Here is a 288,358-nt window from a genome sequence, read left to right on the forward strand (position 1 = left end):
CAGAGAAAGCCGTCGCACAGAAACTAAGACCCAACACAGCCAAAAATAAATAAATAAAGCGTAAAAATTAAAAAAATTAAATTTATTTATTTATTTTTCGCCGCTTTGGGTATTCGTTGCTGCGCGCGGGCTTTCTCTAGTTGCGGCGAGCGGGGGCTACTCTTCACTGCGGTGCGCAGGCTTCTCACTGCGGCGCGCAGGCTTCTCATTGCGGCGTGCAGTCTTCTCATTGCGGCGGCTTCTCTTGTTGCGGAGCACGGGCTCTAGGCACGCGGGCTTCAGTAGTTGTGGCACGTGGGCTTCAGTAGTTGTAGCTCGTGGGCTCTAGAGCACAGGCTCAGTAGTAGTCGTGGCTCACGGGCCTAGCTGCTCCGCGGCATGTGGGATTCTCCCAGACCAGGGCTCGAACCCGTGTTGTCCCCTGCATTGTCAGGCAGACTCTCAACCACTGCACCACCAGGGAAGCCCCTATATGACCTCTTGATCTTTTCCTCAAACAGGGTTTAGCCCCTCTCTGTCCCTGCCATGACTGTTATCTTAAGGTGTCCACAAGAGACAAAGCCTGGCTATTTACCCTGTTTCTGTTGTCACTCCCATTTCGGAGAGCAAACAGGAGGCTGATTGTAAATGCCTAACCTGGAGCCCTCATATCTCTTGTTTCAGGAAATGCAAACAGGAGGCTAGTTGTAAGTGTCCGGCCTGAAGCCCACTGTTTTCCTGCCTCATTACCACTATAGGGGAGGAAAACTTTTCCTTTCTTCCCTTCCCTTTTCCCTCCTTTCCCTTTGGTTCCCTTCCCTTTGGGAACCAAAAAGCTGTCTGTTCATACCTGATTCTATTCCAGTCAAAGCCTTGGTAATATAACCAATGTTTCCAGCTGTGTCTTGTTACAAGGAGAACAGATTCTTTTGAACATATGTAAATAATTATATTACCATAAAAATAAGAACACTCATTAAGAGTTTTTGGATTCTAAAGGAATCAGGTAGGGAGAAAAAGATAAGTGTTTTTCATCTTTGTTCACAAAGATGTATTTTACCAAACTGCTGATTACTTAAGAGAAAAAGGTATCCTTAAATCTGGAAAAACAAAACATAAAAGAACCAACATTTCAAACAAAAAAATCATAAAAATTATAATCATCCTCATCAGTTCATTCAGTCCCATGTAATTAATTCTTCTTGATCTTGATCCTTTTTTAGCAGTTTTACAAAGCCATTAGTTTCTCCATTAGAGTTCTATAAATTCTTACTCAGTTCACTCAGTATGAAAGTTATTAGAAATCTGTATTCTAGAGTACTTGTCAGAGTCGTTTGCATGAATCCCTCTGAAGATGAAACACTTCTGCAAAAACATCAGAGTAAAACAATAACCTCTGTAAATGACAAAAGACTTTAAAGTGCCCATGGTTAAAGATCTGATGAGAGCTCATTAAAATGTTATTGACAAGGAAATTTGGTTATTTCTGTGACTTACATCTCAAGATAATAACTAGAATTACAAATGATGACATTATACTAGGACATATCAGATTTCTAGGAATTTCATACAATTTCTGGAACACTTATACACCTATACAAGTAAAACATAAGGAAATTTGATAATGCTTCCCATGTAATTTAACATATCAAATAAAGCTAATTAGTTTAACCCCTCCCTCTCTCTCTCTTTTTTAATAAGGAGAGAGAGCAAATTTTGTTTTTGAGATGTTCCAGGGGCTCCCAGAACTAAATCCCATTAGTTAGAGGTCAGAAAGACTTCACTTAGAATTTAATTTTTTTTTTTTTGGAAGGGGTAGAAGTTTGCCAAAAATTTTTTGATAAAAAGGTTTTAAAACAATTAAATAGGCTCATTGGTCACTGTGAAACAATACTTAGTTATCCATTTAACCAAAGTGACAAAGACTTAGCAGACAAATATAGAAAGTTACATAGTTGTCAAAAAAAACCCTTAGCTCTTTTAATAGAGAAGACTTGGTTTTATGTAATCAAAGACCTGATGAAGACAGTGTGAAGCATAGTAAATTTTTTCAGTAAGACATAAAATCTTTGCTTTTGGGCTTCCCTGGTGGTGCAGTGGTTGAGAATCTGCCTGCCAATGCAGGGAACACGGGTTCGAGCCCTGGCCTGGGAAGATCCCACATGCCGCAGAGCAGCTAGGCCCGTGAGCCACAACTACTGAGCCTGCGCTCCGCAACAAGAGAGGCCGCGATAATGAGAGGCCCGCGCACCGCGATGAAGAGTGGCCCCCACTTGCCGCAACTAGAGAAAGCCCTCGCACAGAAACGAAGACCCAACACAGCCAAAAATAAATAAATTAATTAATTAAAAAAAAAAAATCTTTGCTTTCCAAGCAGATTACTTAAAAGGTAAAGAAAACCTTTCATAATCTTATCGAGAACTGACCAATGGTCCAAGAAAATTTTGAGCTTTTAGTAGATGAAAGAAAATTAAATTTTAGTTTTACACAAGCATAAGTATACTATTGATATTAAAGCTTATTTAAAAACTATTATAATAAATTCATTACATTTTTAGCCAGCTTAAGTACACAAAGTAAAATTCCCTTTTTCTCTCTCCCTTTCTCTTCCCAACTTTTTATATTTAGTTTGTCCTTTACTTTCCTCTTTCTCATTCAGAATTAACCAGTTTTACTTTAGGGCAAATTTAATTTCTTTTCTCTTAACAAAAATGCATCTCCAGGGACTTGCTTGGTGGCACAGTGGTTAAGAATCTGCCTGACAATGCAGGGGACATGGGTTGGAGCCCTGGTCCAGGAAGATCCCACATGCCGCAGAGCAACTAAGCCCGTGTGCCGCAACTACTGAGCCTGTGCTCTAGAGCCCGTGAGCCACAACTACTGAGCCCGCGTGCTGCAACTACTGAAGCCTGCGCGCCTAGAGCCCGTGCTCTGCAACAAGAGAAGCCATTGCAATGAGAAGCCCTCACACCGCAACGAAGAGTAGCCCCCGCTCGCTGCAACTAGAGACAAGCCCGCGCGCAGCAACAAAGACCCAACACAGCCATAAATAAATAAATAAATAAATAAATAAAACGCTCCCAATCTTTAAAAAAAAAAAAATGCATCTCCATAACTCGTACATTTCTTACCCAAAAACACATCCTACTTTCTTTGCATACAGTTATTTCCCTTATTATTTCTAGTAGTTTTAATTACAGGTATTAATTAAAAGTCTTATTCCTTAAAACCTTAATTTCTAGTGAAAACTAAGAAGTAAGCAACTGTGAAGTATGTTATATAAACATTCTTTACATTGAAAAATTTATGAATACATTTCGTAATTTCTAGATGCATACTCTTCCTCATAGTATAATTTTTCAATGTAGCATGAGGCACGTTTAACTAACAAAACAAGTATCTTTAGTTTCTCTGTTAATAGGCAGCCCAAAGTGGACAAGCCTATGTTCAATAATTAACATTCCTGTGTTTTATCTTATTTGGAAATGATCTAGGTATTCAATGAATTTCCAGCTTTGAAGTTAACTTAGCAAAACTCTAAGGGTATAAGTTACCAAAGAGATTTGGGAAACTATTTAAGCAGACATATCATAGGACATACTTACTGTTGAAAAGTTCACTTAAAAATTTTCATCCCACTTACATTTATTAAATTCAGTCTTTCCCACCAATCATATCTAGATTACTCATGAAAACTTCATGAGACATCAAAGCAGCCGGTCATCACCTTAAGTTATTTTTCTTGCTGACTAATTTGGCAACAAAGTATACATGAACTTACTTGACTTTCAGTAAACCTAGGCAGAATAAAAGTATTATACTAAATATAAGCTCTAAAGACATGCCTATTTAATAAACCAACAAACTTAAATTAGCTTTTACTTTACAAAATTATTCTAGATCACATGAACTTGAAAACATTGGGTTATTTTTTATATTTCTGAGATCATAATTTATATAGCCCTTGTTTGTCTTTAAGCCAATTAAATAGAACTCTTTACAAATTAATTTTGGCAATACCACTCGAAGGTAGAAAAATATCATATATATAAAACATGTATCCATAGACATACATAAACACACAGACAGACACAGAGATCCTATAGCTTTTGTTCCAAAAATTTAGCTATGAATCAGGTACAACAATACAAAACTCATTAGTTTATAAATAACAATTGGAATATGTTAAGATTACCCTCTCAGATGACTAAAGCTTTTTACTCTTTGTGGAGAAGACTTTTAAGATTTGTATTTTCCCTTGACAAATCTTATGGAGGCTACGGACTAGAGTTTGGGCAAAGGAGCTTTTATAGCAGTCTGCATATTTCAAGGCCTTTTTTGCCCCCCTTCAGTCTCAGGTGTTTGTGGGCAGTGTTTTAGTTATCTCCTGGGATGTTTACATTTCAAAGACATGGTGAGATGTATATCTTCAGTGGTCAGAGAAAGAAGGTAAGTTTTTTCCTGGGAAGTTTGGAGTATATTTGTCTATCATCAAAAGTCTAGGAATAAAGAGGTAGACATAGAAAATGGACTTGAGGACATGGGGTGGGAGGGCGAAGCTGGGGCGAAGTGAGAGTAGCATCGACATATATACACTACCAAATGTAAAGTAGTTAGCTGGTGGGAAGCAGCAGCATAGCACAGGGAGATCCGCTCGGTGCTTTGTGATGACCTAGAGGGGTGGGATAGGGAGAGTGGGAGGGAGGCTCAAGAGGGAGGGGATATGGGGGCATGTGTATGAATATGACTTATTCGCTTTGTTGTGCAACAGAAACTAACACAATATTGTGAAGCAATTATACTCCAATAAAGATCTGTTAAAAAAAATGTCTAGGGTAATTACTATTTTAAAATGTCCATCTTTTTCTTATGTGCAGGACAACTGTACTTCCAATGTCCTGATTTTTTTTACAATATCTGCAGATGTCTGAAGGCAAAAAAGGGGGTGAGTGGACCTTGACTTGTTCTCAGAGTTGGGCTTTTGTTTCTCTAAAGGTTCAAATTGCAAATCAAGGATTTTTGATTTTAACTTCTTTTTTCTCTTGCATTCCTGCAAGCTATCTTCAAAGAACTGGGTAGCTGCTTCTGTGATAATGATAGCAGTTTGACTAGCCCACCCAACCACAGTAGTTTGAATTTGCCTTTTTATATCAGGGAGAAAATTTCCTACTAAAGCAGAAATTAAAAGATTTCTATGCTCTGGAGCTTCACGGTTTAGTGCAGTATGCCTTTGAAAAGTCTGTACAAAGCATTCATCAAAGGCCTTTGGATATTCTTCTTTCTGAGTGCACAATTCAAACTTCGACCAACTCACCCTAGGGGAGAAATCTTCTATTATGGCTTCTATTAGACCCTGAACCTCGGCCTGCAGCTGATCCATTTCCCGATAATTTGTAGGAAGGAAGACCTTGGGAGAAATTCTGGTCATCTGTTTCCTCTGTGAAAGGGCTTTTGAATGGCCACTAATCTTTCTACTTCCTCTCTCTAAATTTGGTAGGATCTTCTGAAAGTGGAGGTAAAAGGGCTTTATAATTTAAAAGGTCTGTCACTGTCCAGGGTACATAAATTCTTGGTCAAAGATACATCTGTAAAGGATATTGCATAGGAAAGCCTGATGTTTGCAGAGCCTGATTTAGAGCCTAGGAAAATAGGAGGAGTTGTAAAAGACAGTCAAGTGAGCCTTACTGACCTTCCCAGGTGCTTTTGCTAAATTCACTTTCTGGCTTTGAGCATTGACATGAGTAACCTGTGTACCCTGGGCGTAGAGACCAGGCTAGAGGGCTGTCTGTAACTGGGTGTTTAAGGGATTTTCTGCGAAAGGTGGGGGAGTTTTGAGAATTTGCTAAGGAGACGGTACTGGATTTTAAGGAGGGGAATTTATTTTGGATGACAACTTTAATTTTTGTTCTAAGTCTATTTTCTGTTCTTTCAGCTTGTTAAGGGATTCCCTCAAGCTAGCCTTTATAGTCTTTTTTTCTGAAATCTTTTTCATTTGGTCTTTCCACAGATATCAATAAGATAATTGTTTAGGATGAGAGCTCGCTAAAAAATTTTTTTTCTTTCAGATGTGGCCAATTCACAGGATCCATCACCTGGCCATTGATGAATAGGATCTTACAGTAATCTCAACAGTGACTCAAACCAATAAGGCTTTTTGTGGCTTAACCATGAACACAAGAGGTATCTCAAAGGACAGTGCAAAAGATGCAGCCCTCACAAGGTCCAGAAAGTTCATTCCCAGAGTTAGCCTAAGAAAGCAAAGGCCTTCGTTGTCACAGGCAGTAAGACACCTGTAGTGCAAACAGTGTCTTGGGTCTCCCATGAGAATGTGAGATGCCTCCAGTCACAAAACTGCTAATCTGTGACACTGGGCTGGTGCTACTGGAATGGGACATTTCCAGCAATAACAAGACAATGAAGGTTGAAATGACAAAGGTCCTTTATGGACTGGGACACCTTATGACAAATTCCCCTGAGAGCTGGCACAGTCAGACAAAGAGAATGCTGAGACTTTGTGTCTCAGAATCCCTATTTGACTGGCCATCATATGCAAGCCAGTACTTGCATCTTCCAGCTGGCAGAGACCAGAGAGAATATTCTCACTGGTCACAAAGCCAAGCTCTCAGGACAAAGAACAAGATGAAAGGAAACTCTCCTCTGGTTTTTATATACATAGGAGAACCAGAGCAAAGTTTGCCCAAATAGATGCTGGTCTGGTGAGAACTGTGAACTCATCGCCTTGAACAACAGACTTATAGGACCTACACCTGTGTTCTGGCCTATGGTTTTCTTCCTTATGACAAATGACACAAAAGACAGAGACAAAAGAAAACAATGACCATCTCTGGGAGGAAAGGGATCAATCGAAAACAAGCGTACTCATACCAAATCTCTACCAGAGTTGCTACACCCAAGTAACCAGTTCACACAAATATTTTCTCCTGCTAATCTAAATTTAAGAAAAAGAAAAGGACTCTCACACGCTCACTTCCAACAGACCCTGCAGGCAGACATGAGGGAGACTGACATGGTAAGAATTCTTACCTTCTGCCAGCGCTTGTCAGAGGTCGTGGGATCTCTCAGCTGCTGCAGCCCCAGAGCAAACAACGACCAGCCTGTGGAGAGTCCCACACCGGGCGCCGAAGCTGTAGGGGTGGAAAACTTTTCCCTTCTTCCCTTCCAGGTTCTTTGGCTGGTCTGATAATTAAAGTGACACAAGATAGATTAACAGGAGAAAAACAAATTTAATTTCATACATTTGGGAGTCCATAAAAATATGAGACTACGAGAAGTGACCAAAACAGGCAGCTTTTGTACCTTTTTAGACAAGGAAACAATTTGTGATGAATTGACAGAACAAAGGGATCTGGACTTGGGGTAGCACATTACTGAAGAAGTATCAAGATTTGTTTACATAGCCCTCTGAGCCTTGAATTCCCTACTCTGTTGATAAGGATGCCTTCTACACTCCTGCTACAGGGAGGGTATCTTCACGTGGGAGATTTATTTCCTGCTTTCAGGGGACAAAGGAGGATCAGAATGTCCTTCTTGCGCTGGCTGTTTCTTAAGTAACTTTAATTCAGAATGATCCATATGCCAAAGTGGTACATTTTGAGGTGACATATTCAGCTCTCCTTCATCATCACTATCAATGACCCACTGGGGGAGTTCGCCTCCCTGTTCCCACAGCTCTGGTCTCCAAATGGGGCACGTTCTTGCCAAGGAACATAGCCAGGATCCATTGAATTACAATGTAACTAACAAGTTACAGCTGCTGTCCTGGCACTGTGGATTCCTTATGCCAAGGAACCAGCAGGTTAGAAGAGGAGTCACCACGTGGGCAGGGATCATTGACGCTGACCAGGAGAAGGAGATAGTGCTGCTTTAAACAAGGGGCCATGGCGGGAAGAATGTGTATGGAACCCACACGACCCACTCAGGCCCCCCCGTTTCTGCTCACGAACCTGGGCAGCAACCACAGCCTGAGACAGGTATGCTGCTGCGTTTGATCTCAGGGCCACAGCTGGAACTCATCCCCTTCCTCTGCCATCATCCATTCTAAATTACTGCTCGCCCCAGCCCTCGCCTTGGCAGGAATCAGTGGCTTACCTGGTAGTAAGACTCAAACCTTCATTCCCACGGGGTCTGATCTCTTGGTAGTCATGCCTTTCCGGGGTGACTGCTCTGATGAGCTGGTGTGATTATTTCCGTTTCCTTGGCAGGTTTGTATCACGGAGCCCATCATAACATGATGCTATTCATTAACATTACTCATTTCCTTCCTATCTGATTTTATACTTGTCAAGGAACATAGTTACTAGGTTTTATAAGTAGATTTTCCTACTAGAAAGAGAATTGCCAACTGGTCGACACAGGTATTCTAATCTAGCTAGCATTTAAGTCCTTCCTTTAAAAAAATCATTTTTAAAATTATAAAAATAATATATGATTATCATGAAATAATTTAAAAAGTATAGAAGCAAAAATTGAAGTCCACTTCTTTTTTTTTTTTGATCTATTTATTTATTTATTTTTGGTTGCATTGGGTCTTCGTTGCTGCGCGCAGGCTTTCTCTAGTTGCGGCGAGCGGGGGCTACTCTTTGTTGTGGTGCGCGGGCTTCTCATTGCGGTGGTTTCTCTTGTTGCGGAGCACCGGCTCTAGGCACATGTGTTTCAGTAGTTGTGGTACGTGGGCTCAGTAGTTGTGGCTCACAGGCCCAGTTGCTCCACGGCATGTGGGATCTTCCCAGACCAGGGCTCGAACCCGTGTCCCCTGCATTGGCAGGTGGATCCTTAACCACTGCGCCACCAGGGGAGCCCCTGAAGTCCAGCGGCTTATGCAGTTTTCTTTTAATCCTGCTCCATAGGACAACACTACTTTTTGTTGTAAATTAATTGTTTTCTCCATTGGATATCTGACACTCAAGGTGTTATTTTAATGACCTTGTTTAAAAGGAATCTCTTGTGTATTTACCCAGAATGAACTAACAAAACTGAGTTTTTAAACACACAAAACTGAGGGTCAACTCTTTCATTCAGAGCACTTTTTAATCTTCACAAGCCAATCTTTTAGTAAGTCTTTTAGGATGGCAAACATTATGCTTTGCAAAAAGGGTAAGCTTCAGTTACCACTCAGAATGAGAGATCATTTGGGGAGAATGTGTATAGTGCTGTGCTTACTGTATTTCAAAGTTTATTCAGTCTTATGAACTATGACTCATTTGTTTTGGTGTTAAATTACTTTTTGCTTATTTTCTAGAAGTCTTTTCATTTCCCCAAGGATAAAGTGGGGGGTAAGAAAAGTGATTTTCTTTTTCAGTGTGAACTCAGCATGCACCTACTTCAATAGTTTTAAAAAGAATGGGTGAAGACAAGTCTGAAATAATTTAGGTTATAGATTGGCTTTTTAAAAAAAAGAAGGTCAAGGGAATTCCCTGGTGGTCCAGTGGTTAGGACTCGCACTCTCACTGCCGAGGGCCGGAGTTCGATCCCTGGTTGGGGAACTAAAAATCCCACAAACCTCGTGGTGTGGCCAAAAAGAAATAAAAAGAAAAGAAAAAAGAAGGTTAATATTACTATCACTGGCCATTTTCAAACTCAAAGCAATTCCTGATGAGAAAAACTAGTTCCCTAAGATGAGTAAGGTTAGGCTGTTAGCGTACATGAAATTTAGCTCAAAAGATGTTCTTCAACGGAAAACATCTGGATCTTTATTAAAGTGTTTTCGTTCAAGAATTTACAAATGACACGAGCTTAAGATCTCCGAGGGAAATTATTGTTTAACAGAAAAAGCAACTTACCAAAATAAGGTTGATAAAACTGTAAAGGCAAATATAATTTTGTACCTTTAAAAAAACCTCAATGATGGTTTCACTCAATGAGGGAGGGACTACATTATTCTCACAAACAGCCAAACTTACAAAGTGTAGTCATTGTATTACTTTTCAGTTATAAAGGGCAAATGAGTTTTTGAAAATAATTTCATACTAAAAAGGCTGATAAAAAATTTGTGAGAACAATTTTTTAGGTGGGACAAACTGTGATGAACTGTGATTTATAACTATGGTTGACCATGGGGATAAAAATTAGAGATCTTTCCATGTAGATTAAAAAGTAGACTTTCTTCCAAAAGAAATTTATTTATTCTCTTATCCTTTCATAAAATTAGAATTAATTTTCTTTTGATTACCAGGCAAAATATTACCACAGAAATAAAGATACCCTAAGACTTTCTTTGACCTTTCTCTCTCTTTTTTATTGAAGAAAACCTGGAATTATTTTATAGCACATTTACTAATTGCCAGTTTTCATGAGCTGGAATCCTGTAAAGGTAGTTACAAAAATATACAGTAGAAATGTCTTTGGGGGGACTTGCCTGGTGGTCCAGTGGTAAAGAATCCTCCTTCCAATGCAGGGGACACAGGTTGATCCCTGGTGGGGGAACTAAGATCCCACATACGTGTGGCAACTAAGCCCACACACCACAACTACTGAGCTCGCACGTCTCAACAAGAGAGCCCTCAGTGTTGCAAACTACAGAGCCCATGCGCCCTGGAGCCTGCGCGTCGCAACTAAAGAGAGAAAACCCACACGACACAACTAGAGAGAAGCCCGCGTGTCACAACGAAAAATCCCGCATGCCTCAACGAAGATCCTGCGTGCTGCAGCTAAGACCCGACGCAGCGAAAAGAATTGAAAGTAAATAAATAAAATAAATATTTAAAAATAAAGAATCCGCCTTCCAATGCAGTGGACGCAGGTTTGATCCCTGGTTGGGGAACTAAGATCCCACATGCTGCGGGGCAACTAAGCCTGCACGCTCTAGAGCTCGCGCGACACAACGAAAGATCCCGCATGCCTCAACTAAGACCCAAGGCAGCCAAATAAATAAATACTAAAAAAAAAAAAAAGAAGAAAGAAATGTCTTTGGGGAGAGGTTGTGATTTAGTAAATACTGCATTTGTTCAAGATAGTCATGGAGATGCAAACCCAGTGTTCATATGGGCTCTGTTCTCTAAACTTAATTTTCTGATATTAGAAGTTAGACATGATTTAATAACTATTTGAGGCAAAATTACTGTAGCTTACATTTTTTATGTAATAAAGAACCACAGTAGTATTGGAATGTCATTTCACTCATGGACCCACTCGATTAGGTGAGTAGGTTTGATCATTTTCTATTTGAGACCCATGATTGTTGCTTGAGGAGCTTTACAGATTTATCTTGATCTTTTCTTTTAAAATTTAAGATTACCCATGGGTTAGGAAAAATACCAAGGTCAGCATGCAAATTCACACACTGCCTTAATATTGAGTTTATCTCTGGTTTAGGAGAAATAGTCCTCTGTCCTCATGAAGGTACAGGAGCAACTTCATTTGTCCTAATGCTGTGATTCTTAGTACAAATGCTAAAATTAAAAATCAGTGAACCCCCTGCATGGGCTTATTTATTATGCCATTCTGGCATGTGATATCAGCTTGTCCTGGAAAGTTCCAATTTGATTTTTTTGTCCTTATTTTCATACACCTGGAGAGGAACTTTTAATATAAGCATTTAGGAATGGCTTTTTCAATGTCTTTGTGTTTCAGTAAAGGTTTTGAAGGCCTACTTGCTTCCATGTAAACGTTATTTCATGGACCAGATGATATCAACCTGATGATAAAACTTTATTAATAAAGTATTAAAATAGACACTCAGGATGTTTGTGCTCTTCTCAACTTACTTATTTCCAGGTTTGATAGGTCTAGTTTTTATAGATCTGATCTGAACTTGATTTTAGAAGCCAGGCCAACTGGATTTAAATTCCTAAAGATACCATAAATTTTGGGCACAAATAACAAAATAAACACTACAAAAGGTCTACTTTTGGTTGATATGAGGGCCCAGCAGAACTAATCTGCTTTCTGAAAAATAATCGAGAATACAAACTAATCACACATATAAACCAGTTTATTAGATTGTCAGTGATACTTTGAGACAAATTCAAGTTATTTCATTGTACTTTATATAAACAGAGGAAGGGAGGAAAGTTTTAAACGTGAAGCTTTGTTCAGCATGTGTGCAGTTAGCGTCCGCAAAAGCACCATTGGATATGGAAGAATTAGCACCACAGAATTTTAGGACCTAACTGTTAACATGCATCACTGAAAAATTTGGGACATGAAAACTGAAGTAGTACATGGTATGGTCTATTATAAACAATACAAGGCAATTGATGACTTGTTTTCATACAGTACAATACAATCACCAATCAATGAGAACCTTTTAAGTACAATACAGGACAAAAAACACTTTGTACCCTGTTAACACTAAAGCAGTTACAGATTTAAAAACATGTTTCGTGTAAGAGGCGGTGGGTTGAAATGATCCCTCCTCCTCAGTTTTTAAATTCAGAGTTATATAGTTACATGATCTCTTAAGAAAGTATTTTCAAATCTATGTCCTTCTACCTCAATGCTGACAAATGGTTTTTTGAAAACGGAAAGGCTTGATGAATTAAAACAGAACAAAACAAAACAAAACAAAAAAAAAACCTGATCGAGTCAAGAAGTACTCCAGTGTGGTGGAAGATATTCCACATAAGATCGGTTTGAAAATGATGCCAGTGGTGTTGACACTTGTCTTCCCTTCCGCGGAGGAATGTCAAGAACAGAAGCCTTGCATGCACGATGAACTTCGGTTCATTTCTTTCACCGAATGCCTTTATTCTGAAGTGTGACATAAGAGACTTATTCCTTATTCCTCAACTGTTTTTGTAGTGTCATAGGGCTGTTCCTTATGCTGGATTTGACAACAGTGAAAAGGGTGGATATTCCCTCTGGATTTAGGGTAATTTGTGAGCTAAAGAAAAAATATTAATTTAAATTTAGCATATATGAAATTTTAAAGGGAGTTTCACTATTTTCACAGTACAAACCTATAATGAATACCTTTCTGTTTCATTGAAAACCTTTCTGTTAGAAAACATGTAACAAACCCTCAATTTTAAGTCACGTCTAGGCCAATTTTGGCGTATTTGAAGATACTGTATAAGAAATGTGCAATAAGAATAGATATAGGTATATTCAGATCTCAGTGCATTGATGCCAAGGAAAATATATTTTTACTCCCCAAGAGAAGAATATACCTTGAAGCATCTATGCAGACACATGAATTAATCATATATCTGCCCAACTTCTAATTCTGGAATAGTGATAACAGGGTCATTTAGGAAAAAGTACTCAATTACAGTATGGCAGCAATTTTATGTTGTATATATTTAACAGCAAAAACATTTTTGAAAATAGAATCAGTACTATATGGTAAGTTTACAATTCACTATTTCTATACTTGTAACACATGCATTTATTGGTTTTCCCAGTTTTTAAAAATCCCACTAGGACCAACATCTTTCAGAACAACAATCTAACATTAAACAAAAACCTTCTAAGGAAAATAGCTAGCATCACAGAGATTTGAGAAAAGTCTGTTACTCAGCATCACAAAATACTCAATAGATCTACATTTAAGATTGTTCATGCCATGACATTAACACACCTTTGGGTTAATATATCTTACTTAAAAAAGAAAACAAAGAAACAAACCAAAGAAGTGACATGGAATTTATCTTTAGTTTCTCCTTGGTAAGAGTAGACTTCTAATAAACTTGACTCCTTTCTGTACCATGTAGTGATGACTACATCTATGAAGCAGCATTTACATTTAGCAAAACATTTACGAGTAACGATAGGAAAATGGCCACTAGAGAGAAAGAATTAAAAATAAGTAAAATTATAGAAAAGTGGTTTTTTTTCTTAAGTAAACTGCCCCCAAACAAACAAACAAACAAAGCACAAAGTTTGTTTTGCTTTGAAATATTCTTCTGTTGAAAAACATTTTTGGACACAAGTTAGCCTATCCTTATAAATGTCAGAGAGATGTAAGGTGTAATTTGAGAAAAAAATTTAACTTTTGAAAAAAAATCCTATTTTTTTTTCTGTTGAACCAAATCTATTGTTTAAATCAAGTACTAATTTTCTGAAGAGGAAACAGGTATACACAGCAGCGCATCCACATTACTGATTTAAATTTGATAATTCTCCAGGCATGGCTGACTTGAGCATAGAAGAAGCAACACTTATTTCTTAATGTTTTAGGGTTACATTAAAAAAAAACCTCAACTAAAACAAAATTGAGTAATGACAGGCTGGCTTAATAGTTTTGATTGACCTTATCTTTGATCAACATTTCAAAACAAGGTAGTACCAATTAAAAATAAGATTTAAAAAATAAAAGCTGTCTAAAAATTGTTCAATGAAAAACCCTTCAAATTTTACAACATTTTAACCTCAAATGATTGTAGACTAACTTAGACTAACAGTTTTGCCATTATCACAAACACTTTTGTTACGCTTGAGTTTTTTTCTGTATTGTTCATTGGTTGTATTATGTAATACAATTTTCTGTTAAGTTAAAATAGTTTGAATTATTACATTTAATTATAAGAACGTTTAGAAAAACACATAAGTTGGATAAATTTATAAAAGGATAAAGAATATTTTATGGGATTTTAGACAAGTTCTATACAGACAAATAGCTTAGTTCAAGGTAATAAAGTGCCTTCATTTCCAAGTAATTAATTTTTCACTAAAATATTTTAAGGCTTTATAAGAAACTTAAAGTTATCAGAAGTTTGATATGGGGTTATGCTATTAATTAGCATTCTTTCATAGTCCTTATTTCATTTACTCTTTTGATTCATATTAGGTATTTTTAATAATTAGCAGCTTAAAACGATAAAATTTGAATTACAAATTCTGAATTCATTTTGTGAGGAAAAGGAAGATGTATAATTTCTAAATGCTGTGATTTGTACATAAGACACACATATTGCTTGTGAACAATCTAAGTTTATGTCATAATATACAACAGCCAATGCCCCCCAAAATTCAACAGAATATTTAATCCCATGGCAAACAGGGTCATCATTTCATTCATACATATATTCTGTTGTGTTTACATTTAAAATGATTGTGCAGCCTTGAATGAAAAAGGCCACAGAAAATCTAACATAAATTCTTCAAATACAGGCACAATTAATATTTTTATTGCAATACCTTATGCATAATCTATATTGATGCCAATATCTAATATTAAAGCATTTATATTTACTTTCATTTTGCTTCTAATACCCATGGATGTATCACAGTAAAATACTGGTAACCTAATCGAAGTATATAGAATAGCCATATCATACAGAATTCTATTTCTTCTTGTGATTTCTCTTTGGAGGATATGGGGGTATTTTAAGCACAGCTGTGTCCTTAGTTCTCTTGGCAGCTGCAGATTTTAAGATAAATTATGACTGTATGGACATCAACTACTCAATTGGTTACAACCAATGAAAACAAATTAAAATGTTTGAATATTCTTTTTCAGGAATTTAGTTAATTTTATCAGAAAATTACTAAAGTCAGGCACCAGATTAAATGGCCATGACATCTAAAATGCTTTTCTAATTACCACTGGATTAATTTAAAATGTTCCTTAAATTTAAAGTTTCTTGAGATTAGAATGGAGGAGGAAAGGTAAAACTCATTGCAAAAATTAGTTTATGTTCCATATCATTGGAAAAACACGAACTACCAGTAGGAAAAAAGTGCTGATCTTAAAATTGGGTTTGGTTTTGAATCTAAAGCCTAGTAAGAGTAATTCCTGGGAATTAAAAAAAATTAAAATGGCATAAACTTTTATAATTGCACATTCCTTTACCAAAGTGCCACAAGTTACCAAAAATTTTAAAAAATGTACATGAGTCTACTTTTCAAAGTCTAAGTATATATAAATTTACCTTTCTTTTTAATAGTATAGTACAAACTTAGCACAAATATAAGCAGGAAGATGAATTATAACTTTCTAAAAACAGTATAGTGTGTTTTAAAAAAATAACTATTAAGAACCTTTGTCATTATGAAGATTCAAATCCAAGTATAGCCAAAGCATTCCCATAAAATCTGAAAATATCATGAGAGATTATCTAGGCAAATTTTAGTAACACCCTGCCATGCAATGCACAGACATCATATGCTTTTTTTTAAACATAGTTATCCTGTTTTTATCTGATTACATATTATACTCAGTTTCTTCCATTGCTGAAGTGACAATATATGCAATAGCTGAGTTTTGAAGACAGTATTAAACATTAAGGTTTCTAGTCTTAAGTGTTCGTTCCTGTTAAGCACAGCAAAAATGTTTGATGCATGGGTAATTAATTTTCATGCTTCTATCTCTTTATTCTAAATCGAAATGTGAAATGGAAATGTATAGACATAATATAATAAGGACAAAAGGACATTAGAGACAAAAGCATCAACATATGGAACAAATAATAAGCAGCTGTGGTGGAAGCTCTCCATATTATTAAATTTGGTAAATCAGGGAAAGACACAAACAAACAAACAAACAAAAAAACAAACAGAAGATCCCTTTACCACGTAATAATTATATTAATATATATTTTAAGATAGATGGTACCCACGTTAGGTTAGAATTTTAATAGTTTTGTTGCTTGAATGTGATGAAGTTAAACTAGGGAGGTGTCGCATTCTAAACTGAGACCAAAAAAAATTTTATTATTCAGAGGAGAGAGAGAACGTAGGATCATGATTCTCAATGACAGCTCACCTGTCTTTTTTGTTATGCCACAGGCTAAACAGTGTGGTGTAGTGTCTCATTTAATTAGGGTGAAAAATGCTGGTAAAAACACACAATAACTTATGTTAACATTAGGATTAGTTCATAGTCATGGAATATTAAATGACTAGCAAAAAAGGACCGCTTCTTTTTTCTACAGTTTGAGACTCTCCCTTGGGTGTAAAAATGACCACATAAAAGCATATGAAAGAAATGCCCAATTCTATAAATTCTTTACCTTCTGAGGATATAGAACGGGATATAAAAATTGGTATCCTAGTCCTCTGAGAGAAGTAACAAACTTTAAAAACAAGTAAAATCAGAAAGGATCAGGCATGATAAATCGCTGATGACAACTCCCCCAAACCCAACATATAATAGGTTAGTCACAGAAAGGACAGATATCCTTCCTATATAATTTAAAGAGCCTTCTTGTAGTTTTCGAATATGAGAATATAATCTCTTATTGGTAAGTAATAGTCTTGGATAGTGGTAGCATTTAACAATAACTAGAGAAATACTTCAAATAACACTGAAATGTATAATATTCTTAATAGAAACTACAGACGTGTAGAAACTCCACATTATATATGATATTCCAACTATATATTAGCTCATGTAATACCCAAAATAATATGATTCCACAATCTTTCTTGCTACAACACACAGATTTTTTTTCTTGATTTTGCAAAAGCTAGGCAGTTGTATTTACCTAATTGAGCTTTTCCCTGGTAGCACTGCTATAGTGATGATGTAAGTATTGAATATACTGATGAGGACCGTTCCTATCATATAATTAATCTTGCTTTCTATTATTCAGCTCTTTTATAGCACTTTTCATTTCCAAATGCCTCACAATCGGTTATAACAGTGACTTCTCATTGTATCCCTATGAGGAAGGCAAAGTTAATAAATTGCTTGAGCAGTGGTAGAACTACACAGATATATCTTCTCCAATCCAAAGGCAGTTGTCCTATTCTATTTATCTATACCATACACTCTCTGAGGCCGAAGACTGGATCTTGTCTGCTGTACATCTAGACCTAGCCGACTATCTAGCTCATGCTGAATGCAAAATAAATATTTGTTGACTTAATGAAAGAGAAATGAGATTGAGAAAACAGAACAAAGAACTTCAACTCCACCGCCCAACTGAAAAGCTGTGCTTGTCCACTCTTGCGTCTTCTCTATTACAGGAAGGTAGGTAGCATTATGCACGATGGCAAAGCCCATATTGTACATGCCCTCCAGAGTATCGATGACGCGGCTGTTACTACAACTACTCCTAACACTTTGAATGATTCACCTTGCCTTTTGTCAAATATTTAAATGAGAAATTGTACTTTTATGTACAATAGACTATCCTTAAGCTAATTCAGGCACAAAGAACCAAGGAAATAATCCTCCCAGCTGCAATCATTATCATGACTATGGAGAATATCAGAAGGGAGTGGAAAGACAGTTACACAGATAGGGCGAAAGGAACTGGGGACTAGTGTTCTTCAATGTTTTGGAAATAAGCGCAGGAAAGTTAAGATCCTTGAGAAGGTAGAGATTTTAGTGAACTAGGTGAATGGTGAGATTAAACTAGATATCAAAGTCTTTTCCAGCTCTAAAATTCTATGTTGTGCTAACTGGTTCCTCCTCTGATATGATGGGAATCTGTAAGGTAATCAAAATATATTTTATTTTTAAGAAAAAAGAATAACCTTGTAAAGTTTAATATTCTGGAACACTTGAACAACTGTGAGTATTAAAAGTTTTCTTTAAACCATCATTAGGCCTCCTTTTGCAGCAACACCATGTAAAGCCTTTTAAATCCTAAATAAATCTACTTAACTTATGTCAATATAGGGTGGATATTACAATATGTTATGTCGTCAGCACGATTAGCAGCTAAGAGCTTGCTCCTACTCCCACTACTTTACCTGAACTTGTCCTCTAAAGAATAGGTCTTGGGCTTCCCTGGTGGCGCAGTGGTTGAGAGTCTGCCTGCCAATGCTGGGGACACGGGTTCGAGCCCTGGTCCAGGAAGATCCCACATGCCGCGGAGCAACTGGGCCCGTGAGCCACAACTACTGAGCCTGCGCGTCTGGAGCCTGTGCTCTGCAACAAGAGAGGCCGCAATAGCGAGAGGCCCGCGCACCGCGATGAAGAGTGGTCCCCTGCTTGCCGCAACTAGAGGAAGTCCTCGCACAGAAACGAAGACCCAACACAGCCATAAATAAATAAATAAACCCAAAAATTAAAAAAAAAAAGAATAGGTCTTACCAGTTAAGTACAACTCATGCCCTCATTCCCACTTTCAAAGAGAGAAAGGTGAAAGAAATGATTTCTTGTAAAAATTAGAGTTATGGTTTTAAATCACATCAGTAAAAAACACTAAATGGTAATGATATCAAGTTTGAATCTCTAAACTGCTGTACATGTTAATAAAAACAGCACTATTAATTAGAACATTTTGACTGAGAAGCAAAAACATTATTCATTCCAAAATTAGGAAGCAAAAATCTAATTTTTATTAGCCAGAAGCATAAATACACAGGTGGAGGAAAGATGATTTACTATCAGCTTTAATTTCTGCTAAGTTGGACTTTTCAAAACTCTTCAAGCTGCATGTACTCACTGGGAACTCAGGCTTATAATTCTTTATTTCACAACCTAAGACTTCTTTACCCTTTGAACATTAAACTCACGTCATTACACATACTCAAATGATAACCAGGGCCATATCCTCACGTTTCCACATGGCAACAAACATTATCGGCAGTTAATTAAAATTAATTACTACAACCAAAAGGATGATGAACTGCTTAGAGAATTCATGCATACTGCTTGAAAGTAGTTAATCGTCTTCATAGTTTAGAACATATATCCTTGAAGCTGAGTATGATAGCACTTCAAATCCTCCTTATGGGTTAAATTACACTGACGAGATTCTCTTGGTAATTTAATAAATGTAACTGTCTTTTCATGAGAAGTAAGACTTAGGCCAAATTCTACATTAAAGTAGGTCATGTTAAAGGGGAGTTTCATTTCAGTATTTTTGGAATAATCAGAATGAAATATGAATGTGGTACAATAATTTAGGAACTATAAGGAGAAAAATAGTTATCAGAGAGGAGAAGGAAAGTATGTGTATTTAGTGGCAGGCAGAAAGGTAAAAGAAATGAGAAAATAAGTAGATGAGAGGGATTCAGAGAATGGGAATACTCTGAAATGTTATTAATATTCTCTCAATAATCTGGCAAAATATTTCCTTTGAGTGTCTGTTTCCATAGAATTGATACAGCATTGTAGTACCATATGGTTACCCTTTCTCTTGCTGAATAGTTGTATAAACATTGAAAATGACTTACTACCTTCCCATAAAGTTAAGAGAAGCCCTGTTGGGTATGCTCTTGGTATGTGACTTAGTGTTCTGGGATCTCTTTGTGGTTCTGCAGCTCCTCCTTTTAGAATCTTAAAGGTGGACATGGTATGGATTGGGATGGACTAGCCAAAGGCCAGCTCAAGCCTCTCCTTTATTTAGTTACGTCAAAACTCAGACCCCTCTTTGGTAAGAATAGGATTCTCTTGAAAAAGACAACAGCAGATAGTAAAACTTCCTCCTTTCGATCTATTGGTACACAATTTACTAAGGCTCACTAGAATAACAATATTATCTTCCCTTAAATATATTGCCACTCCTCAGAATCTCAACTACTCTTTGCTTCAAATGGCAAAATTTAGGTAAATTCAGTTAGAACTTTCAGAAAAACAAAAATGCAATCTGGATGTTGCTTTCATTGTATCCACTCTCTTTCCACGTATAAAACTACGGACCAATGTGAGTTTCCAATAATAACTGATTCATAAGGACTACGTTATATAATTTTAAGAGTGCATAAAAGCTACTGAGGCATCACCATATCGACAAACAATGAAAGCATTCCTTCCTGCATGCTTTGATAATAGAGATATCATAAGAAGTATCTCCTCACTTGGAATTATTTTTCACATTACTTTCTGAGGTTGAAGCAGAACTGTGAAGTAAAATAAATAATAACCATTCTTTGGCCATTGCAATTGCTGAAGTGCACTAGCCCATTATCTCTGTTTTTAATAGAATAATTTAGAGTCTCTCAAAAGAGTATGCACATAACTAAGGTGAGAGAGTTGTTTGAATGTTAGGAGCAGTTATTTAATATTAATATTTAAAAAAAAATTAATATTTAAGGGTATTTTGTCCCCTCCATTCTTACTACAGGTTTGCTGCCATGATTCAACTAAGATACTCAGTGAAGATCTGCTTATTTTTTGCCTGTTTAAAAAAAGCTTCATTAGCAATAAAAAGTCACTATCTACTGATAAACTCGACAGATGATCTCAAAACTACTAGGCTGAGTGAAGGAAGTCAAATACAAAAAATACATGTTAATTTATATGAAATTCCAGAATAGACAAAAGTAGCCTATGCTAATAGAAATCAGATCAGTGACTGCTTCTGGAAGTCAGGAGGAGGGGGAGAGTGTGGGTGGTGACTGGGAAGGGGTACATGGGAATTTTCTGGGGTGAGAAAAATGTTCTATGTCTTGATATTTGCCAAAAATGACTGAATGGTATAATAAGAGCTGTATGTAAATTATACTTTAATACAAAATATTCAACAACATTACAACTAAGCAAAATACTCCTGCTGAAGAAGCATCATGAAGGCTGGTGTCATTCTTCTTTTTTCATTTCAAAACCTCTACCCTCACCATGTCCCATAGAGAGCAACATATCCTAGAATGGGGTCCATGACTAATACTCTGCAGAGGACATGGATTTTATATCAGGGCACCAAACCAAAACAGGCTCTTTATAACTGGAGAAAAATTAAGACACATTCTTTTATGGACCATAGTAAATGTGTCAGCTCTAAGAAAAGATATAAAACATTTTATGTTCAAAAAATACCCTAGAGGGCTTCCCTGGTGGTGCAGTGGTTAAGAATCCACCTGCCAATGCAGGGGACACGGGTTCGAGCCCTGGTCCGGGAAGATCCCACGTGCTGCAGAGCAACTAAGCCCGTGCGCCACAACTACTGAGCCTGAGCTCTAGAGCCCACAAGCCACAACTACTGAGCCCACGTGCCACAACTACTGAAGCCTGCATGCCTAGAGCCCGTGCTCCGCAACAAGAGAAGCCACTGCAATGAGAAGCTGCGCACCGCAACAAAGAGTAGCCTCCGCTCGCCGCAACTAGAGAAAGCCCGCGCTCAGCAACGAAGACCCAACACAGCCAAAAATAAAAAAATAAAAAAGTAAATTTATTTAAAAAAATACCCTAGAATGTAAAAGATTTTCCAAGTCAGATTTATTGCTGTGAAAATACTAATTTATAAATGCAGAAAAAAAATTGATAAAATTTTGGCTCAAATGCTACTTAAAAGTAATCATGGCAGTTTGGCCTTCACTCTTGTTTTGGTTCCCCAAGGTGTGTGAATACTGGTGTGGCAACAGTGTACCACTACTACCTAAAGCAGACAGATGAACTTAAAACATTCAGGCGGGAAGGAAACAAGATTTTACTTTATGCTACCTGGTGCATAATCGAGTGTATATATAGTAAATCACATTTTAAAACCATTTTGAATGCCAGTGGTTGGGGCCTAATTTTTAATGATTACCTCACCACTTCAAATCTAAGGGGCCAAGTTCATCGACTTTAAAGAGGTTACAATCAGCGTTAAAATATTCAATGAATTCCCAACTTCCTACAGAAATAACCTTATTACACTATTGGATGATTCCAAAAATGAAGTGAAAAAGGACTATTGGTTCTGAGAAGAAAATAGTAATATCCTGAAGAGAATTCAGGGGCAAGTGATGCCAAGTATTTAAGGGCAAAATTAAAACTGTAATCAAAAGCCAGCTAATTATTTCACCAAATTATTTCTTTTTGTAATTCCAATTCTAACCCACCAAAGGCTTATGCTGTCCTAAACCCATGTATCATACAAAGATATCTAAAATATATAATTTAACTACTATTCATCATTTCCACTAGAGAGTAGAAGAAAGAAATGGAAAAAGTAAGAAATTTCTTTAGCACAATGCCTGGCCTGTGGGAGGAACTCAATAACTATTTGTTGAATCAGTGAATGAATGTTTTCTTTTCCCTGGAATTGTCATTTCTTACCTCACATAGTTGCTTCTTACTATACGTTAAAAATTCAGTATGACTGAAAAGGAAAAGTACAGGCACATACTTAGCAAAAAAAAAAAGTAATGCTCGGAAACCCCTAAGGCCCATGTCATTATTGCTGCTACTGCTATTGTTGACAAAAAAATCTCATAAATATAAATTGACACAGTTGGAAAACAACAACAATAAATTGATACATGATAATCTAATTTTTAACTATAAAAAATGTTCTTTTAAAAGCTCAGTTGACACTAAAGGACACTGTTTGCTTCTCTAGAGGCAACAATAAAAACTTACATAATTAATAGAATGGGTAGTTGTGTGATGTTTCATGTAAATAGTTTCTGAAATAGTGAGAGGTTTAAAGGTTCATAAGTACCAAAGAAAAACAGAATGCTAAGTGCTAGAAGATAGAAAAAAATATAGTTTAAGATTATATGAGGGACTTCCCTGGTGGCGCAGTGGTTAAGAATCCGCCTGCCAATGCAGGGGACACGGGTTCGAGCCCTAGTCCGGGAAGATCCCACATGCCGCGGAGCAACTAAGCCCGTACGCCACAACTACTGAGCCTGTGCTCTAGAGCCCGTGAGCCACAACTTCTGAGCCCACGTGCCACAACTACTTAAGCCCGTGCACCTAGAGCCCATGCTCCACAAGAGAAGCCACTGCAATGAGAAGCCCGCGCACCGCAACAAAGAGTAGCCCCCGCTAGCCGCAACTAGAGAAGTGCGCGCAGCAACGAAGACTCAACCCAGCCAAAAAAATAAAAAAATAAAAAAAGCTCAGTATTGAGACGATGTTCTGTAGGGGCCTCAATTATAACGGCTCCTTTACCATCTTGAAACTAAGGGTTAAAATGTGTATCAACTATCAAAAAAGCTATTTTTCAGAATCAAAAATGACTCATGAACATAATCTTGTAATAGTTTTCACCTTTAAAATAGATAGGTGAGAAAATTCTTCCAGCTGAGAGAAGAAAACAAACACATATTCTAAATGAATCACGCATACCATCTCCGACTGATTCTGAAGCAAAATAATAGAGAAGTAGATATTAGGTAGTGGAAAGACCATTTAATAAGGTCTAGCTCAAGTTCTGAAATGACTAGTTAAATGATTTTGAACAAGTCACATGATATCTTTAATATTTTTCCTATTTGTTATAAAATGAGGGTGTTACATTACTCCAAAGATTCCTTCAGGCAAAAAAAAAAAGTTGATGGCAGATTAAGACAAGAAAATCATAGGTTGTTAAGTTACTACGGATACTCACACCAATACTAGAAAACGGGTGATTAGAATCCTTTTAGCAGTGGGGCAATTGGTCCCCAAATTATGCAAACTGCCTAATGATCATCTTTTTGAAAAACGAAACAAAGCAGTTCTGTTTCCCTCTAGCAATAAAACCATACTTTGCTATTTCCTTGTCTGTGGATAGCTTATTCATTTTCTTAATGGTGTCTTTTGATGAGCAGAAAATTTTAATTGCGGAGAAGTCTAGTTTTTTTCTTTTATAAAAGTTAGGGCTTTTTGTTTCCTGTCCAAGAAATTTCTGCCTACACAGTTGTTTGCTTTTATATTTTACTGAAAATAGCTTCAAGGGATTATAACTAGCCCAACTAACTCTCTTGCCACTGCTCTACCAGAGAGCTCCTCCGGTAAAAGGAGGTGTCCTTCCAATTTTGCATACGTTTGTTATAGTTTCTGGGGAACCATCCATTTTATGGGTTGGGAAGAATTAATAATGATGCTATTAATATTTATTAAGTGCTTATCATGTGACAGAAACTTTGCTAACAGCTTCAGGACATTTAATTTTCTTTAAGAAAATTTTGGCTGACTCTAGGTTCTGTGAAGCAAGAAACTTTATCTGTGTTATTGTTGATACATCCCCTGGTCCCCAAAATAGAGTCATTAGTAAGTATAAACTGAAAGCTGAGTGAATAAATTCTCGCAATAACTCTATAAAGTTATAAAATTTGCCCCAAATTACACAATATGTGACAGAATTTCAACCTGAACCCAGGACTGGCTGACATGAAAAGTCTGTTCTGTACTCTTTACCATTCTGTACTAGGCCACTGACACTGCCTGATAACTCTGTGGGGAACCAGTGCCTAGAAATACAGCTGAAATTATTGCTATTATTTAAGGGGGAGGAGGAAATTAAGTAAAATTAAATTGTTTTAAATTAAAATTGTTGTTTTATTCCTCACAATGCAAAAAGCAAATGTGGAATTTCTATTAAGCGCCTGCATGATAAGCCTAGACATATTGACCTTCTTATATTTATAGTTATGTGATTATTTATGCAGATTGAGCCAACATGAAACTTTTATGGCCACAGGAATATATAGAGAGAGAAATTCAATCTCCATGTAAGAACTGAGAATTCAGCCTGTTAATTCCTCAGTGAGGCTACAAAGCCATGGTTAACTGGGAATGCCAGGAGCAAGATCATTTATTCAATGGAATTTCCTAGTCAGGAGAGCTTTAACCACAATGCTTTTGATCCTATTGCAATTCAAATATTCCTAGTATGTATTATTTTGATTTTCTGCTTCAATAAATACAACATAGTGAACATGATTAAATTTCGTGTGTGTGTGAAGGAGATTACTGCACTGTTAACTGCTGTAACGTTATAAATGAAGATGTGGGTTCTTGAGTTAATTTGATAAAAACTTGGAACATCCCTTTCAAACGGGTTTTTGAAAAAGCTTGCTTCTAACTTATTATGTGGTCATTTATCTCTTGTTCATAAGAGTGTAGGGGGAAAAAATCACTAGTTGATTTTTCATTATTAACTGAACTTATTGTACAATGAAGTAGTTTTATCTCTTAAATTCTCTAAATAACATTTTTTGAAGGCTACACTGCAATGCAGTGCCATGACAAGACATGTGTTAACAGGACAGGAAGGGATCTGTATTCTAGCTATTAGGATCCAGTTCTGGAAGGTTCACTAAGGTGGGAAGTTCAGGAAAGAGAGGGTCAAAGTCTCAATAACTAGAGGCAAAGAGGCTGAATCCAGGCAAGTGGTTTCTATATAGACATGAACACTAATATAATGACTTCATATGCCTACTGCCAGGGCCAAAATGGATTGTAGATTCAGTGCAGAATTGAGGCTAAAGATACAACAAAAACAGGAAAATACCTAGAATGTGTTAAAAAAAAAAACTAATTTCGCTATAAAAACATGTGTTTAATTCTAACAGATTTTGATTTCAAGTTTACCATTTAAATTTTCTATAGTGTTAATTATGAGGCTTCAACGAGCAGTGGGTTCCTTATAAACCCTGGTATTTTATTAGATCACTAGATGATCTACAGCAAATCATTTAACCTGCCTTGGCCTGTTTTCTTCATTTGTTAAGTGAGGTTAGTGATATTGACCTAAACTAATCTAACTCAATATTTTCATCAGGATGAAATGAGATCTAATATATGAAAGAACTCTGAAAAATATGTCAAATTATATGAAAAGTATTATAATTTAAAATTCTATAATTCTTCTAACACTGAATTTAATTAGAAAATATTTCAGAACTAATGATCAGTTATAGAAAAACTTTCAGGATAAATGAATCTTTCGTACCAATAACTAATTGAATTTACCCATTAATGGATTTTCACTGCAATGCATCTACAGTGAAAATTATTACAACTTGTGATTTACAAAGACACAGTAGAATCAGGCTTATTCCATTCAGCTAAGACATTGGTGAGTAATTCATAGTTGAGAACACTGATGGATTTTGTAAATCCAGACATATGGAGAGAAAAGTTTATGAAGATATCGTATATGCGATGAGAATGCAATAAAATTAAAGCGAGGATGAATACAAAGGCCTGGAGCAGGGAGGGCAAATACGTGACATGAATGTTACTATTCCTTGCCTTCCTCATCCTTCTCCCCAACTCAGTCCCCATGGACATACAGAAATCACAGCAGTCTTATGACGAACCTTAATGGGGTTTCACAATTTCCAACCTAGAGCTCAGGAAGTCATTACCATTTGAACACAGGCACATGAGATGAAAGAGAATTATTATTTTCATCCTAGGACATCAAAAGAGACTTGGAATGGAGAAGACAGAAATATTGTTTAAAATAGTATCATTGTAGTTCTCTAAATTTGCATCAATGAAATATACTTTGAACACTATAACAGAATGTAGATCATTCATCATATTTAAAGAATAAACTGTTTTCAAGGGAAAATAACATACAGCATTTTATAATAGCTCCAAACACACTTCTCATATATACCAACACACTGCCTGGCCTGTGGCAGATAATCAGATGAGTATCTGTTGAATGGAAAAAATGACAGCTTGATTAGGCTCCAACAGCTGCTTTGAATCAAATAACTTTGGACATGGCACACTTAAAGCTAATGGCAGTGGAATATTTTTCTTTTGTAGCTCATTGTATCTCTAGTCCCTAGCAAAAGGGCTGGCACAGAGGAGCCACTTAATAGTCACTGCATGAATACAAGAACAGGATCATTTATCTATTAAGCAAGGGAAAAGATATTTCTAAAGTAAAATTTAGGATGGGTAGGAAACTAAAGATCTCATATTCTACTGAACCTTAATTTGTGAGTCAATCTTTGAAATAAAATGACATAGTATTTCTTATCAGGTTTTTAAATTATCACTTTCATTCCCACTTGTCGCCATTTTGATTTGTCTGTTAAGTACCGTGATCTTGAAGCAACAAGATTTCAAAGGCAAAACAGGAACAGGAACCCTTGTGATTAAGTGAAGAGGGATGATTTAAGTCATCAGTCCGGGGCTAGGTGTAGAGGGGAATAGAAAAGAGGAAGAAAAACAGTCTCTGGTTTTAAACTTAAATTCAAGTTAAAAAGATGGGATTTTTCTATGGGAAAGTAAATTTAAATTTTTAAAATATATTTAATCAAGTTTTAGGCTGTGTCTAAAAAAAATCTTTTGGAACTGGAAGAATGGCCTATTTAAAGCTTTTGGCGTATAGGGCCGAAAGATAAGTCCACACTTTACCAAAGCAACTGTAACTAAATATGAACGATGCCAAGAAGGAAAGGATGGTCAATTAATGTCAGATAAAATAGAGAAGATATAGAGAAAATGAGAAAAGCCCAGAGAAGGAAGTTGAAGGTAACTTTAGGAGAAGTTTCACTGACTCCATGGATATAGAAATTGAAAGGTTCTTCTGATCCAAGGCCCACACTGATAAGCAAGCTGGAGTCTCCAGCAGTGAAATGACCTGCCCCAGTCCTATCTAGAATGCACAGAGCCAGGGCTTCTGAATGATAACATACAACACAGTACCCCTAGCCTCTACACCACACCTCTGCACACCAGGAGGGCAAAGGAGAGACCTTAGGATTCTTTAAATTCCATGAATGCTTGAAATAATAGTCCAAATAAAAAACACCTAAAATATTCTGGCTTTATAAATTATAGCACAATTATACAGTAGTGAGTAATTTGGAATCCACATTCATTTTATAGTTATTTTTGTAACAAAATTATTAAAACAAACTTGTCATTTAGAATTGAATTATTAAAAATCTAAGAATCAAGTTTCATGTTTACCTAGATTAATTTTTTCCCACATAAAACATAAAAAAATTTCCATCACAGTGTAGATTTTCTGTAATATGTCTCACATCAGAAGCAAATCACCTAATGGAAGGTACTGCTTGAATCCCAGCTTGGCAAGTCATTAAATGGAATATTGGGGTCTTTTTCAAACAATGAGTCAAACAGTAAGTGGTGATTAACAAACCAAATTGCACATAGTTACCTAATGACCCAAAGGATCCTTAAATAGGAATATAGTTTAGCAATGTTTGAAGAACAATAATACAAACTAGTTTTAGTTATTATAAGTCACACAGGCATCCCTAATTCTAAGTAAATTTAACATTATAATTGATAAAGTAGGTAAGCAGTTGTCAGAAAAAGGCTCAGAACTTGGGGAATTTTCACACGGGAGTTTACTACATTAAAGATTCCTATTGGGACTCCCCTGGCGGTCCAGTGGTTAAGACTCCGCACTTGCATTTGTAGGGGGCACAGGTTCGAAACCTGGTCAGGGAACTAAGATCCTGCATGGTGTGTGCAGTGCAGCCAAAAAAAAAAACCGCAAAGATTCCTACTGGCAAAATATTAATGCCTAGCTTATGTCAGAGACTACAAAGAGAGGAGAAGTTAAGTTCTGGGTTTTTGGCAACATGTGCCCTGAGGACTGCATGATGCTAAATGAAGTTCTGTGATTTAGGGGTGACAACAGTGGGCAGTGGAGAAAGATCTTAAAATGATGGGAGCACTGCAAAGAAAAAAATAATTGCTTAGTATGTTACTGAACCAGATGCACCTCAACTCTTTCACTAAATCTTTTCAACTCAAAAAAAATTTTTTCCCCTTGCGGAGAAAACATTTTTGATTTTATAATGGAAATCAAAGGAATAATGAAATTCAATTTTAAAGAATTTTCTTTGAAGTAAATATTATCAATCTGTTGCAACAGATCATTGAAGAAAAATATCTGGGTGCTACAAAAATTATGGAGTTATTTTAAATGTTCTAAGTAAACTGCATTTTTTCTGAAAAGATCATAAGAATACATTGATACTATGAATTGTTAAATGCATAAAATGAAGAAAAGTTCAGTTATCATTATCCAAGAATCATGGTCAACTAGTTTTTCTGTTAGTTCCAAAATAATTTAAGCCAAGAAATGGTAGGCTTTTTCCTTACGTCAAGATCATAAGCATAAAACCCTAATTATAGCATTTCTGGCTATTTAGATGGATATTGCTTACAGGATTGCAAACTTTATTGAGTTCTTAAAAAATTTTAATAACAGAGTAAGAGAAACTTTTTGAGGAAAAAACTGAAAAAGAAGAGTTTTAAAAATGTTTCTTGTGTTGGGTTTTTTCTCAACTGCCAATGATTTTGAAAACGGCATTTGAAACACTTCATTTGCAGAAAATGCATTTTTATTTATGGCTAGTCCTCCCAAATTATGTTTCTAATGAAGCTACTTAAAGCTAAACAGTTTCATACTGTACTAAGGGAAGATTCTGAAATCATTTAGTGAACATCAACACTGTCAAACACCAGAAAAGCTTCCAATCTACTATACTACTATATACGTAATGAGAAAACAATCCTAGAATGTACGTAGGAAAAGTCTAGGAAATTCCAGGATTTAAGCCTAATTGTCCTGGTAACTCTAACCTCAAACCTTCCGCAAACAAGCACAAAGATTCCATTTGGAGTCCCCTAGGTCTCAGGAGGAATAAAGTGCTACCTTTCCCTGTAAATCAGTGGAAAGCTTCCAGGATAAAATGCCCTTCATTCAGTCACCCAAAGATTATAAAGGGCTCTTAATACAAGCACCATTGCCCTGTAACTGTAAATCTTTTTGCATGAGAATTATAACAATACAAGCTATCAGGATTCTACTTGGAGAGCTAAGTGGCAATAATTATAAACCCATTATTGGTGGAAGAAGGGTTCAGAAAATATCTTGCTTATTGAAAAGAAAGGTTGAGAAGAAAGTAGAATGGTGTTGCCAGGGGATGGGGATGGGGGAATGCGGAGTGTTTAATGGGTATAGAGTTTCAGTTTTGCAAGATGAAAAAGTTCTGGAGATTGGTTGTATAACAAGGTGAATATACTGAACACCAATGAACCGTATACTTAGAAGTGGTTAAGACAGCAAATTTCTTGTTATGTGCTCTTTTAAACACACACAAAAAAGTTGAACAAGATCAGAAGTGAGGCATTCAGATTGATTAAGGATATATTTTCTACTCCTAATAAACTTTAACTTTTCTCTGAAAAAAAAGGTTGAGAAAAGTCATTCAAGACTCTGAGGGCCAACTTGTGAGAAAGCAAAAGACAAATTACCTATGGACTTGATTCGGGCTGGAAAGACTCAGAATGTTTTGGTTGTGAAATGTGGGGAGTATGCAACCAGTGGTTATATGCCAAGTAGTTTGAATTTGAATTTAGGAGGTGGTGGAAAACTGGCATTCCCAGTGATCACTGCCCAGAAAGCTAGCCAATATGATAGCACACAATCTTAAATAATGGATTTGTGTATTCAGCCTCTCTGAGTTTAGTGAGCTGTAGCTATTACTTGTTAATAGCATAATCAAAAAATCATCTTCCCATGGTGTTATGGCTGGCAGTATTATAATTTAAGTAATTCCAGCTAGAAAAATGATATGGGAGAAAGGATGCAAGTCTAAGACCATGACAACAAATGGCCTCCAGACCATCTGTATCAGAATGAGAAAGAGCCAATTTCAAACCCCACTCTGGACCAACAAAATCAGAATCTCTGGGGATGAGGACCAAGCCTGCATTTTTAATTGCTATGTACACTAATGTTTGAGAATGACTGGGCTGAATTTGAAAGGGAGAAACTGTTGTCATTTTAATGGAAGTTAGAACTCATTAAAGGTAAATACAGAGTTTAATGCTGAAGGGTATTCTTGATGACATCATCATGGCCATGGTTCTTTGAGTTCTTCAGAGGCACAGAAGAGATTCTCTGCTGTTTTAAAGGAGGGACCATTGGATTAAAAAAATCTCTTTGGGGATTTCCCTGGCAGTCCAGTGGTTAAAACTCAGCGCTTCCACTGCAGGGGGCGTGGGTTCGATCCCTGGTCAGGGAACTAAGATCCCACATGCCGCGCAACACGGCCAAGAAGGAAAAAAACCCCATCTCTTTGAAGTATTAGAAGAGACATATTCCTAGGTGAGTCACAAGACAGTTTGTGCTCCAAGAGCCAGCTGTCTGGCTAAGCTTGAAATTTTCAGAACTACAATGAGAACATTATAGCTCTAAAGCAGAGATGACAAATAGCAAATATTTGGCATGAATGCTGTTCTTCTCTCTTTCCCTCTAGATGCAGATTTCAAATTCTCAACGCCGCACTTTAGGGCAGCCAATCAACTGTAGTAACAAACAAGATGAAACAAATTTGTTGTTACTTCTCCAGGGTATGGAAGGGGATGCAGAAAGAACTGGTCTCTCTTCATAATTTTATACACACACACACACACACACACACACACACACACACACAATATTTCTGTAGAGGAGTAAAATTTACTTAGCTAAATATTTAGAAATGTATAATACAGATATAGTTTATAGACTTTGGTGTAATATATTTCAACGTACTTAGGTCTCTTTCTTGAAGGTATTATTAGTTGTCCTTTTGAAATTTGGAAATGTTACAGAATCATAGAAAGCAGAAACAACTGAAGAAATGACAAGAAAAAAGTGGACTCTCCAAGTGAGAACTGAGTTTCATACTGATTCACGCTAGATCCCTGAATTTAGATATTATTGCCGCAGCTACCCTTCTGCCTTTTACAAAGCCTTGAAACTCTCCAGGAGAGAATCACATATTATTTGCAACAGTAATCAATTTACTTGGAAACCTGACCTCTAATACAGATTATCTGAGATGAAATTAGTAAACTTTATGGTTTCTTTCCATCTTAAATTAGTAGTGCAAGAAGAAAAAGAAGAGTGAAAATATTATTTTTTCGCTTCAACCTTTAAACAGAATTTATTCCGGATTTTTATGAAGAAAACCTTCATTGGATAATATCCAATAATTTGGTTTTCCAATTTACCATACTATCACTTACATCTTTCCAAATAAACCTGTAGAAGGTACTTTTGAAACAGCAATATAAATATTAAACTTATTCCTTCATATAATCCTTTCTGAAAAGAATGATTAAAAGTGAAACATTTCTTTTAAAAATTATATGTTATACTTCATTTTGTAGGGCAAATTTCATGGAACTTGTCTTAACTAATTCATTTAAGTAGTAAAGCTCATGAAAATTTGAAAACTGGTTCTTATGTTGTTTTGCAATAACAAGGGGTGCGAGGAAGTGATAAACTTTTTCTCTTTTCAGAATAATACCAGAAAAATTGAAATCACACTTCTTTATCAAACCTGGTAAATTAACAGAAGACCTGAATGCAAAAGTTCTAAGTATTATTCCTAAGAAATTCTCTCTGAGTTGAAAAGAATTTTCAAAGTAATAACAATCCAATTTTTTTCTGATTTATTAATTCCCTTTATGCATCCCACACATTAAGTGTATGTCGAGTCTCTGCCTTAAATAATTCCAATAACAGGGGTGGGGGTAACACTACTTCTTGAAGTTTGTCCTCATATTGAGGTGAAATCTTCTATAAATCTCTATTCTGTCTGAAGCCTACTCAGATTATAATTCTAAGACAAATATTTTAAACCTAAAATTTTAATTGTTGCTGTAATACAAACAGGATAGAGAATATTAAAAAAAAGTTACACCACCTGTAATGATCCTTTTGAGTTGTTGAGTATCTCTGTTACATCAGCAGTGAATCTTTTTCACAATTAGGAATTCATTCATTGTTTTTGGAGCACTAATCACTGAAGTTGGAAATAGAAGTTAATGAACTTGCAGAACTGCCAAGTGTCTATATGTGAATTAATTTAGTGTTTCTGATAGGATGTGATCCACTAAAATGATAGCTGTTAAGTGGCTATGTATAGTCATATATATTAATTATACAGATTTATATATAAAATATGGTTTTGTTAATTATGATCAACACATTAATTATAGAATCTCTTCAGGTTGGCAAACATAAATTATTCTTAAATATGTTAGTTATGTTTTCAAATAATATTCTCAATGAGTGGGTGAAGTATCTCTAAATTTAAATCAATGGGTCCAATTGTTAATTTGAAAAAAGTACCACAAATATACGATAGTATATATATAATTCCTCTATCCTATGCATATAGATAGGACACAGGAAGACAGTGAAAATATTACATGCTTTTAAAAGAAATTTATGTATTTCTATCCACATATATCTTAAGAGCCAAGCAGCATTTTAAGCTTTAACCTTTATTTTCTGTTTACTTAGCCTATTTTAGTAATTATGAACCATTTGAGCTACATTGAGTATGTCACAAAACGTAAATTTAAGGGGCTAAACTAATTCCAAGGTCCCTTCAAGTCCTAATACTTAATATTCACTAAAACTTGTATTAACAATTCTTGAGTATAGAAATTATTCACTTTCCTTTAGTAAGACTTGTACACCACAGTTATTTAATAAATTAAAAATATGCTTCAGTCTCCATAAATTTGAAAGCTAAACTTTTCATATAAGGATTCATAATTGTTAATTCCTATCAGAATTATCTCAAGATAGCTGTAAAAAAATCAGAGGGAACTAATAAGAGTTATTAAATGTAATGAAAGGGTAAAAAAGAGAGGAAAATAATTCTTTACCTAACCTCTAGTCAATTTATTAAAAAAAGGTTGCTTGTTTTAAGATTTGTAAATTTCTCAAAGCAGAATGAGTAGCACTGAATCTTTTTCCTACCAAGATGCTACAGTTGTTTTGACCCAAGTTTCTGCTTTATTATCTTTTGTAGCTAAGGTAAAATCACATCAGCCTAGATTATTGGTTCTTAAAGTGTGGTCCCCAGATCAGTAGGATGGGGTCACCTGGGAATGTATCAGAAACAAAAATTCTTGGTCCTCTCTTCACTCCCCATAACTAAGGAACAGAAACTCTAGGGGTAGGGGCCAGCAATCTGGTTTAACAAACCCTCTAGCTGATTCTTAATTCCCCTAAAGTTTGAAAACCACAGCCCTAGAGTAATGGAGAAAAATGTGGATCTGTAAACAGGGCAGTCATCACAATTTATCCCTCTGGAGGTAAGGAAAAAAAAAAAGAGGAAACGTGGTAATTAAAATATGAAAATGAATGGAATAACGCAGAAGGAGTAGGATGGCAGAAAAAGTTGCAAAAAAAAAAAAAAATCACCCAGTAAAACTCTCACCAATATTGATAAGATTTTTTTTAACATAACCAGTTGACTTCGCTTCATGAAAAATTAACTTGTAGACCCACTGTGAACAGTAATTTGTCTCTTCTATGCCCTTAGGGTAGAATTGGGATAATCATCTATATTCTCATCATCTGATCCCTTTAAAAAATTATTCACACTTACTTGAAATAGTTGGTTGGGATTAGAGGTTCAATCTGTAAGCTATACTAAAAATCAAATAAATTGGATTTATTAGCACCATACAGCCCAGTAATCAGAGGCAGATTTATTTACAGTGGTGGCTGGGGTAGATTGTGCTTTATTAGTTGGGAGTTAAATTTCAGAGTAAGTCTTAGAGGCAGTCTGGTCTAACTGAGCACAGTCTTTGGCTTGGTGTCAGTAAGGATTCAAATATATTATATTCTGAAACACAGAACCAATTTCTGAACCTCTGGAAAATTATATTAAAATGGGGATAATACGAAGATTAGAAATAGTAGATATAAGGGGCCCAACAAAGCCTAGAACATGGTAGGTATTCAATAAGTAATAGTTATTAGTACTGATAAATCTTGATTGACTCTTCCTTTTACCACCTTCTATTTAAAAATGGTCATGGTGCAATTTTCCTCGAGGCTAAATTCATTTCTGAAATGACCTGTCAATCATGCTAGTCAAAATATTTTCTGAAGACCTACTATGTACTGAAAAGTAGGAGTAACTGCCCCTTTAGGCCATATCATCCCAAGTGAAATGTTTTCTATTCATCTTAAACTGTTATACAGAAAGTACAGTTAAGAGTGTTGAAATTAGTTAAGTAAAGTGAACCAGGAGCCCTTCTTTCTTAGAGTCCAAAGTGTAGTTCATAGGGCAATTTATAAACTTTCAAAGATCAGTTTTAGTCTTTCTTTATAGTGTTTCAATAGTCATCTGAACAAATAAATAGGATGGAGTGGGGCTAAGGTAGTAGTGGGAGAAATTAGTGTTCTCAACCACTTTCAACAGGGTACAGTGTACAGAAGGGAGGAAAAAACAGGGACGGAGGTTATTTATGAGTGATGGAGTTTTAGAATTCTATTTTTACCCCTGATGATAGCATGGTTTACCCTTTTGGAGGAATTTACTCAACAGTGATAGATAAAATCCCGTAATAACTCAACTGAACCTTCAGACTATTTTACCCTATTGAAATTTCTAGACTGACAATCATTGGTATAAATCACAAAGCTAGTCTGAAGGACCTAGAAATAAAATACAGTTTCTGAAGTAAATTAGCAAATGATAAGTAAAGTTATCACACTAGGTGTGATACACACTAGGTGTGTACACAGTAGGTGTCTTGTATTCCTAAGTCATTATCTCATGATTCTGTTGTTTTATTTGCTGGGTAATTTTGTCACTTAGGTGTGTTCTTTTGGTAAGGTTGCTTGGAGTGTTTGAAATGGGAAACTGAGGAAAATTTCTACAAAATGGCCAGGGTAAAGGACTGCCAAACTAAATTATTCCCTCCCATCCCACTTAGATTTAAAACTACACTGAAGAAGAAGCAATCAAGAACCTAAAATGGATCTGCTATTTGAGGAGAAAGAGAAGAGAGGAAAAAAACTTCTACAACAGCCAATTCACTCTATAGAATTTGTTGATCAGATGGCTAGTGTGAACCACCACCAGGCTAAAGACTGTTTTATTAAACGTTTCTGCAATCAAATTTTATGTGCACAGATATTATTATTATTACTTTTTTTTTTGAAATTGACAAAACACACATGCATACATGCACTTCAAAATATGCTTTCCTTGCCTGTAAACACTGTCTTTGATAAAGAAATAGGCATCCAAAAGACAGGTTTAGGGAGAAAGGTGTCACTCTTTTAAAATCCCCTCTGTTGACAGTGGTGGTGGCAGCAATGACTGGAGGACTGGGATGCCTAAATGCCTCTGAGACAAAAATCTGTGTGATGCTTCTCCTCCCCTCTCATCATCAACCTCTGTAGTTTCTCAAGGCTAAAAACAAACAAATAAACAAACAAACTCATTATGTTTTATCTTTGCACACCCTAGTAGGGTCCTCTATAGCAAAACTATATTGTTCGAAGTTCAGCGTTCTTGATTTTCTTTGTTAAATGTCGTGATTTGTAACATAGGATGTTCAATAGGACCAAGGAAATTGGGGTCAAAGGAAGGACCTGATTCTCGGGGACCAATGCAATGATAGTTGCAGTGTATTGTTTAGCAATGTAATTTATGGTTATTTCAGGAACAATGGCATTTCAGAAAGTGATGTTAACTTTAAAAATTCTTCTGTCACATGCAATATAGAAAATGATTATAAAATAAGTGATGCTACTTCCAAAAAAATGAGACTTCATATAGATAAGAAAAATATTTCTTAAAAAAATTAAAGCATAGGATAGTTATATAGTAAGTATATAACAATTTGGTTGTAGGACTAGGAACAAAATTTTATTGTGTGGCTAGAGAGGTACATATGTTATAAAACTGACACTTCTGCATGTTCTTTTGGGCATCATCACAGGCTGGTGCATTATTATAGTTGTTTTTAATAAAAAGAGAGAATCTCTTACTCATACTTTCTAATCTGGGTATTATTCTTCTATTTTTTCTTTCACATTCTGTTAATACAGAATTTAAGAAGTTTAGAGTAGGAGGGAACCCTAGCTTCTAGTACAATCTTGTTCATGTTTCATATAAGGAAACCACCCAACAAAAGTGAAATGATTTGCTCAGGGTCAGGCCATACACTGGCAGAATTAGGTCTTATTATTCTTTCTCAAAGGCTCTTTTAAAGGTTAAGTAAACAGGGATTTAGTTTTGAGAATGACTTGTTTATCTCATTTCTATTAGATTGATTTCTTTTGTTATAAGCAAGCAAAATAATCAGCCACCACCTTTCTCTTCTCTATTTCTTCCTTTATATTTGCCGCCTCTAGGCAACAACTTCAACAAATCCACAACAAATCATAAATAAAATCCTGAAGAAGAGTATTATCCTACAGGATCATTTGTTCTAAGAAAAATAAAATACTGAATATTTCCAAATATAGGCGTCTCAGATAAAGACATTTGGCCTCTAATCAGATCAAATAAAGTAATCAGATTTATACCGTTATTCTGATAAAGACTAAAACCAACAAAATCACTTTCCCTCCAATTTTACACTTTGAGCGAATCTAGCTTTTAAATACTATGAACACTTTTCTTAGGGATTACTTTCTCTTTTCTTTACTCCTAATATTTCCTGGGAACAATGAATACTTGGAATAGAATAACACAGAAACTAAGTATAAAGGGGTAAAATGAAAGTACAGACAATGCCTATTCAATCTTAGAAAAAAGTCCACACTAAAGAAGAAACCGTATATTCCACTTAAATGAGTATTTTCTTCATATTCACATTACAAACTAACCTCACCGTAGCAGCACTAATTCATTACCAATAAGCTTTTATTTATTGGTAGATGCCACTGGCCTCAGTAAGACGATGCAATTTCTCACACAGGATATTCCAAAGAAGGTAAAGTTTGGAAAACAATTTACCAGAAAGCACCAACATGGGAAACTCCTTGATTAAGGATGGAAAATTAATTTTTTTAGCCTAAATTTAAGCAAAACTCTTCCTGAAGGTGAACTACTTTCCTTTTGATCCCTCTCTTTAAATAAGGAACAATATCTATAAACCATTTTAAGCTTCAACAAGTAAATACCTGGTGATCTTTACCAATGTTACGGATTCTGCAAAGGATAATGATTTATTCATCACTAAAATAAAAGAAGCAAACTCTTTTATGCTTTAAAAATATATGTTTAAGAGAATCTTGTTTTCTAACAACACTTTTTCCATGTTACAAACAGAAAATCATGCCATCAATTAGGGAGATATTATTCTAAAGTTGAAACCAATGCTTTAATTTTTAAACCTTTTAACATTTTCATAGAGTTTACACACACCAACCCACATACTCTTTAATTTGAGAAATTCTTTCTCAACCCACATACTCTTAATTGGTTGCTTTAATTCATAACTATATAGGACCCTTCAGGGTTCAAGTATGGGACCTTTAATTTTTCAGATAATAATTTTTTCTTGGTGGTTATTAGAAAAATAACCTTAAAGTGTCTCCTTGATGTGAATAAAAAGAGAACTATGACTTTTGAGGGGGAGGGGTTGGGGAACTATTAAAGCAACTTTGTTTATATTTTCAGGAATAGTAATTACGCTAATTTCATTTTCAAACAATTATATTTGCTATTTTATATTCTTACAGCAGAAAATAGAGATGGTTTAGTTGTACTTGTAACCTCATAGCCCTTACGTTTTTAATCTTTTCCCAAATCATCTTAGTACCTTTTGGTCCCAAGGAAATCTGACGGACTCTGGGTCCCTCAATGGGGAATCAATGTTTTAAATAATCAGAAGTAGTGTTATCCCTTTGCTTAGTCTTGGATTTGACAAAATGCTAAATGAATTATTCATTAATAACTATACTTTTTCTCATTATAAACACTCATGTTAATAAATCAAAAGATTTCAGCAGGATCATAACCTTTTGCTATGGTTCTAGTACTCATTTACTCTTACAATGGCAAGGTCTTTGGATAAAAATAATAGTAACAGAAATAGTAAAAACTGACTAACAGTGATGATTTATTAAAGCTTTTAAACATGAGTGTTTTTCATTAGAGGACACAGTTAATCTAAAATAAACTTTGGGTAAATAACTTAACATCCTGAACTGTATTACCTCAGGAAAAAGACCAATACTTTTTTGAGGGAAGGAAGAGGGGGAGCTAGGAGGGCAAAGTGGTTTTGAATAGGGACAGGAAACTGAATATTTATACATTTAAAAATTGATATATACATATATTTGCATTTTGAGTAAATTCCAATGGGAGTCATTTGAAATTTCCTTGAGGTTCCCTTGGTGTCATAAATAGTTCAAATTAAATGTAACTATCTATGCATTTAATTGATCTATGGTAACTAGATCAAGTATGGTATCTAGGTAAAAGAGGAAAAAATTCACTTATAATAACAGATCTAAAATTGATACTACTGGGTACAGGAAAGTGTATACGGTATGTTTTCAACTGTATGTTTAAGAAGAATATCTGTATATATAATACATATGCTTGTATATGCAGAGTAACTCTAGAAGGAGACACAAGAAATTGGTAACACTGGTTGCTACATTTCAGTGTCTACCCATCTGGCCCATTTAAATTTTGTACTATATGCATGTTTTCCTTATTTAAAAATATTGACTAAATAAATTTAAATTACTTAAAAAATCATGTCAAATTAAGGAAAAAAAGATTATTTTTTTTAACATTATACAAGAAAATATACTAACACATAAACTGTTTTTCTACATAAATTTGGGTATGACAGAGTAACTGTGATCTAAAAACTCAATTTTCACAAGACGTGAAATTGGGAAAAACACATTTTCCCTGTACCTCACTGCTACAGTATTGTGGACTATGGATTGTCTCAACAGCATACTAACATCCCTACTCTCTTCCTCTAATGGGCTAGCCATGAGCCAATATTTCTCTATGAAATTCAAGAAATCTTTAAGGAAACTCCAGAAAGATTTTAAGAATCTTATTTGGCAGTGATAAATATTATACCTGTATTATTCTGTTGGCATAGAATCAAATTTAAATTCTCTTTGTGGTTTACTTTAGATTTTATCCTGCCAAAGATGTTTGGTGTTTTGGTAAAAGAGAAACTTCAAACTATGTGATGACTAAGCAAAGCTCTTACATAAAGCTTGGAATAAGATTTTACAAATAGTTCCAGTGAAAGACATTTGGAAATAAGCAGGAAAAAAGAAAATCTCACACTTATGAAAAAATTATTTCCAGAACACTACTTCAAATTTGCAATTAAGTCCTATTTACTTAAGTATTAAAATAAACCATAAAACAAATTCTAAAGGAATGATAGTACATACAGCAACTTCCAATGGTAGCTGCTTATTAAAACTGAGTGTCTGAGTGTGTATTCCAATTTCATCCTCTTCAAATTGTGCAGCTCAGATAAATGTTTATTTTACTGAAAATATTTGCAAAATTACAATATAAATACATGATTATATTAAGATAGGATCACTATATATAATGTATTCTTATCCACAAATATAAAATGAATGCAGTAAATATAGTATACTCTTGATGAATTGTTAGTACACAGTGTTGTTAGTAAAGTACATACAACCTATTATTAAGCAACAATTATCTAGTTTTCAAATGTATATCTTAGGAAGTTTGCAGGATGGAAGGATACACTAAGTCCCCTAATACCCTTTTTGGTTGGTGAAAGTTAGTTCTTCTGCAAGTTTTGAAATAATATCATATTTATTTTAGCAATTGTTCTTAGGCTCTTTGCATTTCCTTAATTTGAACTTTCTTTAGTCTGGGTGTTTTCTTAACGATGCCATATCAGCCAATCATACTTTTAATTCTAATACAGTATCATGCACTGTCTTTTCATTACTAATTTAAACACACATCAACAATGAAACAGAATTGTTAAAAATTTTTTTGTCTGCACAAATTCCCAAAATTAATTTTCAGGGTATTATGGGGAATCTCAATTAGATATAATCTCAACTGTAATACTAACCTGGGCTAGAAATAGTTTTTTATTGATTCTAGTCCTGAAGAATACAAATATGAACTCTACTTTAAAATTCTTTGTTAAATGTATTGGGATTTGCTTCAGAAACATCTTCTACCCTTCTCCATTACACTGATTTAATGGAAACTTGTTACTACGGCAGTTCCAACACAAACATATGCATGCAAGAGCTCACCCTACAGATTCTAACTACATAGTTATTGAAACACATCCCACCGGTCAAGTGGCATAAATGTACATCTTTTATATACAAAAGGTAAAGTGCATTATTAAATTAGTGAACTGACAGATTGTCTGCCTGGACCATATAGCTTTCAAATAGACAAATGTGAAATTCTCCCATTAGAACCAATTATTTCAAGAGGTTCCAGTTAGCTTTTCCACCCTGTCATTTATTTTTTGGCCATGCTCTTTAGTGCAAATAAGCTTGTGTTTGACTCAAGTTTAAGGGACATGGCAGTTTGGGGCTTTAACAAGGAAAATTATAAAATGTGGCAGAAGTTTAATACTTTTATAATACATTGCACCTTTTGCATATAAGCAACAGATTAGTGCTGCTTTCAATTGGTAGGAGCACACTGCCAACGATTATGAGGGACCCGTTTCCAAATTTCATACTATCAGCTTATATTATTACAGTTTTGAGTCTGTACCACATTATGCTTGGATTATTATGTGCAAACATCATCAGTGTTTTAGAATTATATAGTGAACTAGTAATTTTGGTTACTAACTTTAATGCTCACTTTTTGACTTCTAACATCCAGTTGCCTTAAGAGTTTTATGTCTTCAAGGCAGGGATCCTATTATTTTGAAGAGTACCATGTACACTTGCAGCTCCATTTATGTTACAAATGACAATAAATAAAATGTATATTGCACAGATAAGAATAGTAGCTTATTTTATAAGATACATCTCAATACATGTCCTAATACCAGAGTTTTGGATTGGATCTTATTTGATTATGGCTAATGAATGACTGGAAATTTTAAGTATCAAAAAAAATCATAGCATCATTTCATTTTTCGGTGAACATTAACTTTGAAAAAAATGAAACAAAAGGACTGGCAGAAGGCTTAATGATTCTAAAGTATATTCAACTGCCGGTACATATGCATCTATCCAGTTTGTAGCTTTGAGATGGTAAAAACTCTGAAGTATACATACAATGTAGAAAATTTGGCTGCCTAACCAATTTTTCACTTAAATTATTAATGCAAAATTAAACTAATAATATTTATATACAATGAGTTAAAGATATTTAAGTCTGACATTGTATCGTGTGTATGTATATATATATAACACACATATATACACACACATAGATGTGTGTGTGTGTGTGTGTGTTATATATATATATATACATATATACACTCAAACCTTACCAGACTAAAAACCAAGAAGGAAATTATTTAGACTTAACAGATATAAATATTTTGGAAGGGAAGGTTTTAAGAGAGAGTATACAGTCACAGCAATAGTGATAGGAACACTCAAATACTGGAATATTCACAGCTCCAGTTTGCCAAAATCTGACAGGTTGATTATTATTAATAGGCACTATGATGGGCAGCAAAGCAATCAGTAGTACAGTAATTCAAGTGTACACCACTCCTTCATATACCCCAAAACTACTTTTTATCAAGCCTAGAATAGTTATTTTACAGTGAGGACTGTTTAAAGATCCTTGCTACTTTTAGAGTCTCAACACCCTCCATGAGCTATTAACTCTAGTCCTAACACCATCTTCTAACCTTCAGCTGGTCCATAGTGATCCAGATGGCCCACAATTATAATGAACTGGGGAGATTCCTTCATACTACTTGAGGAAACTGGAAATACAATCAGTAAGCCAACACCTGTATGTATGTCTAGGTTACTGCTTGCTTGTTCTTAAGTAACGTAATCAGTGAAATTAATTTTCTTAATTCATATCATAAAGTTTTCTTAGTGACCTTACTTAAGTGTATTTGGGGACAAACCTCTGGAGGGAAAACAACTGTTAAAATAATTGTGAATTACTTATAGCATATAAAAGAAGAGCTACATTCTGAACTCAATCCATGCAGCCAGCTCTCATCAATGAGAGCTATATTTGGGGGTTGAAATCAGTGTCTGGCTTTTAAACATGATTATATGGACTCATTGTGTGGGAGGTGAATAAAGCCAAGATAAAAGACAGTAATTTCTTTCAGATAAAATGCAGCTCAACAGATAAAATTTCAGTCAGTTAATACAGGGTGGGTTGGTACACATATACATTATATCCACTCGTTTAAAAAATTGCTTAGGTGTTGAAAAATTGCTGTGGCACTTCCTGGAAAGTAATTTTTAATACCAGTAAGTGGGTGAGTCTTGTGTAAAGTAAACCTTGTGTAAAGTATCATAAAGAGCACCTTGGAAAAATGCCTGAATTATTCTTTCAAATATGTTTATAACCAATCTTCAAATTATATTTTTCCAGGCTGAAATTGTACATTTATTCTAAATGCTTTTTAGAAAAAAACTTTTTTTTTTCCTGGAATTAAAACACCTTTAAAAGTCAGGTTTATACTGGAAGTGTTGAAATGGACTTCAGGGTAACAACTGCAAAAGTGCTACTAAAATATATTATTACAGATTATTTTTATATCAGGTAACTGGTGCACCAACCCTTCTGAAACAGTGTTAAAGCAGCAGCATAAAATATAACACCTTGAGTCCATGATGTATTTTGGGAAAGAACCTCTCACAACCTTCAAATTAGCATGAAAAGCTAAAATATCAAGATTTCCATAGCAAAGCCTCCCACGCAACAGTGACATAAAAGTAATTCCTGAAACTTTGTAAAGTCAATAATAATATATGGTACAATAATCAGAGGTGAAGATGGGATTGTAACTAGCTTAGAATAACCAATTGAAACTCTCTCATGGCATTGATATGGCAAGTATAAACTGTAGGGTCACCACAAAATTTGAAATTATAGAATACTATAGTAACTCTAAGATTCGATTCTTTAATGGTACTGTTTAATATTCAGTTACCCAATGGACATTTAATATATTTCTACTCGTACTTTTGTAAATAAATATATTTATAATAGAAGTCAGTTTCTGTTTCTGTGGTAACTGTCCTACAGGTAATCCTAGCAGCTTTTAATGAAGTAGGAATGGAATACTTTTTTGGGGGAACTTGTTAAATAGAAATTCACACTTACATATTAGGTATATGTATCTTTTTTTAGGCTTATGTCATACTGCAATGTTAATCTTAGTTATGGTATCTAGAAGGTCAGAATGTCACACTTTGTGCTGATTTGCATACTTCAATAGTCTGGAGCAGCTGAAGCAGCTAACTATTTAGCTCTGGGAAGGTTGAAATTCCCATAAGAATTATAGTGTTTTATGGATAACATAACATGAGAATCAGACTCCTTGAAGTATAACTACTAGAGGTATTACTCATAACAAAGGGCCAAAAAAAGAGGAAAAATTTCTTCAAATGATTATGGATCAGTACTTTTAGCCAATTTATGATTTTAACTTTTGCCTGATGGAGTTCAATTTCATTCTAGTCGAGGCATTCTTGCTCTTCACCACTGGCCCTTCTGCCATCCATCCTCTTTTCTTTATGGCTGTTGAAAATTTTCCTCATCTCTTCTTCGTACTTGATAAAATTCTCCCCAAACCTTGTCCAAGCTTTGAATGGAACAGTAATAGTATTACGGTAAGGTGGCCTCACCTCACTTACCTTCAGGAAAATTCCATATTTATTAGAGCCCACATCAAAGTAGAACCTTTTATTGTCCACTCTGAAAGAAGTCCCCTCTGGGAGTTCGACTGGGTCATCGTCTCCACCTCTGCGTTCTTCTATGTCCCCTTCGCCATAGTCTTCAATGAGCTGAACCAAGGCATCCCGAAACTCAATCATCCCTTGTGCTGGGAGGACGATAGTCTGCTCTTGGCCCAAAGTGTGGCCAAAATAACCTATCATGCCAGTCCCCCGGATCATGGTTTGTCTTATCCTTAGGAAGCGACCCCGCTGATTTTCCTTTAGGTCTAGATAGTATTTCCTATTGTCCCTCTCTATGTAATCTGTTTTGAGGACACTGTGAGGGTGCTCTTCGGACCCCACAGAGACTGGTGGGGAGGGTGCTGCGTGCTTCTGTCTCCTCCTGGAGCTTTGCTCTTTGCCGTGACCATGCTCTTGTCGGTGGCCTTTCAGGCCCAGGTGGGCATAGTGGTCAATGAAGTCCCCTAGGCAGTCCTTCAGCTCCGCGGCCACAGACAGGGAGAGGGTCAGTTTACTCTTTCTGATATTGTCTTGCCGGCCTCTCCCTATCCAGACTTCGGCTATCTTCAGGAACCGGCCCCGGGAGCTTTGCTTCACGTCTAGGTAAAACCTCTTTTTCTGGATGTCCACCCTTTTGGAGGCCAGCTCCTGGATTTCAGCTGCGCCCCCGGCCTGGTTAGGGGTGGCTGAAGCCGCGTAGTGGGGGTAGTGGGAGTGCTGGGCCTGGGGATAGAGTCTACTCTTGCTGAGGCCAGAGCCCCCTACATTCTTGCCGCCGCGGCCACGGCCGCCGCCGCCGCCGCCTCCCCTTCGCCTGGCTCTTTCCATCTTCAGCTGCAAGTGACAAACAGACACACGGGTGGGGTGGGGGAGGAGTGTTGAGAACAATCGCAGACGCCCCTCGGCCTGCGCTGCCCCAGCCTCTGCCCGGGAACCCCACACCTGGCCGCTCTTTGCGCGGCGCCGGCCGCCGCAGCGCCAGGACGGTCGGCGGCGGCGGCGGCGGCGGCGGCGGGCGGCGGGCGGCGGGCGGCGGTCGGCGTCTCCCGGCTCCGCACCGGGCACACATCATCCCTCCGCCGCCCCTGGCCTCCCGCTCCCGCTCGCCGCCGGGCCGCCCGCCTCGGGCTGGACAGCCCCCGGGGCCCCAGCCAGCACGCACTCACATCACCACTGTTGCCATCACCGCCTCCGCCGATGCCCTTCGAGGCCGCCGCCGCCGCCGCCTCCAGCTCTCGACCCCTCTGTTGCAGCCGCCGCAGCCGCCGCCCCCTGCCTGCTCCCCCGCCGCCGCTCGCACTGCCCCACGCCGGAGCAGCCGGGCAGGGGCATCTCCTGCGGCGCCCACCGCCGCCGCCCCTCCTGCGGCTGCTGCGGGGGCCGCCGCCTCTCTTCGGGCACCGGCCCGCGGCCCGCCGGAGAGAGGGGGGCGGGGAGGGGGCGGGGCGGGGGGCGGTGGGAGGTGGGCAGTGGGCCCCGCCTCCTCCAGCACAGCCCGCTGAAGGGAAGACCCGGTCTCAGCTCTCCCCTGGGGCCCGCCCTGACGGAAGCCCAGCGCGTGGGGTCGGAGCGTGAGCGCGAGGTGACCGGACAGGTGTGAAGGTGGGGATAAGGACCCGGGTGGCGAGAGTGTTCTGACTTCTCCAGGTTCCGCCGGGACGTAGGACTCTGGAGGCCCACCGGCACCCACAAGGAGACTACACTTCCCGGAGTGCTCAGCGGCGGCGGGAGTCCTCCGCGCATGCGTTTCGCGTAGCCCGCCGGGCTGGGGTGGGAGGGGCTGCAGCGCGGCGCTCTGGGAGTGGTGGACTGGGGGCGGGCGGACCCCGGAGGGAGGGGTGGGAAGGTCCGTGTCCCAGAAGTGACGTGTGCTGTGTGCGCCGTGACGCTCCGGCGTGGACTCTTCCCCGCGGGAATAAGGTCGATTGAATTGTTGGTGTCCAGCCTGAGTGACTGAGTTCCAGGCAATGCTGTTGGGACGCTGCACAAGTCGTCCAGCTGAAGGAGAAGTCCCGTTGAACTGACTCTCCTCACGGTAACGTGTCCTCCCCAACCCTGCTTCCACCTCCAGACCCCTGAGGTATCATTCTAGCCTTCTCCGACACTGGCGGTGCTCAGTCCGGCAGAGCAGGCCTCTGGGCTGTGTGTGGGATATTCCTTAGAGACGGACATCTTCCTTCTCCCTTTCCACCTCCCAGGCACCCAACCCATTTTGTGTAGTGTAACAAGTTATCCATTTTGTGTAGTGTAACAAGTTATGTTGGATTTTTTGAGTTCAAAGCATCGAATCCTTAATGGTTTGTTGTGTTTTTGTTTTCCCTGGTTGAATTTGAGTTGTTTTCTGGATATGTTTGAAGATGTAAAAATTCTCCCTATGGAAGAGGATATTAAAATCCTTAGGATGCTAATTTAGTGGTCTTTAAGTCAGAGTACTAAGGATTTTGTATAGTTCGGTGTGTTAACTTTTAGGGAGCTGAAGGTCTGTATGGGTGGGGCATTTAGATTTTCATGCCATTGAACAGTGGTCTCCCTTTGTTAATTCAACAGATATTTATTGAGCGCTGCTCTAGGTACTGGGGATACCATCAATGAACAAAACAAACACAAATCGCTCGTTTTTGGAGTTTGCATTTTGGAGAGAGATAGGCAGTGAGTCAAAAGCCTGGTATATCAGAAGGTGAAGAGTGTCGGTGGGGGTAGGGAGCTGCAGTTTCACAGTAGGTGGTCAGGGAAGGCCTGGCTGAGAAGGTAATTTTTGAGTAAAGACCTGAAGGAAGTGAGAGAGCTAGTCCTGTGGCTATCTGAGGGAAAGGAAAGTGCAAAGGCTCTGAGGGAGCCTGCATGGTGTGTCCGAAGAGCAGCCTAGGAGGCCAGTAAGTTAGAGCAGAGTGAGATAGAGAATTGTAGAAGATAAAGTCAGACAGATTGTGTAGGACCTTGTAGGCAATTTTGAAAATTTGGGTTTTCATTGTGAGGGAGGTGGGAAGCTACTGGAGAGGTTTGTCAGGGAAACACCATGATCTGAATGATCTTCAAAAAAAAAAATGGTGGTAAAATGTATATAACAAAGTTTGCTAATTTAACTATTTTTTAAGTGTACGATTCAGTGACATTAATTACACTCACTGTTACAACCGTCACCATTATTTCTAAAACTTCTGCATCACCCCAAGCAAACTCTGTAACTGGTTAATTAAGCAATAACTCCCCGTTGCCCCCTCTGCCCAGCCCCTGGTATACTCTCTATGAATTTGCTTATTCTAGGTAATATATACAAGTGGAATCATATAATATTGGTCCTTTTGCATCGGACTTATTTCACTCAGCATAATGCTCTCAAGGTTCATCCGTGTCGTACCATGTATTAGCACTTAATTTCTTTTTATAGCTGAATACTGTTTCGTTGTGTGTATATACTATATTTTGTTTATCCATTCATCTGCTGACAGACAGTTGGGTTTTTTCCCCCTTTTGGTTATTGTGAATAATGGTGCACTGAACATTGGCTTACAAGGATCTGCTTGAGTCCCTTTTTCCAATTCTTTTTGGGTCTGTACCTAGGAGTGGACTTGCTGGATCATATGATAATTCTATGTTTAGCTTTTTGAGGAACTGCAGAACTGTTTTTCACAGTGGTGGAACCATTTTACGTTCAACCAGCAATGTTATAAGTGTTCCAGTTTCTCCAAATCCTCTCAAAAACTTGTTGTTTTCTGTTCCTTTTTCTTTTGTCTTTTCTTTTTTTTCTTTTTTCTGTTCCTTTTCTTTTCTTTGTTTTCCTTTCTTCTCTTATCTTTCCGCTTTCCTTTTTCTTTCTATTATAGCCATCTTAGGTGGTGATGTGATGTGGTATCTTATTGTGGTTTTGATTTGCATTTCCTTAATGACTAAAGATGTTGAACATCTTTTCACATGCTTATTGGCCATCGGTATATCTTCTTTGCAGAAATGTCTATTTAAGTCCTTTGTTGTTAAATTGAGTTGTTTGTCTTTTTGTTGTTGAGTTTTAGGAGATTTTTGTGTATTCTTACTAAACCCTTATCAGATATACGATTTGCAAATATTTTCTCCCATTCTGTGGGTTGTCGTTTTACATTTGGATAATATTCTTTGATTCACAAAAGTTTTAAATTTTGATAAAGTCCAATTTATGGATTTTTTTTCTTTTGTTGCTTGTTCTTTTGGTGTTCTATTTAAGAATTTGTTCCCAAATCCAAAGTCATGAAGATTTACCCTTATGTCTTCTTCTAAGAGGTTTACAGTTTTAGCTGTTATATTTGAATCAATATATTTTGAATTAATTTTTGCATATGGTCCAACTTTACTCTTTTCCATGTGGTAATCCAGTTGGCCCAACATCGTCTGTTGAAAAACTCCTTCTTTCCCCACAGAATAGACTTGGCACTCTGTCAAAAATCAGTAGTTTGTCCAGAAATATAAGGATTAATTTCTGGAAGCTCAGTTCTGTTGCATCGATCTGTATGTTTATCCTTATGCCATACCACTGTTTTGATTACTGTAGCTTTGTAGTACGTTTTGAAACTGGGAAGTCTGAGTCTCCAACTTTGTTCTTTTTGAAGACTGTTTTGGCTATCCAGGGCCCCTTACAATTCCATGTGTTTTTTTTTTTTTTTTTGCAGCACCAGGTGGCTTGCGGGATCTTAGATCCCTGACCAGGGATTGAACCCAGGCCACGGTAGTGAAAGTGCCAAGTCCTAACCACTGGACCACCAGGGAACTCCCAATTCCATATGAATCTGAGGATTGGCTTTTCCATTTCTGAAAAAAAGGCTTTTGGAATTTTGGTAGAGATTGTGTTGAATCTGTAGGTAGCTTTGGGTAGTATGACATCTTAACAATATTAAGTATTTCTATCCATGAACATAGGTGTTGTTCCATTTGTTGCAATGAAACTTGTCTTCTTTTTTAAAAATTAATTAATTTATTTTTGACTGCGTTGGGTCCTCATTGCTGCGCACAGGCTTTCTCTAATTGCAGCGAGTCGGGGCTACTCTTTGTTGCGGTGCGTGGGCTTCTCATTGTGGTGGCTTCTCTTGTTGTGGAGTACAGGCTCTTGTTACGGAGACAAGTCACGAACTTGTCTTTTTTATGAATGAAATGTCTTCTTTAATTGGCAGCAATGTTTTGTAGGTTTTGGTGTACAAGTTTTTCACCTCCTAGATATTTTATTTTATTCTTTTAGATGCTATTGTAAATGGGATTGCTTTCTTAATTTCCTTTCAGATTGTTCATTGCTGTTGTCTAGAAACACAGCTTATTTTTGTGTGTTGATCATGTACCCTGCAACTTTGCTGGATTTGCTTATTAAACCTAGTAGGTTTCTTGGAATTGGTGGGACTTCCCTGGTGGCGCAGTGGTTAAGAATCCGCCTGCCAAGGCAGGGGACATGGGTTCAAGCCCTGGTCTGGGAAGATCCCACATGCCACTTAGCAACTAAGCCCGTGTGCCACAACTACTGAGCCTGTGCTCTGGAGCTTGCGCGCCACAACTACTGAGCCCGTGTGCCACAACTACTGAAGCCCACGCGCCTAGAGCCTGTGATCCGCAGTAAGAGAAGCCACTGCAATGAGAAGCCCGCGCACCACGACGAAGGGTAGCCCCCACTCGCTACAACTAGAGAAAGCCCGCACACAGCAACGAATACCCAACACAGCCAAAAAAAAAAAAAATCTAGTAAGTTTCTTGTGGATTCTTTGGGGTTTTTTTTTATATACAGGATCATGTCATCTGTGAGTAGAGGTAGTCTTACTTCTTCCTTTCCAATTTGAATGACTTTTATTTCTTGTTTATATCTAATTTCTCTGGCTAGAACTTTCAGTACTGTGTTGAATAGCATTGGTGGAAATGAGTATCTTTGTCTTGCTCTTGATCTTAGGGGGAAAGCTTTCAGTCTTTCACCACTGAGTATGATGTTAACTGTGGGTTTCTCATAAACCCCTTTATTGTGTTGAGGAAATTCTCTTCTATCCCTAGTTTTCTGAGTTTTTATATCATGAGAGAGTATTTGATTTTGTCAGATGCCTGTGTCAGTTGAAATGATCATGTGGTGTTTTTCCTTCATTCTATTAAAGTGACATATTACATTGATTTTCTTATATCGAGCCACCTTTGCATTCCTGGGATAAATCTCACTTGGTTATGGTATATAATCCTTTAAATTGAAATTTCTTTTAACAGAATCATTCTGACTACTGTTTTGAGACTAGACTATGGAGGCAAGCAGATAAGAGGTAATGTGGCTTGAACCAAGGTTTTAGCTGTGGAGGTGGTGATAGGAGGTAGGATTTCAGCTTTATTTTGAAGGTAAAACTAACAATATTTGCTGATAGATTGGATGTGAGGTGTGAAAGGAAGAGAGGAGTCAAGGATGATTCTAAGGTTTCTGGCATGAGCAATCAGAAGGATGGAGGTGTACCTACTGAGAATTGTATTTTATGGAAGGAGCAGTTCGGGGAAATTTTATACCTATTGAGTACAATATGTGCATTAGATATTCAAGTATCTAGTAAATAATTGCGTATACAAGTTTGAAGTTCAGAGGAGTGCTGTAGGCTGTTTATATAAATTTGGAAGTCACCAGTGTGCTGTAGGTAATTTTAAAGTCATCAGGCTGGATGTGATCTCCAAGGGAGTGAATGTAGATGGAGAAGAGAACAACCAGGTCTGTGACCTGAATCTTCTGTGATGTTTGGAGATTGGGGAGGTAAGGAGGGATGGGCAAAGGGTACTGAGAAGGAATGCTGACTGATGTACATGGAGAATCAAAAGTTGTCACAGAAGCCTAATAAGGTGTTTCAAGAAGGTGAGTGTGACTAATTGGGTCGTATGCTGCTGGTGTGTTGAGCCAGATGAAGACTGACTGTAAGATTTGGCAGCATGAAGGTCATTGGTAACCTTGATATGAGTGAGCCCTTTTGGTGGGATGGAGTGTCTTTTAAACACTGGGAAGAGACAATGGAAGGAGTGGAAATGGAGACAATGGAAGGAGTGGAAATGGAGATGCTAGTATGGATGACTCTTTTGAGTAGTTTTTCTATACAGGGGAGAAGAAGAATGGAGCAGTTAGCGAAGTCAAATTTGTTTGATTTTTTTAATGATGGGAGAAATTGCATATGCTTATATACTGATGGGACTTTGGGACTTTTCTGGTAGACTAGTAGAGAGGGAGAAATTGATGATGCAGAAGAGAGGTGAAAAATGCCCTTGACTAGATGAGAGGATATGGAATCTAGTGCACACAAGGAGGGGCTGGATTTAGGAACACAGATAAGTCATGGGGGATATCTATCTATCTACCTACCTACCTACCTCCATAATAGCATGGGCCAATTCCCAATTTTTTTTTTTAAATAAAGTTATTTATTTATTTATTTATTTATGGCTGTGTTGGGTCTTCGTTGCTGTGCGAGGGCTTTCTCTAGTTGCGGCAAGTGGGGGCCACTCTTCATCGCGGTGCACGGGCCTCTCACTATCGTGGCCTCTCTTGTTGCGGAGCACAGGCTCCAGACGTGCAGGCTCAGTAATTGTGGCTCATGTGCCTAGTTGCTCCGCGGCATGTGGGATCTTCCCAGACCAGGGCTCGAACCTGTGTCCCCTGCATTGGCAGGCAGATTCTCAACCACTGTGCCACCAGGGAAGCCCTTTGCTGTTCTTGAGTTTAGATATAAGTTACATTTTTTAACTGATTCTTGCTCACATATAGAAAAGTATCTTAATTTGTATATGCTTATCTTGAATCTGGTCATCTCAGGAGTATTTGAACCTTTTAGTCCAACTGATAAAATTTGATAAAATCAAATCACCTCAAAGTGATAACTGGGGGAAAAGTATTTTGGAGGCTTTAGCTCTTTGATAAGAGTTAAGCTTACCTCATGTGAAAGCTGGTTATTCATAGCAGTCAGCCTCTTTTAGTTTTTTATTTTTTTTATTTATCATTATCACCATTTTTATTGTTATCATCAACACCATCATTATTCTGCAGTACTTCCCTTGGGGATCATAGTGGTTTATCAACCTGTGTCCTCCCTCACAGCAGAGCAGTCAGCCTCTTTTAAAGGTGATTTTCTTTTTTGATAAATGCCTTATATATGGGAGGATTAAGAAAGAGGATGGTTTTTGAATAATTTCTTCATTGGAAAATAAGCAATTAGAATAGTTTCACATTCTCCCCAAAATAATTGGAACCAGTGACCTTCCCTCCCTTCCCTTCTTTAAGGCTTTGCTTCTTTCTGAGTCCAGTGTTCTTGTCCCTGCATTTTATGATCTTCCACCTTTAGTCTGATAGGCTAGCTCTTCAGGGCAGGGCAGAGATTCACCCTCTCTCTAGGTCTCTTTGAGGCCGAGAAGGTAGAGATATGGGATCTTCCTAGTGTATGGTAGGAATAACAGGAGCCGTTGGAAAAAATATCAGAGGTTTGTTGCTTCTCCTGGAAATTTTGATGTGTAGCATGAGACATCACCTATTGGCACCTGATCCTTTTTTTTTTTTTTTTTAAATGATAATGCACAGGCCCATGGTATTTCTTTACAGAACAATTAGAACTATATGGCAAAGTCAAAAGGAATACCCATCAATCATTATTTGGCTAGAACACCAGGTTAGTAAAAGTGACTGGGACAGATGAGCAATGTTTGAACATATGTCACCGTATTTCACAATGGACCCTATCTGTGTGATAGATCATCAGTGTCAGGGAAGTCTGCTGTTTAATAATGAATGTTTCCATGCCTGGCAGTAGGAACCTGATCTGCTTTTGCTGTTCATTCATGAAATGAAGGCACTGGAGTGTGGTGGTAAGATAATTGGACTGGAAGATAACTTTTGCCTCTGGGAGGTGTACAATCACAAGATTGCTGATTTTTCCTTTTACTCATTTCACGTAAACTTGCCCTGTCTGAATAGGCTAATTTGAAGTTCTTATGAAAGATTTGCGTTGGGTAAACTTATGGTTGCTTTCAGAATTGTATATTAATTTTCCAGTTTCTTTTTCACTCTGTCTCTATTTTTATCTTTCGCTCTTCCTCCCACACTTAAATTGGTCTTATTGTAAAATACTGCATTTTTCTTTCTACCTGACAATGCTGAATTTCAGCTCAGTACAGAGCTTTGCATCCTAAAGTTAAATATCACTCCCATTTATTTATGTTATTGTTTTGCCAAAAACCTTACTTTTGGTTTCAAGGTTTGTAGGATTCGCTGGCAAAATAAACACTCTGCACTAAGTTAAGCAAAAATTTAAAGAGTTTATTGAATTAACACGAGAATACAGTATATTAATTAAGAAAAGAATAGTATAACTAATTAAGAAAGAATAGTAAAGACAGAGGTTTATACATCACTGAATTGGGGAAGCACCTACATCCATATCCAAGCAGCGCTGGGAAGTCTCTGGAACAGCAATCTGGAGTCCCAATTGGGAAAAGGCCCCAGGCAGTGCGTGCACCCCACGGGTGAGACTTCAGTTTGCTACACGAAAGAGTCCCACTATAAGCACCAGGCCGAAGGCTGATAATAATCAGCCTGCGTGCAAATTTGCAGCCCTGGTATTATCATAAATGTCTTGGTCTTAACTCGAAAGTCTTGGAATGTTCTCTAATCCCCGGGGGCTGGCCAGGCCCTCAAGGTTCAAGAAGCCCCGAGACTTACTCCCTGTCTTATTTAATGATTTACAAGGTGTGCTGGCGTCACCCCTGCTGGCCTATATGTAGCTCAGCAGTTTGGCATGTAGCCAGTTTTTAGGGTCGTTGCCTGGTCGGAGAGAGGCCTAGTGCCGCCTCTGAAGCCTGAACAAGACTACTTTACTAGCTTCCCCAACAGTTATAATTTTCTGTTACATTGCTATTTAATGTTATTTTATTCTTACTTTGATTTAAAAAGATTTGAAACTCTGTGAAGTTATGAAACTTTTGGTATTGTATCCTTTGTGTGGCTAGTTTTTTTATTGTTATAATTTATTTTTTGTAAGATAAGGGGTTAAAGAAAGAAAAGGATTGGCCACATACTTTTATTTTCAATTATATTTGTGTATTAGAACGCAAGCACAGAAAACTTGATTCAAACAGGCTTAACAAATAAGGAAATTTGTTATTAAAATGGAACTTGAAGGCTGAGGTAGGGCTGACTTGAAGACTGGTTTAGTCCATCTACCGTAGCTCCATTTCTCATCTTTGCTGTCTTCTGTGTGTTGGCTTCGTCCTCAAGCTGGCTTCCATCATGGTGGCAAACTGGCTGTAGAAGGCCCAGGCTTCCCATTTTCAAATATAGGGCATCTCTTTTGGTACTTTCTTACAAGAGCAAGACGCGTTATTCTCAGAAACCCCCTAAACACCTTCTCTTGTATCTCATTGGCCTGAATTAGATCATAGGTTTTATTCTTAACCCAAATTCAAGGGAATGCCTTGAGTTTAGGCCTGAGTTTCTGAATCATCATTGTGGCAAGGGGAATGGGATTACATTCAGATCATTTGGATTTTCCATGGGAGCTGGTAGTAGGGGCAGCTTCCTTGAAGCACATTGGCTTTGTGAGTAACTGGTCATTACCTCAATTAAATTTGTGGTACTGTACAAAGGGTACAGGGTGGAATGGATGCTGGGTAGGCAACCGTCAATGTCCTCGTGATAATGAGTCCTATAAAATTTCATCTCAGGCCATATGAAGTAAGAGTAAAAAATAAAAAGGAAAAATAGGCAGCCTAAGCAAGTTTTAAATTGACTTACTTGAAAACTTTCTCTGCAGTTTCTCAGTTTATAGTGGTTGATTTTAGCTGACTGGCTATTGCTACTTACAGAACAGAGGAAATTCATTAAAAATAATGAATTATTCAGTTGGATAGTGAAATTCAGTTATAAAGCACTTCACTGTGCCATGGATTCAGTTCAGGTCAAGTCATGTTCCTGGTTTATGGGCAGTGCGGCTTCTCACAATGGCACAGCATAGAGAGAGGCTTTTATTCTTTTCCCCTGTTGCTAGCATTTTAATGGCATTTTATTGTATTTATTTGTTTCTATTTGTATTTTATTTCAGTTGACTATTAATACAAATTTTAATTTATACTTTGTTATTATAAATTATATATCACATAATACTTGACAGTTATGAAAATTTGGTAGATGCCTATAAAGAAATAGGTCTCTCAAAAAAAAAAATCCCACTACTTTTAAAATTGCCGTGATTTACTGTGGCTGGACCAAATGCTAATGGTGGTTTTACTTAGCTTTTCTTGTTTGCTTGCTTGGGTTATTTGGAGCGAAATTAAGATTAGCCGAAGTCGAGTAATAGATTAATTAAAGCCTCTTTAATTAGGGAATTTAATGAGGGCTTTGTCGTGGATTCTTTGGTCCTAATTTTTTTACTCTGCCCCCTCCTATTCCTATTAGTGCATTGAAAAGGAGAAAGGAATTCTCAAAAAGAATACAGGAGAATACCTTATAAATTATATCTTCTACAATAAATTATAGATTGTACATGCATGTGTATATATGCGTGTGTATATGTGTCTATATAGTATATGTATATATATATAAAGTAGTTGCTAGTATATTGGTTAAGTATAGATAAACTCATAGGGCAAGGTTACATTTTCAGAAACTATGTAATATAATAAAAGAACTCAAACCCAGAATTTTTAAAGTTTGTTGCATTGTTGATAACATTTGAAAGGCTTTTTGACTGGAAACTGCCTCTTTTAGTAAAAATAACATAATTGTATAGGCGAAACCCAAAGTGTCTAACCAAATTTAGGACATTGATAACCAAAGTGAATTGCTGAATCATTTAAGCTGCTTTAGTCTTATAAGCTTTTTGTTAGGTTATTTGAAAACACTTACTAATCCAATCTTATAACTTATCAGTCTTTAAAATTTATTCTTTTTCTATATTCTCATCTACACACATGAAAAGTTAGTTGAGTGTATGTATATTACTGTTGTAACTTGGATTGTAGTTGGAAACCTCCTAAATATAATTTGTGTAATATAGTTACAGAGAAATAAAATAGATGCATTTTGAAATTTAGTACTCCTTGGATCAGATCTGATGCATAAGAATGAAGTCTTTTTGGATAAATGAATCCATTTTCTTTTCTCTATTTGGATTTATCATTTAAAGGAACATTCTGCCTATGAAGCACTTCAGTGTTTAATTAACTTTTGATAAATTTATATACTTAGTCTAATTTGTATGGATTTGATATCTCTTTCTGTACCCATAGGTTCTTGATCCTTCTCAGTATACTAAAGAGAATGAGGTATAATAGCAGTAACAGATCTATCACTACTCCTATCAGTATGCCAACTCATGTATAGCTGCAGTTTAAGAGATGTCACATCAGGTTTATCACTGTTTATCTTCACATCAACCCTGCGGTCAGTAGGGCAGGTAATAGATAATAATAATGTAATATAGTAAGGCAAGTAATATAATGGCAATTTAATCCCATTTTACAGATGAAGAAATGAAATTTTAGAAAAGTAGTGCCTTGTGCAAGACCACATGGATACTAAGTGGCCAAGTGTCACAGCATATTTTTCTAAAAAATTAAAGACCAATTCTCATACAAATATACAATGAGCACATCACATTTGTTTAATTCATTAATGAGGGCACCAACAGGAGATAAAATTGGTTCAAAGTGGAGCAAAGATTATATAGGTATAGGGTTCTCCAGAAAAATAGAACCAATAGGATATATATATAGATATAGAGAAAGATATTTACTGTGAGGGACTGCCTCATGCGATTGTGGAGGCTTAGAATTTCCACAATCTGCTATCAGCGAGCTGGAGGCCCAGGAAAGCCAGTGGTGTCATTCTAGACCAAATTTGGGGGCCTGAGAACCAGAGGAGCCAATGGTGTGAGACCTGATTAGAGTCCAGAGGCCTGAGAACCAGGAGTGCTGATGTGCAAGGGCAGGAGAAAATGGACATCTCCGCCCAAGCAAAGACCAAATTTCCCGTTCCTCTGCCTTTTTGTTCTACTGAGGTTCACAACAGATTGGATGATGCCCACCATTGGTGAGGGCAGTCTTCTTTACTCTGTCTACCTATTCAAATGCTAATCTCTGGAAATACCCTCCCAGACACACTCAGAAATAACTGTTTTACCAGCTCTGGGCTGGTAACCCTTAGGGCAGTCAAGTTAATACGTTAAATTTACCATCACATAAAGACATTGGAGAAAGAACTTTGAAACAATTGCTAGCTTAGGTACAGAGCTGTCCTACAGGGCAGTAAAAACCATAGGCTTTGAGATTATCTTTTCTGCTGGAGAGAATTCAGTTGCATTTTTACTAGATAAAATTTTACAAGTTAACATGTAACTTCATAGAGTCTGAGTTTTTAATCAATAGTAAATAATGAGTTAAATAAATGTATATTCCGTATGAAATAATCATTGGGTGGGCTTGTGCTCCTGTATGACACTGAAAGGACATATTGCCTTCTTTTTGTCTTACTTATAACTTTTGGATAATTTTTCTTGATACAACGCAACATTGGAGCCTGGGTTTTCTGACTCCAAGTCTAGATTTCTTTCCACTGTACTTCCCTGCTTCTTCTTAGTATAATTTTTAATGCTAGAGCACTCTGCTGACCTTTGCAAAATCAGCTAGCCTTTGTTATTAGTTTTCCTTTGTGTGTAGTGATGGTGATACAGCTTTGTTCCTTAGAGAAACTTTGTGAAACTCAATGGATATTTGTAAAATTTGCATCAATGCCCAAAGTGAGAAATTGAAATTTTAGCTTGTTTACTGTGACTTCTCTTTTGTGACATTTTGTTAGAAAATTTTAGAATAATTCTAAAATTCTTGCATTTTTGATTAAATAATCAGGTTTGTAAAATAGTGTATTTCATCAGGTTAGCCTTCATATATTTTGAACAAAACAGAATTGAACCATTTTAGGTAGTAACTGAAAATTTGTCCACATTAAACAATATAATTGTCTCTCAGAGTGAGGCATTGAAATACTGATAATTTTTTCCTGGACTTGAAATGGTTTTCTGTATGTGCCATTTAACTTAACAGTGTAGTGTTTTTTTGTTTTTTGGGGGATGCATTTCAAAAAGGTTGGGATTCTTTATTAGCCCTCAAGCAATTAGGCAAGTCAGTTACTGTGGTAACAGTAGGCATTAATTTCCTTACCTTACAGGTTTTAGGAACAAAGAAATCTCTGAGCTAATCCACTGAAACCCAACTTTCTCTTGAGACTGGTGTGAAGTCTGTCCGTTCTCTAGAAGATGACACCATTCTAAGGGAAAAATGTGCTTTTGAGATGAATTTCTACTCTGCCAGAGAGAAGTGTATAGTATGGTTTAAAAGCTATGTGGTGAAAAAGTTATCCCTTCTTAGCTAATTTGGAACTGCGATTGGTCTTAAATTTTCTAAATCTGTTACTAATTTAAATCTTAAATCTTATTGGTGTGATTTCTGTTGACATGAACTAGAAGTGGCTTGAGTGGATAGCTTATCCTACTATCTAATTGCTGTCAAATAAAATCACCTAAGATGACTTCTTTCAAAACATAATTTGTAATTTTGGCAGATAATCTCTTAACATTTATTTGGCTAATATTACTAACCCTATAGTAAGCTCACTCATTTAGCTATAATGAGGTTCATTTTGCAACTAATTTATCAAAAAGCTTTTCTTTTCCAAGGAGTTGCATTCTTATTAGGTATTTTATGAATGTATTGTGGTGATTTAAAAAAATAGCTATAGTGGGTTGTTAATCACAGCAGCATTGGATATTTTCTAGTCTTAGAGCATTTTGTCTGTGTTCTATAGCAGCAGTTGGCAAACTGGCTAGTAGGTCATATCTTACTTGCTGCTTGTACTGAATATGAGCCTAATGGTTTTTACGTTTTTAAGTGGCTGAAAAAAAAATAAAAAGAACAGTATTTCATAAAATTTGTGTAAATCCAGGTTTCACTGTGTATAAATAAAGTTTTATTAGAACATAACCATGCCTATTTCTTAAGTATTGTTTATAGCTTTTGTGCTATAGTGGCAAACTTGAATAGTTGGTGACAGCAACAGTCTGCCTGTAATATTTACTATCTGATCCTTTAGAGGAAAAGTTTGCTGACTCTTGTCCTATAGTATAAAAAATTTAACCTTGATTGTTCATTAAACAAACAAAAAAAATCTTTCCCACTTTTATTGGCATACGTTTCCCCCTATTGCAAAAAGGTAACACGTGTTCTTACAGAAAATTTGGAACATATAGAAAAGCATAAAGAAGAGAATTAAACGCTATCTGCATTTGTGGGATAACCACTTATATTTTGGTATACATTGCCAAAGACCTTTAAAAATGTATTTGTGGGGACTTCCCTGGTGGTCCAGTGGTTGAGACTTCACCTTCCAATGCAGTGTTGTGTGGGTTCGATCCCTGGTCGGGGAGCGAAGATCCCACATGCCTCGTGGCCAAAAAACCAAAACATAACAAGAAGCAATATTGTAACAAATTCAATAAAGATTTAAAAAATAGTCCACATCAAAAAAATCTTAAAAATGTGTTTGTGTGTGTGTGTGTGTGTATATATATATATATATATATATATATATATATAAAATATGTTAATATATACATATAGACAAATACACATCTTTATTTTCTGAAATTAGAGTCTAACTTGCTTTTTTCACTTGATAAATTATAAGAACATCTTTTTAGTGACTGCATAGTGCTCTGTTTTATGGCTGTACCATTATTTATTATTTAACCATTTTTCCATTGTTGGATGTATAGTCTGATTTCAACTTTTATTATTATAAATATTATATATTGCACTATATAATATATATTTTAAATATTGTGTATAACAAGGATGACTATCCTTGTATATAAATCTTTCTGGGGAATGCCGGTTATTTTTGTAAGATTAATTCTTAAAAATGTAACTATAGGTAAAATGGTGTGAAAACTAGAGAAGTATTTTGAAGGGATATCTTGGTATTGTGTGAAGAAACTCCCTTGGCCTGCCTTCGTGAAGATGGCTTATCTTCCATTTACCCTAGGTTCTGTTTAGACATACTAATTTTCACACTAGACCATCAAACTAGTCCTTTTAATAACTTGGCTGTTAAAGCATTTGATTGATGCTGATAGTTGATGGACTGGAAGAACTGGGCCAGTGCCCCACTCTGGGTTCATAGTTTTTCCTCACAATTCTACAGATGGGAAGGTAAATGATTTGCTGTGTGAGTGTTCCTAGTATCATTGTGGAGGCCATAGTGTGGAGTAATGCTCCAGGCCAGTATGAGTTGACATAGTAGACTCAGAAGCGGGGAGAAAAAGGAGATGTGCTCCAGTCTTAGGAGAATTCACTTCCTACTCCACTAATTAAGTAGATGCCCCAGACTACCACCCTGTCTCCTGTGGGCCTCTTGAAGGAAAATCCATTTGTTGGCATATTCCTACTCTTTCTCAACCACTCATTCAGTAGTGCACCTACAAAAATGTACCCAAGTATTTCACTCAAAGGATGATTTATGAAGGGGTATTGACTCTTAAAATTTCTAGGGATACTCACATCAGCTGCTAGTATTGATCTGTCTACAGCAGAGGTTAGAATTAAGAGGCCTGCAGGAAACTGGGTCTTAAAGTTGATATCAGATGGAAGATTGCATAGTAACATCCAGTTCTTTTGAAAAATTGGAAGGTCTGGCAACACTGGGTCCATACTGACTGTTGGCAAGAGTTAACTGGAGGGAAGTTAGTGCCTTCCAGTTTGTGCTGCAGCATAGTGACATGGGTTATAGGTAATGCAAGATTTTGATGGTTGCATATTTTTTATAATTTTCAGACATAAAAGCACTTTATAAGGCAAACATTCAAAGATTTATACTAGGTGAAATTATATTTGAACACTTTTTTTTAAAAAATACATTTATTTATTTTTGGCTGCATTGGGTCTTCGTTGCTGCACTCGAGCTTTCTCTAGTTGCGGCGAGCGGGGACTACTCTTTGTTGTGGTGTGCGGGCTTCTCATTGCCGTGGCTTCCCTTGTTGCAGAGCACTGACTCTAGGTTTGCGGGCTCAGTAGTTGTGGCTCGCAGGCTCTAGAGCACAGGCTCAGTAGTTGTGGCGCACAGGCTTAGTTGCTCTGCGGCATGTGGGATCTTCCTGGACCAGGGATCAAACCCGTGTCCCCTGCATTGGCAGGCGGATTCTTAAACACTGTGCCACCAGGGAAGTCCTGAACATTCTTTATGTAGATCCTTTTGTTAGCTACTTGAGTTCAATAACACGTACGGTTATGCATAGTAAACATGGTCAAAAAGAGTTGTGTTGTGGCTGTATCATGTAGTACTTCCTTCTGACTTTCCTGTTAAATAATTTCCTGTCTATTAATCACTTTAATTGGCTATGTGTATGTTATTTAATCATTGGGAAAGTTATGGGCGTTCTTTAAATTTTATTTGTCTTAGTTTTCATAATTTTACTACTAGCATAGAAAAGAGCAGGATTATTAGCTAATTATTAGTGTATGATATTTAGTGTTCTCTAATAGATTACAATTAATTTTATTAATTTTCTTATTATTTAATTTTTAATTATTTATTCGGGCTTTTGATGTGACAATATTGCAAACCCTGATTTTGATAGAATTTCATAATGTTTGTTTTTAGAATTTAAAGAACTAGTGTTTATGTCTAAAAATGATTAATTGAACACATGCAACTCATTTGATTCAATAAGGAAATATAAAGCTTTGTAACTTCAGAAACTCATTTAAAAATATATTTGATTATCCTGAAGTATATTTTGTGTACTTTAAAATTTTTGATTATTAAATTAAATGAAAATAAGTTATTTCAGTACCCTTAGTTTTTGTTTAGTCTCCTTAATTAAAAAAAATTTTTTTTGGATAGGATTTGTTTAGAAATATTCATAATGCAGACAGGCTAGACAATTGACAGAAAACTTTTCCCAAGGAATTAAAGACCTGTAGTATTTTAAGTACTTTATATTCTAATAGATTTAATTTCTATAGATACCTGCTTTCCCACTATGCCGTCTAAGATAGTGATTAAAGCTGGAAAGTCATCCAATTCATGAGTTGAACATAATAGTTAAGTATTTAATCAATAATTAGGCAGTAAAGGATTATTTCAGAATTGGATTTTGTCTTCCCATAATTCTTCACTTTTCAGCCTAAATCAATTGAGGTAGGGATGTCAAACAAAACACTCTGGTACCTTTTCATAAAACATCTATTTTACTAAACAAAAGATCTGAACTTTTGAAAGCGTCTTTGAGCAAAAAATAAGAACGAATTTAAGAGACTGATAAAGGAAATAATCAGATTGAGCTCAAGAAGCTGGTTACAGGATTGCACAATGAATAAAGCTCAGATTACCTCACTAGTTTGCTAAATCTGTTTTTTTCCCCTCCGCCTATGTGGAACACTATGTTTGGACCAGTGGGGCAAAGGAAGTGGAAGAGTTGCCATTTTTCAATTATTCTATTAGAAGGTATGTTGAAGATTTGTCAAGGACACAAAGACAACATTAATCCAGAAGATTAATGAAAAAAGTGTTCATCGCAGTTACGAATTCATAAATATTGGCAATGGTCCTCAGTTAGAAGGCTGTATAGAATCCTTGAAAAATGCCTGGAAGGACATTATTTGCTTGGTAAAGAAGTTCCAAAACCAACTGGGAATGAAAAATGAAGTGAAAAATGAATATATTGAAACATATGAGATATTATGGAAACAGTGGAAATTTGGGACTGGTAATAACAGGAAGGTATAAAGGCTTTATGTTAAGTTTCAAGGTAAAAAACCTGATATTCCAAGTAATATGTTGACTTACTCACAGAGAAGCTCTTGTATATTAAAATTTGCCTGTAGTTCTGAATTCTACATTAAATGATGTCATAAAAATGGTGAATCTAATGAAATCCAAGCTGCTACAGTACCTTCTTTTCAGCTTTAGGTGAAGAAATCTGATTAGCTATTTCATTACTGAAGTGTGTTGACAGTCCAAAGGAAGATTTATAAGCTAAAGGGAAAATTTCAAATTATTCTATGTGAATGACTCTTACTTTGCAGATTTATTGAAGTATAATAATTGGCTTCAAAAAATGGTATCCTTAACTGACATTTTGAGCACTTGAATTAACTTAATCAAAAGTGCAGTGATCGTGTGGAAAATATTAATATATTCACATGTACTGACAAAATTTATGGATACAGAGTAAAAATTCAGCTTTGTCAGAGTGAAGTTAAAATAATTTTAGAAGTGATTGTTTAATTGGTGTTATTTGAATTCTAAAGAAGGATTAATAATATTATTAGAGCAAAGCCAGTGTGTACCTGAGACAGAGCTTTTTAGCATTATATTGAAATACTTGGTATAAAAACATTCATTTTTGAAGCTTATTTACATCATCAGAAGAAATTAACGTATTTCTCAGTAGAAGAAAAGGAGAAGCATTAGATTTAAAGACTTTCAGCATCCTTGAAGTGCAATTTAAAGGATCGAATTGTTGGAATGCTGGTTAACAGTGAAAAAGGAGTCTTCAGTATATTGGAGCAAAGCCTCCTCTTTTGCCATTTGCTACCACTTGTGCTAACAATGCTTCTTGTGATGGTTGCTCTACAGAATATTAAGAATATGTTGTTAAAAGGTCTTAATCAGGAATTGTGTGTAACCATTTTAAGCATAAAGCATAACATACAAAAGTTATTTCATCTAGGACTTCCCTGGTGGTGCAGTGGTTAAGAATCCGCCTGCTAATGCAGGGGATATGGGTTCGAGCCCTGGTGCGGGAAGATCCCACATGCTGCGGAGCAACTAAGCCCACGTGCCACAACTACTGAGGCTGAGCTCTAGAGCCACAAGCCACAACTACTGAAGCCTGCGCACCTAGAGTCCGTGCTCCGCAACAAGAGAAGCCGCTGCAATGAGAAGCCCGCACACCGCAACGAAGAGTAGCCCCCACTCGCTGCAACTAGAGAAAGCCCGCGCACAGCAACGAAGACCCAACGCAGCCAAAAATAAATAAATTAATTAATTTAAAAAAAAAGTTATTCCATCTAAATGATTTCAAGTTTGTTTTTAAAAAGTTTGAAAATTTTAATTTTATAAAGAAGATGAAAGTTTCCCCAAATTTCATATTCGCACTCCCAGATCCCCTTCCCAGCATGCTGTAAAAAGTTTCATTTTCTGAATGTGCCATGAACTTGAAGATGTTGTCAACTTCCGTATAAAACTTCATTTTTAAATGAAGCAGGCAATTGAGAGTCATCATGTATTTGAGTAAAATCAACAGATATCAAGCTTACTAAGCTGAATAGTTGACCCTTGATTAAAAAAGAATTTCTGCACAAAAAAGAACTTAAAAGTCCCTGTAAGTGTTATCAGTGGAATCAATAGGAAATATATTAATCAAAGAACTGAAAACGGTGGAAAAGGAAAATTGGAGGATAAGAAAGGAACTAAAACATTATTTCCTAAATAAAATACTCAATAGAATTACTGTGGTAGAACAAATATGGCTGAAAATTAAATCGGTATTTGTTGAATGCACTGAACAACTCATTGGTCTTAGGAAGCTTACTTGATCTTTCCTGTCTTACAGGACTTCCAGAGGAGTTGTACTGATGGGCTCAGTGTGTTGGTGGGCTAGACCTTGAGATTACAACTGGGGAGATCTGTGAATAGAGATACTGCCTCCTAGTGCTTCAGTGGAAGACTTACAGTCTTTGTCCTCAGTTTGCAGCTTCCTGAGGGACCCTAAGAGCTGAGACTGCTGGTGGTAAATAGAGTTATACCGGTAAAGTAAAATAACAATCCACTCAAGGAATCCAGCATAGGGGAAAGAAGACCAACAGAACATCCAAAATAGGAAGCTCCCATTGACACAGATCTTTGAAACAGTTAGACTATAACTTTTACGAAAGAAAGAAATTATAAGCACATTTAGGGAGACTCAACTAGAGTACAAAGAAACTTTCTGAAACTAACAATCGAGATCTCAACATTATAAAAATTCAGGAGGCAAATTGAAAAACGACTATGAAATGAAGTTGAGAATGTTGAGAATGAAATTAGCATCTTGGAAATCAAGTGGAAGAAGTCTCTTTGAAATACAGAACAAAATTAAAGAGGATGTCGTCAGGTAGGAATAAGTAGACACCAGCAGAAGAAATTCGGGCAAGAAATTCACTGGAATGTGAATAAATGCTGTAGAAGGAAAAAAGGAATAGATTATGGCAATTAATAACTAAACTAGTAACAGGGGTATATTAGTTTGCTACAGCTGCCATAATTAAGTACCACAAACTAGAAGAGTCAACAGAAATTTATTGTTCTACAGTTGTGGAGGCTAGAAGTCCGAAATCACTTTGTTGGCAGAGTTGTTTTTTTTCCGAGGGCTGCGAGGGAAGGGCCTGTTTCTGGCCTGCCTTCGTGGCTTGTAGATGACTCTTTTCCATGTGTTTCTTCACATCATCCTCCAGCTACGCATGTCTTGTCTCTGTGTCCAAATTTCTCCTTTTTATAAAGACACCACTCATTTTGGATTAGGGACGACCCTAATGACCTCATTGAAATTTTGTTACCTCTGTAATGACTGTATCTCCAAACAAAGTCACACTGAGTTACTTGGAGATTAGGACTCCATCCTATCTTGTATTGGGGAGAGATACAATTCAACCTATAACAAGGGGAAAATTTTCTCATCTTAAGTAAAGACTTGGAAAGGAGTCTTTTCCAAGGACTCACTGATTCCAAGGAGAGTAAAGAGTGTACACTTAGGCTCTTAAAAATATGAAAATCCTTAAACATCTTTAATGCTCCCAGATGGGAAAAATATTAGTCACAATTGAAGAAAGCATCAGAAAAACAATGGACTTCTTACTTGTGACATTAAAAGGCAGAAGACTGTAAGAGAACATCTACAAACTGCTGAGAGACTGTTATGTTCAGCTAACACATCATTTTCTTACCTATTTGAAAAATAAATTTTCACATATGCAGGGGATCAGTGCTTATCACCTACATATTCTACTTGAGGAAAATAATTGAAAAAAACCTCTGAACAAACAGTTGAATCAGAACAGAGATTCAAGGTTGACAAGATTAAGGGAAGAGGAAACTATAGTAAGCAATATATACATTTACATATATATTTAAATTTATATAAACATATTAAAATGGATGATGAAATTGGTTACATAAATGTTTAGAAAATAGTAAGGATTCTTGAAACTTAAGAGCAATACTAGAAAACAGGCTGTAGCCAAAACCGTATCAGCAAAAAAACAGTAGTTAGAAGGATGGGGAACTCAAAACATTCTAAGAGTTTGCCTTGCTGGGTAGAGGGACAGTGCAAACGTCAGGTCTTGGTGGGGAAGGGATATAGTTTTACTATTTTGCTGAGATAGTAGAGTAATAGGATGGGAAAAAAGTGAAATTTTAACACTGGCAATGGTAAAAAAGAGTTTGAATGGTAGTTTCACACAGTTGGAAAAAATGGACAAAGAATAAGAGGAAACTGAAGAAAGGAAGGTAAATATTAATCAAAGTAAGATGAAAGGGAAAGCTCAAGTTCTTACACTAACTGTGAATGAGATGAATCTCCTTATTGAAAGAGATGTGTTCAAATTGGGCTGTTCAAAACCAAAACCAGAGAAATAAACCACAACAAAAATCCCAGGTGTATGTTGTTTAAAGCCAGCCTTTTAAAAAGTGATAAAAGTTGAAAAGTAGCAGGTAGTGGTGGATAGATACGTGAGATTATTCCAGGAAAGTCCAAACCAGAACAAATCAAAATATATTATTTATTTCAAAGAGGAGCTTATTATCCTTTAATGGCTCAAAGTGAAGCATTATGAAATGATAAGACTTGATTTTAGTAAAAGACGTGTCAACACTGTTCATACTCAACAACGTAACAGCTGAATACATAATTTAAAAATTCTATTATTCAATGACTTGGATCCCTCCCAAGAATAACCTTTATCTGATCAATGATTAAAATCCTCATGTAGGGACTTCCCTGGTGGTCCAGTGGTTAAGACTTCGCCTTCCAATGCAGGGGGTGCAGGTTTGATCCCTGGTTGGGGAGCTAAGATCCCACATGCCTAGGGGCCGGATGAACCAAAACATAAAACAGAAGCAATATTGTAACAAATTCAGTAAGACTTTAAAATGGTCCACATCAAAAAAAAAAAAAATCTTAAAAAAAAGAAAAAGCTTTAAAAAAAAATCCTCATGTATGCTGAAGAATTTCCCTACTGCTACAACTTTACTTTTCTGTGTGCTTATTATCTGTCCCAAGATCTAAGTAAATTTGACACAAATGTTAGGTTTGTAAACAGTTTTACTTCCAAATTCTTTGCCTGGAGACATCTAGACAGAATTTTGTATGCAAAAAAGTATTTAGGTCTAAAAATTAGACTTTTTTTTTTTTTTTAATTTTATTTATTTATTTATGGCTGTATTGGGTCTTCGTTTCTGTGCGAGGGCTTTCTCTAGTTGCGGCAAGCGGGGGCCACTCTTCATCGCGGTGCGCGGGCCTCTCACTATCGCAGCCTCTCTTGTTGCGGAGCACAGGCTCCAGACGCACAGGCTCAGTAGTTGTGGCTCACGGGCCCAGTTGCTCCGCGGCATGTGGGATCTTCCCAGACCAGGGCTCGAACCCGTGTCCCCTGCATTGGCAGGTAGATTCTTAACCACTGCACCACCAGGGAAGCCCCTAAAAATTAGACATTTAAAATTAAAATGATTTTAGCGTTATAGGTGGCTGCAGGGAGGAGTTATTGAAGTTTATTTCTGTTTTGGCAGTGTGAATGAATTACTTACAGAATTCCAAGACTTTATAGTTGTTTTATAGAATTGTTTATTATTTTCAGAAAACTCAATTTTCTGGCAGTTTTGCAAATGATCTACTCTGCATGTAGCAAAAGCTTGTTTTCCAGTTTAATAAAAATGTATTTTAAGGTTAAGAATAGACTCTCCTTTCCTGTGTGTGTGTGTCTGTGTCTGTGTGTGTATATGTATATGTATATACACATACTTTGGGATCAACTTTTGACTGTCAAGGGTTTTGGATTTGTGGCAAATATAAACTTATTAATAACCACTAACATTTGTAAAATGCCTTATAATGAATAAGGCATATATAGTTTATATATTTTATCTTATTACATATAATGCAGGTGGTAGCACTAACATTTGCATTGTCAGTTCTGGTTCACTGAATCATAGATCTTCCCCAATGCCAAACTTTGCTAATGATTCAAAGAGCACCAAGTGCAGATGGAATATTCCTTTTTTTTTTTTTTTGGAGGAACCCCAAACTCTCACACACAGATTCCAAAAATGTCCTTTTCTTATGCATTAGTACATGTTATGGTTTTGGATTAGCAGAATAGTTTTGAGCAATGTGTGCAAAAAAAAAAAAAAAAACTGCGCAAAGGAAGTTTTCATTTTGAAACTCCTCTGTTTTATATTTTCTAAATTACACAGCTTACTGATGTTGACTTAAAAAATATGTACAAAAAAAAAATATGTACAACGTGAGAGTTGTGAATTAAGTTTTATTTGGGGCAAAATGAGGACTATAGCCTGGGAGACAGCATTTCAGATAGCTCTGAGAAACTGCTCCGAAGAGCTAAGGGGGAAGGTCAGTATATATGTGATTTTGGTGAAGGGGAAGTACATACAATCAAGCACATATTTTTTGCAGAAGGTTTTTGCTAGTCACGAGGAGCAGACGTCACCATGAAGGATTTTAGTGCTTTTCCAGATATGAGGAGATACAAGAGTTGGGCTCATAAAATCGTCTCCTGAAAATATCTAACTATCTGAAGACCAGTTTTTCCCAGAGCGCAGAGGGCCTTATTCCTGCTCTCCACCCTGAACTCCTTTCAGGGGGTGTTGAAAGTCAGCCGCTGCAGCAGCACATGGTTTAATCCTTGTACAGGTAGATGGCAAGTGCCAATGGCAAGTACCAATTGTAGTTGACAGGGCCCCCTCATGGTCATAAATTGGACCATGATTTGGGAGGCATTTCATGACCATTTTGTCCTGTGGTGCTAGGAAGGCTCATTCCTAGGTCTGGCGAAAATTTCGCTGATAGGCCACTCAGTCTGCTATTACTGGACTAGGTCTGATTAACAATAGTCAAAGGACCACCTGTCTTACTAGTCTGTTATGGTCCAGAAAAAAATTCCGCCTTGTTGCATCATCTTCCCATATCTAGAGTTGCACTATTACAATTATTGATCTCATATAAAACTATGTATTTTTGTTGGAGGCTCAGTCACACATTTGGTAATGCAAGGAACAACAATCTTGTAAAACAGGCAAAATACAAACAACATAGCTAGCAGTATTATTAAAGTCGTAAGTAAGAATTTTTTTTAAATTAATTAATTAGTTTACTTTTGGCTGCGTTGGGTCTTCATTGCAGTGTGCGGGCTTTCTCTAGTTGCGGCGAGCGGGGGTGGGGGGGTGGCTTCTCACTGCGGTGGCTTCTCGTTGCGGAGCATGGGCTCTAGGCGCACGGGCTTCAGTAGTTGTGGCTCACGGGCTCTAGAGCGCAGGCTCAGTAGTTGTGGCTTGCGGGCTCTAGAGCGCAGGCTCAGTAGCTGTGGCTCGCGGGCTCTAGAGCGCAGGCTCTAGGTTAGTTGCTCTGTGGCTTGTGGGATCTTCCCAGACCAGGGCTCAAACCCGTGTCCCTGCGTTGGCAGGCGGATTCTTAACCACTGCGCCACCAGGGAAGCTCCTGGATTGATTTTTAAAATTAACATAGGATCATGCCCATGATAGGAAAACATTTGATTCATACGCAAAGGTCCAAGAAGTCTAGAAAATGTTACAAAGGATCATACAAGCCAGGTCCAGGATCTTGGGCTAACTGTCTGCTTTTGATGTCTTCTTCCTCTCATCCTAGTGTGAGCGTAGTTTCTCCTCCGAGCATTGTTTTAAGGTGATTTTGAGGTCAGCCATAATCTCTATAGGCGAGTCCAGTGTAGGGACCCTTTGTAAGTGGGAATTAATCCGAATCAGTTCTTTTCAGTTTCAGTGTGCATGAGCTAGTTAAGAGTCCCTGATAAGAGTCCTTCTGTCTAGGTTGGAGATAGTCCTTTAAATTATGTCTTTTCCAGTATGCATAATCCCCTGGTTGCAGGTCGTGGGGCATCTGATCTTCATCCAAAAGATTACTGAGATAAGCTTCAAAACCAAACTTAGAGTGCCCTTTTAATAATTTAATTAAACTTTGCATTAATATAACCTAACAGCAAGGAACTATCTAGGAAGTGAGTCTTAGTAAATACAGACCTCCATTAACAAAACTGGGATTTCTGGGATTTCATATTCATTGAAACATAATCTGTTTTCTCTCTAAAATTACCCTCATTTCTTCCAAATATAACCAAATTAAGACCAATTTGTTTGCAAAATAAGTCTGGTCTCAATAAACTTGGCCTGATGATTAATATAACTATAATTGATCATATAGACTTTTTTGCTTTGACGAAACTTTTATAAGGAGTCTCAAACTGCACTTTTAAAAGACCTCTCAGGGCTAGGGAAGTCATGACAATGGCTTATCACAGATTTCGCCTGACAGATCTAGGTGAATTCCTCCCTTTTCAAGGTCCCCCAAATACCTTGAGATTTCTGTCTCAACTCTCATGTTGTGCATTTTTTTTAAGTCTATACTGACTACCCCCCATTTTCCAGACATAATTAATAAAGCCAGAATTCCAGGCTTATTTAGGATAAGCAGCCTAGATAGGTTAGTTATATCTGGCTAACATTTTCTCGATAGATACTCTGGTATTTTTCTGCTAGTGGATACCATTGATAGATTTACAAGGCTACCATCCAGTTTGAGGTCATTAGCACATTTGATGGTTGAGGTCTTTCATTCCTTCTTCCCCAGTAGGGCCAGTGAGTTCCCCTTTCCTGCTGTTAATCCTTTCCTTCCCAGTGCATAAGAATGATGGAGTTTGTTCTGTATGGAAAATTTGTTTGCCAAAGTAATCTTTAAAAATTTTCTTTCATACATTAATATTAGTGTTCTCAGTTTTGGGGGTTTATGCTTGGGAAAATGAGCACTTAAATGGATACTTTATGGATATTGTTTAATTTTTTCAGAATTTGTATTGCTAAATATCAGTAGGGGGACTTCCCTGGTGGCACAGTGGTTAAGAATCCACCTGCTAATGCAGGGGACAGGGGTTCTATCCCTGGTCCGGGAAGATCCCACATGCCGCGGAGCAACTAAGCCCATGTGCCACAACTACTGAGCCCACGTGCCACAACTACTGAAGTCTGTGCGCCTAGAGCCCGTGCTCCACAACAAGAGAAGCCACCGCGATAAGATGCCCGCGCACCGCAGTGAAGAGTAGCCCCCGCTCACCGCAACTAGAGAAAGCCCGCGCACAGCAACAAAGACCCAACGCAGCCTAAATAAATAAATTAATTAAAAAAAAATCAGTAGGGATAACAGGCTATCCCATAATCATAAATAGTTGCTTTGATTATTTCATATTGACATTGTTTCATCATAAGAATCTTCAGGTGTATACTAAAAACTGCTGTGCCTTTACTAGAAATCTGAGATAACGGGAACTAAGGTTGGGGTTTGAAGAATTTTATTAAGAACTTAAGGCCACTTCAGTTTAGTGTGTTAAGTCACATGAGGATATGGATCTGTTTTATCTTTAACAGAAAGAGTATGTCATGGTTTTCCTATTAATTGTATTTTCTACAACCATTCTTGAAGTGTGGTTTATATTGAGTAGAGCCCTCAAAGCTTGTAACAGATTTTTAAAAAATATTCTCAATGAAACTCTTATTCTTAGGGAGACTGGTTCACTTGTTAGGCCAAGAGTGTAATTAAAAACCCTTAATATAGAAAAGCTTATCTATCTCAAAATTCTCTTCAGGTAGACTTGTGAACAGTTTAACGGTTTGATGAGTTTACTTAGATCTTAGGAAAGATGATAAGAAAATTAAAGTTGTCAAAAAATTTGTAGCAGTTTATACACCCAGATATTCTCATTGTAAATGAGATAAAGATTATTTTTTAAAAGGATCAAAGTCAGAGAATAATAAAATTTTGAAACTGCTAGAACCTTAGAACTCAATTAAACTGGCTCAATTATTTTGAAAAGAAGAAATACTAAATGTATGGTCATTAGAGCTAGCATGTTGTATGTTTCTTTTTCTTTTGCGATTCCAGCTCTTATAACCTATATTTGGGCCTAGATGCCGTAACTTAATTTAAACATGTATATTTGGATCTTCAATCATATTGATAGGTCTATCTCTGAGTTTTCTTACAAAGACTGTATTTATTCACAAAGTAATGTTTTTTGGATTTTGCAACTAGAACCTTTTAAAGATGAATGAACAAACATTGGAAACAACACAGCAGCGGAAACTTCCTGAATGGATGTCTACGCAGAAGAAGACATATAGTGTAGAAGAAAGAAAGGTATGCCGTTCATTGATTATTCTTTAAGATGGAAAATTTAATGTGCATTTGACTGTAAAATGAGTCAATCCTAACTTGTAAACTTCAAGCCATTATTTACGTTTAGAGTTGCTGTTGTGTGAATGAACCAGAATCTAGTCATTGAATGGATGAATGGGATTAAATTTTAACTGGGTTTACAAAAATGAGAATTCTTACTCTATACTTTCCCTTTTTATCTGGTTTACATGGTTGACCTTGCCAGTTTGTTCCAATTCAGATAATAATTTAGACAGTATTTATTTTGGTGAATTTTTATGGTTAAGTGAGTTTTAAGTCTTCATAGATTTAAGCTCCATCAACCAGTCTTAAGCATTTTATGGCAACATTATTGCATGTAGAATACTAATATAATTGAAGAAAAAATTTAATAAAATAAATGCTTTTATGAAAATAGGATTAGAAGTTTGCAAATAAATTTGTTAGAAAAATAATTTTACAGTGGGTAGCTTTATCTTTGTTAAATTGTCCGTATGACTTCATTAATCTATAAAGCATTAGTTGATAAAACTTAGAACTATAATTTGAATGCCTCAGTGAACTTTATTATTTCAGTGAATATTTATTATTTAATGTGAATTTTATTTGTGCCTTTTCGGAATTTTGTTTAACTCAAGGCATCTGTTCAGAAGAGTGTTTTGGAAGATGACCTCCCCTTCTTAGAATTCCCTGGATCCATTGTGTACAGTTATGAAGCTAATGATTGTTCTTTCCTATCAGAAGATATTAGGTAAAGATTTAAATTTCCTACTTTCATTTGAATTTGGACCCTTAGAATGTAACTATTATGGTAATATTTATATGTGTATTGAGTTTTACAGTTGAGGTGTGTTCAGTACGTAATTACTTATACATGTAAAATATCACTGATAAGTTCTAATTCTGCTTTTTAAATAAAAACTTAAAATCACTGAATTAAATTTGTAATGTACCTGTTTGTTCATTCATAAGCCTTTCTATTACTCTAGCTAATTTTTTTGACTTTTCAGTACTTAAGATGTTATATATAGAACACACCAGTTTAGGAAAAACATGCAAAAATTCTTCAACCTCTAAAACGCCCCTTTCTATTTCATTAAAAATACCAACATAGTAATATTGAATAGTGATTGTGATTGTCTCTGTTGCATTTAGTTAGCAACAATTATAGCAAATGATCCTTAAAAAGAACATTAAAAATGACTTAGTATTTTTTAAATTGTCTGGTTAAATTAGTACTCTGCAATAATGCAGTCTAAGGCTCTTGAAGCATTTTACAAGGAGAAATAGGGAATTCATTCAGATCTTTGAAGTTATTATACCTATCCTTTTTTTTTGTTTTTTTTTTAAACTGTTACACATTGGCTTAGAAGAAGCAGAGGTAAGTTAAGCTATTTATTAATGGTCTCCTGGTAGATGTATTCTAGAAATAGCATTCAGGTGTCCTCACTCCCACTATAGTTATCTGGCTACTTTTGGGACTCATTAAATAGAACTAAATTGTCTCACAGAGAAGGTAAAATCTGTTAGTTATGATTATGTATTAACTCTACCATCTTACCTTTGACAATGCTATAGTATGTCCTATCTGAAGGCAATAAGCGTGTTTTGAAGAGTGTAGTTCTGATGAATTGTATGTTTTATGGAAGGCAGGCAAGTTTTTTTAATTTTCACCTCCTTTGGTTACTTTAAAGATTTTTGCTATTCCAGGTTTTCAGCAATTAGATTATGATGTGCCTTTGTGTAGTGTGGTTTGTGTTTATCTTGCTTGGGGGTTCAGTGAACTTTTTGGATCTGTGAGTTTATAGTTTCATCATATTTGAATAATTTCTTCAAATGTGTTTTTTCTCACATCCTGTTATTCTCCTCTTTTGCCACTCTCAATGCAGATAGGTTAGATTGCTTGATACTGTGTTGTTGGTCACGAGGCGCTTTCAGTGTTTAAAATTTTTTCTTTCATTCTTTTTTCTCTCTGCGCTTCAGTTTGAATAGTTTCTTTGGCTCTGTCTGCAAGTTCACGTATTTATTTTTTTTATTCTGTAGTGTCTGTTCTGCTGTTATCCCATCCTGTGAATTTTAAATTTTGTTGTATTTTTCATCTCTAGAAGTTCCATTTGTTTCTTTTTAAAAATATCTTCTAGTTTGGCTCTTACCATATTCATGTTTTCTTTTAAATCTTTGAACATGTTCAGCATGTTTATAATAGCTGTTTTAATATCCTCTTCTGTTAATTCCACTATACTAGTTATTTTTCCTGTTAAATGATTTTTATCCTGCTTATGAGTCATGTTTTCCTGTTTTTTTTCCCGTGGCTGACAATTTTTGATTGGATGTTGTGATTTTACCTTGTTGAATGTTAGATTTTATTGTCTTTCTTGAAGGAAAGGAGCTTTGCTCTGTCAGGCAGTTAAGTTACCTGAAGATCAGACTTACATTTTGAGGCTTATTTTTAAGCTTTTTTAGGGCATATCTACGGTAGCCTTTATTCTGGACATGATTTCGCCCTGTAATGGGTGTGACCTTTCTGGAGTCTTTGTTGACTGCCCCAGGTGATCAAAAAGAATCTACTCCAACTTTTCAGAACTTCAATGCCTCTGACCTCTATGTAAGCCCTAGGAGCTGTCCAGCTTACAGTTCCCTGGTTTTTCTTTGTCTAGCCTCGTAGTGTCACTGCATGCTTGCACGTCCTTTCCTGCCTAGCTCCCTCCTCCCCAGGACTCTACCCACAACTTATAGCTGCCTCCTCTTCTCTGGCTCTGAGCTCTGTCTCCCAATTCAGTGCTCTGCTTTGGACTCTCCTCCCTGCTCTGTTATCTGGAATGTTCCAGGCAGAAAGCTGGGGCAGCAGTAGGCCTTACCATTTATTTCCTTCCCTCAGAGAGCATAGTCCTGAACTGCCCATTGTCTAGTGTCTGAAAACTGCTGTTTATATATTTTGTCCAATTTTCTATTTGTTCATGAAAGAAAGTTATGACTGATCAGTGTTATTTCATCTTAGCCCAAAGCAGAGGTTGAGTTTAAAAAAATTTTTAAAGTACATTTTTCACTTTTAAAAATTGTGAAATAGTCATATATAAATAATAATATAACAAGCACCCATATTCCTTCCACTAGCTTTATCAAATCTTAATATTAATTTTCTTCAAATCTTTATTAAGACATGAAACAATAAAATACAACTGAAGCCCGTGTATGCCCTTTCTGATTCCCTCCTCTGCAGTCCTCTGAGAGAACTTCTGTCACGAGTTCAGTGTTTAGCATTCCCTCACATATTTTTTATAATTTTCATAATTTTATATCCCCAAATATCATATACTATTGCTTTCCCATTTAGAAACTTTAAAAATAATGCTATCAAACTCTGTTTATGTTCTGCCACTTGTCTTTTTCACTCAACATTTTATATTCTTGAGAATTTTTCTTTTTGGTTTGGTATATGAAGTTCTATTTAAACTTTTATATAATGTTACATTGTCTCAATATGTTACAGTTTGTTCATTCTCTTGTTGATGGAAATGTAGTGTGTCCCTTTTTGCCAGTTGGAACAGTATTGCAATGAACATTCTTAAACATTTCTGTCTGTGCACATATGAGAGTTTCATATATTTATGAGAAAAACTTGTCAGTTCATGCTGTTTACACATCTTTAGCTAGATATTGTCAGTTTTTTCCAAGAGGATTTTATCAGTTTAAACATTCACCAGTATGTGAGTGGTCCCACTGGTAGATACCCTTCTCAGCATTTAATATTGTGAAGCTTTAATTTTTGTCAGTCAGGTAGATGTGAAATTGTGTAGATTCAATTTACATTCCTCTGAGTTCTATTGAGATTTTGTATCTTCATATATGTATTTGAATTTATTGGCCATTTGGATTTCCTTTGGGGAATTGCCTGTTCCTATTTCCCTCCTTTTTTTTTTTGCCCCCACTGGATTATTTCTCTTTTTCGTACTGACTTTTCAAGGAATTTTTAATATTTTCTGAATATTCATTATCAGTTATATGTATAACAGATATCTTCTACTGTTTGTGGCTTGTCTTTTGACATTTTGAATGATGTCTTTAGTTATGTAGAAATTAAAATTTTAATGTAATTAATTTACACTGTTTTTCCCCGTTTAGCATGAGTGTATCTGATGGAGATGTGGTAGGATTTGACATGGAATGGCCACCAATATACAGTAAAGGGAAACTGAGCAAAGTTGCACTAATCCAGCTGTGTGTGTCAGAGAGCAAATGTTACTTGTTTCATATTTCTTCTATGTCAGGTTGGTATCTCTTTTATTTGTTTCATTTTTATATGGTTGATAATTGTATTATATCAACTTTATCCATATGAAATTAAACTCTCGAATTAACTGGTGCTTCTCTCATCACCTTATGTTTACTTAAGTATTTATGTTCCACCTGATTCACTCATATCCCTGTTTTATTTAATTTTTACATCGTCTCTGTCAAGCGTTGATATTATTCCTGTTTTAGAGAGTAGAGAACTGAAGTGTAGAGGGGCTAAATTTTAGTGACAACAGAGGTAGCATTTATGTTAGTTGTTTTTCTGTCATTTATCAATCAGGACTTTTTGCTTTAGGCAAGAAAAGCAACACTCAAGTTAAGTGTGTTTCTGAATTTAAACTTAAACAGAAGTTTAAGTATAAACATAGAATGTGTAAGAAGTAGAAAATCTATCAAATTTGATAGAACCTATGGAAATAATAAAAAAATGTTACAGTTTTCCCTCAGGGATTAAAAATGTTGCTTGAAAATGAAGCAATTAAAAAGGCAGGTGTAGGAATTGAAGGAGATCAGTGGAAACTTCTACGTGACTTTGACATCAAATTGAAGAGTTTTGTGGAGCTGACAGATGTTGCCAATGAAAAGGTAGACATAATACGTATATTATTTTCACAAACAAGAAATTTGTGTTTCACAGAATGTCCCTTCTGTTTTAGATTTTTTTGAAGAAATAGTGTAGGCTATATAATGTTTTTGTAAAAAAGAAGTCCCCAATGAGTGTTCCATAATGAAAACCTTCAGTTCTAATCCATTGCCTTAGCAAGCAGTTTCTTTTTTTTTTTTTAAAGAAAGCTGCGTTTTATAGCTACTTTATTTATTTATTTATTTATTTTTGGCTGTGTTGGGTCTTCGGTTCGTGCGAGGGCTTTCTCCAGTTGCGGCAAGCGGGAGCCACTCTTCATCGCGGAGCGGGGACCGCTCTTCATCGCGGTGCGCGGGCCTTTCACTATCGCGGCCCCTCCCGTTGCGGGGCACAGGCTCCAGACGCGCAGGCTCAGTAGTTGTGGCTCACGGGCCCAGTTGCTCCGTGGCATGTGGGATCTTCCCAGACCAGGGCTCGAACCCGTGTCCCCTGCATTAGCAGGCAGATTCTCAACCACTGCGCCACCAGGGAAGCCCAGCAAGCAGTTTCTTTAAGCAAGCACCCTCTCCCATATTTAGTATTATTTCACTTTGTTTCATATATATGCAAATTTAAATATTGTATTTTAAGTTTATCTCTTTAATCCATCTATATCAATATCTTTTTTTTTTTAAGAGCATAATGCAGCTCTTGTGGTATGATGCTCTTAGTGGAAGTTTGACCATCACTTCCATCACCCGTATTTCACCTATTTTATTCATGTAGTCATTAAGTTAAATTCTCATATTAGCCAACTATTCATTTGGCTGAGAAGTAGAAACCCTACCAACCTATTCAGCTTTTGTCTGTGAATGATGCTTCGACAGTCCAAGAATTTTAATACCTACGTTGGGGAAATTCCAGAATTAAATTCTTATAATGTGAACTGCAAATGAGGTTTTTAGTGACAGGAAATCTATTAAGGACTATCTCTGCCTTATATTTTGGTGTAACATTTCCAGCTTTATGTGTGACATGATCATTTGGTATCAGATAATTAGGAATATCTGAAAATAGAAGGAAATAATTTTTGCTGAGTTGATTTTTCATTGCTTTTAGTTGAAATGTACAGAGACCTGGAGCCTCAGTGGTTTGGTTAAACACCTCTTTGGTAAACAGCTTCTGAAAGACAAGTCTATCCGCTGCAGCAACTGGAGTAAGTTTCCCCTCACTGAGGACCAGAAACTATATGCAGCCACTGATGCTTATGTATGTACCAGACATCTTTAGACTATGATCTGTTTGTTAAACTTTATAATAAATTACTTTATAAAAGTTTTATTGTGGTAGTGGCACAAACTTAACTAAAATCTTTTAAATCAGTTTGGCATTAAAAATACTTAGGAAGAAATTTAGTGAAACTTGTAATTCCGAGTATTAATTAGCAAGTACCAATCAACAGATTGTTTAATACTAGTTATTTTTATTGTCATGAAGCCAAAATAATGTCCAATTTGTATGTAAAAAATGTGAGTTCTCTGAAAACATGGAAGGCGAATAAGCTCAGACTGAGCAAGAACAAATGGTATTGATGATGTATTTTATTATAGGCCACTACAGAATAAAAATAACTACAGTACAGTTTCTATATTGAAACTGGCCTTATTTCTTATGTTTATATTTAAAATGTGGTAAAAATTTAGAAAAATTGCCTCCACAATTAGCTTTCTACTGCTGTTAGTCGGATGTATTTTCATATTTACATATTCGTACATAAGGAAATCTGGCCTTATATATATATATATATATATATATATATATAGCACTGTTGTTTGTTTGTTTCCAAGAAATGTATTTTATGTCCCAATGGGCTTTTTTTCCCCTTATACTTTTATTTGTAGATGAATATCTTATTGTTTACTTTTTTGCATCTGTTTTTATGAATGGAAGCTCCTTTTATTTATAAACAGAAAAAATTCAGTTTTGTGGGGAAATAGAAAGATAATTTTCCTTTATGTTCTGTTTAAAAAAATCAGAAAACTTGTTGAGAACTAGTACAAGTTCTGTAGCATTTTTATTCATGAGAAATCCGTGTGACTTGATTGTTCCTATTAACAGTAGCTAGAAGGAGGACTGTATATACACTGACTAATGGCTAATAATGAGATAATGGGGAATGGGTATCTGTAGTCAAACAGTTTTCTCTTACTTGATTGTATTTTGTTAGATTCCATTTATAAGTTATTTGATTTCGTTACCTGCTCATAATATTGGACGTTAAAATGTGAAAATTTTTATTTTAAGGTGTAGACAGCTGCTTTCTGCATTCTCACAGTTGGTGTGGTGAATAAATAAAGACATTTAGATCTTTGCGTAACTTAATAGGTTGAATTCAGCTTTTTGGGTGCCTTGGGAATCATTGTTTTAGATTTTTGTAAAGATGGGACATGAAATTTTATTTGGTGATCTTTAGTATACTGTTTTCATTTTTTTGTTTTCCTGTAGGCTGGTTTCATCATTTATCAAAAATTAGAAAATTTGGGAGATGCTGTACAGATACTTGCTATGCATGAAGGTATGTTATGGTCTGAAAATAAAAGGTAAAATGTGAATTTGCTCATTTGTGAGGTTTGTCTCCAAAAAGTATTCACACATGTGCAAAATATTTAGTATTATTACAACTTCTTGATTGTCTGAGCAGTGTTGACATTAGGACGAGGTCTATTTGGCCAAAGCTTAGGGCTTCAGGCATGTTGGTTGTAGCAAAGCAGGACTTAACTACTTTTCCTTTGTAGCATTGCTGTTCATTAGGCTTCTAGAGTTGGGTCTTAATAACATCAGTGATACAGCCACCCACCTCTCAGTCTGGAGATTATACATCTTTGCTATAAATATTTGAAGCATATAAGATGCTTTATAGTGCCCTGGTTTAAATTTCTAAATTTTCTCCAGGATACGATAACTCTGCTGTTTTTCTCCAAACAGAGTGGCCACTTCCTCCCTCCCTTCTTTCCTTCCAGCAGTGTCAACCTCACCTTTCTCAAATTTCCCCCATGTATATACAGACGATATTTTCAAACGACCACTTTTGGTTTGTATTATAAGTTTGTGTTTTTTCTTTTATTAAAGGATACAAGAAGATTAGAACATCAGAAAATAAAAAGATGTTTGCACATTGTTTCTCACTTAAAATACTAGCTTATTCCCAAGATGGTAGCTAATAAACACTAAATGATATAGTAGTTAAATATATTTTTATTCATTTATTAAATATTATCCAGCCCTTTACGAATGGAGATCCAGCAGTGAACAAGACAGGCACGATCTGTTTCTTGAGAGGGAAACCTACAACTTTATGGGGGATATAGGTGAACCAGAAACAGGCAGTATAGGAAGATGAGGCTTATGATGTGGGGAAAAAAGGTGTTACGGTTAGCATATAGGAGAGGCATCCATGCGTATTTGGAGGTATTAGAGAGTATTTTATGGAGAAAGTGATGTTTACGGCAAGACCTGAAATATGAGCAGGAGTCAGCTAGCTGAAGAGCAGAGGAGAAGTGTCAAAGGCACAGGAAATAGCAGGGGCCAAGTTTCAGAGGTAAGAGGTATCTATAGACAACTGAAAGCAGTAAAGCATGGTGAGCTATTGAATACGACAGGGTGAGGGGTGTAGGAGAAGCAGAAAAAGGAAAGCAGATAGGCCATGTTAGGGGTTTACACTTCCTCCTAAGAGTTATTGAGGGCTTTAAGCACAGGAGTGACGTGAATTACATTAAAAAATACGAACTTGGACTGTAGAGCAGAAAATGGGTTCTGGAGGGCAAGGGTCACAGTGGAAAGACCTGTTAGGAGGCTGTGCCCATAATCCAAGTGAGAGGTGATGGTGACCTGGCTTGATTGGTTATATTGAGGATGGAGAGAAGTGGATAGATGCGAAAGACATTTAATAGGGCAGTAGAATGAAGAGAATTTAATGTGATGGTGTGAGCCATGTGCCAAGGATCAGTCCTGTGCTGTTGGCATGAGCAACAGCGATGAGAAACATTGCAGAGGAGGAGCAGGATTTGGGGTCGAGGAGTCATACCGTTGGTTTTAGGCACGTTAAAGGAAGGAAGCCTGCGAGCTAGCGAAATGGAGGTGGTGGCCCGTAGGCACTTAGATACCCAGCCTGTAACTCAGGGGAGAGTTTGAGTTAAAGGTAAAGAATTAGGAGTTTGAGATAAAGAAGTGGGGCTGAGAGTCTCGAGGAACTCTTAGTAGTTAATGTTTGCATGGAGGAGGGGACACCAGAGGAGCTGCCATGGGCATAGAAGGAAACGAGGAGGTGGGGTGTGCAGCAGGCCAAGGAAAGAGCATGTTTTTTGTAGGAGGGTGTTATCAACTGTTTTAAATTTTCCTGGGAGTCTCAGAAGCTGAGGACTCAGAATTAGTCTTGGATTTGGCAATGTGGCAATCATTTGTAATCTTTCACTGCAGCAGCTTTGGTGCACTGGGTGACAGAAGGGTATATCGAGGAGAGAGTGGTCATGGGGGCACAAAAAAGTGTCACAGGCTTGGGTACCATGAAAGTACTGTAACCGAAGCAAGAGTGGAGTAGTGGAATGATGTGGGAGAAATCACGTTTGCGTGAATAGAGGACTAAGATGTAAGGAAAGTGAGAAAGCTTGTGTAAGTAACTTTTTTTTTTTTTAATTTAAGAAGCTTGGTTTGGAAAGGGAATATTTATTCATTTATTCATATACCATATTTGTTGGGTGTTTATTATGGGTCAGGCAGTGTACCACTTGCTGACGAAAATGCACTGAACAAAACAGACCAAACCTCTTTACTTCATTTGTCTGAGTGAGGGAATGATGCCCAAGGGGAGAACATGGAAGGCGTGAGGGGAAGAAAGAGCAGAGTGTCCGAGGGACAGTGAGTGTAACTGAGGTGAAATGAGTAAGGGTGAGAGGAATAGGAAATGAGGCCGGAAAAGTAGCTTGGGCCAGATCATTTAGGGCCTTACAGGCTGTGAATCTGACTTCATATTTTATTAACTAAAATAAATACAATGGTGAGTGATGCGAAATCCTTATAGGGTTTGGAGCAGCAGAATGATGTGATTAAATTTTTGTCTTAAAAGTATTTTTCTGGACGCTGTAGGAGGGAAAGTGTTTAGGCAGGGAAGTCGGTTTGGAGGCTATTGTAATAGTCCAGACAAGATGATAATTGTGTGGATTAGGCTGGTAGCAGCAGAGGGGGTGAGAAGCAGTAGAGGGTGTATGTATTTGCTGATGAATTCTCTGTGGGGGGTGAGATGTAGAGAGTGAGAGAACAATCAGGGTATTTTGGTTGGATCCACTGAGTGAATGGGAGGGTCAGTCACAGTGGCAAGATTATGAGGAGAGCAGATTTGAGTGAGAAAAATGTAGATTTCTGTTTTGGCCATGCTAAGTTTTAGAGGCTTATTCATATCCAAGGAGATATCTTAGTTGGAAACATGATTCTGGAGTGCGTTCAGGTGGTTGGAGATACAACTTGGCGGTCGTCAGCATACAGATGGTAGTTAAACTGGAGAAGATAAAATAGGGAGCGAGTGGAATAAAGAACAGAAGAGGCCCAAGTATTGACGTCAAGGGCACACCAACCTCTAGCGGTCAGGAAGATGAGGCGCATGCAGCAAAGAGGCCTGTGAAGGGGCAGTGATGGAGGAGGAAACACAGGAGGGTGGTGTTCAGAAGCCAGAGAAGAAAATGGTGTGAGTCCGAGTAAGTCATCTGTTTTCAGTGCCTCTGAGAATTTGAGTGAGATGAGCAACTAGGATTAACCGTTATATTTGACTGTGTGGAGGCCGTCGGTAACCTTTCTAAAAGCAGCTTTTGGAAGAAGCTTAGTGGGAGTCAGTTTAGGAGAAAATGGAATTAGAAAATTTGAAGACAGTGAGTATGGACAATTCTTTCTTTCAAGGAATTTTGCTGTAAATGGGAGTAGTGATACGAATGCAGACTAATCAGCAGATTGGTGGGGGAAGACGAGATAATTCTCATTGTTGTTTCTGTTTTCTTAATGAAGTAAGAAGTGAAGTTGTTCTCTGAGTAAAACGAGGGACAGGCAGGTGTTGGGGGCATGAAGAGAGAGAAAGAGGGATGAAATAGTCATCTTGAGAGTGGGAGAGTGGCAAATGTAGAATAACTAAGTCATTACTGAGGGTTCGTCGAGGTCTGTGCATGAATTTAAAGCAAAGTGTCATAATCATAATTGTGTTTTATTTTCAACTATATTCAACTGTTTGGGTATAGGCATCAAGTAGGTAAAAAAAAGTGGGTTTAATTAGTGTTTTGCCATAGAAGAAGGAAGGAGCAAAAGAGTTGAGTCCACAGGAAGGAATGATTAATATGGGTAAGGAAGGACCGTAAGACATGGGTGATGGGGGGAGTGACAAGGGTAATGGGTAAGGAAAAGGCGGTAGGTCAGTGGACTTGGTTCTGAAAGTGTGAAAGAATTGTTGTATTGGGGAAAGCGTGTTGGAAGGAAAGATAGCATGCAGGTGTTCTCAGTATGGAATGCTTGTAATTGAAGTTTGGAAATGGTGACTTTACTGGCAATTGTAAGATCAAGGGTATGGTTATGGGAAGGAGTGGCTGAGGTCAGTTGAGGAAAAGATGGTTGGAAATGGAGGGAATGAGGAACTGAAAAGGCCATACTCTTAGGTGGCCAGGAATTATCAAGTTACCTGTGAATGTTCAAGTTACCAGGAATTATCACAGGAGTAGTAGGGAAGGAAGAGACAGTGAACCAGGCGCCGAAATCTTCAATGAATGATGTAATTGTGAGATCACAGGATAACTGCAGCAAGCAGGAGTAGCTAATGGTGTATCCTATGTCCAGTGCTTCAGAGGAGGCGGGTGGACTTGTAAAGGACACAAGAAGTGGTGATGAAGAGTAAGAAATTCTAAGCGGGGGAAGGGTTTGGGAAAGGTGGGCAGGTTTTGTGGTGTTGATGGAGACCCATCAGACAGAATGAAGCTGCGAGTTTGGAAGATGATCACTGATTAGAAAGGCTTGCATTTTATTTTGTGATGACTGGTAATGAGGGCAGTGAGGAATGGCTGTCGGGTAAGGTTGTTTACCAAACTGTATTTAGTACGTAGCCTCCCACGTGGTGTTATATTGGTTTCTGATTTTGAAATAGTGCAGATGGGTTCCGGGTCTCATTTCTGCCTTCACCTTCTGCCTAGGTTGATAACCACTGGGTTGTAATATGTATGAATGCAGAGCGCTTAGAATTTAGTCTAAAATTTTAAAGAGCAAAAATTTGGAAGGGAAATAAAGTGACTGAGGTGATTTGGAGATAGGTTAAGGAAGTCTTTTTGTTGGAATTCATTTAAAGAAACAAAATGAAAATTTAAGCCCTAATGCTGTTTAAATAAATGTCTCTGCTTTGTAGTTTGAAAATTAGTACTGATTCTTTTGTTCCAGAGGAAGAAGTACTACCTAGTGATGTGAAGAAACAATTGACTTCCGTCTCCGAGGAGATGATGGATCTGGCTCAGCACCTTCCTGATACTTTCGAAAAACTGGAGAATCCACAGAGGTTAAATATTTCTCTTTTTATCAATTCTGTTTGTTCTTATTGCATTTTCCTATATATAGTGAAGAATTACTGTTCCTTAGGGTAGACTCATGCTTGCATACATGCACACAGACTGATGTATAAATTTGAGAAATATCTTTCCAATTGTTAAATTGTGCACAAAAAGTTTGAGGCTTTTCTGTCTACTTTGTAGGATGTTTTATGAAGCAAAGCAAAATAAAACTCCTAAGTTCACATGAAGGAAAATATTGAAGATTCAAAGTTGTCTCTTTCTTTCTGTTTATGCTCATTTTTCATTTAATTATATTAAATAATATGTTTCAAGTTTGGTGACTTGAAATTTCAAGTTTCAAATTTCAATTTCAAGTTTGGTTACTTGAAATCTATAAATAAAAGCAACTTTTAGTAGCCTCATTTTTCTGGTTATTAAGTGGTTATTATATAAAGAAGTCTACCTAATCAGCAGACTGTTAAAACAAGAGACATTTAGATTTTAAAGACTATTTTATAGCCGAAGCATTAGATAACTTGAGATATTTGGATTAACAGACATTGGGCTACTGGTGCCCAGCAGCTGATTCTTCTTGGAATCAGGCCTGGCTCTGTCCTTAATTGCTGAATGACTCCCTTGTTAAACCTCTAGAGGCAGGAGTGCTCTTGAACAGTGATTGATTATAATGTGGTAATATAATTTTGAGGCCAAAATCCTTTGTATGAATGTGAAGCAGTTAGTTGAAATAGAATTCTGACTCTGACAAAACGCAATGTTAATGTATTCTTTTTTGGATGAGATTTGTGATAGATTTTGATGGATTTCAAAGTATGAGATAGAAATTCAGCTCTTTTTCAAAGTGATTTTCCCCCTAGCAATTTGTTTCAGTAGTTTTTATGTAACTTTGAGAATCTCTGAAAGAAATAACTGTCAACTGGGGAAAGGTACTAATAAAGCTATTTCATATTCATTTTTACATTTTTCCCTCCATGGAAGAAGAAAAATCACCATTTACATGAAAAATTATTGTTCACATGCATTTCAGATTTTTTCTAGGAATTAGAATATCTATTGAATGTAAATTACATGTGCTTAATGCTTTGCTTTGTAATATCAAAGCTAAGTAGTTTTCTTAAAATTTGAGAATGGGGAATACTGGATTCATTTTTTATAAAAAAGATTTATTATTTATTTATTTATTTCTGGCTGTGCCGGGTCTTAGTTGCGGCATGCGGGCTCTTTGCTGCGGTGCACGAGTTTCTCTCTAGTTGAGGCGCACGAGCTCAGTGGTTGTGATGCACGGGCCCAGCTGCCCCGCAGCATGTGAGATCTTAGTTCCCTGACCAGGGATCGAACCTGCATCCCCCGCTTTTGGAAGGTGGATTCCTTACCACTGGACCACCAGGGAAGTCCCTGGATTCATTTTTAATATAGGTAGATCTTGTAAAGTTTTAGTGTCAAAACAAAAACTAGTTAAATCTCTTATTTCAGGTTCTTTGTAAAAGTCTCCGGTATTACTTCACTTATTTAGATTACACTTCTAAACCAGGGGAGAACAAAAAAGGCCCCTGAACAGCCAAAATACATGCCATAAACATGAATTCAAGTTCACTTAACTGCACTTCCAGTGGACTGCGTGAGGCCACATTCAGAGCATATTTGCTTTTCATTTATAAATACAGTTTGACAGGCTTGGATATCTGCTTAACATGAAAATCAGGTATGGATAAGGAATGACACCATAAACAATTAGTTTGGGACCAAACACTACTGACACTTTAGTAAGCATGCAAGTCAGCTGTTGAATGTAGAAGTACCTTGCTGTACTAGAGAGTAGCCCAGAAGCTATAAGCATATAGGGTATAGGTATTAGGGTATGAAGAGCATCTTTAATCCAGTGTGTCCTTTAAGTGAAGATCTTCTTCCTGGAAAAAGCATTAAAACTTGTCCTTAGAATTAACACAATTAAAGTTGAACTCACCTTTCTTAAAATTTTTTTTAGGGTTTCTGTACTATTGAAGGATATTTCAGAAAATCTGTATTCATTGAGGAAGATGATACTTGGTTCTACTGAGAATGAACTGAGGCCCAGCAGTAATTTTCACTTATTATCGTTGGAAGAGCCCACTGCTGGTGAAGTACAACAGAAACAAATTAGAGAACATAAAATTTTTACTAACGCTGAAGATGAAGCATGGGACACAACACCTGATAATTTAATTAAACATGATGGAGAAAATGTACTTGCAAACGAAGTAAAACAAGAAGAAAATGGATTTGAAGATGGACTCGAAGATAATAAGTTGGAAGAGACTCCAGAAAGAGCTTGTTTCATGTCATTAGATATTACAGAAGATGAACTCCAACGTTTGGAACAACAGGCTCAGGAAAAACATCTTGGTGATGTTACTTGCAAATCTCCTGAGGTACTAAATACAGTAAAGAGAAAACAGTTTTCATTCATGGTAGTGGTTGGCTGATTTTTTCTGTAGAGGGGCAGATAGTAAATATTTCAGGTTTTGCAGACCACACAGTTTCTGTTGTTAACTGCCCAGTTCTGCCAATTCAGTGTGAAAGCAGCTATAGACAAATAGCCTGTCTGCGTTTCAGTAAAACTTTATTTACAAAAGCAAAAAGTGGGCTGGGTTTACTACTCCTGACTTACTATAATAAGCAGCATTTTATAGTGGAAAGATTTTTAGTGTCAATACACGTTTGTTATAATTTGCTAAGCATTTCTCCTACCTAATATATACCTCTTCTTTTTGTGGATTCCCTACATATCTACTAGGGATTCTCTTCCAAACTTGAATTTTGAGAGTAGTTTTATTTCTTCATTCACATGGGTTTTCTTTACTTGATAGTCTGAGAGGGTTTCTAATAAACTGATGTTTTTGCTTGACACTAACCTTTACTGTCATCTAGAGTCAGAAACCTACATTTTTTTCTTGATGGATTATTGTTAAACATTCTGTATTTTCTCTCAACTTCATGTTTAGGTTTCTAATTATTATGTTCCGATTTGATTAGTTTAATTTGTGAGATTATGTTTTTCTATTGGCTAACTTAAGCATATTTTTTGAAATCGTAAAGTTGTATTAGAGGAAGCATTGTGTTTCTTTTATTGTAAAGACAAGAGACATCATATAGCTGTATACTTTTTACCTCATTTGTTTTTCATTAATTAAAAAAATTACCTATGTTGCTTATATTTGGTAGAATTTTATACATTTTCTTTTATAATAACTAAGTTTTAAGTTTTTAAAATTAGATTTGAAAGTCATTTAATAGGATTATTTCCTCAGTTTTCTAATGACAGAGTCTCAGTATTTCTCTGTGTTTGGTAACTATATTAGTAATCACTTCTATCCGTATATGAATGCACTTTATTTTAACATTGTTTTCAAACTGTTTTCATACCAACCATTTGTAAAGCACACTCCTCTTTTGGGGAATATCTTTTGCTAACATCTGCATTACCTTTTGATTTTCTAGAAATTTTGTATTAGGTATTTACTTTAAAGTGATACGTTTCATACAGTGACATAGAATTGTGATCAGGATTTCATGATCTGACTCACATCTTTTACCCCAATTATTGCCATTTTTTATTGTGTAATAATTATTAGCATTTAAAAAATTCATTAAAGACCCACACAGCAAATAAATAAATAATGATTTAAAAAATAAAAGATTTTTTCTTTCCTTGTATAAAACTTTAAAATCTTTCTTAAAGCTTAATTTTTGCAGGTTAATTAAGGCTGTACTTCCTTTTCCTACTTCCAATTTAAAGATAAGCCTTTTTTTGGGGTCCTTCTGTATTTCTTTTGTGGGTTTCTTTTGTACAGGTTTCTGTCCTTGGACACCTGCTTCGTGGGGATTGCCATGTTATTGTAGTTTCGTCATAACCAGGTATTGGCAATAGATGAATAAATAACTTATCTGACCCTGTTTTTCAAACACCTGTAGATGCTATTTGCAAAATAACAATATTTAAAGGTATTATTACAATCATAGTAGCTTTTTTTGTATCTTTTAAAAATCGGTGGCTATAAGAGAACAACTGTAGTTCCTGGCTTTGTACAGAATTTTTCAAGATTGCAAAGAGGTTCTTGTACTCAAAAAGTTTGGGAAACACAGTTTGAGATTTTTTTAACCATAGGTGAGCTTGTCACTGTACTCTCATTTAGAGAGTGTGGGCTTTATTTCATGTCTGTTTGTCTATCTTGTTTATCTTTCCAATTATATTTCTTTTTTTCTCTTTTTACTTGGTTCTTTGTTTCTTTCTTTGTTTCTATGTTTATTCCTCCCTACCATCCTCTCTCCCTTCCTTTCTATCTACCTGTCATATAAACATATAAATATATATTATAAATTTATTTATTAGAGAAGAATAGGAAGTAGTCTAAAGTTATTTAGCATATAGGGACTTTATTTCGTGGAAAAGAGGGTATGGAGTCAATTATACTGGAAATTAATGTTTGAAATTTTTTTTTTTGTCTTCCAAGGATAACGAAGAGGATATATCTTATGTAATTGAGAGTGATGAAGATTTAGAAATGGAGATGCTTAAGGTATGTTCAACATTATGGAAAATTACTTCCAGTTGTTTCCAAGAGACATTAATTAAGTAAAATATTGCCTAATTCTAAACTGGTCCCACCACAGTGAGATTGCTATCACTTATGTAACATTAGATTTTGTTTTCCATTTCATATTTCTTTATACCTTGGTATGGTCTATGAATAATGTAGTAGTAGTAGGAGTAGTATACTAATTTTTACATACTAGAAAACATAGAAGTATGTTTTTTGTTCCCTCTTAGGTCACTTACTTTTAATCTTTTCCTGGAACATGGGTAGTGATTCAGCTCTCCAGTATTGAAACAGGTTTCTCTTTCTTCCCATCCATGTGTATCCACTTTTATTTGGAAGTTCTGTTTTTATACATTCCATATTCTTCTTTACTTCCTTTGGTTTTATTTGCTGTTTCCTATTGTATATAATTTTCTAATGTTTTAAATGGTTCAGTTTTCCTCTATTTTGTTATCAGAGTTGAAAATATCATTTTATAATTTATGTATTTTCTACTTCACCTGACCTCGGGTTTCTTTGTCAGGTCTTATGATCAAGGATGGAAAATTAGAAAGAAAAACCTAAATTTTGCTAAATTAAGTGAAAAATGAAGAAAAACACAGAAGTTCACCATTATGCATCCTTGTTAGTCCTCATCTTTAGGTTGATGTGATTTTTCTTTTTATGAAATGGGATTAAGTTCCTGGTTCTTTAATTTTGAGGCAGTGTAGTGGGTAGTGATAGGAATGTGGATTCTGAATGTAAATGTGGGTTCAAATTCTAGCTTCTCCCTTTATTAGCTGTGTGACTTTGGGCGAGTTTCTTAGCTTTTTGATACTCAATTAACAGTCGTATTTATTATTAAGGTGTTACTTTTGAAGAGTTTACTAAAGAGCCTGGCATTTCCTAAGTGTTTATAATAAACATTAGCTAACAATAATAAAAGAATGTACATACTAAATCATATTCCTTTAGTGATGAGCCATTTCTCCGAGGAGTGCTGTTAAAGTAGTGCATTTATAGGGTAGTTGTGGACTTTCACAAATTTATATTATATATTGAACCTCTTAGAAGACAACCTGGGTGCCCATATGAGAGAACTTTATTTCCAAAATGCTTTTCTAAGTCTGTTTGTTGACTTGAATGAAAAATCAGGAAGAAAATCACTTGTTTTTCCTTTTGTAGGCCTGAAATTAATACACTTCTAAAAAAACCTTTAAAGTCAAACTTACTAAATGGAAGGTTTAATATAAATAGAAAATGAGAACTGTGGTTTAATAATTCTTCCTGTTATTTCTCAGTTAGAAATTTTACAGATGAAACAATTTTAAAATATCCTTAGATTCGTTAAATACATAACCTTCATTTAGGGGAAGAAATCAGATATCAAGCCAAAATGAAAACAAATAAACTTTATTTCACATTTGTAATATTCCTTTCCTAAAATTATTTCAATCTTTTTGTTGTTGTTGTTTTGACAAGTCCAAAAACACATTTATTGTTTGCTTATAGTTTAAACCTTATGCTTACTCAAAAAGAATGTGACTGACACATGATATAGAGAAACTCATTACAAAAATAACATTAAAACCCACATTTACCACTTGGAAATTGAAAGCATTGAAATATGATAAAGAAAAAAATGTTTTAAATAATCTAAATTCAAAATTTATGGTAACTTTCCCTGGGGGCAGTTCATTATATGGTATTAATGAACCCTGTTTATGCTGGCAGTATTCCTCTTTGGCCTTGTGCCTTAGAAACCATTCTTGAGCACATATTTAAACTGGAGCACACATGTTCTTTTGTGGTATTGCTTGCACATCTGCCAGCTTTGAACAAAATTGTAGGCTCTGTTAATAATACTCCTTTTGTGTTTGCTGAAAAAGATACAACACTGTCAATGATTTTGCTTTTAAAAATTCTTTTAAACGTTCAGTCTTTAGAAAACCTAAATAGTAGCACAGTAGATCCAAATCATTCAAAATGCATAGAAATGGAAAGAAATCTGGGTCTTCCTTCTGAAGAAGATGATGAAGATGAGAATGAAGCTATTGAAGAGGAAGAAGTTGTTGATGAAGGTAAGCCCTGTAATATGTTTGAAATGACTCATCTCTGATACCTACCACTGATTTTAATTTAGGGTCCAGGTTTTAAACATTTTGGAGGTCAGTGATTTTGTGGCATGTAGTTAATTAGGTCCTAGAAACTTGTCATTAAATCCCTTAGTGCTTTGGTCTTCATAAAGCACAATGTTACTGTTTAGAAGAGTAAAGTAATAGAAGTGTTGTGTCATTTGGTGAACATGGTGATGTGAAACTTTTCATCCTAAATTTTATATTTTGTCTGTCAAAATCATTAATAAGAAATCATAAATTAATTACTTATATTAAACATTATTGTAAATGGCATAGGTACACAGTGTCTGTCCTTCAGGAGCTTATTACTTAAAATAAGTGACACAGTGTCAAATAGCAAAATGGACTAATTTTCATCCTGTATATGCAAACTCTAGTAAAGAATCCACTAAGTGAATCTTCTGTCATTTAAGTGATATGGTATTCATTATGACAAGCTGTGGGTGTCTTCTCATAGAGTAGAACTCTCTAGAGCTAGATTTCATCAATGTTAAAATGTGGAAAATTTAAAATAATTTTGTAGATGGAAATATATGAAAATGTTAAAAAAGGTTTTTTTCCTATGTTTTCTTGTATTAAATATGGACAAATATTCATTTGTTTAGAAATTAATTATCTTGACTCTTTGCTTTGCTCTTTCTCGGCCCCTCATGAACCCTTCAACCTGAGGAAAAAATGAAAATCAGTGGGGTAAAATTAATGTCATTCCATTCTGCTATGCAGTTGGAATTTTGGTCAAAGATTTGGTGGAGTGGTAATTAAAATGAAGTTCTTGTTTTATCTATAGATTGTATTTGTGACAGTGATGTAATTTATGCTTACTATTGATTGAAAGTTGGTTATATTATAAAATTTGGATTGGCGTTTTGCTTGCCATTGTTGGCTCTAAATGTTAGTTTTTTTTGTTTGCTTTTTTTAAAGTATGCTTTTTTTAAAAAAATTTTTATTTATTATTTATTTTTTGCTGTGTTGGGTCTTCGTTTCTGTGCGAGGGCTTTCTCTCTAGTTGTGGCAAGTGGGGGCCGCTCTTCATCGCGGTGCGCGGGCCTCTCACCATCGCGGCCTCTCTTGTTGCGAAGCACAGGCTCCAGACGCGCAGGCTCAGTCGTTGTGGCTCACGAGCCCAGTTGCTCCGTGGCATGTGGGATCTTCCCAGACCAGGGCTCGAACCCGTGTCCCCTGCATTGGCAGGCAGATTCTCAACCACTGCGCCACCAGGGAAGCCCCAAAACATTGTTTTTTTACAGGGCTGGCAAACTGAATCACAACAAAGTTCTAATCCTTAGTATTAGGTAATTAATCAAAGGGTTTACCTGGAGTCATGACTGGTACCCAGAGGACAAAATTGGGTGGATTTAAAAGACAACAGTGACCTTTGGTACCTACCACTATATTCTTTAAAAGAAGTCAATGAAATAAAACTTACTCCCTCTCACTTTGTGTACTTCTATTTTAACATAAATGCCCATTTTATTTTAAGACTGTTGGTTACCAGGACCTACTGCAAAGCAAATTAATTGCCTCAAGACCTACTTTGGCCATTCTAGTTTTAAGCCGTGAGTATAATCTCAGTTAATTAAATTGCATATTTACTGTTTTCTTCACAAAGGAAAAAAGGGAAATAATCCATCCATTTAACAGTAAAAGTACAACTTCATTATAGTTTATACGTGCCACACTATATTTTTTCTAAGTGACTACAAAATTATTTTGAAGTAATATTTATGTAAAAGTCATATCTGCAGATTGTTTTTATAAGTGTGGAAAATGGTTTTCCTTACTATAGAGAGTTCTGGGTAGAGACATTAATAAATTAATCTTAATTTAATGATGACTTGTATTTTATTATATACGTATCTGTGTGCCTGTTTTGTGCATCTCATTGTCCAAAGCATGTTGTTGTAATAGAAATTCATGAGACAATAGTTTGAAAAACAGTGATAATCATATCAGTTTGAACATATTCAAAGGCATTTACATCCAAGGGGGCACATTTATAAGTATTAAAATGAGAGGAATACAAATGAGATGAAGAACAAGTAAAGTTGAATAAAGCTAATAAGAATGTAAAACTCTAGACTGTATTTTTTCTATTCTGGGAATTTAAAATTTAATCCATGGAAGCATTTCTCTCATTTTTCCTTTTGATCTTAAAAAATTAAAAAAAAAATTAAACTATGTCCTACACATAGAAAAATGCACATAAATGTACATATCAGTGAATTTAAGATCACCTTTCCAATTGATTTTTCCCTCAACATTTTTTTTTTTTTTTTTTTTTATAATTATTATGTGAATGATTGACTTTTTAAAATTTATTTATTTTATTTATTTATTTTTGGCTGTGTTGGGTCTTCGTTGCTGCACACGGGCTTTCTCCACTTGCGGCGAGCAGGGTTTACTCTTCGTTGCGGTGCGCGGGCTTCTCATTGTGGTGGTTTCTCTTGTTGCGGAGCACAGGCTCTAGGCGCGCAGGCTTCAGCAGTTGTGGCTCTCGGGCTCAGCCGCTCTGCGGCATGTGGGATCTTCCCGGACCAGGGCTCGAACCCGTGTCTCCTGCATTGGCAGGCGGATTCTTAAGCACTGCGCCACCAGGGAAGCCCCCCTCAACATTTTATTAAAAGAAATTTCAAAGATACATTAGAGTTGTTATTTTTTTACTATGAATAGTTGTATATTCACCATTAATTCACTATTAACATTTTATTATACTTGCTTTATTATACATTGATTTTCTCTATCTGCTTTTTAATCCATTCAGTTTTTAAAATGCATCTCAAGGTAAATTGTAGACATCCTTACACTTCCCCCTAATTACTTTAGCATGTAAATGATTAACTATAGTTAAATATTTATTTATTTATTTTATTTTTTTACTTTTGAGCTAAAATTTACATATAAGGAAATGGTTAAACCTTAGGTGTTTAACGTTTTCAAATCTTAAGTGTACATGTAACCTAAACCCTTTTGAAAATATGGAACATTACAATCACTCCAAAAAGTTCCCTCATTTCCCTTCTTGGTCAATCCTTTCACCTAGAGCATTTCTCTTATTTATTTTAAATCAGTGACTCTGTTGGATATCTAGGATGAAGCTGGAATTTATGTTATACTTTAGCTATATGTAATAAAATTTAATACAAATACGAACAGAAGTCCTAGTTGTTCAGTCAGCTTGAATGGGAGGTTGGTCAAATGGGGCTTTTGTTTTCAAGTTCCACGGTTCATATATTTTTATTGAAGCTCAAAAATGTAAACAAAATTCTGGAGGAAGTGAAAAAATTAAATGGATTTCAACTTGTCCGTTGGGTTTCTTGTTAGTAAAACAGAGCAGCTTTTTGCTTTTCATCTTCCAGGGTTCAGTGGAAAGTGATTCATTCTGTACTGGAAGAAAGAAGAGATAATGTTGTTGTCATGGCAACTGGTAAGTTGTACTTAAGCAAGTAATCTAATCCTTTAAAAAATAAAACTTCAAGGTTTTGACATGCTTAGTCTTTCCATAAACTCTCAAAATACAACTATGTATACAAATGGTGTAAAATATAGAAGAGAGTGAGCTGAGGGTAGATGCTCAAATTTATGCATGAATTAACTCTTAGGAAGGTAGCACATTAGTAGTGACTGTTCATCTCATACAAGTACATTGTAAGAAGAAATCAAAGTACCAAGGATTTAGTTTTATTTGTCTGAATGTATTATTTTTATTTTAAGGGTATGGAAAGAGTTTGTGCTTCCAGTATCCACCTGTTTATGTAGGCGGGATTGGCCTTGTCATCTCTCCCCTTATTTCTTTGATGGAAGACCAAGTGCTCCAGCTTGAGTGAGTCATGCTTTCATTGCCACATTACCACCCTTTGTTTTTCCTCCTGTGAAGGAAATATTTGATTTATCATGTATGTTAAAATCTAGTTCGCAGTAACGCATTGCTAAAAGTGTTGCTTTGTCTTTATTAGTAATAAATGACACTTTAGTGGAAGAGCTTATATTCTTTCTTGAGTTCTCTGTAATTCAAGGCTACCAGATGGCCCCGAAAAAAATTTTTAAAAAGCAAATTTTATGCCAGTTTACACTACATATCACAAAATTCTTTTCTCTTTTGGTTACCCTTCTTTAGCCTAGTGTGAAGTATATACATGGACGTGTAGTTTTTAGTTGTGAAAAATTTTAAATTTCTTTAATCTGAGCCTGCAGTCTTTTTGGAAAACCCATCTTAACAGCCTGTCTTCTAATACAGCCTTCGAAGGAATTTATTTATCAAATTAGTGAGTTACAAAAAGAGATTGCAAAGACGAGGATGTACATCTTTATATTTCTTTGTTCTTTCTCACTTAAAAATGAAGTTGATATTTGTAGTGTGCACATGGTTCCAGAATATTTGTTTTTCTTCTTACAGAATGTCCAACATTCCAGCTTGCTTTCTTGGATCAGCACAGTCAAAAAATGTTCTAGAGGATATTAAATTGTAAGTAATTTATATGATTTCTGATCATGTGGTCAGGTGTCTGTGGTATGTGGGAAAATTTTGTACACAAAAAATTTTTATTTAATGCATGGGCAAAATATCCATAATTTAAAAATATACTTCCTTTTTATAGTATATTTACGGAACTGTTAATTTAAAAATCTTTCAAACTCAAAGAAATCTGTTATGTTCAGTTCTTGGACTGGAAGGCTAGCATTATTATGATAGAATCATAAAATTTTGTTTTGGAAGAGAACTTGGAGAGTATCTAGTATTGTCTCATTTCACAGATGAGGAAACTGAGGCCCAGGGAAAAGAATTTGCCCAAAGTCACCTAATGAATTAATGGCTGAGTGGGGACTGGTTTCTAGATCTCTTGCCCCACCAATCCTGTCATGACATAATTCCTAACAAGAATAATGTCTCAGGCGCACAGAGGTGTGTGTATATAGGTATTAACATGTATATGCATATATATTAATACACATTCACACACACATACATTTACTGAGTTTTAATAAATGCATACAAATATGTAACCTAAACCCCTAGCCAGATACAGAATATTACTGTCACTCCAGAGAGTTCCTTCATGTTCCATCCCAGTCTGTCCTTCTATTCACCATCCTAAAGTGAACCACTGTTTTAATTTTTTCTCCCATGCTTTTGTTTTGTCTGTTATAGAACTTCATATAAATGAAGTCATACAATGCGAACTCTTTTAAGATTTTTTTCCTTCAGCATCATGTTTTGACAGTTCCCCATGTTCTTGCATGTATCAGTAGTTTAAAAAAAAAATCAGTGGTATTTTATTATATGAAATTACCACAGTTGTGTTTCCATTTCCTTATTGATGGACACTTAAGCTGTTTCTAGTTTTGGAAAATTACTAATAAATCTGCTATGAACATTCCTATATATCGTTTTATTTTATTTCTTTATTTTTATTTTTTATTTTATTTTTGGCTGCGTTGGGTCTTTGTTGCTGTGTGCAGGCTTTCTCTAGTTGCGGTGAGCGGGGGCTACTCTTCGTTGTGGTGCGCGGGCTTCTCATTGTGGTGGCTTCTCTTGTTGAGCACAGGCTTTAGGCGCACGGGCTTCAGTAGTTGTGGCACGTGGGCTCAGTAGTTGTGGCTCACGGGCTCTAGAGCCTCAGGCTCAGGAGTTGTGGCGCATGGCCTTAGTTGCTCCACGGCATGTGGGATCTTCCCAGACCAGGGTTCAAACCCATGTCCCCTGCATTGGCAGGTGGATTCTTGCCACCAGGGAAGTCCCAGTGTATACAGATTTTTGTATGGACATATATTCTCATGTCATTGGTATAAACCAAGGAGTGGAATGACTGGGTCATGTAGTGGATATATGTTTAATCTTTTTATTCTAATTGAGGTAAATCTACATAATATAATATTCACCATTTTAATTATTTTCAAAGTGTACAGTTCAGTGGCTTTTAGTACATTCACAATGTTGTACAACCATCACCACTATCTAATTCCAGAACATTTTCAGAACCCACCCCCAAAACTTCCATGTCATGAAGCGGTCACTCCCTATTGTCCTCTCCTTCACTCCCTTCCAGTCACTAATCTTTCTGTCTCAATGATTTGCCTATTTTGGACAGTTCATATAAATGGGCTCATACAGGATGTGGCCTTATGTGTCTGGCTTCTTTCACTTAGTGTAATGTTATCAGTACTTCATTTCTTTTTGTGGATGAATAATATTCCATTGTATGGACATATCATATTTTATTTATTCATTCATCAGTGCTGGACATTTAGGTTGTTTCTACTTTTTGGCTGTTATGAATAATGGTACTATGGATATTTGTGTATAAGTTTTTATGGGAACATATGTTTTCAGTTCTTCTGTGTACATGCCTAGGAGTAGGATTTCTGAGTCATATGATGATTCTGTGTTGACTTTTTGAGAAACTGCCAGACTTTTTTGAGAGTGGTTGTACCATTTCACATTCCCACCAGCAGTGTCTTAGAGTTCCAATTCCTCCCCATCTCTGCCATCACTTGGTGTGGCCAGTCTTTAATTTTAGCCATTCTAATAGGATGTCAGTGTGTTTTCAATTTTCATTTCCTTAATGACTAATGATGTTGAGCATCTTTTCATATACTTATTAACCATCTGTATATCTTTGAGGAAGTGTTTATTAGCATCTTTTGCCTATTCCTTATTGTTTTTTTCTTATGAATTTTGATAGTCATTTGTATATTCTGAATATAAATCCTTCATTTGGTATATGGTTGGCAAACATCGCTTAGTTTATGACTTCTCTTTTCATTCTCTTAACAGTTCCTTTAAAGAGCATCACTTTTTCATTTTTATAACGTCCAGTTTGTCAATTTGTTGTTTTATGGATTTTGCTTTTGCTCTTGCTTTTTGGTGCCTCACTCATGATCACAAATATTTTCTTTTTTATTTCCTTCTAAAAATGTTATAGTTTTATGTTTTACATTTAGATCTATGACCCATTTTGTGTACATTTTGTATATTGTACCAGGTATTGATTACAATTCTTTTTTTTTTTTTTTTTTTGCATAGGCATATCCATTTCTTCCAGCTCCATTTGTTGAAAAGACTATCCTTTCTGCACTGTATTTCTTTTTTTTTTTTTTAATTTTTTTTCTTTTTTAATTAATTAATTAATTAATTAATTAATTTATTTTTGGCTGTGTTGGGTCTTCGTTTCTGTGCAAGGGCTTTCTCTAGTTGCGGCAAGCGGGGGCCACTCTTCATCGTGGTGCGCGGGCCTCTCACTATCGCGGCCTCTCTTGTTGCAGAGCACGGGCTCCAGACGTGCAGGCTCAATAGCTGTGGCTCACAGGCCTAGCTGCTCCGCGGCATGTGGGATCTTCCCAGACCAGGGCTCGAACCCGTGTCCCCTGCACTGGCAGGCAGATTCTCAACCACTGCGCCACCAGGGAAGCCCTGCACTGTATTTCTTTTGCACCTTTGTGAAAAATAAATTGACTAAATATATGTGGGTTTATTGCTACACTCTTTATTTTCTGTTCTATCAATCTGTTTGTCTGCCTGGATTGGTGTCTTGAGTACTATAGCTTTATAATAAGCCTTGAAATAGGTAGTACAAGTCTTCCACGTTTGTTCTTTCAAAAATATTTTGTTTTTGGTCTATTCTAGGTCCTTTGTATTTCCATAAGTATTTCAATATCACCTTTTCAATTAAAATGCCAGCTGGGATTTGATTGGGGTTACCTTGAATCTAGATATCTAAGAATTAGTTGTCTTTATAATTCTTATCACTGTTTTACACTGAAGAAACTGAGGCACACCGAAGTTAAGTACTTGTCTAAGATCACTTAGCTTGTAAGAGGTAGAACTGAGATTCAAACCTGAATAGTCTGGCATCAGAACTAATTATTTATATGATTTCCTGTGTTAATTAGATTACTGAGTTAATTTCATGGGATTAAAAGTGTATCTGTTCTGTTCTTAATTGTTTTGTTCCAATTCCTAGTGAAAGCACCATGCCTAGCACACAGTAGATTAAATATTTCATAGTCTTTTCATATAGAACATTATTTCATTTTATTTAATTTGATCTATGTCTTCATTTGGTAGAATGGAAAAGAGACTCTATACATATTTTGCCCTAGCCCTAACCTTTATTGCATACATTGTCTTAATTAGGATTCTATCTGCCCAGAATAGAAATCAGTCACATTAGTTTAAGCAAATACTGAATTTTATATTAAGGATACAAGAATGTCTTGTGGATCCCTCTGAAAAGAAATTAGCCAGCCCTCAGGAAGAGACTGGAATGGGTATTAAAAATACAGTAGGGCTTTCTTTTTATCCATAGCCTCTGTGTGTATTCCTCATTCTTCTCTCTGAGGAGGTGAGCATTCTCTGCTCTTCTAGTCACAAAATAGATTGCTCTGCAGCTTCTTTTTTTTTTTTTTTTTTTTTTTTAACGTGTTACAGGTCTTGCCACTTGGAGACTGACTGGTTGTTTCTTGGTTAGACCCCCAAATTCTAGGACAGAGACTAACTGACTTGACTTTCATATGCTGTCTGTCCCTGGCCCAAGAAGATGTAGGCAAGACAGCAGAGTACACAGGAGAATCATGGGTGCTATGGATTTAATCATGGAGATGGGAGTCAAGGGTAGGATAATGGGTGGATTGCTAACACATAAAAGGTTTACTCTGGACTTGATCATTTAACTCAAGCCACTGTGGTTTTGAGGCTAGACTGCTGGAAATCAGAATCTGGCTTCTAATGGCACCTTATGCTGAGTACTCCCTGGCTGGTATTGCCAACGTTTGTTTTGATGCATTGAAGTGAAATCAAAGAACCGGAATATGTGCATCTCTACACACATATAACATTCATTTTGTTTTTAATAAGTGGCATAATACATTATTTAAAAAATTATCAGGTGTTATGGTTTTCAGTTGTATTCATTGGGTGATTGTTTTTATATTTCCTGTTTCTTTGTTTGTTTTTACAGAGGCAAATACCGAATCGTGTACATAACTCCAGAATTCTGTTCAAGTAACTTGGACCTACTCCAGCAACTGCAGGCTAATATTGGTAAGTGGTATGATAGACTCTTTATAAGTATTTATTAAGTTGAGATATTCTTTAAAGTTAAACTTATGAATGGATACCTGATTTTACTTCTCTTAAAGTTTATTTCAAACCTTATCTCCTCCAGGAAATTTCTGCCTCTCCAACATGGTGTCTCTCCTGTCCTATCCCGAAGTATTCTATAATTCCCTCTGCCATAGAAATTAGGCTCCTGCATTGTAATTACCTGTCTATATATCTGTTTTCTTCTGCTAGACTGTAAACTTTTCAGGGAAAAATGCCGTTCTTATTTCTTTATATTTCCCGAGTGCAGTGCCTGGCACATAGTAGGCATTTAAATGTATTGTTGAATAAATACTGAATCTTAGATTCTGTGAAATTATAATTTCCTCTTTTTCATATTCTGAATCTGAATTAAGTCAGTGTAGTGGTTCTCTACCCTTGTTGTTCATGAGAATCACCTTTCAAACTTTAGAAAAATGTCAGATCCTCAAACCTTGAAAATTGTGATTTAATGCACCTGGCACGAGGCTGTGGCAGCTGTAGTTTTTTCACAGGTGATTCTGATGTGTAGTCAGGTCGGAAACCACAGTACCTTTGATTATTTGCTATCAGTGAGTATGGTTAATTAAAAAAATTAGATAGTAAGTCAGAGCCTGTGTCCTAGAAAATGTAAATATAGAATTAGTTAAAAGCTGGTATCATTTTTTTTTCTTCTGTGATTAAAACATTTCTGTCAGTTTTTCGCTTCTTGATGGTTAGGCTCAGCTATCCAAGAGTTACAGTCACGGCTTCTATTGTAATTGCACATATTTCAAACATTCAGTTGAACCAAACAATCTTAGCTTTCTAATGTAATATGATCTCATTTTATAATTATATATTAAAATAATTCCTAACAGGTAGTTTTTTAACATTGCAGTGTCTCATTTAATGGTTACTTGCATATAACTCTAGGAAAGCATTTAACAATTGTTCTAACAATATAGTGAAAACAAATACTTATCTTTTAATATGTGTTAAATATCAACAAAAGAATGAGGGCAGAAATTAGCATTTGATTAAATATATTATCAAAAATTGCATCCCCCAAAAAAAAAAACAAAACAAAAAAAAAAAATTGCATCCATCAGCTGTTAAACTCCCCTATTGGCATGTTATATTTTTGCCTTAAATGGAAAACAAATTTGGTGTGTGTCCTATTAGGTTGTATGAAGTTCTTATGAATATTTCACTTTCGATTAAACCCAACAACCCTAGATATATAAATTCCATGGTTTTACTGCAAAAGTTAGGGTCTATGTCCATAGTGGTCTGGATATGTGTTGTTCCATTTTAGTATTTGTTTTGTTTCTGTGGTGGAGTTAATCCAGTATTTACTTAGATCCTTTTGACAGGTAGTTCTATTTCTCTATTTTAATTTTTTCTAAAGCATTAAATTATGAACACTGCAATTATTAGAGCTGCGTACTCTGCATAAAATGGATGAAAATACTCTTTTTGGTTGACTGTCAATGTTGAACAAAATAGAATAAATTCTTTCTGAAATACTTTTATTTAACTTTTATTTGCAGGAATTTGTAAAACGCTTGCAGCAGTGAATATACTTAGAATTTTATTTGTACAATAGTTTGACATTTAGCTATTCAGATTTATGATTTTTATGATGTGTTATTATTTAAGTAATATGGGTTTATAACAGAAGCAGCAAACAGAATTTTACATAGACCCCTTAAAAGCAAACCCACCTGTAATTGTCTTGTAACTTTGGAAGTAGGCTTGAATGACAGGTGTGCCAAAATGAAATATGTCCTGGACCTGGGCAGACACTTGAACTTGCATGTTTAATGTGGAAGTTGGCAGAAGCTTGCCTCAGCTGCTTGTGAAGGGCAAAGTTTAACTCCATTAAAAACTAGTTAGTTGGACTTCCCTGGTGGCGCAGTGGTTAAGAATCCACCTGCCAATGCAGGGGACGAGTTTGAGCCCTGGTCCGGGAAGATCCTACATGCTGCGGAGCAACTAAGCCCGTGCGCCACAACTACTGAGCCTGCACTGTAGAGCCTGCGAGCCACAACTACTGAGCACATGTGCCACAACTACTGAAGCCTGCATGCCTAGAGCCCGTGCTCCACAACAGGAGAAGCCACCGCAATGAGAAGACCGTGCACCGCAACTAAGAGGAGCCCCCGCTCGCCGCAACTAGAGAAAGCCCACACGCAGCAACAAAGACCCAATGCAGCCAAAAATAAATAAATACATAAAATAATAAAAATAGATAAATTAGTAAGTAAAAATTCTTATTAAAATAAGCTAGTTAGTCAAACCTATAATTATAAGGAAGGTTTTAAAATAAAGGAGGAACTGTCATCTTTGTTTTAGTTTATTTAATTTAAAATCTGGGTCATGTAGTTTCTAAACCCAAATAAGTATAGTGGTAACATTGAATTTGTCCCAGCCACTCAGGAAATAGAAATTTGATGTGATCAACCTGTATTTGTTCATATTTAGTAGGTTTCTTTTTTTTCTTTCTTTCTTTCTTTTTCTTCTCCAACTCATTGTACTTGGTAATCTCAATGAATTGTAATTATTTGCTTGTCTGTCTCCTCTTTTAGAATTGTGAGCTCCTCAAAATCATGGATTGTATTTTACTAATCATTTTATACCTAGAAAAGTGTTTGGAACATAGTGGGAATTTAATAACTATAATAATAATAGCTTATTTTTTTTTATTGAGCTGTCTTTTATGCCAGCCCCTATCTTAGCATTTTACGTGAATGATCTAATTTAATCTTCAGAGTAACTAAAAAATGTTAGGTACTTTTATCACCTACCTTATACTTGTGGGAAACTGACACTTGGAAGCTTAAGTAACATGCTTAAGGTAATATAAATAGTAAGCCAGGTTATGCATCTAGGTAGTCTGACTCTAGAGCACATGTTTTTAATCATCTCACTAGTGGCAAAACATTATAAATTCTCAGATAAGCATCAAGTAGTGATCATCCCCATTGAAGGGAAAAGTTATTTTTGTCTTAAGTATTAATTTGGTGATCGAGGGCAAAAGCACTACTGTCACTACTTTGAAATATCTGAAGACGTTTTAGTGAATGATTATATAATAAAGCCCTTTTCTGAAATGCATTACTACACACTGTTGATTCTGTTTCAGTGTGGGTATGTGGCGTGAGGGCAGAGTAGAGGCGTTGCTAGGGGAAGAGAACAAAGTACATTCCTTCTTACCTACTTTGTACGTAATGAGATTTAGTTCTTCCCTTACCATTTTATATTAGAAAACGTGGATGTCATCCGTCTTCCAGAACTGGCATTACAGAGGAACTCTGCAGTGTAATATGTGATCAGTCACGGACAGTGATGCATTTAATCTTAGTATGAAATACGCTGAGTCTTTGTATCTCTCTTTTTTTTGTTGTGTTTACTGTATTTACTTATTTATTTTATTTTTGGCTGTGTTGGGTCTTCGTTGCTGTGCACGGGCTTTCTCTAGTTGTGGTGAGCGGGGGCTACTCTTTGTTGTGGTGCGCGGGCTTCTCACTGAGGTGGCTTCTCTTGTTGTGGAGCACGGGCTCTGGGTGCACGGGCTTCAGTAGTTGTGGCACACAGGCTCAGTAGTTGTAGTTGTGGCTCACAGGCTCTAGAGCACAGGCTCAGTAGTTGTGGTGCACAGGCTTAGTTGCTCCACGGCATATGGGATCTTCCCAGACCAGGGCTCGAACCCGTGTCCTCTGTATTGTCAGAAGGATTCTTAACCACTGAGCCACCAGGGAAGCCTCTCTATCTCTTTTGATAGCTAATCCATGAGATAAAATTGAAAGTATTACCAAAGAGAAATAGAACAGCTCTTTTTTTTAGGGCATTATCGTTGCAAATGAGTGATAGCTTTGAGGACAAAGTAATAGTAAGTAACTAATTTCTCTGAGGAATAATGATAAAAGTTAAAATTCAATAAATATGTTGTTTGAAAAATATATATTTCTCTCTTTTATCCATATGCCTTTTATCCATATATCTCCCTTTGCCTATTTTCAATAATGATTTTTGGTGTTATCTGATGTTATTTATGCTTATATTTTTATATGAACCAAATACTTTGATTTGAATTATTTATACTACTTTCTGTAATATTTATATATTCTAATGAAGATGGTGGTAACAATTTAGATGCGTGTATTACTTTTTTTGAACTTTATTTTCTCCATTTACGTATTTTTCTTTTTTTGTAGGTATCACACTTATTGCTGTGGATGAGGCTCACTGTATTTCTGAGTGGGGACATGATTTTAGAAGTTCATTCAGAACTTTGGGCTCCATAAAGGCAGTACTCCCATCGGTAAGCTTTGCCAAGTGCAATGTCTTGAAATGACTTTCTTACCAAGGGAGAGTCCAGGATTGGGGAATGGCCAAAAAGCTGAAGATTCCTCTATGAAAGGGCAAATGGATGATGTAAGCAGGTGAAAGATTTTTTAAAAAAATTCTAACCTTGACTTCTTTCTAAGGTTGGCATGTAATTTATTGAGGAATACTATAGAGCAGGACTTGGCAAACTTTTTCCGGTTCTCACACTTTCTTTCCTAATTATAAAGAACAGGAAAGTTTTACATGAGTGTTCTATATGAATGGCATATTTTATACAAAGAGCTTAAAAACTTATAATATTGGCATCCATTTTATTTTTTATTTTGAAAAATTATGGATTCACAGGCAATTGTAAAAAAAAAAAATGTACAGGAATGTTCTATGTACTGTTTCCCCAGTGGTAATATCTTGAATAACTGTAGTATAGTATCAAGTAGGTATATGACATTGCTACAGTTTGTTCTTAGTTCACTAGTTTTATAAGTGTGTATGGGTATGTATGTATATTGTCCTATACAGTTTTATCTCATATGTATGTTTGTATAACTACCATTGCAATCAAGGTACAGAACTATTCCATTACCATAGGCTCCCTGGAGCCATCCTTTTACAGGCATACCCACCGTTCCCATCACCCCTAACCCTAACCCCTGGTGACCACTAATCTGGTCTCCATTTGTATAATTTTGTTATTTCAACAATGTTAAATAAATTGAGTTGTATGGTTTGTCACCTTTTGGAACTGGCTTATGTGAGTAAACCAAAAAAAAAGTATTAGAAATTATTTGTTATTCTTTTGATAGATTATCTAGTTCAACCTCATTTCTTATTAAGCGTGCTTTTTGAGAGCTATCTTAAATATAGTTTCTTTTTTGTTAGCTCTTCTCATAAAGATTTGATTGGAGCAGACATTACAATAAAACAAAACAAATGAACAAAAAACTTGAATGTAACACTTAGTAAGGATATATTGGAAGAGAATCAAAGTAATGTGAATTGAGCTCCAACTATGGGACTGGCCTTGGGTCAGTGTTTTTATCTTGGTTAACCCTCATAACAATCCAGCAACATAAATATCTTCATTACTTTCTTCTTCTTAAAAAAGATTTTTTTAATATAATTTTTAAAGGTTACACTCTATTTACAGTTATTACAAAATATTGGCTCTATTCCCTGTGTTGTACAATACATCCTTGAGCCTATCTTACACCCAGTAGTTTGTACCTCCCACTCCCTTACCCCTATGTTGCCCCTCCCCACTGCCCACTAGTTTCATTACCTTCCTCTTGAAACAGTTCTTCTCTTACCAGTAGGATAGCACACTCTCTGGTTCTCTTCCTTCCTTATTATCTCTTCTTTCTCAGTTTCCTCTGCTTATTTCTTTTCATCTCCCTGCCCTTTTAACATTGGCATGCCTGAAACCTTAGTCGTTGGACCTATTCTCTTTCCTCTCTGTACTTACTTCCTTGGTCATTTCATCCAACATATGGTTTTAACTAAAATCTATATGCTGACAACTCCCAGATTTATATCCTCACCCTGAATTGATACCAGCAATGTATGAGTGGTTCAGTTTCTCTCCCTCCTTTTTAGCATTTGCTGTTATTATTACTATTTTTTATTTTAATCATTTTATGGATTAATATACGTATATACACACACACACTCTTACATAAACGTTAGCTGCCTGTTCACCGTCTCTCTACTTAGATGCCTGACAGGCATCTGAAACATAAGCTATTCTTAACTTCCTGATATTCTCCCCATCCCAGAACAGCTCTTCCCTCAATCTCCCCCATCTCATTGAGTAGCAGCTGCATCCTTCTGGTGCTCAGGCCAAGATTTTTGGAATTTTCTTCCACCCTTCTTTTTCTCTTACAGTCTACCCCACATTTAAACAGTAAAGAAATCTCATGAGGTCTTCAGAATATGTACAGAATCTGATCACTTCTCTCTTGATCCCTGCTACCACCCTGGTACAAGCCACCGTCTCCTTTCACCTGGCTACCACAGCAGTCTCCTGGTTGGTCTGTTTTCACTCTCACCCTCCTTAGTCTATTTCAGTACAGCATCCAGAGCGATACTCTGAAAATGTAAGTCAGACAGATCATGTCTTCTGCTCAGAACGCTCTGGTTGCAGACCATTTCACTCTACATAAAGACACTACATATCGTAAATGACCTGGACTTTATTTTCTCTTTGACCTCATCCTCTGCTACTTGTCTCCTCACTCACTGGCTTCTAGCCTCACTGTTTGTTTTCGTTGATATTCTTCAAAGGTGCCAACCGTGCTCCTACCTTAGGGCTTTGCTCCCACTCTTCCCTCTCCCTGGATGATTTTCCCCTGGGTAGTTCATATGATGTATCCCTCACTTTTCTCAAGTCTGCTGAAATATTCCCTTTTTTTTTAGGCCTCCTGGGCCACCATATTCAAAATTTCAAATTAACCCCTCTCCCCGAGCCATCAGCTTTCCTCATATTCCTTTCCTGTTTTTAAAATTGCACTTATCACTGTTTAACTTAATGTATTAATAATACATTTTGTCTATTGCCAGTGGGTCCCCACTAGAATATTCTTTGTGGGGAGGGTTTTTTGCTGATTTGGTTTATAAAATCTACAACAGTACCTGGCACATAGTGAGTATTCCATAAGTAATGGGGTAAATGAATAAATGAAACGATGAGAAAGCTGAGAATGTGAGAAGTAACTTTCCCACACAGGCAGTGAGTGGTAGGGCCGGGCAGTGCTCCACAGTGGGACACTATGCTAGTTTCTAAAGCAAATGATTCGAAAGAAGTTTAAAATAGTTTCTGCCCTAAAGTAGCACATAGTCCAGTAAAGGAGTTTAGATTCAGAATTACCTATAAAAGTAGAAGCAATAGTACCAAACAATAAATGGTGTATGGAACAGTATGAATAATATAGAAAGATTAATAGTGTTAATAGTACCTGTATAGAGAAAGAAGATATTTGTATGGTGAAAGTCACTAGGCTCAGGTTCCTTGAGGACTGCTTTCTATTAATTTAGAACGGTTTAAAGTAAGCTTTTAGAAACTAGGAAGATTGCTTTCTTTAATCCTTTCCTGGGCCTTTGATTCTAGAAGGATTGTGTTAGAGGAGTTTTAAATGTTTTATGCAGTTCTGAAACACTTTTCAGTGTTGAATTAAGTCTTTTATTATGTCAGGCTGTGGACTCCATTAGATTCTTTTCATTTCTTGGGATGATTCACTGTAGCACAGGATGTTCGTCAAGCAATGGCTGAGAAAACCTTTTTCCCTTAATGTTTTCATGAATTCTCTTTATTAGCTAAGTGGTGAGAAATGCCACCTGGTGGTTGTAGGACTCTCATTTTCCTCACTGTTCTCAGTGCTTTTTTTTCTTCTAATCACTATCACCCTGGGACAACTGGCGTAAACCCACAGTGCTTCACACCATATTATTTCAGTAAGTTCAAAAATAGCAAAAAATCATTAACTCATTTTGCATAAAGATTCCCATTTGGAGAGAATCTGACAAAATGAGTCTCAAGAAAGAGCAGCCAGGTAGAAAGCTTTACATCAGCCTTAAAAGTCTATGAAATTCAAATAAGAGGAACTGTGAGAAATGTGAGACATGTTGGATCTTCCCATTACTTTCTCCCCAGCCCTTTCACAAAGATCAGCACATAGTAGACACTCAGGAACTATTTGGAGTTAGTGAATGAATGAATGAATGAAGCATGATATTATAGAGTACATAGATTAACTATACCACCCAAATTTAGAAGCAGATATAGTTCTTTGAATTCGTAGCTGTGACACCATTGAAGTACATGTCTAAGGCATTCCTAAATTTATAGTCACAAGATTAATTTACATTTTGTTGCTTGTTTTAACCAAACTTGGCACTTATTACCAAAGAAACCAAGATTTGCCAACTGAAAGAACAAGTTTCATGAGTTAAGAACTTGATATAACTGAGTGACAGGGTAATTTATCACCCACACCAGTTTGCTTTTGAAAATTAAAAGGTGCAAGCTATTAATAACTATGCTGTGATGACAGAATAAACTGAGAGTATCCCAGCAAACCAGGCTGTATGGACACCTTTCTCCTAACCAGCCTGTGTGTTGTTTTTACACTTCACTGTAGTTTATAACTTTTAAGCACCAAAGATTCTAAGGGAGAATATTCTGTTCATTTCTGAAGTGAAAGTAAATATTGTTCCATTAAGTTTAATACATTCCATTACTTTATTCTGTTTTCTAAGTTGTGGAAGCAACATTCTTAACTGTGACTTTCTAGAACGTTGGCAAAGGAGGGAATTTATAATGATTTTTCCTGTTAGCAGGTCACTAGAATAAGGAGTTTCTAGTAGCAAAGTGGGAATTTTTAAGTTAGAAGAGAGGTTAACATCCTGTAGCCCTCTCCATCTCATTTTGATGAAAAAACTGAGGCCAAGAGAAGTTAGCCTTTTCCAAAGTCAGTGGCAAGTCTGGGAGTAGTGGCCATGTCTCTGCAGTTCTTTTGTAGAATTCTTTTCAGTTGTTGCCGTAATATCAGTGATAGCTGACACTTCTTGAGTGCTTACTAGACACTAGACCTTTGTGTTCAGCACACTAGACATTTTATCCCATTTGGTCTTCACAGTGACTTTATGAGGTTGTTGCTATTATTACAGCCATCTTATAGATGAGGATACCAAAGTTTAGAGAGTGAAATAAACAGCTCAAGGGACTTCCCTGGCAGTCCACTGGTTAAGACTCTGCGCTTCCACCAAAGGGGGCACGGGTTCAATCCCTGGTCAGGGAACTAAGATCCCGCAAGCCGTGTGGCGTGGCCAAAAATATATATATGTGTAAAAAAAATAAACAGCTCAAAATCTCACATCTAGTTAGTGGCAAAGGCAGGCTTTGAACTCAGACAATTGATTCTAAACGAGATTTTTACACCACTGTGCTGCTTTTTGCCAGATTTTTCTACTAACTTCTTCAAAATGTGTTATGGTTCGCGCTTATTTCCTTCTTTTCACAAAAACATTGCTCGTCCACTCATACATTATATTGCTTAGAAACAAACCAGGCCCTCTTTTCTTGTAGTCTCTATCCTGAAAAATTCTGTCTTTATGTGTGTATGCAGTTAAACAACAAGCATTTTTTAGTGCATTTGTAAATTGTTTGAGTGACGCACTTACATTGATGGAACTCTGTTGTCGTGAGGGTGAGAATATGCATGTCCTAAGAACTTCAGTGTTTCAACTTCCCTTATTCTCAGCCATATATTTGCTATAGATATTTTTATTTGCTATTAAGACATAAAGCAGGTATATACATATATATTAAGCCTTGATTAGAGAAACTAACTTCTTTATAAATTGGCATATTCATATATAAGTTGTTAGGCAGACACTCTCTAAATTCAGAGAACAGTCTGATTCTAAGCCAAAAATCAATTAAGTTAATTTGGGGTATTTTTAAAATAATTTCACAGAATTTAAGGATAGAGAATACAAAAATGCCAATTACCTGGTCACATTGATTTTGATATAATTTTTTCCCATTTAAAAATTACTCCCAGACTTAATTGATTTTTTTTACATGAGCTTTGAGATAATTTTTAATTCAGTAAAGCTATATTGATTGTAAAAATAGTTTTTAATAAATTTTGTTTTTCAAATTCTGTAATTGCTTTTTTACAAATTGCACTTAAATTTTCATGTATATACGATAATTGCTTAAACTGATTTGTGAGGTAGATGTATTGTGTCTGAAGAACTATGTTATGAGGATATTATTTACTGTATTTGTAATAAGCTAAAAAGAGTATTAAGAAAGTTGTAATCTTGGATATTGAGCAGCTAATGATATAGGAACAATTTTTCTGATTATGAAATAATAGCATAGTTGATTAGAACTCCTTTTGATAATAGTGACAGAAATATTAAATCTAGTTTCATGGGAGGTGTGTTGTTATCCCACTTCAGAATTTCTGAAAGATCACATGCTCATGTTTTTCCTGGTACCTGCTGTGCCTCCTGCTTTGGCTGCTAGCGCAGTCAAGAAGTCTTTGCTAGATTGAAAATAGAACATGACTCGGTTGCTCAAGGAATCAGTTAATAATAGATGTTTCATTCTCTCCTTTTTTCTTTTACGTAGTATGCCACGATTAACCCACTAAAACTGGTGAGAGGTTATCCAGATCACTGAGAGCTTTTCTTTTACAATAGATCTGAAAAGCCATCAACCAATATATTTAATATAGGAGACAAAAAAGACTTGGGCTTTGTATAGGTAGATTTTCAGTGAATGAAGGGTTTATAATTTGTGAATGATAGATTAATGAAAAATAAGACATAACATACCCCTCATTTGTACCAGCACTATTATAAATGTAAAAATAATAAATGGAGAGGTAGATAGTTAATAAATGGACTTAATTTAATAAGGTAGATTGCATTTAGAAATCGTACAAATTTAGTGTTTTATTTGAATGATTTCTCAGAAGGCTGAGAAACAAGTATGAAGGAAGTGTTTTTCTCTTCTTTGAAAGAGAATAATTTTAAAGTTGCATTTTTAACCCTGTTCCTCTGTTCCTCCTGTAATTGTCTTCCAGTCTCTTTCTAAGAGGCAGTAGATGTTGGGAATTATTGAGCTCTTCCCTTGGTTAAAAATCACTTTTACTTATTTCAGGTTCCAATCGTTGCACTGACTGCTACTGCAAGTTCTTCAATCCGAGAAGACATTGTACGTTGCTTAAAACTGACGGATCCTCACATTACCTGTACTGGTTTTGATCGACCAAACTTGTATTTAGAAGTTGGACGAAAAACAGGAAACATCCTTCAAGATCTGAAGCAATTTCTTGTCCAGAAGACAAGGTGAGAATTTCATGGTTGATAAATTTTAGTAACTATTTTCTTCTTTTTAAAAAATGTATTTTATTTTTTAAAGTTATTTCCTTCTAATGTATATTTAACATATTTCAAATTCTGCTTAGCTTTGGTTCCAGTCAAGTGTGATGTTATATAATCAGTGACTGAGGAAGGTAGAAACTAATTCTTCTAATATTTTTATACTCCATACTGTTACTTGAAGGGGACATAAACTCTTAATAACTGACAAACAACAAAAACAAATGAGTCTTTTATCTGAATTCTGCCTAGTTCACTAGTTATATGACTAACTTGAGTATTAAGGAATGTAAAAAGTTATCTTAATAATAAATACTTTTTGAGCCCATATCATATGCCAAGGACTATCGTAGGTGCTTCATATAAGTGATCTAGTTTGATCCTTGTAACTGCTCAGTAAGCTACATATTCTTTTCATTTTACTGATGAAGAAACTTTCACTAGCTCTTCTTCCTATGTATTTTGCTTGGAGGCATTTTATATGTATGCTAAGAAAGCTTCCCTGAACCTTATTCCCTGATTTGTCTTCTCAGTGAAAAGCTTATAACTTTCGTGTTATGAAATGTGTTTTTAAGTCAGCGTAGATGGAAATAATGTTTGTCCTACCAATATAAACAGAAAACAAATATAGGAAAATAGGGTTTAAAGAATATCATTAGTGTTTTCCTTTTCAGAAAGGGGTAAAAAGAAGATTGACCCTAGGTAAGGAAACCCTATGGTAACTCTTGGGGTCCTTTAGGATGAATTTAAATGTAGAGTTCACTCTTGGCTTGACTGTCCTGTATTCACATTAAAGCAAGAATGTCATGAATATACTCTGGGTGTTCTGCCTGCTCTAGGGACCTCTCCAAAGTGAATATGCATCATACTTCACTTTCTTTCTGTCCTAAAGGTAAAACTTTCTCTTGAAGAAGGCTATTTATTTTAGGTTAGAGTATCCACAATCAGATCCTTATTTACTTTCCTAATGTTTGATCCTTTTCAGTCCATAGTATTCTCAGTCTCTATGGCATTTCCCCCTAACCCTCTCCTTTTTTTTTTTTTCCTGACATTGTGATTATATTGTCCTCTTATGATATCTTATGTAAATAATTTCTTCTCACTATCTTTCATGTTAATTCTGCTAACTGAGGTTTTTATTACTTTTTAGCTCAGACTGTTATAGTCTCTCCTAACAGACATCCTTGCTCCTCAGGGCTCCCGGATTTTCAGATTTATCATCTGAAAGCACATCCCTGGGTCATGGTGTTCCTTTCCTGTGGACTAAAGGACTAAACTCCTTAGGCTAACATCCAAGACCATCCAAAGATTTTGATATTGAATGTGACAGTGGTTTTTCTAAAAGCAAATCTGGAAAGATTTTGTACCCATTTTCAATCCTCCAAGAAGAGTTGTGGTAGCAGGGAACCATTCAGAGTCAGAATGCTCTCTGCAGATCTTGGGCAAATAGAAATTTACCTCTTAATGAGCACTGACATGGAGGGTAAATTAAGACTTCAAAGTATCACCTTTTATTTTCATTTTCTTCCTTTCATTTAATTCTGCCATTTGTCTATCAGTATTCACGTTTTTTCTCTTCATTGAGCTAACGCGTTTCTTCGGCTCTGATCTTACTTGTTCTCTATATGCATGGAGCATTTAAGTTAGATCAGCCCCTCTCACCTCTCTAATTTAACGGTTAAGCGATGACAGACTTCTTTCCGCCTCAGGAGACTGTTATGAGGAGATAGCGGCCTCTAGGAAACCTCTCGGCAAAGCAGTGAATCCTTTTGCAGCAGTGAGGTGAGAGGTGGGCGGGCCCCAGGCTGCGCCGCTGCAGCCAGTCTCCTGCCGGCGCTTTGAGAGAAGATGCCGGGAGGAGCACTGGGCCCTGAGGCCACGGTTGCCGCACTCTGTGGTCAGCGGGGTTTCTCAGCCTGACACGTGTGTAGAGAAAGTCCCCAGTCATCCCCTAAGGGATTTGGGACGACACAACTCTAGGGGAGGGGCCAAAGGCGGGAGGAGATGCCAGCCCATAATACGTCCTGCCAGCCTCCCAGAAACCTTTGTGCTGGAATCCATCTAGACTGAGAGATGCGTGGGATGCCCCAAGAAGGACCCTGAGTCAGGCCAGATACGGGCAAAAAGCAAGATGATTGGCCAGAGACAACTTGGAAGACTGCCCCCATGTAAGTGATCTAAGCCACCCCTATCGGGTGCAGCTCACTCTGCGAGTTCGCCCATGTGCTCTTCCGCACCAGCCTTTTGGGCTGGTTGAGTCCGTACAGCCGGGTTCTGAATCTTTTAGACGCCTGGTCCCGGGGGATACACCCCAGTGTAAGAAAAATAATCATAGGATAATGACTATATAATCAAAATATCCTCCCCAAGGAATCCCTGGCAACTGCAACATTTTTCTCTGCGCAAGGAACTAAGTTCAACCAGAGACGGCTGATTCAGGGTCAATGGGGATCTAGGGGACACTCTGGACCCGTTCCAAATTAAAGCCTCCTGGTGAATGTTTCCAGGACACCGGATTCCTTTCCTAGGTGAGCCTCTTTGTCCTTGGTTGCGGCTTGCTCAACATGGGAGGATCCCCTTCTAAGCGAGAAGGAACACCTCTGGGATGTGTCCTTAAGAACTGGAAGCTTTTAAAATTAGACAGGCTAAGAAAGAAAAAGCTTAAGTTTTACTATAAGACTGCCTGGCCTTTATATGTTGGGGGATGGAGAAACATGGCCCAAAAATGGGCCTCTAAATTATAAAACCATCTTGCAACTGCATCTTTATTGCCGTAGGTTGGGAAAATGGACTGAGTTTCCCTATGTCCAGGCCTTCGTGTCCCTTTACCAGAATCCTGCTCTATGCGGCTCTGGTAATAAGAGGCCTGGAGAATCAGAGAATTCTCTCGACATTCTAGACGGTCCTCATTTAACTCCCCCAAACTCTCAGGAGGGAAACCGAGCCTCTCCTACTCCTACAAGTACCCTTGCTTCTCAGGATCCTCCTGGCCAATCCCAAACCCCGCCTCCCTATGCCCCTCTATACACACTGGTACCCCAGGATGAAAAAGCTAGTCCCACGGGGGTAACCCGTAGTGGGACTTCCTATCACCGAGGATCAGGGAGAATATGCCCTCTTGGGCAAGTGGCAAATGGCGAAGGCACAATCAGAGTACACGTGCCCTTCTTCCTAACCGATTTAGCCCATTGCAAACAAAGGCTGGGCCAATTTTCTGAAGACCCTAGTAGGTTTATTGAAGGATTTCAGGCCCTAACCCTGGCCTTTGATTTAACCTGGAAGGATGTCCAAATAGTACTATCTACCTGCTGTACCCATGAGGAGAAAGAAGCAAAGGATTTGGACAGCAGCCCAGGGGCACGCTGACCAGCTCTTCAGGGACCAACCCAACATTTATGATATGGGTGGGGACGCAGTCCCAAATCAGGATCCCCCTTATAAGTCCCTGGGGGGAACGAGGGCCAGGAACCACGTGATTCAATGCCTGTTAGAAGGAATGAGAAAATGTATTAGAAAACCTATCAACTATGAAGAGGTCAGGGAAGTGACCCAAGAGAAAGAAGAAAACCCAGCCTTCTTTCAGGGATGGCTTGTGGAGGGTTTTAGAAAATTTACTAACATAGACCCCTCCACTCCTGAGGGTCAGTCCCTGCTTGGACAACATTTTATCAGACAGTCTGCCCCTGATATTAGGTGAAAACTCCAAAAGTTACAGTTAGGCCCACAAGCTCCCATGCCCAAACTCCTAGAGGTGGCCTTTGGGGTATTTAATAATCGAGATCAAACTGAGGAGGAGGAAAGAACTCGGCGTGAGTTGAGGCAGGCCAAGGCTCAAGCAAGTTAAACTGATAGGCCTTGCTGTCAGACACACCTTTGAAGTTGAAGTTACCTTGCAACTTCAGGGCAACCCAAAGGGGCCAAGAAGCTTCAGCCATCAGTCTGGAGGTAAGACCAACAAGGGGGAGTGCTGCAAATGCAAGTCAGCCGGCCCCTGGGCCCGTGAATGCCAGAGAAGCCCCCCAGGCCATGCCCAGTCTGCAAGCAGACTGGTCATTGGAGATGGGACTGCCTTTGGCCCCGACAGGGAAGAGGGGCCCCCACTTCTGAGATGGCCGTGCTGGGCAACTGAGGTGGCCCTGGGATTCTGGCAGCTCTCCCCCGTGAGATGTCTGTCTCCATCAAGGAGCCCTGGGTCGTTCTTGATGTGGCAGGTAAGAAGATCAATTTTTAAATTGATATCGGAGCCACATACTCTGGCCTAATTTCTCACGCTGGACCCCTTTCCTCTAAAAGCTGCACAGTGACGTGTTGACGGAAAGCCTCGCACCCATTGCTTCACTGGGCTCTCGCTTGGCAATTTGAACAGTGTTTGATCTCACGTGCCTTTTTGGTTGTCCCTAAGTGTCCTGTGCCACTATTGGAGAGAGACCTTCTGGGCTCCCTTGGGGCCATATTACGGTTAGGAGGCCCCAAGCAGCCCCTTATCTTGACCCTGACTAAGGCAGATCAACAAGAAGAGCAAGGGCCTGTTCCCAGCCATATTCTCCAACCAGTGAACCAGTTTGGGACAAAGGAGTCCCTGGGAGGGCCATAAACACCCAACCTGTAAAAATTAGCTTTAAGCCAGAAGCCACTTACCCTAACAAGAGACAGTACCCCATAAGATTGGAAGCAAAAAAAGGGTTACAACTCCTCATAGATAACTTCTTAAAACATGGCCTCTTCGTGCCCTGTCAGTCTCCATGTAACACCCCTATTCTGCCAGTTGTGAAGCCAAATGGAGAACATAGGATAGTGCATGACCTCAGAGCAGTAAATGATGCTGTGGTTCGCATACACCCCCTTATGGCCAATCCTTGTAACGTATTAGTCCAGGTCACTGAGGATGCTAAATGGTTTACTGTGCTCAACCTCAAGGATGTCTTCTAGTTCATCCTAGTTCATCCCTCATCACAATATCTGTTTGCCTTCTAGTGGACTAACTCCCACTTGGGCCAGATGCAATACACCTGGACAGTACTGCCTCAGGGGCTTCAGGACAGCCCACACTTGTTCGCCCAGGCCCTAGGAAAGGAACTAAGGGAAATACACCTGAAGGAAGGGGCTATTCTACAGTATGTAGATGTTGGTATATTAACATGTAGCCCCTCCATGGAGGCCTCAGATCAGAACACCACTGAAATTCTTAATTTCCCTGGGACCCGGGGTTACAAGGTCCCCAGAAAAAGGCACAAATCTCAAAGCAACAAATTAAATACCTGGGATACATTATAAACCTTGGAAGTAGACAACTATCTCCAGACAGAAAACAAGCTATATTAGGCCTAAGTGCTCCAAAGACAAAAAAAAAACCATCTCTGTACCTTTTTAGGCATGGCAGGATTTTACAGAATCTGGATCCCAGGATTTGGGCTAATGGCTAAGCCCCTGTGTGAAGCTACTAAAGGCCCAGATACAGAACCATTACTTTGGACTGGGGAACAGGAAAAAACTTTTAATTGTATCAAACAGGCCCTCACGAAAGCTCCTGCCCTGAGTCTTCCCAGTTGAAAAAAGCCATTCATCTTGTATGTGGCTGAAAAGCAGGGTTCAGCCCTGGGGGTCCTAATACAGAAGCTGGAGAAGTTCCTCAGCTTATAGGCTATTTTTTCAACAACTAGAAGTTGGCCTGGCTGCCTTCGGGAAGTAGCTGCCTCTGCGTTATAGGAAGAAACTAACAGGCTTACCTTTGGACAGCCACTGGAAGTCCAGACCTCCCATCAAGTACAAGGGATCCTGGAGATCAAAGGCCACCATGGGCTAACTGGAGGCTGCCTTACTAAGTACCGGGCTTTGTTCCTCGACTCCCCAGAGGTAACCCTTAAAACTTGCTGCACCCTCAACCTAGCTACACGGATGCCTGCTGACAGCCCAGAACTAATACGTTCCTGCCTCGAAACCCTTGACCAGGTCTATGCCTGTAGGTTTAATCTAACAGATCAAGCCATAGAAAACCCTGAGGAAGAATGGTTTACGGACAGCAGTAGCTTTATTAAGGACGGGGTCAGGAGGGCAGGGTATGCTATCATGAGCGCTCATAGTGTCACAGAAGTGAAACCTTTGCCACCCAACACTTCAGCCCAGGAGGCTGAACTGATAGCTCTAACCCGAGCCTTAACCCTAGGGGAAGGAAAAATTATAAATTTATAAACAGACTCAAAATATGCCTTCCCTGTTCTACATGCCCACATAGCTATCTGGAAGGAAAGAGGACTTTTGAATGCCAAAAATTCCCCTATAAAATATGGGATTGAGAGCCTACATCTCATAGAAGCAGTTCAAAAACCAAGACGAGTAGCAGTCATTTACTGCCGCGGACACGAAAAAGGAATTTCACAAATTACCCAAGGGAACAACAGGGCAGATCGGGAAGCAAAGAAAGCTGCCCTGATACCCACAACAGAAATGGCATTGATCCCATCCCTTGCCCCTTGTAGCATTGTACCCAGATACTCAACTTCTGAAGAGACCTGGCCATGAGACCAAGGGGGAACCAAAGGGAACAGATGGCTGGTGGCACATGGATCAAAAATTGCTCATACCTCTTTCTGACCAATGGAAAATTATTAAAGGGCCACATGATTCCTCCATCTGGGGGAGAGAGAATGAGAGAGAAAACCACTCCATGCCTGCTGTGGTTTTCCAGCTTCTTACAGGGAAGGGCTCCCAGAGACACTCAGAAGGGTTACTCGAGCCTGCGCCCTCTGCACCACCCATAATCCAGAGGCAGCCTCAAGCCACACCCCCTCCCCCTCTCGTTAGCCAGCCCAGGGACGTGGGACTCACCCAGGAGAGGACTGGCAAATGGGTTTCAGTCAGGTGCCCTCTTTCCAAGGCTTCAGATACTTATCAGTATTTAAAGACACTTTCACTGGATGGGCAGAGGCCTTCCCCAGTAGGACAGAAAAGGCAACCGAAGTGGCTAGAGCACTTCTATCAATAAAAGAAATCACTCCTAGGTTCAGGTTACCCCGCCACCTCCAGAGTGACAGTGGACCCTCATTCAAAGCCAGGGTTACCCAACAGCTCTCGCAGGCCTTAGGAATCAGGTACCACCCGCATTCGTCCTGGAGACCTCCGTCCTCATGAAAAGTAGAACAGGCTAATCATACCCTAAAGAAAACCGTGGGCAAACTGTCAGGAAACCAGAACCGTGGTACCGCCTGCTGCCAATAGCTCCCTTAAGGGTCAGGGTGGCCCCTAAAACAACCACGAAGTTAAGCCCCTTTGAAATGACACATGGAAGGCCACTCCTTACCCTGGACATACTAACTGACCCAGAAACCCAAGCCCATCTTAAATACATTATAAACCTGGGCCAGGTCCAAACGGCCATAAAAGAACATGGAAACAGAACCCAGCCCTCCCCTGGTAAGAGCCCCAGTCACTCCATTGTAAATCCTGGGGACTGGGTGCTCTTAAAGACCTGGAAAAATGAGTCCCCCGGGCACCCAGCTACTCCCAAAGTGGAAGGGTCCCTAACAAGTCCTGCTGAGCACCCCTACAGCAGTTAAGCTCCAGGGAGTCACGATTTGGGTCCGTCTGTCCAGGATTAAACCTGCCTCCACTGATATGTTACAGGAACCCGAAGACATATATCCCAGCTATTCCTGTGAACCTACCTAAAACCCTCAAATACCCCTTCTAGAAGGTGATCCCTGAGCCAGTGACAACCGCATTGATAAGTAAACTCTCGCTTTGACATTGATTCCTTTGGGACTCTCCGGGTGACAGAAACAAGACAAGTGATGGTAGGCTGGGACTCCATAATTGCTGCTGGGCTTTCATTTACTATATGATTTCTTTTGATGTTTCTTTGCTACTTGCTATCTGGTTGCTTCCAAAATTAAAACCCTGATTGATGCCATTATGAAGTTATCAGTCACCCTAACTTTTCTCTCCCTGTTTTGGGGATCCACATCAGGGGAATAGGAATCCAACGCAATAGTAAATCTCTCAAGAATTATAGCTCGGGGATAAAATCTACCCCAGTGCTGGATCTGTCATCCCCATCCTCAGAGCAATGCCTGTGGGTTAAAAACAAACTAATCTTTACACCTAGCAGTGACGACCTTACCTTACTGAGGGTCCTTCTAACCCTACTCGTAAAGTTCGTATTCCGTCCCTAGTGCAACTTCCGTGCTTAGACCTTAACCCCTCGCGTCAATAGATCTGATGAGAACCACACACTTATTTTAAATTGCAATAAGACTAGCTTGTCTTGCTGCCACTGCCCCTATGCAACCAGCATGAAAACTTGCAGTAACACTCTGGGGAACCTTCAGAATCTGATCAATGCCTCTGTTACTCCAAAATTTAATTGTTCTCACCAGCCCTGACAAAGACATACAGGTGGAAATCTCACCCATTGGTGCCCTCACCACAAATACAATCAGAGACTAAAAAACAAGGACAAGGCCCACATGGGATATGTACTTACTGGACAGGAAAAACACCAATTGTCTGGAGTGTAATGTAGCCCCCCCCACCCAACGCCTACGGAAGAGTCCCCACCCCTCATGCACCCTCATATAATGGTGGGCCTCCCTCCCCAAGCTGTAACGGGATCCCCTCTTGGGCAGGCTCTCTAGAGAATTGGTTTAATTCTACAACAGTGCGTCAGGCATTTGTCCCTTCTGGATATCTGTTCCTTTGTGGTCTAGACATAAACCCATTGCCTCATCAGAACAACCCCAATCCCTCTTTCCCTTTCCCAGGATTAGCTGTAGCCTTTCCTTGTATAGACAATGCTCTGTTTACGGGACAGTGTACGTTAGGCCAACTGAGTAATCAAAGGAACCTAGGTATTACCATCCATAATATCACCCACCCCTGTGGCAAAAGGGCAATTGGCCTCATTTTGGCAGGGATTGGAGCTGCTACTGGGTCGGCGTCCCCTTGGGAAGGCTTTGCTTAGCATGAAGCAGTGCTCCATAGACTTTTGGATAACCTTGTCAGCTCTGAGCAGGTCCACAGGGAATGCACTTTCCAAACTTTCGTTGTCTGTTAGTTCCTCAGCTGATGTAGTGATGGATAACAGACTGGCCTTGGACTTTCTTCTGGCTGAACAGAGAGGGGTATTTGCAGTTATTAGTAAGATATGTTGTACCCACATCAACACCACTGGGCTAGTGGAAGAGGACATCAAGAAAACGTGTGACCGTGCCAGATGGCTTCATTCCTTCGGACAGGGATACGCAAGCACTGACTCTATCTGGACTGCAATCAGAGGAATGTTACCAAGCGCAACCTTGTTCTTACCCCCGTTTGGGCCTCTAGTTGCAATAATCCTTTTACTGATCTTTGGTCCCTGCCTTTTTAATCTGCTTGTTAAGTTTGTTTCTTCCAGATTGCAGCAATTCCATATCAAGATGATGGTGGTGCAGGGATTCTAGCCACTCCCTGAAACAGATCCTGCTGGGATAACAGCAGAAGCCTTTCTGGGGTCCCCTGACAAGGCAGGGTGAGGGTTCCACGGCACCAGTTAGGTAGGGTCCACGAGCCCAATGCCAGCCTGAAGAAGCTACAGAAGACGGACCTTCCCCCTTCATCCTCCCAATAAAGATTCCTTGGGGTCCACACCTCTCAGACGGGATTTGAAGTAGGTGATAGACGGGCCCCAGGCTGAGCAGCTGCAGCCAGTCTTCTGCTGTCACTTTGACATAAGATGGCAGCAGGAGCATTGGGCCCTGAGACCACAGTTTCCTCATTCTTGTGGTCAAGGGGATTTCTCAGCCCAACACATGTGTAGAGAAGGTCCTCAGTTGTCCCCTAAGGAATTCCGGATAACACAACTCTAGGGGAGGGGCCAAAGGAGGGAAGGGACACCAGCCCATAATATGTCCTGCCAACCTCCCAGAAACCTTTGAGCTGATCAGGAAGGAACCTGAGTCAGGCCAAATATGGGCACAAGCAAGATGATTGGCTAGAGAAAACCTGGAAGACTGCACCATATATGCGATCTAAGCCACCCCTATTGGGTGCAGCTAACTCTGCGAGTTTGCCCATGTGCTCTTCTGCATATACTTTGCTTCTCATAAATGCTGTATCTGCTTCACAATCTTGGTCTCTTTGCTGAATTCTTTCTTCAAAGAAGACAAGGACCGAGGTCCTTTTACCAGCCATTTCACTGCTGTAATCAATAGGAATTTTTACTGCTTTGATTTTTCTGCTCTATAAGTTCAGATTTTTGTGTTTTCTGCTTTTTTTAGGGTAAAAAGTGATCCATATTGTTTGTATCAGTTTGAACAACACAGATGCATGTAAATTGAAGAGTACGTAGATTTTTTTTCCAGTCCCATTCCTCAGTTATTATTACTGTTGATATTTTTGCATTTAGCGTTTCAGGTGTCTGTTCTTTGTACTGTGCAAATATGCGTTCCCAGTTGTTGTTGTTATTGTTGTTAGGTTGCTATAGTATGTCAGTTTTTTCTGCAATTTTCTCCTGTTATATAAAGTATTGCTATCTTTCTATATATTATGTTTAATGTTTAGGGTGTTACAATATTCACATTTGGTGCACAATTTTTCCTTCTTTGAAAAATGTTTTTTAAATGAGATTCTTATACATTTAAAAGATATTTTGCATTTTTTTTCACTCCATGGAGTTATCTACTATGAATTTTTGACATGGAAGTCCATTTGGTCACTCTCAAAAATTGCTTTGAGTAGATTATTCAGTAAGACTCGTAGAGTAAAATTACTGTCTAATTTTTCCCCTCTAAGTTTTCAGTGACTTTTGCCATAGTCCTTCTTAAAGGTTTTATATACATTTAATTTTTAAATATTTACTTCGCATTTTGTAGTATGAATGTATATGATCATGAACATTTAGATTATTTTTCACTAATATAGTTTTGTCGTGAATATTTGTGTATATATATCTTTTGGCAGATGTGTGTGTTTGTAAAATAGATTCCTAAAATTGAAATTGTATCACAGGTTATGCACATTAAAAATTAAATAAAATAACTTTTCCTAAATCTAAATAGTATATTCTTTTTATATTGGTTAGGTCAGCATAAATGAATGTATTTACGTAAATGAATATGTTGACGAATTAAATAAATGTTCTATGGAAATCATTATTTATACTCTTAATAAGTAAGCGCAAGTTTCTAAAACAGGCTTTCCAACAGATGTTATTTTCTGTAATGGTCATATAGTCTCAAGATACTAGTAAATACTTCCTTGAACTATAAAAATGATCTTTTACTATTGCATGAAAGTTCTTGCTTTTTTAGTAAACAGATATAGAAACTCAATTTTACGATCATAAGAGGGAATAAGAATAATATAAATTTTATTCCTTCTCCTATGTAAACATTACATTTCTTATATAAATGAAGACTAATTGTTAATCTAGTGCTTTGCAATTCCAAAGGACGGTAATTGCGTTTCCATTAGTTTACAGGTTTTTAGCAAGGCTTCCGCTTCAGTAAATAAACTTGTCTCTGGTTTTAATTTGAACAAAAAAGTGAAGTTAAAGGTGTTTGGGTTTAATATAATTTATTTCCACATTTGAGTGTCTAAAATGTTTCAGGCATTTGTTAAATATGTCATTGTTTTTTATATGCTTTCTCCTTTTAGTTTTTACTAAAAGGAAAATTAAAGTTTAAAAACTAAATTAAAATGAAATTAAATTAAAATTTAAAAAGAAAGGGAAAATTAAATTAGGTAAAACTCAAACTGGTCTGAAGCTTATATGTATATGTTTGTCCTTTTGCTCTTCTTTTTCTTTAGTACTGCTTGGGAATTTGAAGGTCCAGCTATCATCTACTGTCCTTCTAGAAGAATGACAGAACGAGTTACAGCTGAACTTAAGAAACTGAAGTTAGCCTGTGGAACCTACCATGCAGGACTGAGTATTACCTTAAGGAAACAAGTTCATCATAGGTTCATGAGAGATGAAATTCAGGTGTGAAGATTGATCATCATTACTGTCTGTTCCCCATAGTGGAAACAGATATTTCTCTAATATTTATTTACAAGATCTTTATTGAATACCTTCTTCTTCTTCTTTTCTTTCCAGGAGGGACAATAAACTTTTTTTTTTTTTAATTTTTTTTTTTAGTTAAAAATGTTTTAAATTTTTTTAATTTAAATTTTATTTTATATTAGAGTATAGTTGATTTACACTGTTGTTAATTTCATACTATATATAAAATAGATAACTAATAAGAACCTACTGTGTAGCACAGGGAACTCTATTCAATACTCTGTAATGACCTATATGGGAATAGAATCTAAGAAAGAGTGGATATACGTATATGTATGACTGACTCACTTTGCTGTACAGCAAAAACTAACACAACATTGTAAATCAACTATACTCCAATAAAAAAATTAATTAAAAAATTTCTTTAAAGTTGGAATTGAATTTCATAATTTAAGTCTAATCGTGAAAAATACTCATTTTTCGTTTAAAAAATTGAAAACCCAAAAGGTATATAAAAACATTTCAGGTGTACAGCCAAGTGATTTATTCGTACATATACATTTGAATACCTTCTTTCTGATGAGCATAAAGCAGTCACTCTGATAGAATCAGTATATAATGTGGGAGATAGATATGTAAGAAAACTATTGCAGGCTAGTATAAATGGCAGCCTGTACATAGAATAGTGTTTAGGTGCACAGAGGAGGGAATGCTGGCTGTTAAGTTAGGTCGTGTAATGGGGTTGGTTCACCCAGGAAGAAGCAATCTGAATAGAATCTGAACAAGTGAATAACAGTTTGTCAAGTGTGCAAGGCCAGGAGGTGATGAGGGAAAAGGAATAGGTTATAGAATTCCAGGGAGAAGGACTGGCATGTGCAAAGGCACTGTGATATGAGAGAGCATACTGGGTTCAGGAAATTGTGAGTCGTTTGCAATGGTTGGAGAAAAAGGGAGTATGGAGTAGGAAGGGCACAAAGTATAGGTAAAAAGGCAGGGAGGAATGGTGGAGACTCGTAGCAAAAGAGTTGAATGGGTTGTTTGGCCAGGTTGTAGAGGGTCTTAAAACTTGCAGAGGCAAGCTGGGATTGGTGTGAAGTTTCTCTAGTTTTTCCAGACTACTTTAGCCGTAGAATTCTTTATTTAAATGAAATTTTATCTAATAGGTAAAGCAGATTAAAGTAGAATCATTCTTGTTGAAGTTGATGTGAGGGATGAAGGGGTCCAAGAGCTTCCCTATCTCCAAGTCAGTCCCTGGGGGTATTTTAGAATGCTCTGAGTTCTGCAGAACAGAATTTGGAAACCACTGTGACAGACTACTCTATATTTTTGAGCAAGATAGCAGTATTATAGAAACATTAGACTGGGAGCGCCAAGTAGGATTGATCTGAAGGAGAAAAACTGAAGAAAGGAAGGGTATTGATGAAGTTATTGTGAAGTGTTACAGCTGAGATTCATATAATGACTGGAATCCTGTTTCAGTGGGTGTCATACAGATTATTTGGGAAGATTTAAATTCAAGCCATGTGAGTAGGTTTAAATCAACACTATCAACATCATTTCCACACCCTGTCGCTCTAAGCCTGGACTAGTCATCTCAAATTGAGAAGAACTTAACTTCTGCTTTGCATTTTCTGTCAAGTAGGTCATCCGTTTCCTCTGTATCTAGATCTGTCTATGCAGTTCACTGTGCATTGTCATGATGCAATGCATACCTGCCTGAAGGCATCTGTTCTCTTTCTTCCTCTTCTTTCCAAAGTTAGGAACAGCTATCACAACTGCCTGGAGTAGAGATTTTATCCAAATTCTTAAATGCTTACATGTTTATTCTGTTATCTCTGGAGCTTGAAAAGTATCAGATAAAATTTATTAGCTGCTGCTTATTGAATCTTAACAATGAATCTTCGAGCCAGTAATTGACCAGTTGTTTCTTCTATCTTGGTGTATTACTAATTATTCATTTAGATAGAAACATCTCCCAAAGATATGAGGGAGGCAAGATTTTTTTTCTTTCCTATTATTCATAACCAAATCTAACCACATTTGGATGTAGATTTGCATTTTGAGTTTGTGACCATTCATTCTTTTAATCCTGACTTTTAGTTTTATGTCCTTTTGTATTTTATTTGCCTTTTCACGATGGTTTGAATTCCTTTCCTTTCTGGAATGAGGTTATGAATAAATTATTGGATAAAATATCTTCATTTACACCTGAGTGTCTATAAGGATATTTTGAAAATCATGTCTGCAGAATAGGTTGATCTCATCTAAAAACAGTATCATATGATGAAAATTAGATCTTAAAAGTTCTCATCATACAAACACACATATACACACAGACACAGATACATACACACACAGTAATCATGTGAGGTGATGGAGGTGTTAAGTAACCTTACTGAGGTAATCAATCATGTCGCAATATATATGTACATTAAATCATCATGTTATATATTTTAAACTTACATAATGTTATATTTCAATTATATCTCAATAAAGCTGGAAAAAATTGAATAAGAAACAACATTTAAAAAAAAATTGGAATTATTATATTGCTTATTTACTCTTAAATACAGTAAAACTGCCTAGTTTTATTCACTCAGAGCTTTTTCTTAATATTATTTCCATCCCTATATTTATTTTTCTTTCATCTTTCTCATATTTCCCTTTATTTGTCCTCCCTCCCTCCCTTCCTTCCTTTCTCTTTTTTCTACTCTTGGTGCATCGTAACACATTTTTAAAAATGGCACTTTAATATTTATCAGTTATACACACACATAGTTTAACAAACCAAATCGGTTCTCCAGTGCTTACAATGAAAAGTGTCAGCCCCTCATTTTTCCCCCGCTTCTTTTTCCTACTCCCAGCTCTTTAGCTTAGTCTTTTGGTGTTTGCCACTGTATCTTGCAATAATTTGCTTATACTGCTGCTACTTAGTTTATTTATTTATTTGCTTATGAGATTTAGGCATTATCTCTTGTTTCCCAACTATGAAAGATGAAGATGTAGCTCTTTCACATCCCTTCCTGCCCTTCTCACCCCATCCAGAGGTTTCTACCCCCTTCACTTCCAATATTAATATCATAATTTTGGTTAGATCAGTATGTATATTCAAATATTATATATTTATGTATTCTCTATAAATGTTTTTTATCTGTAAGGCATGTAGTATATTTACAGTTACTTGTACATATTTTGTATTCTTACTATTAATACTTTAAAAAAAATTTGTGTAGTTTTTTTTGGTGCTTACCAGTAATTTTTCCCTAAGATTTCCTCTAGTCATGTAAATCTGATCTTGGTATACTCATTCATATTAGCTATTCTACCAATTTTATCCTTTTAAATATGCAGAGATAAATTCATGATTCATTCTACCATCTTTAATGAGAAGCTTCCTTCTACCTTAGAATAATGCTAGAAAATATTAAGATACTATGCAGTCTTGAAACTTCATAATATTATCCCTAAGGCTCATTTAATATAATAAATAGTTTAAGAGCCTCTTTTGTGTCTTGTACTCATATGCATTCAGAGAAACCACTTTATTTGCTTCTTTTAATAGAGAGGGAACAAATCCTATTTTATGGTCACCATTCCTTAATCTGTAAATTGGGCAGATAATCTTTTAATCTATAAGCGATTGGCTGAAATTATATTAAATTCAGTTTCATGCCATGACTTTAGTTAACTAATGAACTAATTATTCTTACCAAAAGGTAAACATGTAAGGTTTTAGTTCTGCTAAGTGATTGTCAAACTATGTTGTTATTTTATTCTCAGTGTGTAATAGCTACCATAGCTTTTGGAATGGGCATTAATAAAGCTGACATTCGCCAAGTCATTCATTACGGTGCTCCTAAGGAAATGGAATCATATTACCAGGAGATTGGTAGGGCTGGCCGTGATGGACTTCAAAGTTCTTGTCATGTACTTTGGGCTCCAGGAGACATTAACACAAATAGGTAAACACATTTATTGCTTTCACCCTTGCAAATTTCTTTCTTTCCACCTAAGCTTCGAAAGTATTTGAGACAACATTCAAAATTTAAAGTAATGTGTATAAGTGCATTTAAAACCAAAAGAAAACAGAAGACGTCTAAGAAGAACTTTGTGGTGTGTTGCTACCCAGAGGAGATGACCTAATTTCTTCTATACCTCATTTAGTGTGAAGAGTTAACTAAAACAGCACTATACTGGGAATGTAACGTAGACCTTATGGAACACTTTTTAATATTGTTCATCAATGAGCTGTTTTTCTCCTCAGGTTCTCTCAAGTTTTGATATGTCTTCAGCCATCGCTACTTTAGATACCATTTATTTTGTTTTTATTTTTTTCTTCTCACGCTGCCATGGTGCTTATTCTAAATGACTTCTACCAATCCCAGTTTGTCTCTAATTACCATTTTTGTTTCCTTTGTTAGTTCTAGGAGAGCATGCCAGCTCTCCTTGGCAGTGTGTGAATGATCATGTTGCCCTGTACTGACTGACTGCCATGGAAAAAATATTGTACTTAGTGTTTAGATACAGGAAAACCATTCCACTTACATACTAAACAGGTATCTTGTTGGCACTTATGTTCTGTGAGATTGATATTGAAAGGAAAACTTCATCTTGCAAAGTTTTAGGGGCAGGGTTTACCAACTTATTCCTTCATCCATAAGAAAAAAAATTCAAGAAAAAAAACCTATACTTGGTAACTGATGGGCCTGCCGAGGTGAGGTGTTTTCAAAATGCACCTCCCTGTAGCTACATAAGTTGAGCTCTTGGGTGGACCTGTTAGCCCATCTTATTAAAATGATGAGATATCTAATACAGTTTTTGTTTTTATTTATTACTCAACGATTTTTTTTGGAGTACTCACTATGTTCCAAGCATTATGCTTTGTGCCGGGGATCCAATGATAAATAAAAGCAGATATAGAACCTGTTTTTATAGAGTTTACTGTATAATGGGAATGGCAGGTCTTAATCGCAGAAACATACAACCGTGGATACATAGGGTTCACTTTACTGCTCTTTTGTGTTTGAAAATTTCAATAACCAAAAGTTTTTTTGAAAAGGATCATGCAAATTTGTATAAAATTATAACTGTGTTAAGTGCTATGAAGGAAATTTGCATTGAGTAGTGAGTATATTATGGGTGTGTGTTTACCAAGTTATAAAGGTCAGATAAGGCTTCCTTGAGGAAGTAATGGGTTAACTTGAGATATGAAAGAAGAATAGGGATTAATTAGGTAAGAATGTTTGCTATAAATTTTAAGCTTCTTTTAAGAGTAGTCACTAACTTTTGTTTCTTAACATACAGTCAATAAACCATCGTCTTAAACAGAACAATTATTATTTTCCTTTTGACACTGGTGTCTATGTGAAGCTTTTTATAAACTAATTTAAAATAATTGGGATAGAACACAGCTATGCATGCTACAATTAAATTTGGGATTGCATCAAACATAAGTTGATTCCTACCAGTTCTGATTTTATTTGTGCATTGTGTTAAAGATGCTGAAGACTTAACAGCCCAAGTTTTTTTTTTTTTTTTAAATAAATTTATTTATTTATTTATTTTTGGCTGTGTTGGGTCTTCGTTTCTGTGCGAGGGCTTTCTCTAGTTGTGGCAAGCGGGGGCCACTCTTCATCGCGGTGCGCGGGCCTCTCACTGTCGCGGCCTCTCTTGTTGCGGAGCACAGGCTCCAGACGCGCAGGCTCAGTAGTTGTGGCTCACGGGCCTAGCCGCTCCGCGGCATGTGGGATCTTCCCGGACCGGGGCACGAACCCGTGTTCTCTGCATTGGCAGGCGGATTCCTAACCACTGCGCCACCAGGGAAGCCCCAACAGCCCAAGTTTTATATTGTGGTTTGGCAGGTTCATCAATAGATATAGTTCCTGTGTATCTGAGTCTCAAAAGATATTTTAAATGGTTATCTCATTAAGATTTAACAGGAGTAACAGTGGTTAGTAATCAAATAGTGGTGCCAGGAAATCCACTCTTGAATCTTTAGTACAGACAGGTTGTTCTTTGCATCCATATTAAAGGAAATAAAACTATAGGGTTAAACAGCATTAAAAAAAAATTCAGCAAGGATTGAGGCCCGGATCTCTGCCATCCTTGTGACAAACCTCTTCTACTAGAAAAAACAAAGTTTTAGAATAAATGGAATAGCTGGTTTTCAAATGAAAAGATCACTGTAATTCACAAAATTTTTAGTCTGTCTCATGCCAGAATCCTGTGACTGAGAGAAGAAACTTGTCCAGTCATCAGTGTAAATACGCAATTTTATATTTTTTATTGGCAAAGTCTCAATGTCTGCACCTGCCATTATTTAAAACAGTCAAACCCAATAGTTACTGTAATCTTTGTTTAAAGGGAATTATTTGCAAATTAATCTCAGTTTAACAAATATTCCACTGGCTCCACCTGATTTCTATTTATGGTATTGTTTTTAGAATATTTCTTCTTTTTCAACTTGTTTTTATTCTGTGGAATATTATACTTTAACTATTTTGATGGTCCTAAAAGAAGAATAAATATTCATTTGATTTGTTGTTAGAGACTTGTTACTTTATTTTCTTCAATTTGTTACTGAAACTGATGAGATTAGTTAAATGTAGATCATGGGAACCAAACGTAAGGGAAGATCTAGCTCTCCGAGTGTGGGCATTGTTTCCTTTGTTCTTTCTATCTGAGGAGAAAGAGGTGAGCTAAACAAACAAAACAGAGCAAAAAGGGGAACTAATATTTAGCCCATGAGCTAGGAATAATGAGGTTAGATGGTTAACCTAGGAACTAGAGTCAATCGTTGGAAGAGACCTTTTAGGGAAATTACATGGAAAGGCATGGTGGTTGGTGGTGTCAAATGATAAGAATATTTTTGAATAAGAGATCATTTGTGTGTCCAGACTTTCCAGAACTCACTTAACTGGATTCCCTGTTGGTGTCATCCTTGAGAATTGTACAGAGGTATTTTTATCAGTTAGAAGGCTGTATAGTCAAAACATGAGTGATGAGGATCAGTATTATCACTTAGATCTTGTGGATAAATTATTGTTTTCTTTTGAAATATTTGAAACCTGTTCAACTCAGATTTCTCTTTATTCTTGGAAAGATATGCAAAGACTATTTGGAAGATTGTCATCATCTGATATACCATAGTCATGGAATTTCTTCACAGGAGAGTAAAATTAACAGAGTCAGGATGAGGTATAGCAGCATTAACTTAAAAAAAAAAACATGTCTTTAGTGTTATTTAAAAAGTTTATATAAATTCAGTATTATGGGGAAAAAAATGGTTAGAATTGTTTGAGGAAGGAACTTAATTCTGATACTTTATTGGTGTCCTATAATACCCCATAATACAAAGAGATAGTTTTTAGAGGGCTGAGAAGTTCTCTGAAGAGCTAAAGTGATGAAGGCTCATATTTAGATCATGAGTCCTTTTCAGTATTCCTTATATAGATTAGATGCCTTTAGTTTCTCATATAAAATAACTTAAAGAATAACCTTTTACTGGGAAAAGGTAAAAATTCACGTATAGTAGAAAGATTGCCAAAAAAGCAAGTAGCATATAAGTCAAAATGAAGAACTTTAGGGTTTTAACAGTTTTTCATAGGCAGCTAAAAAATTGATGCTTAGACATGGGTAGAATTCTTTCAAAAGTAATTTTCATAAAAATCAGAAAAATGCTTGCCTTTTATGGGGGCATTGACTGGGAAGGGACGCAATAACTTTCTGATCTGAGATGATAGAAATGTTCCTTATCTTGTTAGCACTGTGGATGTTATAGGCTATGAAAAATAAACAGGAATAAATAAATGAAATAAAACTGCTAATACAATTTTAATAGTACTGTGGTATTTTTAATTGACAGGCGCCTCCTTAGTGAAATATGCAATGAGAAGTTTCGATTATACAAATTAAAGATGATGGCAAAGATGGAAAAATACCTTTATTCCAGAAGGTGTAGGCGACAGTAAGTATTATTTACTTTATATCAGTTAATAACAAGGATTTATAGATAATACTCTTAAGAAAAAAGTTTTGCAAAGTAATTAAAATATTTAAAAAATATTTGATGGTGTTACATATGTGCTGAATTTTTAAGGCAACTTGCTTTGTGCCTCAGTAAACTGAAGCCAAATAATGAGGTCTCAGCTGAGTCAATTAATGTTGATTTCACCTCATTATTTTCAACAATGAATTTAACATATATGTTTTTGTTCTTTTATTTAATTTAAAATTTTCTCTTGGGTAGACTCATCTTGTCTCATTTTGAAGACAAACAGCTACGAAAGGCCTCCTTGGGAATTATGGGAACTGAAAAATGCTGTGATAATTGCAGGTCCAGGTAACGTTTTCTTCTTCTAGATGGACATTCTAAAAGTCTTTGTTTCTCTTCCTTTGCAAATAATTTTTAATTGAATTTTTGTTGAGTGATATGTATTGCAGTTTTTTAAAAACAAAATAATGAATTTATTTATTAAAAAAGAGGACAAAGCAAACAGTATTACAGTCTTTTACTTTTATAAATAGATAAACCAATTAATGGTAGACCTAAATCTAAACATATCAATAGTTATATTAAATGTAAATGGTCTAAAAATACCATTTAAAGGCAAAAATTATTAGAATTGATTTAAAAATATGACCCAACCAAATGCTGTCCACAAGAAATCCACTATAGGTATAATTATATAGGTAGATTAAAAATAAAAGGATAAAAACTGTATACCATGAAAACATTAATCAAAAGAAAGCTGGAGTTGTTACTTTTAATGTCAGATAATGGAGACTTTGGAGGAAGAATATTAGCAGGGATAAAGAAGGACATTACATGATGATAAAAGAGTCAGTTTACCAATGTATCAGTCAGGGTTCTCCAGAGCAATACATGCACATATGTGTACACACACACACACACAGAGACAGAGAGATAATGAGAGAGGGAGGGAGAGGTTAATTTTAAGGAATTGGCTCATGCAGTTGTAGGGGTTGGCAAGCCTGAAATCTGTAGGCAGCCTAGCAGGCTGGAAAGTTGGGCAGAGTTTCTACATTACAGTTTTGAGTCACAATTCCTTGTTCTCCAGCCAGCCTCAGTCTTTGCTCTTTAAGGCCTTCATCTGATTGGATGAGACCTACTCACATTATCAAGGGTCAGCTCCTTTACCTAAAGTCAACTGATTGTAAATGTTAATCCCATCTACAAAATACCTTTATAGCAATATCTAGGTTAGTGTTTGACCAAATGACTGGGTACCATAGCCTAGCCAAGCTGACACATAAAGATAACCATTATATCCAAGAACACCTAATCCTAAATGTGTATATACTTTAAAAAGAACTGACAGAATTGAAAGGAGAAATAGAGAAATCCATAGTAGAGTTGGTGACTTCAGCATCTCTCAGTAATTAATAGAGCTAGTAGACAGAAAATCAGTAAGAAAATAGAAGAAATGGAACAGGACTGTCAGCAAACTGTCTAATTGACTTTTATAGAACATTCCACCTAACAGCAGCAGATACACGTTCTTTTCAGGTGCAGATGGAATGTTCATGAAAATAGACTGTATTCTGGATCATAAAACAAACCTTAACACATTTAAAAGATTTGTATTTATATAGAATACATTTTCTAACTAAAATGGCATGAAACTAGAAATCAACAGAAAGATAACAGGAAAGTCTCCAAACACTTGGAAATTAAGTAACACACTACTAAATAATCCATTAGTCAAAGAGGAAGCCTCAGGGTAAATCAGAAAATATTTTGAACTGAATGAAATGAAAATACAAAATGTATGGGGTACAGCTAAAGTGATACTGACAGGGAAAATTAGAGCATTAAATACTTAGAGTAGAAGAAGGGTTTCAAATTAGTAATTAAGCTTCCACCTTAAGAAACTAGCAAATAGAGGTAAAGAAAACTAAAAGGAAGCAGAAGGAAGGAAAGAATAAAGATAAGCGCATAAATCAATAGAAAACAAAAACAATTAGAGAAAACCAATGAACTCAAAAGCTCATTCTTTGAAAAGGTCAATAAAATTGATAGAAAGTTCTAAAAAGAAAAAAAAAAAAAGAAGAGGAGACACAGATTACCAATATCAGGACGGAGAGGGGGAATTTCACTCTAGCCACAACAGACATTAAAAGGATAATGAGGAAACACTATGAATAGCTCAGTGCACATACATTCAGTAATTTAGGTGAAATGGACCAATTCCTTGAAAACCTCAAACTAATAAAACTCACTCACACACACACACACAAAAAACAACAAAAAAAACCCTCACTCACAATGAAGTACATAACCTGAATAATCCTACAACTGTTGAAGAAATTGGATCCTTGTTAAAAACTTCCAAAAATAAAATTCCCTAGCCCAAATGGTTTCAGTGGCAAATTCTACCCCCAAAAAAGAAGAAGTAATGCCAGTTCTACTATTTATGTGATATTCTCTCAAACATAAAACTGCACTGTAGAGATGAAGAAAAGATTAGTGGTTGCCAGAGATTAGAGGGATGGGGTCGAGGTTATGATTACAAAGGAATAGCACAGGGAGTATTTTGCAGTGATGGATTTGTTGCATGTTCTGATTGTGGTGATGGTTAGAAGAATCTATGAATGTGTTTAAACTTGTAGACCGTAACACACACACATAGACATACAATCAATTTAACTGTGTATTAATTGAAAAAATAAAATACAAATGGTGTAGGTAGTTGAGCTAACCGTATACTAGGTGTGGTAGCTGTATTACTGTTAGACAAAAGGAGTTTTATTAGGGATGGAGATGTTCTCTATACAGTGATAAATGGTTCCTCCACCAAGAGGACAGAATTGTTCTATGCACCTTAAAAAAAAACCCCTACAACTATGTAAAGCACAGACTGACAGAACAGCTGGAAGAAATCAACAATTCCACCATCAAAGTAGGAGAGGTTGATATAATTTTTAGTTATTGATAGGTTAAGCAATCAAAAAATTAGGAAGCAGTAGAAAATCTGGTCAGTATGGTAACAAGTGTGATTTATTGGACATGCAGTATGTAGAAGCCTTTACCAAGCAATTAGAGTAATGTGTCTCAAACATTTTTACTTCATGACCCACATAGTTAATGGCTAATTGAGTCTAGGTTCTGTTCAGAACCCTAAGGTCTCAAGGGATTAACCTTCAGCACACCTATAATCCATTTGTAGCACACGGGCTGGGAAGTGCTGAATTAGAGACTACACTTCTCAAACATAGATGGCATATTTATAAAAATGAACTATAGGGACTTCCCTGGTGGCTCAGTGGTTAAGAATCCTCCTGCCAATGCAGGGGACATGGGTTCGAGCCCTGGTCCGGGAAGATCCCATATGCCGCAGAGCAACTAAGCCCGTGCACCACAACTACTGAGCCTGTGCTCTAGAGCCCGTGAGCCACAACTACTGAGCCCATGTGCCACAACTACTGAAGCCCGTGCGCCTAGAGTCTGTGCTCCACGACAAGAGAAGCCACCGCAGTGAGAAGCCTGCGCAACACAACGAAGAGTAGCCCCCACTCTCCACAACTAGAGAAAGCCCGTGCGCAGCAATGAAGACCCAACGCAGCCAAAAATAAATAAATAAATAAAATTTAAAAAATGTACTATATATTAAAACAGTGGGTGGCAAACTATGGCCTATGGACCAAATCCACTCACTGCCTGTTTTTGTAAATAAAGTTTTTTTGTAATACAGCCATGCCCTTTTGTTTATATATTATCTATGGCTGTTTTTGCAGAGTTGAGCTAAGTAGTTGTGACACAGAGATTGTCTGGCCCACAAAGCCTAAGCTATTTACTGTCTGGCCCTTTATAGGAAGAGTTTTCTGACCTCTGTACTAGACTGTAACCTGTCTCAAGTTTTCAATGTATTGGTTTCAAACACACCGCATTTTCTGGCCAGAATGCAACAGAATTAGAAGTAAACAAGAGGATAAAAAGGGAAATTCTCATTCATTTGGAAATTTAAAATAATGCTCTAAAGTAACTTGTCAATCAAGAAAAAAACTCAAACTGGAAATTAAAACGTTTTTAGAACTTAGTGATAATTACAGCAATATACATTAAAACTTGTATGCTGCAGCATAGGTGATACTTGGTGGGAATTTGATAGCTTTAAATACTCGTATTAGAAAAGAAAATTAATGAACTAAGTATTCTACTAAAGAAGTTAAAATAGAGAATAAACCTAAACATAGCCTTTTTTTTCCCTAAAAATATATCTAGAACACTGACTATATTCTTACTGCTATTTCAAAGATATTTATTTTAAAGAAAGCAAGTGAATTAGGTAGTTGAACTACATTAGTTGATTTTCTCTGAGTCCTTTTGTTCTCAACATGCCATAAAGAATTCTCATTTGTATTAATGAGAATTAATACAAATGAGAATTTCATTAATTTGTGTTAATGAGAATTTCTACCTGAAGGATGGCTTAGGAATTTAACTTCTAAATGGACCTACATGAAAAGCTTATAATCTTTGGTCATATTTTAAAGTATGACTTTAACAACTTCTTGCATAGGAGATGTGTTTTTTCAGTTCAGAAGTTTTGCGGCAGGGGTGGGGGTGGGCAATAAACCTTTTCTTCCATCAAAACCTAACACAAAAGTCCAGTATTTATACAGTCGATCAAGTGGAGCTATTTGATCTGTAATCCTGCGTTCTGCTTGCTTGAACCTGTTTCTCTTTATGGCCCAAGGTACCTCCTGTGAAACTTGGATCCTAGGGCACTAACGTCGAGAACCATTAATATAACATACCTGTGATGCTATATTATAGTTTATATTTCATGTTTTACATACTTTACATGCTCTCGGCTGTATTGAACTTTATTTGTAGCTTCTGAAGCAGTTGGCACATTTGAGATATTTTTTTACTGGGCTAATTGTTACACTAAATCTTTTTATTTCTAAAGGTACATGCCTTGGCTAAGCTTTCTTTACATATTGTTTTTATTTAGATTGGATCGCTGCTTTTCCATTGATGACTCAGATGATATGTCACAGGACTTTGGTCCACAAGCATTCCAGCTCTTATCTGCCGTGACCATCTTAGGCGAAAAGTTTGGAATTGGGGTTCCAATTTTATTTCTCCGAGGATCTGTAAGTATGTCTGTGAGTCACCTTCAGAGTTCTTCTTTTACTCCTATTACACTTTTCTTCAGAGGTTTGCTCTTTTACCATTGTAGCTTTGGCTTTAGTTATCAGAACTCAGAGAGTCATATTAAGTTCCATTTAAGCACTGCATTCATTACCTTTGACAAAACCTGTGTGTATCATTAAGACAATGCTTCCAGGCTGTCTGTTTCAGTTTATTACATTGCAGTTGGATGAATCCCTGGACTGGTCTTTTATAGGATAATTAAGAAAAGTTTACTTTCATTGTGTCAAGGGACAGGTAGAACAAATTTGTATCTTTTGGTGCCTTGTGAAGTAGTAAATTTTTTGAGAAAAATTTAAATTTCAGTGATTATTTGTAAATGTCTAAGTTCAATAATAAAATTTGGTAGTATATTTTTTCTTTCCTTCTATTTTATTTCTAATCAGAAGTATTTAAAATTCTAAGAAAGTTTTTTTTCTTCACCAATGAATAGTTAATTCTGCTACTTTTTTTTTTTTTTTTTTTGAGTGATTAGTGTGCCAGCATTATGCTAACAATTGCAGGTACAAATATGAGTAGGTCATGACCCTTATAGCCAAAGAACTTTTTCTGTAGTCCTTTTGTTTATATGATTTTATTCCTGATTTAGAACTCTGTAAAGTTAAGTATTATATATTGACGTTAGTTGAATAAACCAAAAATGGGAGATAGAATCCTTTGTAACTACGTATATTTATTAAAAATATAAAAGTAGAGATTAAAATTCTCACTTTGTATGTAGAATTTTTTTTTTAAAGTTTTGTTTTCTTTCTTTCTTTCTTTATCTATTTTACTTATTTATTTTTGGCTGTGTTGGGTCTTCGTTGCTGTGTGTGGGCTTTTCTCTAGTTGCGGTGAGCGGTGGCTTCTCTTGTTGCGGAGCACGGGCTCCAGGTGCCCCGGCTTCAGTAACTGTGGCTCGCGGGCTCTAGATGCAGGCTCAGCAGTTGTGGCTCAGAGGCTTAGTTGCTCCACAGCAACTAATGTGGGATCCTCCCGGACCAGGACTCGAACCCGCGTCCCCTGCATTGGCAGGCGGATTCTTAACCACTGCGCCACCAAGGAAGCCCTGTATGTAGAATTTTAAAAATAATTTAGGTCAGCATTCATTTCTTAAATTCTCAAATACTTTGTGTAAATATTTACTTTCTGAGTTTTTGTTTTGTTTCGAAAGGGACTTACTAAGTTAGCCAGTTGTGAAATACTTTTAATGAAATGTTAAAAATATGTTAACTTCAGGTACTGATGTTTTTAGATTATGGAGTTTAAAATTTTGTTCTTAAATCTCAAGTTTGGTTAGAAATTTAATGGTAGAAGTGTTGCCTAAGGAACTTGGTTTAGCTGATATGAGTGCTGCTATATTTTTTTTAAAAAAGAATTTAAGTTGCAAGGGATAGATTTAATGTAATTGAGATCTATGAAAATTTCTTGTCTCTGTCATCTTTAAAACCTGTGCATCCCAGCTGAATGTATAATTTATAAAAATTATCCTTGTTTTAATTTGGTGTAATCCAGCAGTATCCAGTATCAACAGATAAGTGGAAGTGGGCTCCTAGACAAACTTGAACTGGTCACAAGACGGATCAGATTTCACCTATTATTTGAAAACCAAGTCAGACCGCTTATATCGACAGTCTCTTCTGGGAGTCTGCAAATTAAGAAGTTTATTCTTTGTGAAATTTTATATTACCCTTGCTAGATAAAGGTGTAAAACTTTTTTAAAAAGTACCACTTAACAAAAATTTGTAGACATTAACTACAGTGAAAATAAGGCAAGTTTTTTTCCCCCAATTTCAGTGATCTTGGTATCTACTGGGATATCATTTTTTAAATTATAATTGTATTTCCTTTGAGAATTTAGTGAGTCGTCTACCTTAACTAATTTAGGAAAAGTTAATATCTTTATAGATAATTTTCATTTGTAAGATGATTAAGTATCTTAAACTTGAAACTCTTGGAGTTTATTTAAAGAGATAATATTTATACATATAAAACAAATATTTCAGCAGCACATGATTCTCCTCTCTTACATAGGATGTTTAAAAATAGTATAAATGATTATTCAGGCCATTCAGGTGTTTGTGAATGGAGTTTAAAATTTTGTTTTTAAAGCATAAGTTTTGCTGGAAATTAAACAGTAGAAATATTGCCTAAGGAACTTTGTTTTAGGGGTCTAAATAGCTCACCACATAAAAATCTTTAAACACCTTTGTGAATTAAGTATTAAGATATGCAGTTATCTTAATTTTACAGATTAGAAAACAGAGACAGTCATTAATTTGCATAATCAGGAGATTAAGTGAAACCTCTTTCCTGATCATGTTATCAAAGTGCTAAACCTTATCATGGCTCCAGAATTAGAGAACACTTTTGATAAAAGATGCTTTGACTATAGGCAGCCATTGGAAAACTATTGTTAGTTTTAATCACCCTTTATAATTTTCAAACTTTCTAACAGGAGAGGGTTATCTGTTTAATTTTTCGGACAAGCTATTTCATCAGGTTGAAATATATTCCTAGAGATAATTATTGTAACTTTATATTTTGGCTTTATTGTTCACATAGAATAACAGTCCCAGAAATGACCTTTTTAAGCCCTGAAGCGGCAGCTGTGAACTTCCTTGGCCTGTAGGAACTGCGAAAGAGGCAAAAGAAAAAAAAAAATTAGTTAAAATATAGACAGAAACTATGGACTTATTTTGTACTTTAAGAACACAGGAATCTAAAACTTCTAGAGTTAAGAGTTTATAACTATTTTTTTCTGCTAGTTATTAAACTTTTTTTTTTTTTTTTTTTGGCTACGCTGCATGGCATGCGGGATCTTAGTTCCCCAACCAGGGATCAAACCCGTGCCCCCTGCAGTGGAAGCGTGGAATCCTGACCACTGGACCGCCAGGGAATTCCCAAAACGTCTATTTTTGTGTGAGCCACTGTACTCTGTTTTGTGGGGAATTCAAAGCGGAATTAGATGAGACATCATCTAGTATGGAAGGTGTTACTTGAGAATAAATAAGTATATTGCAGCATAAAAAGAGATCGGGGACATATGACTAGATATAAAATATTATTTAAGTTCTGAAGAGAGAGTGCTTGTTAATGGCTGTGAAACTAGAGAAGTCTTTGTTATGGTATCACTGGCGCTTTCTATTCTGTGGATGATAAGAGTAGATTTGGGCATTCAGAGCCGACCTGAGGGAAGAAGGTGGAGAGGAATGTGGCATTCCCAGCAGAAAGAACTACCACAACAAGCAATCGTGATTTTTAAAGAAGTTAATTCAGAGAAGTGGCAAGTTTGTTTGTTTTCTCTATCAGATAATAGTTCGAAGATTTGGCTTTTATTAGAAAGTGATCCTTTGGGACTTGTGCTCTGGCCAGTCGGCTCTCTTTATTGTAACACACATCAATCCGTTCATAGGTTTCCAAACTCCCTGATGCATCCGTTTGGTACCCTAATTTTTCCAACCTGCTTTTTAAAGGAAAAGAATGGGTTGATAATTTCCATTTTTGAGACTTTGTCCTATAGAAGTAGACTCTTAGAGCAAAAGGATTATTTAACTCTACCACCTTATTATACAACGGTTAATACTAAGTCCCAGAAAGTTAAATGACCTGTGTCACGTCAGGTCATTACTTTGTGCCAGAAGCAGGATGAGCGACAGCTTTCCTAACTACTGTTCTAGTGCTATGTCTGTTTTATTATGCTGTTCACATGCAGTTTTAAATTTGTATTTTTAGGTTGAATGATCTAGAGATACTAGAATGAAGATTTATGATTGGTAAGGGATATGTGCATGTGTAATTGTGCACTCCTTAAAATCAGTGCCCAAATCCCTATATCCGCTATGGCAGCATTCTCATCCTTAGCAGTTTTACTTTGTCAGTGGGTTAACCTGGAAAATTAAGTTAACTAGAACATATAAGTAATTAATGGAAGATGCCTCGCTCAGAGTAAGAAATTGTTAGACATTTGTGTGTGTGTTTTTTTTTTTTTAGACATTTGTTGTTGAAAATCCTTATTCTGTTTTTTCAAAAATGTTACTTGGGTAAATTTGGATTTCTCATTGGAAAAGGAATATGATTTCTTTAAAACAAAATGATCTGTGTTGAAGAGCAGAAATATTTCGTTTTGTGTATGGTGATTGCCATGGAAACATGACAGTGTAAATTTATTCACACAGTACACAGTATTCACAATGATTATTGATCATGAGGGGAAGGGACAGTTACCCCTACTGATTAGAAGAACATCTCATTTCTTCATATCAGCAAATGTGTTCATTCACTTCAGGTTGTTTTCTGCTTACGAAAGGGAAGGCTAGAGGAATAATTTTTAGTGTCCAGATTGCTCATAAGTACTAGTTAGGCAACTTAATATCTTTGGTGTTATTAGTTTGCAAGCAGTAGATTCTCCTACTATAAAGGTAAGCCCCCAGCAGGTGTAGAATGCCATTACAAGTGTTCTGGGAAAACTGACTCGATACTGAGTCAGGGCTTTTGCTTTTATGTTAAGGAAGGCAGGCTAAGTTAAAGGATCAGCTGTTAACTCATAAAAATAAAGTTAATATTATTGAGCCAGGCTCTGTCCTGTCCTGGTTACTCAATCTTCACGACATCCCCAAGAGACAGGAAGTATTATTATACCTGTATAGCAGCTGAGGAAATAGCAGCACAGGTAAGTTAAGTAACTGACTTGCCCAAAATCCAAAAGCTAGTAAGTACTGGAGCTGTGACTTGAACCCAGGTGGTCTAGCTGCACTAACTACAATCAGTATATATGTATATGTGTGTATATTGGTGTCTGTGTGTGTATATATCCCTGGTGTAGTGGTCTGGAGGACTGTGTCCTAGTCGTACCTCTATGACCTTAGGCTACCACTTAACATCTTTGAGCCTCTGATTATCTGTATCTGAGTAAAAATGACTAGATAGATCAATGAGCTCCAATGTTCCTTCCAGATCTGAAATTCTATGATGTTTGATTTTAAACATTCTACACAAATCAAACCAAAGTCAGTTAGTGTAGGTAGTAGAGGTTGTTATGGAAAAAGGTGCCACGTTGTACGTGGGTGTTTCTGTTTCTCTGAATCTTGTTCTAGTACAATTTTTGTAAATATAATCACCATGATACTAAAGCTTTATTACTTAGCTATTTTAATACAAAATTCAATTTCAATTTTTATTTTTAGAATGCATGTTACAGGCCCTGTTAACTAAACCTATAAGAAGCCTGTGTTTTAAAAAAGCTCAGTATATCTAGGCACTGATGTGTCCCTGATGGGAACTTTCCTTATCTAATCTAATTTCAGCCTAGATTTCTTTATATTAGGGATCAGTCTTTTTAGGTTATTTCACTTGTATTCACATTTTTAACATTCCAAAATGATAAACTTGTAACCATAACGTTTTCATCGCTTGAACAAAACCAATACATTTGTAATATAGCGAGGCTTATAGTGCCTGAGTTATGTCTGCTGGAACTCATTCTGTATATTCTTTTCATTTTGATCCCTGGATTTGAATATGCACTGATTGTTAAACCATCATTAGAGTATAGACGAAATATAAAAATGTTGAGTGACAGGATGTGCCTATTTCTAAAATTTTAGACTGCATTTCATATTGAAAATTTTAGAATACAGGAACTTCTTGACATGCTCAAGGAGTGAATGTTTCTGAAACATGAATATAACCTAAAATACAGTATTTGTTATGAAGCTCATGATCAGTCTAGCGAATTTAAACAGAAAGGTATTTATTACTGGCTGTTAAGTGGCTTAGAGTATTGTTGATAAGATTATACTGCAAAATAATCTGCCATGGAAGCAGTTGCCTCTTCTGAGGTTAAGAATTTATCTGTCATTGCCTGACCCCAAACTGCACTGAATAGGGAGCTGTAACAATCGGGAAGCTTCTACTTCTGCTTGATCTGGGAGCTGCCTTCTATAATCTGTATCAACAGAATGAATGTCTCCTGTTACTTAGGAAGCTAGAAGCTGTATGCTAGGTTCTTTGCTAACACTTCCTCATAAAAAGCAAACCCCTCCACAGTCATGCATACCTGCAAATATAGCAAAGTAGCGCCCTTTGCCTCACTTCCTGTGTGTAGATGTCATGCAAAAATACCTTTGTTTAGTGGAACTTAAATCACATCCAGAAGCCTAGTTGAAAGAAAGTTTGAGAAATAGTGTTTGTAACTTCCCAGATTCTGTGGTAGAAGTCACAGTGGAGGAAGGGCAAAATGACCCTCGAATTACAATCTGCTGTATTCACCACAAATACATTAGATAGGAGCAATTCTCCAGAGAGCGCTATGTTCGTATAGTACCATACACATTTAAAAGTAGTATTTAGATGTGTAGGATGGATGAAGGAGGTAATCAGGGACTTCCCTGGTGACACAGTGGTTAAGAATCTGCCTGCCAATGCAGGGGACACGGGTTTGAGCCCTGGTCTGGGAAGATCCCACATGCCACGGAGCAACTAAGCCTGTGCGCCACAACTACCGAGCCTATGCTCTAGAGACCACGAGCCACAACTACTGAGCCTGCGTGCCACAGCTACTGAAGCCTGTGCGCCTAGAGCCCGTGCTCCACAACAAGAGAAGCCACCTAGAGCCTGTGCTAGGCAACAAGAGAAGCTACCGCAATGAGAAGCCCGCGCACCGCAACGAAGAGCAGCCCCCACTCACCGCAACTAGTGAAAGCCTGTGCGCAGCAACGAAGACCCAACGCAGCCAAAAATAAATAAATAAATAAAATTTTAAAAAATGGGTAATCAGAGGGCAAAGTGAATAGAAAAAGTTCTCTGTGGAGAGTGAAGGTGGGGAGAGTCATTTCCATTAGAGGACAAGAGAATTGCATATGATGGGCTAGCTTCCCCAACATTTCTAGACCTTGATGGCTATGAAGAGTCTCTGATCGGAATCCTCTGGTTACTTAGGGAAAAATATCTCAAAAGCATCAACTGTCTAGCGTGCACCTGCTTTTTCTGATATATCTCAGTGAAGCAGCTAAATCAGAAATGATCAAGTAAACTTTGCTGAAACATCACGGACCAAAAGCACAGTAATGACAACAACGCAGTGGAAACCTGAGTCTTGGCACTGCACTCACTGATTACCAGCTATGGGTCACACTGCCTTTAACACCCATGCTTCAAGTCTTGAGCTGTAGATTTATGATCACGGTTTTCAAACAATAATGTGAGTATGTTAATAAAAGGTCTAAATAGCAAAGGTTAAATATTCCAAATATATCCAAACCTATGCATTGGGAAATGCATGTGATTTATATACGAAATTTCCTGCCGTTATTTAAAACAGAAAAGGAACACTATTTTGAGTGTATTTATTTGTGACTTAAGTAATCAGAGCAAGCAGGAGGGGTATAAAAATGTCGTAGGTTTTTAAAGCAGAAATTTAGTGTTAAAGCCAAAGAATCAGTAGACGGTTTCGTGTTTTACATCTCCTGTTTAATTAAATACACATTTTAAGAAATTGATTTTATTCCTAATTTCAGAATTCCCAGCGTCTTGAAGATAAATATCGCAGTCACAATTTCTTTGGCACTGGCAAGGATCACACAGAGAATTGGTGGAGGGTTTTTTCCCATCAGCTCGTAACTGAGGGATTCTTGGTAGAAGTTCCTGGGCAAAGCAAATTTGTAAAGATTTGCACCCTTACAGAAAAGGTAAACAATGTAGAAGTCTGCCTGTTTGGTTTAATTTTCTCACTGTGCATTAAAAGATTCTTCTTGTGTTCAATAGGGTAGAAATTGGCTTGCTAAAGCCAAAACAGAATCTCCTCAGAGCCTTATCCTTCAAGCTAATGAAGAACTGTGTCCAAAGGAGTTTTTTCTACCAAGGTTCATTTTTCACTTTTTTTTTTTAACTTCTGGGTTTTCTGTTGTTTAAATGATTCATTTTATACCAATTTACAGGTACCACACAAAGTAAATTGAGTAAAGATAATCATTTTTGCATACCTCTTTTAGTCAGTTTGGGGGTGGGAGTCAGTAGGGAGAATGATAAATCATAGAACACTGTCTTGGTGAATAGGAAGTGGATGACTGTAGTACTTAGAAAGCTGCTCTCCTGTTGATTAAAGAATTGTATAGCACAGGGAACTATATTCAGTATCTTGTAATAAACTATACTGGAAAAGAATCAGGAAAAAAAAGAATATAGATATATACATACATGTATGTATAACCAAGTAACTTTGCTGTACACCTGAAACTAACACAATATTGTAAATCGACTATGCTTCAATTAAAATAAATAAATAAATAAAATAAAGAAGCAGCATTGAGTTCAATGTTGAAGACTCTATATTCCATATTTCCTTCTTATGTATAGAGGACGGGAAAGGAATACACGTGTTGCCTACTTTTTAGTACCGTTACATGTTATCGATCATTTTTCAATTTTTTTTTTAATTGAAATATAATTGACATTTAACATTGTGTAAGTTTGAAGTGTACAAGTATTGGTTTGATACATTTATATATTGCATTGTGATTATGGCAATAGCGTTAGATAACACTTTTATCACATCACTTGAATAGCACTTCTTCTTTTTTTTATTTATTTATTTATTTATTTATTTTATTTATGGCTGTGTTGGGTCTTTGTTTCTGTGCGAGGGCGTTCTCTAGTTGTGGCAAGCGGGGGCCACTCTTCATCGCGGTGCGCGGGCCTCTCACTATCGCGGCCTCTCTTGTTGCGGAGCACAGGCTCCAGACGCGCAGGCTCAGCAATTGTGGTTCACGGGCCCAGCCGCTCTGCGGCATGTGGGATCTTCCCAGACCAGGGCTCGAACCCGTGTCCCCTGCATTGGCAGGCAGACTCTCAACCACTGCGCCACCAGGGAAGCCTGCACTTCTTTTTTGTGTAGAGAACAATTGAGATCTAGTCTCTGAGCAACTTTGAAGTTTATAATACAGTATTATTGACTATAACCATTATGTTGTGCTTTAGATTATCAGTTTTACTTTTAAACTTAAAAAACTTTAAAGAGTTTTAAACCTAGACTTTGAAGAGCTTAAGCTCTTTGGAGGGGAAAAATCAATTTAAAAAAGCATCAGTTCTAAAAGAGTAATATAACCTTATCTGCCTTTCTAAGAGTGGAGGTGTGATGATTCATGTATTAGATAATTACATTTTAACATTTGAGATAATTTTATTATTTTTCAGGTCTAAAGCTGTATCTTCCGGCACTGAGCAACATTCCTCTAATCAAGTACCAATTAAATTAACTTCAGAGGTTTGTTTTTATTAAAGAGATGGTTCTTATTATTTCATTCTTTATTGATGCAACTCCTGTTTAAAATTTTTCTGTTTTATTTCCACTCAAAGAGGAAAATGCCATATATAACAAGACATAAAATGTGGAAAGAGAAATGATATGAACAGAATAAAATACGCAATATATGATTTCTGGCGTTAATAGAACAGTTAGAAGTATCTGAGAAAGTAATGTTTTTTTTTTTTTCTTTTAAGCCTATTTTATAACTCATTTGGCTTGGATATTATAACACTTTTTATAATATCTTTTTTTGGATATTAGAATACTTTTAGCTGATGGAAAAATAAGCCTGATTCCTAAATGTTATCATTACAGTTACATAGGCACATACACATACACAAAGCTTTTCCTGCTTTGTTTTGGATCTTAGGTAACTATCACAGATTAAATACTTATCCACAGGCCAACTTCCACTAATGAGGATACTAGGGTGATGGGGTGATGGACAAATGTGCTGAATTAAATTTTCTGGTGAACTTTTTCTGCTTTATTAAAGTATACACAATGTAATTGAATCATTTTTGTGACTTTGGCTCTTGCTATATCTCTAAGAATTCTTTTGATCATGTATTCTCTATAGATTTGGGAGGAATGGGATATTACATTGCATTTCTAACTGCCCTAGAAGTTGATAATTCATGAACTTATTTTCAGATGATTTATTTGATGAGTAGGTTAGTAAAAGGAAAAATTATTGTAATATTTTGTATCTTATTTTCTTCATTTTTAAAAGTTTTTTGAAACTTCTCTCTTTTTTTTTTTGAATGGACCTTTATATGTTTAAAAGCAGTCCAGCTTGTATAAGATGTATTCTTACAAAGCATGTGATAAAATTTCTTCTGGGAGTAACATTCCTCAAAAAAGGTACAGAATTCACATCTTTATTTTCTATACTCACTTTATTTGCACTTTTTCTCATTCTTTCCTAGAGAGAAAGGTCTGTCAGATGTTGGGCTATTTCACTGGCAGAAGGAAGTTAAAACATAAGCCTCTGGTATTATAATTATTAAAGCAGACTTATAAAATGATAGTTTTAATGTTAATTTAATAGCTAACACTTCTGGGCATTATTATTTGCCAGACTCTGTGCTAAATGCTAAGCATTTTAAAAGTAATATCTCATTTAATTCATATAGTAACCTATGAGTTAGCTACTATTATTTATCCCCATTTTACAGTTGAAGAGACTAAAGGTTAAGAAGTTAACTAACTTGTTAGGAGCATCCATCTAATAACAGAGCTGACTTTCAGATCTATATTTGTCAACCTCTAGCATCTAAACACTATTATTATATTATATTTGTATGAAATATATATTTATTTTTTCAAAAAAAAACGATCTTATGGCAACATAAAATGGTAGATATTGGGGTTGGTAGAGAATAAAGGTAATGCACCTATTGTGCTTTCAAGCTTAATGACTTTCTGACTTAATAAAAGTGTAGAGAATGTACAGAATTACAGAAGGTCTGAAAATGGAGAATTTAAAAAACTTGTTAGGACATATGCACAGATTAAGTGGACTACACTTACATACATAGCAGGTGAAAGAAAATGGTTTGTTCTTTAATGGTTTGCTCACTTAGATAGGTGATACTACTTTGGATCTGATAGAGACATTTACCATAATACCAGTCTTCCACCCCAAATAATTTCTTTTTGTTTGGATATATATACTGTGTTTCATGTAAACAAAAGTGTACAAAACAATATACCTGTTCAATACGCTGAAGCATTTCTTCATTTAAACATTCCCTGTGGCATCTTCTTTGTGCCATGTACTATTCTAGGCACTGGGATTCAGTGGAGGATAACAGAGACATAGTCACTGGCCCTCCCAGAGTTTATATTCTAGTGGGATATACACGTAAGGGAACAGAAAATTACAATCCAGGGTTGTAACACTTTGGAAACACTTTGGAAGTGACACTTGAGGCTTAAGTAGCAGTTGGGTGAAGTGAAGGGATGTTTTCTAAGCAGAGGAATGGTCCACGTACTAAAACCTGAAAGCAAGAAGAGGGTATGACATGATTGAGGGATTCAGCAGTTTGCTAGCAATTCCCTGATAGAGGGAAGCAAGGGAGTGGGAAAATTTAAGACTTGAGAGTTGAACAGTGTCTCCAATATCCAGTTCCTTTCAAGCACTCGATTTGATCATAAAAGCAGTTGGGCGCTAAGGAAAGGTTTTAGGCAGAACAGGTGACGTGATCAAATTTATGATTGAGAACAGGGGTTGACAAACATGAAGGATCAGATAGGAAATAATTTAGGCTTTGAGGGCCATGTGGTCTCTGTCTCAACTGCACAGCTTTGCCGTTGTGGCCTCAAACCAGCCATGGATGATATGTAAATGAATGAGTGTGGCTGTCTTCCAATAAAACTTTATTTAGGGACACTGAAATTTGATTTTCATATAATTTTCACATGTCACAAAATGTTTTCCTCTTGATTTTTTTAACTATTAAAAAATGTAGAAGAGGCCATTCTTAACTACAAGCCTTACCAGAACAGACAGATTTGGCCTGTGCACCCCTAGCATGCCGACCCGTGGTAGATAGCTCTGGCTGTGGAGGGAATGGACTGCAGGAGGATCATAGTTGTAGAGACACAAATAGGGAGGCTATTGCTGTGTTGTTTGCAAGAGGCTATGGTAGATTAGTCAAGGGAAGTGGCAGTGGGTGGTGAGAGAAAGAGATTTGTAAGATATTTAGGAGATGGAATTGTTAGGACTCAGTGATTGAAAAGATAGGCAGGTTAAGGAAGATGGAAGACTTGACTGTGATGCTTGGGTTTTTGTCTTTGATGGTGGGTGAGTGCTGCCATTTCCTTCACTGGGCTATGTAAGAGGAAGACAGGTTTGAAGGGCTGAATGTTTAGGGGATGAGGTTAAATTAGGAGTTTAGTGATAGACATACTAAGTTTGAGATACCTGTAGAGTGGTCCAGAAGTTAATTTTAATATACGGGCTTAGTGTAAAGAAGTGAAAAAGATGCTTACATATCAATAACTATTATTTTAAATTTCATTTGAATTTTCATTAAAATAATACATGTGAATGTTTTTAAAAGTCAGTTGAGACTTAAAGGCATATAACAAAGCACACCAGTTCACACCCTTCTCAAACCCATTTTGTTCTGTTCTATAGAAGCACTCACCCTCAGATCTTCTGACCAGTTTCTATGGTATTGGCCTCCATACTTCTTTTTTTAAAAACACCTTTTTGGGACTTCCCTGGCAGTCCAGTGGTTAAGACTCTGCACTTCCAATGCAGCAGGCGTGGGTTCGATCCCTGGTCGGGGGGGAACTAAGATCCCACCTGCTGCGTGGTGTGGCCAAAAAGACAAACACCTTTTCAGCATATATTTTATTAATATTTATTGTACATTGCTCTTTGAAAGGCTGAAAAAAAGTGGGGAAAAGGCTAAGAAAGAGGGCTATTGTTGACAGTACCTCATCTTTCCTTTTTTTTTAAATTGAAGTATAGTTGATTTACGATATAGTTTCAGGTGTACAGCATAGTGATTCGGTATTCTTACAGATTATACTCCGTTAAAAGTTATTACAAGATAATGGCTGCAATTCCTTGTGCTATAAAGTACACCCTTGTTGCTTATATATTTTATATATAGTAGTTTGTATCTTGCAATCCCATACCCCTAATTAGCGCCCCCCCTTCCCTCTTCCCTTTGGTGGAAAACCTGTGAGTTTTGCATATACATTCATTTGTATTATTTTTTAGATTCCACATACAAGTGATATCATACAGTATTTGCCTTTCTCTTCCTGACTTATTTCACTACGCATAATATTCTCGAGGTCCATCCATGTTGTTGTAAATAGCAGAATTTCATTCTTTTTTATGGCTGAGTAATATTCCATTGTATGTATCTACTCCATATCTTTTTTATCCATTTGTCTGTTGATGGGCATTTGGGTTGCTTCCATATCTTGACTATTGTAAATAGTGAACATTGAGGTGCATGTATCTTTTTGAATTAGTGTTTTTGTTTTTTCTGGCTATGTACCTAGGAGTGGAATTGCTGGATCGTATGGTAGCTCTATTTTTAGTTTTCTGAGGAATCTCCATACTGTTGTCCACGGTGGTTGCATAAATTTACATTCCCACCAACAGTGCACAAGGGTTCCCTTTTCTCCACACCCTCTCCAGCATTTGTTATTTGTAGACTCTTTGATGATAGCCATTCTGACAGGTATGAGGTTGCCTCCGTATTTCTAAGTGACATGCTTAGATTACTATTTTTTTGACTTACCAGTTTTAGAAATTTTCTGTTGACATCCTATAATGGTAAATTAGGGCTTGTCTCCCATATCCCCTTCCTTCATTTATTCTCCATCAATGCCCCACCCTTCCTTAGAACAAAATTATATTTCAGTTTTTGGTCAAATTAATAATTTGTTTTTACATTATTGTATCTACTCAAATATTATATAACACTAAGGCAATCTGTGTTATTATGGCCACCACTCTTAATTTTCCTTGATGTTAATAATTCTCTTTTTTATTTACTTGTTTAGTGTTCCTATTACTAATTTTTTTTTTTATAGTAGGTCCTTGTTGGTTATCTTTTTAAAATATAGCAGTGTGTACATGTCAGTCCTAAATTCTGAATCTATCCCTCTCCCCAGCCCTTCCCCCCTGGTAACCATAAATTCATTCTCTAAGTCTGTGAGTCTGTTTCTGTTTTGTAAACAAGTTCATTTGTATCACTTTTTTTTTTTTTTTTAGATTCCACTTGTAAGCGATATCATAATGATATTGGTCTTTCTCTGTCTGACTTACTTCACTTAGTGTGGAAATCTCCAGGTCCATCCATGTTGCTGCAAATGGCATTATTTCATTGTTTTTAATGGCTGAGTAAGCTATTATTAATTTTTATTTTCTCCTATTTTCAATCTGTTTTTATTTGTTTACTCTCTTGGAGAGTTCCTTGACTTTATATCCCCTCCCATCTAGTGAGATTTTAATTTTAGATATCAAATTTTTAATTTCTAAGAACTGTTTGTTTTTGTTCTCTTTCTTTAATCATGTATAGCAATCTTGATTCACGGTTACAAGATTTCCACTTATCTCTTCAATGATATTCATTATATATTTTGGGTTTTTTTAAAAGATTTTCATGATTTTTCTATCATAATTTATTCCAGACTTACTGAGATTCCTTTTTTTTAAAATAAATTTATTTATTTTTGTTTATTTATTTTTGGCTGCATTGGGTCTTCGTTGCTGCGCACGGGCTTTCTCTAGTTGCGGTGAGCGGGAGCTACTCTTCATTGCGGTGCATGGGCTTCTCATTGCGGTGGCTTCTCTTGTTGCAGAGCACGGGCTCTAGGCGAGTGGGCTTCAGTAGTTGTGGCACGTGGGCTCAGTAGTTGTGGCTCACGGGCTCTAGAGCACAGGCTCAGTAGTTGTGGCGCAGGGGCTTAGTTGCTCTGCGGCACGTGGGATCTTCCCGGACCAGGGCTTGAACCCATGTTCCCTGCATTGGCAGGCAAATTCTTAACCACTGCACCAGCAGGGAAGTCCCTTATTATATGTTTTGTACTTTTCTTCTGTGCACTTGTAATAGCATTCATAGGCAAAACATTTTCTAGCAAACATTTTCCACATATTTTTCTGCTTCAGGGATATGTTACACAGAATTTTGCCAGTATATATGATAATAACATTTTTTTTGTGAAATAATTTAACATACCAATTTGCAAATAGTCCATTAGTATAAAGATTTCCATAAATGCTAAGATAAAGGTAAATATCTTATTATTTAAAACAAATTTATAGTTGTCTTGAGTCACCTGATATAACTAGTTCTTTGAACTGGAGTTTTCTTTCCTCATGTTCAAATCTCTTTATTCTAGTTATAAAATCTGATAATTGTAAAAATGAAGTCTTACTTTACACTGTAAATTTTTCATTCTTGAAACAGGGAAATTTATAAACATTTCTTATACATCAAACATGTTCTTCTCTTTCCCCCCCAAAAGCAGAAATTTATTTAAATTTGACACCTTTTACATAGGCTATTCTATACAATTTCATTTTTATAACTTTTCCTCTTTATAATTAATTTATCTGTGAAATTGCCCCTTGTAGAACCTGGTTTTCTATCTAGTTTGCTGCCTTGCCCCTTTCATACCATGTTAATTGCTAATTGGGTGTTTTAAATTCTTCTTTCGAGGAGTCAAAGGCAAAATTACTCCTTTTGGCTTATATTTTTAGTTTGATTTTGAAGAAAAATGTGAATAATTTGAATAATTCCATGCTAATGTTCCTCAACAGCCAAAAAATAGTGCTATCACAAGAAGAGTTATAGATTGTATCATTCTTGGTTAGAAAAAATTTTACTTTGGTATAGATAAGGAGTATTTTCTTTCAAAGTATTTGATTGATGAGGAGGAGGCAAATGCTGTGCTTAATTGCACCAATTTTGTGATTGACTCAAATCATAGTTTTAACTTTACCTATATAATGAATGTATTTGATACAAAATGTTTAAAATCTAGGCTGTCATTTAAGTAACAGTTGCCTTACTGGTATTGTGACAAATAAATGTTAATATTGATTGGGAAAGGTATTCTCATTTTGGGGGCAAAATAAAAAGTGAACTTGGAGAAAGAAAAGCTTTTTATTATTTCTTTTCTTTTAAATGTTTTAGCATCATGGTGCCATCACCAGGAAAATTCTACAAGTCCTCAGAACCTGTTATTTCAGCTGAAGAGCAGGAGACTCAGGTATGGCTTTTGTAAAAAGGCAGTTAGTTTTTGAGAAGATAGTTATGAGTCTATGCATGCTTAAAATTCTCTTGCCAGTATTTTAAAAATTGTTCTTTAGCTAAGAGTCTAAGATACAGTTCATTTTTCATCCTAAAGGGGAAATGTAATATCTGAAGCTCTAACAATAAAGGGCTGGATTTTTCTAAGTACATTTAAACAAATGTTGTTTCTTTGCTTTTCGTTCAGACTACATTATACGGCAAATTGGTGGAAGCTAGGCAGAAACATGCCAATAAAATGAATGTTCCTCCAGCTATTCTGGCAACAAATAAGATACTGGTGGATATGGCCAAAATGAGGTAAACTATTTGCATATTTCTAACTTATTTTCTTCTAACATAATAGATTTGTAAAATACATCATTTAGCGATAATATGACTATGGCTCCAGCAGTCACATCCAAGAGGTGGCTCCCAAATCTCCCGTGTTGCTGCCAATGATCTGTTTCTTCACTGAGCTTTAGTCCCACATGAAACCAACTGTTTTCAGCAATCAGATCCAGTGTATATAAAATGTAACTCACTACCCACCAACCCTCCTTACATGCATTTCATGCAAATGCCAAAACTCTTCCTTCTGAATTCCTTATTTTTGTTAGTCATACCATCATGTTCCTAGTCATGCCTGTTTAATACCTCTGATATTACATATATCCCCATCTTTCTCTTATTATATAGTTTTTAGACTTTTTCATTTCAGTGTTCCTTCTGTGTCTGTCTATGCTTTTCTTCCTTTTTTTAGTGACACCATGGTAGTTCAGACCATTACCCTTGGACTGTTGCAAAAGCCTCTAGCTAGTTACTCTTTCTTCAGCCTCTCTCTCTCTCTGTTTCATCTGATATATGAATACCAAATTAATCTTTATCCTGTTGTACTTCTGCTTAACTAGTTTCCCACCGTCTTAACTTATTTAGCTCACAATTCAAGGCCTTCCATTTATGAACTTAAACCTTCTTTTCCATCTGAGTCACAGAATTTTAATGCTTAATCTTGCCTAGATTGTTTACCATTTGTTTAAGTCTCCTTTTCAACTTCCATATACTTATTTACAATGTTGCTTCTGACTTGTAGTTTCCTTGATTTCCCAAAACTCCTATTAGGAAATCCTTTAAGATCTGGCTTTATTGTTATTTGCTCCATGAAGCCTTCCATGTTCTTATCAGCAAAGTGATTCCTCTGTGGAATCATAAAGGACTTTTAAATGTAAATTTAAAAGATGATTCTATGGCACTTATTACATAATGCTTTATTTATTTTTTTGTTATTACTGGTATTCATGTATATGTGTCTTCTAGATTTTAAACTCTGTGATGAAGATGTTATATTCCTCATCTTTTTGTGTTTTCCAAAGCACCTAGCCCAACGCCTAATAATCACTAGGTAGTCAATAAATATTTAGAAGAAATTATTTCCAAAGAATTGTTGCTTGGTAATTGTACTCATCTTGTATACTTCCTTTTCAAAAATTGTTTCTGTTGCTAAATTTCATTCAAGAGCTGTTACTTTAGAGAAGAATTTTCTAATAATGTTACATAGTGCATATATCTTATAATAATTATTTCATTAAAATAAATATTCAAAGACCACATTTTAATATTCAGTGAAGATATTTAAAGGAAAAGGAGTAATCATTAAATTGGCAGATTTTTAGAAAGAAGACATCAGACATTCTCTTCATATTGGACACAATAAGAAATATTAAAAGCCTGAAGTAGTTAGTTAGCAAGTTTATTGTTACAGGTAAAAACTTTGTAAATAATGAATGAGATTTTCTTCTGAGTTTCTTAGCCTCTTAGTTGTCCTCTAAGAATCATAAAACACAATTACTTGTTTTATACATTGTTTTTGGTTGCTGGAAAAAAATCCATGTTTATTGAGTGTCAGTACTGAAGCTAAATATCTATCAGCTGTGTTGCTGGAGTGGTAACGTTTCAGTGGTTTCTTGACTTCTTAATTTTTTTAAACGACAGACCTACTACAGTTGAAAATGTGAAAAGGATCGATGGTGTTTCTGAAGGCAAAGCTACGATGTTGGCCCCTGTGTTGGAAGTCATCAAACATTTCTGTCAAATAAATAGTCTTCAGGTAAAAACACTATGGTTTGCAGGACCTCTGAGAGAATAAACTTTTTTTGACGATTACAAAACACCCTTCAAAAGCAGCATTTTTCATTTCTATGCTGGACAGTTAGAAAATGAATCAGATAGTTTCTATAGTAAATCAGTTATAAAAACATGTTAGTTACCTATTTTTTTAAATTGAAGTATAGTTGACTTACAATACTATATTAGTTTCAGATGTACAACATAGTGATTCAGTATTTTTATATATTATACTCTATTTAAAGTTATTATAAAATATTGGCTATATGCCCTGTGCTGTACATTACATCCTTGTAACTTATTTGTTTTATACCCAGTAGTTTGTACCTCTTAACTCCCTTCCCCTATCTTGCCCCTTCCTCCACCTCTCTCCCCACTGATAATCACTAGTTACCTCATTTTTAAGATGATTCTGAAGTAATAGTTGTCAAACCTGCTTATGTCTGTTTATTTTGTTGAGAGGTTTTGTTTTTAAATCTGAATAAGTACTGTATTTTAGACAAAGAAATTATTTTACTTTCAAATGTAGATAGAAATTAAAGCTTCATTCATTCATTTACTATTCACTTCCAGGGGATTAGGGGACTAATTTAGAGGCAGAGTGGTCCACATTATAGTTCATTTTTAGTCCCTCTTATTGGCTTAAAGGGAAGACTAGGAATTTCTAGTTTTACAACCATGTTTGTAATTACAAATATTTTATTCAAAACTTATTCCCTCTAGCCTTATTTTACCTTTTAAAATCAATATGTAAAAAATAAAAAAAACTTTTTGAGCTCCTCATAAAAAGGGAATTTGGGGCTGTTCCTTAGAGGTTTTATTTGTGTTATTTTTTTCCCTAATAGCTAATGATCATGTTGATATTCTGTCAATCATTATATTGATATTATTTTTGATCATTTGTGCTACATTTAAAATTTTGTAGACAGACCTCTTTTCAAGTACAAAACCACAAGAAGAACAGAAGAAAAGTCTGGTGGTGAAAAATAAAGCAAGCTCACTTTCACAGTCTGCAGCCATCACATATTCTTTATTCCAAGAAAAGAAAATGTGTTTGGTAAGTGTTACTTTCAAGTTAGAGGGAATTTTTAAATTTATCTAAACGTGTTTTATCAGCTTTTCAATATCAAGGTTGAGACTTGGGATAAATTTCTTCTAATTCTACAGTATTTTATGTTGTTTCATTTTATAATTAATTTTAGAACAGAATGTCATTTGCTTTTTCTGCTAAGCCCTTTTCTGTTAATTAAGTAAAAACAGCAAGTATAGTTTGACCATGAGTATCTTATAGAGGTTGTATCAGAGGTACTGATAAACACATTTATAGCTTAGGGATATTGGAGCAGCCATATTTTAAGACTCCATTTTTTTTAATGGGATTAATAGTTAAAAAGCTATTACTGTATGTACTGATAAGAGGTAATCTCCAAGATACATTGTTAAGTAAAAAAAGGAAGATGCATAGCACTGTGGAAAACATACATAAATATGTATGTATATATATTTGCATGCTTATATATTCACATATCCTTGGGTATGTATACAAAAGTGCATAGAATATCTCTGAAGGATGTCGAAGAAGCTAGAAATAAGTTAAAAAAAATAACAAACTTGCTTTTCACTCTATCTTCTCTAGTGTAATGTTCTGTTTTTTTTTAACCATGTCTGCTTGATGCTCGTTAAAAAAAATCTGATTACTGTGAAAAATGGCCATACTTAATGTTTCTTCATTGTCTTGGCATAAGTCCTTAAGGCTGTTGAGATTTTTTAAATATACAAAATGAAGAGGATATCTTAGTGGAATAAGGACAGAATGAGGCTTCCAGCTAAGTTTCACTAATTTGCATTCCTGTCCTCTGATGTTAAATTGGTTTAGATTAGGCTGTATGGTCCAGGGCCTGCTTTTCCTGTTCTCTGTGTCTCCATCCACTAGGCTATGGTACACACTCTCTATTCTGGTTAATATCCAATATAAATAAGAATAAACAGTCCATAGCTTATCTTAGTCACTTAATATATGTTCTACGTACATAGCCAAACTCCTTAATTAAAAGTACAAAAGCCATTACACAAAGAACCAAATAATTCCATTGAACTATTTTTGAAACATATTATATGATAAATAGGAATTTTAAGTTCAGTCTCTTATTTAAACAGTAACTTACATGTACATGTTAAACATGCTTGTATGTACACAATTTGACCAAATATGTATGGTATAACTATATAATTACTAAGAAAATATGGAATAGCCTCCAAATTTTTAAAATAAATTGTATTCTCATACTTAGCCAGGATATGAAGTTTCATGTATTATATTACATATTCCTGGATAAAAATGTGAAGAGTGGTATATCTTCGTGTCTTTTGCTATTGTTTGGTTGTATATTATTGTGAAATATTGTGGTGTAATAATCTGTACTTCCCAGGAGTCTGAGGGGGTCTTGCCAGTTAACTGCAAAATTAAACATGCCTAAGGACTAATTAATCAGGAGGAATAATACAATTAGTTTTAGGTAATACGATGCCTGGTATCAAATAACCCTGATATTATGCACACATGGTACACATCTTCTAGTAGAAAAAGTGTAGACATTTAGTGAAAGTAACTTAAAACCTTCCTTTGAAGGATGAAAGTATTGCTTTAAATGCTCTATCTTGTGAAAATATCAGCATTCATACAAATACAGTCCAAATTCAGACTTTCAAGGTGTGCTAAAAAAGAGTTTCATGAAATAATTTAGAGCTGAGTGACTAAACTTTCTGAATGTTTAAAAGAATGTTTTATCTAACAGACATCTTAAATGGATTTGGAGCTACATTTGTTTAAAAGCTACATAAATATGTAACAGTGTCCTTAATTTAGCACAATTCATGTTAAATTCAATGCTAGGCAAATGATGACAGCCACTTGTAAATTGTTATTATTATTTTATGAATAGAGCCAATTTAAAGCACTTTTTAAACTCTTCTTGAGAACCTTTTCTAGAGTACATTTGGAGCCTTATGTTATTGCTAAGCATTTTACGATTTGTCTTCCTGGAAATTCATGTAACTGAAGTACCGTGTGTTATTTCAAGTATATACATTATTGGGTCACAGTTTACTGTATTTTTAAAAGGTTGTGGCAGCTATTAGACTTACGTAGAATGACTACTCTCTGTCACTAATAGGTTTTTAAGGTGAATAATTACAGAGGGATGAGGATTGATTTCTTAGCTAAACCTGGGTGATTTTGCTTTATTCAATATAATAAGTATAAAAAGTAGCACCTGTGGAGTTCTAGCATGTGAGTCATTTTAAAGAATTAGTTAAAATGAGAAATTTAAATGAAGGTTTAGTCCACTGTTTATTCTGAGTGAACATTTACTACCTGAAGGTTTTGGACCTTGTATTTCTATACAGTACAGTGGAAACTTCAAAAAACTCACTGGTTGTTTTGCTGCTATTTCTCTAGAAGAGTGTAGCTGAGAACAGGATTCTGCCTCTCTCAGCGGCTGGCATGCACTTGTCCCAAGCGGTGCAAGCTGGCTACCCACTCGATATGGAGCGAGCAGGTCTGACTCCAGAGATTCAGAAGATTATTGCTGATGTTATCCGAAACCCTCCCATCAACTCAGGTGATAACCATGACCCTCGTCTGCAGCCTTAATGACTTGAGTCATTGAACCCAGATGAAGTAAACAAGCAATCCACTAATATTTTTCACTCTGATCGCATTAACCCTTTATGCTACTATGAAAACTTTACTTTTGTAATGCTTTTTATTGTTTTAAAAAAACAATCTTTTTTCCCATTATCACTCAGAGAAAAGTCTGAGTCTGAGAAATTCTTGCTTTTTTTTTTCAGCTTCAGGTTACAACTTCCACACCCATCCCCCAAACAGTGCTCTTTCATCCTTTTCTAATTTCTACTTCATCACTTGAAAAAAACACGGATTCTTTCCCCATAGCTCACTGACTCTTAGCTTTTTTCTATATCTTTCTGATTCCCTGTCACTGGTTTCACCTAAGTAGCCTTTCTCATCAATACAGTCAATAGTGTCAGGCACTGTGGCGTTGAACGGATGGACTGAGTTCTCTTGGGCCCCTTGTAGAAGGGTTTCCTCCTGTCACTTTGCTACAGAACCTCAACTGTGCTCATGGAGATCAAGCCCCTTTGTTTACCTTGCAGAAAATTTTAAAATATGCCTATTTTAAAATTATGATCCCTTTTTTACAGAAGTAAAGATGAGGTGGATTTGAAGGATTTTCACACCCTAAATGTACAGATGTAAACTAGGTGTGTTGTAATTCAATAAATCTGATAAATTTTTCTGGACTGTTAGGACAGAGCAGTGGACATACAAAAAGCCTTATCTCCAAAGCTGCAGTGCAAATAGTTAAACTTTTTATTACCTCAAATTCTTTCCCACTCAGGAACAAGTATACAGTTCTCCCCCCAAATTTAGAAATAAGGGAAAACAGATCACAATTAATACTATACTTAACTGATCAGAACAAAGGTATTTAAGTCACCTTCAAAGGCAGCATTAGTTCTAGGCTTGAGCAAGACTTGACTGAAGGATGCCTCCATCTCTCCTTCCCTTGCTCAACCTTGGAGGCAAGGAGAGAGACAGAGGCAAGTTTGGGCAGTGGTCCTCTAAGTTAGTTCCAGGAAACCGAAGTTTCTTTTTTTACTATACCATGTTAAAGTTGTACTGCCAACTATTTAAAGGAAAGAAATATGCAATTTCTAATCCTGGTCAATGAGACTTCCAAGTGTTTTCAGGGCCTGTTGATAGTTTATGTCAAGATCTTATTTGAGGGAGATACCTTAACAACTAATTCTGCTTCTGTATCACAGCTTTCTGGTTATGATTTGATTTCCCATGTAGGTCTGTCTATAGGGAAAATATGCTCTAGTCTTGCTAATCTGGGTACTTATCTATATGATAGTTGTGAATTCATAATTGGAAATTAATGAATTGGCATTTTGTGAGCTTGGTTAATGTGGCTCTATTAAGGTTAAAGTAGGTTTGTAAATCTGAAAACGTGAGGGCCAAATCCTGTACTGGGATAAAATATCCAAGGTCACTTAGCTGTGAGTCATCTTGTGAGGAAGCTAGCCAGCTCTCCTGGTCACTCTCCAGTCTTTCTAACTTCAGCAGCCATTTTACTAGAAATTAAGGAAGAGGAAGGACCACAGTAATTAATTGCAGGGTTAGAATTGGGATTGTATAAAACCTCTCTTTCTCCAATGCAGAATGAAATAGTATTTTAGAGGAAGTCAGAGACTCAGATGCCTTCTTGATTTTAATACCCTAGAATTATTTTTTCCTTTATGTATGTATTATCTCTCAGGATTTAGAGAAAGATATATCTTTTTTTAAAATTTATTTATTTATTTTATTTTTGGCTGTGTTGGGTCTTCGTTTCTGTGCGAGGGCTTTCTCTAGCTGTGGCAAGCGGGGGCCACTCTTCATCGCGGTGCGCGGGCCTCTCACTATCACAGCCTCTCTCTTTTTTTTTTCTTTTTTTTAAACTTTGGGTTTATTTATTTATTTACTTATTTATTTATGGCTGTGTTGGGTCTTCGTTTCTGTGCGAGGGCTTTCTCCAGTTGCGGCAAGCGGGGGCCACTCTTCATCGCGGTGCGCGGGCCTCTCACTATCGCGGCCTCTCTTGTTGCGGAGCACAGGCTCCAGACGCGCAGGCTCAGTAATTGTGGCTCACGGGCCTAGTTGCTCCACGGCATGTGGGATCTTCCCAGACCAGGGCTCGAACCCGTGTCCCCTGCATTGGCAGGCAGATTCTCAACCACTGCGCCAGCAGGGAAGCCCCAGAGAAAGATATATCTTTGACGAGCTGTTTGGTAGTATGCAGTATTCTCTGAAAGAGTTTGTGCACTTTTTTTCCCTTTTTCCTGTTGTCTTTACTATTATACACTGAGTATAGCAAATAAATTTTCATTCAGTTAAATATTAAATTGAAATTCCAAAGAACAATGGAATTTAAATTATACTTCTTAAACACTTGATCTTTCTGTCAATACACTGTATATAGGTTGTACAAATAATACGAAAAAATATATTATTGTAATTTTCTTCCAAAGCCAAAATTGAGAAAGATAAGTATCATGAGCTCTAAACTTTATTTCTTTTGATTGTATGGTTATAGTCTGTAATATATCATTTATTGATGTGAAATTTTATTTTTGAATTCTTATTTTTCCTTGATAAAATACTATTTGTTCTCTTACTGGAGGAAACATTGTTGAGTTATAAATTATAATAAGAAATGAAGATATCCATGCCACACTAATGATTCAGATATGGTATTTCATCTTTTACTTAACTGTAGCCATATCACATAATTTGGTGTTTTAATGAACAAGTTTGTTGGCATTTAAATTTTGCACAATCTTGAACTGAGAATTTTCTATAGTTTATTATGGCATAATCTTAATCTTAAAAATAGAGTATTTGTGAATTGAGAAATTATATCTATTATTTTCGTGCTATCTTATTTGCTAAGTAGGTTTTGTCCTTGTAACAATATTTTAAGGAATTCTGTACCTTTTTATTCTTTTAGTTTTTTCCATGTTTACATGACTTTAAGCTTCCTTTATGGAGTTGAGATTCTAACTATGCTTAATAATAAATGAGGCAGAGTATTTAATGAGGTACCTGGCAAGTATTTTTAATAATTTTGTTCTTTCATTCTTTATGTGCATGTAACTAGAAAATTAAGGGTGGCTTCCAAGGGACCTGCCACAAAAGTAGGGGTAATATGATCTCTTTTAAGCACTGAAGGAGTGCAGGCGGTACTCATTATTTCACTCTCCAATAGATATTTTCAGGACTTACTTGTGTGGGAAGTTAGGGCAAATAAGATCTGAAAATAAAATCTATCTTTCCCAGAAAACTTATTTAAATAATAGGCATTTTAAATAGTTGATGTGTTTTGTTATGCTTCGATAGCCATTGAAAGAATCCTTTTTATTAGCATCTTATTTACAAGTATGATTAGCTTCTATTTTAAGGATAAATTATTTTCAAAAAATTAACTTATAATTGATATTTGGAATTTCTTTGGATGGTGGTTTTGATTCTCAGGGCAGCCCTCAAAAGACGGTTTGAAACAAAAGTTAAGCAGAGTTGATAGCCTGACCTGACTATGGGTCTTGGAGGCAGGGGTGCAGGTGGTGCAGGAGTGAGGGGACATGTTTTACTCTATTTCTGTTCTGTAAGGGGATAGGCATTTGAAAGAGGGACATTTTCTTTGGCCACCTTCCTCCTTCCTTTCTACAAAACATGTCACTATTTCCAGCTCATAGGTTTTCTGCAGTGTTCTGTGTAATTTATTTTTAAATCTTTGTTTTTCATCCTTTACAGATATAAATAAAATTAAACTAATTAGAATGTATGTTCCTGAAAACATTGACACGTACCTTATCTACATGGCAATTGAGATCCTGGAAAAAGATTGCGACAACAGGATGCTATGCCAATCTTCATGTGATTCCAACAAAAAGAGATGTTTCCCTAACTCTGAAGAGAGCTGTTCAAATTCTAAGAGAAGCAAGGAAGAAGTGGGCACTAATACCAAGGTGTTAATTATATGTAGAATTTTCATGTAGTGTCAGATTGTTCAATTTGCATATCTTAATACCAGAATGCTGTATTTTTTGAACTGTTATAAATTCTGATAGAAGGTTACTTTTTAGATAATCTTGGTGCTGTACTTCCGTTGCTTTTCATAAATCCGATCTGAGAAAAGAGATTTTTAAACACCGGGAAAAGAGGAATATAGTCCATCTATTTAGCTTATTGTATGGGAATGTCAGCTTAAATTTTACCTCTACCGTATATTGACTGTATAGTCTGGAAATTCTCTTTCTTTCCTGGATATATTTAATATTGGCTGTAAGCATATGGTAGTTTATGTGGTTAATGAAAATAAAACCAAATTCTATGATATATACCTCCCCAGATATTGGAATTTGTCTATCATTCTGTTACTCCTCAGTCTCTGTTCCTGTTATATTGAATCTCTCAGGTACAAGGATAATTGTTGCTCATGGTCCTGGCCATATCCCAGTGCACTTTTGCATGATCAGAGAAAGACCATGAGTTTAGTATTATCTTTACATGGTATATTTTATTAAAATCAAATGCTTTGAATATTATTGCTCTGTGTGTTATATGAGATAAATAAATAGTAATCAGAGAATAATTATTCTTTGACATTGTGACTCTACTAAATGATTGCAAAGACTTGAAAATTTGACCTTTAATATCTTCCAGGTCTAAAGTTCCATGATAAAAGTTTGTGAAAATTATAATTAACTCAAAAATTACTTTAGTTCCTAGATGATAAATTCAGCATGGTGGTAGGTGGTTGCTACTAGTTATATTAGAGAATTAGGAACTTTATTTCAGTTCTAAGTAATCTTTATAGGATTTCCAACAGTTAAACTCCTTTTCTCAATAGCTTAAAAAGTAAGAGGAACTGATCTTTTAAAATTCTGTCCTTCAGTTAGATTTGTATATAGTCATGTACTAGATAACCTAATGAAATTTGATTAACTGGAATTCTTTACATTATTTTGGCAATTAGCTATAAGAAGGGCATTACTAACACACCACTGTAAAGCAATTATACTCCAATAAAGATGTTAAATTAAAAAAAAGGGCATTAAAGGAGATATACGTTGGGCAGGTGGTAGTGAAATTTGGCTGCTATTCCCAGCCTTTTATTTCTGAAATCTATACCAGGTGCCTAAGACCTTATTTTTTCCCAACTGTATCTGTCAATAGGAAAAGGTATAACTTGTTATTTTTCCTGAATATTGAAGCACATTTATAGTGAAATACTGTTTTAACCACACATTAATATTATTGCTTTCCTCCTATTGAAATAACATCATATTCTGAAAAAAGAGTGGGGGTGTTTTGGGGGGGTGGGTATTTAAGTGGGTGGAAATTAAGCCTACCGGATTCAGCCTTTTCTTTTTCCCCATTTAGGGGAACAAGAATATTGGGGCTAGGAAGTAGATTAAGGGGTGAGTGAGCCAGCCAAAGTGTTTTTCTTTTGTCTGCCTTCCAGTGTAGAAAGCTACTCTGAACACTGTAGAGTCTGTTGGAGGCCTGGTTTCGGGATCCTTCATATGTTAACATTCATCTTCTCTACTGACCTGGGTTGTATCCCTTAGTCTATTTCATCTTATGATTATGAGGTTTCTAATAAAAAATAATGTCACAACAGATTCTTCTTATTAGTTGATCCATTGTTAGGTTTACATCTGTTGTGACTGCAGTTAAGATAGAAGCTCAATCATGCCTACGTTTACTGGAGGAAGATTATGTCTTGATAATGGTAGTTCTGATTCGATATACGAAGGTACACAGTGGATTCTTTAAATATGTAGTTTTTTTTTTAATTTCTGGAAAGTTTTCTTAAATTGTAGATTTTAAATTTTTGTTTATTTCAGGAAGTTTTTAAAAATTTTACTTTTTAGTATTTTTGTCCCATTGCTTTGTAGTTCTCCTTAACGGACTTCTGCTCTCTATATGTTGGACCTTCTTTACTGAGCTACAATATCTGTCACTTCTCATGAATTCTTTTTGGCTTTTCATTTCTCTTTAAATTAAACTTTCCTTCTTTTTCACCTTCTATTTCTGTTTGGACACAATCTGTTGTATTTATTGCTATGTTCCTTATAGTTTAATATTCACTTCTATAATTTTTTCTTTTATTTCTAATTCTTTCCAGAGCTTTTCCCCTCACTTTTGAATTTTTCTGATTTTAATTTATGATGTTTGTTTTGAATTATTTTCTTAACGTTTTTCAGCTCATTTTAGGAGGTTACAGTTTTCTATATCTTAGCAAGTCGGTGTCAGATTTGACCTTCATAACTTCCTGTTGCTCCTTTTTGTGTGAAATTAGTTTCCCTGCACTTTCAAAAGACGGCATGCTTCAGGATAGTTTTTCCAAGTTCCCAGAGCTTTCCTGTTGTTTTTGTGTAGCATTCAAAATAGGGAAACTTGGTTTATGACATACCCCATTCTGCCGCTTTTACCTGGGCTTTCTCTTCCCTTTGCCTCTATTATACCCGTCCTGCTTGATTTTGATATAACCCCAGCAGTTCTCAGTGTCGGGCCTTCACCTAGAAGTTCATAGGTGCCAGCTGCTCTAGTCACTTAAGACACTGCTGTGGACCCCTTTCCATCGCCTGCTGTTGGGTTGGGCAAAGGCCCTCCCACTTTTCAGATGCTGTTCTCAAATAAACCTTTCCAGTGTATACCTGTGGGCTGTTTGGTTCTCCTGTTCTCAGGCACCTCACTGCCTGCCTCTGCTTTCTCCCACACAGATGCTGTACCGTGCAGGTCTTAGGGCTGTTGGTGGGTTTTCCTCACATGCTTGTAGTTTCGGTTTCCTGAGGATACCTTTAATACACTTAGTTTCTTTGTAAATGTAGATGGTGAATTTTTGGTTTTGCTCCCTAATTCTATCTGTTTTAATGCTGGGATTCAGAGAGATTAGAACACTATGCTGCTGCTGCCACCATCTTCCCAGAGCCCTCTCCTCATATGTCACTTTTTTCCATCTTATTTTTCTTGACTGCCTGAGAGAGAGGGTGGGGGGGGGAGAGAGAGAGAGAAAGGTCTCATGCCCTGCCACTGAGTTTCATTATAAATTAAAACATACAACATTTTTATACACTATTTTAAGATACTCAGGAAAAATGCTGGGGGGGTAATATTATTATAATCATTATTGTTAAAATTCAGTACCTCAGAATAATATGAATTTTCTTAAGCTTTGCTTTTTTAAGCATAGTGTGTTTTTTTCCTAAGGAAATAGTGCATGTAGTAACTATTTTGTATTCCACAAAAATTTTAAAGGTTGATGGAAAACGTTCTTGTGATTTTTCACTGAAAGATGAGAGTCACAGAAATTCACTAAAACTAACTTCCTGGAATCAGCCATTCAGCGATCCCAAAATAGAAGATTTCTTTGTAGATTCTCATTCACAGGTAAAATTGATTTAATGAAATAGTTTTCATGACAAATATATTATGCTTGATAACTAATATACCTAGATTTATCTTAGTTTTTAGATGAAGTTAAATGCAAATATAATGTATGTATTTGCTTACATATATATGGGTACATATAATCAGCAAATGAGTTAATGTTTTATATTCTCAACTTAATGATAGTGGCTTATTAATAGAACTTGGAGTACCAAAAAGACGTAAATACTTACTTAAATTTTATTATGATTGCTGGGAATTTTAGCCTTCTACTAATGAAGGAAATAGTCACTGAAAAGCGTTGTTTATGTTATTAGACCTCATAATTAAAGTCCTCCAGATACTTATTGTTGAGACTCAAAAGATACACTCAGTGTAAGCAAGCGTTTTACCCCTTTCTCAATGAAATAAGCTCATTTTTATAATGATGGGATAAATGCTGAAGATCATATTCTATCAATATAAAAATGTTATAGGAGAAAAGACTTGAAATGATATTAGCTACCAATTAATACCAAGAATGAATCAGGATGTGTTTTGATATTTTGTAACTCTCCAAATAATCCAGTGATACAGTATTATATACTGTTATTCTCTTTTTCTGTGTGAAGAAATCAAGGCTTTAATAACATTCATAAGGTCATACATGTAGTAAGTGACTCAATTCGAACTCAAACCTAGTTCTGTTTTTTTTTTTAAGTTGCTTAGGCTTATTTTTTTATATTTATTTTTAATTGGAGTATAGTTGCTTCACAATGTTGTGTTAGTTTCTGCTGTACAGTGAAGTCAGTCAGCTATATGTATACATATATCCCCTCCCTCTTGGACCTCCCTCCCACCCCTCCTCCCCCATTCCACCCATCTAGGTCATCACAGAGCCTGTCTGGTTTTTTTTTTTTAAATTATTTTATTTATTTATTTATTTATTTATTTTTGGCTGTGTTGGGTCTTCGTTTCTGTGCGAGGGCTTTCTCTAGTTGTGGCAAGCGGGGGCCACTCTTCATCGCGGTGCGCGGGCCTCTCACTATCGCAGCCTCTCTTGTTGTGGAGCACAGGCTCCAGACGCGCAGGCTCAGTAATTGTGGCTCACGGGCCTAGTTGCTCCGCGGCATGTGGGATCTTCCCAGACCAGGGCTCGAACCCGTGTCCCCTGCATTAGCAGGCAGATTCTCAACCACTGCGCCACCAGGGAAGCCCCAGCCTGTCTGGTTTTAAAGTCCCTGCTTATTCCATAGTATTCGGCTACGGCTACAACAGGACTTCGGGTTTTTTCCTTGGCTCTGTTATTGTTCGGATCTTGTACTCTGTTTTACTTTTTGGCTTTGTTATAATTTTAACTGGTTTCCTTCCTCCAATTGCCCTTAAACTCTAATTGCAAGCAATGATAGTTGTCTGTGGCTGCAAGGGATTTTGATAATAAAATTCTGGGGGGGAAGAGTATTTCTGGGCCAATTTTATCTCAACCCAAATGCCGTTTATCCGTGCCACTTTATATCCCTAATACTTATTATTTCTAAGTCAAACATTATAGTATAATACAGTGTGTATAAATCCAATCTGTTCTCCTGGTCTTCTCTTCCCTGTGAGGAAATAGGTGCCTGGGAGAAAAGTTGCTATCTTGGCTGCTTTTTTCTTTAGCTTTTGCTAAAGTGTGAATAGCCCTAAACGGCACTGGATTTATTTAAGTTGGAGTAGCTAACAGCTTTTACCTTTTAAAAATATAAGGTCACACAGTTTTTTTGTCAAGGATTTTTTACTTTTTTTCCCACCTTTAAATATTTTGAACCCGTTGTTAAACACAGAAAACATAATAAAACATAACAAGCAGTTGACGAACAATTCATAGATGTAGTCTTCATTCTTGAAATGGAATAAATTATACTTGTATACCTTAGGCTAACAGACACATTGTAACTTAGATGAGACCACCTTACCTTAAAGCCCTCAAATAGTTCCAATAAATAAATTAACTCTCCCAGATTCCAAAGTATAGTCATGTCAGAATGATTTCTCCATTATGTTGGTTTGAGGAGCTAGAGTTCAAGCTGAGATTACACAAATTAATACCATTTTGAGCTTATAGAACTTACCTATTAAAATTTTTAATAGGTATTAAATTCCCTATTAAAATTTGTTTAATGTACAGATAATATAGTACACAACCACTGCCTTTGGGTTTAATTTTGTTTTCAGGGACCTTTAACTAGGGTTCTGAAGCTTCATTTGGTGCACAGTTCTCCTAAAATTAGGCAGAATATCGTGCATGTGTACGTTTGTCTTTTTTTCTCATTAGTGGACCTCTAGTTTTAGCAGATTCTCAAAAGAGTCTATGAAACAGAACCCTTTTTTTTTTTTTTTTTCATTTATTCAGCAAATGTTTTTTCAGTACCTGTTATCTCTCAGCAACTCTGCAAGGTCCTGATGATGCTTGAACCACTCTCCTAGTCTGTCTACCATTGTAGATGTACAAGTTGTTTGCTTTTTTAAATGCCTAATATAACTGTGTGTGTGTGTGTGTACACATGCTTAGGCAGATGCCTTCCTTGGAACGTTAAATTCACCATTTTGGCCAAGCTAAAGCAAATACACCATGGGACATAGATCTGAAATAATATACAGTTCTTTCCTTTCCAAATGAGAGTCTACACTTGAGTGTCTAAAAATAGGTAACAGGATGGCAGGTAATTGCCTAAAAAAATGATATAGTTGATTTTGTCTCTCTCTCATGTGTTTATTTTTGGATCCAGAAATAAATTCTGTAGATCTCATTATTTTGTTTTATTTGGAAAGGGAAGGCTTGTGGGTGTATATTCAATAACCTGTGTTACTTTGCAACTGAGACACATTTTCAGCAGTACAAATATATATATATATATTTTTTTTTTTCCTCTCTCTCTTTCTTTCCTATAGACTTCATCTGAAACCTCAAAGAGAAAATTACCTGGGTGGTTTGCCAAAGGAAATGAGACCTTACCTGATGCCAGCAAGAAATCAACGGCCAAAACTAAAAAGAAGGGTCTTTTTAGTTAAACTGGCAACTGCCAGAGGAATTATGTGTGTCTTGCTGTATTATAAGAGGGAAGCTGTATTTCATTTCTGAAGAGTGGGGAGTAATATTTTTGTTTAAAAATTATTCTAATCTGAAAGTAAAACTCACCTATTTATTGAACAGCTGGTGTCTTAAAACAGCCTTGTGCAATTCACATAAAGTTGAGTCTTCTGAGAGCCTGAGTGAGTACCTCATAGAACAGAATCTTAGTTTCCTATGAGATTGCTTTAAGAAATCATGTTACTGCCCTGTTTTCTAATCTCTTTACTTACTTCAGCAGTATGTTTAGAATATGTAATGTGTGGTGATTTAATACAGATAACAGATTATCAGTTTAAGTGATTATGTGTGTGATATGAAATATTCCTATATTACCAAAATTCTGTCTTACAAATGAAGAACGCATAGTTATTTTACAAATTGTTTTTTCTATTGTTAGAAGAAACTCTTATACACATTTTAAAATGATATTAGTGGACCAGATCAGTGAAAATGAAACATTTTGGGTTCTGTGTAAATAGAGGAAAGAATATAACAAAGGAGACCAATTGCACTAGACAACTATGCACTTTGTATGTTATATACGATTTCTATTATTTTTCAAATAATAATAAAAAGTCCTTAGTACTGAATATTATAAAGATATGTATTTTAAACTTTCATATACTGAATTACCTTGAGCACCTTTAATTTTTGATGATGTCAGAATTTGATTCTAATATCTCTTTATGTAGCACATGTAACTGAAATATACAAAACGCATACTGACACTGAATTGGGTAAATCATAGTTGATATAACTTTAAGCAGTTCACCATATGGCATTTAATTGACTTTTTTGTAAATAAAAATAACTGTCATTAATAAAGAAGAAATATATGTTTGCTGTAGAAGAATTAGAAAATCCAGAAAAGTGAAAAAAAATATCACATAAGTTCCACTGGTAGGTAATCAGTTAACCCCTTTCATGTATCCTGCCAAGCCTTTTATTGATTGATTGATTGATTTTGGCCACACCGTGTGGCATGCAGGATCTTAGTTCCCTGACCAGGGATCAAACCCATGCCCCCTGCAGTGGAAGCACGGGGTCTTAACCACTGGACCATCAGGGAAGTCCCCTGCCAAGCCTTTTTATATTCACTTCTTTTCTTAGTTTGTTACATGAATAATACATGAATGAATATTCTTTGTAAAGCGTTCAAGCTATACTTAAAACATAAAAGTCCCCCATATTCCCGTTTCCCCACATCCCATTACCAGCCCCTTTCCAGAAGGTAACTCCTATTGAATATGTGACGTATCATTCTCTAGTCATTTCTTCTGCATTTACGTCCCTCTGCATGTGTAGCTACACACACATTCTTGTTTTTTTTAATTTTTATTTTTATATTGAAGTATAGTTGATTTAAAGTACTATAATCATTTCAGGTGTACAACATAGTGATTCAATATTTTTGTAGATTATACTCCATTTAAAGTTATTATAACATATTGGCTGTATTCATTGTGCTGTACAATATGTTCTTGTAGCTTATTTATTTTATACACAGTAGTTTGTACCTTTTAATTCCCTACCCCTGTATCTCCCCTCCCCATTATCTTCTTCCCTCTGGTAACCACTAGCTTCTTCTGAATATGTGTGAGTCTGTTTCTGTTTTTTATATTCATTCTTTTTCATTGTTGTTTTTTCTACATATAAGTGATAACATACAATGTTTGTCTTTCTCTGTGTGTCTTATTTCACTGAGCATAATACCCTCCAGGTCCATCCATATTGTTGCAAATGGCAGAATTTCATTTTTTTTATGGCTGAGTAATATTCCACTGTCACTCTGCAGATGACATGATATTTATATATAGAAAATGCCAAAGCCTCCACCAAAAAACTGTTGAAACTGATAAATGAATTCAGTAAAGTTGCCGGATACAAGATTAATATATAGAAATCTGTTGCTTTTCTATACACTAATAATGAGCTATCAGAAAGAGAAAGTAAGAAAACAAAAGTTTTAAAGTTGCCCGGAATAAAATATCTAGGAATAAACTTAACCAAGGAGGTGAAAGACCTATACTCTGAAACCTAGAAAACATTGATGAAGGAAATTGAAGATGTTACAAAAAAATGGAAAGATATCCTATGTTCCTGGATTAGAATGTTAAAATGTCCATACTACCCAAAGCAATCTACAGATTTAATGCAATCCCTATCAAAATACCCATGACATTTTTCTCAGAACTAGGACAAATAATCCTAAAATTTACATGGAACCACAGAAGATTCTGAATAACCAAAGCAATCCTGAGAAAAAAGAACAAAGCTGGAGGTATCATACTCCCTGACTTCAGACTATACTACAAAGCTACAGTCATCAAAACAGTGCTGTACTAGCACAAAAACAGACACATAGATCAATGGAACAGAATAGAGAGCCCAGAAGTAAACCCATGCTCTATGGTCAATTACTCTACAACAAAGGAGGCAAGAATATACAATGAGGAAAATATAGTCTCTTCAATAAGTGGTGCTGGGAAAACTGGACAGCTACATGTAAAAGAGTGAAATTAAAACATTTTCTCAAAGCATATATAAAAATAAACTCAAAATGGAGTAAAGACCTAATTGTAAGACCAGGATCCATGAAACTCCTAGAAGAAAACATAGGCAGAACACTCTTGGACATAAATCTTTTTTTTTTTTTGCACAAATGAGATCATGCTGTATGTAATTTTCTGCAACAAACCTTTTCTACTTAATCTATCATGAAGATCTTTGCATGTCAGTATATATATCGGTCTAGTTGTTTTTTATAGCTATCTACTATGCTATTTGGTGAATATACTATAATTTATATAATCACTTCCTATTGGTGCTTTTGTCATTTTTCTGTATTTCAGATTGTTTCTAGAAGTACAGTTAGAAGAGTTAAGCACAAACATATTCTTTGTTACTTATATTTCACTTGAATATATTATGAACATGTTTTTTCATGTCATTAAATAGACTTCCACAGGATCTTTTTAGGGGCTTTCTATAGTTCAGTGATTCTCCAAGTGTGGTCTGCAGACCGTTAGGCGTCCCTGAGACCCTTCAGGGGATCTGCAGAGGTAAAACTATTTTTATAATACCAAGATGATATAATATTTGCCTTTTGTACTATGTTGAGACTTGCATTGAGGGTGCATAGATGCGGTGAGTAAAACCACTAGCAATTTAGTGCAAATCAAGGCAGTGGCAGCAAATTATTGATTTTATTAATTCTCATTTCTTAAACACATTTTTTCAATATTCAGTGTGATAAAATGGCAAATACACATAAAGCCTCTGTGCTGTATACCAAAGTATGATGGTTGTCTTCTAGAAAAGCACTTGTTTGATTGTTTGAGTTGTGAATTGAATTAGTTGCTTTTTTTCTGTGGAATATCATTTTTACTGACAAGAATGACTGATAAAAAATATGATTGGTTATTGCTCCTAGGCAGAGGCATAGGCTTCCTCGATCCCCAAGTTCTCCATTTTCCATGAGCTCCTTCTGGGTTTTCTTTTTATCCTCCCCACCTCCCTTCTCCCCTTGCCTGACACCCTACCACCAGAGTGTGTTTTGGAAGCTGTGCCATATATATCTGCCTCATCACCAGGTGCAAATAACTGGTACAAAATGACCTCAGCATATTACAGAGTATTTACCATAAGAATATATGGACTGAACTTTAATTTCCTGGATGAAGCATCTTTCTTCAGCAGCCTCAGGCCTCAAGTTTGCCTCAGGTTCATTCTTAAAAACAAGGAATTTCTTTTATTGATTGATTGATTGGCTGGGTTCATTCTTAAAAACAAGGAATTTTACTTACTTACTTATTTATTTATTTATTTATTGGCTGGGTCGTGACTTGCGGGGTCTTAGTTCCCTAACCAGGCATTGAACCCGGGCCACGGCAGTGTAAGCCCTGTGTCCCAACCATTGGACTGCCAGGGAAATCCCCAAGGAAATTCTTTTAGAGTACTAGTCTTATGCTGTCTCCTCCAAAAATATTAATTACTTTTTCTTCTGTGTTATTTGTCATTGGACCATAGGACCATGATAACAGAGTCAGACAAATCCCTGACAGTTATTTAGAATTCAGAAAACTGTGGTCTAGATAGTTAGAAGGCAAAAAGAATAGAAGATTCTTCCTATTCAAAGAGGTAGCTTTAGAATTAACTGAGAGCATGAAAGATCCAGTGGAATGACCTTAAAGTCATTTTAGAGCTAACTAGACATTCATCTATCTTATGGGGAGCAAGGAAATGCAAAACCAACAAAAACACTGTAAGAAAGTTAGCTACAGTCTTGATGGGAGCTGCGAACTGAAGCCATCTCAGCTATCTGAGAAGATGTCCCCATCATTTTGCTTGGGAAGGCAATCCAAAAATCATTGGGATAACGTAGTTAACTTCCTTACTGGGTAAGCATGTTTAAACCTCAGAAAAGATGAGAAATAAGTAGAATACAGAGTAAATTAAACCTTTGGTTGTAATATTTTAGGGTTAAGGAATGATAAGTACATATTTGATATTGTAAGCATTTGTAATGCTTGAGATATTTTAGCTTATTAGAATAACAGGTTATTCTTATGACTCATTTAAAACGTATCATTGAGAAATTAGTAATATATGCGTGTTATTTTTAAGTTGAAATCCTACCAAGTTTGAAACATTATTGGGATATTTAATAAGAGTTTTTAAATATGTTATTGCATAGAAATAATATCATCAACAAATTTCCCTTATAAGAGAAAGAAAAACAATCTAATATTATACTTACTAATAATACTAAGGTTAATATTAATATCTATTCATTAAACCGAGAGCTTTCATTGTTTTTCAGAAAAATTAATAAAACTTCAGCCTCATGTCCAGCTTCATTTTCTAACTCAATTTAAAAAGGTTATTGAGAAGTATGTACTCATTATGTTTCAGTCAATAAATATTTGCATTTATAGTTTGCAAGACAATATGCTGACTTCATAAAAGATGGAACAAATAGGAGAAGACGAAGCAATATGGTTCCCATGCTTCAGAGAAGGGAAGGTTTACTCTGTGAAGAATTAATAGAAGAGCATCTCACAAAAGTATTTTCTTACAGGAAGCAACATTTTTTTTTTTTTTAATTTTTGGCTGTGCAGTATGTGGCATGCAGGATCTTAGTTCCCCAACCAGGGTCGAACCCGTGCCCCCTGCAGTCCACTTAACCACTGGACCGCCAGGGAAGTCCCCTGGAAACACAACATTTTTCAGAAAATATTTATTTCACATACTCAGTAAGATATAAGAAGAAATGTGTGAAAGACATTTTTCTCTGTAAAGGGAAAAAAAAAAGATCATAGGAAGGGATCATAATGATAGCAATCATAACTAATAATTTATTTGGCATTTGCTGTGTGTCACAACCTGTGCAGTTGACCTTCAGGATAACATGTAGAGTTGGAGTCATGTACTGGCCTGTTTGTGTACACAGAATATACATGTCAAGAAGGAGATCACAGTTCATGGATATGTAACCAGGTGGGGTTAGAGGTCAAGTGGGACTTTGCCTTTTTTCAAGTGGAACTTTCATTTTTTTTTTCTGACTTTTGACTAAACCTAGAATTGATAACAAAAGATACTAAATGCTCCAAATTCTAAATTCAGAGCCCTTCTAGCTATTTGAATTATAGTGTCTTTTTAGCAAAACTGGCACCATCACTTCTCCCTCATTCGCACTTTGCAAAAGAACAGTACTGGGTGAGAGGGAGAACTTGCTTTGCAAGGGAACAGAGGGCAACAAACCTTTCATCCTTTCTTTACCGTGAGGAAGGAGGCTTTTCACTTGGGCCTCCCATCCTTATTTCTAGAAGACTGAAGGTGCTGGAACCAGGCACTAGATTAAGGAGTGTGATGGTCTCTTTCTGGAAGCTCTGACCTGCTGGTGCAGTGGAGTACCTGATGCTCCTGCAGCCTCAAAATACGGTGGGGCTGAGAATACAAGGGCTAGCGGGACAGCCTGCCCTCCACCACATGACACAGCAAGAATGTGTTTCCCGAGGCTTGAGTGGACCCCTTGGAAGGAGCTGGGTTTAAAGGCCATCCTTATGATCCCCTCAGAAGAAGGCGACCTGAGGGGTGAGTGCATCCCAGCAGCAAGAACACACTTGGCAGGAGTTTGGAGAGGGGTGAACCCCCTTGAACCCTTGGGGGGACCAACGAATAAACCCCAAAGAGAGCCGACATTTGGATAACCTGCCAACAAACTGAGCAACCTCTAGTCAATTAGTCAGAGAAGGAACCACAACCGAAAGAAAGGGAATAAGCAATCCTGCTGGTCAGTGACATGCTTTTGTTTTTCTTCCCTTTCTCCCCTATTTTAACTCCAAAAGGTAAGTGCATGGAAGAGGGAGGGGGTGTGAAAGAGACAACTGGAACCACCTGTCTAGTCGGAGGTGCATGTGACGAGAACTTGGAAGCAGACAAGCGATTGAAGACTCAAAAACTGAACTGATGCTGTTCTAACGTCCCCAAATGATAGAAAATTCTGAGATTGGGCTGAGATATAAAGGGGGCCACCACCCAAGGGGAAAAGCGATTTGATACTTGGTAGAAGTTAGAAGAAGTAAAAGTTGATGTTTATACCCCAACATATCCATTCGATATATGTTTGTAGGAGCCTAAAGTTGTCGACTGAAACACTCCTCATTACTCAGTTAGTGGCTGGGTGTCCAGAGGGAGGCAGTCTACCTCCCTACATAGTATTTGGTGGACACTACTTGCAGAAATCACTGTGGTCCAGCATGTGCCCCTTACTGTGTTTGCTCAGAAATCTGGGGTGTCAATGCCCCAAAGTGGCTCCTTCTTTAAATGGCAGATTCAGCCTCTCATCCAAGTTGACAGAGATAGAAGTAAATATTCCGCAAATATTTATCGAGTACCTCCTATGTTCCTGGCACAGTTCTAGGTGCTGGGGATATAACAATGACAAAGGAAACAAGTAAAATGTTGTGTCTTGGATGGTGATACGTGATAGAGCAAAGCAGCTTGGAAGGGGTAGACGGTGTTTCAAACGGTGTCAGGGAAGGCCTTGCTGAGCTTTGGAATCAGCCTGGGTTTGACAACTTGTAACTGCGACCTTGAGCAGATCAATCCTCCCTAAGCCTCATTTATCAACGTTATTTTACAGAAGAGGAAGCAGGCTTAGAGTGATTGGAGAATTAATTAAATGAAGTACAGCCTTTATCATAGTTCTAAGCATGCTGTAGGAATAATAAACATTAGCTGTTCTCATCCTTTGCCTATAGGAAGGCTACAGGGGAAGCCACATTACATATAATCAGAAGCTGCCTAGTGGTTTGGTCAAAGAAAGGGGAGTTAGGTAATTTTAATATTTAAGGGCACTGGATAGATTGTACCAAAGTAAGTGTTTTTCATTTAACAAAAGATAAAAAGGGGTGGGTATTCCAGAAACTTTTAAGAAACTAATTGGAATAATAAAATATTTGGAAGTTGATGAAATACTCTGGTTCATGAATCGGTTATCCAAGGCACGGTCTTAACATTTCTGAATATAAACTTTAAAATTTCCTCAGAGGTTTATTGCAGCTGGTTAAGGGTAGGGATATTTAAGCTGGGGAGTGCAGAGTACCCAGGAGAGGAACAAAGAGAAAAGGGGGCTACTGGAACCCTAAGCCTTAGAGGAGATGTGGGACTTGGCAAGGCCCCTAAACCCCCTTTGTCTTAGTCCCTAATAGGGTCAGTTCATTATTTTTATAGACTCCTTTGAATTATACAGTTTTAAGCACCAAGAACCCATCCGTTTCGTTCTTTTTGAACCTTTGTCTCATCATTTTCGCACGGGGAGTAACTAAAGGAATATTGACCTCAGTGGTTCAAGAGCACCACCTAGTGCTCACGTTTGGAAATGTCAGGTGATACGGTACACAGGAAAATCAGATATAATTTGCTTCGGTTTTCTCTTCACGTGGTGCTCGGCTAATGTGTCAAGATTTGGAGGGAAAGGGAGAGTTGTTTACTCTGAGCCAGTTTTTATAAGCCACAGAAAAACTGGGATCTGTTTAGTCACTTATAGAGCAGCCAGAATTTGAATCTAAGTCTGTTCATCAGTTCCTACCTGCAGGGCATGAGATTTACTTACCTGATCTCAAGTGGAAATCTTCCTTTGACCTGTATTGACAAAATTCTGTGGCGCCCCACAGTCTAGAAAGGAGCTTCTTAAACTTTCTTTTCTCATCTACCCCGCCCCCCCCCACCACAGAGAACTCAACCCACAGCCTCCTATACAGAATGAGAGCAATGCTTAGTCATCACTTCATGAATCTCATGATTATGTCTAGTCTCCACACAGATTCTAGGTCTTGAAGGTAGAACTGCACTCTGGTAGAGAGCATCTCTGAAGCCTAGGGTAGGTATCACTTCCATCTCCTCTCTCCTACCAACACCAAGAACTGCATCACCCAGCCATTCTCTTTCAAGGACTCTAGATTAATTTCAAATGGCAAGGTGATGGTCGTGGTGGTGGAAGGGCTGGAGGACGACTGCGGAAGTGATTCCAACAGTACAGCAAGATCAGCAAAATGGAATTCCAGAGGGATTAGTGAGCAGCTGGGCATAATGGGGGTAAACAAAGTCCGAAATTCTTAGTTTTCCCAGGTGACCATCAATTCCCAGAAATGCTCTGGGTTTCCACTGTAACTTTCTAATTAATCAGATGAACTCTGCCCTTCAAAAGTGTTATGACCAGATTGTTATATCCTTACCAATTACTCCTGCTATGTACCTTGGCAGGTCTCCTCCATAATTCATGTGCCAGGATCCCTGCCTGCTGATTGTTCAGTAAGTCTGCTCAGAGTTCTGCCAAGTGAACTGAGGTATTGACGTATAAATAAAATAAGGTGTTGCCTGGCTTTAACGATATTAAAAAGGTAACTAATTTTTCAAGTGTGCTAATTCAATATAACATAATAAAGAAAATTGCCTTGCATTTAGAGATACGTGATTTCAGAAGCTACCAGTTAGCCTGCTTCCAAAATTTCAATTTCCCTAATGGGGAAGAACATATTTAATTCAGATAGCTCTAACCCTGACTTTGGTGATGAAATGCCCTATTCAGAAGTTTTTTGGGTTTTTTTTACTTTTTTTTTTTAAAAGGAATTCCTTTATTTTTATTATTTATTTATTTATTTATTTTTGGCTGTGTTGGGTCTTCGTTTCTGTGCGAGGGCTTTCTCTAGTTGCGGCAAGCGGGGGCCACTCTTCATTGCAGTGCGCCGGCCTCTCATTATCGCGGCCTCTCTTGTTGCGGAGCACAGGCTCCAGATGCGCAGGCTCAGTAGTTGTGGCTCGCGGGCCTAGTTGCTCCGCGGCATGTGGGATCTTCCCGGACCAGGGCTCGAACCCGTGTCCCCTGCACTGGCAGGCAGATTCTCAACCACTGCGCCACCAGGGAAGCCCTAGGTTTTTTTTTTTTAATTGGGTATAGTTGTTTTACAATGTTGTGTTAGTTTCCACTGTACAGTGAAGTGAAGAAGAGTTCCCTGTGCTATATAGCAGGTTCTCATTAGTTATCTATTTTATACATATTACTGTATATATGTCAATACCAATCTCCCAATTCATCCCACCCCTCCTGTTTCCCCCTCTTGGTGTCCATACGTTTGTTCTCTACATCTGTGGCTCTATTTCTGCCTTGCAAACTGGTTCATCTGTACCATTTTTCTATATTCCACATATGCATTAATATATTTGTTTTTCTCTTTCTTACTTCACTCTGTATGACAGCCTCTAGGTCCATCGACGTCTCTACAAATGACCCGATTTCATTCCTTTTTATGGCTGAGTAATATTCCATTGTGTATATGTACCATATCAGAAGCCACCAGTTTTATGGGCATTTAAAAAAAAAATTATTTATGTATTTTTGGCTGCGTTGGGTCTTCGTTGCTGTGCGCAGGCTTTTCTCTAGTTGTGGCGAGCGGGGGCTACTCTTCGTTACGGTGTGTGGGCTTCTCATTGTGGTGGCTTCTCTTGCTGTGGATCACAGGCTCTAGGTGCGCAGGTTTCAGTAGTTGTGGTGTGCAGGCTCAGTAGTTGTGGTTTGTGGGCTCTAGAGCGCAAGCTCAGTAGTTGTGGTGCACGGGCTTAGTTGCTCCACGGCATGTGGGATCTTCCCGGACCAGGAATTGAACCCGTGTCTCCTGCATTGGCAGGCGGATTCTTAACCACTGTGCCACCAGGGAAGTCCTTTATGGGCATTTTTTAAGTCAGGTAAATGATTTGCAATGAGAAACAGAAGTAAAGTCATCTTTATCATTTTTGCTGGGATCCAGTGCTTACTGGGTGTGTGTGTATGTGTGTCTGTGTGTGTTTTCATGCACATGACTATACAAATTCCTATAAATCAAAATCTTGAGACACAGTGAACCAACCATGAATGCCAAACTTGAACCAGTCAGGTTAATTTCTGGAATAATGAATTGAATTGCACCTTCATAACAATTTCTTAAACCCTAAGCCAAACCAACTTTAAACAAACAAAAAAGGTCCTAGTTTGATTTTAAATGTATTTCTTCTTCGTTTTTCATTTTTATTTTCTTTCTCTTCTCCTTTTACCTCCCCCACTTCCCCAATATATAGTGCCAGAAGACAATGGAATAATATCCATAAAATTCTGAAGGAAAGAAATTTTGACAAAAGAATATTATAGCCAATGAAGATGTCCTTCAAATAAAGACTTCTGGCAGGCATTGCCTAACATAAAGCATGCGAGACATGCAATACTCAAGAAAATTTCTTTATCAATGAATCTAGAAAAATAAGAGTTGAATCAAAATAAAGGACATAAGAATAGACACCCTGTGATAAAATCACTGGTAGGTACATTGAATCCATTTAAATATAGATCTCACACTAAAACCCATAAGAATCATGGTTACAGAATACAAAGTAAATGATATAAATCTGAACAATGTAAAACAATAATATAACTAAGAAAAATCAAGCAGTTGGAAGAAGGGATATGGGAGAACTTGTTCCTTCATAGCAGAGAGTTAGTCAATTATGTCTAGAATTTAAAAATAAAAGAAAAAAAAAAGAGTGACTGAAAGCTAAGTTTTCCTCAATCTTTTTTCTTATCCTTAGAAGGATATTTTAAGGAACAATATCTCTTGAGAAGAAAGAACACTGACTTGATTTCACAATTTTCTGTCCGTTAAATTCAAGTGAAATTAAATTCAATACATTTTCAAAAAGTGGTGTGATCCCATTTAAATAATGTCATTTATTCTATCTTTCCAGTGAAGGATACATATGCACAGACAATTGCCCCCTTTGGGAAAGAGGTGACAGTCTTCTTTTCTAACTCTAATTTGCAAGGGTTTCCATGGAGCCAACTGGACAGCTTTGAAATGTGTTCCCCACAGCTGGGAGACACAGAGGACTGGGGTCTGACAGCTGCATGGGAATTCCAGAGGGTGGGAGAAGGACTCAAAGCTGCTCTGGTGTCAGAGCTGGGAGAGGTGCTTGCTGTGCTGGGAGAAGCCTTCTCCCCTAGAGTTTGAGTAAAGGATGTGTGATTGTTTCCTGTGGATACATGTTGACCAAGCAGGAGAGATGCCTGGTGTGGGGTCTTTTGGGGGCCTGTGGTGTAGGGTTGACTGACAGAGTGAGGAAAACTCAGCACGAGGAGGCTGGTAGTGTACCTCTGGATGCCCAAGGGTTGAAGGCGTTGCCAGGGAGCTTTCTGGGGTCATGGGAAATTCAGGGACCTTCTGATGAGCCCATGGAAAGTACCACCACAATCCATGTGTAATTAACAGCCAGACCCATCTGGAAATACCAGTCAAGCAAGAATCTAGCTTGACTGCCACCCACTTTTGGCCCCGGAGGGGTTAGACTGTAGCTTCCCCGTAGGAGAGGAAGTAGTTAGGAGACAGTAAAGGGCAGAAGAAACACACACGGCCTTCCCCACTTCTGACCTGAAGGCAGCAAAATTTGAAGGATGGAGAAAATGTATCGCTAAGTCAAGTTTTGGGACTTTCACTGTTAATATGCGATTAGGTATTTTAACTTTTGAATTGAGGCTATTTTTATGACTAAAAGTAACTGAAGGATATTTTGTTATCTGTCAGGAGTTAAGAAAAATCGATAGCTTCAAGATGGCGGAGGAGTAAGATGTGGAGATCACCTTCCTCCCCACAAATACATCAAAAATACATCTACATGTGGAACAGCTCCTACAGAACACCTACTGAATACTGGCAGAAGACCTCAGACTTCCCAAAAGGCAAGAAACTCCCCACATACCTGGCCGGGTGGCTGACAGAGTCTTGGTGCTCCAGCCGGGTGTCAGGCCTGAGCTTCTGAGGTGGGAGAGCCGAGTTCAAGACATTGGTCCACCAGAGACCTCCTGGCCCAGGTAATATCAAATGGCGAAAGCTCTCTCAGAGATCTCCATCTCAACTCTAAGACCCAGCTCCACTCAATGACCAGCAAGCTACAGTGCTGGACACCCTATGCCAAACAACTAGCAAGACAGGAACACAACCCCACCCATTAGCAGAGAAGCTGCCTAAAATCATAATAAGTTCACAGACACCCCAAAATACACCACTGGACACAGTCCTGCCCACCAGAAAGACAAGATCCAGCCTCACCCACCAGAAAACAGGCACCAGTCCCCTCCACCAGGAAGCCTACACAACCCACTGAACCAACCTTAGCCACTGGGGGCAGACATTAAAAGCAATGGGAAGTATGAACCTGCAGCCTGCTGAAAGGAGACCCCAAACATAGTAAGTTAGGCAAAATGAGAAGACAGAGAAATACACAGCAGATGAAGGAGCAAGGTAAAAACCAACCAGACCAAACAAATGAAGAGGAAATAGGCAGTCTACCTGAAAAAGAATTCAGAGTAATGATAGTAAAGAGGACCCCAAATCCTGGAAATAGAATGGAGAAAATACAAGAAACGTTTAACAAGAACCTAGAAGAACTAAAGAGCAAACAAACAATGAGGAACAAAACAATAAATGAAATTTAAAAATTCTCTAGAAGGAATCAATAGCAGAATAACTGAGGCAGAAGAACTGATAAGTGACCTGGAAGATAAAACAGTGTAAATAACGACTGCAGAGCAGAATAAAGAAAAAAGAATGAAAAGAATTGAGGACAGTCTCAGAGACCTCTGGGACAACATTAAACGCACCAACATTCGAAATATAGGGGTCCCAGAAGAAGAAGAGAAAAAGAAAGGGACTGAGAAAATATTTGAAGAGATTATAGTTGAAAACTTCCCTAATATGGGAAAGGAAATAGTCAATCAAGTCCAGGAAGCACAGAGAGTCCCATACAGGATAAATCCAAGGAGAAACATACCAAGACACATATAAATCAAATTATCAAAAATTAAATACAAAGAAAAAATATTAAAAGCAGCAAGGGAAAAGCAACAAATAACACACAAGGGAATCCCTATAAGGTTAACAGCTGATCTCTCAGCAGAAACTCTGCAAGCCAGAAGGGAGTGGCAGGGCATATTTAAAGTGATGAAAGAGAAAAACCTACAACCAAGCTTACTCTACCCAGCAAGGATCTCATTCAGATTCAACGGAGAACTTAAAACCTTTACAGACAAGCAAAAGCTAAAAGAATTCAGCACCACCAAACCAGCTTTACAACAAATCCTAAAGAAACTTCTCTAGGCAGGAAACACAAGAGAAGGAAAAGACCTACAATAACAAACTCAAGACAATTAAGAAAATGGTAATACGAACACACATATTGATAACTACCTTAAATGTAAATGGATTAAATGCTCCAACCAAAAGACATAGACTGGCTGAATGGATACAAAAACAAGACCCGTATATATGCTGTCTACAAGAGACCCACTTCAGATCTAAGGACACATACAGACTGAAAGTGAGGGGATGGAAAAAGATATTCCACACAAATGGAAATCAAAAGAAAGCTGGAGTAGCAATTCTCATATCAGACAAAATAGACTTTAAAATAAAGACTATTACAAAAGACAAAGAAGGACACTACATAATGATCAAGAGATCAATCCAAGAAGAAGATATAACAATTGTAAATATTTATGCACCCAACATAGGAGCACCTCAATACTTAAGGCAAATGCAAACAGCCATAAAAGGGGAAATCGACAGTAACACTATCATAGTAGGGGACTTTAACACCCCACTTTCACCAATGGACAGATCATCCAAAATGAAAATAAATAAGGAAACAAGCTTTAAATGATACATTAAACAAGATGGACTTAATTGATATTTATAGGACATTCCATCCAAAAACAACAGAATACACTTTCTTCTCAAGTGTTCATGGAACATTCTCCAGGATAGATCATATCTTGGGTCACAAATCAAGCCTTGGTAAATTTAAGAAAATTGAAATCATATCAAGTATCTTTTCTGACCACAACTCTATGAGACTAGATATCAATTACGGGAAAAAATCTGTAAAAAATACAAACACATGGAGGCGAAAAAATACACTACTAAATAACCAAGAGATCACTGAAGAAATCAAAGAGGAGATCAAAAAATACTGAGAAACAAATGACAATGAAAACACGATGACCCAAAACCTATGGGATGCAGCAAAAGCAGTTCTAAGAGGGAAGTTTATAGCAATACAAACCTACCTCAAGAAACAAGAAACATCTCAAATAAACAACCTAACCTTACACCTAAAGCAATTAGAGAAAGAAGAACAAAAAACCCCCAAAGTTAGCAGAAGGCAAGAAATCATAAAGATCAGATCAGAAATAAATGAAAAAGAAATGAAGGAAACAATAGCTAAGATCAATAAAACTAAAAGCTTTTTTTGAGAAGATAAACAAAATTGATAAACCACTAGCCAGACTCATCAGGAAAAAAAGGGAGAAGACTCAGATCAACAGAATTAGAAGTGAAAAATGAGAAATAACAACTGACACTGCAGAAATACAGAGGATCATGAGAGATTACTACAAGCAACTATATGCCAATAAAATGGACAACCTGGAAGAAATGGACAAATTCTTATAAAAGCACAACCTCCCGAGACTGAACCAGGAAGAAATAGAAAATATAAACAGACCAATCACAAGCACTGAAATTGAAACTGTGATTAAAAATCTTCCAACAAACAAAAGCCCAGGACCAGATGGATTCACAGGCGAATTCTATCAACCATTTAGAGAAGAACTAACACCTAACCTTCTCAAAATCTTCGAGGCCACCATCACCCTGATACCAAAACCAGACAAAGATGTCACAAAGAAAGAAAACTACAGGCCAATATCACTGATGAACATAGATGCAAAAATCCTCAACAAAACACTAGCAAACAGAATCCAACATCACATTGAAAGGATCATACACCATGATCAAGTGGGGTTTATCCCAGGAATGCAAGGATTCTTCAATATAAGCAAATCAATCAATGTGATACACCATATTAACAAATTGAAGAAGAAAAACCATGTGATCATCTCAAGAGATGCAGAAAGAGCTTTCAACAAAATTCAACACCCATTTATGATAAAAACTCTCCAGAAAGTAGTCATAGAGGGAACTTACCTCAACGTAATAAAGGCCATATATGACAAACCCACAGCCAACATCGTTCTCAATGGTAAAAAACTGAAACCATTTCCACTAAGATCAGGAACAAGGCAAGGTTGCCCACTCTCACCACTATTATTCAACATAGTTTTGGAAGTTTTAGCTACAGCAATCAGAGAAGAGAAATAAATAAAAGGAATCCAAATCAGAAAAGAAGAAGTAAAACTGTCACTGTTTGCAGATGACATGATAGTATACATAGAGCATCCCAAAGATTCTACCAGAAAACTACTAGAGCTAATCAGTGAATTTGGTAAAGTAGCAGGATATAAAATTAATGCACAGAAATCTCTTGGATTCTTATACACTAATGATGAAAAATCTGAAAGAGAAATTAAGGAAACACTCCCATTTACCACTGCAACAAAAAGAATAAAATACCTAGGAATAAACCTACCTAAGGAGACAAAAGACCGGTATGCAGAAAACTATAAGACATTGATGAAAGAAATTAAAGATGATACAAACAGATAGAGAGATATACCATGTTCTTGGATTGGAAGAATCAACATTGTGAAAATGACTATACTACCCAAAGCAATCTACAGATTCAATGCAATCCCTATCAAACTACCAATGGCATTTTTCACAGAAGTAGAACAAAAAATTTCACAATTTGTATGGAAACACAAAAGACCCCGAATAGCCAAAGCAATCTTGAGAAAGAAAAATGGAGCTGAAGGAATCAGCCTCTCTGACTTCAGACTATACTACAAATCTACAGTAATCAAGACAGTATGGTACTGGCACAAAAACAGAAATATAGATCAATGGAACAGGATAGAAAGCCCAGAGATAAACCCACACACATATGGTCACCTTATCTTTGATAAAGGAGGCAAGAATATATGATAGAGAAAAGACAGCCTCTTCAATAAGTGATGCTGGGAAAACTGGACAGCTACATGTAAAAGAATGAAATTAGAACACTCCCTAACACCATACACAAAAATAAACTCAAAATGGATTAAAGACCTAAATGTAAGGCCAGACACTCTAAAACTCTTAGAGGAAAACATAGGCAGAACACTCTATGACATAAATCACAGCAAGATCCTTTTCCTAGAGAAATGGAAATAAAAACAAAAATAAACAAATGGGACCTAATGAAACTTAAAAGCTTTTGCACAGCAAAGGAAACCATAAAGACGAATAGACAACCCTCAGAATGGGAGAAAATATTTGCAAACGACACAGGATTAATCTCCAAAATATACAAGCCGCTCATGCAGCTCAATATCAAGAAAAACAACCTAATCCAAAAATGGGCAGAAGATCTAAATAGTCATTTCTCCAAAGAAGATACACAGATTGCAATCAAACACATGAAAGGATGCTCAAAATCACTAATCATTAGAGAAATGCAAATCAAAACTACAATGAGGTATCACCTCACATTGGTCAGAATGACCATTGTCAAAAAATCTACAAACAATAAATGCTGGAGAGGGTGTGGAGAAAAGGGAACGCTCCTGCACTGTTGGTGGGAATGTAAATTGATACAGCCACTATGGAGAACAGTATGGAGGTTCCTTAAAAAACTAAAAATAGAACTACCATATGACCCAGCAATCCCACTACTAGGCATACAGCCTGAGAAAACCATAATTCAAAAAGAGTCATGTACCACAGTGTTCACTGCAGCTCTATTTACAATAGCCAGGACATGGAAGCAACCTAAGTGTCCATCGACAAATGAATGGATAAAGAAGATGTGGCACATATATACAATGGAATATTACTCAGCCATAAAAAGAAACGAAATTGAGTTATTTGTAGTGAAGTAGATGGACCTAGAGACTGTCATACAGAGTGAAATAAGTCAGAAAGAGAAAAACAAATACCGTATGCTAACACATGTATATGGAATCTAAAAAAAAAAAGGTTCTGAAGAACCTTGGGGCAGGACAGGAATAAAGACGCAGACACAGATGTAGAGAATGGACTTGAGGACACAGGAAGGGGGAAGGGTAAGCTGGGATGAAGTGAGAGAGTGGCATGGACATATATACACTACCAAATGTAGAATAGATAGCTAGTGGGAAGCAGCCGCATAGCACAGGGAGATCAGCTTGGTGCTCTGTGACCACCTAGAGGGGTGGGATAGGGAGGGTGGGAGGGAGATGCAAGAGGGAGGAGATATGGAGATATATGTATATGTATAGCTGATTCACTTTGTTATACAGCAGAAACTAACACACCATTGTAAAGCAATTATACTCCAATAAATATGTTTAAAAAAAAAAAAAAGAAAAGTCTGTGCACCTGCACCCAACCACGTTTGCCATGGTGCCCGGCACTTTTATGCTGCTCTGTCTTTCTAGAATGCTCTCTGTCAATTGAAACCCCGCACTCCCTTCAAAGCCCAGTTCCAATGTCAACTCCCCTGTGAAACCTTAAGGGATCTGCTGAAATGAAAACTTCTGCTGACTCCTCTAAACTCTCTGAGCACCTTAGTTATTTTCTTGGCTTAGTACAAAACAGACCTTAGAATTTCACCAAAGTCTATGCTAAGCACAACTCAGGCGATTTGCTAACAATGAAACAAACCAGTTCTCTCTTTTGCATTGATGTCAGTCTCTCTGTGCTCATGGGAAAAGGAGAGCAGTATCACTTCAACACTTGATGGAAAAGCAAATTAAATTCTTAGCCCTGAGGCCGATGAAATCGTGAACCGTCACCTTCACCAGCCCAGCAAGGGTCCGTGCTTTACAAGACTGGCGTTTAGGAAACAGGAGCACAGCTGAAGTGATCATTTTTTATTTGCCCTCCCTGCCTGGGACAGACTGCATGCATCAATGTATCCCTGCATTTTCTGTGGGCGTTTTGCCTTCTTTGTGATATGGTACTTTGCTCTATGCCGAGAGTCCCTTCCTGCCAAGTGATGTCTGCCAGGGGATACATAATACTGCACAAAATGGAACGAGTTATAGAAATAGGTCATATAAAATTTCAGGACCTTGTTGAGGTGGAGAAGTCGCTAAATTAGAGACACCGTGACTGTGAAATCCCAGGGTCCCAGAATGTCGATGAAACTGGGGTTTTACTTTGTATAATATTTTATGGTCAATGGGGAATGTCTGCCTAAGTGAACCCATTTTTTTATATCTATGAAAATAGTAACAGTACTGTCACCTAACACTAAATAAAGAAGTAAGATGTGCCACATTTAGAGATGACACCGTCATCGCCAGGGGAGGCAGACTTGGTGATGGTGTTAGAAGCAGAGTTTGGTAAGAAGGAAAGGGAATTAGAAACTGTCTCCCTGCCCCCACCCCCTACCGTGAAAATTTATAGCAAATTCTTGGCTAAATGGTTCAACCTTATGAATTGCTTCAATAAAATTTCCAGTTTAAGTATTTAAAAAAAAAAAAAAAGAAAAAGAAAACTTTGATGGCTTAATACAAAAGTGAAAGCTTCCCTGCACCAAGGAAGGAGGCTCTTCTAATATCAAAATAAAGAGAAACAAAATGAAACAAAAACCTCTTCAGAAGTGACCACAGGGACTTCCCTGGTGGTGTAGTGGTTAAGAATTCGCCTGCTAATGCAGGGAACCCAGGTTCGAGCCCTGGCCCGGGAAGATCCCATATGCCGCGGAGCAACTAAGCCCGTGTGCCACAACTACTGAGCCTGCGCTCTAGAGCCCACGAGCCACAACTACCGAAGCCCGCGTGCCTAGAGCCTGTGCTCCACAATAAGAGAAGCCACTGCAATGAGAAGCCCGCGCACCACAACAAAGAGTAGCCCCCGCTCACTGTAACTAGAGAAAGCCCGCGTGCAGCAACGGAGACCCAATGCAGCCAATAAATAAATTTATTAAAAAAAAAAAAGAAGTGACCACAAAGAACAACTTTGTGCAAATAACCAATATTTAATTGGCTCCCAAATCCCTATGACATGTCTTAGTAACCTTTAATCATTATAAGGATCCCTCATATATTCTAAGCTTTTATAAGTTGAACTCCAAACAATAAAACTAAGAGGAAGAAATAATCCTGTTACATAGCACAAGGGTTATACTTTCTAACATCCTTCCAATATGAGTGTGCTTCAGATTACCTGAGTTTTTAGCTAAGTCTGTGTAAGAATGACTTTTTAGAAAATGATACGAGAAGTAGTTGTAAGTCAAAAAAGCAAGTTTCCAAAACCTGCCTGAAACTATAAAGACTTCAGCTGTCTGAGCAGGAGACCAGGAGAACCTAAATATTTTGCTAAGAGACCTGTGAAAAAGTAGAAAAATCCAAATCGTAAACTATTGCACTTTTGGAAGAAATGTATGCTTAATATTCTGAAGGGATCTTTCAGTATCATAAAGAGAAGGATTTTCTATAAAGATATTTAGAAAATCTGAAAGATGCATTTATTGGGCTCTTCAACATTTGAAAAACTCCATTTTCTCCCACAAATGGTATAGTTCTTTTGGTAGGTGAAGCATTTTGAGAAAATGATCTCGTATATGAACTTTCAAAGTTATTTTCTGAACTGTTAAGCGTTTTTCCCCCTGCATTGAACACTTTGTTATAAAGAGCAAATCACTTGAAAAATAGATAATTCCTTTTCATAGCCTTACTTTTAGTGTGAATTGAAAAGATTGCTTTCAGCTTTCCCTACTGAGTTATTATGGGGTGTTACTCTTCCTGGCTTTGTCTCTCACCCACTTTCTTTATTATAAGTGGGGAGGGTTTGGTTGCATGATTTGTGTCTTTCTGTAGATTATTTGCTAAAAGTGACGGGTAGGAAATGTTATAAAGGTTTCCTGCTTTCTCCCCTAGGACAATGCTGGTCGGTAGAATAATGTTTTATTCTCCCAAATAAAACCAGCCTTGGTAGGTGGGGAGAAGGGCATATGATCTGTACCAGGAAATTACTTGCAAAGCCAACTTAATCTTAGAGCCATGAGGAAGAAAGAATCTTGAAATGTTTTCTAATCTGTCCCTGGTGTTCGGGTAGGACATTGTAAGCAGCCTCCCTCTTTTTAGTCTTACTTTACTTCTTTTTTCTCCCTTCTCCCTTTCTCTTCCCTGTAACCCTGCCCCACTCCCTTTTCTTCTTCCATTCTGTTGCTCCGCCCCCCTCCTCAAGGAGCTTTCTCAGTCTCTTTCCAGATCGCCACTGAGTTACCCAGAGTTCAAGGGAGAGGTCCCTGGCTCAGGGATCACAAAACTTATACCTCGAGTAGGTAGAGAAGCCACTCTTAAATCCAAAGGACTCACTGACCTACCCATGCTCTGGTCTAACTCCAGTTCAGGAACCAAATCTCATGCACTTATACTGGTGTCCTAAGGAAACCGTAAAGTTTGCGGCGTGCATGAGGATCAAGCTGGGACCCAAGATATCTTCAGAACAAACTGGGGCAATAAACCACCACCCCTGACATTTCAGGGTACATATTTCTGTTAGTTCACTTACCCAGACGGCTGTCACATCTGCATTCAGGGGTTGTTCCTTTTGGGCTCAATTGCTTGCATCTTAGTGCAGCCAACTATGACACCACCAGCAATTAGCACCTTAAAGACCTTTTTTAAATTTTTAGTAGTTTCTGAGGAATAATTTCTTAGAGCTTCTGCTCTCTTAAAGATATTTTCTGCTTCACACATATTTTCTGTCATTGATACTATGACACTGATTCCCCTGTATTCTCCCAGCTTCTGGGAGTGCGGCCAGAAAAGCCTGTAGCCTTCGGCTCCCTCTGGAAATTACCCACAGCTGTTGTTGGGGGCAGCCTGATCTATTGACCAGTTTCCAGAGGAACAGAAGGCCAGACGCCCTTGCTGTAGTGCAGGCCGACTCGGAAGGGCCATCGCAGCTTCCTTGTGCCCCAGGGGGCTGGGGGTGGCCGAGGCCTTTGTCGAGGCTGCATCGTAGCTCAGCTTCTCTCCCATTCCCTCCTCATTCTGCTAACCCCCTCTGCCTCACACAGGGGTTGTGTCCAAGAGCTTTCTCTAACACACTTACTGCATACTAATCTCTGTTTCGGGGTCTGCTTCCAGGGAACCTGATCATAAAAATTCTCCTTTCCTAGTCTTATCAGGGAAGACAATCACAAACAAAACTAAAAAAAAAAATGATTTCATTAGTTACTAATGTAACAATACACTACATAGCCTTGTGCTTTAGCATGCCAAAGTCAAGCTCTCATCTTCTTTGGTTGAGCTGCAAAAATGCGTGGGAAAAAAGAAAAAAAAAAAGGCAATTCCCTGGCAGTCCAGTGGTTAAGACTCTGCTCTCTCACTGCCGAGGGCCCGGGTTCAATCCCTGGTCTTGGGAACTAAGATCCCACAAGCTGTGCAGTGAGGCCAGGAAAAAAAAAAAAAAAAAAAAGGTGGGTAGGACCCCAAACAACTGGGGAGAAGAACAGAGATTTAAACTTTTTTGCAGGAAAGAAATTTCCAGAATGGACCCACCACCAAGACGGGAACATTGGAGGCAGCTGCCTGCGGGGCTGAGGGCACAGACTGTAGACAGAGTGCCTTAGTTTGAATTCTTGCTCTACCATTAACTGTGTCACTGTGTCACACTCTCCTCATTTGCAAAAAGGAGAATAATAGTACCTCCACTATAAGGTTGTGAGAGACTGAATACACAAACAGTGGCCAGACCATATGTAAAAACAGAACTCTGACCCACGACCCACAGCAGCTGGCCCAGGAAACCAACCCATTACCTACCGGAAGCCAGTGTACACTCTGCAGGTCAGACTTGTGGGTATCAGACTGCTGTTTTCTAGCCAACAATCCAGGAAGCCAAACAATAAACCCTGTAACAGTTGGCCCCAAACAACCAGGACTTGATTGCTAACCTAATTTTTGTCCCTGCTTCCAACTTAGGACCAACTAGAGAAAACCAATCACCTAGGATGCCCCCCCCCCACCCCCAGTTAGTCTTTCTGCAGATTCCGCCTGCCAGCAGTCTCCAGTCAGGGCGTACTTGAATCCGTTCCTTTGTCCGCTGTAAAGCTTTCCCCCTCCTCTGCCTGCCTTCGAGTCTCTGCCAAACGCAAGTGATGGTGGCTGCCTGCCTCGCTCCAGCAGGCTCCGGATAAAGAGCCGCTGCTTGCTCTCATTTTGGTGGTCTTGGTTTATTTCACAGTTATCCTGAGGTCCCGCAGAGACCTGGTTTGTGCTGTCTGTCACTGCAGACCCCAGCCTTCACCCAGGGTCAGTAGCACCCACAGAGACCCCCGTCCCTTCTGCTGGAGGCTTGCCGAGTCCGGGAGGACGTGGTCAGTCAGTACTGGGTCTGAACTCCGCTCTCTCCGCGTTGTTTCTTGACTATTTATTCTCAGTTTGGTACCGGGTTTCGTTATCGGTTCCCATTTGTTTAGCATCCTTGGCGGTGTCAGGCCGTTCCTTGTCATCGCACCTAGCTGTCTTTCGTGTTGGCTGTTTTGTGTTGTGCCGTCTCAAAGTGTTTGTCCTAAGGAGAATCACAGTAGAACACGCAGAACACATAAACCTGCTGTTAGAACCTACCTCACAGACTTTGCAGTTCTCACTGGACTGGCATCTGTTTGGACAGACTTTGCTGTGAATCACCAATAGAACCAGCTGAGGTTTTGCTTTCCACGTCCATTTTGGGTCCAGAGAGCTTGGCTTTCACGCAGAGAGCGTGCTCTGGTTTTCCGTCTGGGGTCGGGGGTTAGGGGTACAGATTGCCAGGTCTACGTTTTCACTTTGCTGTGGTTTCAGTTACTCGGGGTCAACCGTGGTCTGAAAATATCCATATCAAAGGGAAAATTCCACCAGTTTTAAATCGAGCGCGCTTCTGAGAAGCGTGATGAAATCTCGCGGGATCCGACTTGGTCCCGCCCAAACGGGAGTCATCCCTTTGCCCAGCGCGTCCCGCCGTTTGTCCCTGAGCGCCTCGCGGTATTGCAGTGCTTATGTTCAGGTGACCCTGATTTTACTTAATAATGGCCTCAAAGTGCCAGAGTAGTGACGCTGGCAATTCAGATATGCCAAAGAGAAGCCGTGAAGTGCTTCCTTGAAGTGAAAAGATGAAAGTTCTCTGCCAGAGAAAGAAAGAAAATCATATGCTGAGGTTGCTGAGATCTACGGTAAGAACGAATCTTCTCTCTGTGACATTGTGAAAGGAAAAAGAAATTCATGTTAGATTTACTGTTGCACCTCAGAGTACAAAAGTTATGGTCGCAGTGTGTGATAAGTGCTTAGTTAAAGCTGGAAAAGGCATAAATATGTACAATAAGATATTTTGAGAGAGACCATATTTACGTAACTTTTTATTACAGTATATTGTTATAATTGTCCTGTTTTATTATTAGCTATTGTTGTTAGTCTTATTGTGCCTAATCTATAAATTAAACTTTATCATAGGTATGTACGTGCCGGGAAAAACGTAGTATGTATAGGGTTTAGTACTATCCACGGTTTCAGGTATCCACGGGAGTCTTGTACCTGCAGATAAGGGGGGACTACCGTCTGTTCATGCCGACCGTTGCCACATTTCATGGGGTTGTCTAAGGTTAAATCCTCTCCTTTGCCAGGAAAAACTCCTGCATCTTCTATGTACTCTTATCAAAATACTAATTCTTATGCTTCTCTTTCAAAATGGCATAACTTTACCGGGGTTGATTTGGGCCTTCAGTGGCCACTCAGGGAACGTTTGATTTGAACAAAATTGTTCACTGAAGAGGTGCTTTCGAAAAGAAAAGGGAAAAGGTTTCAAAGGCCCAGTGGGCTGCGTTGTTTGGACTGGTATGCAGAGGCCACCCCAAAAATATTCTGAGTAAAAAAATTGCTTCATTAAAAGATTCTTTGGCCAAGGCTATTGAGCAATTGGACAAACGTAAGCAAGAACAACTAGACTCACTCCCCTGGTAACCCACCCACTCTTGTTTTCCTCCCTGTATCCTCCAGCCTTCTTGGCCCTTAACCTTCTGATTTCTCTCCTCTTCCCCATGTCCAGACCCTACCTTTTTCCAGCAATGCTCCTAAAACCCCCAAATGTCAGTTGCTTCTGAAGATCCATCCTTCCCACGAGCCAGGTATGAAAGCAACTGTAGAATTTCAGCTTTGGATCTGAGTTACATTAAGAGCTATGATGAAAGATTTCCCTAAACCCAAGCATGACTAGAAAATATTCACAGAAGAATTTAGAATTCTTCTGGGTGCATAGGACCCAGGGTTATCTGACTTGCATCAGCTTGTACACATGTTAGGGGGAGCCTCAGATGCTAAATTCTGAATGGCTAAAGCTGATTGGACTAACTCAGAACCCCGGGTCCTGTTGGGATCTGTAGGATCCCTCTTTTCACAATAAACCTCAAGGTCCAAAAAGGGCTAGAAAATTAGGTCAAAGTCTCTTAAACCCATACCTGAAACATTTCCAATGAAAATTGATTGAACCACAAGTCAGTCAGGCAAACAAAAAGATGAAACTATAGAAGAGTTTTGGGATAGACTAGAAAATACCTTCCAACAACATTTGGATGTTAAAGAAGGTGCTGATGGAACAGCATCCTTTCATCTCATTTTGTTAGGAGTTAAACCTAAAATTGGAGACTTAATTTAAAAGCAGAAATTAGAAAATGTGATGGTTAATTTTATGTGTCAGCTTGACTGGGCCATGGAGTGCTCAGATGTCAGTCATTGTTCTGGGTGTGTCTGTGAGGGTGTTTCCAGATGAGACGAACATTGGAATCGATAGACTAAGTAGAGCAGATGGTCCTCCTAGTGTGAGTGGGCCTCGTCCAGTTAAGAGCCTGAGTAGAATCAGTTAAGAGCCTGAATAGAACAAAAGGACTCCCTCCTGTAGGAGGGAATAGCTCCTGCCTGACTGCCTGCGAAGTGGGACAGCCGTTTCTTTCCTGTCTTTGAACTTGAACTGAAACATTGGCTCTTTTGGGGTTTTGAGCTTGCTGGCATTTGAATTGGAACTATGTCATCAGCTCTCCTGGGTCTTCAGCCTACTGACAGTAGGTCTGGGGACTTGTCAGCCTCCATAATCACATGTGCCAATTCGTTACAATCTTTCTCTCTCTCTCTCCTCATATATATGATATAGATATGTAGATGCATAGATAAAGATATAGATAGCTCCTATTGGTTCTGTTTCTCTGGAGAACCCTGACTAATACAGAACGGGAAATATCTCCTTTAGCTGAACAACACCACCTGACAGAACATTCCAAAAGGGCTTTAGAACAAAAATGAGACGCAAACTTGTGGCACTGCAGATTAAACAGCTTGGTGGTCCACTCCCCAGCCAATCACCTACTGACAAAAACATTTGTAGATAGTGTGAACAGAAAGGACACTGGAAAAAAAATTGTTCCATCCTATGAAAGAAAAACCAAGACAAAGAAAAATCCCTCAATTCGGATCAATGAGGGTGCTCTATGAATGGAAAAAGCACCCTCATTGATTCCTGGTAGACGTGGATTGATTCCTCATCTATTCCTGGTAGTATGGGTGCTACTCTTTCTGTAGTAAGACCTGTAGCCCTTTGCTAACCCTTTTTTAAAAAAAAAAATTATTTTTTAAATTTTATTTTATTGGCGTAAAATTGCTTTACAATGTTGTGTTAGTTTCTGCTGTACAATGAAGTGAATCAATTATATGTATACCTATATCCCCTCCCTCTTGGACCTCCCTCCCAACCCCACCCATCCCACCCATCTAGGTTGTCACAGAGCACCAAGCTCCCTGTGCTTTACAGCAGGTTCCCACTAGCTATCTGTTTTACACATGGTAGTGCATTTATGTCAAACCTAATCTCCCAATTTGTTCCACCCTCCCCTTCCCCTCCATGTCCACATGTCCGTTCTCTACGTCTGTGTCTTTATTCCCGCCCTACAAACAGGTTCATCTGTACCATTTTTCTAGATTCCACATATATGCATTAATATACAATATTTGTTTTTCTCTTTCTGGCTTACTTCACTCTGTATGACAGTCTCTAGGTCCATCCGCATCTCTACAAATGACCCAATTTCGTTCCTTTTTATGGCTGACTAATATTCCATTGTATATATGTACCACATCTTCTTTATCCATTCATCTATTGTTGGACATTAGGTTGTTTCCATGTCCTGGCTATTGTAAATAGTGCTGCAGTGAACATTGGGGTACATGTGTCCTTTTGAATTATTGTTTTCTCAGGGTATATGCCCAGTAGTGCGATTGCTGGGTCATATGGTAGTTCTATTTTTAGTTTTTTAAGGAACCTCCATACTGTTCTCCATAGTGGCTATATCAATTTACATTCCCACCAACAGTGCAAGAGGGTTCCCTTTCCCTCCACACCCTCTGCAGCATTTATTGTTTGTAGATTTTTTGATGATGGCCATTCTGACCAGTGTGAGGTGATACCTCATTGTAGTTTTGATTTGCATGTCTCTAATAATCAGTGATGTTGAGCATCTTTTTATGTGCCTCTTGGCCATCTGTATGTCTTCTTTGGTGAAATGTCTGTTTAGGTCTTCTGCCCATTTTTTAATTGGGTTGTTTGTTTTTTTGTTATTGAGCTCCATGAGCTGTTTGTGTATTTTGGAGATTAATCCTTTGTCCGTTGCTTCATTTGCAAATATTTTCTCCCATTCTGAGGGTTGTCTTTTTGTCTTGTTTATGGTTTCCTTTGCTGTGCAAAAGCTTTTAAGTTTCATTAGGTCCCATTTGTTTATTTTGTTTTTATTTCCATTACTCTAGGAGGTGGGTCAAAAAAGATCTTGCTGTGGTTTATGCCAAAGAGTGTTTTTCCTACGTTTTCCTCTAAGAGTTTTATAGTGTCCAGTCTTACATTTAGGTCTTTAATCCATTTGGACTTTATTTTTGTGTATGGTGTTAGGGAGTGTTCTAATTTCATTCTTTTACATGTAGCTAGCTGTACAGTTTTCCCAGCAACACTTATTGAAGAGGCTGTCTTTTTTCCATTGTATGTTCTTGCCTCCTTTGTCATAAATTAGGTGACCATAGGTGCGTGGGTGTATCTCTGGGCTTTCTATCCTGTACCATTGATCTATATTCCTGTTTTTGTGCCAGTACTATACTGTCTTGATTACTGTAGCTTTGTAGTATGAAGTCTGGGAGCCTGATTCCTCCAGCTCCGTTTTTCTTTCTCAAGATTGCTTTGGCTATTCGGGGTCTTTTGTGTTTCCATACAAATTGTAAAATTTTTTGTTCTAATTCTGTGAAGAATGCCATTGGTAGTTTGATAGGGATTGCATTGAATCTGTAGATTGCTTCAGGTATTATAGTCATTTTCACAATGTTGATTCTTCCAATCCAAGAATATGGTATATTTCTCCAGCTGTTTATGTCATCTTTGATTTCTTTCATCAGTGTTTTATAGTTTTCTGATTATAAGTCTTTTGCCTCCTTAGGTAGGTTTATTCCTAGGTATTTTATTCTTTTTGTTGCAATGGTAAATGGGATTGTTTCCGTAATTTCTCTTTCTGATTTTTCGTTGTTAGTGTATAGGAATGCAAGAGATTTCTGTGCATTAATTTTGTATCCTGCAACCTTACCAAATTCATTAATTAGTTCTAGTAGTTTTCTGGTAGCATCTTTAGGATTTTCTATGTATAGTATCATGTCATCTGCAAACAGTGACAGTTTTACTTTTCTTTTCCAATTTGGATTCCTTTTATTTCTTTTTCTTCTCTGATTGCCATGGCTAGGACTTCCAAAACTGTGTTGAATAAGAGTGGCGAGAGTGGACATCCTTGTCTTCTTCCTGATCTTAGTGGAAATGCTTTCAGTTTTTCACCATTGAGTATGATGTTTGCTGTGGATTTGTCACATATGGCCTTTATTATGTTGAGGTAAGTTCCCTCTATGCCCATTTTCTGGAGAGTTTTTAATCATAAATGGATGTTGAATTTTGTCAAAAGCTTTTTCTGCATCTATTGAGATGATCATATGGTTTTTATTCCTTAATTTGTTAATATGGTGTATCACATTGATTGATTTGCATATATTGAAGAATCCTTGCATTCCTGGGATAAATCCCACTTGATCATGGTGTATGTTCCTTTTAATGTGTTGTTGGATTCTGTTAGCTGGTATTTTGTTGAGGATTTTTGCATCTGTGTTCATCAGCAATATTGGTCTGTAATTTTCTTTTTTTCAGATATCTTTGTCTGGTTTTGGTATCAGGGTGATGGTGGCTTTGTAGAATGAGTTTGGAAGTGTTCCTCCCTCTGCTATATTTTGGAAGAGTTTGAGAAGGATGGGTGTCCGCTCTTCTCTAAATGTTCAATAGAATTCGCCTGTGACGCCATCTGGTCCTGGACTTTTGTTTGTTGGAAGACTTTTAGTTACATTTTCAATTTCATTACTTGTGATAGGTTTGTTTATATTTTCTAATTCTTCCTGGTTCAGTCTTGGAAAATTGTAACTTTCCAAGAATTTGTCCATTCCTTCGTGGTTTTACATTTTAGCTAAACCTTTTCTTCAGAGTGAACATAGCATACAGTGGTGGATATTTCAAATCCCCCACAGATTTTCCCTCTCTCCCATCCCTCAACTGTAACACTTGGGCCTTTGATTGAAAAACATCTTTTCCTGCTCTGTGATACCACCTCTGCAAATTTAATAAGGGGAGATTTACCCAGAAAATAAAATAATATTAAGTGCACACCCAAGGGACTATTTCTTGAAGTTCCAGAGGGTTCTTCTATTCACAATCAAGTTGTGTCTGCTCTGGATATAGCTTTGCGTCCTCCATTATATTTAACCTACGCCCCAGATAAGGATCTCAGTGCTGTACCTGACGCTCTATGGGCTAAAAATTACACTGACATTGGCAAAATAATAGGATCAGGACCTCTAAAAGTTCAGATAGATCCTACCAAACTATTACCTAAAACCTCCTCAATATCCCTTGAAACCAGAAGCAAAGGACAGAGCAGACATACAGTTGCATGCTTTATATCCACAGGTCTTCTCATGCTCTGCACTAGCCCTTGTGACATTAGTTTTTTTAAAACATTAAAAAAACATTAATTTTTAAAATTTTCTTAGATAATTCCCTCTCTCTTTCTTCTTTTTTAAAGAGGTCCTATTTTTCTCATTTAAATATCCTGATCTGAGATGTTAATTTTCTTACTAAGCTTTATTTCCCATATCATTTCTTTGTCTTCCCAATCTGTCTATTGTATTTTGGTTTTTGTATGTACAGCTCTGAGGCAAAGCATGATAGGTATACTGTTCTTCCTACTACATGAAGGCAACTACCTCTGACTATACTTGTAGTAAGAATGAAAAACAATTGCTGTGTGCTCACTCATTGCCAGGGGCTGTGCTAAGTTACTCCAGTGAAATAACACCACATCGGAATTGCAGCAGTAATCGCCATCACTAACTGCTCCTGTGTGTGATAGTCTAGAGTCCTCTTTGCTCCCTCTCTGGCTTTTCCACTGGGCAAAAACCACAAGTGTTAAATTGTGTTGTGTTACGAATACCATCCCTGGTTTCGAAAGTAGTCAAATTCATAAAAACAAAGTAGAATAGTGGTTGCGAGGGTTGGAGGGAGGGAGGGATGGGGAGTTGTTTAGTGGGTGTCACTTCAGTTTTGCAAGATGAAAAAGTTCTGGAGATTTGTTACACAATAATGTGAATATACTTAACACTACTGAACTGTACACTTAAAAGTGGGTAAGAGGTTAATTATATGTTTTGTGGTTTTTACCATAATTTTTTAAACAATTGAAAAAAAAAAAGAATACCATCTCTTATATTTCTCACATGCTTGATTTTGGAACGAATTGCTGCAGTTACACCAGGGATGTGATATGGTGTTTGGTTTACTGTCTTGGAAAAGCTTCAATTCTGCCCTTCCTATCCAAATAGCCTGTACTTCACAGGCCAGGGAACCCAAGTGGAGATTCTGCTGGTTACTACATATATCTATTCCCACTCTGCATTCTGGGATTAGGGAAATAACCATAGATAGAATGGGTCTCTGGTCGCATTGGGCAGTCCATTTGGGCCAAGACTCCATTTACCCCAGGATCTCTTTAAGCCTCTACTCTGCCTGGTGGACCACAGTGGAATCTTGGATCTCTGGAGAATAGGGTCACTTCAGAGCCTATATCTAGTAACTCCAGAAGATCTGGTATTTCACCTTTCCCAATGTCCAGTTATTCTCTTAAATGGCTATAGGCACCTCTAGGGAATCCTGGAGGGATGATTTATGGTGCATATCTGTGACTGCATTACAGGATCCTTCCCCAAAGTTCTTGCTTATAAGCTAAGGAGTTCTGGGTCTTTGAACTTATTTAGGTGTGGGAACTAGTTAAAAGGCTGTTAACTCCTCATTACAGCAACTTGAGTTAGCTGTCTTCCCAGCAGACCTAGAATTTTTCTACCTGTAAATGCAAAACAGCATCCTTTATATTCTGGGGATTTCATGATCAATTAGATGATCCTACAGAGTCCTGTGAATCTAAACCCTCTGATAACAACTTGGCCTTTGTGGTTTATTGTGGTAATTGTGCTCACCTTGTCTTTGCTGGCAAAGGCTACCACCTGCCTTCTGCTATTCAGGGATCCCATCGTTTCCACTGAAACCAGGGAGCGCAGTTCCATTGTGGCATCTCCCCTGGTTTTCAATGGCGTATAGAGGATAGCTACCACAGAGCTTCTCAGATACGCTGGTTACCCCCTGCCCCACCAATGAATATCTTCCCATCTCATCAATGACTCTCTTAATTTCCTAATGTCTTGGTGAAGAGTGTGTCCTCTGGTCCTTTTAGAGGCTAAGATTAGGATACGGGTGGCTGAGTAGGTTGGTCCTAATAGATCCGGTCCAACATTTCCATCTCATTGAGGCTTTGGATTCCTTCTGCAGTAAACCAGAGAATTTTTGGCATTGTAACCTCATTGACTATTTGTCACTGTTGAGTCCAGGCTTCAATTAACCAGTCCAGTCGATTGTTAACACTACTCCCGGGCGCAGAAGCCAATTCATTAAATTCTAATTCCTGGGGAAGTGTACCCTTGTCAATAAATGCAGTCCAGTCAAGCTTTATATTTCAGTTCTCCTGGTGTCACGCTCTTCAGATCACTGGCATTTGTGCTATTCAGAATCCTGTAGCAGACACTGTGCTTTGTCTGGGTTCTGTTAGTGTTGAACTCCCGTTATGAATGTGAAGGCAAGAAAAGTTTGAAGGGCTGGATCCTGAGGAGAAGAAGCATTTATTTTTAAAGCAGGTACAGGAACAGCCACTGAATTTTTTTTCTCCCTCAGAAGGGGTTGACTCCACTCTTAAGGAAGGTTCAACATTCTCAGCCTCATTTCTGACTGCTCAGGTGACCCCCTCCCGTACTTCAGGTTCCCACTCCTTCTCCACCAGCTGATACCCCTATCTTGGTGCAGAGACATGGTGGGGCTGAGACTTCTAGGTTTTATAACTGACGTCTTCTAAGATCAGGCTTGCGGCACTCAGCCGTGTCTTCTCTGTGACTGCGTAGGATAAGACACTCTATAAATCCTGCCGTAGAATCTCTCTGATTTTCCACTTGTGTTTGGAGTTGGATTATCACAAACTCCAGTTTCTTCTTTTCTCTGTGTACGCTCTCTAGGGCCATCAGAAGCCAGCTGGCCCCGCTTTATCTTTATCATGAATCCCATTAATTTTATGAGCATGATTGTTACCATAGCAGTGATAAGTCCCAGACATTTTCCTTCTCAACAACTTGCCAACCTGTAGGGCATCCCGTGCCCTGTGATAATTTCAGTAACTGTGAGGCCAACACTTGCCATGGATGACTTGAATCCCAGTTTCTCTTAACAAGCTATCTGTGGACTTTTCAAATCCCCAAATTCTACTTTACAGTCTTTTTCCTAGGACCACTCCAGGCAACAATTACTTTATCAGTCAGGATCCTGTGAGAAGACAAATGGTACCTCAAACTAGTTATTTTGAGGAGGGTTTAATAATGGACTATTTGCCAAGGCATAGGTGAGGTTTAAGGGAACCGAGAGAGGATAATGTAGTACTGTGGGTTAGAAATTGTGGGGAGCTGATGCCATCGTGGCCTGAAGAGGCAAGGGGAGGAGGTGGTTACTGGAACCCAGAGAGGGGTGCTCTGGGGAGAAGGCTGCCAGGTCGAGCTCCCCCTTTGGGAGGAGGATGAGGCAGCTCGTCAAAGCACCTGGGAAGGGAGGGAGTTGAGGGGGACGGGAGAGACTTCACTTCTTCTCTCCTCTGATTTCAACCTGATGCTTCTGTTGGCTAAATCCTACCGGAAGCCAGAAGGCAATCACTAATGCAGTCTCTTCCAGCCAGACACATGGGGCCCACATTGGAGAAAGGTTGAGAGTAAATATAAGAGGGCACATAGAAGATAGCCAGCATCACATGGTCTAAAATACTGGCCTGCCTGGCAGAAATCATTGTCAGAGTTCTCCTGGGTTTATGATATATATGTGCCATTCTGTGCTGTCTGGTTTAGTGAATGTACATAAACTTTATGAGTCATTTTCTGTTTCGGTTGATATATGTCCCTTGAAGAAAGTTCTGTAAGAAAGTAGTGGTCTTATTTCTCAGGAGTTCCAGATAAAGCCTCACTTATTCCACTTTTATTAGAGAAATAATTAACTTCCAAAATAAAAATAATTAATCTTTGATTCTTCCAAATAGCAAAACCCAAAAATGATAATAATAGTAATCACAACTAAAAGGAATTACTTCAATTTTTTTAACCTGGAAGGTTCTCAGTAATGAGGTGATGGGGTTAGAGAGAAGAGACCCTTTTTTTTTTAATATAAATTTATTCATTTATTTATTTTTGGCTGCATTGGGTCTTCGTTGCTGCGTGTGGACTTTTCTCTGATTGCGGCGAGCGGGGCTACTCTTCATTGCGGTGTGCGGGCTTCTCATTGTGGTGGGTTCTCTTTGTTGCGGAGCACGGGCTCTGGCCGCGTGGGCTTCAGTAGTTGCAGCACGCAGGCTCAGTAGTTGTGGCTCGTGGGCTCTAGAGCGCAGGCTCAGTAGTTGTGGCGTACGGGCTTAGTTGCTACACGGCATATTGGATCTTCCCGGACCAGGGATTGAACCCATGTCCCCTGCATTGGAAGGCAGATTCTTAACCACTGCACCACCAGGGAAGTCCGAGACATATTTTAAAGATATGAAGATTGTTAGGCTTTGAAGACTGGATTGAGGGGAGTGTTGGGGAAGGAAACAATTTCCCTCTATCCTTTCTAGGTTCTTCTGGCTGGTCTAAGAATTAAATTGACTTGAGACAAGTTAACAGGAGAAAATCAGATTTAATTATGTATTTATGGAGAATCTGTGCAAACATGGGAGATTACAAAAACAGGCAAAATGAGGTATGTACAGTAAGTCTCCTACATACAAATGAGTTCTGTTCTGCGAGCACGTTCATAAGTCCCATTTGTTTGTAAGTCCAACAAAGTTAGCCTAGGTACCCAACTAATATAATTGGCTATATAGTATTGTACTGTAACAGGTTTATAATACTTTTCACACAAATAATACATAAAAAACAAGCACAAAAAATAAAACATTTTTAATCTTACAGTGCAGTACCTTGAAAAGTACAGTAGTACAGTACAACAGCTGGCATACAGGGGCATATTTGCATCTTTGAAAGTTCACAACTTGAAGGTTCGTATGTAGGGGACTTACTGTATGTCATTCTGGACTAAGGAGAAGGGGACAGGGGTCTGGGACTTCAAAAGGAAGGAAGGCAAGTCACAAGAAGATGAAAAAAGAGCAAACGTTTGGTAAACAAACGTTTGCTGGGCCATGTAGAAACAATAGGACACAGAGAAAAATTGTAACATGTGCAGTTTGCTAGGTTCTTCTCTGTCTGCCACACCTATTTCCTATTATACTACAGATGGCTCTCTGCCTGGGATAGGTCCCCTATCTAAATTCTTTTAGGCAGTTAAGAGGGAAGAGGTAAAAGTTATTCCTGAACCTTTTTTTTTTAAACAACCAGCCTAAAATAATCCTCATGCCAAAGAGACAGATTTTGGGGTGGCAAATTTTGCTTCCCTACAGGAGGAACTTTCCCTTCGGTGAATTGTTGGATGGTGGTGGTTTTTTTTGGCCGAGCTGCTTGTGAGATCGTAGTTCCCTGACCAGGGATCAAACCCGGGACCCCTGCAGTGGAAGCGAGTCCTAACCTCTGGACCACCAGGGAATTCCCTGGATGGTGGTGTTTTAACCAAGGCAGGGAATCCTGGAGGTGTTGTAGGATTGGATTGGGGAGATACTCAGTTGTGTCTAGGCTGAGTTTGGAGGTACTTCTGAGACATGCAGGTAAAAATGCAAAGGAGACAGACTATGGGAATTAAGGAGAGAGTTCCAACCTGGGGATGCAGATTTGGATCCTGGGCTTGGAGGTGTTTCTGTGACTTGGATAGAGGTGGTCCTGATGCTAATTCTCTTCGAAACATCCTTGCGATATGACAAACCAGAAAAATCATGTATCTCAGGGGAGAGGAGATAACATTCCGCTTCTGCTCAGGGGCCAACGGGGGCTAGAAAAGTGTATGTTGGGAGGATACCTGGCCACCCTCACCTGGTTCACGGTTTTGTCTTGGGCTGGCCCACGCAGTGGTTCCTGAATAAATGTAGTTTCAGGGGGCTCCGAACTAGGTTCACTGTGACTCATTTTCTGTGACAGCGAGGGTGTGGAGACCAGAAAGTGCTGGCCACCTGCCTCCCTCCTGGGACTGTAATTAGCGGAGGCTTTTCTGCCTTTTGTCATGTTAAATGGCGCCTGCCTGCCTGTGCCTGGAATCCAGGAGGCTTGTACTTAATTTGTGAGAGAAAAGGGCGACTCACTCCCCTTTCCCAGGCTGCTCTTAAGGAACTCAAGCTTTCCTAAACGGATCCCACGGGAACCCCTTCAGGCTCCATCTGAAATTCATCTTTATTTCTGAATTACTCCTTTCAGACTAGTTCCCATTTCCTGGGGAGAAGCAGCCCTTTGCCTATTTGATGCTTGTTTTGGGGGGGTTCTGTATGGATTTCTTCTACTTGTTAGGGCTCTGACGGCAGCGTAAGCTAAAGTTCTCTCAGATCTTGGTAAGTAGCCAGAATCCACATCTTTCAAACCCACCAACTGTTTAGTAGCCTGTTTATAACAACCCAACCTCCAAACGTTCCCAGGATAATGGCCACAGGGAATGGAATTGAAACAGGAGGGAAGGGGGCAGGGCACAACCTTTAAAAGAATGACTTAGCCATAGTACATGACAAAGACTAGTGAGAACCAACTAGGTCCAGGATGGCGGAAGATTTGACTTCCAGTAGACCTTGAGCCTCATTATACGCTCATTGTAATACATTAGCATCTAAGTGACACACCCACCAGTACCAGGACCGTTCTGAGGCTAACCGTGAAAGGCCAGAAAGTGGGTGGTGGCCCAATTCCAGGAAATCCCTGCCTCTTCCCCAAAATAGTTGGAATAATACTCCCACTCATTAGCCTATGAAATTACCCAGCCCATAAAAACTGACCACACCATATTTCGAAGCATCTTGCCTCTTGCCTTCTGAGATGGCCCGCACTCTGTCTGTGGAGTGTGTTCCTCTCTAAATAAATCTGATTCTTACCTATCACTTCGTCTCTGCATTCTTTTGCGATGAAGAATGAACCTTAAATTCGCCGGGAACAGAATGAGAAGAGAATGCATCTGCAGAACAAACATCCATTTCAGTGTCCACTCAGGGTCACCAGAAGGGCTTTGGGACTTATCTCTCCTTGGATGTACACTTCGGTCTGTGAGCTGATTTCCTAGAAGAACCTTTACCAGCTGTGATGCTGCTCAGGCCATCTGCTTTAAGGTTTCTTGTGCTCTACGCCTTACAGAACTGGAATTCGTGATCCCTCACAATACAGGGCCTGAGGTCACCTTGTTGTTTGAGAGCAGCAAGCAGAGAAAACAATAGCTTTGTTCCTTAGGACCGTGATCGATAATAGCTTTAAATAACATTGACAATGAAAAAGGCTTCAGCTGGACAGACTTCCTAAGGAGCTTCCTTTTTTAGAATTGTATTTTTTAAATTAATTGTTTTGTTGGAGTATAGTTGATTTACAATGTTGTTTCTGCTGTACAGCAAAGTGAATCAGCCATGCATATACATATATCCACTTCTAAGGAGCTTCTTTTAAAGAGGCCACAGAAAGGAATGAGGGAGTGGGGAATCCAGAACCTTCCTTTTTTTAGCTTGTTGTAGCAAGGAGATGGTGATCTATCCTTCAGGCCTTTCCCTGTGGCTAAGAAAGGCTGCTAGTAGAGTGTTACTATGATGGGCTTTCCAGGGGCGCTCCTGTTGTATCTTTAATTACAAGAAGTAGAGTTTCTTATATTTTCTTACACCCCAAATCCATCAACATTTTCTCTGAGGCGACAGCAAGCACTGGAGGAAGATAGAGGTGGATTTTCCTTTGTTGTCAGAAGCTCTGATTCATGATCAGTCACTACCTTTTTAGGTAATACAAGAAGGCTTGACTTTAATAAAATATCTTAACAAATAAACATGGAAATTTACCAATGGTGTAAATTAGGGGCATGACTATATCACAATTTATAGGTCTTTGTTTAAAAAAAAAGTTTCTCTTGTGAGATCCCCTAAAATGGCTTAATTATTTGAATACAGACAAGGAGTTATTTCGATTTTGATACTCATCTTGTAAAAACATAAAGTATTTACTTTTAAGCCAAAAAACAAAAAAGTTGTCTAACTATTCGCTGATTGTAAGGGCATCAGTATTGAAACAGTAACTTCATTATTTTATGCCCAGTCCTCTGATGTCTAAAACATAAGTTTTATGTTAACTAGCTAACAGGTTGTAAATGAAATTACTTTTCCTAGGATCCTTCAACAATCATACTTCAAACTGTGGTGTTTTTTTCACCGGCAGGCTTAAAGGTCCTATTTCCAGTGTATGATCAACTTACTAGGAAGTAGCTGAAGCCAAATACTGAGTGTATTTGCACTGATCTGCGGTAGGTGAGAGGGTTGCCTGTGAGTAACTGGATGTCTGTGTGTCCATTCATGGAACAGGTGGGAAGAACCCAGCTATGTGAAGACACCCAGCAGAACAAAGATCATGATTGTCTTATGGCAGACACTTCTTTGCAACTAAATGGGAAATAAGGAAAGTGTTGAGTTTATGGATGGACCTGCTATTTGATAAGAGTTGGTAGAGGATTATTGCTGTGTCTATTTAGGCTATGTTCACATGGTCATGCGACTTGATGCACAGAAGATTTGTTCGGAGGGGCTGTCAGAGTATCTTTTTTCCTATCTCACAGGACAGGCTCCCACGAGAAGACTCCCTTCTAATATATGTCCCTTAGAAATGACTTCATCTCCCACATGAAGGGAGACTTTTTATATTTGCCTTGGAGTTTCCATTAGAGTCCTAGAAAAACTCTGAAAGGGGTCTAAAGCTAATGCAAATCTCTTCTCTTGAGAAGTTTTGGTTATGATAAGAAGTTATCTAGGACAATGAGTTGAAGAGACATTGCTTACATGGAAAAAAACAGTCTGATTTACTGATGAAGAAGAGAGAATTGTAATGAGTATTGAGTGAGGTTAAAAAATACTACTCAGTGCACTCAGTATTGGAAGAAGAAATAGAATAAATAACATCTGAAAATATTTTGCATTTGTCAGAAGCTAAAACGTTGATAGGCATAGTGTAACGATATAACTGAAGTTGGTGGTGGGGTTTAAATATTTTGCAGCAGTGTGCGCATATGTGAATGTGTGTGCGTGTGTGCGTGTGTGCATGCATGTCTGTGTGTGTGATTGTGCATGGTGAGTAGGGTGGGTAGAGTTTGAGGCTATAGGTTAAAAGAAAAAAAAAACGCCACTGGGTTTTCTCCCCGGGAAACTTTGCCGATGTGATTGAAGAATTGATTTATTTTTCACTTTTCAATGGTGATACCCACTTTTCTTTAAACATGATCCAGTTTCTACTTGCTATTGTTATAGAGAATTAAGGTTTAATTCCTGATCTTAGCTGTTGGATAAATGTGCTGTTAATCCTGCTGTTTTATAGAGTCAGGCCCACCAGCAGTCCCTAACAGCTTTTCTCCCTAACTGCTCCCTTGATGTCCTGAACTCACAGTGTGCTGTGTGTGATCAGGAGTCACATTCTGAAATGTAGTGATATCGGGTCAGTTATTGAAGCAGAGAGTTGTTATCTATCCCCAATGGGTCAGTGACCCCTCAATGGGTCCTTTCCCTGGAATTGCAAATGCCAGTCAAAGGAAACCAAGTTCGATAAAGCTGAGTAGAAACTTTATTCATTGATCAATGAATGGAGAAGGGAGAGCTCGTGCTCTAAATGCACCTTCCCTCTGAAGGGAGGGGAGTAGGGTAATTTTAAGGTTTAGGAGGCAGACATGTCGTCAAGGCTCTAGGAAAGGGGCGGAGATTTCCAGGGGTGGGGCTGGGGGCAGCTGGGACATGTGCAGTCTTCCAGGCTTCTTTGCACAGGGCACTAATTGTGCCTCTCAGAGTACAAATCCTCACCTGGGGCGGAGAACTTAGCATGGTAAGGAAGCAGAGGTAACTGTGGACGCCTCCAGGTCTCATCTGCAAAGGCGCGTTCCTGTGGTCAAGTCCGAGCCAGTTCAGGGTGGTTGGCCATTGCATATCTCTCAAAGCACAGATGCAAAACATCTCTGTCAAATACCAGGTACTTTTGAAACAAACGCAGAGGTAAATCAAGGCAGGGATCCTTGAGGTCTCAGGGACCGGTAGGGGTGTCAGAGTATTCTCACCAAGGTCAGGGTGTTTGAAAGTCGAAGGAAGCAGAGTACAGTCTGAGGAGTCCCATAGGATTAGTGTGTTCATTTATGGTGTTACCCAGCAAGGGGAAGACCAGATACCATGGGACGCAATGGTCCTTTGCAGAGAGAAAAGCCTTTATTGCAGGATGGCCAAGAAAGGAGACAGGAGGCAAAACTCAGATGTATCTCCCCAGTCTGGGCTTCTGTCATACTTCAATGAGTTAGGGGAGGAGGGTTGGATGCAGAAGTGCTGGTGGGGGTAGGTTTCTATGGGAGGGCTTTGGAGCTTGGCGTTTATGGTAAGACGTGGTAAAGCGGCTTCGTACCGCATCTTCATAGACAACGGACCCTTCGTGCCCCAAAGGGCTCTGGCATTCAGGTTCTGGTCATGTCCGTGTCCTTTCATTCTGTGGGAGGTGAGGTGCGGGGCTGGGGAGCTTTGATTCCGGCTGTTGTTTGAGATCAGAGTTTTCTCCTCTGCGCATGCTTCAGCTGCATGACTTGCGGTTTTGTTCTTTTGTCTCTGAAAGACGACCCAGTACAGTATCTTGCTAGAAACAGGAGAGGGCCCGTTTGGCCTGGTTCTGCGGTTATCATAGTTCACGTGGAAAAATTCCAGCTGCACCAAGGCACCAACTGTGGGCTGAAGTGTTGACAGTAGCGATGGGACCGAAGCCAACAGTCGGACCCAATATGTGCAGGAACCTAAGAGAGAAAAGCACAGTTTCAAAAGAATTATTGATCTACCTAGAGAAAAAAGGAAAAGAATCTGCAGTCGGTGGCTCCCGGGGTCATGCTGGACATAACTGTCAGTTCAGCTCCACACTTCCTGCAGGACCAAGGTTGTCCCGTGGCAGACTTGTGATGGGGAGCATGATGGGCCAGGGCCCGGTGTCCCCTTCCTCTGAGAGCCTCCCGTGTCTTTGGAGAGCTCTTCTCAAGCACCAAGGCCTCAGTCTGCCTGCCGGGTACCCGGGATTCCATTGATGTGGACCAATGTCGGGACAAGACTCATGCTCCAGTATTTCCTACTTCAGACTCAAAATTCACCCATCTAATAACATATGTATTTTGAAGCTCTGCTAACTGCTCTGTGATGGGACAACCAGTAAGTTAATTTTTCTTATATGTTAATTACCTAGTTATTTACATTCTTTCCATAAGTACAATATCTTAACACAGTCAAAATGCACACTTCATCCTAAAAAGACTTGCGAGTAACCTTTTGTTTTAAAAATCTTTATTGGAGTATAATTGCTTTACAATGTCGTGTTAGTTTCTGCTGTATAACAAAGTGAATCAGCTATACGTATACATATATCCCCATATCTCTTCGCTCTTGAGCCTCCCTCCCACCCTCCCTATCCCACCCCTCTAGGTGGTCACAAAGCATCGAGTTGATCTCCCTGTGCTACGCGGCTGCTTCCCACTAGCTATCGGTTTTACATTTGGTAGTGTATATATGTCAGTGCTACTCTCTCATTTCGTCCAGCTTACCCTTCCCCGCCGTGTCCTCAAGTCTGTTCTCTATGTCTACTTGCGAGTAATCTTGCTGGCAATGTGGAGCTGGAAGGGATGTTGGAGATGGGTTAAAGTCCAGTCCTCTCATTTTGTAATGGAGGTGGGAGAGGCTGCCCTGAAGTGAAGCCACCCTACAGAGTCACGCAACTTACTGGTGTCGGGGCAGAAATCAGCCCCTGGCCTCTTGACTCTGTGCCATGTGTGGTGAGAATCAGAGTCACAGTATGCAATGGTGGGATTTTTGTGTTTGTTGTTCAAAGGCATATAGGAGCTTCCTAAATCACCAAGCCCTTTCCACATGCAGGGTGCTGTGCTCAAAGCTGGAGGAAGATATACTGACTTAGGGGAGAGACAGTACAAATGTGCCTAAGAGATAAATCACAGTCCTAAGGGATATACCTATTCTGATGTGTGGAGCAAAGAACTACCTCCGAAAAACATCCAAACCATATTAATTTCTGTTACCTCTGCATTTTACCACTATTTAGTGTCAAATCTTATAAATTCAAGGGTCATCAAAGTGTGCTTGTTATCTCATCTTTTTTTTTTTTTTGCTGAGGTTGAGAATTAATTCATTTGATTTACTCTAAACTCTGAAACTTAGAAGAAAATTGAAGAGCCAGTGTCTGGAATACAAATACCCCTACAAATCAGGTTTGTCCCAAAACTCAAGGAAGAATAGAATTGGTAAAATCAGATTTTAGGCCTGACTTCAGAATAGGAATACTTGGGAAGTAAAAGGAAAGTGAAGAAAAGGTTGTTAATTCAGCTGAAGGAAGAAAAGAATTTCCTTAGGAGAAAGATTGAGATCTTCGAGGTCAGGTCAGACAAATATGAAATATGTCAGATCTGTGTTCCTTTTGGAATTGGGCTTGGGAAGCGGGGATCTTACGATTGTTAATAGATTGTTGAGTGTTTTGAGGAGCATCGGTTTATAATATCAGTCTTTCCTGTCTGGATTCTGAACCAGTTAAGTCTGAAGATGCCAGGAACACAAGGCTCAAAGAGAAACTGGACATTAAAAGGCTTGAAAATATGTGGAATGCATGCTGGGGCCAGAGAAGGGAATCTCAGGTAAATCCTGGAGACTTGGAGGGACCACCTTGCAAATTTCTCCGTTTCGCTATGTGAGGGGAGATTGTGGAGAGGTGACCGAGGATGACCCGCAAGCTGAACCCAGGCAATCGGAGGCTCCTTGCCCCTCCCCTGCCCTTGGAAGGTATGCTCTGCCCACTGTGCCCACAGTGGGACCCATTTTCAAGGATGCAGCCTTGAGAGAGCAATGTGTTGTTGAGACCACCTGGATGGTGTACGTGACTGAACCCCCTTTAAGCCTCTGTGTAAACTTAAGATTCTGGCGGTGGGTGCAGAGATCTACTCGACTTTGGGCTGCCAAGACAAGCCTTGTATGTAAGTTCTGTTGCTTATTAAACCTGCCACCCACCAATCTGGAGTGGTCTGCCTCTTTCTTCCATCTCTCCTTGCCTTCCGTGTTCGGGAGCCAATTTCAGATTTCATCCAGGAAGCTCCTGAGGTTGTGACCCAGGATGCTAGAAGACAGAAGTGTCTTATGTGCCATTCTGGAGAGTGTGCAGTATGTTTAGGCGAATTTTTTTCCTAGGAAAGGGGATGCATAATATCACAATTTCCTCTTGATGGTATATTTCTCCTAATGTGAGTCTGGGTTTTTAAAATACTGCATTTTGAGAAGATTATTTTGTTTGGAGCAAGTATGGTAGGAGCTGGCCATTTGTGTTTTCTACATTTTGCGCCTGGGGTGCTGATGCTTGGAGTCTCATTTTTCCTATTTACTCTGACTCTTTGGACAAGAGATTTAAGGGAGAGATTTGAGTTTGGTTAATTCAACTTGGAGGTTATGAAGGAATCGATTCAGTAAAAGTTAGGCTGTAGCTACTGAAGCCGGAGCTTGACTCCACCCAGGCATGAAGGTGAGATTCTCTAAGGCAATGCAGAATAGAATTTGGGAGGGGGACAAATTTGGGGACAAATGTTTTTCAGCTATAATATATAATAGGATTTTATTTCTGGAGTCCAGTTTCTTTCTCGACACTTACTATTTGAGGGGATTCATATTGGCTAAATTTGGTGCATATTTGTATTGCTGCTGAAAAAACATGTCCTTTTTGCTCCTTGCACACTTCTTGGGCAGCTGTGTTACAGTGCAGCTGGGCATCACTTGAGATGGGAAATAGGTAGGAAGTGAGTTTAGGCTTGGGGATACAGTTTGGCCTTGAAATTAATTCAGTAAATGTTCCGTTTTGGCCATCTCAGAGCCTTTAGGTACAAAAATCCTCTCCGTGTGAGCCCAAGGAAGATAAAGAGCGGTAATAGGTGTAGACAGAGAGGTCTCGTGAAAGTGGAAGCAAAACTGCTCCGATACACTGCAGACGTTCTTCCCTGAGAGAGAGAGCGTGAGCCATGTTCCCAGTTCATTGTGGGCTTGGTTGTTCCAGCACTGAGCTAAGAGAGTAAAGGCTGCGTGTGTGTGTGTGTGTGTGTGTGTGTGTGTGTGTGTGTGTGTGTGTGTGTGAGTGGGGAGGTGTTATTGGTGGTGGTGATGAAGAAAAGGCTTATCTGTTATTATTTTTGCCTCTTGTGAAGGGACTTTCTCCCCCATGATTCCTGCTTCCAGGGAGGGGCGAAGCTGTCGGTTGGATCCTGCTCTTCTGTCAGGAGGGGGTTAAATCTGCCAGAGGTCCCTGCTCCTGCACCACCTGGTTCCTTGTCCTGCTTCCTGTAAGACTTTCCCATCAGGCATTGTGCTCCTCGCCTTCTTCTGGTAGGTTTCCTTGCTCTGGGCTTCCCCAGTTTTCTAACTTCTCCATGTTAAGTCAGTAGGTAGCTGAGTCAGGTCAGACCTGTGCTGGGGCCATCAGGCATTGTGGGGAGGAGATTATTAAAGCTGATATTTTGGTACCTGTGTCAGGAGACTTTTCTGGAAAAATCCTGCATGTCCAGGTGAAGACTCTTGCTTTACCTTTTAAGTCTGACACTCTTTCTTTCACCTGGAGAGACAGGGGCTTGATGGGCTGCCACTTTTGTTTTCAGAGCAAGGCCTGATGAGTTTCATTACAAAAAGTGAATTTATACACGTTGCAAGAAGAGAAGGGAACAGAAGAATGAAACATACTCTAAATTCCTTATGTCTTTTGCTCTTTGAGAAAGTGACCCAAATAAGAAAAGTTATAATTTCATCTCACTACTCTCATCAACTTGGATGTAAAAGGGAGTCAGGTAGCTTCACTCGTGGGTAAGAGGAAGCAGTTCTCATAATTGGGGCTTGACAGTGGACAGACCTCTCAGCTGGTCGTTCCTAAAATGGGTGAAAGGAGGTCTACACCATTTAGACATTTGAACGAAAAGAAAGAACCCCTACCAGCAGTGGTTTGAGAAAGCAGCTCTTGTGATCCTTGATGATTACTTAATAATTTGAGTAGATATTAATCATTTGAGCAGTAGATTCTGACTGATAGCTGTCTTTTCGAATTCTGAATTTTTTCATTACCGGTTATATTTGTATTTATTTAAAATATGCCAAAGGAAAGGGCATGTTCCCTGATCTTTGGTCAAGAAAGCCCCCAAACATTTATTACATTATTTTTCTTTATCAAAATTTTAAACTTGTCTGTAGTCAAATTAATCTTTTCCTTATGGCTTCTGGATTTTGTATTATTTTTAGAAAGGCCTTTTCCTCTTTGATATATCTATGTGTGTCTCTGTGTGTATTTATGCATTGTACATGTATATACCTACATATATATCATTCATACTCACATTTATCATCTCCATTCATTTTGTTCTTTGGTTTAGCTTATATTTATTGTAAGGAATATTCTTCTCAAATTATGCCTAGCTGCATTATCTAATATACCGCTCCAAAAAAGTATGCAAGGAGTACAGTTTTTTTAAAAAATAAATTTATTTATTTTTGGCTGCATTGGGTCTTCGTTGACTCACGCGGGCTTTCTCCAGCTGTGGAGCGGGGGCTACTCTTCGTTGCGGTGCGTGGGCTTCTCACTGCGGTGGTTTCTCTTGTTGCGGAGCACAAGCTCTAGGCGCGTGGGCTTCAGTAGTTGTGGCTCACGGGCTCTAGAGCGCAGGCTCAGTAGTTGTGGCGCATGGGCTTCCCGGACCAGGACTCGAACCCGTGTCCCCTGCATTGGCAGGTGGATTCTTAACCACTGTGCCACCAGGGAAATCCAAGGAGTACAATTTTGTGTAGAGTTTTTTGGCAGCAATATGGAGAATGGGTTGCAGGGATGCAGATGGAACATGAATGGGACAGAAAAATCAGTTCGGGCTGTAGTGATAGTCACAACAGAGAGGAAAGGAGAGGCCGGAAACACAGTCAAGTGGCAGCCCGGGCCTGACCCAGAGACTGTGGGATGTGAGCGTGTGGGATGGGAGGGCCCAGATGCCTGGACCGTGAGGATGACCAGATGGTGGTTCTACCACTGAGAACGCAAATACCAGTGAAGGAGCACGTTTTGGAGGAAAGAAAATGAGACTGAGAGATTTTAGTCATGTCTGCTTAAAAGGAACGGGAAATGCCTGGAGGGGGTAAAAAAGACTGGGCAGGCCTGGCAGCGGCAGTGGTGGGTGGAGGTTGGCAAAGATGGGAGGCTTTGGATGGGCAGGCGTCTGCTGAAACCCTTGGTGATGGGACATCAGGAGAGGGGGGAGGGCTACAGCAGGGAGGGAAGTTAAAGCTGAATGCTGACCCTCTCTCCACCTATAATTCTACCCACAAACCCCACTATCCACTTGTTTTCTATCCTCATCTCAACCTAGAAAGGCCAAGACAAACCCATTTTAGGATTAGAGTAAACTATTTCCAGAAGGGGTTTCTTGTCTTGGAGGTGGAAGTTGTAATTAGCAGCGACTATGTTACACTGTTCAATGAAAGGCCATCCTTTGCCGAAAGTACTGTATGCTGTGCGTGTCTCTGCAATTTCCATGTTAGCCACTGGGTGGCGGGCTCAGTTCACAGAAACAAAACAATCAGCTCCGCAGAAGTTTCTTTTTCTAACACTGTTGACAAAAGGAAGACCGTTAATAGAAGCCAAGATTGGCTGCTTTGTAGAAAGGAGAGGATAGAAACTTTAAAAAAAAAAAAACCCTTTTATTGAATAATCCATTTGAGCATTTACTGCTTGATTACGTGCCTTACAAAAGTGTTTTGCTTTTAGGGGCTTCCTTGGTGGCAGAGTGGTTAAGAATCTGCCTGCCAAGGCAGGGGACAAGGGTTCAAGCCCTGGTCCGGGAAGATCCCACATGCCGCGGAGCAACTAAGCCCGTGCGCCACAACTGCTCAGCCCTCGTGCCACAACTACTGAAGCCTGCACACCTAGAGTCCGTGCTCCACAACAAGAGAAGCCACCTCAATGAGAAGCCCGTGCACCGCAACAAAGAGTAGCCCCCGCTCACTGCCAACTAGAGAAAGCCTGCGCGCAGCAACAAGGACCCAATGCAGCCAAAAAAGAAAATTAAAAAAAAAAAAAATGCATTGCTTTTTTTTTTTAACTTTTTTTTTTTTAACATTTTTAGCATATTGATTTTTTTATTTTTTATTTTTTTATTTTTGGTTGTGTTTGGTCTTCGTTTCTGTGCGAGGGCTTTCTCTAGCTGTGGCAAGCGGGGGCCACTCTTCATCGCGGTGCGCGGGCCCCTCACTGTCGCGGCCTCTCTTGTTGCAGAGCACAGGCTCCAGACGCGCAGGCTCAGCAATTGTGGCTCACGGGCCCAGTTGCTCCGCGGCATGTGGGATCTTCCCAGACCAGGGCTCGAACCCATGTCCCCTGCACTGGCAGGCAGATTCTCAACCACTGCGCCACCAGGGAAGCCCTAGCGTATTGATTTTTTATTCCCTGTTCCTCCAGGATGCTGAATTTGAGAAAGCAATCAATAAAGATTAGTTCAGACAGCCAGGTGCCACAATCACATAGTGATCAAATTCTGTTCCTTAACCAGACAAGCTGCTTTTTATTCCCAGACCTCACCTCTCTAATGCACCCCTTAGTCCTTCCTGTGGACTGAATTGTTCCCCCCCACCCCCCTGCCATGTGACTGTATTTGGAGATATAACTTTTAGGTGGTAATTATGGTTACATGAGGTCATAAGGGTAGGGCTCCTAATCCTGTTTGATTGGTGGCCTTAAGATGATTTAATATTTCAGGATTATCTTAATGATAAGTACTGGGGAGTTGAAGAAACCATGAGACAGAAGAACAGTAGAATATTTTTCTCATTATCCCCAACTGTCTTAAACAAAACAAAAATCCCTAAAACTTGTCACATATGTATATTTTATATAGTATATATAAATTTTTTGTTTAGGAAATTATCAGATACCCAATTGCACAGAGCCAGAGGAAAGCTGATAGTCTGTGGCAAAACTTCTAGAATCTCTCCTGCCAATTTCCCCCTGTTTGCTAAAAATAAAAATTCCTTAACTGGGGACAAGGCCTTTGATTCTGCAATTTGGGATGAGACTTAAAAGTGCATGTTCCCGGAAAGTTAAAGTATTGTCTTATATTCATCCCAAGGTGTAAAACATGGATTCCTTTACATGTAGCTGCTTCGAGGAAGTAGAGTGGAGAGGTGGTAATAAAAGAAGGGGAAAGGCGAGGAAAGGTATAGAGAACCAGGGGAGATAAGAAGGCAAACTATCTCATTCAGAATTAGCAAGGCCCAGATCTGCTCAGTAGCCTTGAGATTTTGTTGTTTTTCGTTCACTTACAAAAGGCATACACTTAAACATTGAAATAATCCAGACTTTAACTTTAGCTCAGAATCTGAAGTCCAGTGCTGACACTTATGCCTTTGGGCAAGGTGCTTTCTAATGCCTTTTCCTGATCTATAAAACAGAGCTAATGCCTCCTCATGGAGTTGTCTGGAGGCGAAAATGAGGTGGTGCCTACCAAGCCTCTAGCCTTGTGTGGCACAGCATTGGTGCTTGGGATTGTCTGGTGAGGGGTTAGCATCAGAGTTAAGAGTATAGCCTTTGGGGTCAGACTTTTTGGCCTAAATCCAGCTTGTCCACTTATTAACTAGGCTGTTTGAACAATTTGCTTTACAAGTGTCCTCTCATCTGCAAGCTGAAGGTCATATTTACCTTCTTTCATGAGGATAAGACAACATGCCTCAAGCTCTGTGTATAGTGAGGGCTACTTTGTAGAAGCTCGATAACCAGCAGCTGATCCTGTCCACTCATTAGGCTTGGTCACTGCACTTGGCCCTGGGGGAGGAAATGGTAGATGGAGGCTGCAGTAGCTCTCTTTTTCTCAGGCCTCTTGCTTTCACTCTTGCTGTCTCTCTCTTATTCTCTTTTTTGGGTCTCCTGGTGATAAATGCTTCCAGTTTTAGTTTGACAATGAGCTTATTGAATTTTCACTTTTTTTAAAAAAAATTAATTAATTAATTAATTTAATTTTGGCTGTGTTGGGTCTTCGTTTCTGTGCGAGGGCTTTCTCTAGCTGCGGCGAGTGGGGGCCACTCTTCATCACGGTGCGCGGGCCTCTCACTATCACGGCCTCTCTTGTTGCGGAGCACAGGCTCCGGACACGCAGGCTCAGTAGTTGTGGCTTACGGGCTTAGTTGCTCCGTGGCATGTGGGATCTTCCCAGACCAGGGCTCGAACCCGTGTTCCCTGCATTGGCAGGCAGATTCTCAGCCACTGCGCCACCAGGGAAGCCCTGAATTTTCACTTTTGAAAAGTATTTTTACTGTGTATAGAACTTTAGGTTAAAACACTTTGAAGATATTATTTCATCATCTTCTGGCTTTCATTATTTCTTTTGAAAAGTTGTCCTATGTCTTATTGTTTCTCCTTTGAAGGTAATCTTTTTTTTAAAAAAATTTCTCTTTACCTTTGTTTTTCAGCAGTTTTAGCTCTGTAAATAAACTAGGTACATCTTACTCTGATGTACTTAGGTATGATTTTCTTTGTATTTATCTTGCTTGGGGTTTGTAGTGCATTTTGAATCTGTGGATTTATGTCTTTCGTTATTTGTTGCATTATTACTCCAGATATGGCTTTATTCCCATTCTCTATCTCTTCTTCTGGGAGCCTGATTACATGTGTTATACATTTTTATTATATTCCTTTGGTCACAAATTTTTTATATTTTCAATTTTTTTCTCTCTCTGATTCACTCTGGATATTTTCTTTTTTAAAAAGACTTTTTTGGGGAACAATTTTAGGCTTATAGCAAAATTGAGTGGAAGGTACAGAGATTTCCTGTATACTCCTTACCCCTATGCATGCTTAACCTCCATCATTATCAATATCCCCTGCCACAGTGGTACATTTGTTACAATTGACGAGCCTACAGTGACTCAGCTTAATTATCCAAAGTCCATAGTTTATGGTAGGGTTCACCCTTGGTGTTGTACATTCTGTGGGTTTGGACAAATGTATGATGACATGTATCCATCATTATACCATCACACAGAGTATTTTCACTGCTCCCCCATATCCTCTGTGTTCCATTTATTCATCCTTTCCCCTCACCCCCACCCCATCCTCTGGCAACCACTGATCTTTTTTACTGTCTCCATGCTTTTGCCTTTTCTAGAATGTCATATGGTTGGAATCATACAGTATGTAGGCCTTTTCATATTGGCTTTATTCACTTAGTAATATACGTTTAAGTTTTCTCCATGTCTTTTCATGGCTTGATAACTCATTTCTTTTTAGCACTGAACAATATTTCACAGTTTTTCTATTTTCTCACATAGTGGAGATCATTGGTTGCTTCCAAATTTTGGCAATTATGAAGAGAGCTGCTATAAACATCCATGTGTAGGTTTTTATCTGGGCATAAGTTTTCAGCTCCTTTGGGTAAATACCAAGGAATGCAATTGCTGGATTGTATGGTATGAGTATGTTTAGTTCTTTAAGAAACTGCCAAACTGTCTTCCACAGTGGCTGTACCATTTTGCATTCCCACCATCAATAATGACTGTTCCGGTTGCTCTACATCCTCACTAGCATTTGAAGTTGTCGGTGTTCCAGATTTTGGCCATTCTTAATAGGTATGTAGTGTTATTTCATTGTTGTTTTAATTTATATTTCCCTGATGTCATATGTTGTGGAGTATCTTTTCATATGCTTATTTGCCATCTGTATATCTTACTTGGTGAAGTATCTTTTAACTTTTTAATCAAGTTGTTTGTTTTTTTATTGTTGAGTTTTAAGAATTCTTTGTTTATTTTGGATACAGTCCTTTATCAGATGTGTCTTTTGCAAATATTTTCTCCCAGCTCATCTGTTTTTTCTTCTTGGATCATGCCTTTGATGTTATATGTAAAAAGTCATCCTCATACTTAAGGCCATCTAGGCTTTATTCTATGTTATCTTCTAGGAGTTTTATAGTTTTGAATTTTACATTTAGGTCTCTGATCCATTTTGAGTTATTTTTTGTGAAGGGTATAAAGTTTGTATCTAGATTTATTCATTTGCATGTGGACGTCTAGTTGTTCTTTCACCGTTTGTCGAAAAGACAGTCTTTTCTCTTTTGCATTGCCTTTACTACTTTGTCAAAGATCAGTTGATTATATTTATGTGGGTCTACTTCTGGGCTCTGTACTCTGTTCCATTGATCTATTAGTCTGTTTTTTTGCCAGTGCCACACTTCCTTGATTACTGTAGCTAAAAGTAAGTCTTGACATTTGTTAACATCAGTTCTCCAGCTTTGTTCTTCTCCTTCAATATTGTGTTGACTATTCTGGGTCTTTTGCCTCTCCATGTAAGCTTTAGAATTAGTTTGTTGGAATCCACAAAATAACTGGCTGGGATATTGATTGGGGTCACATTGAATCTCTAGTTCAAGTTGGGAAGAACAGACATCCTAATAATATTGAGTCTTCCTATCCACTTGATACTTTCTTCTGAATTACAGTCAGTCCTCCATACTGTGGGTTCTGCATGTATGCATTCAACCAATGGCAGACTGAAAATATTCAGAAAAGAAATTTCAGAAAGTTCCAGAGAGCAAAACTTGAATTTACTGTACACCAGCAACTATTTACATAGCATTTACGTTGTATTTACAACTATTTGCATAGAGTTTACATTGTATTAGATATTATAAGTAATCCAGAGATGATTTAAAGTATGCAGGAGGATGTTTGTAGGTTGTATGCAAATACTATGCCATTTTATATAAGGGACTTGAGCATCTGTGGAATTTGGTATCTGCAGGGGGTCCTGGAACCAATCCCTCTGTGGATACCACGGGATGACTATATGCTCTTGTCATTAAATCTGTTTTCAGTTGATTAATGTTAGTAATTGTGTTTTTCAGGTCCAGAATTTCTATTTGAGTTTTTTTTTAATTTACCATTTTTTTTTTTTTTTGGCTGCTCCATGCAGCTTCTGGGATCTTATCTTAGTTCCCCAACCTGGGATCGAACCTAGGCCCTGGCAGAGAAAGCACCAAGTCCTAACCACTGGACTGCCAGGGAGTTCCCAAAAGTTCACAGTTTTGAAATTTTCCATCTTGCTTGTTTAAGTTAAATATGTCACCCAAGGTTATTTTAAATTTCGTGTCTGACAAATTCAATATCTGGATTTCCTATGGGTCTGTTTCTGTCGTTTGTTTTTTTCTTAATTTTCAGACAATTCTTATCTTTTTGGTCCTGATACTTTTAGAATGTATGCTCTACATAGTGCATGAAAAATTATAATGAGAAGTTGAGGCTCTGGACACTGTTATTTTTCTCCAGTGATGATACACTTTTGCTTCTGGAAGGCAGTCAGGTCAGGGACTGATTACCTCAATTCAATCAGATACTGAGATGTATCAAAGCTTAGCATCAATCTTTGTGAAGATGGGCTCTCAGAAGACTGAGGGATCTTCATTTGTAGTAATGTTCCCCCCAGAGCTAAATGGCCTGAATTGGGTCAGATGCTCACTTCTGAATCAATTGCTTTGACCTGAGGAATGCTATTTACACAGTGGCTAAGGTCTGGTTCACCTTAACCACCCGATCAGGTTAAAACAATCAGGTCCCAACCCTGGAAGTGGCTTAATCCAGTTCTCCAACTACTGCAGGATAGTCACATAATGCTGAGTGGGTAGAAAAGGTTCAGGGAGAGAACTACGTTTTACTACACATGCTGACTGCAAAAAGCATTAAACTCAGGCTTGACTTTACCACCAATTTGAATATACAGGCCAGGTAGTGCACATTGTGTCTTTAAACTTGAAAGTTTCAGTAAAGTGAGGGAGTAGGATTATGTCATACAGACGTGTCTAGACCTCTTTCCTCTCTGGTTTTTACTTCTTGACCTCCTGCCGATGCAGCCAATGAGGTTTTATTCTGAAAAAAAAGGAACATTTTTGTCTCAGAATCCCAGAACTATTGCACAGGTCACTAGGAAAGCAGGATCCCTGTTCTACTTCTTTAGGAATTCCCACCATCTTACTCCAGAGATTTAATTTCCAACTTCTAGAAAGTTCTTCCTTCTGGTTCACTTATGCACGTGGTTTATGTAGATGTGGTCCATTGGCCTCCTCTATGTGAGTCACCTGTGGTGCTGGCTAAGAATGCAAATTCTTCCCTCCCCTTGAGAGATCCTGATTCGGTAGGTGATGCTGATACACATTAAAGTTGCAGAAACACTGTTACATACTTTATGCTGCAGTGTGTGCCCTTTCCTACTTGTTGGCTCCTCAGAGGAGATGGAAAACATCTGTTCATCATTCTATGCATAAACCATAGCATAGTTTTGATTACCTCAGTCCCATAAGACTCTGGTGATATGGGTTTATCTTATCACATTGGAAAGTACCCAGTGTCAGGAACCTCATATTCTTACTTCAGCACTTCGCCTCTTTTTCCCAGGCTGCCGCCCTCTCATCTTTCCCTTTGCTCTGCTTGCTCCAGCCAAACCCGTTATGACCAAAGAAGAATGGCTATTAGGAAACACCTACATGTCCCCCAGTGATTAAGACTCTTCTGTTGAACATTTAGTGTTTATATAGAGACCTTGATGGTTTGTTTTTTGAGTGTTGTTGATATCGAGGGATTTGTGTTTCAGACCAAAATATTTTTTAACATCACTTAGAAGAATAAACAGGTGCCTGTGACACACTAAAAAATGCTGAGATCATGTTAATTAAATGTAATGAGAAATAAATAACAAATATATGGACGACACATGAGTTCCAGAGTGGAGATAAACCCTGTTCTCCACTGGAGAATGAAGCACTAAAAACAGCACTGAAAAAATGCTGAAAAAGAAATATAATGCAGCAAAAACCATCGTACTGGATTCTTTTTTTTTTTTTTTTCCCCTTTGGTAAGATGTTTATTCACATATTTTGCCCATTTTTTAACTGGATTATCTGTTTTCCTATTCTTTTTTTTTAAACATCTTTATAGGAGTATAAGTGCTTTACAATGGTTGGTTTCTGCTTTATAACAAAGTGAATCAGCTATACGTATACGTATATCCCCATATCTCTTCCCTCTTGCGTCTCCCTCCCACCCTCCCTATCTCACCCCTCTAGGTGGTCACAAAGCACCGAGCTGATCTCCCTGTGCTATGGGGCTGCTGGATTCTATTTAAAATGTTCATTATCACTTATTATAAAGCTATAACATTTATATCTGCACAGTGCTGGTAGATAAATGAATAAATCGAGAATTCAGAAAAGTAATGATACAAATAAGGTTTAATACATAATAAAGGAGGCAAAATAAATCAGTGAGAAGTACACCTAGGGGAGAAGTGGAGGGGATGGAAGGAGGAGGGGTAAGGTCTTTGGCCCGCCTGTGCTGTGCTGGCCCTCAGCACCTTAGAGAAGAAGGATCCCAGGGGATGGAGGTTGACATAAAAGGGAAGCTGGCATGTACGGGAACCATACGGGAACCATACGGTAAGAAGGTATAAGTCATGGGTGGAATATTATGCTGGGGAACAGAGGTGGACTCAGAAATGTTTTTAGGCTGGGGCCATCCCAGACTTCATGGCAGTGATGCTTGTTGGTAATAAGGGTGCTCTTCTAACTTTATGTTCTTATAATTATTGCAGATCCTTTAGAGTGGGTCATGGCTGCAATGGAGTGGGCTCCTGGAGGGAGAAGACTGGTGGGCAGTGGGGTGGTGGCGAGTGGAAAGGATGGGCCATTTAAGTAGGGGAAACAGCGTCATTGCAAGTATCTCTCTTATTGTTAAAAATCAGTTATTATTTTTAGTGTACAGAATTATAATGCCAAAACAAAATGTAATATAATTATAAAATACAATACAGTTTACTGTATGACATAATGCAGACAATTCAAAGAATATATTAACGCATGAAAGAGGAACAAAACATCCCTTCCCACTTTACCCTCTGTCTCTCGCCTTCTCTTTCTCTTAAGGTTACCACTTAGGCTTTTCTTGTGTATGTTCTCAGAAAAAAATCTATACATATACTAGCATGCATTAATGCATTCGCTCCATAGGTATTTATTGAATGACTTCTCTATGCCTAGCATTGTTCTAGAATGGATGCTAGGAGTAGATCAGTGAACAAAATAACCACGTGGATCTTCTATTCGGATGGGGGGAGATACACAGTAAGCATGTAGCATATTAGATGGTGATAGATGCTACAGAGAAAAATTAGGCAAGGGGTGTGTGTGTGTGTGTGTGTGTGTGTGTGTGTGTGTGTGTGTGTGTGTCTATGCCCTGGCAGAGAATTGGGGAATGTTTGCTAAATTATGTAAATTGGCTTACTAATAATGCTTACCAATAAGAAAAAACTAGAACAGAAATTTAAAGGACAAAGTTATCCTTGTGACTTTCTGGAGGAAGAGCATTCCAGGTAGAGGGTTTAACAAGTGCAAAGACCCTGAGGCTTGTTAAGCACTTGGTGTGCTTAACAAATGGCAGAAGGCCAGGCTGGAGGGGAATAGGCAGCCGGGAGAGTGGTAGGATGTGGGATCCAGGGTACCCGTGGTTTGTAGGCTTTTACTCTGAGTAAGATGGGGATCCAGTGGAAGGTTTTGAGCAGGTGACTGACATGATCTGACTTAAATCTTGGAAGGATTGTTCTGGCTTCTCTGTTGAGACTAGACTACATGAAGGGAGGGATGGAAGGCAAGGGGATCAGTTAGGAGGCTTTCAACATATTTCAGGGGAGAGATGATGGTGGCTTGGAATAGAATGATAGGGTGGAAGGGGGCAGAAGTGGATATATTTGAGATAGAACCAACAGAATTTGCTAGTATATTTATTATGGTGTGTGGGAGAAAGAGAGGAATCCAGATTGACTCCAAGATATTTTTAAAAATTTATTTTTTCCCAGTTTTATTGAGATAAAGAGATATTTTATTGAGATAAAGTTTTATTGAGACAGTTGGCATATAACGTATAAGTTTAAGGTGTAAAACATAATGATTTGATATATTTATGTACTGTGAAATGATTACCACGGTAAGTTCAGTTAACATGCATCACCTCACATAATTACACATTTTTTTTTTTCCTTTGCGCTGGGAACTTTTAAGGTCTACTCTCTTAGCAACTTTCAAATATACAATGCAGTGCAGTTAACCACAGTCATCATGCTGTACATTATATCTCCAGAACTTATTTATCTTGTAACTGGAGGTTTGTGCCTTTTGACCACCTTTGCGCGATTCCCCCTCCTCTGGCAACCACCAATCTGATCTCTCTTTCTGTGAGTTTGGTTTTTTAAAATTCCATATGTAAGTGAGATCATACACTATTTGTCTTTCTCTGTCTGGTTTATTTCACTTAGCATAATATCCTTAAATTTCCATCTGTGTTGTCACAACTGGCAGGATTTCCTTCTTTTTTATGGCTGAATAGTATTCCATTATGTATATCTGTCAATGTGTGTGTGTGTATATGTGTATATATATACACAAACATTTTCTTTATCCATTTGACTCCAAGATATTTAGTTGGCTTGGGCAACTGGAAAGATGGAGTTGCCATTTACTGAGATGGGATGATTATGAGAGGAACAGGTTGGAGGAAGTGTGTTAGAATTTAGGGCTTGGTTTTGGTTGGATTAGACAACCAAGTAGCTATGTGTAGTGACAGTTGTATACACGTCTTGAGGCCAGAACTTTAAATGCGTGAGCCCGCGGCACAGAGATGGTATTTAAAGCCATAAACTAGATGAGAGCACCTGGGATGAGAGTGTAGCTAGAGAAGGTATGTGTATATGTAGGTACTAGGTAGTGTGCATGTCCAAAGAACCTTTCAGGAATTCAGGTTTGATATATGATGGGATTAGTATAATGTCCTAAAGCAGAAAGAAATTTCAGAGAGAATTACAGAAAAGTTTGCAGGCTTCCATACTTTTATCAAAAATGGAAGAACTGAGAATCCGTGGAAATAGTTACCATGGAGACCTCAACATTCCAGGAATGATAAGCTGACTGGACCTAATTGTGACCTGGGAGACCTGCATGAGGGGTGGGCTGGCAGCCAGGGCAGACTTGCTCCCTGGGACTTTGACGGCAGCCTCTCCTCAAGGGAAGGAGTCAGATGGCTTCTCAGAAAAAAAACGCCAAATTCAAAATACGCCTAACGTTTCTTTGTCTAGTCTATTCTTAATCTGAATCTGACGTCCAGGACGTTCTCCACAGAAAGAGGTTAACAGGAGATCAAGATGGGCAGGATGAGCAAAGAATGGGGAGTTGACCACATGGGCTAAAAGGGAACACGTAGGAATATGGGCAGCTGGGAAAATAAGTACCTTTGTAGAAGGAGATGTGAATATGTGGAAATGGAGTGGGGGAAAGAGGGTGGGATGAATTGGGAGATTGGGACTGACATAAATACACTACCATATGTAAAACAGATAGCTTGGGGGAACCTGCTGTACAGCACAGGGAGCTCATCTTGGTGCTCTGTGATGACCTAGATGGGTTGGATGGGGGGTGGCGGGAGGGAGGGAGATCCAAGAGGGAGGGGATATATGTATACAGATAGCTGATTCACTTCATCGTACAGCAGAAACTAACACAACATTGTAAAGCAACTATACCCCAATAAGAAAAAGAAATTATTCAAAAAAAAAAGGTAAGAATAAAAGTGCTGTTAAATGATGTATTGAAGACATTGTCTTTCTGCCCCTCCCGATTCCCACTAAATTGATGGTAAAATAAGTGAAACCATAGGATTTTAGAAAATGGGAGAAGAGCCAACAATGGACAGGAGATGTCAACACATTTTTGATAGATTGAAAGCAGAACAGAGGAAGATGGAAACCAAATGCTGCTGATGAGAATTTAGACCTGCTCAGGATTTGCCAGTGACAGGTACCACGAGGATGAGATTGAGTCAAGGGGCTAAACACAGGGAGGGAGGGTTACCTGAAGGTTTCTGTGGTATACAGTTTGACCGCATCCCCTCCCCAACCGGAAAAGCCAGGCCTGATAAACTCCAGAGAATTTAAAATGGAGAGGGTCTGCTTTAAGGGACATACGTTGTGTGTGACCCTCGAATAACACGGGTTTGAACTGTGAGGGTCCACTTATATGCATATGTTTTTCAATAGTAAATACTGTAGTACTACATGACCACGGTTGGTTGAATCCGTGGTTGTGGATCCCTGTATATGGGTACGTGGATGCGGAGGGCTGACTGTAAGTTATATGTGGACTTCTGACGGCCCGGTCAGTGTCCCTAACCCTCCAGTTCAAGGGTCATGGTAGTGATTTCTTTTATCTGTCTTTATCATATACTCCCCAGACTATTCTTATCATCCGGGAAGAGGGAGTCGAGGACAGATTTCTTTTTTTTTTTTTTTTAATTTTTTCCTTTCATGGATTGTGCTTTTGGTGTTATATTTTTTTTGAATTTTTGAATTTTATTTTATTTATTTTTGTATACAGCAGGTCCTTATTAGTTATCCATTTAATACATATTAGTGTATACATATTAATCCCAATCTCCCAATTCATCCCACCACCACCCCCCCACCACCACCACTTTCCCCCCTTGGTGTCCATACGTCTGTTCTCTATATCTGGGTCTCAATTTCTGCCCTGCAAACCAGTTCATCTGTACCATTTTTCTAGGTTCCACATATATGCGTTAATATACGATATTTGTTTTTCTCTTTGTGACTTACTTCTCTCTGTATGACAATCTCTAGATCCATCGAGGACAGATTTCTTAATGGTATACAAAATACTACACAAAAGGGCCAATCATTAATGAAATATTGATAAATTGGACCATATTAGAATTAAGAATGTGTTCAAAAACTGATTAAGATAGTGAAAGGGCAAGCCTCACTTGGGACTTGTATCCATAAAATATAATAATGCCTACAGATTAGTAAGAAAAAGGCAGAATGACCAGTAGAAAACAGGCGAAATATGCAAGCCTAAAAGAGCATATCCAAATGGTAAGAAACATATGAAATAGTGGTCAAATTCACTAGCCATCAGGGAAATCCAAATTTGTTTACTTATTTATTTTTCTAGGGAAATCCAAATTTAAATCACAAGGCGATACATACATATACACGTATAGAATAGCTAAATTGAAAACGGCTGTAAAGGTCAAGTGTTGTCAAGGACGGGGTGGGGTGGGTGCGGGCAGGATGGCAGTTGGAATTCTCACACACTGCTGATGCGAGTGCAAACTGCATGACCACTTTGGAAATTATTTGACAGTATCTACTAACATTGGATATGCACATATCCTAGGACCCAGTGGTTGGTGTATATCCCCAGAATGCATACATGTTTTCATCAGAAGACAGGAAAATAATAGTAATAAAAATAAACAATAAAAATTAAGAAGGCTGGTGAGCAAATAATTAATATCCCAGTGAATTCTCAGAGTGGAATCCTGCACCCCCACAGATCCATCTTCCCCATCTCATCCCATTACATTTTCATCACATTTTTTCCTCTCTAGTTTTTTCTTAATTTTTAATTTAATTTTTATTTTATACTGGAGTAGAGTTGATTTACAATGTTGTGTTAGTTTCAGACGTACTGCAAAGTGATTCAGTTATACATAAACATATATCCATTCTTTTAAATTTCTTATTCTAACCTGTTCTCTCCATATAGCAGTACTCTCATGTTTTATATTTTATTGAGAGTGCCAAGTAGTTATCTGAAGTTTCCTGCTGGATCCTGTAGTGAATAACTTCTGGATATTTATTCTTCATTTGACCTTCATGACAGTTTCTTTCACTGCCTTGCTCTATTTTTCCCCATAGCCTCCATGCTACTTTTTCTTTTTGTTGACTGTCATATGTGCTGAGTCCTTTCCATTTCACTGTATGTCAACATACAGTTTGTAGAGATTGCATTTGCCCCTACTCCCTGCACTTGATTTACGGTTAATTTCCCTCTGGGATCTGACATATTCACATATATGTTCTTCTCTACCATGGAGGCATCCGTAGCCCACTGCCCAGTTCTTTGATATGTTGAACCAATGTATACATGATACCCTTCAAGTCCCAGAATGCGCAGACCATAACTAGATTTCTTCTGTCTTTATATGCATCCTGTCCTGCTTGCTCTCTGGGCATGAGCATGGAGTAGACCCAGTAGAGCTTTAGAAAGCTCACATTCATGACTATCACTATACAGCATGTATTCATAGAAGCCTTCTATTTTTGTGGCTTCAGAACTATCATTTCCTTAGCCTTCTTTACTTTTTTTCTCTTCTTTTATGAGCACTAGCAGGTAGTTTTCCTTGGGGGCACCATTTTTACAATCACTTTAGGAGTGTCGCTTTATCTAGAAGGTGAATGGAGAACTATAAAGCTATTGTGAGATGTGGGAGCTGGGCTGTCAGCTGGGCTCACTCATTACTTCAATGACTTATTCCGTTCAGCAGCTTTACAAAGCGTGCGATACCAATTTGTGCTTCAGGAAACTTTTAAGTTTTAGAGTTTCAAGAGTCTACTGTTTCAAAGTTAAAATATCAATTAGGTTTATCCTTAGTGGTCTATCACTCTTCATTTATGTTGGTACTTTCTCAGTGGAATCCCAACATCATTCAGGAATAAAACAGATAGGTACTTTGGAGAAGTCCAAAGAAGGACGAGAGCCTCAGCAGAAAATTGTAACCATCATTTCTCACAGGATCTGGTTCGCTATGTTAAGTGCTATTTCTTTGACTCATTTTTGTTAAGTGCTATTTCTTTGAATCCGTCTTCCATCTCTACTTGGACCAAAGGATCAGTAGTCATGTTTTCTGTTCTTTGAAGACCTGATCTCAGGCCCTGGATTAGCCTTGGTTTACGTGGTCTCCTATATTTTGACATACTTTGTTAGGGGACAGTAAGGCCAGACCTAGGAACAGCTGTGAAACAAATGATGTCTTCCATGCCCTCAAATGTGTTATCCGTTGTGCCTGGCATCCTTCCTTTCTTTCCCTTCCCATCTTATTTTAATAAGTACTACTTATTATAATGAGATACCTCTACCAGGAGGACTGAACCCATTTTGATGGTGGAGTACAAAGTTACAGGAACAGCACAGTAACCATCTGCTAATGGCACTGATGTCAGAGGAGCTGATTCTAAATTGCTAGGTTGATTTCTTAAGTGAGATCAAATGGGTAACCTGACCTGAGCACTTCTGCTTTTTCATTTACAAATGTATTCTTATAAGAAACTCCAAAGAAGTGTGTACATTAAGATTTCCAGTTCATCATGGAAGCCAGTGGTCAGCAAACTTTTTCTATAAAAAGCCAGATAATAAATATTTTAGGCTTTACATGTCATACAGTCTCTGCTGCAACTACTCAGCTCTGCTGCGGTAGTGTGAAAGCAGCCATGGACAATATGTCAACACATGGGTGAGACTGAGTTCCAATAAAACTTTATTTACAAAAACAGATGGCAGGCAGATTGGCCAATAGCCTGTAGTTTGCCACCCCTTGCCTTAAGCCCAAGATTACTTGTTCTCTTGGGTTTTTCCAGTTTCATCTCTCCCATGTCCTCCAGTTCCCTTAAAGAGAAACAATGTTTATATATTAAAATAAAACATAATGAGTGTTCCACCATGTAGGAATGTAATGAAACATAACTGTGAAATTTTAGGACTCTTAGGAAGTTATTCTGCTGCTGAGTCTAAATCTTAACTTTTGAATGAAAGTTATTTCTAGGGCTGCATTTCAAGTATCTGCATATGACTTCTGGAATTGAATATAGTACATTCTTGGGGGAGGACAGATGCCCACACATTGAATTCACCATCTGTTCAAACAGAGTGGGAACCAATTGTCTTTGAGGATAAGGTGTGAATACCTGTTTTTTTTTTTCTTGAACATTGAGGATTTACTGTTTCAGGTGTATGAAGGTGTATTTGTCCACAGCTATGCAGTTAAGCCTATTTTTAAAGCAAATACATCCTCAAGTTGAGCCATCTAGGTTGATTTATGACTCAGGAATGCTAAATTCTCATGTTGGAATCTGACGAACAGTTACATTGTTCTGTACACTGTCTGCTGCTTCCTACACAGATAATTACCAGATGCTAATTTACAGATGCCAGCAGGAACGGAAATGGAGTGAATGGTTGCCCACAGAGATAGGAATTGGATTTTATCAGGAGTCATGGACAAGCATGTTTGTTCTCAGAAGAAAAAAAAGTCCAGAAGAGTGACTAGTTAAGAAATATGATAGCAAAATGAGTTCTCCAAAGGGCAGTGCAGTATTGAAAGGCATTGCTTTAGAGTTAGACAATCTAGGTTTAAATTTTTACTGCTTCATTTAATAGGTGGCAGAGTTACTTAACCTGTCTCAATTTCTCACCTGCAACATCAATGTAATAGAATCTGTTTCAAAGTTGTGAGGATTAAATAAAATAAACACATGTAGAACACTTAGCTCAGGATCTAGAACATAGTCAATAATCAATAAATGTTAGCTATTATATTCTAATTAAAATGCCTCCAATCTAGTGTTTAAGTTTTCTTCTGTATTCAACAATCGCAAATAAACATTTTTGCCTTCTTCATTTGCTCAAGGGTATCAGAGATTTCAAGAGTAATTGATTGCTACCTTATAGAATAGAAAACTGAGATCCATGAATTTATTCAAATTGCCGAAGGTTAGAGAAATATGGAACTAGAATTAAAACCCACCCACTGATCCTCTAATTAATACAGAATTTCCCAAATTTGAGCCTCTCCAGAAGGTGCACTGATTGTTTTTCGACTCAGCTTAGTTCTCATGTGATTCCACAAAACTCAGCATCAAAGTCAAATTTATAAAAGGAGTGACCTTTGGCAAATTATATCCCCCATTCTCAGTTTTTCATTTATAAAATGAGCAGGTTGGTATATAGAGAGGTGATCCCAATTCTGGAGTTCTAAACCTAAAGGTCTTGTAGAGAAAGTCATCATTAAGGTGAACAGCTAGTTATGGAAGTACCTAGGCCATGGTTGACCAATGTCATCATTTTCATGAGAGTGTTGGTAATCAGAATTAAAGATGGACCCAGGATTGCAACTATCATGAAGACCAGGGTTTCCCGCACCTGCGAAATGTCCTTGCTATTATATTTGATGCTATGTATTGATGATGATACCAGACTATCCCTGGAATTTGCATCATGCTGTCACAAGGGATGGACCAGGGATTTTAGAATTTGAGGAAAACTTAAAAGTATGTGATGAATAGCTATGCAAATAGTGAAGTATGTAGATAAGCACCTTTTTTCATTGAACAATTACTTAGGCAAATTTATTTTTATCTGTATGTAAATAAGTACCTTTTTTTCATTGAACAATTACTTAGGCAAATTTATTTTTATCTCAGAAATGATTAGTCATATAGGTTTTTAAATTTATAATGAAAATGATGTTATTTACAATTCACTTTAAACTCACACACACACACACACACACACACACACACATACACACACAAGGTCCATTTATTCTGCCAGTTACATTTCTCAATGTGCAGAGCACTTAAACTGAAATAATGTTTTAGGAAAAATTTAGTAATGGAGCTGAAGAGGTCTGCCTCTTTAGTTTCCTAAATTCCAGTATGATACTTAAATCACTACATTTGGATAATCTTTTTAAAAATAGCATGGGGAAAACAGCACAAATAAGACTCTTACACAGTTCCTTAGAGTCGTTAATTAGAACTGGATATTGTTCATGAATTTAAATGATCACTGAATAATTTAATACATAAGCAATGATACTACTGCTTATAAGAGTAATCAAAAGCTTATACTTGGAATAAACATTATCCTTGACACACACTTCAAAATCAACAGAGATTTTCAGAGATTTGTACTTTTGAGTAATTATCTCAAAAGATAGGTAATTCTCTATCCTGTGAGATACATTATTCTATAAAATAAGATGCGTAAGTTACCTGAATCAGACAGTCAATACCCGATTTATAATTTTCTCTATTGGAGCCTGTCACATATAGGCAATTCGGTATTGAGGTTAAGAAAGTGGGCTCTGGGATGGGACAGACTTAGATTTGATTTTGTTCTTTGCCCTTTACTGTGTGACCTTCAGGAAAGTACTTGACCCATCGAAGCCTCAGTTTCCTCACTGATACAGAGAGTAACTGTGACTGTTTCATAGGTGGCCTTGAAAGAATTGGGGTAATTACCTGTAACCTGCTAAGCACAGTGTTTACCACGTGCGTTGTGCCTTTTTAAAGTGATCACTTAGCTTTTGGAGAAAGATACACAGCTCTCTGTTTATAGCAGCCTTTGGGCTGGGAGGGGAGGGCAGGGAGCTGAGGCAGGTTCCCACCCACCCCATTGACTGTGACAGTCAGAAGCCAGGTGAGCAGTGAGCAGGGGATAGGTCACAAGCATGCAGGTGTGTCAAGTCCTTAAATGCACTGATGGAAATTTTCAAGTTTGCATCTTGAAATTATCTGCTTTTCATTAGGTACAGAATTTATTTCCTGGCTTTGGTGGCTATTTCAAACCATCTACATTTGCCCACCTCTTTTTAATTTCTCTGAATCTCTGACTAATCTCAGTAGAGATATGTATTACACAATTAAATCTGATGGAAATTATCTTTTTGGAATTTAAGGTATAGAGAATTCCTTACAGACTCTTAACTTTCTGGAAGAAAACTATGACTAATATGTTCTATTAATGAGAAGTAGAATATATTTTTGTCATTTATATAAAGAAAGATATGGACCAGGGCTAGCGCTCGATTGCTGGGGAAGAAGGAATGTGCAGTTTTGAAATGTCAGTTCCCGGAGGGAGCCATGCTGGGAAGAAGGAAGTAGGCCAGAAGTCCGGGGCTGCACTGGAGTGTGAGCGTGGCTTCGTCCCTTGGCCTGACCCCTGGAGGGTACGGTGGGGCGGTCTGGGGTGCAGGACCTGGCCTCCGGGTGGATGTGGGATTGGGTGACAAGCCCCCTCTCGGCGAGGTGGCAGTGCATGTGCTTGAGTTAAATGTGCCGGGCAGACGGACAGGTGCAGGTCTGCCCCAGGGCGATGGTACCGGTATGGCTCAGCCCCTCATCCTGTTTCCAGACAAATCCAGGCAGCAGCCTCCGGGGTCACCTTCAGGAGGAGAGGGGAGCCGCTGCATTGCGTGTAGAAGAGCTAGATAGAGCCTCCCAAAATCCTGATTTAGAAATGCATTCCTTATTTTGTCTAGAAATTAGTATCAAATGAACTAGCTTGTTTTGAGAGGTTTATTTCACATCCTATGAATGTATGTAAATAAAATGTACATAGGTACATCTACATAAAATCTTTTAATAACATGTCAACATTGTGTAAATTTGAAATAAAATCTATAAAGCTGGTGTAAAAAAAAAAAAAAAAAAGAAACCCACTTTTTATCATTTCTACTTCAGAAATTTGGATTCAGTAATTATGTAGTAATTTTAGCTCCACTGACTTGCATACTGTGGTGGGGATAAATTATTCTTTTTATTTTTATATAAAACTTGAGATAAAGTTATAGGCTTTTGGAGTCCGTTTAAATATATGTCATTTCATTGTACTGGGGTGGGAACCCCCTTTTGATAGTAGATGAGAACATCTTTCACTCACCCTCAGAATTGGCAAAAATGTGGATAAAACAAAATATAAGGTGATAAAGAGAAAATCATTCCAAGTTAATTAATATAGAGTGAAAACTGTTTACAGTTAATATATACAATACAAATGAGTTAATATGTGTGGAAAACGTAGAATAATGTGTGATACATAATATGTGCATAACATATGCCAGGTCATATTATTATTATTATGTCAAAGGAGAATGCAATTGCAAATAGTAGAATAAGAAAAGAGTGGGTTTTCCTATTTACTGGATAACATGAGTTCGACTTGATCTTTGATAACATTTAGCAACAGGTGCTGTTAGAATAAAAAACATTTAAGGTCCTAATTTATTGTTGAGTGCAAGTGTTGGCATACTTACAGGGTTTGATAGTTTTTCATCTGATTAAGGAAATTAGGTATATATCTTTTATCTTTCAGAGAATTAACGATCTATGGGGACCCCAAAAGGAAAGCAAGCACATTCTGCTTACCGATATGATAGGTTATTTTATTTAAGTGTAATTGTAGTTGACAAATTTATTGAATCCATACACCAGAAATGTCCTCCACGTTTAAGAATTTCGATTGCTAGACTTGTAGGGATTTGACTTTCTACCTAGTACATGGTCAATACAAAATAGTCTCTTTTTCTAACACAACTTTATGATGGCCATTAATATTCAGGGGTGCAACAAACCTTGTAGTAAAAACTCTTAACGTTTAGATAGTATTTTAGAGACATCACAAAGTGCCATCATGTCCACTACCCCATTTCCAGGTGAGATAGGCTGCATGATTTCCCTTTCAGCTGTGAATCAGAGAAGTTGCTCACCCCAGCCCTCTCTAGTGGCAAAACCCTGGGGTTACTGCTCTTTCTATCACATCACAGCTTCTCGCAAGCTTATATGGTTACATGCATCACAGCAACACCTAAAAATAAGCAACAACTTTAAATAGCCTCATGTCATTCAGTGACTTTAGCTTAAATGTATTTTTTCTGCGCTTACTTTCCACTTGAAAGCATAGGGCAGATACTTGAACTTCCCCTTCTTTCAGCATTATCTGAGGATGGAAGCATGAAGGCATAGGGGAGGAAAGAGCAACGCCCCCACCCCCTCTTTTTTTTCTTTTAAGAACTTGGTTGCTCTCCTATAACCATATGCACTGGCATCCAAGTAGGTCACGGGAAAATTAAGTCAGGGACTGGTAGACTGTGACATCAGTAGGACCCAAGAAGCTGGCAATGGTAAGGAAGATACTACATTTTTAAATAGGAAGGTCAATTAATGGGGAACCTTTTTGGGAGTCTTTTGCACTGACTATTTTAAACTTCTCAGTCACACACTATAACTCAGTGAGGCAAGTCAGGAAAGCTGTTTTTGGTTGCTTAACAGTGAATTTGGCCACTAGTTCATTTGCTCTAACAGAGTCTGATGCTCGGGGTGTCACCTGTTTCGAAGAAAGACATTCAGTCAGTTGAGTGCACTGAAAAGCCTGCTTTTCCCCATACTCCACTAGCTACTTTCTCAGTTTTGCAGAAAATTAAACCAAAGTACAGAAACTCTGGCAGATTTACCAAAGATGAGTGGCAGAGTCAGGAAAAACTTAGTGATCATATTACTTTTCTCTCGTTGAGGCCACAGCTCAGGAAAGCAGGGTCTCTGACTCAAGGGGTTATAGAAATGTTCTTTGTTTTCCATAGCTGCTTAGACCTATTTCATGATAGGTGGGTCCTTCTAAAATCTCTATTTTTTTCTCTTTCTTTAACACTGCTTTCTAACTTCTTTACTCTTAAAAAAGTCTTTTTTCCACCTTTTCCCATTGACTTGTTACAAAAACTAGATGAGTTTTCTTGTAGAATTTACTCCATTTTGGTTTTTTCTTCTCTTTGTGATGTTATTTAACTTGATCTGTTCTTCCATGTATTTTCTGTAATGGGAGTTTTTCTAGAGGTTTGATTAGATTCAAGTTCAACTTTGGGGGCAGTAATATCACATAGGTGGTTCTGTGTGCTTCCACACACGATGTCTGGCTGTTCCTGCTTGAACCTTTAAAAATCCAGTCTGAATCTGTAAGTAGCTAGCTCAAACTCTGGCCTTCACCATTTGCTTTCTGCTTGCCGGTTGAAGTGATGCGTGAGCCACGTTAACCAGAGATTTCAAATGAAATAAATCTCTACTGCCAAGTGTTCTTTGAAAAAGGATTTGAGGTACCTTATATGAAAGAGTACCAATATAATTAGAATGCTAAAATACTGTAATGAGGATGGAAGTGGTGGGGAGAAGATGATGGAATGTCAGAGTGGGATGTGAAGATCGATGAAGGGACTGAAGCAGAGGAGCCAACACAAGACAGGGAAGCTACTCGTGTTCTTTAGCAAATGACCGTGCCTGTCAGTCTCTGGTTGAGATGGTCCCAGAGGCTTCCCTACTTCTTCAGAGGTTGAGTTTACTTCGACAAACATCTCTAGAGAGCCTGTCTATCCAGAGAATTTGCTTGGTTTCATGGGACACTTATGAAGATGAACAAGTGAACAAGTCAGTCTCCACCCCTTAAGATGCTCGTATTTTACTGGGATGACACACACAATGTAGCCTTAATTTAGGTCAGATGGTGTAAGACCCTGTGATAGAAGTGCCCATGTCAGGGCTATAGGAGCACAGGGGAAGGAATTAACTTCTGACAGATAGGATAAAGGAATTCCACAGAGGCTATGGCGTTTGAATTGGATTTGAAGAAGATAAATGGATTTCACGGTGTGAAAAGGAGGAGAAGGGGAATCCCAGTCCATAGAAATAGCTTGAACAAATACATAGCTATTTTAAAGAGTATGATGTTTTCAAGGAATGGCAGAAGGTTCAGTCTATAGAAGCACACAGTGCATGTCAGTCCATAGAAATGAAGCTTAAAAACTAAATAGAAACACAGCTGCAAAAGAAGGTAATGGACCAGATTGGGAATAGTTTCAGAAGCCGTATTACGGAATTTAAAAGTTTTTTCCTGCGGGTAATTGGAACCTTTTTAAAGAAGAAACAAGGTCCATATTTTATGAAAGGTAACTTTGTTGAGTAGCTTAGAGACTCAGTAATGGCAGGTAGAGAACGACCCATTAGGAAGCCACTTTAAATGTTTTGGACCTTGAGAAGGGAAGGGAAGGTGTAGACTTCAGATGTTTTAGGGGTAGAATGGAAAGGCCTTGAGACATAATTGAGTATGAATTGAGAGAAAGGAGTAAAGATGACTCTCATATTTTTAGCCACAAAGTAGATGGTTATGCCATTTAACTAAAACCGACCTTAGGGGGATGAACGATTTCGACGAAAGAAAAAAATGAGATGAATTTGAAATGGTTGAGTCTGGCTGTCTGGGGCATATTGATTTATTTAATGAGTAATTGAGTGTCTTACCTTATTCAAGGTGCTGGGAATACAGAGGTTAAAAAAAAAGACAGACGAAACCCTAGCTCTCATGGAGCATGCTTTCTGGTAGGGGAACACTGACAAAAACCAAGCAGGAAAAAATTCAGATTCTAATAAGCACCAAATGGAAAATAAAAGAAGGCAATGGAGAGAGTGACTGGGATAAGGGGGCTGTTAGAATGGTCAAGAAAACAGACCTGAGTGATGGGAAGAAGCCAGTCATAAAAGCACCCAGAGTAAGAGAACTCCAGGCAGAGGGAAAAGCGGCCGGAAAGGCTGCGGGGCAGGAACGAGCAATGCCTGTTCAAGTCAGTGTCTCTGAGGGATGGGAAGATAGAGGATGCGTGCCAGTTGGGGTAGCAGGGGTTTTGTAGCATAAGGGCTTCGCTTTCATTCTGAGCACACAGGAAGAGCGATGAGCGAGGAAAAGATATGCTCTGATTTGCCTTTAGAACAGATCCTTCCGATTGCTGGGAGGAGAGTGGACTCAGTGGAGGGGGGAGTGGAAGTGGTGAGGCCAGTGAGGAAGCTCCTGTAGGTGGTGGTGGTGGCTTGGATTAGGGAGGTGGTGATGACGGTGGTAAAACGTGGTCAAAACCTAGATAATGGTTTGAACGTGGAGCCAGCTGGACTTGCTAATGGAGTGGTTGGGTGGGATGGGGTGGCTGGTGAGTGAACCGTGAACCGTTTGGGGCCAAACCAACTGAGCTAAGTGGTGCCATTTGTTGCGAGGATGGAAACTAAGGGGGTGGGGAGAAGTTTGGTGGTATGAGGCTCAGGCATGTGTCCAGGATTTGAAAACTGCGGGCTGGGATGCAGGACAAAGGTGAAGCCTAGAGATACGGGTTTCAGAGTAATCTCCCATGTGACCGAGACAATAATTTAGGATTGTCTTGTACAAGAGAATTGGAAGACTGGTCATTGGGAATGAGAACTGCCCATCCAACACATAGATAGAAGCAATGGTGAAAAGAATAAAAAAGGCAGAAAGATTGTTTTCACAACACTCTTCACAACAGCTCCTGCAGCAGGGGTGCTGCCTGTGGAAGGCAGACTAGACAAATCATAGTTCTGCCTGTTCAGAGGCTTTCCGAAAACCTGTGAATGAGGAGATCGCAGCAGGTAGGCGGATGGAGCCAGCACTGATAGAGGAGAGAGATTCCAGTTTGAATGAAGTAGAGATGAAAAGGAGTTTCTGGCCAGTTATGAGATTCATTGCACGCACGGGTGTTTAAGAAAATGCTTGAAAGTTGAACGTAGAAGCAGGGGACCGCAAGAGCCTTCTGTTTTGCTGTGGGAAAGGAATAAAGGATTGTCATAAATTAGGTAACTGGGTTTTGCAGAACAGGTGTCTAAGTGGAGTCTATTCACATAATATGACTAAACTTTTTATAATTTTAAAGAAAAATACTTATTCTGTATTTTATGTGTTTCTAGGTGTGCTAAGAAGGGTGTGTGTGTGTGCGCGTGCCACCTGTACAACTAGTTACCTGAGGGAATTCATAAAAAATTGCGTCACACATCGTAAATGATATTTGAAGTCTAAAGCTGGATGATAGTACATAGAGAAAAGAGCTGAAAATAAAACTCTCAGTGACGCCCACAGTTACGAAGTTGATAGAGAAGCAGAACTAGACGTAGGATCTGAGTGAGAGCAAATATTCTATGAATTATGCCAGTAAAATTCAACATTGAAATGATAATCCCGGATGTTAAGTAGACTTATTGTGGTGGTCATTTCACGATATATACAAATATCAAATGATTATGTTGTACATCTGAAGCTAGTATGTCAATTATGCCTCAATAAAAATTTTTTAAAATAAAAACGAGTAAAATAATCTAAGTATTTAAGAAACTTTATTTCCCTTTCTTTTTTTACACTCCCCTGGTTTCTCTTTCCCTCAAAATGCCTAGAATAAGGAACAGCCTATAAAAATAAGAAGAATAATAAAATGATCATCCTAAACTTCTTGTTTTTAACAAAATTCTTTCTTTTGATGCGTCTTTGGCACCTCCAAAATATTAAATTCATGGTTTCCTCCTCAGCTCCCCCCTCAATCCTAGTTTAGCTCAGTAGATGGCACCACACAGTTGATCACGGTACAAACATGAGCGTCAACCTTACTTCCTTTTTGCTCTAATATCTCCCGTATCTTGTCTGTCACCAATCCGGATGCTTTTCCCTCCCAAATACATCTGCTCAGCCTGTTCTACTCCATTCCTGCTCTCACCTCTCAGTCCAGGCCACCTAACGCAGCTGCTCAGTTGGTCCCCTCATGGGTTCAGGGCAGCGTTCTCAGGAGCCAGGGGCATTTGGTAACCTGAAGACAGTTGTGATCGTCACAGCTGGGCACAGGGCTGCTACTGGCACTGAGTGGGTGGAGACTTGGGGTGACCCAAACATCTTACAATGCGCGGGACGGCCCTCACAGCAAAGAATGGTCTGGTTTAACCTGTCAGTTGTGTTGCTGTTGACAAATGTTGGCAAAGGGACATCTACTCTTTTTTTTTTTTGTCTTTTGTATATATTACAAAAAAATTTTTATTGGAGTATAGTTGATTTACAGTGTTGTGCCAGAATGGACATGTACTCTTACCATCTGCCTTTTCCCCTGATAAAATTTCTCCAAAGCAGTCTGTGTGTTCTTCAAAATAAATATATAATTATCATTATTTAAAAATGAAAGGCATTTCCATGCATCACTGCAACCCCAAATGGACATCCGTTTTAAACTAAAATGACAAATCCTATTAAATAAACTCAGTTATTTCAATAATTAATGATTGCTCCAATAGTTAACATTAGGAAAACATTCGTTATCTTAACATCCAGTAGTAGGCAATTTTCTCTGCATTAATTTCTCTATAGTGAGGCTGTGTACCTGCTCTTGTTAATTTCTCTTATAACTATTATGGGTATTTTTTACATTTAAGAATATGCTCACTACTGGAACCTGCATATATGATATTCAGTGTCTAGTAATTAAACTTAATTAAAAATCCCAATAAAACAGTAAACACCAAGGAAATAAAAACAATGCAAACATATCACATCCACTAAACAAATTGACATCACGGAGGGAACAATAAATGAAATGATCCCTGTCATAAACTGCTGCTGAAACTAGCTAAACAAAAATACTCCAAAAGGTAAAGCAACTATACTCCAATAAAAATTAATTAAAACCAAACCAAACCAAACCAAATACTCCAAAAGGAACGTTGAAAATAACACGGCACATTGTGTAAGTAAAGTTAACTGCATCATGGCTTGCCTCTCCTGGTTGGACAGTGTGAACTTAGATACCCAGGAGATGAGGAAAAAATGCCTCTTAATTTGAGGTCGGATTTCAAATGGAACTCCGGATAAAGTTGGTTTCTTGTAACTAAAATGGATATAGCAGGGAATGACTATGTTAAATTTATGCTGTCTTTATATTAAGCATCAGCATAACCATGAACATAATCATGCCATGTGTCTGCTTAACATCCTTCAGAGGTTTTTCTTTGCCCTTTGAGTTAAGTCTAAATTCTTGACAAGAGCTTAAAAAGCTGTGCAAAGTCTAGTCTCAACACTGCCTCTCTCCTACTTCTCCAGAATTTCACCTCCCTAAACGTCTTTCAGACGCTTGCACATGTAATGCTCACTCATCCTTTTATCTCTGCTGCTTTGCAGGTGCATTTGCTCTGTTGGGACATTCTTCTTCACCCTAACTCCCACCTTTCCTGGCAGGCTTCTCTATTGCCCTTACCCTACTTGCTTTCTGCTTTAGAGTGAATTTACTGTTTTGTCTGCAGTGCTGAAAATTCCCAGATGTTTCCGAGTCTCATTTAAAATTTCCCGAAAGTACAACTTCCCTCCCCTGAAATTAAAAAAAAAAACCCTGAACTTTATAAGCAAAGTAATAAATATTTTATCAGTGTTTGTAAATGTGCTCCATCATTACTAATTTTTGGTCAAGATGCAGTATTCCTCTGTTGTCCATTGCCCTTCATTTACAGTTTGGGTTTTCCACAGCAAGGTTATGCCTTGCTAGTGTATACCTGAAGGAAGCCTCCACAAACTACCATTAATAGTAAAAGAAACGGAATCAATAGAAATGAAAATAGAAGAGTGCATCACTAGGAAGGTTGAATCCAGAATAGACTTCAGACTCCTTCAAACATGCCATGTGATATTCTTGATCATTCAATACTTCCATAAAAGTACCTAGGGAGGATCACATTCTTCATATGATCCTAGACCCCATGGTTTGATTTGAGTTATGCTGTTATCATCTCCAAGTTAATTATTTCTGTATCATTTTAAAAACAAACTTTTCCAAGGTGGAATTTAATTTTCATCCTGGGATAATGCTTTGACCTTCTCTTTAGAAGAGAAAATGTAAAAATCATCCTAATGCTTAGTGATTGGTAAGCTGTGTTGCAGACTCACCCTGTGATATCAGGAAGTCCATTTTGGCTCAGTTTGAATTCTGGTTTCCAACAGGGCTATGTCCTTGGCTCTGCAAGTCCTTTGAATTTTTAGCTGATACTATTAGGGAGTAAAATATAATTGTCTGTCAAACTGTCAATGAATGCTTTTCTTAAGTATAATAGGAACTTTATGACCAAATGGCAACACTGTTGGAATTTTATTTTACTCTAACAGCAAGTCTGTATTTATGTGTAAGACATTATGCTGCACATATAAATTATGGTGTCTGAATAGGCACAGAGTCATCCTAGAGGTTAGCAGTTTAGGAAGTAAATCCTTCATATGTTAGAGAGGAGCATCTTAACTTAAGGTTCTGAAAGATGTCGATATTTGAAAGTAAAAAAGAACCAGTATCAGAGGTAGTGTACATTACTTTGTATGGAAGCTAATTTTAACTGGAAAATGACTGTTGTATCCTAATCATTAAGGATATTCATCAATAATTCTTCTCTCCTTCCAAGCACATTCCAGGCACTTAAGTTACACATAGATACATGATTTGATTTGGCCAAGAGAAATAGAGCAGAAGTGATGAGGGTCTTTTCTAGGCAGAAGCCTGTTAGAACCAAGATGGGATTTTCCAAGCGCCTTTCTCCACGCTCCACTGACTGGCGATGTCCCAGGTGGTGGAAGCACCACCAGCCTGCATCCCTCAGTGAGGACGATGGGGCTGTGTCAAAATAAACATCTGTCATGTTGAGCCATGTGATTTGGGGGTTATTTTTTTACAATAACATAAACTAGCCTATCCTGACCAACAGACTGGGCTATTGTTACCTTACCTAGCTTGAAAAAAATTCAGAATGTCAGAGTACATTTGATTCTTGGAATTTCACCATTTTATTATGAGGCCACAGGGAGAGTGTATGAGGGAACAAGTAATCAAATATCACAGAGCTATGATTTTTATATATGATGCCTTTAAATGATTAAGTTGAATAAAAATAGAGCTAAAATTATTTCTTGCAATTTATTCTACTAGATAATTATATTAGTTTAATTTAGTAATTGCTTAACATAATTATACCTTTATTATTTGCTTATAAACTTTAAGTATTATATCTCTCCATGTGTTTGACTCATAAGTCTTGAAACTCCCAGGCTATCTGGTTACATATATTCAGAGTACTGGAATATGTTAGCCCTTGGAGCTAGAGTACAGAATGACTATGGTGGAGATCTTTAGAAACTAGTTATATATGAACAAATTCTCTCTAATCTTAAAATATGTTGCTTAAGGATTGATTTTTTACAGTCTGATTTATATTATCAATTAAAAATTTTTCATTTGGGTGTTCAACTAGATGGTCAGTTTTGTTTTGTTTTGTTTTTTAGGGCAAAGACTTCTCTTGGTTGGTACTTAAAAAAGTTTCTGGCCCATAAAGTGTACTCTGAAATGTATTGACTATTTGGATGCTTAGAACTACATAAATTGGCAAGCAATAACAGTCATGCTATGTGAATGGTGACCCACAAATCTGTATTAACATGACAGTGTCAAGGAACTAATGATTTTTCTTTCTGAAGTAGAGGCATAACATAAATCCACATTTGTGGAGATAACTAGTTTTGGGGAGCTCATGTGGAGTAAGCTCTCATTTTGATCACAGAGAGCACATTTCTGATTAATACTGTGATTTCTTAAGCTCAGAGAAACATAATGGTAGCTAAGAGGTTTGGAAGGGTGTCACAGTGAAACCTACCAGGATGTCTTTTTACCTAATTGTGGCAGTTGTTTAACTCAAAAAAAAAAAAAAAAAAGAATAGAAAAAAGAAAAAGAGTACGCAGTCTGGAGCATGGACCTTCAGGTCCAAAGGAATTAACGTTAGACAGATGGTGAACTAGAGAGAACTGCCCAGCAGTTAACAGTTTTGCCGTGCGAATTTAAGCCAGAGTGAATTCAATGCTAATATATTCACTCATGCATAGCAGTAGTTTAGTTGAGGCTAGAGTTCAACACAGAGTTGGGTGCTTTAAAAAAGAACATCTTGTCATCAATACTGCAGACTTTATTTAGGGAGTTCTGATGTTTATGTCATCCAGATTCTACAGCTTCATGGGCTTGGATTAGTTCTTTAAAGCATCTAGAATGGTGCCCTGTGGATAATAGGAGTAGCTGATTTGGGGGCAAGTCTATGTTCTAAGCACTGTACTAGATATTTTACTTACATTATCTAATTTAATCCTCCCAATAACCTCATAATGTACATATTTATTCTTCCATTTAATGAGTTTATGAAATTTCTATTATTTGCCAGGGATTATTAGACACTGGTATAATCACTCTCATTTTACAGATGAGAAAATTGAGACTCAGAAAAGTTTATTTAACTTTGCTATGGTTACTGTGGTAGGCCCCACCCCCCACCCCACCCTGCCAAGATGTCCATGTTCTAATTCCCAGAACCTGTGAATATGTTACCTTACATGGCAAAAGGCACTTTGTAGAAGTGGTTAAGGTTAAGGACTTTAAATTGAGAGATGAACTTGGATTGTCCAGGTGGTCCCAATCGAATCATATGGGTCTTTATGTGCAAAGAACTTTTCTGGCTGTGGTTAGGAAGAGGTGTGATGACAGAAGAAGGGTCAGAGATGTGACATTGCTGGCTTTGAAAATGGAGAAAGGGGGCCAGGAGCCAATGGATGTGGTGGCATCTAGAGGCTGGAAATGCCAGGAAGCCATTCTCCTCTGTGGCCTCCAGAAATGAATGCAGCCTTGCAGACACCTTGATTTTAGCCCAGTGAGATCTGTGTTAGGTGTCTGACTTGCAGAACTATAAGGTAACAAATTTGTATTGTTTTAAGCTACTGTGTTTGTGACAATTTGTTATGGCAGCAATAGAAAACTAATGCAGTTCCACAGACAGTGTTAGAACCAGGATTTTATACTAGGTCTGTCTGACTCAAAAATGTGTTCTTTTTGTTAAGTAATACTGATGAGCATAAATTGTAGCCAAGAAAGTGCCTTTCGTCTAGTTTTTGACTAAACAGCCTCCAGTTCCCTTTTCCCTCTTTCCAGCTGCTGACAATCGTTTTGAATATTTACTTCTTCCTTATTGGATATGGTGGATTTGTTAATTAAAAAACCTCACATTGCTCTGAGGGGTGGGTGTGCCACACAAAACAGGTCCCAGGTTGCAGACTTTCTCCTGGGAATTTGAATCTTTGCTGGTATATCAGTTAACAGTATTTATGGGAGCAAACTAGACATTCATAGTATACTTTACCGATACAAATTTATGATAGGTAAAAGTGAAAAAAAATTATCTCCTGTTTGTGCTTTCAGGAAAGTAAAGGAATTAATCTGAGGCGAGAAATTGGGAGAAGGACAGACTCAAAGGGCTAAGCCAGCATTGAAGTCTGCATTTGTCCTAGATTATCTGTTCATTCTTGGGGATCTAGAATGGGTATTTAATGGTCATACTTGTGGGAAACAAAAGATAAAGCTTAGGACCAGAGGATGAGGTCTGATTGCATATCCTCTCTTCCCACCTGCTGCAACTCACATACAATAAAGTTGAGTTTCCAAAAGCAATCGCTTTAGTTGGTAAAGCTGAAAAACAACACTCACCCCACAGAAGGAGATAGCGGGTATGTCTGTCTGTTTTAGCTTTGGCTCTAAGCAAGTGAGCAAAAGACAAATATCTCATGGGAGCTTGGGGCTAGCATTTACATTATCTGTATGGTCCCCAAAGCTCTAAGTTGCAAATCTAGTTTAAAGTGGTCTTTGCTTGTTAGCGTTTCATGTATTTATTAGAAGTAAACAGAAGTCCTCTTGAAGGAGTACAATACCAGCGTATGCCTCCAAGAATTTCCACAGAGGGAAACCTTCCAGTTTACCAATTCTTTCTATACTGTACAGTCTAGTATTTGAGTTTCTAATTTCAATTATTACATTTTTCATGTCTCTAAGTTTTGCTTTTTTCTAATCTACCTGGACAAGTTTGATGGCATTGTTCCCCATATCATACGTCCATACAATCTTTTATTTCCGTGAACATACTAAGCACAGTGATTTTATAATTCTAATATCTATAGTCATTGCAGGTCTGTTTCAGTGGTTTTCCGCTTCTACTGACAAAGGGGCTTATTTCCTATTTTATTTAGTGACTTTTTTAATCATGAGAGTCAGGTTGAAGGTCAACGATAGAAAAAGATAAAGTCACTCAAATACTTTTTGCCCCCCTCTCCACCCCCCAGAACTGGCATAACTATATTAATGTCTGACAAAGTAGATTTCTAAGGCATAAAGCATTTCTAGAGACAAAGAGGATCACAATGAACGGAAGTTTCAAATCATCAGGGAGATGCAACATTCTAAGCCTGAATGCTCCTAATAACATAGACTTGAAATATATAAAACAAAAATTTGCACATTATAAGCATAAATTGAAAAGTCTACAATCATAGTGAAATTTTAACACTCCTCTCTCTGTTAAGTGTTAAGATAAGCAGATGATTTGGACAACATAATTGTTACAAACTTTGATATTTCAGTGGCTCAAAATAAGTTTATTTTTTCTTTCAATAGCCTAATACAGGTGTTCCTAATTGGTAAGAAGGTGTGTATGGCACATGGGGACTCTGTACAGTGTGGTCATTCAGGGACCCAGGACAATAGATAGTCTCAGCACCTAATTTCCAAGATCACCCTGAGTATCAAAATCTAGCCAGTGGACGGGGGAAGGAAGCACGAACAGTCACGTGGGAAGTTTATTTGGGATAGCCTAAAAGTGGCTTGTTTCCCTTCCATACTTATTTCATTTGCCAGAGTTCAAACATATGGCTGCAGTAACTGCAAGGAAGGCTGAGAAATATAAGCTCATCTAAGTCAAAGATCAATATTTTAAAAAGTGGGCCGCATTTTTACACAAAGTACTAAAAGTTAGAAAAGTCAATTAAAGTTATGGTACCATTTATAATAGCAGCAAGAATGTGTCGTATCAGACGTCTACGAAAAAATATGCAAGTTGTTGGAAGACTTACAGAAGATGTGAATAAATGGAAAGATATATTATGTTCATGGATAGGAAGAGTCAATATCATAAAGATGTCAGTTCTTCCAAAACTGATCTATGGATTCAAAGCAATCAAAATAGGGATTTCTGTGGAATTTCAAAAGTTGACTCTGAAGTGTGTATGAAGATGCAGAGAGTGAAGAATAGTCGAAATGCCCCTCATGAGGATAAATCAGGTGGTGGTGGTGGGATTTGTCTAGCAGAGAGTAGGAATTAATATAAAGCTATACTGATTAAAATCATGTGGTATTTGTCACAGGGTATACAACAGACTGATGGAGTCGAATACAAGGTCCAGAAACAGATCTAAGTGTGTTTGGAAACCCGATTTATAGCAGAGCTGACACTGCATATCATTTAGCAAAGATGAACTGTTTAGTAAATGGTGCTGGGAGAGTTACCCATGAGGGAAAATCATTGTGGCTCTATACATACCAACAAACATACACAAAGATCAATCCTAGATAGATCAAAGACATAATGTGAAAGACAAATCTTTAAAATGTTTAGAAGAAAATACAGGAGAATATCCTATGATCTCAAAGTCGGAAAGGATTTTTTAAAAGCAATAGAGAAAAGTGCTAAACATTAAGGCTAACTTATATAAAATTAACAATGTTAAAACAGAGAATCTCTGTGCATCAAGATACCTAGTAGAGGTTATAATACAAGTAATAAATTGTAAAATGGTATTTCCTGCACACATAACTATTTGTTAAAATCCATAATACATAGACATTATGGTTCAGGAAGAAAAGATAAATGGTCTGATAGAAAAATGGACAAAAGACCTATCTATTAAAGACCTATCTATTTAACAGGACAGTAAATACAGACATATGAAAAATGCTAATCTCAAGGGATATTTTATACCTATAGTTAGAACTCAGGAAAAAGCAAAAATGGGAGACTTCAGCTTTCTTTTCATAAATAAGTTTATTTTTTTCACTCCTGCACACCATCCTCCTCCCTTCTTCTTCATCAGCCATCTTCCTCTTTCTCATCCACTGCTTAGCACGACAGGCTGGTAAGTAAAATGCAATTTTTTGTTAATACAATTAGTTTTTATTTATTTATTTATTTATTTATTATTTATTTAATTTTTGGTGTGTTGGGTCTTTATTGCTGCGCACGGGCTTTCTCTAGTTGCGGCGAGCAGGGGCTACTCCTCGTTGCCGTGCACGGGCTTCTCATTGCGGTGGCTTCTCTTGTTGTGGAGCACGGGCTCTAGGTGCGTGGGCTTCAGTAGTTGTGGCTTGCCGGCTCAGTAGTTGTGGCGCACAGGCTCTAGAGCGCAGGCTCAGTAGTTGTGATGCACAGGCTTAGTTGCTCCTTGGCATGTGGGCTCTTCCCGGACCAGGGCTTGAACTCGTGTGCCCTGTATTGGCAGGCAGATTCTTAACCACTGCGCCACCAGGGAAGTCCCTAAAATGCAATTTTGAAAGTCTCAAGTGGGTTTGCTTCCTTTCTGAGAGTAAGTGCTGCTTCAGACATGATTTGGGTCAATTTCCGAATTTTTGCCCTTATCTCAACTGAATGAGTCATGCTTGTCCATTCAGTGGAGACAAAAAGAGGAAATTGATCAGTTCCCATTGTTTAAAAATCACCAAGTTTATAATTGCACATCTCAAACTATCTGATTTTTAACAATAGAGAGAGAGACTCAGGTTAAGAGAATTATTTGGCTTAGTGTATTGATTTCATGCCCGTGACCTTTCATGCACCCAGTTATATTATTATTCCAGGAAACTAGTTTCTTGTGCTACCATTTGTCATTTTCTGTATGTGAATAATCAGTTCACTGTTCCCCCAACACTTGAAGTTTTGACACAAAATCTGACACCATGACAGCCACTTAAATTTTATTGTCAAGGGCAAAAAAACAGTTCTGACTTAGCTATGAGAAGAAATAATCTTTCTGTATTTGCTTACTCAGAGATTTCAGGTTCACTGGAGGGCCTCATCTTCTTTGCTCTAAGGGTCTGGAATAGAGGAAATCTTCTCCCTCCTAGAGAGATTCATTAGTTCCAGAGAGTAAAGGTGTATGTTGTCACCTACCTGCTCAAGAAGAACACTGTTAATGTTTAGTTATTTTGAAGGGGAAAGTGCAAGGAGGTCACGGTGATGTTTGGAAAAGGAGAAAAACCTCGCAATGCGTGATTTATAGTCAGATTTGGACATAGGTTGGTTTTTCTTTTTATTTTGTACGATGTGATTTCTGCCATTCACAAATTCTATATTCTGGCTCTTCTTCCAATTCATCATTCATTCAGTTTTCAACACATCTATTGAGCACCAATTACATGCCAAGTCTCCTCTGGGTGTTTGTGATACCTGAGTGAACAAAAATAACAAAAATCCTTGTCTTCATGGAGCTTGCATTCTGTTGGGGGAAGACTGGCAATAAACAATAAACATAATGAATAAGTGAATTTAATGGAATATTGGACATTGATGTGTATTATAGAGAAAAGGACTAGAGCAAGATAAGGGACACTGGATTGTTGACAGGGGGTGGTTGTAATCTTCAAGACGGTTTTCAGGATAGGCCTCCATAGAAAGGAGACGTTTGACTTAACTTATGGTTACCGGCGGGGTGGGGGGAGGGATAGACTGGGAGTTTGGGATTGACATGTACACACTGCTATATTTAAAATGGATAACCAACAAAGACCTACTGTACAACACAGGGAACTCTGCTCAATATTCTGTAATAACCTAAATGGGAAAAGAATTTGAAAAAGAATAGATACATGCATATGTATAACTGAATCACTTTGCTGTACACCTGAAAGTAACACAACATTGTTAATCAATAAAGGGGAAAGAAAAAAAGAAAGGGGACATCTGAGCAGAAATTAAAGGTGGCAAGGAAGTGTGCCAGGCTGATATCTGGAAAGAGCGTTCTAGACAGAGGGAATGGTCAGTGCAAAGGCCCTGGGGCGGAGTGTGCTTGGAGCACTGAGGGACAGCAAAGAGGCCCGAGTGTCTGGAGTGGAGTGAGCACAGGCGGAAGTGATAGGAGATGAATCCTGAGAGTGAAGGGCAGGGAGTGGAGGGAGGGTTGAGAGTGGGCGCAAGGCAGGTTATTAGAGCTTTCCTGGCCATCAACCATAACATGCACTTTTGCTCTAAGTTAAATGGGTGCCTATGGTAAGAACAGACTAGGGAGCAAGAGAGCAAGGAGACCAATTAGGATGCTGTTGTGTCGCCAAGGAGATGCTACTGATGGGGGCTAACAGTGGAAGGAGGGAAGGTGGACTGCGTTTTCTGATAGCCTGGATGTAGGATTTAAGAGAAAGATCCAAGTCAAGCACGACTTCGAGGTTTTGGGTCTGACCAGCGCCAGAATGTTGCCTTTGACAGAAACGGTGGACGGCAGGCAGAGCCAGTTTGGGGGATGGGGGAAGATCAAGACTTTGATTTTGGATATTTTAAACTTGTGCTGCCCATTGGAAATTTACATGGTACTGAAGAGAGAAGTGTGGGCTGGAGAGATCCATGTGAGACTTGACATATTGGTTGCATTTAAAGTTGGTAGTCTGGGCCAAGGGAATGATGAAGGATAGAAGATAGGTGATGGAGTTCCTGGGGCACTCCAGGATTGGGAGATCAGGGTGACAAAGGGCAACCAGCAAAAGAGATGGAGATGGAGGAGCCAAGGAGGTAGGACAGAACCCAAGTGAATGTGGGATCTGGGAGCCAAGTGAAGGAAGTGTACCAGGGTGGTGGGAGAACTCAATTATGTTAAAAACTGGTGAGAAGTCAAGTACCTAGAAGACTGAGAACTGGCCTTTGGACTTAACAGTGGGGGGTTCTGGTAACCTTCATAAATAAGGGCAGTTCCATTGGTGTGATGGGTGATGAAAGCCCGTAAGATGTAGGTTGAAGAGAAATGGGAGCAAGGAATTAGAGGCAGTGAAATAGCAAGGACAGACAACTCTTGAAGATTTTTGCAAAGAAATATGGCTGCAGTTGGCAGGGGAAGACTTTTTTTGCTCTGTTTTTTATTTGCTTGTTATAAGAGAGAGAAATGATGCAGGACAAAGACAGGAGTTTTCAATGCATCTTTCCTTTTCTACCATGACTATCACTGTCTTCTTTCCTCAGGCCATTTTTCCTTAAAATGCATTTGTTTCTTGTATATTTGGCCAACACAAACTTTGGAACTTTACCAATCAGTACCTGTCTTCACAATAGGGCAAAAATGATTCAAAATGTAAAAAGAAGAATCTGTGGACAGCCTGCAGCAGGTAATGGATGAAGCACCTCAGATTTTAATAAACTTTGATTAAACATGAAAGCCCAATTTTTAAAGATTTAAGGAGTGTGTAGTTTACAGTTCTAGGAAGAAAGCATGGAAATAATGAGGATGTTTTCTCATCTGACGATCTAGAGCCGTTTAGAAGGGCCCAGAAGAGTTTACCTTCTCTGGCCAAATGTAGAACAGCGATTTGCTGCGGTGTAGAATTCACCTTCAGTGCTGGTGGCTTCTGTGGTCGTTAGTCACCAGAAGCTGGAGATAGAATTGACGCTTTATAGAAAGTGCCAGACAGTGAAGACAAGTGCCTAGAATAGTCTCATAAGGTTGCTGCTTTGAAGCCTCTTCTGTGACCTTCAACAAGTCATTTAACCTTCATGCTGAACAATCCATCCAGTTCACTCTGAGATCTGAGTATCCATGCTTTCACGTCTCTGATTTCCCAAGTTAACCATGCTCGACTCTTTGCACTCCTTAGGATACCACTGTCTTGTAATCATGTCAGGATTTTAGGTGCAGGATGTCTAGTGTTTTGGGTCATTTGATAAAATGTAACAAGGCTCACAGCTATTTTAAGAGCAGTTTTGCATGGCTGTGGAGGGATTTCTTGTCTTTTCTGTTCCCCTCCTCTTTTTTTTATTATTTACTTTTATTTATTTTTGGCTGCGTTGGGTCTTCGTTGCTGTGCGCGGGCTTTCTCTAGTTGCGGCGAGCGGGAGCTACTCTTCGTTGCGGTGCATGGGCTTCTCATTGCGGTGGCTTCTCTTGTTGTGCAGCACGGGCTCTAGGCACGTGGGCTTCAGTAGTTGCGGCACGTGGGCTCAGTAGCTGTGGCACTCAGGCTCTAGAGCGCAGGCTCAGTAGTTGTGGCGCATGGGCTTAGTTGCTCTGCAGCATGTGGGATCTTCCCGCACCAAGGATCACACCCTTGTCCCCTGCATTGGCAGGCGGATTCTTAACCACTGCGCCAACAGGGAAATCCCTTCCCTCCTCTTAAGGAAAATGAAAAATATCTTCAAGTTGAGATCTTAACAATGGAAGGGTGACTATTCGGTGACAATGTGTTTTGGAGATGCCTTGGAAAGAGGTATCTTGGAACTTTCAAAAAAGTCCTAGTTTCCATTCTGCTTTCAACTTAAACATCTCAAAGTCTCAGAGCATTAGCCATTTCCTACACCTTGGGAGTACATCTTGCATTCTGAAACTTGAAGTTTGGAAGTGCCAATTAAAGAGTAAAGACATAAAGAATATGAAGAAATAATAACTTGTGCTAATAACTATCACCAACATTGCTTTTGTGAAAATAAATTTCACAAAGCAACATCTATCCCCGAGTGATTACTTTACTGTTCAGATATGCTGAGAACTGTGAGGACCTTTTAATAACCTTCAACACTTAACTGATTCGGTACTTATAATTTGATCCCGGCCAAGTGCATCACAGGAGAACCCAGGAGCAGAGCCATAAAACCTGTGATTTATGTCTTGGGGCCATCTGAAGTGAAATTGCTTTCTCTTTGTGGGCTGGAGAGAGAAAGAGACCTTATCATTGGTAGGAAAGAGATTTGAGCTTTGTAGTTTCCCAGGAAGATCAATTTTCATTTATTAATAATATCTCATTATGTGGTCCTTAAGTGGAGGATAAATAATTCTTCCTGTATCATGGGATTCCATGGCACTTTTAAGTGCTTTTGTTAAGTGCTTTCTCATTCAGTTAGAGAAGAGTAAAGTAGCTGCTGAAGAATCTTCATTTTAAGACCTGGTGATAAATTATTGCTCCCCTGTAGCTTTTCTGGGCATATGCTTAGGCAAGGGAGGGTGGCTAAGGAAAAATGCAATTATATTCTCTTTTCATGGCTAGGAAGCATCAGTGTGAAAACTTTCTTGTAAGCCTGATTCTTTTTTTTTTTTAATTAATTAATTAATTTATTTATTTTTGGCTGTATTGGGTCTTCGTTTCTGCGCGAGGGCTTTCTCCAGTTGCGGCAAGCGGGGGCCACTCTTCATCGCGGTGCGCGGGCCTCTCACTATCGCGGCCTCTCTTGTTGCGGAGCACAGGCTCCAGACGCACAGGCTCAGTAGTTGTGGCTCACAGGCCTAGTCGCTCCGCGGCATGTGGGATATTCCCAGATCAGGGCTCGAACCCGTGTCCCCTGCATTGGCAGGCAGACTCTCAACCACTGCACCACCAGGGAAGCCCAAGCCTGATTCTTAAAAAACAAAAAAGCTTTGTGGCAAGGCAGTTGATTAAGAGGAAAAGTATTGAGCATGATGACCTTTCTACAATGACAGAGAAAGATGAAATTGGTTTGAAGTTAAAAAAAAAAGCAAAAATAAATGAGAGATTCATTAGACAGTCTAAGGTTGCTATGGAAGGTGACTTTTTCCTTCCCTAATGATTGGAAAAATTCTTAGCTATTCTTGGAAATGGCTCAGTATGGTTACCAAGTTCTAGGGAATCTCAAAGACAGAAGGGGAAAACTAAATGATCCCTTGTGATTTCTACCGGCCCAGTGATCTAGTTTATAAACCCAGACATATGTAGATAGTATATCAAACTTTACAGAAATCTAGAAAGAATGGACTGTTAGAGAACAACCTGAATTTAATTTTCAGGTTATATAGTTTACGAGGAGTGAGATTTCCTTTCTGTTGCCCTGCATGACCCTAAGAGATTATTTATTCCAAGCCAACAGTGGCAACTTGGAGTGAATATTGGCGTCTGCCTATATTGAGAAGGATTTCTGAGGTCACATCAATTTCAGTGGGAAGAAAGGCCTTGGTTGATTAGTGAAGTCAGGAGGGAGGGGTATAGTGTGTGGTGTGTCCACTATCCAGGTTCTAGATCAGAGGTTGGCAAACTTTTTCTATCAAAGGCCAGACACTAAATATTTAAGACTTTGCAGGGCGTATGGTCACTTACTCATCGCTGCCATTGTAGTTGCAAAAGCAGCCATCCACAGTATGAAAATGAAAACAAGTGAGAGTAACTGTGTTCCAATAAAACTTCATTTACAAAAACAGGCAGCCGACCAGATTTAGCCCTCGGACGGTAGTTTGCTGATTCCTGTTCTGTAGACTTAGCCAAGGCCAGCCTGAGTCAGAGTTTCTAGCTCTCTGCTAACGCCTTCATATATTCTCAAGACACTCTCATCTTTGTGTAGATGCTTCACAGCCTAAAGTATCTATCTTGCTTTCACCGAGATTGTTTCACACAAATTTTCCCAAGGGTAAATGCTACAAAAAGGAAGAAACTTGTGTTAGAATAAAAGCTGATGCTTTGTCAAGGGAAGTATTTAGGCAGCACAACTTGAAATGCATGTGTACGTTTCTGGGGGAGTTGTCAGAGCATAATATTAGGTCTAGTTGAGAAGGAATGCAAGCCCCAAGGTAGGACTAAACTGAGACAGCAGGATGAAGAAAATTAACAGTGGGATAACTTATGAGCTTCAAAAGTACAATATTTTTCGTAGGAATTAGGGCCTCCTGAGAATATTTTATGCAGTTTATTCAATCTTTATTGCTTGAGTAGGTTAGAAACTCATCCTGTACAATCTGAATGAAATGACTCCAATTATAACAATATCTTCTATTATTATGCCTCCCAAATCCTGCCAGGTCACACCTGCACTGGCCTGACTCTGAACAGAGTGCCATTGTGAGCATGCTTCCTAGAAAGGAAACTTTAATCCATTCCTGGTCAAAAGGAAATTCTAGTTTCCTGCCAAGGCAGTCGTACACTGTGGCCTAAGTTTAAGCCAGTTGATAAGTTTCTATGTTACAAGGTTTGAGCAATGTGGGCTGAGCTGTTGAAAATCTTCTTCCTCTAAAATGTATTAAAATGCTTGAGATTTCCAAAATTATAATCAGTCTTTATACCACTGCATCGAAAACATGTAAAACAAGGGCACAGAATAAGAAGGAAAGTAAGAAAAGATGCTTCAGGAAAAATTTTCCTGGTTTTAGCAGAGAAAAATGGGAATAATAACATGGCTTTGAATTAGGCATGTCAGTTACAAGAAAGATGCCAAAATTCTTTTTGAAAGGGGGAAGACTTCCAATTTCATGATGAATCTGATATTCAGGGTCTTTGGTGTTACTAGTTTTATGGCCTTATCTTTCCAATCTCAATAATTCACAGTCGTGAAATAGAAATCACTCCTGATTGGAAGTGAAGGATGTATTTGGAGCTGATACAGAGAACAATAAATAGTACAGGAGGTAGAGAGAATTGGACGCCATGGATATATGGCAGAGTTCAATTTTTTACATTGTATCTCAGATGTGCACTAAAGCTAATATCCCTCATTTGTCTACAATTGGGGATGGTGGGGAAAAGTCACCAGAACCCTTATTTTTGCTACTAGTAGAAAAAAAAACCAAACTTATCCTTAAAGGTCTTCAGTCAGTTTAATAGTCAAATTTCTTATCAGGGCTGTTTGTTTCTTTACTCCAAAAAAGTCTCCCTTTATCATTTTTCCATTGCAGTTTGGCATCACACACATAGAGAAGCCTCACAGTCTGTAGGGAGAGAGTTCCTTGGTACAAGTGCCGTGCTTCTCTACCAGATCCTGCTGACATCTGCTTTATCTCTGGTCTCTGGGTTTTGGCATCTGTCTTTATTTCATGCCCTATTGAAGTGACTGTTGTTACTTGAGGTCTCTACTATCTATATGATCAGAGACAGCCTTCTCTGCGCCACCCAACTGTGATACGAGCCCACCTTGGTTCTGGTTAACATACAGCTTCTGAGTCCTAACCAAGACCTCTCTCCAGCCCCTGCCTGGGGCTACTGACACAGGATATGATCAGAAGCTAGAAGGACTTAGGGTGCAAAGTAGGTAGACCAGTATATTTGATACCATGTTCAAATTTGGTTTCTCCAGACCCTGAGAGTGGATGAGCCTTCAGTTGAGGAGAACTTGGAAGGGCAGGGAAGTTGCAGGCAGGTAAACAGGATCAGGGACATAGCTGCCCAAGTGTTATTTTATTAAATTGCCTCAGAGGCTGCCTACAGCCCCCAGAAACTCTGTTACACCGTAGTATTTGATTGACATATGAATATAAGAGCTGGAAGGGATCCATTCATTTACATGTTCATTTCTAATGAATGAATATTTATTGATTCTCTATATTTGCCTGCATTGGGTGCTGAGGATACATTGGTGAAAAAAATAGAGCAAGTTGAAGGAAGAGTTGTGTTCTTGAAAGAAGAGTTAGACAAATACAGATACTCATGGAGCTGTGATAGGGGTTTGTGTGTAGAAGCACATAGGAGGGGCACCCAGTTAATCTAGTCTGGGGGGCCATGGAAGGCTTTTAGCTGGTATAACCTTCTCATTTTACAGTGGAAGAGCAGAAAGGTAAAGTGAATTATTCCACATCACCTAAAACATTGTGTTACATCTTCCGCAGTGAGAACATTCTCCTCTAGGTGATGCTAGGGACTTGGTTAGGCAAAGCCTGGCAAAGCTCTGGATGGCACCAACGACCCCACCTCCTACCTTCATCTGGCTGTGGCTGCACAAAATCTCATCTCCTCTCAAGGCCTCCAGGTGACCTGAGCACAGACATGCAATTTCCACGGATGACTGGCATGTGAGCTCAGATTACTTCTGCATTTGCAAGGCTGCCTTCTTGCTTGTCTTATAAAAGATGGTGGGGTTTTAGGGGGACAGGGAACCCCTCCTGGAGCCCAACCCACGTCATGTCCTGGCCTCCACATAACCTCTCGGGATGCTGACAATTTGGAGGACTGTATGCCTAGTCTTATACACCCCGTGCTTGTAAGTTTCCCTGATAAAGTCACGCCTGACTTGTGCTTTTCTCTATCCTTCCATGCTTACATCTGCATCGTCCATAGCATTCAGCACGTAGGCAAATGTTCAGAATCAACCTCTGAACAGGTGTGTAAGCAAACCAGCCCAGATCTAGCATTAGATAAGCACTGCTCAGTGTTATCCGCAGATGGGAAAGTCGAGGATCCTTCCATCTGGTAACCTCTGTTAGGAAATTAAATAACCCACAAGTATGCGCTAAGTGTTCTGGTCAGCTTAGGTGAGAAGAAAAAGTAAAAGATGTAACACATATTCTCTTGGAAGCAAAAGCTATCTAGTGGAACAACCATTTAGTGCTGGAAACAGGAGACCCATGATAAATTTCAGTTCTGCCACTCTGAGTTTGTCACTTAACGTTTTGACATCTTTAAAAATTGGCCAATATTAAGAATATTTAAAGTTGTTGTGCTAACTAAATGAAAAACAAACTAACATAGCAGCATAACACAGAGCCTGGAACAGAACTAGTGCTTTGTAAATGTTTACCAAATTCAGAACACTAACACACACGCATTAATAGTAAAGAACCCCAAACAGCACAAAAGACAGCATACAATCAAGTGCTAAATTGTGTGGAACACAGTGGAGGAAGTCATGAAGGCTTATTCACAAGTGGGCTTGATGAAAAATTAGCTGTCACGTTGGGGTAATGAATTTCACATGGATTCAGTCAGGCTGCAGCCATTTGGATGCTGAATCCATAATTTTAGTTTTACATCAGGTAAAAAGTATTTACATTTTTCCTGATTTTAAAAGCAATATGGACACATTGTAGAACATATGAGCAATACAGAAATGTTTAAAATCAAATCAACTATAAAATTCATTTCTAGAGATAAGCATTATAATATTTTAAAAATGTATACATATTTTGTATGTATCCTGCTTTTTATATCCTGCTTTTTTTTTTTTTAAGAGATCTTTCTTTTTTTTTTTTTTTAATTCTTTATTTTTTATTTATTTATTTTTGGCTGTGTTGGGTCTTCGTTTCTGTGCGAGGGCTTTCTCCAGTTGCGGCAAGCGGGGGCCACTCTTCATCGTGGTGCGCGGGCCTCTCACTATCGCAGCCTTTCTTGTTGCGGACCACAGGCTCCAGACGCGCAGGCTCAGTAGTTGTGGCTCACGGGCCTAGTTGCTCCGCAGCATGTGGGATCTTCCCAGACCAGGGCTCGAACCCATGTCCCCTGCATTGGCAGGCAGATTCTCAACCACTGCGCCACCAGGGAAGCCCCTCCTGCTTGTTTTTTACTTACATTGTATGGTGAGAAATTTCTCATTTCTTTTTAAATTATTGAAAAACTACATTTTTAATAGATGTGAAACACAGTATTTATGGATGTGCTATATTGTATTAATTATTCTCTTGTTCTGTTAGAAATGTTTCTTTTCTTTTTTCTCTTTTTTGTTTGGAGTTTACATCTCTGAGATTCAGTCTTTGCCAGTATTTGAGATCATTTCTGTAGAATAGAATTCTAGAGGTAGAATTGAATTATCAAAGTGTATGAACATTTTAAGGTTCTTAATATGAATTTCCTAATTGCTTTCCAGAAAAGTTGTACCAGTGCATATCTATTAGATGCAATTTATGAGCAAGCCACACCCTCACATGGAAGGGTAATTATTATTTTTAAATTGGTGATTTGGTAAATGAAAAGTAGTATTTAAAAATGTATGTTTCCTTGGTTTAGAATGAGACTGAATATTTTTTTCTTAACTTTCTTTACCCCTTTAAATATTAAGGTAGTACTGCTTTAGTTTTGATTTGTGACTTGTATTTACATAACAACCCATTTAAATTTTAAAAAGGGTTCTCTGCTGTGTATTTTTAAATTTGTCAATAAACTATAAAATGTTATCTTTTGAGACTCAAGACAAGATTATACTACTTTTATTTTCTCGAGCGAAAGGTAGAATTTATTTTTATAACATAAGATTTGGTCTAGTTTATTTTTATCACTGTTTTCTTTACATTTTTGATATAATATATAAAATGTATGAATACATATAATATATTGGGTGTTTATATAAAATATAATATATATATTTACACTGTATATACAAACAAATATATACATTATTGACAATGTTCATTTCCAAACAAGATTTATAACCATTAATTATTTAAACTTATTTTAAAACAGTAACACAGGCAGTTTATTTTATGTCTTTTCATTTTCTTTACCCATGAGTAATAACGTAGGGAAAAATTTCTTAGATTAAAACATTTTCCTGCCAAAATTATGTTGACATGGCTCTGTTGAAATCTGGTATTTATTTCATAAAAGTCTGAGGCCAATTTGATTATTTCTTTTCAGATAACCTTTTTTCTAAAAATCTGGATACTTGACATATTTCTTCCTGTTAACCAATAATTATGAAATATCTGGATGTGGGTCTTTTTCTCATTAATTTTTCTTAATATGTGATGAGCCCTTTGCATCTATATACTTTGTATTTTTTTTCTCAGATGTTTTTCCCTCAGAGTTTTTAATACCCATTATTGGCTTATGGGGTTCTAGAGGTCCTTCTGATATCTTTAATTTTAACTTTTTTTTTTTTTTGCTGCACCACGCAGCATGTGGGATCTCAGTTCCCCAACCAGGGGTTGAATCTGTGCCCCCTGCAGTGGAAGCACAGAGTCTTAACCACTGAGGATGTCCCCCTCTAATTTTCACTCTTAATAGCAAGTTTCTGGGAGCTTCTGCTCTAGGATTGCATTCTTCCTGTGTGGATGGGAAACTCCACCTCAAAGCTTTTAAGGACGTGTTTCTTGATAGTACAGGGGCAGGTACTTGGGCAGAGAAGGCCACTGAGGCAGGATCCAGTGGAAGTTTCAAACTCCAAGTCCTCTATGAACTGTTGTCTAACCATCCTCCATGCAGGAGGTAATGGGCAGATGGCGGTGGCAGGGACATTCTGGGCTCTGTGTGGGAATGGGCAGGACATGAACACAGGGAAATCGGAGCCAGTTTCCTAGAAAGGGGCAGATCAAGGAGCTGGGGGAAGATCTGAAGTGTCTGGTTCCAGGCAATCAGTGGAGACCAAGAATGAGATCCAAGAAAAAGTATTGCCTAGTGAGTTGATAAAAGGGAGTGATCACGTTAAAGAGGCAGAGCCCAGCCAGATTCTGGATTAAAAGTATACCTGGCCAGTCACCTAGGTGATGATGGAGGTGCTGCATAGCTGAGCTGTTCAGTATGAAGCCACCAGCACTGTGGCTGTCGAGTACGAAGGAATGTGATTTTAAATTTCATTTAATTTTAGTAACTTTTAATTTAAATATCACACGTAACTAGTGGCTCCAGTGTTGGACAGTGCAGCTCTTAGAGCGGCTTCCGCTGACCAGGAAGGGAGCCGTGGAGGCTGCAGGGTCAGCTTTAACACCATCAGCTTCCTAGACAGTGAAAATTCCTGCCGTAGTTGGCAATAGACTGATTGTCAGCCTCATAATTTTATATTCAGAAGTTTTATCATTTGCTGTGTCTTCATAGGTATTTTGGTGGAAATTTGGGAATTATTGCATGGAGGAATGTTAAATACCATTTTAGAGCCTAAGTCTACCATATTTTCCCTCCCTCCCTCCCTCCTTCCTTCTTCTCTGCTATAATTTTGCAAAAAATGGTAAGAATCCTTCGGCCAAAGTTTTATAATCACCTTTTGTTCCACTTCCTTCCACTTTGGGCCCTTTGGGAATAAACTTTTTATTAGGTATAGGAAAATAGTTCTAAGGTTTTTTTTTTTTCTTTTTTTCTTTTTTTAAAAAATTTTTATTTATTTATTTATTTTTGGCTGTGTTGGGTCTTCATTGCTGCATGCGGGCTTTCTCCAGTTGCTGCGAGCCGGGGCTACTCTTCGTGGTGGTGTGAGGGCTTCTCATTGCAGTGGCTTCTCTTATTGCGAAGCACAGGCTCTAGGTGCACGGGCTTCAGTAGTTGTGGCACGCGGGCTCAGTAGTTGTGGCTCGTGGGCTCTAGAGCGCAGGCTCAGTAGTGGCACACGGGCTTAGTTGCTCTGCGACATGTGGGATGTTCCCGGACCAGGGCTCGAACCGTTGTCCCCTGCATTGGCAGGCAGATTCTTAACCACTGCGCCACCAGGGAAGACCCTTTTTTTTTTCTTTTATGGCAGGTGGATAGGATGGCACATAAATTCTTTCAGGTTCTCAGTTCAGAGCTTTTCTTCTTGGCTCTGATAATTTTTACTGTGTTATCTTGGATAGTCTTCACAGTATTATCTTCCTTAAAGATACTTTAAAATGAAAGAAAATTTGAATTTCTGTGTTTCCCATGACAGGACAGAGTTTTTAGGGAAGTCACTTTATTACAAACTCATCCACTAATTGGTTAAGTGATTAATTAAGTAATCAATAAACATGGTGAACTTCTTTTTTATGCAGGTCTCTGTGCTAGTTACTCTGGAAGAGAAAAAGGGTATAAAGTGATAGATGAACAATCTGAAGGATACTTAAAAATTTTTTATCGGTTAAACTAATAGTCCAGGAAAGATAAAAATTAAATAACACTTGGTTATGTATTAAGTATATTGACTTTACAGAAAAAGAATGTGGTTATATGAAATTTGGACAACCCTAGAGAATCTGGGACCTATGGTTTTTATGTGCTTTGAAACAGTTCTTGCCTTAGAGAAGTTGATGTTCTAGCTGAGGAAATAAGATATCTGCAAAAATGTAGCCTGCTCAAGGAGCAATGCTGATTAATTTTTTTTTAATTAAAAATTAATAGTTTTATGTCATTTTTGAGACTGGTTTACACAAACAAACACACAAAAAACTTCCTGAGTAAGCCTTCACCTTCTCTTCTTTATAATTTTGTCTCACTTGCAGCTTCAATGTTGCTTTTATGAAAGTGAGATCTGGGTTAATCAGAATGAGGGATACATTGAATCCTTACCTTCTACACACAGGTATTGTGTCTACCACATGCCAGGCAGTGGGCTACCTGCTGATCAGGGGACAAGATGCCCATCACCTGGGCAATTCTGCAAAAACTGAGGATGGATGTACACTTGACACAGTGGAGTATGCTACAGAGAGAGAAGGAAGAACGAGGAGGGACTTGTTGCAGCAGGGTTAAGGGGTTACTCTGAAGTGCAATTGGAAAGCTTTGGTGTCATTTTTTTAAGTCCTCAAAAGACCTTTATTTTATTTTTTCTGCTTGTGCCTTGGTAAGCCTTAGCATCAAATCGAAACAATTTTATGTTTCCAGAAAGGAGTGAATGAAAGGGAAGGAGACCCTTAAAGGTCAAAAACTCCAATACTCTCTTCCCGACCTCTGTGACATGTCAGTTACAGAACGGTTGAAAAGTTTTGCTTTGACTGTAGCTTTCTCTGTGCCGACAGTCAATTGTGCCTCTATAAAGCTCTTGGAAACAATAAGATTTTTTTTCCAGAAAAAGGGAAACAGTCTTGCTAACCAACACATTTTTTTTGTTGTTGCCAATATTGATTTTTGTTTTTTAAAACATCTTTATTGGAGTATAATTGCTTTACAATGGTGTGTTAGTAGTTTCTGCTGTATAACAAAGCCAATATTGATTTATCAGTAGATCCATGTTTCTTCTCTTCAACATCCCTGATGGAAAGTCCAGGTTATTTGTAAGAAGACAGCAGAGAAGGAGGGAGAAGTAGAGTGCAGATCAAAAGGCTTCCGAAAGAAAGGAGCTGCAAGGAAGATTCTATACAACCTCAGCATCTTCTAGTTTTGGTGAATTGAGATTCCCTGTATTTCTTTATTCTCCTTCTCCTAGTTATGGCAGAGAGAGGATGCAAATGACTGGCTTATTTCTACAGAACTATGAGGAGTAGTGTAATTCAAAGCAGATGAAGGCGACTGGTTTAGAGTCAGCATATGGCGGGGCTGGTGGATGCTGGGGTGGGAAATTGTCATAGAGGGATGACCTCTCACGCATCAAACACTGAGAAAGATGCCAAAACGTGAGTTAACTGCAAGGGTTCTGGAATGCAAATGGAGACTCGGATTCTATTCTCAGTCCTAGGATTAATTCTGTGAGGCTGGTCAATGTCACAATAACTTGTCATGTCTCTGGTGCATTAGGCTATGGAATAGAGTTATTGGACATGTCACTCCATTTTCCTGTTACACTTGCTGTTTCTTTCTGGCTTTAACTGGCCTCACTCAAAGTTCTCTGCTCTCCAAAGCAGTGTCAGGAGGCTCTTTCTTCTAGAGTGGTCACTGATTGAACCACTCTGGGTATCCATAGGCTGACCAGTGACCCATGTCAGGATTTTAGATGGAGGAATCTTCGCAGAGATGATAATTGTCAGCTGAGACAAATGGTCTTGATCTCTCAGATATTTGAACCAGTGAATCCACAGGGACGTTTTTAGTTGATGATGGTTGTTGGAACTGAAGTGGCTGGCAGTCATGCTGATGTGGTCTTTCCTTAAGATGGTTGTTTGAAACCGAAAGAACCTAATCTAGATTAAGTATTATAGAGATATAGTAAAAATTGATTTGATTTCTGTCTTTTAGTTTCTACCTTGGTCATTGAAATTGCTCACTTTTTTTTTCTTTTATGGAGTTTTCCCTGGGGACTCAGTATTTTTGATCAGGACTTTATGCTCTTAAAAATGATTGTGGGGGCTTCCCTGGTGACACAGTGGTTAAGAATCCACCCACCAATGCAGGGGACACGGGTTCGATCCCTGGTCCAGGAAGATCCTACATGCTGTGGAGCAACGAAGCCCGTGCGCCACAACTACTGAGCCTGTGCTCTAGAGCCCGTGAGCTACAACTACTGAGCCTGCGTTCCACAACTACTGAGCCCGTGTGCCACAACTACTGAAGCCTGCATGCCTAGAGCCCATGCTCTGCAATAAGAGAAGCCACCGCAATGAGAAGCCCGTGCACTGCAATGAAGAGTAGCCCCTGTTCGCTGCAATTAGAGAAAGGCTGTGCGCAGCAATGAAGACCCAACACAGTGAAAAATAAAAACAAATAAATAAATTTATTAAAAAAGAAGATTGAGGAGTTTCTGTTTACATGGGTTATGTCTATCAATATTTACTGTATTAAATTAAAACTGATAATTGAAAAATATTTTCTTATTACTGTATTTAAAAATAATAAGTGCACTGTATGCTAATATAAATAACATTTACTTTATGGTAAGAAAACTATACTTTCCAGGAAAATAAACTAGCGAGTAGAGCCCCATCATTTTATTTTTGCAAATCTTCTAGATGTTTGACTTAATAGGAGACAACTGGATTGTCGCATATATATTCAATCTGTTGCCATATGTTCTTTTGATTGAAGTATATGGAGAAAATCCAGCTGTACACAACCTGGAGGTAGAAAAAAGGGAGAATTTTAATAGTCGTTTCAGATAGTTGTGGATATTCTGCTTTGATACTATTTCAAAATTTGACAAGTGAGAGTTTCTTAAAGATTAATTGCAAAATGGACTCTAAAACCATATCAGTGGACTTTAAATACTCTGTTATATTAAAATCCATTAGTCTGTATCACACTTTGAATAGGCCTTTTACCCATACATGATTTTGTAACATTATGTCTTGGTCATTTGTTGAAAATATTGGTTTACTGAGTTATTTGGATCTTCAAAATGTACATTTCATTCTAAAATATGAAAAAGTCACATTCATGAATATCAACACTGACCTCATCAGAAAAGTCTTTAAGGTCAAGGTCATTATGATGGACACATTTTCCACAATTCCAATTTTTGCTGGAAAGCTACAGTTTTATCATTAGGAACAAATGCAGTCCATTTTCCTCAAAGCAACAGGCTTACTTCATTCATTTTTGAGAAAAAGTTTTGCAAAATACTCAGGTCTAAATAACCATTGTTTGTCTGTCAGTCATTCTTTCCAGTACATGTGATATTTCAGAAAGAAGTAGCTGGTTTCAGTTGCAACTTAATTGCAAAAGTGCTTTTCCTCAAGACTACCATTGCAGTAGATATGCAGCAGAAGAGCTTTATGGGTACTTCCCATTTTGGCACATAGAGAGAGTATTAAAGAGTGTACTCAAGGGTTGAGATTTAATAAGATTAAGAGTATTGCTTCGTCAAGGACATTCTTAAGTGGAATTGGCCTTTTTTTTTTTTTTTGCAAATGCATTTTGGTAAAGAGTACAATGGACTTTGGTACAGTTTGACGCCATTCACTGCCTTGGTTTATTGTAAGGCACCAACATTGTTATCCACCATTGCTTTTATACCCTCAGTGCAAATGTCAACACAATGAAAAAGGCAAATAATGCCTTAGTTTTTTTAAAAATAAAATTATTTATTTATTTATTTTTGGCAGTGTTGGGTCTTTGTTGCTGCGTGCGGGCTTTCTCTAGTTGTGGCGAGTGGGGGCTACTCTTTGTTGTGATGCGCAGGCTTCTCATTGCGGTGGCTTCTCTTGTTGCGGAGCATGGGCTCTAGGCGCATGGACTTCAGTAGTTGTGGCACGTGGGCTCAGTAGTTGTGGCTCGCTGGCTCTAGAGCACAGGCTCAGTAGTTGTGGTACACGGGCTTAGTTGCTCCATGGCATGTGGGATCTTCCCGGACCAGGGCTTGAACCCGTGTCCCCTGCATTGGTGGGTGGATTCTTAACCACTGTGCCACTAGGGGAGTCCCAATGTCTTAGTTTTATTATGAAAATAGCTTTGACTCTGTGGATCCCCTGTAAGTGTTTCACAAAGTTCCTGAAAGTCTCCTGGGGACCGTAGGGCTCTGTGGACCACACATTGAGAACTGCTGCCCTAGAGGATAGGTATAGGTTTTAGCACACTGACCCTTAAGCTTTTGTGTTTGCATCACACTTTCAATGACTGGAGATTGGGTGACAAGAGTGAAGGTATTAAAAAGCAAACACTTTTTTTTTCTAAACCACATTATTGAAAAGTTGAAAGAGATGCTAAGAGCCTAAGTAGACTTCCTTGAGTATTTTCTTGTTCAATCTTCCCTAAACTCTACTGTGTAATTTTAAGTAAATATCATGTCAAGTGTTCCAGGGTATATGGCATCATAAACTTAGGAGAAAGATTGTCCCGCAGTGAGAGAAACAGAATCAACCTCACACAGATACATATATTTCAGATTCATTCAGTTTATGCTTTGGGGAATTAGAAGAAAAGAGCGTAGAATTACAGAATATATGATCTTTGTGTTATAGATGAATTACTAGAAAAAGTAAATGATTAGAATAAGTAGGTAAATAGTCACAGTGCAGTGAAGGAAAACGTTCTCTAAATTCTAGGAGGTCCTAAAGCCTAAGAATGAACTGTAAAAATCTGGATGGATAGTTAAGATTTGGAGAGGAAGGAAGATTAACTTAAGCTCGTTAATTAGCGCATGCTTGTTAAATTCACAATGTTGGTGAAAAAAGAAGCCTTTAAAATAACACATTATGGGAAAATGCCATCACAACAATGTATTCATAGAGAAAAGTGTCAAGTATGTGGAGAATGTTAACATTCTATATAAAAGAATGACTTATTTTAATGTATGTGATTGAATCTAGACCATGGAAATGGTCATTTTCGGGGTTTGTTTTTAAAGATAAAAGATCCTTCAAGTGACATCCATTCTAATAAAAGAATCAATTAAGTTTATTTTTAGATCTTCCCCAAACCATGGAGTGTGACATTCATGCAAAGTTATCTCTACCCTCACTCTGAAAATAGAAGATATTTTTGGAGAAATCTTATTTCACAATAATATTTTATGTGAGAATATTGCAGCCTATTTGTATACTTTGCTCCATAGTAAAGTGTTGTTTCCTAATACTTTTTTCAGTATAGTTATATAAAATTCTCCAATTTTTTTTCCATCCAAGGAACTGCCACAATCCACAATGGCCTCCATATCTTAAGTATTTCTCACACCATTAGAAGTGATGGTACACAATACAGTCATTAAAGAGAATGATATAGAATATACTAGTAGACACTTAAGTGAAAAAAGTTTTGCGTGTATGCTCAGTAATTATTTATACACATATATGTTAATAATGCATAGAATAAGAAGATACACACACATAAAATGTTAACAGTGGTTTTCTCTAAGAGTTGGCAAAGGTGGTGGTTTATGATTACAGAGAACTTTCACTTTTTACTCTTTAATTTCTGTGATATTTGATTTTTTCCCAGCAAGTGTGTATCCCTTCAAAACTCAGGAAAAGGCATATAGAAAATAAAAATAAAAGTAACGTTGCATTTTGTTTAGAGTAGAACGTTTGGAAAGCCGGAAGTAGAAGGAAGAAAGGAAAAATCTTAAGTTGGAAAGATAAGACATATACAAATAACTAGAATTCAGGGTAGTAGAGTCACCCATTTGTTAGTGTTCTAGGACTCACCTTGGCATCAGAAGCTATTTCTAACTCTAAGATTAGAAATAACCTTTTTGTACCTTACAGTCAGAATGCCAGGTACAAATTTCACTCCCAGATTATTTTTCTGTCCTTTTGAATGAATAAAGGTGTAAACCCAGGATGGAAAAGTCAAATGCTCTGAGAGGTTTCCATGTATACCATTGGTAAACATTTTGTTTACCTTGGTTTGGAAACACACTATGAAATCAGTTGGGCTCGGGGGGGACACCACCGCCACCTACTGTAAATGGAAAAAACCGTCTGATTTCTGAGAATCTCTTTGCCTTATAGAGCAATGTCATCTTCTTTCCCACGGTCAGGGTGGCAGGTAGGGACAAAATGTCTAAAAAGCCTTCATCTGCACAGAGGTAAGAGAAGAAAGTGCCTCTGAGCATTATTTGCCAAATGATCTTAACATAGCCTCCCATAAGAAAGTGTTCTGGCCTTCTTCAAAACTGGGGCCAGGAGGAGGCATAGACAGGAAAGGACATTGAGAGACCCTGGGTCCAGCCTGAGAGACTGTGCTCACCTGAGAAGCAGGTTTTCCATTCCCTGGTCAGACCATTGAAGGAAGAGGGGTTACTTTCTCAGAACATTTTGTCTATGATGGGGGTGGCCACATATTCCAATTTCCCCAGGACAGTCCCTTTAGCTCCTGTTTCCTTGTCATAATTATTAACAGTCTCCTGTTTTACTCAGAAGCATCCTGAAAGATAAACCATACGGCACTCTTCTCATGGCTGAACTGTTGAGGAAAATATCTTCAGGGATGTGGCAAACTGTTGATTGGTTGGCAAAACGGTCCTTTTGTCACCTTCCATTACAGAGGCCAGGAAAGTGAAATACTTTTGCAGCCTCCTTGCAGCTAGGATGGGTCCTGTTACACAGTTTTGGCCAACAAGAACTTTCTGGGAAAGTTTACAAGTCTATTGGTACTGACTTCTCATCTTCCTTTTCTGGGTATGGACATGATACCTGAAGTTGCAACAGTCATCTTGAAACTGAGTGAAAGGTCAAGGAGCTCTTAGAGACCCAAGCCCAAACAGCATCGAGTGGCTGATCTTATATCCGCCGTCAGTTAATTCCGAGAACAGATTACAGCTGTTTCTTTCAGTTACTTTCAGTTGTGTTTTCTGTTACTTGCAGCTAAAATCACCCCCACTTTACACAATGGGTTATTTTCTTTCCTGCCTTTAGATTACTCAATCAGGTGTGTTAGGCCTGGAAATCAACCGTTCTTTTTGGCAGGCAGCTTACTGCCCTTTGGTGACATCAAAGCAATCCTTTTAATGTCTCCCATTTACAGGCCCTGTGTCCAAATACTGACACGTGAAATGATTGAAAGAGCAAAGAGGGAGTGTGCAGAGTGAGAATGAGGGGAACTGGAGGGAAGCAACAAGTTTATCTTCTTTTATCAAAGGTAGTTCTTATTTTGGAAACACAGCATTTACTTTCTGAGAACTCTAAGGACTGTGCATTTGGCAAGGACTGTTCATTTTTCATCTTCATCACTCATGTCTTAAGGGAGGGAAAAGATAAATCTGAATGTCATCAGGATACATGTGGAGCTGAGGGCCACAGTAATTAAGTCCTCTCCAAAGACCCACTGGGATGCCTCAGCTCAGGAGATAGAGGTAACCTACTGATGTCTTTTTTTCCCCTAGGCATCCAAAGAGCCCAGATTATCTTGTGTTAATGAGAGTGGTATAAGAAAGCTAAGCTACTTCTTACAATCCCCGCGTTGTGCTGGCTGGATGGTAAGGTCCTGGTTCTCTGATAATTACTACTTTAAGGAGATAGGGATTTTATTGCGGCGCTACTGAGGAAGCAAAATTCCAATCATAGAAACCCTGAAGCAATTTAAGTGTGGCAAACTAACCCCAAATAGAATTCACTTGAACTTTGCCAGGAATAGGAATGTTATTTTCTTGAAGCTTAAAGGGAGAGAAAAGTAATTTGGGAAACAGACAATCCTTTGAAAATTTCTCCTTTGCCTGTATTATATTCATATTTCCACTGAGTCCAACAGTATGGTAGTTTAAAAAAAAATCTATTTATTTTATTCTATGTTTTCCCAAAGGGTTCCTTCCATCTCTTTACTAGTTCCTTTTCTTAACCCACATTGAGAACCTGACAGGAAGTTATCAGTGCTTCTACGAAGTCTGGTCCAGCTCCCACAACATTCCCTGCCAAAACCAAGCCAAAATGATTCCAGAATACATTTTATGGGACTAAACCAGTGTCATTCTGTTCACATATGACAGCTGGAGCCTGGCTTTGATGACTGATCAGCAAAACAGACAGAACTCGCATTTTTGTCAACTTTTCTTTTTAACCTGAAAGCTAGATGGACACTAAAAGAGATGATTCTACATTTTGGTGGGGAGAGTACATTAATCTGGATACACAGTTCATTCCCCTATCTACAGAAAGGAGGTTAGATCACCAAATGGCCTATTTTTTTCCATGAAATTTGCTCTAAAAAATGGATGTATATACCTAAATTTTTTCAAATCTGGTCACAGAGGGTACAGCCGTTTTAGCCCAAATCTCTTCTGGACCCATCTTCCACTAGCTAACTTTTCTTTTCAGGAAAAGTTAAGAATCACTGAATTTTAAAATCTAATTTACAGGCCTAAGCAGCACCTTCCTATGAGAATCTGTTTTTCTGCTTGGTTGGAGCAGAATGAACCATTTACAAGTTTGGATATTCTCTGTTTAGGCTGCGGCTGGGGGGGTACTATAGATGCTAGCCCACGAAGATTACAAATGGAATTTGTAATTCCATTTAGATACTGCCGGGCGGTATCTAACCCAATACCAGAATGGAGCAGGCCACCCACAAGGGTGAAATTAGGGTCTGTTTCAACAGCAAGTCCAATAGAGACAAGGAAATAAATTATTCCAGTTTTGCTCCAGGGTAAAAGCAAACGTTTGTTTCATTGATTTTTGCAGAGTGGAAGGTGGTTTTCTACAATTTTGCAGTTTCTACAGCAAGTTTCTAATAGTAGCTGCATATCTATAAATCCTCTGTTCTTTGGAAGGTAGTTATTCTTTATATGGCAGATTGGAGTTCTATTAGATTATCACTGTGACATCAACAAATAGTGACACGATTTCTTAATAAAAAGGACCCACTTGGTAAATTTTCCAAGACATTTGCTCTCTGAGGACCTAAAGATTCGTTATCAATTTGTTTATATTAAATCGAATTTGCATGGTTGTGAGGTAGGTAGCCATCTTCCTCAAATTGTAGAGAAAGGGACAAGCAATATATGTTGAAATAGAAATCAGATTTTCTTAGGCAATTTGTTTTACTTGTATCTACCCATTCCATCAGCTTATTTTCTAAAGTATTTGCCTTTATTTTTGTATCCTGCCTTTTGAGTTTCTAACGGAAATTAGGAGTAGGTAGAAGACTGATGTTGAGTTGATTAATGATAATAAAAGTTCAGATTTACTGTCAAGTGGTGGAGGAAGAGGTCAAAAGATTAATAGAAGTGGGAATGTGATAGTGGGTTAACCATTAAGGCCAGAAAATTCAATATCTGACAGTATTCTGTGGGAGAGTCCAGAAGACACTCAGTTTTCTCAAGTAATAATGAATCACTGAGGAGCTCAGAAGCTCTGTAGACCAGACGGACAGTAGGAGATGATATTGTAGAACTGGGCTCCTGATAGTAATGGGGGTGATAAAAATCTGCACTATTAGAGTCTAAGTGGCAGTATAACCGTCAGAATAGAGATACAAACAACTCTCACAATAAGTGGCAAAATCAGAGTTGCAGCCAGGTGTCTCAATCTGCAGACAGCTATGAAGATGCTGAATGGGAACAGTGTTCTTAGAGGCAAGACAGATGGGAGCCAACAAGGATACAATCAGAATAAACCAAGGATGGATGCTCAGGAAGCTAAGGGCAAGCACCCCAACAAGATGCAAGATCCATTGTTTAGTTTTGGGATCTAGGCCAGTTCTCAGACTCAAGACCCATTGATTGAAGGGGAGGCCAAAGCCCTATGAAGAAGGACCCTGCAACCCCATGCCACATTTAATCCATAGTAATTCTCTGCATCTTCCCCCAAATGGACTTATAGACATTTACTAGGATAACTTGCGTTGGGGACAGAGTCTGATTCTCATTGGTGCTTGGAGACCCGGTGTCACAATGACCTCCTTGGGCAATGAATGGAGTCTTGGCTCAGGACTGGCTTACTGTGAGTCCACGTGGTCCGTGGGCCCACACAGATGTTATTTCCTTGATCCCCCAATGTATAATTCAAAGGAACAGAGTTGACAGTTGGCAGAACTCTGACATTGGTTCATTGTTATGGGGTAAGACATCTTATAGAAGAGAAGGCCAATTGGAAGTCTTTAAACCTTACCTCTCCTCCCAGTTCCCTATCCCTAGCCCGGATAGTAAATCAAAATAAACCCTATATCCTGGGGGGAATATTAATGCCACTCTTTCAAATACTTAATGAATGTAGGGGTGGTGGTCCTGCTAAATCCCCATTTAATTCCGTAGTCTGACCCCTACAGAAACTAAATGGTTCACATTGAATGACAGTCAACTACTGCAAAAAAACAAGTAGTAACCTCAATTGCAGCTGCTCTGCTGGATGTAGTATTTTTTGGGGCGAGAAGATTAACACAACCTCTGGCATGTGGTATGCAGACATTTATCTAGCAAATGTGTTATTTCTCATCCCTCTTCGAAAGGAGTCTGAGAAGCAGTTTGCATTCACATGAGACAGAGAAGAGTATAGATTTAGTTAGGGTCTTCCCCCAGGTCAGTATTATTAACTCTTCCAACTTCAGTCACCAAAGTCCAAAGGAATCTGTCTCATCTGGCCATCTGTAGAACATCACTTTAATCCATTATATGGATGACGTGGTAATTGAACCAGATAAGCAAGAAGTGACAAGTACTTGATAAGACACGTGCTCCAGAGGGTGTGTGATAAACCTACGAAAATTCATGGACCCTCAGTGAAGTTTGTCGAGATTCAGAGTTTTAGGGCATACTGTGACATCTCATCCAAAATAAAAGACACATTGCCTCTCACATGCCCCACTGCTAAGAAAGAAGCACAATACTTGGTAAGCTTCTTTGATTTCTGGAGGCAATACATTCCATATTTGAGAATACTACTCTATTCCTTGTAATGAAAAACATAGGAAGCTGCCAGTTTTGAGTCTAGGAGAGTCTGCAGCTGGTTTAGGCTATGGTGTAAACAGCCCTGCCACCTAGACCATACAACCTGGCAGATCCTGTAGGACTAAAAGCATCTGTGGTGGGGAAGGACACTGTGGAGAGTTTATAGCAAGCCCCAAAGGAGAATCACCTTGTAGAACCCTGGGGTTCTAGAATAGCGCTATGCAATAGACCTTTCTGTGATGTTGAAATGTTCTGTATTGCTCTGTGCAATATGGTAGCTACTAGCCACATATAGCTATTGAGCACTTGAAATGTGGCTACTGTTATTGTATCTATCATCTATCTATCTATCTATCTACCTATCATTTTACTTAGTTTTAATTAATTTAAATTTAAATTTAAATAGTCATATGTGGTCCTTGGCTATCATATTGGACAATACAGTTCTAGAGCAAGTCCATTTCATCTGCTGCACAGATTTATACCATTCAGAAAGCAGCTCCTGCTTGCTGCTTGGACATGGTAGAGACAGAGTATATGACCAGGGGGCTGTCACATAAGTGACTATATGGCCACAGCTATTCCTTGTGAGCTGGCTTCTCTCACCCATTGAGTCATAAATTTGGGTGGGCCCAGCAATAATCTATAATAAGATGCAATAAGATTTAGTAAATTGTCCATTCTGGGTTAGGCATGAGAAGGGCCAGTGGCCATGAGTTAGCTGATGAGTAGATGGTCTAGACCCACTGCATGCCATCCACCACTGAGTACTGAGGCCTCTCCTTTGGCTCACACCCATGGCCACTTGGCGTGTACCTTATGAACTGATCACAGATGATGACAAAGACCAAGCTCCGTTCACTGTTGGGTCAGCCTGATGTGTCAGTATGAGCTTGAAATGGACTGATGCTACTTTAAGCCCCACTGTGGGGTGACTTTGACAGATATCAGTGGGGGGAAATCTTCCCATTGTGCAAAGCACTGGGTTGTTTATGTGGTCATCCACTTTGTGTGGAAGGAGATAGTCCAAGGTAAGATGACACATGGACTCATGAGCTGGAGCAAATGACCTGAAGCCCTGAAGGATAGGGGACAAGGAGGACTGAGGAAGAAGCATGTGAATGGGCCTTTGGAAGTATCATAATGTGTGAACACTTTCCTGTTTGCCTACCACAGAGCATCAGCCACAGAACTGGCACTGAACAGCCAAGTCGACAGAACACCTTGACCATTTAAAGTCAGTCAGCCTCTGTCATTGACCCCCTAATTGGACACATGAGTGGAGTCTTTACGGTGACAGAGGTGGAGGCTATGCATGGGCTCCTGCCCACCAAGGCTGACCTAGCTACTGCTGCCACCAAATGCCCAAGCTGCCTGCAGTAGAGACATGGCTGTTATACAGCTCCATCCCTCAAGAAAACTAACCAGGCATTAGGTTACAAGTCCACTGCTTTGGACTTCTTCTATCCCAAAAGGGACAGTGATTCATCTTGATTGAGATCAATACATATCGTGAGTATAAATTTGTGTTTTCTGACTGCAGAGCTTCAGAGAGTATCACTATCCATGGTCTTACAGGATGTTTGATCCACTGACGTGGGATCCACATAATATTGCTTTACAGCAAGATTCTCAAAATTCACGAGTTATCTGGCAAATAATGAGTGAGTGTAACTGTCCCTGGGATGAAAAGAAATGCTGCTACTGAAGTCATTTGCTCAAAATTGCTACTGGACCATGGCTCTGGGGAAGATCAAAGCTTCCCTTGGTTGTTGATCAGTTAAGGAAGGGCTGATTCAGCAAGGACTTAATTATTAGAATGAGAGGAAGGGATTTTTCACACAATGGTTCAAATAATGTACAGTGTGACTGATGGGCAGTAACAAGGTACGCTGATGTCATCGAGCAGTGGACAGTCTTTTCCTGTGTGTGAGGTCGGGTGGAAGCTTGTTTGGTCTCTGGTAAGCATCTCACCCACCTCACCTGTCCACTTATTTGCATGTTGGGGATATGAAGGTAGGGAACCATTTTCAGTCACACATTAGGGACAGTGTTCCAGCTACTACTGCTGCAACAGCCACCCCAGAACTTAGTGTTATAAAACATTCTGCTCATGGATTCTGTGGGTTAGTAATTTGGACTGAGCACAACGGGGATAGCTTGTCTCTGTCCCACATTTTCTAGGGTCTAAGCTGGGAAAACACAAAGCTGGGAGTGTCTCAATAGCTGGAGACTAGAATCATCTCAGGCATCTCACCCACAAGTCTATAGTTGGCGCTCACCTTTGCCTAGGACCTCAGTTGGTCTGTCCGACCAGAATATGTACCCAGGGCCTCTTCACCGAGTCTTCCTCTGTGATAGTTTGGGCTTCCTCCCAGCACGGAGGCTGGTTTTTGTGAGTGAACATCCCGAGAGAGCAAGGCAGGTGTGTATGGCATTTTATGATCTAGCGTTGGAAGTCATATAGCTTCACTTTTGTCTCTCGTTGCACCCTATTGGTAGAAGCTGTCCCAGACTTTCACCCATATTCAAGGGAATGGGAACCCTACAGACTACCACTTAATGGGAGAACTGTCAAGGTTACACAGTGTCTTAATCATCTCAGTTGCTATAACAAAATACCATAGACTGGGTGGCTTACGCAACTGACATTTATTCCTCACAGTTTTGGAGGCTGGGAAGTCCTAGATCAAGGTGCTGGCAAGTTCTTGGCGGGGGCCCTCTTCCTGGCTTGCAGATGGCTGCCTTCTTGCCATATCCTCATATGGCAGAGGAAGGAAGCTCTGGTGTCTGTTCCTCTTCTTAGAAGGGCACTAATTCCATCATGGGAACCCCACCCTCATAACCTCATTGAAACCTAATTAGCTTCCAAAGTCCCCACTTCCTAATACCATCATATTGGGGGTTAGGGTTTCAATATATGGGATTTGGGGGGGACACAAACATTCAGTCCGTAATACATGGTAAGAAGAGCATATATAGTGGGAGGTATTGCTGTGGTCATCTCTGGAAGATAGAGTTTGCCACAGATGACTTACAAACAATACTACTTCTTAAGATCTCCTCCCTTCCTTTTCTACCTATTCTGTGTGCCTTACTGGGTTGGGATGTTAGGATGAGAGACTAAATTCTCCTTCTATACTTGTTGAAATGAACCAAATTGAATTTGAGAGATTCCTAAAGGTCTTGCAAAAAGCAAATGCCTGTAATGAGGATAAATGACATGATACTTGCTCCTTTCTTTTGTCATGATTTCTGTTGCCCTGGCCTCCAACCCAGACTCCTTGGAATAACAGGCACCCAGAAAACTGGGATTTTAGTGGAACTCAAGCCTGATTGAATATCATGGTGCATCCAGGGAGAATGAAGGGCCCTTTCCCTTTATAAGAGTGACAACTGCTTGAAATCCCTGGGCTAGGAATTAGGAGAGCTGGGTTCTAGCTCTGGATCTTTCTGTGACCTTGGAAATTTAAGAGACTTAGTTTCTACCACCTGTAAGTGGGGTTAGTGATGCCTAATAAGAAATTTCATAGGATTTTTGTAAAGAACAAATGAAATATATTCATGAAGAAGTCCTAACAGTTGTAAGGCACTGTAAAGGGAAACATATCATGAGGGGTTTATTTATTAGCTCTTATACAGGATTAAAATCTTCAGTGGGTAGGGATTCCCCAACATACTGATAGTTGCTTTTTGGGTATAACCAACCTGAGTGAAGCTCTTGCTGCCTGACTGCCAAGTGGTTGACCTTGGATCTGCCTGCCAACCCTATGTTGTACTGGCAAGGCTCACCCCACTCTGTGGCTGGATTTTCCTACTTAACATGATCAGGATGAATTCATGTTCACATCCTGTTGGGGCTCATTTCCTACTTAGATACCAGTTCTCAACTGTACATATTGACATTTGGTATTTTAAGATCATTCAGAGACAATTATTGTCAGTAGGTGATCCCAAATAGACCTTAAACTTTGATTCTTAGAGCAATGAGGAAGAAGCACGAGGCAGGTAAAAACTATGATTTTCTTGAGTCAAGACAGTTCCCTAAATTTAGTAGCTGTGTGTGGACATCACCACCAAAAACAGAGAAAGAAAGCAAACGTTACCACATCCTCTGCCTCCGTCACGTCTAAGCACTCATGTCTATCCCTCTACTCTGCCAGATGGAACAAAACCAGCATCTGGGCATGAGTAAACATTCTTACAAAAAATCAGGAACTAAACGTCCCAGACTATAGACAGAAAAGAGAAACACTGGATTCTGGAAAATGATCTTCCTGAAATTTCAATATGAATAATAAAATCTATACGTGGCAACAGCACTTAAGAGTATGTGTAATTCCACATTCCAAATGGGCCAACTTTAATATTTTGGATTTATTTTCCAGGAAGCTCACTCGCTGTCCTTTCTCGATCACTCCTTATACACACACACACACACACACTATACATACCACATTCTATTTCGTTGCTTGAAACTTTCTAACATGTTTTCCAATTTTGTGAAGTTTGGATTTTTCAGAGAGATTTTTGACAAAATGAGGATTGGGGATTAAATGTGGCAAAATGAGGAGAAAAATACTGATGGCGTATTGCTTTGGTGCGAAGAGGCAGTGACATTCCTGGACAGGATGTGGTTACAGGCAAGTTTCATACCAGGAACTTTTTCTGGCGATTTACAAAGACACCTGAAGCTTTGGTCGCACACTCTCAGTGTGTTTCGAGCCTGCACTTGCTCATAGGCAGAAAATTTCTATTTACAAATGGAAGGTAGAAAATGTTTTAGTTTTGGACTCTAAAATTAATTTTGTCTTGACATAAGCAAGATAACAAACCCATGAACCCTGTCCAAGAAGAAACTAGCTCTGCTACCTTTGGGGTACACCTCTGCAAATTATAAAATCTGATCCTTACACAAGTATTTCACATGGCTTATTGTTTGTTCTACTTGGAACATCTGTGAAGCAATATTTATTTTTATATAAAATCTTTTGAATTCCCTTTCATTGACTTTTGGAGCCCTAGGTATTTCTTCATAGCAGGAAGGAATTATTTGATAACTGGAAGTTTCATAAATATCAGCTCTAAGTTAAAATTTTTTGTTTAAATAAGGAATGTGAAATTGATATCAGGTTGTACTTCTAATTCCTCACACAATTCTTTCAATAATTCTGATATAAATACTAATTTATGTTTTTGGCAGGTTCTTTGTTACGTTCTTAAATATATTATTTCACTTTTCATCAAAGTTCTATATGAAGTAGGTACTATATATAGCACCATTTTACAGACAAGGAAATCAGTTTCAGAGAGGTTAATAAAATCAATCAAGGTCACCTACGTAATAAGTGCCTGGGCCTAGATTTAAGCCTCAATCTGTCTGATGTCAAAGACCAAGCTCTTTCCATTTTAAGACACTGCTTCTCACTTCACAGTTACAAATTTCCTTGCAAGTCCATGAGTCACCATATCAATGACATGAGTGATGGATTCAGCAAACCTGGATCCTCTTCCTCCTGGGCCATGGCCAGACTGCATTTCTAAGTCTGCTGAGGAGTTAGTTATGACCAGGTAATAGAGTTATGGCTGATAGACTATACAGAGAGAAATTATATATATGTGTGTGTATATATATATATATATAATTTTCAGGCCTGTTCCATAAAATCTTCTGTATGACTCCACATTTTCTTCTTTTTTTTTTTTATAAATTTATGTATTTATTTTTGGCTGCATTGGGTATTTGTTGCTGCGCGCGGGCTTTCTCTAGTTGCGGTGAACAGGGGCTACTCTTCATTGCAGTGCGCGGGCTTCTCACTGCGGTGGCTTCTTTTGTTGCGGAGCACAGGCTCTAGACACGCAGGCTGCAGTAGTTGTGGCTCTAGGGCTCTAGAGCGCAGGCTCAGTAGTTGTGGCGCGCGGGCTTAGTTGCTCCGCGGCATGTGGGAGTCTCCCCGACCACGGCTCGAACCCGTGTCCCCCTGCATTGGCAGGCAGATTCTTAACCATTGCGCCACCAGCGAAGTCCCTACATTTTCTTCTCCCATATTCCAGGGGATGATAACATCCCGGGTAACCTTGGGAGCCATGCAAGCCTTGTGTAGAAGTTGTGAGAGCCGGTTTCTCTGCTCTCTCTGGGTCCCTGCATGACTACATGGAATGGAATTCTCTCCTGGCAGCCACTGGATTTTATGTGAGTGAGAAAGAAGCTTTTGTTGTGAAATTTTTGGAATTTATATGTTGGAGCAGCTAGTGTGGATTTCAAGGTACGAATTCCTATATCATTTAAGTGGTGTGCTGTTGTAAGGAAACCTAGGATGTGTGACACTGACTTAGCAGTTGGGTGGTGAGAAAACTGGTACCACAGACAGAAACCCTGGAGTTCCATCTTGATGTTTTTGGTAAAATTGTCACCATGAAAAAACTTGAAGTCAGATCTTGTGTCTACCGAACCTCTAGTTCTGAAGTTCAAGACTGAAAAGCAGTGGGTGTTGGTTTTTTTTGACTGCCATTATCAGGATATTGCAAGAAAGGGATGAGCTAAGGAAAGAATTGGCTGGTTTGGAAGGAGAGATTGAAGGTAACAGAGGAAGTCCAGAACTCAAAGATCGCAGGGATCTGGAAAAATTTTACTGCACAGGGGCCCCAAACAGTAAAAGATAAGACAGAAGTGTTTTGAGTAACAGAGACCCATTAAAAATCAGCCTTAGGTAAAAATTCTTTCAATGATAGCCATCATTTGCATATCTAAAAACTCACCAATGTGCTATGCTAAATTTAACTAAATTATTAACCTTGAGATACCTTTAGTGATATAAAGAACTGCCAGAAGCTATGAAATTTGAAATTTATGAGTATGTCCTGGATCAAATTCTTAGAGTCCCCAGTCTGACTAGAGCAAACCACAGTGGTGGTTAGGGGTGACGATGGTTATTTTTCTCCCACTTAACTAAAAAAAATACGTGAGTTATACACTCAGCTCATGACCACTTCTAGAAGCATTGGGTATTGGGGTGTATCAACGGTAATGAGACCCAAATCGGTGTACAAAAGCAGAAGTGACACAGAGAGCTAAAGTACAAAGTAGAACACTAAAAACTGCCAGAAGGGAGACAAAAAATGTTATAGGATTTCAGAAGGTGAAACAACTGTCAGCTAGAACATTTATGGAAGACAGACATCAGGCAGAGCATTTGACTTGGGCTTCAAAGGACACGTAGGACTTTGATATCTGTAAGCAGTGGTGGGCAAGGACATTGGAGGTGAGTAGAAAGGCAGTGTTAAAGGTATGAAGTGGGAAAGCGTCCTCTTGGGCTCACATGTATTTGGGTGAGTAAGACTTAGAGATAAACCAGACCTTTGAGGACCTTGAATTTGACACTAAGAATGCATTCTTTAGGCATTGGTGAAAGTGGGGACTTTCACATATTAATCAGCAACATAGGTATATGGTTAGAACTATGGTAGTAGAAAGAAACATCATTTAGAGAGAGAATAAAATGGACAAAGAAGACCTGTTTGCAGATCATCACAATAGTCTTGGCAGGCAAAAGAGGGGCAGATGCATTATAGAAGAATTTAATAGGATCAGGGAAATGCCCAAATCTGGGAGACAGCATAGGCTCAAAATGTAGAAAGAAAAATTATAAGCCTTGATTTTTTGGTCTGTTCTTACGTTATGGAAATGTAAGAATGCATAGTATTTTATAAGAATTTTGTGAAATCCAAACTCCTGAACTGGTCAATTACCTTTCTCAGTTAAAATAAAGAATGAAGTGTTAAAAAAATATTTACAATCTATTGCACATAGCTACTGTAAATAAGGAGCCAGGTAGGGTAAACATGTTATAAGATTAAGCATATTTTGCTGTCTTGGTATAAAAATCTAAGTAAAAGTCTTAGTGTAAAATTCTGTAAGTTAAACGTTGGTTAAGAAGAATCAGACTTGTAAATATATCCAGTTAACAACTTACATTTCTAAATCATGTTTGATGTAGGGAATTATGATTGTTCACTTTAACGTCATTAAAATATTTCTCACAAGAAAAGCGCTGCTGACCATTGTCAGCTTTGGGCAAGTAGGAGGCCTGGGAGGTGGAAAACCACAGATGCGACCCCATCACCGGGAAATGAACCAAGCTGGCCACTGGCAGGTGAGGGGCTCTGACCCATATTTTCATAGAACAGAGACTCCACACCAACACCGTAAGACTTGGAGGTGGAGATAATCATAAGAGATCCTGCACAGGGAATGGTATGCAGAGTGAGAAAGAAAAACAATAAATAAACAAAATGAACCTATAACGGTCAGTATAACCTTAATATGAAAACTGGACTAGGGCAGATATAAAGGAAATAGATACATCAGTCTCAATTATAAATGTAAATGCAAAAGTTTTAAATGGAATTTTAGTAGATTAAATCATAAATAAATGATTAAATAAAATTCAGCACTGATGATAAAAATCAAAGCTATATTAATTAAGGTGAAGCAAAGCTGCTGGGCTCAAAAGACCTCAGTGGCTTAAAGAACATAAACATTTATTCCTCTTTCACGCTGATGCTACAAGGCTCCAGGTTTGCTGGCTGTTCCAGGTGTTCACTCAGGGACCCAGGTTCCTTCAGTTATGTTGCTTTATTATTACTTAGGGCAGTGGGTTTCAAACTTTAGTGCAAATCAGATATCACCTAGAGAGCTTTAAATAATCCAGAGTGCCAGGTCCCACCCTCAGACTTTCTAGTTTAGTAGGTTTTGAGTGGGACATGAGAGTTTGCCTTTAAAAAAATGCCCAGGTGATTACAGTACTACTGGTCCAGGACCATACTTCTACTAGAACATCGGTATCATCTGCATGGTATTGTAAAAAATGGGTCACCATGCATTCCAGGTGACAGAAAAGAGAGAGTATGGGATATATTTGATTGCTGTCTTAAAGTAAAAGAAATTGCACACATCAATTTCCTTCTCATATTGCTGGCAAGAATCTAGTTACTCGGTTACATCTAACTTCAAGTCAGTCTGTCTGGAAAATATGATCTCTAGACAGTGGCATTCTGGGAAAATCTCTTCCAATTCTGTATTTAGTGATGTCACACTGGTAGCTTGAAATTGGCCATAGTGTAAGTACAGCACAGAAACTGGCAAATGCTACAAATCATGGCTCCCCCCAATCCAAGGACCAGTTTTTAAACATTTACGAGCACTCTTGTCTATAGCTCAGCTGCCACAGTCCCAGCTTCAACTCTATTGCTGTGGAGGTAGGGGAGAGTAAATTTTGGTGGCCAATTAGCAGCTTCCGCCACAACGATCAAGTAGGATTCATTCTAAGAATGCAAGGATAGATAAATATCTATTAAATGACCTAAAGAGAAAAATCTATTAAAGTAGTAGATTAAATTAATGTAGTGAATTACGTGTGATTGTCTCAATAGATGCAGAAAATGTACCTGATAACATTTAATGCACATGTATGACAAATTCAGTTATCAGATGATAACAAGAATCTTGATAGTGTCTAGGAGGAAAAACTTTTCTTCAACCTCTTAGGTTAAGTCACAGAGGGCCTGTGAATTAAATCAACAAAAGATAGATTAGCAAGAGAAAAGACAATGTTTATTCATGTGTGTAAATGGGAGCCCATGAAAAATGTGACTCAAAGAGGCAGATAGAATTTGGGGCTCATATACCATCTTAATAGAGGAAGGGGAAGGGTGCTTGTGGGAAAATAAATGGCTTTTAGGAAGATAAATGGGGCTTTAGGAGAATAGATGGGAGATATGACAGTTTTGTAGCCCTTGCCTGTCCAGGCCAATTTCTTATCCCAGTGCCAGCTCCTCGGGTGATAGGAGACAATCTTCCCTGGCCGCAAAACTCCTGCAGAAGGAATTTATGACCATTGAATTCTTTTGGGAGGCTTTGCTTTTGGGCTGCTAAGGGAAGCTCAGAAAAGAAAAAGAAAACCACAACTCTTCCTGCATCTATTGATTCTCATATGTCTTCAGTTCAAAATAATCCTTATGCTACAATGGTATATTCTGGATCCCTTTAAGAGTATATATGAAAAAAACCTATAGCAAACATAAGGATACACCTCTTTTTAAGTGCTTTGGCCTAAAAATGACACATTCCACTTCTGTTTCCATTCCACTTAGTAGAATTTAATCACAGGGCTAAATCTAATTGCAGGGGAGACTGCGAAGTGTTATTCTGGAATACGTATTGCGTAAACAGCTAGCAGTCTCTGCCATATCCTCTTCCCTTGCTTTCTTGCTCTCTGTGGTACTTACCACCCCTCATTATACATATTTACTTGTTAATTTGTTTATTGTATACCTTCTCCACTAGAATCACTTCCATTAGGGCAGATACTTTGTTTAGTACATCAGTGTATCAGTAGCTTAGTATAGTACCTGGAATATGGTATAAACTCGTTAAATATTAATTGAATGACTGTGAGAAATTCATATCAAAAATTAATGCGAAGCCTCATCCTTCCACAAAGACGACTCTAAGTTTTGATTCCATCTGACTGAGAGAATGATAGTGCCAGGTGCAAACACAGGGAAGAAAAAGAAAGTTGAATTTTTTGAGTAAATATAAATTTGAATTTCTGGTGGGTCAATAGATGGGTAAACTTATTTGGAAAAACAAAAGACTAGGAGTGGGTCTGTGGAGTTGGTTGTATCTGCATCACCGTGAAACATAAAGCTCTCAGAGAGAATGAGATTGTCACAGAGGAGATATACAAAGAGAAGAGCAGAAATTGTAGAGTGAGGACCTACTCAGAGGAGGCAGAGATAGTGTGGTCCTAGAGATTAGAGTCATGAAGAATCAAGGGATCCATAAGAGAGAATTTCAAGATACGTGGCATCTTTCAAGTCTGTAGAGAGTTTTAATAAAGCCGGGCAAGAGAAACTGTAAGGGAAGCTGAGAAGTATCATCTAGCTGTGTGATCAGGAAGACCAGGGGAACATAGATTTGGGTGAAGAGTCTTAGACCGACTCCCTGTATTAGCTTCTTATGCTGCTCTAAAAAAATTACCACAAACTTAACTCAAACAAGATACACTTATTCTCTTACAGTTCTGGAGGTCAGAAATCTGAAATGAGTTTCACTGGGCTGAAATCAAAGTGTCTGCAGTGCTATGTTCCCTCCAGAGGCTCTAGGAGAAAATCTGTTTCCTTGCCTTTTCCAGCTTCTAGAGCTGCATTCCTTGGCTCCTGGCCCCTTCCTCTGTCTTCAGAGTCAGCAGTGTAGCATCTTCAAAGCTCTCTCTGTTCCATTTTCACATTGCCTTCTCCTCTTCTGTCTTCAAGTCTCCCTCTGCCTCCCTCTTTTAAGGATATTTGTAATAATATCTAGAGCTGAGCTGGATAATCCAGGATGATTTTCCCATCTCCAAATCCTTTAACTTAATCACATCTGCAAAGTCCCTGTTACCCTATAAGGAAGCAGTCACAGGTGCTAGGGATTAGGACTTAGATATCACTGGGGGCCATTATTCAGCCTACCATACCCCCCTTTACCTGGTTTATTCTGTTAACCAAAGGGTCATTGAATAAACAGCTTCAGCAGAGTGTTTGGAGGCAGAAATGGGAAGAAGTTGGAAGTTGAGAAAGAGGAGATGTCAAGGAAAATATATATGTTTGGGGTGGTGAAAGAATAGGGCAGGAAGGGTGCCTGTTTCAGGCTGGGGAAGACCAGAGTCTATCGACAGAAGAGAAGGAGCTAATAGAACTCTCACTGAAGGAGAGAGTAAAACCATTACTCCTGCAAACATGTAATCAGCATCATGTTGATTTTGTTCACCACTACATTCTGAGTGCTACAAGCATTGCTAACATAGTATGCACTCAATAAAAAATTTTAGAATGAGTGAATCATTATTTATGGAATACTAGTGTAGACCTTTGTGCTCAATATAAAGAACTAAAGAAACCATTGAAATCTACTTTCAACTGGTTTAACAACGTATTAATTGATAAAGTACAAAAAAATTATGAGTGCCAAAATGCACTTAGTCCAGAGCTAACCAAATCCATGTAGATATGTCATGGTTTCCAACCTTCCAAAGAGTTTGGGAGCTTGTTACAAAGCTGCTTCTACTGTGTCATCTGTGGGATCTCTTTTCTTTTCAATTACACTACACAGTTTCTGTATCCTGATCAGCAGTCCAAAGAAATCTTTCATTAACTTGTAGTCTGTATAATATCTGTGTAGAGATTGGAATATTGATTTTGTCATAAGAAAGACCTGAGCATGTTTGAGGGCAAGCTTTGAGTATTACTATCTTTGAGGCACTTTGGCAAGTTACTTTACCTCACTGAACCTCAGTTTTCTCATCTGTAAGTGGGGATAATATCTACCTTGAAGAGTTGTGATGATTGAATGAATAAATGCATTAAGAGTGCTCAGAACCTAGCAAACTCTCAGGACATGTTGCTACTACTACTGCTACTACTACTGTAGGCATTTTGGGCTCATGTTCCATGAAAGTACATGAAAGCATTCTAGAAAGATCACTGTGTGCAACTTGGAGATCATATAACACAATGTTTTAATGTCAAGGATGAGATTAAATCCTTCATAATGAAATCTGGATTTAGCCACCGACTGTGTAGCCTTTAGCAAGTAATTTCATTTCTGGGGGTTTTGTTGGTAAAACAAGGCACTTTTTTTTTAAAGGTTATTTTAAATTTATTTATTTATTTATTTATTTTTGGCTGTGTTGGGTCTTCGCTTCTGTGTGAGGGCTTTTCTCTAGTTGCGGCGAGCGGGGGCCACTCTTCATCGCGGTGCGCAGGCCTCTCACTGTTGCGGCCTCTCTTGTTGTGGAGCACAGGCTCCAGACGCGCAGGCTCAGTAGTTGTGGCTCACGGGCCTAGTTGCTCCGCGGCATGTGGGAATTTCCCAGACCAGGGCTGGAACCCGTGTCCCCTGCATTGGCAGGCAGATTCTCAACCACTGCACCACCAGGGAAGCCCAACAAGGCACTTTTGTTATATGATTTTCAAGGTCCTTTTCAGATTTATTTTTCTATGTCTATATTCACTGGACTCCCCGCTTTGTGAAGCAGGAATCATGACAATTTTGTTCACCATTATTCCTAAAACCTAGCACAGTCCCCAGCACTTAGTAGGGCCTCCACAGATATTTCTTGCATGAATAAATAGTCTAGTTGCACTAAAAGTCCATCTAATGAAGGGACCCATGGACTGGTTTTATTTTTGCTACAAAGTGGGTTTTTATGTCTTGGTCTTATGTTTTATGATTTCTCTGTTCCTCTTCATAAAAATGAAGAGGGTAAGGACACCAATCTAACACCACAGAGCAGGCGTGGGGTGAGAATTAATCTATTATAATTGAGTCTTTGGGCAAAAATGCTAGATCAAGGTCAATAACAATCGGGAGTATTTTTCAGATAGTGATTAGGAGATTAGCAGTCCATGGTGTTCGTATATGAGAATAAATTCATAAATATAACAACTTAATACTTGAAGACTTAAAACTGGAAAGAAAATTTATTAGCACACAACAGCATCAGTAGTACTTGGTGGCAGTGAAAGGCAAGGGGGTGTTTCCATGCTTGGATGAAAGGCGGAGGCTAGAGGGAAGGGACGTTGACTACAGGAAGTGAGGAAGAGGGAAGGTTTCAAGAGGAAGCTTGGAGAGAGCGCTCAAGAGAATGGACCACAGGCAACAAGAGAGGCAATGGAAGCCATCACCACTAGGGAATTATCACAAATACTTAATGTGGGTCTGGGCTTTCTGTAGTCACATAGCATAGAATCTTGAGGAGTCTTTTTTTTTTTTTTTTTTTGGCCGCACCCATCGGCTTGTGGGATCTTAGTTCCCCGACCAGGGATCGAACCTGGGCGCTCGGCAGTGAAAGCGCAGAGTCCTAACCACTGGACTGCCAGGGAATTCCCCTCCCCCCTTTTTTTCTAATAGGAAAGTAATCAGTGATCCCAAATGCTGGAGGACGTGAGGCATACCAAAACTATGCGTATCTGTCCCTGAAACTCAACACAGTAAACCTTCACTGATGGACAGCTACCATAGTTTGCTTACACTGCAAAGCAGGCATTATATCTACTTTATGATGAGAAAATTGTAGTTCTAAGAGCTGAACAATTACATTTATTTTGAAAAGCAAAGGACTTAATTGTGAACTTAATTCTGTTTTGTCTGATGCCAAATCCTAAAGGTTCCCGTTACCGCGTGCCGTGAGTCTTCTTAGGTTCCATTTGTTCTGACAGCGCAGCTCAGTGTGAGACAAATCCAGGCTCACCAAACTACCGCTAATTTCAATATTTCAAGATCCAATATTGTCAGGAGTAATGACCAGTGATAAGATTGGGGACATCATAGCCCCAAGTA

The 288,358-nt window shown here is 38.0% G+C and overlaps 2 protein-coding genes across 7 annotated transcripts; one reads left to right on the forward strand and one right to left on the reverse strand.

The window, feature by feature from the left end:
• Positions 1–11,911: 11,911 nt before the first annotated feature.
• Positions 11,912–46,510, reverse strand: PURG (purine rich element binding protein G). 3 transcript variants are annotated; one of them, XM_036838852.1, is made up of 3 exons: positions 46,301–46,510; positions 45,093–45,968; positions 11,912–12,820 (listed from the first exon to the last, which is right to left on the reverse strand). In XM_036838852.1, the coding sequence occupies exons 2-3, from the start codon at positions 45,960–45,962 to the stop codon at positions 12,716–12,718; spliced, it is 975 nt and encodes a 324-aa protein (XP_036694747.1). In that variant the 5' UTR covers positions 45,963–45,968; positions 46,301–46,510; the 3' UTR covers positions 11,912–12,715. The 3 variants fall into 3 exon arrangements, with proteins under 3 accessions (XP_036694747.1, XP_036694746.1, XP_036694745.1); XM_036838851.1 differs by lacking the exon at positions 11,912–12,820 and adding an exon at positions 31,590–31,787; XM_036838850.1 differs by lacking the exon at positions 11,912–12,820 and having other exon boundaries at positions 40,075–45,968.
• A 511-nt stretch (positions 46,511–47,021) lies between these two features.
• WRN (WRN RecQ like helicase) lies at positions 47,022–171,113 on the forward strand. 4 transcript variants are annotated; one of them, XM_036838769.1, is made up of 35 exons: positions 47,022–47,169; positions 73,520–73,624; positions 74,281–74,393; positions 77,765–77,910; positions 78,372–78,520; positions 79,617–79,766; positions 81,003–81,072; positions 85,956–86,070; positions 88,065–88,488; positions 90,571–90,636; positions 92,576–92,717; positions 94,255–94,330; positions 96,131–96,198; positions 96,486–96,594; positions 97,168–97,236; positions 101,729–101,811; positions 106,050–106,156; positions 112,853–113,040; positions 124,855–125,029; positions 128,831–129,012; positions 132,915–133,016; positions 133,299–133,391; positions 138,031–138,172; positions 145,727–145,897; positions 145,974–146,071; positions 147,402–147,471; positions 148,301–148,377; positions 154,188–154,263; positions 154,492–154,604; positions 156,276–156,390; positions 157,333–157,464; positions 159,865–160,027; positions 163,783–163,997; positions 167,296–167,427; positions 170,338–171,113. In XM_036838769.1, the coding sequence occupies exons 2-35, from the start codon at positions 73,532–73,534 to the stop codon at positions 170,455–170,457; spliced, it is 4,344 nt and encodes a 1,447-aa protein (XP_036694664.1). In that variant the 5' UTR covers positions 47,022–47,169; positions 73,520–73,531; the 3' UTR covers positions 170,458–171,113. The 4 variants fall into 4 exon arrangements, with proteins under 4 accessions (XP_036694664.1, XP_036694665.1, XP_036694666.1 ...); XM_036838770.1 differs by having other exon boundaries at positions 148,304–148,377; XM_036838771.1 differs by lacking the exons at positions 147,402–147,471; positions 148,301–148,377.
• The last annotated feature ends 117,245 nt before the right edge of the window (positions 171,114–288,358 follow it).

The sequence above is a fragment of the Balaenoptera musculus genome, chromosome 21 (genome assembly GCF_009873245.2).
Source record: "Balaenoptera musculus isolate JJ_BM4_2016_0621 chromosome 21, mBalMus1.pri.v3, whole genome shotgun sequence".
Taxonomy (NCBI): domain Eukaryota; kingdom Metazoa; phylum Chordata; class Mammalia; order Artiodactyla; family Balaenopteridae; genus Balaenoptera; species Balaenoptera musculus.

Coding starts and splice junctions, on each gene's coding strand:
- PURG (XM_036838850.1), bottom strand. CDS start 45,962: ATGGAAAGAGCCAGGCGAAGGGGAGGCGGCGGCGGCGGCGGCCGTGGC.
- WRN (XM_036838769.1), top strand. CDS start 73,532: ATGAATGAACAAACATTGGAAACAACACAGCAGCGGAAACTTCCTGAA. Junction 113,041..124,854: donor TTTCTTGTCCAGAAGACAAG/GTGAGAATTTCA, acceptor CTTTTTCTTTAG/TACTGCTTGGGAATTTGAAG. Junction 154,605..156,275: donor GTGGATATGGCCAAAATGAG/GTAAACTATTTG, acceptor TTTAAACGACAG/ACCTACTACAGTTGAAAATG.